General features: G+C 43.7%; 4 protein-coding genes across 7 annotated transcripts; 2 read left to right on the forward strand and 2 right to left on the reverse strand.

Moving 5' to 3' along the window:
* Nucleotides 1-77737: 77737 nt before the first annotated feature.
* On the reverse strand, nucleotides 77738-105172 carry SPATA18 (spermatogenesis associated 18). The gene is made up of 12 exons (XM_083168486.1): nucleotides 104937-105172; nucleotides 91348-91453; nucleotides 89695-89810; nucleotides 87917-88035; nucleotides 86450-86545; nucleotides 85156-85284; nucleotides 84002-84248; nucleotides 82305-82463; nucleotides 81447-81622; nucleotides 79415-79538; nucleotides 78058-78132; nucleotides 77738-77946 (listed from the first exon to the last, which is right to left on the reverse strand). The coding sequence occupies exons 1-12, from the start codon at nucleotides 105021-105023 to the stop codon at nucleotides 77851-77853; spliced, it is 1530 nt and encodes a 509-aa protein (XP_083024612.1). The 5' UTR covers nucleotides 105024-105172; the 3' UTR covers nucleotides 77738-77850.
* Nucleotides 104798-125026, forward strand: SGCB (sarcoglycan beta). Of its 2 annotated transcripts, none has more exons than XM_083168501.1 (6): nucleotides 104798-104819; nucleotides 112427-112633; nucleotides 114218-114403; nucleotides 115083-115274; nucleotides 119452-119583; nucleotides 121504-125026. In XM_083168501.1, exons 2-6 carry the CDS (start codon nucleotides 112454-112456, stop codon nucleotides 121702-121704), a joined length of 891 nt encoding a protein of 296 aa, XP_083024627.1. In that variant the 5' UTR covers nucleotides 104798-104819; nucleotides 112427-112453; the 3' UTR covers nucleotides 121705-125026. The 2 variants fall into 2 exon arrangements, with proteins under 2 accessions (XP_083024627.1, XP_083024619.1); XM_083168493.1 differs by lacking the exon at nucleotides 104798-104819 and adding an exon at nucleotides 109126-109233.
* Nucleotides 125027-135566: 10540 nt separating this feature from the next.
* Nucleotides 135567-156361, forward strand: LRRC66 (leucine rich repeat containing 66). Its single transcript, XM_083168514.1, has 4 exons — nucleotides 135567-136530; nucleotides 140685-140854; nucleotides 145500-145836; nucleotides 149357-156361. Exons 1-4 carry the CDS (start codon nucleotides 136101-136103, stop codon nucleotides 155923-155925), a joined length of 7506 nt encoding a protein of 2501 aa, XP_083024640.1. The 5' UTR covers nucleotides 135567-136100; the 3' UTR covers nucleotides 155926-156361.
* Nucleotides 156362-166263: 9902 nt separating this feature from the next.
* On the reverse strand, nucleotides 166264-242933 carry DCUN1D4 (defective in cullin neddylation 1 domain containing 4). 3 transcript variants are annotated; one of them, XM_083168528.1, is made up of 11 exons: nucleotides 242732-242933; nucleotides 225757-225827; nucleotides 224249-224288; nucleotides 222454-222568; nucleotides 213830-213921; nucleotides 213276-213346; nucleotides 203173-203264; nucleotides 200979-201087; nucleotides 175792-175896; nucleotides 174242-174344; nucleotides 166264-174158 (listed from the first exon to the last, which is right to left on the reverse strand). In XM_083168528.1, the coding sequence occupies exons 1-11, from the start codon at nucleotides 242748-242750 to the stop codon at nucleotides 174103-174105; spliced, it is 873 nt and encodes a 290-aa protein (XP_083024654.1). In that variant the 5' UTR covers nucleotides 242751-242933; the 3' UTR covers nucleotides 166264-174102. The 3 variants fall into 3 exon arrangements, with proteins under 3 accessions (XP_083024654.1, XP_083024673.1, XP_083024664.1); XM_083168547.1 differs by lacking the exon at nucleotides 242732-242933 and adding an exon at nucleotides 242371-242495; XM_083168538.1 differs by lacking the exons at nucleotides 213830-213921; nucleotides 225757-225827; nucleotides 242732-242933 and having other exon boundaries at nucleotides 224249-224264.
* Between the last annotated feature and the right edge of the window lie 15280 nt (nucleotides 242934-258213).

The raw sequence follows: 258213 nt of genomic DNA on the forward strand, positions 1-258213 counted from the left end.
CAGATTACCATTTTAAATACCGTTTAAGTATCATTCCCATTGCAGCGAACCGTTTAAAATGTAAAGAGTGCCTACCCCCCTCAAGTGTAAAGAGTGCCTAACCCCCCCAAGTGTAAAGAGTGCCTAACCCTCCCCCCAGTGTAAAGAGTGCCTAACCCCCTGTGCCCCCATCTCCCCTCCCCTTGTACTTACCTGCATGGGGATCCAGGCCGGGGATGCAGGGCAGTGGGGAGGCAGCAGGGGTCCATACGGGGTCCAGGCAGTCCCTGTGCCTGATGAGAACTAGTAGTTCCCACATTGCGCATGTGTCATGAGCGCAGAGCATAATAATGAGCCGCTCATTACATATGTGCATATGTAATGAGCGGCTTATTATTCTGCACTGCGCTCATGACACATGCGCAAAGTGGGAACTACTAGTTCTCATCAGGCACATGGACTGCCTGGAGTTTAAATACCGTTTAAAAGGCATTCCCACTGCCTTAAAAACTGTATTTAACTGTGGGTTGAAATACTGGTTATCTTTAACCGGTAAAAACTGTATTTAACTGTGGGTTGAAATACTGGTTATCTTTAACCGGTATTTCAACTCTGGCGCTTTCCCACTGCAGCCTTAAATGGTAAATTGCGCTGAAAAATCGGCAATTTACCGTTTTAGACCTGCAGTGGGAAAGGGGCATAAGTTACAAAAAAAAAAGGATAACACAGCAGTCTTGAAGCTGCATCTTGAAGCATCCTTGCTCAGCTTCTCCTTGGTCCCAGTTGCCAAGTGGGAGGGCACCACAAGATGCATGTTCACCCTGATACAATCCTGCATTGCTTAAATAACTGTGCAGTAGAAGCTTTTGGGGGTTATTCTGGTTGATTCGCAAGGCTGTGAATTTGCAGCCTTGTGAGTCCACCAAAACCCTCCCGGCGAATGAACGCCCCCCCGCCCCCCCCCACTCGAATGCGTGTTTTGCATAAAAATCCATTCGCATGCCTCGAGAAACCGCCCACATCTTTCGATGGTCGGCGACCATTGAAAGATGTGGTGCGTGCACGCATATAAAAGTGACTTTTAACTCATCCGGTGCTGTCAGCTGCCAGCCCCCCCTCCGCACCCGTGTCACCGCCTTATTACCATGAGAACGCCCAGCGTTCTCATGGGAACGCCCATGGAATGCTGGGCGTTCCCATATGGTGATGGGGCAGCCCGGCGCCCCTCGCATGCCATCTTAGCATTCATCTTAGAGTCAGGTCCTTGACTGTTCCCGGCTCACTTGCTGCACTTGTGTAATCCAGAAGAAACCATAGTGTTACCAGCATCACTTGATCTTACCACGGTGCTGACTTTGCAATTTAGAATGACTTTATTCTTAGAAATCTATTCCTCAAACGAAAGATCTTCTTACACCGCACTAAACCACCATGATGAAGAGTCCATGGAAGGGATCAGTGTTTATTCTGGCCACTTGTGAGCTACAAGTGTACCTTGATTGTTTGACAACCATCTGGGTATAATTAGAGGCTTGTGATAGAGATGTATATTTGGACATTGTACACTGGCTTTAACAAGTCTAGCCAACAGATTTTCCATTCTACAGCTATGCACAGCTGCTGCTTCCACGGTGTGCGCCTGCTGCCTCGTGTGCAAAGCTCCCATAAACAGCACAGTACAAGATGTGTTCAAATGGAATAAATGCATGCTCATTCCATATGACATTTGTAGAGAGTCTAGGCTTAGTATAGAAGTTTAAAAAAAATAGTCCCAATAGCATAATACATTTTAGAGTGAACTTGTTGAGCACACAAGAAAAGTCACCATTGTGTGAACATTGTGAATCAATATTTTTTGTAATGTGCTACTTACAAAACAGCCAGCCAGTCAGCTCCTGCCTGCCATGTCACAAACTGTGTTTGTGAAATGTCAGGCAGGAGCTGATTGGCTGGTTGTTTATCACTCTCCATTTTATCACTTTTGAAGCTTAGTACATCTGGCCCTTTACCTTTAGAAACGGGACTTTCCAGCTGTAGCAGCCTGCGTCCGATTGAGCAACTTTCAGCGTCTCTGCATGCTATAATACCACCTGATATTCTTCACACAGCACCATCGCAGGCACTATTGATGCTTCCCTGAGCTCCATGGCAGGTGCAGTTTCCGCTTCTGAAGATAGCCTCTGTGGCTTAGCTCTGCATGTGAGAAAGTAGCCACTTTTACTGACCACAGGCAATCAGTGGTATCAGTACTGTGGCCTGCTGCTTTCAATGGGCCCACAGCCATCATTGGTATAGTGCATGCCAACCAGTTACAAATAGTAATTTATATTTATACTAATATATATATTTTTGGCCCATTACAAACTTGGAGGAAACAGTTTGGATACTGGAGAGAAGGAGGCCCTTCCCCTACTGGCTCTTCTCCCCTTCACACAGTCTAGTGTCATGCATAGCTCGCAGATACAAACTGATGCCATGGCCACAACTTCCAGTCCATCCTCTGTGGCTCCAGGAGCTAGTCACTGCCAGAGTCTTAGTACTTCTGCAGTGTGGTGGTAAGACAGAACAGATCTGCGTGGCTGGGAGGAAGAGGAAGGCAGAGTGATAAGGAGGGAGATCTGGTGGTGCCTACAAATCCTTCAATCCACATCCCATCAGCAGCTTACCTACAAGGTTTTTCCTCAGAGAACTTGAGTGTGGAGTTCCTCCAAGGTAATCTTGTGAGTGTCACAGCAGGAGAAGAGCCTTTTAACTGCTCTGAAGAGTGAAAAGCTGCCGTCCGGACTGAAGGTAACCGTTTACTTCATCTTCTTTCCACCACCCCTTGCCTTTCCCTATCACCCTTTACCACTGTCTATCACCCTCTACTTTTTCCTCGTTCCTTCTTGTTGTTACCCTTTGCCCATCTAGTCCCCTTCTGCTCATGAGCTTCTGTTTCTCCAATGTCCCTGCTTCTATAAACCGGACCCGGACAAGACCACGGAAACGCCAGACCGGACATCAAACTCTGCATTCCGGAGCTTGCAGTGTCCGGTCCGGGGGGGTGTCCTGTCCAGGGGGTGTCTTTTACAGGGGGGGTGCCTGTGATGGCTTTCACCAGGGACATGGGGAAGGAAATATTACAACATCCCCGTGTGGTCCGGACCATTTCGGTTTTTATTAAATCCACGGACCATGCAGGGAGGCTGTACTCTCCCCCTTCTCCTCTACCTGGTGACAGGTGTCACAACAGCCCCACTGGACAGGACACATCCGGCAATGAAGCCTGTCCAGTCCTGTGTTCCGGGTTCTTGTCGGTCCCGTTTTTACCCATACCCCTGCTTCTGTCCCATCACCCTCAGCCCATAACACTCCCATTTCCCTGTGGCATTCAGCCTCTCCTCATTGCCCCTGTCTCTGCCTGTCATCCTCTGCCTCATTATAACCAGCCTCTCCTTATTATACCCTACCTCTGTCTAGAAACATGAGGAGCTAAGTTTTAGCAGGACTTAAAAAACAATTGTATAATGCAGGTCTATAGATCCAGTACAGCCTAAAACACTTTCATTATTTGGATGTCATTTTTTTTACACACCAATGTCTCTAGCAGCAAGGGAGTTTAATCAAATCAGGAGTATGTTACAAATGGAAAATCTACCCCGGCCCTGGCTTATGAATAAGAATTCGGAGGCTAGGTGGTGATGGGGAAAACCCCCCAGAAATTATATTCAGTTTAGACAGACAAATTTAATCTGGGTGTAAGATAAGGATTCAAGTTGTGTCCGGTTGTTATTACAAGCTGCACAGGAGACTAGATATCAGATAAATCACATTTGGCAATAGAATTCTTTTCTTATAGGAATACAATTTATTCCATTTCCTGGCCAGGAATTATACCAGTAAAACAAAAGCTCATGTGCAATGCAAATCTTCATTCTACAGTTTACAAACACGTTTAGCACTATATAATGCATAACATATGTTCACGTAACAGGTGGCTGACATATTCATGGCCAATATCATGAGATATAAATGTGCAGTTTTAGAATTGGTATGGTTTTATATGCTGCTTACAGTAGCTTCTTTGATATGCATAAGGAACTACCAAACAAATATTCCCATACACATTGGATCCAGTGCCTTTTTCAGATGGGACTCAATGCATACATGTGACGTCTACACTCCCCCGAATGCCCAGAAGCTTCAGAATTTTGTATGGTTTTCCTAAAAGCCTAGATAAGTGGCAAGTCTCCCAGAGGAAGCCAGAAAGTCTGCAACTCTTACTCATACCCCTTTCAGACCACACTCCAACCCGGGTTATTGCCGGGTCCTTACATCACTAACCCAGGTAGAGGTGCGGTGTGAAAGCGCCACCCTGAGTCGAGCAATCCAGGATTTCAAATCTGCTCACGATCAGGGTTGCTTATTCAACATGGGGAATGAGTAATGGGACAGAATCTGTGCACTAGTACCACACAATATTTGGGTTTAAGAATAAGAAAGAATATATATGATGATCCACAGTTTTTTCTCTACGTGTCTAAGGGCGAGATGTATCAAATGGAAAATGCGGTAAAACCCCGGTTTTACCGCATTTTCCTATGTATCAAAAATGATACCGCAGTGAAGGGTATCGCCACCTTTGGGTGGCGATACCCTATAGAAGCCTATGGGCTTCTTTTTCGCCGCCCGCCGCCGCCGACGCAAACCCGCCGCCTCGCCGACCCCCCCTCTGGCTTACCTTCCTGAAGGGTCCTCCTGGACCCCGGAAGGTAAACCCCTCCTCCCCCTAGTGAAGCAGCCGGACATACTTCCGGCTGCAGGGGGGAGGAGGAGGCGCCGGGGACAGCATGCATAGCTGTCCCCGGCGTGAGGGGAGAGCCAGGCGGCAGGGAGATGACGGAGACCCCCCGCACACCAGAGTACAGGTATCGCGGGGGGCCTCAGTCACCGCACCGCGATGCCAGCCGCATATATTAGTACATATGCGGCGGCATTGCGGCGGGGGGGGGGGGCGCGAAGGTAGGCGATGTATTTTAATACATCCCGCCCTAAGTACTAATCAGTGGAGTGGAGGTGCTCCCCTGAGAGTAATATACAATGCAAACAAAAGAGAAAAAGCACTCTCTTTTTGGGGGGGGGGGGCACGCTTGTTTTTAAAACTTAACTTTAATAGTACATTAATTTTAAAAAAATTGTGAAATTATGACATTACAAGACGGACACACATGTAACATGCAAAACACCACAAGGGGTGTTATGGGCCAATTCTTAAATGTAATCTTTATAGATTGGTCTATGTTCCATTTACTATCCAAGCAAAGATTTAGTTGACTGGAATCTGCCAATCAAACAAGAATTGATGCCCTAATGGATACGGTAGGGCGCAAATGTATGATAGATTATTATTTGTAAGAATAATAATCACTGGTATCACTCTTTTCTTAATAATTCAGTTTAAGAAAGATAGAAAGAGGGGTCCCTTCTTATTGGGTGGGATTCAATTGAAATTATCTGGAGAGAGATAAGGTACTATGCAATGTGTAACCAGTACATACAGAGAACAGAAAAGATCGGTGTCAGATTATCCCTGCAATGTGTGACTGCTGCTGATTGTTATATCAGGATTGACTCAACCAATCCTAACAATTGAGCGGGTCTGTCCGTGAGTCAGTAGCAGCTATGGATATGAAAATAGATTTGGGTATAAAATCTCTCTATGTTAGGGTGGGTACCCCCCTGGGTGGCTAGTGCCCTTGCAGGGAATTGTACTCACAATCAAAAAGGATTTACCCAGAAAGTGTTTTCAGGTTCAAGAAAAATAAAGATATGTGACACTCAGGGCCGGATTAACAATGGGCCTGATGGAGCTACAGTTCCAGGCCCACTCTCAAGTAGGCCCATTTTGTAGCTGAGAGCCAGGACTTTCCAATGAACCCAGCCCCGCGTCATTAGCCCCCCGGGAACCGGAGATACCACAAGGCAAAGCTGGAACGTTTTCCCCATAGGATAACATGGGTCCCGCTAATTCCATGATGTCCAGTTCCCCCTCCAGCATCACAGAAGCTCGAGGTTGATCTCAGTCGAACCCAAATTGCTGGACCTTCAATCTGATACCAGGTTGGTCCATATGGGTTATTTGGTTCCAGAGATATTGCAGGTAAACTGATTTTTTTATTTCTGAAATGTAATTTCATGGCTGTTCATGTTTGAGGACAGATTTCTCTGGAATCAAACGGCTCAGTTTCATGGGACCAAAATCATTTGAAGCCCACGTGTAAATGGGTCAGTTGGTTCCGAAAATATAGCTGGTTGTTTAAAGGGGGGGGGTGTTTTCTGGTGTAAAAGGGGCCAGCCCAGGAATGTCCCTGCATGATCCTGGGACTATATTCCTGGGTAAGTCCCTGCATTTTCTGGTGTGAAAGGGGTATTATTTCAAATAGCCAGGACCTGCAGTGCTCTGAATACAGCCGGGCAGCCCCCTGCTCTCTGCCCAGCTGTCAATGGCTGTCAGAGCCGGCGCCACCACTAGGCAAATCTAGGCATTTGCCTAGGGCGCTGGCCACTGGAGGGCGGCATTTTGCCCCCCGTGCCGCGGGGGTACCTGTCCTGCGGCGCTGTGTATTTAAAGCTGGTGGCGGAGGCAGCGAGGGGTCCCTGCAGTCAATAAGAAATAACGAGCGCTATCCGCCGGGCTATGCGGAAGCGCTTCTGTTGTGAGAACACTGTCCGCGGTAGCTGTCCCCCAGTTACCGCGAGCATGTATTCCTCCTTGGCAATGAGCATGGAACCTCTGGCAATGAGCATGGAACCCCTTGCAATGACCATGTAGGTAAGCACCACTTATGTAGCATAATATTTAATAGCCATTATGGCAGGCATGTCCAAACTATGGCCCTCCAGCTGTTGTGAAACTACAAGTCCCATCATGCCTTGCCACAGTTTTGTTATTAGAGAATGCTAAAACTATTGCAAGGCATGCTGGGATGTGTAGTTTCACAACAGCTGGAGGCCCACAGTTTGGACATGCCAGCATTATGGTATTTGGCATAATACGTAATGGACATTATGGTGTGTGGCTTAACATGTAATGGGCATTATGGTGTAAACTTTTAATGCACGCCTTCGGCGCACAATGCCCCTGTTAATGAAGCATATTGTGCATTATTGCTCAATCTATTTGGCAAAATGTGAATCTTGCATTAATATGTGTGGCATAATGTGAATTTTGACTCAATCTGTATGCCATAGTGTAAATTTTGGCTCAGTCGTGTGAATTTTGGTTCATTCCATGTGGCATAATTTGTAAGAGGCAAGTAAAGTATAAGGGAGTTACTATTGTGTTACATGATTTGTATAAAGGGGTATATGTTGTGGTAAACTTATGCTGCTTTCAGACCGCATAACTGGCTTTGACCCTGTATTTGAAAACATTTCCAAAAAGGGGTCTGCCAGGTAAAACCTCTTTCACACCACATCTCTTAAACGGTATACGGTTTAGTGCCTTTTTTTACCTGGCAGACCCGTTTTTGGAAACTTTTCAAATACAGGGTCTTGCCAGTGCGGTCTTAGGATATCTGGAGCGGCTGGGGCCATCAGGGGCAGCGACTTTACTGGGCGCAATAATGGGCGCTGCGTGAGGGTGAGGTGCGTGAGGGTGAGGTGCTTGTCATGGAGTGCGCACTCACCTGCCGCATTGGGGGAGAGCTGCTCGGGTGCCATGGAGCTGGCATGGGGGACGTCTCCTCACGTCGACAGCTGCCCAGATATGGACACTAGACCCCCGCTTACTCCGGAGCTGATGACGGTCATAGAGGTGGAGGCGGAGGGCGAAGGCGCTTTCCACATGCAGGAGCTGAGTGAGCTGCAGCACTATGACTGCCGCCCGCAGCCCCCGGCTCCCCCAGTGCCAGCCACTGCCAGTCTGAGAGTCTCCATGGGGGCCGCAGTGAGTGCCTGCTCTGTCTCCTACATATAGCCACGGGCAAAGGCCTGGCACAAACACAGCGGGTAGTGCCACAGACTCTGCACCCAGGGGCTCCGGCAGCCGCGGGCTACTGATGGCAGACACTGACAACGAGGACATGAGCACCCTCTTCCAGTGTGAAGAGGGCATTGCCGGGGAGGGAAGTACGCCGCTGGCTAGGCTGGAGACTGTGCCCTGTGGTGAACAGCCGGCAGACGCCGCTGAGGGGGTGAGGTGGGTGGAGGAGGGAGAGAAGTCTCCATCATCTGAGAGCTTGGCAGAAGCATTGGAGTCCCGGACCCCGCCGGAGAGTGACCTGGCGGTAAGGGGACAACGTACGGAGCTAGCACTGAATATTGTAATGCAGACTAGTCCACCTCAGAAGTTGGAGGGAGGTAAGCGCCGTGCATATTTAATGAACCCGCTGCTCCTAATGAGCGGCCGGCTCATTAGATATGCACGGTGCTGGGGACCAATAGTGTTCACTGCTGGCTGGGTACCGTTTCAGACCCGTTCAGACAGCAAAGAAAAACGGGTCTGAAACGGTAGGACCCTGCTTTTTTACCATTTCCAAAAACCGTTTTTTCTGGAAACGGTAAAATCACTTTGCACCTTTCAGACCGCACAGATTACTGTTTTAAATTGTTTAAAAAAACGGCAAAATACCATTTTCTTTAGTGCAGTCTGAAAGGGGCATTAGGTGACCACATAAAAGGTGCTGAAATGTTGTCTACCAAGTTTCGGCTTTCAGTATTTTTTTTTATGACTGGAGTGCCGCCTCACCCCGTGTGGACATCGGCATCCTGCTGGTGCACCCGCCAATATATCTCCCTGCATTTTTCCAATGCCAGCCCCCTGCATTTTCCAGACTTATATAATTAGTTGAAAGTAATTACACAAATAGAGGCACACCTATGAGCAGACCACCCAAACAGAACACTGGTCACACCTCCCACAATATTAGGTGCTGGCCACAACCCCTATTATTGCGCATAATAGACCCTTGATAATTTTCAGCTCCAGGCCCATTTAGACCTTAATCTGGCACTGGTGACACCATAGGACTTTTGTACACGCTGCTTTCTCCCACATGCTTTTCAGTATTGGTGGGCGATGATCGGTGCACTCCGTCGTAAGTGCACCAGAAAAAAAGGGGTGACACACGAATTAGCAGGAGCGGAAAAAAGAAAGGTATAAAGATTATATATATAATTAATGAAAGAATATATTTTTCTTGGAAATCTGAAATAATTTCACAAATGTACACAAAAATTGCAACTCAGATTTTCATACAGTAGGTTTTTAAAGGGTATTGCAAAAATGGGCTCTGTAATTTCCTACAATCAGCTAAACGAGTATTGTAATTATTGCTAAGTATCTCTCTCTAGAAGTCCGCTCAAATGCTGTTTAAGTTTATAGTATAAATTCAACAACACTTATAACATAATATGGCAGACTTATTCGGGAGAAGAATAATAATTATATGTCACAAGTAACATTAGGTTTTACCCTCCAAGGGTCTTACCACTACCCGGTTTCTGCTATTCCTCTATGTGCCAAAATTATGTTCTGAAGCTGAAAATGAAATGAACAGAATCCCAGGACCTCGCCTCGAAAGGCCTGAAGTGGTGATAAGGAGTCTGGTACCTCCTTAGTACCAAGTCTTGTGGAGTAAGTGTGGGATAGACAGCTGTTTCGCGGAGGTCCCGCTTCGTCAGTAGGAAGCGGGACCTGTCATATTGCTGATATTTTAATCATGTTTTGTCATGTCAAGTGTCTATATGTTTTTTAATAAATGTTATGGTATTTTTTAGCCTAATTGGCACCACGGATATAATTTAATTTAATTAAATTATTTACTGCACAGCACAGTGCACCTTCTTTTTCAATTTATTTCTACCACCATCACTGGAACTAACATTCTGCCTGAAATGTGTATTACCAGACTCGACTCCTTCATTCCAGCTACCTTATAGATGGTCACAGAACCTTCAGCAAGTTGGTGGTAAGATTATTGGAGAACTGGAACATTTCTTCATAGAATCGCTGCCTTTGTTGATAGAAAGTTTGGTTTGGACTTGTTATTAACCCTTTAAGTGCCAACCGAGTTTGTGAAAATAGGTATGAAAATTGGTAAACATTTTTATTCATCATTATCACCTATAATGTTTTCCTTTATATATAAAATATTAATCTTTTTTACACAATATTGATTATTTGACTCTATTTAACAAATTTGAGCGATGCTGGTATTTTTAATGGATACTTTTCACATCGTTCACAGAGATGTTCGCACTCAAAGGGTTAAAATATTGTTTGTCTTTATGTTTTTTTAAACATTTGTAAAGGGAAATAAAGTAGTGGACAGTTTAGGGCTGTAATGGCTCATTTACATCTTTGCTGTATTCCTACTGACTTCTTGAAAGAATATGGAACTTCCTTCTTTAGTCCGCTCCTCATTGGAGATATCTCAGAGAGGGGTTGGGAAATACGGGTGTTATTAAATCTTGTAGATTTGTAGAGTTAATTATTTTTTTATGGAAATTAGTCCAAACTTATAACAATATTGGAAATTTCCAGTATGATGTGGGACCACTGGCAAGGTGAAGGCTTTTCCACACAGTTGAACAATTATAATTTGAGACCACACACACGTTTTAGTTCTTGTTAGACAACAAGTAATTGTTATTGACAACAGTTGTCTTTGTCTTTGTAAAATCAACAACAGATCTCAAATCTCTGGATGTATGGAAGTGGGCACTGCGCTAAAACGAAGGAAAGCAGCTCAATAAAATTTACAGAACAATGAGGTGTGGGATGAGCGCTAAAAGAATAGATAGAAGAATAGTGCAGATAAAAGTTGGAAAAAAACACCTGAAAAAAAATTGGGTTAAATGAATGTAAACAGCTCTTTTGAAAAGTTGCTGAAAGTTCCGTGGAGGCTGCTATGCTAACCCTACCTCTAAGCCCGGGGAGCGGGTGGGAGATTGGGATCAGTGCGGCTGGATGTTAAGAGGCCGTCTTCTCCGTCTCCGTCTCCGTCTGCCGGGTGACGTCACTTAGCGTCGTAACGAGCGGCGGGTGCTGTGACAGCTTGGAAATCCTTATAGAGGAGGAGGCATGCAGGGAGGAACCACGGTGTAGTCTTCTTCAACGCGTTTCGTGCTCTTGCAGCACTTTTTCAAGAATGATTTGTAAGCGTTTGTTCTGCCTTTTTTATTTATAAAAAACTTTATTGATTTTTTTTTTTTTTTCAAAAAACTTTATTAAAAAACGGAAATGGTCATGAAAGGAGTGGGAACCGCATGTATAGCTGGTTTCAATGTCTGTTTGGGATTCCCATATACTTTAATATATTAAAAATATATATATATATTTTTTTTAAAAAATATATATTTTTAAAAAAGGTGTTTTATTAAAAAAGAGAGAATAAAAGGAGGAAGAAAAAGAAAAAGAAAAAGGGGGTACTGACATTTAATGAAGATATATAATAGTGGATATATGTGAAAGGAAAATATATATAAAAATAATATATAAAAACTATATTTATAAAAAGGCATTGAATTCAAAATCAATATTAAGACCTTTTGGCATCAGGGTTTTAATTGTATATATCCACTTGGTTTCCGTCTGTTTAAGGAGTTTGATAAAGTCGCCACCTCTCCAATTTTGGCTGACCTTTTTGATTCCAATACAACAAAGACCTGATGGGTTTTTATTATGTGCTTGTAGAAAATGATTCGATACGCTGTATCGAATCATTTTCTACAAGCACATAATAAAAACCCATCAGGTCTTTGTTGTATTGGAATCAAAAAGGTCAGCCAAAATTGGAGAGGTGGCGACTTTATCAAACTCCTTAAACAGACGGAAACCAAGTGGATATATACAATTAAAACCCTGATGCCAAAAGGTCTTAATATTGATTTTGAATTCAATGCCTTTTTATAAATATAGTTTTTATATATTATTTTTATATATATTTTCCTTTCACATATATCCACTATTATATATCTTCATTAAATGTCAGTACCCCCTTTTTCTTTTTCTTTTTCTTCCTCCTTTTATTCTCTCTTTTTTAATAAAACACCTTTTTTAAAAATATATATTTTTTAAAAAAAAATATATATATATATTTTTAATATATTAAAGTATATGGGAATCCCAAACAGACATTGAAACCAGCTATACATGCGGTTCCCACTCCTTTCATGACCATTTCCGTTTTTTAATAAAGTTTTTTGAAAAAAAAAAAAAAAATCAATAAAGTTTTTTACAAATAAAAAAGGCAGAACAAACGCTTACAAATCATTCTTGAAAAAGTTCTGCAAGAGCACGAAACGCGTTGAAGAAGACTACACCGTGGTTCCTCCCTGCATGCCTCCTCCTCTATAAGGATTTCCAAGCTGTCACAGCACCCGCCGCTCGTTACGGCGCTAAGTGACGTCACCCGGCAGACGGAGACGGAGACGGAGAAGACGGCCTCTTAACATCCAGCCGCACTGATCCCAATCTCCCACCCGCTCCCCGGGCTTAGAGGTAGGGTTAGCATAGCAGCCTCCACGGAACTTTCAGCAACTTTTCAAAAGAGCTGTTTACATTCATTTAACCCAATTTTTTTTCAGGTGTTTTTTTCCAACTTTTATCTGCACTATTCTTCTATCTATTCTTTTAGCGCTCATCCCAGATCTCAAATCTCATCATAGAAATAAAAACTCAGAGCCAAATTTCATTCTAATGACGGGAACCATGGGATTGAGGAACACATTAAAAACATGGTATGCTACATAAACTTTGTTAAGCTGTGATACAGCCATGTGTTAGCATACCTGCTTCAAATTCTTATTGTACTGTTGTTAAGGGTCACTAGAACTAAAATGTCACCCTGTAATATTCAGCCCTGAACCCAACCAATAACTTACTCGACATTTATAAGAATAAATGAAGTAAAGTAGATGGATAAAGGAACAGAGGATGAACAACATATTGAGGAGACAATAGCCATAACAATAACAGATCCATAGAATTAGATGGAATACTTTGTTAAATCTTAAACCCATCAGCTTGCTGGGACATCATTGGGAAACTATATACCTCAGCAATGTGGCGGTACGCCCATCAGCTTGCTGTGACATCACTGGGATACTACATACCTCAGCAATAAGGTGGTACACCCATCAGCTTGCTGTGACATCATTGGGAATCCACTCTCCTAAGCAATGAGTCTGTAGATTGATATATGATAGATAAGACCCACCCTGTGTCATACTGTATATTACCATTACTCAGCTATTTCACATATGTCTGGTAACCATGGATTAACCATCAATTGCGATAACATCTGGATGATGTCATCCTTACTCTCCAACTCAATAAACTACAGTGGTCCTTTCACAATAACCATACAGTATTCCATAGTTCTTCCTCTGCATCACTCACTCCTACAAACTTTGGACTGACATTATTTATTTATTACGTTATTTATATAGTGCACACACATATTACACAGCACTTTACAGATAATATTTGGCCATTCACAAAAGTCGCTGCCCCAGTGGAGCTTAAAATCTATGTTCCTTACCACATGTATGCACACACATACACACATTCACACTTGGGGTCATTTTGTTGGGCGCCAATTATCCTAGCAGTAGACAAATGCAAGAATCTACAAATCTGCATATGTGCCGTATGCCCAAAATCCTGTAATGGTCAGTTCAACAATTTATTTCTGATCCAGGGCGAGATTCTCTATTACAGAAATGCGGTTAAAACCCCGTTATCGGGGTTTTTACCGCATTTCTGTATTCTCTAATGTCCCTCCGCAGTGTCACCGCTGCGGAGGGAATCGGCAGCAAAAGCTGGCGGTTCCCTGCAGAAGCCTATGGGCTTCTTACCGCAGCGGTGTGTGAGGGATCCGTCACGGATCCCTCCCAGCATGCCCTGCGGCCGGCGCGTCAGTCTGCGCATGCGCAGACGGACTCCCGGGTCATAGACCCGGAAGTCCAGCAACGGCGCCGCATCGCAAGGGACAGCTCTTACCGCAAGAGCTGTCCCTTGCGTTAATGACCGCATATTTTAGAGAATATGCGGTCATTAGAAATGCGGTGGCCGGCGATACTGGGCTGCGGATTTTAGAGAATCCCGCCCCCAGTGAGACTCAGCAATCCCAGAATTCTTGCCACTCCATAGAGAATGCTAACCCCTAACATGGGAATGGTACCATGTTACCAGATAGTCAGAATGGTGCATTTTATTGCGCAGTTTTTATCACACAAAAAAATTGGAACATTTCCAGGGATAAAGCTACGATAGCTGGGACTATGGGGGCAATTCAGTTCTGGGCACACAGCCGCGAATTCGCAAGGTGGATTATTATTGATAGACAGCACATGCGTACGGCCCGTAGTATGCAGTATGCATAGTATGCTCCTTTTTTTGATCACTGACCTATGCAAGGTAATTGACGGGAAGTGGGGGTCTGGGGGTGGTAACCAGAAATTTCATGGGAGAGACAAGAATAACTCTAGATGTGACACAAAAAAAACGCTGGAAATGACATGGAAAAAACGTGTGCCGGAGGGGTTCCCGACACTCGAGATCCCGACAGTCATTTATCCAACGTCGGGATCCCGACTGTCAAAATGCAGACAGCCGGGTGCCCGACGGCCACCAGCTATTTTCCCTCGTGGGGGTCCACGACCCCCATAGAGGGAGAATAGAATAGGTGGCTTGCGTAGGGAGCCAGCGTGCCCGCAAGGGGCTTTTTTGCGGTCACCATGCTGTCTGACTCCGGGCAGTAGGGATCCCGACGTCGGGATAATGACTGTCGGGATCCCGACTGTCGGAGTCCCATACCACACCCGGAAAAACCAGGTGTGACACGGAAAACCCAGGTGTGACGGGATTTCACTCTGGCAGGGTGGCATCTACCTGGCCGTGCAATTAGGTCTGAATTACCCCCAATAGCTCCTGTTAGGTTTTTTTAAAATCAACAACATTTTTATAATAATAATAATGATGATATTATATGTAACCTTCTAGCTGCTTACAAGCCTTATTTTATATATTTCTCTCTCAGCACTTCTTACAATAAGGTACAATAATAATTGTAATTAATAATATAATAATTAATATATTGGCATCCCAGGTTTGACATTTCACTGTTCTTGTTTTTGCTGTCAAAATTTGGATTGTGAATCTGGCCGGTACATCCCGACAGGTATTGTACATGGCAGAAATCCTTCCCAAAACCACAGCCTTCTATTTTTACAGTATCCTGAACTATTATATTGTTTTGATTAATTATCTTTTCTTTTTTCTTGTGCAACTTTTTTTATATAAAGCATCTCACAGTTGACCCTTTGAAGATTTTGGATCACAGTGCTGGAGATATTAATGTTTGCAACAAATTTGTTAATACAGGGAACCATGGCTACGGATGACCAAATACTGCCAGTCATTCCAAAGAAAAGAGACATTTTCTTATCTAACTACAGCAGAACTTTTATTTGCCTTTTCCTAACACAGTAATTATTACAAGGAACTGGATCTTGGAGCAGATATTTCCACTGGGCTGCCATCCATCCTGCATTAATGAGCTGTAATATGTAGTTACGGAAAACTCAACAGATCATTGATCATGATGTTTTAACTTGTATGCATTTGTTCTCCTACAGGGGGTTGGCATAGAATGGAGCCCAAGAAAGCTCACAGTGTTAGCCAAAATGTCATTATCTATTTTAAAATGATCTAAAGTATCCACTACAGGTCAGTTGCTAAAAAGTGCAGTGTATAAAAACATACATTTGCTAGAACCTATGATCAGCAAACTTAATTAGTGCTAGAACACTTAGGATCACTGTCGTTTTTAGCTAGGGGCCATAGGGCTGCAGCCCCGCCCCAGTAAAAATCCGCGACAAGCTGAGTGATTGAAGAGGCTTCCTATTGAAGGCACTATCTGTAATCACATGCTGGGCTGTGATCGGCAAACATGACTTCCAATGGGAACCCTTTCTGCCAGCTCAGAGCTGCTTCTAGGGCTGCAGTTGGCATAGTCCGTAGAAGACGAAGGGAAGAGACTAGGGCACGATTGCATATGAGCAATTCTGATTTTTTTTCCCTTTTTCCCGACACTATTAGTGACAGTGTGCAGCAGGCAGAATGGACAGTGGGAGCTGCGAGGCGAGGCAGTGCAGCCCCCCAAAATCAATGAGGTAGGAGCCACTACTGGTTAGGATTGTCACCTACAACAGCTAGTGTGTGTTTGGCAGCAAGTCTTCCCATTTCTGGACTGAGATGGAGGAAATAGTTATGTTGTGTCAACCTGGCAGGTGCACACACACCACACAAGTGTCCAATTTGTGTATGTCTATGCACTCAGCCTATCAGATTTTTCTGCTGAAGGATCTGTGTACTATTGGCACAATTTACAGTCACCGTTCAGTGGTGTACACATGGTACAATGAGGCAGCTGGGAAATTTGATTTTGATTATTCCGATTTTGACTATGGCCATGGTGATTTGGACTATTTCTGATTTGGCCATAGGCCAAAAACACTGTGTTTGGCATAGTCAAAATCACCTTGCCAGAACAGTCTATCGCTCTCGGCCGCAGGGGAAACAGGGTGACAAAATTGTATGCTAAATCACACCGTGTGTACATGGCTTTAGACAAAGTTGCATATTATCTGATCAAAGAGGTACTGTGTAAAGAATATATTTTCCTAAAAAATTTGGTTGAAGTATACTTGGACAATACAACTTGTTCTTTTTAGGAATACCTTGCCAAACTCAATAATACTGCAAGCATAGCCAGAGATGCCAAACAGCCTTGAAACAAATTGCAGGGCTGCAATTGATATGTGACAATCCTGATTCTGTACACCAAATTAATGTCAATTATAGACTCAATGAAATGTTGTTTTGTTTTTCTCAAGGCTTGTCACCTAGCAACAGCTAAAATATACAATTCCAGACACCTGGGAGAAGCTCTGAGATATACGATCTTCATATGATCACATGGTTGTCAGTAACTTTAAAAGAAGAAACACGGTCACCATATGGATCAACTACGGGTTGAGTATCCCCTATCCGAAATGCTCGGGACCACGAGCATTCCGGATAGGGGAATTTTTCGGTTTTTGGAATAATTTTTTTTAGCCATACTTACCTGTCCCCTGATGGTGTCCAGTGGTCCCTCGGCGTCCACGCAGTCCCCGGGCGTCCACAGCAGGTGTTATGGTCCGGGAACTCTCTTGCCACCCCTACCTCCGTTGCCTCCAACCGGAATTGACGGACGTGTGCAGAGGGCTAAGCTTCACCAATAATAGCCGCGTTCGTGAGAGCCCGTTAGTCAGGCTCCCACCTCGATGCCACCTGGTCTTACGTAGGGACAACACGACCGCCAAGGCTAGTGGAGTGCAAGGGTAAAACTATCTAAACCCACAGAAGGCAAGGAGGCCCCGGATACCCACGGGGTAGCCACGCAAGGGACAAGGCAGACCTAAGGGGTATATCAGACGTAACAATACGAAAAGGTGGAATAACTGTATAACAGTGGTAATAAAGGCAACAATGCCCAGAGGGTGGAATAGAATAATATAAGGTACTAGCAACAATGCTTACAAGATGGAATATAATAATATGAGATACAAGCAACAATGCTGACAAGATGGAATATAATAATATGAGATACAAGCAACAATGCTGACAGGATGGAATATAATCAAGGAACAAAAGGTAAGGACTTATCCGAATCACAGCAAGGATCACGGCACGGGGTACTGTAACGGAGCTGCTGGAACCAGGAACACAAAGGCTGCAGGGCACACCAAAGCTATAACCGGCGTCTGTTCCCAGCAGACGCCGGCTATTTATTTGAATTTGCCGCCTGTGACTGTGCGGACGTCAGCTGTGCTGACGCCGCACGCTGTCTGGAGACTCGGGGACGTTGCCTAGCAACGCCCCGATGCCTGGCAGCCGGAGCAACAGAGCCGGAAGCTCGGGGCGCTGCTAGGCATTGCCCCCGACGCTCCCCCGGCGCTCCATCTCCGCCGCCCGTCCCGGACGTGACAGGACGCAGTGACGCTCTGGGACGGCGACGGCTGACAGTACCCCTCCCCTTGAGGAGAGGTCAACCGACCTCCAAATGCTGGCTTCAACGGATTTTGCCTATGAAATAACTCTTTTAAGGATGGGGCATGAAGGTCCTTGTCCAGAACCCAGGACCTTTCCTCAGGTCCATAGCCCTTCCAATGGACAAGAAAAAATAAACGACCGCGGGTGATTTTCGAATCAAGGATACTATCAATCACAAACTCCTTGATGCCTTGCCGAATGACCGGTGCTGGTCTGTAAGCACAGGGCCGATGGGCAGGTTTAAGTAAAGAGGCATGGAACGTGGGATTGACCTTCAGAGAGCGTGGAATCTGGAGACGGAAGGCCACAGGATTGATTCTCCTAACGATTTTGTAGGGACCAATAAAGCGAGGACCCAACTTCTTGGATGCCTGATGGATATTGATATTTCTTGTGGATAACCACACCCAATCTCCGACTTTAAACGAACAAGGTCTCCTGTGACGGTCGGAAAAGCGCCTTGCGGCCGTGGTCGCAGAGAGGAGAGCCCTACGGACCATAGCCCAGGTGCCCCTCCTACTGGTCACCCACCTGGGATTACCTGTTCTGGCGGGAACAGGATCAAAAGAATTAGCCCGAGGGTGGAAACCATAGTTACAGAAAAAAGGAGACATCTTGGTGGCAGAATGCCAGCCGTTGTTATAGGCGAATTCTGCAAATGGAAGGTTCTCCACCCAATCCTGTTGGGACTTAGATACATAGCATCGCAGGAACTGCTCGAGTGTCTGGTTCACACGTTCCGTCTGCCCATTGGATTGTGGGTGATAGGCCGAAGATGGACTGAGCTTAATCTGTAACGCAGAGCAAACAGACCTCCAAAACTTGGCCACAAATTGAACGCCCCTATCTGACACAATATCTGTGGGAAGGCCATGCAATCGAAAAATGTGGCATACAAACAAGGAAGCTAACCTTTCCACGGAAGGTAAACCAGTCAAGGGGACAAAATGTGCCATTTTGCTAAACCGGTCTACCACCACCCAGATAGAGTCACAACCCTGAGATTGTGGTAGATCGGTCATAAAATCCATGGAGATATGTGACCATGGCCTCCTGGATATCGACAAGGGAACCAACTGACCAATCGGAGAACAACGGGGAGTCTTATTTCTGGCACAGACGTCGCAGGCAGACACCCATTCCTTGACATCTCTCCTCATGGTAGACCACCAGACAGCTCTAGATAACAAGGATAACGTTTTATCAATGCCTGGATGTCCCGCCGATCTACATTGATGAAACTCAAAAAAAAAATTTTTGCGGAGCTCTAAAGGCACAAAAAGTCTACCCTCTGGAATGGCCTTAGGAGCCGAGGCTTGTGCCAAAATGACTTGGTCCAGAAGGCTATGAGTAAACCCGGCAATAATACAAGAGGCAGGAATAATAGGCTCCAGCTGTAAATGGGGGTCTTGGACAGCAGAAAAACTTCTCGAAAGAGCATCGGCAACGACATTTTTTGACCCCGGCCTGTAAGTGATAATAAAATTAAATCGGGCAAAGAATAAAGTCCACCTCGCCTGCCTGGCGTTGACTCTTTTGGCTGATTGGAGGTATGCCAGGTTTTTATGATCTGTTATGATGGTAACCTGGAACCTAGCCCCCTCCAGCCAATGTCGCCATTCCTCTAAGGCTGCTTTAATGGCGAGAAGTTCCCGATTGCCGACGTCATAATTACATTCTGCTGCGGAAAACTTCCGAGAAAAAAAAACACATGGATGTAAGAAACCGTCTTGCCCATCCACCTGTGAAAGGACTGCCCCAATCCCTACCTCTGAGGCATCCACCTCAACAACAAAGGGCAGTTCAGGATTGGGATGCCGCAAAACCCCGGCGGAGAGAAAGGCTGCCTTCAACTTAGTAAAGGCTTTGACAGCGGCGTCGGACCAGACCGAAGGATTGGCGTCCTTCTTGGTTAATGCAACTATGGGGGCCACAATATCGGAGAAGAATGGAATGAATCTCCTATAATAGTTGGCAAACCCCAAAAACCTCTGGGTGGACTTGAGGTTTGATGGTTGTACCCAATCCTTAATGGCCTGAAGCTTTCCTGGGTCCATTTGAAAACCCCGAGGGGAAATAATGTATCCCAGAAAAGAAATGCTTTCCACCTCAAACTCGCATTTTTCCAACTTAGCATATAAATTGTTCTCTCTCAATTTTTTGAGAACTGCGCATACATGCAGGCGGTGTTGCTCCAGTGATGGGGAGTAAATCAAGATATCATCCAGATACACTACGACAAAAACTCCCAAAAACTCTCTTAAGACGTCATTAATAAAATCCTGGAACACAGCAGGTGCATTAGCGAGACCAAACGGCATTACCAGATACTCATAGTGTCCAGAATGCGTATTGAACGCCGTTTTCCACTCATCACCTGCTTTGATGCGAATTAAATTGTACGCCCCCCTCAAATCAATTTTAGAAAAAATGGATGCCTTACGTAGTTGATCGAAGAGGACAGATATGAGTGGCAGAGGATACGAATTTTTTACTGTAATGGCATTAAGCTGTCTAAAATCAATACACGGGCGTAAGGAGCCGTCTTTTTTCCCCACGAAAAAGAAGCCGGCTCCGACGGGTGACTTTGAGGGCCTAATGAACCCTTTTTTGAGGTTTTCCTCAATATACTCCTCCATCGCCTTCTCTTCAGGGAGAGACAAGGAGTATAGTCGCCCCTTGGGAAGTTTGGCCTCAGGAACAAGATTAATGGCGCAATCATAAGGTCTATGAGGGGGTAAGACGTCTGCTTCCTTTTTGGAAAACACGTCAGAGAATGACCAATAAGGTTCAGGTACCTCCGAAACTGAGGGAGTCACCATGCGGACTGGAAGGGCCAGACAATTATGAGAACATTGTTCACCCCAACTTACAAGTTCCCCTGATTGCCAATCAAAACGTGGGTTGTGTAATTTGAGCCATGGCAATCCCAGTACTACGGGTGTAACAGGGCTATGAGAAATAAAAAAAGATAAGAGCTCAGAATAGGTGACCCCAACCTGGACCAGTAGAGGGACGGTACGCTGTGTAATAACCCCACTGGGCAAGCGATTGCCATCTAAGCCATAGACCGAAATCTCTGGAGATACTGGTATGAGAGCAATCCCCTGTTCCTGAGCTAACTGTGAGTCCAGAAAATTACCCGCAGCCCCACTATCAATAAATGCCTGGCCATCCCACCTATGAATTTCAGACAAAATACATATGGGAATTAATAAAGAATTACTGGGAGATATAAGAGATAGGCCTGACAGGATGTCTCCCTGCATCCTCAGGCCTTGGCATTTCCCGGACGCTCAGGACAGGAATTCACCAAGTGTCCCCGTTCTGAACGTCTCTCACGGAGCCGGCGATCCACCCTGATAACCAGCTGCATCAGATCGTCCAGTGACGTGGGTGTGGGATACTGAACCAGAGAATCCTTTATGTGGTCAGACAGGCCTACCCTAAATTGGGAGCGTAAGGCTGGATCATTCCACCCTGAATCATTGGCGTATCGCCGGAATTCAGAGCAATAAACCTCTGCCACCTGGCGACCCTGTTTAAGAGATCTAAGATGAGCCTCTGCTGCGGCTGCCTTATCTGGGTCATCATATAAAATCCCCATTGCCTGGAAAAAGGACTCCACAGACCGAAGAGCCGGACTGTCTGCCTTCAGCCCAAAAGCCCATGTCTGTGGATCCCCCTGGAGCAAGGAAATCACCAACCCCACTCTCTGTAGTTCAGACCCGGAGGAAAGGGGCCGTAACCGGAAATATAATTTGCAGCTCTCCCTGAAATTAAAGAACTGATTTCGGTTCCCAGAGAACCGATCGGGAAGGCTCATCTTGGGTTCCTTAACCGACACAGCCATTGGAGGAACTGCTCTGCGAACCTCTTCCTGAGACTCTACCCTGAGAGTAAGATCCTGCAACTGCTGAGTGAGGAGGTGTAACTGATCAGCAAAAACCTGGGCCGGAACCCCCGCATTGGGATCCATGCTAAACCAAGAAACACACAACCACTGTAGAGGGAATATGGTTGTGTTACTATTATTTTGGGCCGGTTATAATGTTATGGTCCGGGAACTCTCTTGCCACCCCTACCTCCGTTGCCTCCAACCGGAATTGACGGACGTGTGCAGAGGGCTAAGCTTCACCAATAATAGCCACGTTCGTGAGAGCCCGTTAGTCAGGCTCCCACCTCGATGCCACCTGGTCTTACGTAGGGACAACACGACCGCCAAGGCTAGTGGAGTGCAAGGGTAAAACTATCTAAACCCACAGAAGGCAAGGAGGCCCCGGATACCCACGGGGTAGCCACGCAAGGGACAAGGCAGACCCAAGGGGTATATCAGACGTAACAATACGAAAAGGTGGAATAACTGTATAACAGTGGTAATAAAGGCAACAATGCCCAGAGGGTGGAATAGAATAATATAAGGTACTAGCAACAATGCTTACAAGATGGAATATAATAATATGAGATACAAGCAACAATGCTGACAAGATGGAATATAATAATATGAGATACAAGCAACAATGCTGACAGGATGGAATATAATCAAGGAACATCAAGGAACAAAAGGTAAGGACTTATCCGAATCACAGCAAGGATCACGGCACGGGGTACTGTAACGGAGCTGCTGGAACCAGGAACACAAAGGCTGCAGGGCACACCAAAGCTATAACCGGCGTCTGTTCCCAGCAGACGCCGGCTATTTATTTGAATTTGCCGCCTGTGACTGTGCGGACGTCAGCTGCGCTGACGCCGCACGCTGTCTGGAGACTCGGGGACGTTGCCTAGCAACGCCCCGATGCCTGGCAGCCGGAGCAACAGAGCCGGAAGCTCGGGGCGCTGCTAGGCAACGCCCCCGACGCTCCCCCGGCGCTCCATCTCCGCCGCCCGTCCCGGACGTGACAGGACGCAGTGACGCTCTGGGACGGCGACGGCTGACAGCAGGCCTCCGGCATCTTCTCTGGGTCTCCAGCGGTCCCAGGAATGCATTGCGCTGGTGTGCGCGCGCACCAGTGACGTCACCGGCGCGCGCGCGCACACTCGCGCAATGCATTCCTGGGACCGCTGGAGACCCTGGAGAAGATGCCGGAGGCCTGCTGTGGACGCCCTGGGACTTGGTAAGTATGAAAAGAGGGTTAGGGGGGTTAAAAAATTTTTTTTTTAATGATTTCAAAAACCACGGTTTTTGGAATCATTCAGATAAGGGATGTCCGGATACCGGATACTCAACCTGTATCAGCATGTACAGGCTATAAGTACAGGCTATAAGTACAGGCCACTAGGGAATACATGCCACTGGTATGGCTATTATAGCAGCTGCACCTCTAATAATCCTTGAAGCCTAACCCTTAAGGTGCCCATATCCGACGGATCCGTCAGAGAAATTGGCCCAAATCGGATATATTTGACATCCCCTCCGACCCGATGCGCGATGCGCGTGCCTGGAGACGGGAGCCTAGCCATAGACTCCCTGCTGAGACTGAAGCTCCGGGACGTGGAGCCCGGAGGACAGGCGCGCTGATCCCCTGTCTACCACCGGCGCATCCACATCAAAGGTGAGGGCTCCTGGACGCGGACACCGCTCACACACCTACAGGGCACAGTGGGGGGATAGTGAGAGCCTCCATAGCCGCCCCAGCTCCCCTCTGCAGTAGCGGCGGCCATTTTCTTGGTGGGGAATTCTTCCCCCTCCTCTCTCTCCCCAATACAAACGCTGCAGCCTAGTAAAACACAAGGCACCTCTCAAACTGAATACCCTGCACAGCCACTCCTGTAGAAGTATACTGAGCCACCCCGCCAAGCGTTGTCTGCCCTTGCAGAAAAGGAAAGTCTGCACACTTGGTTGGCCAGCACACCAGGGAGATCCCTATTAACATATAAAACATGCCTTGCTCGAATGCTGGCCTGACACTTACAAAGGAATACATTTAAAGGAACCTTCACATCTCCCCAAGACTCAGGATACAAGTCTGCTTCTAAAATCACCCTACAGAATCTGCATTAACCCTCTTAGGGCTGGTTCACAGAGAATTTCTATTTGCTATACTAGACTGCCCTCTAGTGCACGTTAGGTTTACCCACGGTCTGCACAAAACTGCTGTAACTAGATCTTAACTACCCCAAAAAGATCTAATCAGCCACATGTGACCCCTCCTAGGCGGCCCGCCCCCTGACGGCCATGAACCCTTGACCACCACACCCATGTAGTATGGGGAAAGGGGCGATGCAGCCACCACCTGGAAAGTCATCTCTTTATACAATATAGGCAAAATAAATGATAATTATTGTCTCCAACAATCTCCTCCGACCTAGACACGTGACCTGTATGTTTTCTTAACCTTCATATGGGAAGGACCAGGAGAGCGGGGCAAACCCCGAGTGCTAAAAAAACCAGTGACGCAACATCCCAACCGAGCTTATACCGATATCTCGCTCCTGACCAAGCCACACAAGGAAAGGAATCCCACTCCTCTATACCTCCATCTCCGGCCCCAGACAATTCCGGCACCATGGCTCTCTCAGCACCCTCAAATCCCGATATGACAGGAGAAGTCACAATGGCTGATGTCCTGGCTCATTTACGGTCCCTTCCCACCAAAAATGACCTTCCTACCAAACAAGACTTCATTACCCTGGAGAAGAAAATAGGGGCTACGGTCAAGGCTGAGATCGCCACTCTCCAAGCAGACATAGCCCAGATTACGCATCAGGTGTCAGACATAGAAGACCACATGGGAGCCATAGACTCTGCACAGACCAAACTACAAGAAGTGGTCTCCATCCATGCACAGGAGATGAGGGCGATGCAACGTAGGCTAGATGACCTGGACAACAGGGGGCGACGTAACAACCTACGTATACGAGGAATGCCCGAAGATATACAGGGCCCAGGCATAACCGATGCCCTCACTAAAGTCTTCAATGAGATTACTGCAGCCCCTCCAGACAAGACTATCCTCTTCGACAGGGCACATAGGGCACTTCGCCCCAAAGGACTAAGATCGGAGGCGCCCAGGGACATTATCTGTCGTCTACATTACCACCACGAGAAGGAAGAGATTCTTAGCAAAGCTCGCAAACTAGAGGGTATCGAATTCAACGGCTCCAAGATCCAGATATTCCCAGACCTCTCCTGGAACACCCTTCAACAACGACGTCTGCTTGCCCCACTTACAGATCTACTCAAGCAAAGAAACATCAGATTTAGATGGGGGTTTCCATTGAGTGTCCAAGCCTCTCACGAAGGCCGCCAAGCTACCCTGCAGACACCTGAAGATTTAGAGAAATTTTGCTCAACACTCGACATCCCGATACCGACACTTACAGATTGGTCCCAGCTGAACTCTCGCTTTGATCCTACACCACTACAGGCCTCAAGACCACAGTGGACCCCTGTTCAACGGCGAAAAGATGCTGCTCCCTCACAGAGAGCTGGAGGGCTACTCACCGATACTTGAAGTGACGTAGTGATTTTAGTAAACGTTAATTTGACACTGCCACAAGGGCAGGAGACTGTCCGGAATTCTGTCCAGTCTCTACCATACTGGACAATCAGTTTCCTACAGACCACACCGCACTACAAGTTTTTCAAACTATTCTTACTTCAAGTTGCCCAATGCAATTGACCCTTCTTATATTGAGAGACACAACTGCATTTCCATTATTTACAGTAATATTTGATTAGTTGTTCTTACAAGTTGCCTATGTTGCGTTGTTATACCTATTATACCTTTCCGGTGGTGGCCCGCGCCACCTGACCCCAGTTGGGTCGTTCCGCGCTTCGACTTGGGGCATGGGTACATGGTATGTCCCCATGCCACCCAACAGCGGACAGTTTGTTTTCTTATTTTCTTTGAAACATGTTCTCATGACTATTAACACAACCACTCCTTCTTTCCCTTTCTTCTTTCCTTCTCCCCCTCTGCCCAACCAGCGTCAAAATCGGGATGCCTCCTTCACAATTCCACGATACTTATGGCCCCCATGACTTCAGAAGACATTAAAATATGTTCATTCAATGTCAAGGGTCTAAACATACCTGAAAAACGGTCCACGCTATTACGTGAACTACGTTCAGACAAAGTAGATGTGGCTTTTGTGCAAGAGACGCATTTTAAACAGTTAAAGTCTCCTAAGCTAGGCAACTATTACTTCCCACATGTGTTTTGTAGTAACAACCCCCTGAGTAAATCCCTTGGTGTAGCAATCCTCCTGTCCCGCAAATTACCTGTCACAGAGCTTTCTCATCATTCATTGATAGACGGAAGGTGCCAGGTCTTGACATGTAAGATTTATAATCAAAAATATACCTTTGTCAATATCTACTCCCCTAACTGTAAGCAGAGACAATTTTTGAATAGAGCCCTCCGTCTGATGGAACCTTTGAAAGAGGGTATTTTGGTACTTGGAGGAGACCTCAATTGGTCTCTGGACCCCTCCCTAGACTCTTCTTCTAGGCCCTCACGCCCTATGTCAAGAGACCATAGAAAGATCCGACAAATACTCCACGAACACCAACTTATAGACCTTTGGAGGACCCACCACCCCACCGACAAAGACTATACCTTCTTTTCTCCCCCACACGAGATATATACCCGTATAGATTACTTTCTGGTAGACCACAGATTCTTGGAATGTTTCCCTCATAGCTCCCTAGGCTCTATCACATGGTCCGACCACGCTCCAGTATTTGCCTCTATAAGCCCCCCTAACTCACGTCCAAAAATATGGTCATTGAGGCTTAACGAACTGCTATTACATGACCCCCGATTTAAACAGGACTTACAAAACGCCATCAATGACTATATCTCCATCAATGACACGCCTGATGTCTCAGCTATGACATTATGGGAGGCACATAAATGTGTCCTTAGGGGAAAATGTATCCAACTAGGATCACAAATGAAAAAAGAACGGCTGGCACAACGACAACATCTGCTTACTCGTATTCAATCACTAGAGTTAGCCCACAAATCTTCACTAGATCAGAACACCCTAATAGACCTCACAGCAGCCAGACTAGATTTTAAAAAATTCCTCCAAAATAAAATCAAAATGGATATGAACAAATGTAGGCACAAGTACTATTTGTGGGGAAATAAACCAGGCTCTATGCTAGCTAGGGCGCTCCGCGCACAAAGAGCCCAAACATACGTACACTCTATACGTGATTCGAAGGGGAATACGGCCTCTACCTTTCCTCAGATTGCTGCAGCCTTCCAGGAATTCTATACAAACCTCTATAACTTACGTAATGACCATTCTTTGGGCTCGCCTCCTGTCCTCCGGGAGACAGTGGGGGACTATTTGTCCTCTATTGGCTTCCCGAGGCTTGGGGGGGAGGACCTGGAGTCACTTGAACTCCCATTTTCACTGGAAGAATTAGAAGGAGCGCTTTCAGGTACCCCGTCCGGAAAGAGCCCAGGTCCGGACGGCTTTCCTGTGTGCTATTATAAAACTTATAATAAAACCTTACTCCCCCTCTTCCTGAGGGCTTGTAACACAGTATCAGACACTGTAGGCTTTTCCCCCCAATCACTTGAGGCCCACATCACGATAATTCCTAAAGAAGGAAAGGACCCCACACAATGCGCTAGTTACAGGCCAATCTCCCTCCTGAACAATGATGTGAAATTATATGCTAAATTATTATCCAACAGGTTAGGATCCTTGCTCCCTGACCTGATACACGATGACCAAGTAGGTTTCGTGAAAGGTCGGGAGGCTAAAGACAATACTTCTAAACTTATAGATCTCATCCACCATATCAAAAGGGGGAAGCAGCATGCTTTCTTTCTTTCCTCGGACGCGGAGAAGGCCTTTGATAGGGTTGATTGGCGCTTTATGGAGGGTCTTCTCCGCAGTTTGGGATTGGGATCTTATTGCCTGCACCGAATACTGGCCCTATACCGCTCCCCCTCTGCAAGGGTGCGAATTAATGGGGCCCTATCCTCCCCCTTTGTGATAAGTAATGGCACACGCCAAGGTTGTCCCCTCTCACCAGCTATTTTCGTTTTATGTATGGAAGCCCTAGCGCGGGCAATCCGGGCCAATAGAGACATAAAAGGAATACAGGTGGGTGACCGCGAATACAAATTGGCATTATTTGCCGATGACCTCCTCGCCACACTGACCGAGCCTGTGACTACCCTGCCCGCTCTTATGAAGAAATTTCAAAGGTTTAGCCTGTTATCTAACTTCAAAATAAATTACTCCAAATCAATTGCCCTTAACATTTCTACTCCTGCCAGCAGTGTGGAGGGTCTTAGGGGTTCTTACCAATTTGTCTGGCATCCCTCCCATATTAAATATCTGGGGGTCTTACTATCTCCCAACCTTAATGACCTCTTCAAACTTAATTTTCTCCCACTTATGACTAAATTAAAAGCGGACCTCCAGAGATGGTCCCCTCTGAGACTCTCCTGGTTTGGTAGGATTAATACAGTAAAAATGAATATTCTTCCTAAAGTGCTATACCTTCTTCAGACCCTACCGATTACAATCCCTACCTCATACTTCAAATCTCTGCAGAGCCTAATAGGGAAATTTATCTGGGGAACCAGCAAAGCCTGTCTCTCCCAAGCGACTATAGTTAATAGCAGAGCAAGAGGAGGATTGCAACTCCCTCAATTCTTACACTACTATTATGCAATACATGGAGCGAGAATAGTAGAGATGTCCAGAACCCCCTCCACTAAACAATGGATCCACATCTTAAATTATACAACTGGACTACCAGTGCATATACTTCCCTGGACCTCCACCATGCCCCGAACACCACACCCTACATTGAGCCCCACTTTGAAATGCTGGCATAAACTCAAACCTCACTCACTTTTTAGTCCTGGACTATCCCTTCCCACACCCCTCTTCGGAAATCCAGACTTCCCAGCCGGCCTCGCCGCCCCATCCCTGACGACCTGGTCCGTAGCTGGAATCTCCCGTGTCTCCCATTTATTATCAAATTCAGGCCTTCGCCCTTTCTCCGACCTTCAACTGACGTACTCCATCCCTGCAAGTTCGTTCTGGGCATTCCTACAATTCCGACACTACATCCAACCTTCCCATACCTCTCCACCCAGAGGGATTCCAACCAGATTCGAACAAATATGCTTAGATGACGCTCCACCTAAACACCTGGTATCTGTAATTTACCAAATATGCGCAGAAGCCTTGTTGCCTGAATTACCCCCCTTTGTTAAGGCATGGCAGTCGGAGTTAGCAACCGTCATACCAGATGACCAGTGGCCCTCCATATTCCAATATACATTTGCCAGCTCGTCCTCGACCCAGATCCTCGAGACCCAATACAAGATCCTCTCAAGGTGGTACAGATGTCCGGTGCAAGTCCACCGGATGTTCCCTACCATCCCCGACACATGTTGGCGATGCCAACGATCTCAAGGCTCCCCTCTACACATCTGGTGGCAATGCCCCGAACTGACTGATTATTGGACGACAATCAGGAGGCTATCTATACAAATTACTGGCACCCCTCTACCACACACCCCCAAGTTTTGGTTGCTTAACTATATGGAGATCCCTATATCAGTGTTTAAGAAATCTCTCCTCCGACACTTAATGAACGCAGCAAGAGCAATTATCCCCTGTTTTTGGAGAACCCAAACACAGCCCCCAATCTCTCACTGGTTCCTTAGGATAGACCGATATATGCTTATGGAAGATCTCACATCCTCCTCTTCCTCCAAACTCCCCTCTAATACCTTTACTACCACCTGGTCTCCCTGGCTCAACTTTAAAGAAAGCCATGAATATGCATCATATGCTGGTACTCCTCCATTGACACCTGCCCCACAACCATGAACAACGCTGGCAGAGATCTGCCTCTCCCCGCTACCCCCGCCTCCCCATCATCCTTCCTTCTCTCTCCCCACCTTTTTCTATTACTGTATTATTTCCCTGTTTAATGTTTTTTACACTAAAGTGTGTTATTTCTTCAGTTTAAAAATCTTAATACAGAAAGTTGTCAACGACTAAAATATGGACTGCATGCTACTTAACTCTGACATTTTTAAGCACTCTATGTAGTCCAAATGAAAATGAAAATGAAAATGTTTATACTACAATGTATGTATGTTGTTTTATCATAATAAACACTGATTGCATAAAAAAAAAAAAAAAATTTACACGGTACCAGAAACAACACTGAGGTTTAATAAACATGGTGCCACTAATTCATAATAAATCAATAATCTGAGGTTTGGCTCAGTCCCCAAAATGGCTGCCCCATTGAGATTTGAATTATTTATTAACAGTTTCTTATATAGCGCAAATATAGGTACTGCTTTCCTAGCACGGCGCACGGCTCATTGATTGTATGCCTTAAGTTTAAGGTACTTAAGGCATTCAATCAACGCGATGGACCCGATTTTTTAATCTCATGGATCTTATGCAACCAAAAGATGCATGAGATCCATGAGATCCATGAGATCAAAAATCGTGAGCCCCCAATAACCATTGTTAATGCCACCAGCACTATCAACGCCAACCTGAAGCGTGGTGAGCGCAGCGAGCCCGCGAGGGGCGGCAGTATGCGTCCTCCGACCTTTTCATACCCCCACTATCCACGTCGGCATGGAGTTGTTTTTATATAGTGTGGCGAGCGCAGCGAGCCACCGAGCCCGAAGCTTGGCGAGCGCAGCGAGCCCCATGAGGGGACGCAGACTACTTTACATGTATTCCGCGTCCCCTCGTGGGGCTCGCTGCGCTCGCCACGCTTCGGGCTCGGTGGTTTGCTGCGCTCGCCACACTATATAACATCAGCTCCACGCCGACGTGGATAGTGGGTGGAAGAAAAGGTCGGAGGACGCGTACCGCTGCGCTCGCCACGCTTCGGGATGGCATCAATAGTGGGGTGGCATTACCAATGGGGGGACCATTTCACCCATGAGGGGTGGTTAGCAATTAAAATTGGGGTTTTGGGGCCTTTTTACATCGATTCCAATGTAAAAATCTCGTCCATTGCGTCGATTGCATCATCTCATGCATCTTATGCCGCACAAACACATAAGATGCATGAGATGCTTGCAATGTAAAAATCTCATCAATCTCGTCGATCCCGTCGATTGCATCATCTCATGCATCTTATGCCGCACAAACACATAAGATGCATGAGATGCTTGAGATATCAGCCCCATACATACAATCTAGATCGTGGGCGCCGTGCTAGGAAAGCAGTACCCACACATATTCTGCAGCGCTTTAGAGTATAGTTGAATATTCCCTAACACAGACATTCTAGGGTTACATTTGTTGGATGCTAATTGACCTACCTGCATATTTTTGGATTGTGGGAGGAAACCGGAGTCCACGCAAACTTGGGAAGAATATACAAATTCCGCACAGTTAGGGTCATGGTGGGTATCGAACCCATGACCTCAGTGCTGTGAGACAGTAATGCTAACCATTACACCATCCGTGATGACAGTGAAACATATCCCCTGTAGCAGTATAGGTATCTGTTATGATGATAAACTGTGGAAAATAAACCCAACTTTACAAATAACCCAAATTCCGAGCCCTTCATTTATAACAACTGTTGGGTATTTTTTTTTTAACTAAACTGGGTATACCGCAATACCAAATAAGTCATTGTACATTTGCCAATTTCTTGTCAGTCTCAGTTTAGGCTGCCTGTATGTAATTTAGATAAAAGTTAGGAAAACAGGCAGCGTATATAGTTTACATATATGCTGCTCAGTGTATCTGATTACACTAAGGGCGCTCTGGCACACACAAACACTACTTTATTTGAAATTCAATTTCGCTTTATTTCCCTGCCAGTCCTAATAAGTCTCACATGGCCGGACCTCACCAGATCCTGCAGCTGAATGTGCTCGGAAAGAACTGAATGGAAACAAAGGGCTGTTTGATTCTCATCTCTTCTTTACATATTCTCTGTTTTCATTCCCGAGCCCGCCAAAGCCTTCGGTCCCGGGGGGAAATTTTCATAGGGAGCCAGTGCAAGTGTTATCATATGGGAATCTATGGCTTTCAGTACATATGAGCTTTGTTCCTCTTCCCCATCAGTTTTATAATATACTGTATATATGATGTGTTTGGAAAGAAGATAATTCTCGGGCTTGAGTTAAGGTATAAAAAGCAAGGACTATGAAGTTCAATGACTCCAGTTCTCAAACTGTGGGTCCTGACCATAAAAGTGGGTCCCGACCTTTTCAACATGGGAAAGAGAGCGACTCCATGTTGCTGACCATCAGGCTGATCGATTACTTTTCTAATCTCAGTCAGTGATTCAAGGTGTCTGAAAAATCTGTTGAGCTGTCTGTTATGTCAGACTCCTCCCATCATTTTGTGCCTCCACAATGCTGCCATGTACAGTATGTGCTGTCTGCTGACTACACATGTGACGTGATGGCCATCTGCGGTAACTTGCTCCAAGCCCTAAAGAGGAACCTGCATGTACAGAAGCACCTGTACCACTCACACTGTGCTGCAGCAAGCAATGGTGCACCCGCCGCTGCTGCTCTACAGTGAGATGTGAACAGCGGCGGCTCCTACCTTATTGGGGGAGGGGGGCTGCCTCTGGCCGTAGTGGGGGTGCCGCGTCTCCCCCTGTCACCACCGCTGCTGCTTCCTACTCTCCCGTCCCAGGCCCGGCGCCTGTGCTGTGATGAGTGACAGTCTCACAGACTGCATCTGGCTTCACTACAGTGGCGGGGGGGGGGGGCTGTAACAGTGATGGGGGGGCCAGGGCGAGCCATCTCAGCACCCTAGGCAAATCTTGTAAATCACCACTGGCCCCCCTCCCAGTCGCGGACGACACTTCTCTCCCCCTCCCTCACCTCAACATAGCCAGGGACTCCAACCCAAACACACCCCCCCCCCCTCTCCGGGTTTCTTCAGAGGCTGCTAGAGCCCTTCCCCCCCCCCCCCGGCGCTTCTCATCAGGTCTGATAAAGCTGACCTGCGGGGGGGGGCAACATGATTACCACGCTCCGGCGCGGGGGGGCGCTACCCGCAGAGTAATGCTGACCAGCAGGGAGAGGGAGGGGCAGCCATCGGCCGCAGATTGCCGATGACCAGTGCGGGCGACCATTCGCCGATCAGATGCAGGGGGGGGGGGGGGGGTCTGGGATACGGCTCACCTGTTCCCTACTGGGTCCGGGAATAGCTGCTGGTACTTGAAGTTGGCAGCTGCTCTCCTCGCAACTCAGCCGGCGCCCTAGGCAAATGCACCTAGTTGTGGCGCTGGCCCTGGGGGGGCATCAAACACCACCTTGCCTCCGGGCGACTGGGATGAACTTATGTCCCTGCCTCTGACAAGAGGTTATTCTACTTGTCCACTAGACTTTCTATGAAATAATTTTTTCTCAATTTCCCCCTGAACCTCCCTCCCCCCAGTTTCAGCGCAATACCTCCTGTTCTAATACTTTATGTCTTATATCTTCCTTTAAAAATGTCTCCCTCTTCTACCTTATTAAACCCTTGATACTGTATATATGAACAGGGGCGGACTGGAACCAGAAATCGGCCCTGGCATTTTGAGCACACAGGCCCACCTGCAGGAGGCGGGACCCTTGCGCGGCAAAGCCGCGCATCGAAAAGGGGTGTGGTCTCATGGAATGGAGGCGTGGCATCAGAAGAAGGAGGCATTACACATTATGGAACACATCATAATGCCCATTACACATTATGGAACACACTAATGCAAATTACAGAATATAAAACAATTTGGACCCTATTGGCTGCTCCCTGTGTATAATAACATGACACAACAGGCTGCTCCCCCTGTATGATGACAGAACGCCACAGGCTTCTCCACCTGTATAATAACAGGAAACCACAGGCTGCACCCCTACACCACAGGCTGCCCCTCCTGAACAATAACTGGACACCACAGGCTGCTCCCCTGCACAATAACAGAACACCACAGGCTGCTCCCCCTGCACAATAACAGAACACCACAGGCTGCTCCTCCTGCACAATAACATGGCACCACAGGCTGCCCCCCTTGCACAATAACTGGAGACCACAAGCTGCTCCCCCTGCACAATAACAGTACTGAGGAGTCAGGACACCACAGGCTTCTCTCAGAGAAGTTTTCTGGGAGAAGCCTGTTGTGTCCTGACTCCTCAGTACTGTTCTCCCCCTGTACAAATGCCATTTACCTGAGGCTGTGAAGCTGATTTAGGATGGACACTGAGGCTGCCTGCAGGCCTGCAGCCGGAGGTATGGTGCCTTCAGTCAGTGCCTTGCTTGGATCCTCCTGCCCCTCGTCCCTCCCGATGCCCCACTCTCTGTAGCGGCCTCCTGCACTGTCTAGACAGGTCCTCAGTGCAGGAGGCCGGCGGCCATTTTCCCAAAGTTGCAGCTATATCCTTAAAGCCGCGGCCAGCACCGCTGAACAGAGAGGAGAGTCCCAGCCGACGCCAGCGCCAAGCGGGACTCAAATTCGGCCCATCTGGCCATCAGACCTTCTGGCATTTGCCAGAAGTGCCAGATGGCCAGTCCGGCCCTGTATATGAAAGTTTCTATCCTGTCACTGCTCTGCTTCTCACTTACACAAAGATCTATGACGGAAAGTTCATAGAAATACAGCTCTTACAGCATACCTCCCAGCTGTCCTTTCTGGCAGCGGGGGGGGGGGGGGGGGAGGGCAGTTGGGAGTCTCCCCTGTCACCCGTTTATAGACAGCATCTATTCATGCCTCCAGGCCGCGCCCACTTCCCGCTAGGCCATGTCCCTCCTCGGCCGTCCTCAAAGTTGGGAGGTATGCTTGCAGGGCCAAATGTATCAAGCTTCAAAAAGTGATACAGTGGAGAGTAATAAACAACCATTCAATTAGCTCCTACCTGTAATTTTTTAAACCCAGCCTGTAAAATGACAGTTAAAAGTTGATTGACTGATGTTCGGTCCTTACTGGCGGCCATGATGAACACTCATCAGTCCCAGCATAGAGACACAATCATTCTCAGTTGTGATGCAGATAAGGCCTTCGATCGGGTGTCATGGCAATATCTAACAGCTTTATTTCAGGCCCAAAACTACGGTTCGGATTTTATCCATGTGTTTCAGACCTTATACCACACTCCCTCTGCATTCCTAACCATTACCATTTTGAATACCAACTGCTGCCAATTGTTTAGGGGCACCTGTCAGGGATGTCCACTTTCCCCCTTGTTATTCAACATGGCCCTGGACCCTCTTCTTAGACATTTTCTAGCTAACAGGGGATGGAACTAAATCGGAAGCACTAGCATTCTTTCCAGAAGCAAAATTAGGTTGGGATAATTCCTTCCCTTTTAAATGGGCCCCAAGAGATGGGATTACTTACCTGGGCATAAAAATCCCCCCACATCCCTCTCAGTTATATTCAATAAACTATGAACCATTGTGGTATAAAGCAACTGCTGATTTCGCTAGTGGGGCTCATCTGACTCTGTCTTACATAGGTAGATGCTATTTATATAAAATGATTACTTTCCCCCGATTTCTTTATGTTCTACAAATGCTCCCAATTATTCCAACAAAAAAAGATATTGTCAAATTTAATAAAGATCTCACAAAGTTCTTATTGGCTGGCAGGGGCGGATCCAGGAGAAAATGACAGGGGGGGCACCAAGATAGGGGAGGGGGGGTGTTAGTGGTGCCAGTGTGCACGCTGAGGAGGAAGGGAAGGAGGACAGAGAGAGGGCGGGAATGGGATTAAAAATTAGGCCCTGGCATTGAAATTAGACAGGCCCACCTTGGCGTCAATACTGAAGGATGCAGTTGTGCGCATGCCGAAGGCGGAAAAGGGTGTGTGGCCTTGAGTGTTGTGTACCACACCATATACCACATCTACACACTATGCAACAAAATAGTAGACCCCCATTATACTTTCCCCTTACACATTACACCAAACTAAGTGAGACAAAATTCACATTATGCCACATGGATTGCACCAAAATTCATAAAAGACACCACAAGCATGGACATTGCGCGCCGTAGGTGCATCAAAAATTTTCACCATAATGCCCATTACAAGTTGCCGCCCGCTGCCTGAAAGAATTCACAGCCGGGCAGAGCGTCCAGCTGCCCGGCTGCATACAATGTCCGTCACAGAGATCACTGCAGCAGCCAGCCCCCTAGGACACAGAGCCCTACACAAACTCCCAATTACAGCCGTGCATAGAAGCATATGGGCGACTATTCTGCCATTTTTATCCGTCTTTTATGCAATGCAGGTGCAACTGCAGCCATTACGTGCAATCTGCAATAGCCCCATCACAACTGTAAAGTAGAACAGCTCAGTCACAAGAGCTTACAAACACGAATGCTCTGTCATCACCTCTGTATTTATTATTAAACTATGAGATTTGTTTTTATATAACAAGATGTCAGCTCCTTCTCTATGCATTCATTTGGATAAAAAAAGGTGATACAATGAGTTCATGGGTCACGGAGCGGTGGCTCCTGATTGGCTGCTGGACCGCGACCGAACTCTGATTGGCTCGCGGTCCCGGCAAGCGACCGCGGCAGCGCGAGATACGCTTTAAAATAGCCGGGGCTCGGGAGCCGCCCGGGACCTAGGGGCTGCTGCACAGCTGAGCCTGACACTGTATACAGCCGGGCAGCAGGACGATCTGCCCTGCTGTTAATTCTTTGTGGCGGCATTTAAAGTGAAAAAAAAAAATTGTGTCAGAAATGACAGAGAGGGGGGGGGACTTAATTTACCATGCCTCAGAACATACGCCATTGCGACCAATTACAGGATAGCTATTGATTGGATAACGGGGACAAACACCTTCACTAACTATTCTAATGAGCAGAGCTTTATCCCAAGTATTTGGTGTCTTTTTTACATATGACTCCCCGTGCCCTTCCTGAATCAGTGAGAGATAATGTCCTCCTTAACTCCACTTGTATGGCGTGGAGATTGACCAGGTCCACTCTAAAGACCTCTAAACAAGTATCCGTTTTCCTCCCTCTGTGGGGCAACCCTAGTTTCCCTCCAAATCAATTTACGAATGTATTTAAATCATGGTTCTCTGGTGGTCTCAAGTATGTGGGTCAGTTTTTTGCGGTGGAATCACTGACACCCCTAACTCACACACAACTACAGGACAAGTTTCCACATCTGCAGATACCGCAGTTTGCTTATGGTCAGGCAATGAGCTATGCTCAATCGGTATTGACACAGTCTCGGATTGATAACGCATCATGCAACCTAGACAGAATGGTACATGCACGACTAGATAGACCTATCCCGACCTCCCACATTTATGATCTCTGTCGCTCAAACCTATCGTTAGAACAGGCGCCGAGAGGTTTGTTGAAATGGCAATCAGACTTTCCTGACTTAACTATGAAAACCATGTTAAAATCTTATCAATTTCTAAACAAAAGCCCTGGTATCCACATCCTACATGGAGATGCACCAGAAGATCTTACACAGATCTTATTTTACTCCAAGACTTAAACATCTCATAGGGGAAGCCCCTGATGCTAACTGCTATAAATGTGGTAATCCTAAAGGTACCCATAGACGGTCCGTTCCCGGACCGTCCGTTTTGTACTATGCGATGCGCGCTCCCACGCATCACATAGTACGGTACAAAAAGTATGTGCTGCACATACTTTTTGTACTAGCTAAACATCGTATCGGATTGCATTGCATGCACTAGGCATGCGATCCGATACGATGCATGCTAATTAAGACCCAAACGGATCCGTTTAACGGACCGTGTATGGGCCCCTTAATGCAGATTTAGTTCACTGTCTGTGGTCCTGCACTGTTGTACAGTCCCTCTGGTTGTCCCTTCAAGACTATATAACGTCAACATTAAACATAAGCATTTTGGGGCATTTACTCCTCTAATGACCGCAAGCAACTGACCCCTGGAAATCGTTTATTACTCGTCAAACTGGCAGCGACCACTAAAAAAACCATCCTGTCCCAATGGATTTCTCCTGATCCATCCCCTATGTCCTTAGTTTTTCCCAGAATTTCTTTTCACGATGGACTGGACAGAAACATCACTTCATAAGGAGAAATTGACGGCAACGTTTTTCGACACATGGTTGCCATATGTTCGACCCTATCCCCTCCCTTGAAAGTGGCCCTTAAACATTCTTTTTCACATACCTCGTGGTACCTTCTAGAATCTTTGAGTACTGATCCACCTTTTTAGCCATAAATAGAGACTGTCTGATGTAGTTAAATAATATATCAGTTAAATATATTATTTATTTATTTATTTACAGTTTTATATAGCGCAGCATATTCCGTTGCGCTTTACAAAGGAGACAGTGATACAACAAAACAGGGTATTTACAGACAGTCAAAATGTAGGAGGGCCCTGCTCGCAAGCTTACAATCTATAGGGAAATAGGCATTGATACATAAGGATAGATACTGTATTCTTTATTGCATCGATTCCACCAGAATGAAAGGTTCTATGACTGGTTCTGGAATTTGATAAGCTTGCCTGAAGAGATGAGTTTTTAGGGAACGCTTATAGGTTTGGAGACTGGAGGAGAGTCTTATTGTGCTTGGGAGGGCATTCCACAGAGTGGGTGCAGCCCATAGAAAGTCCTGCAGTCAGGAATGGGAGCGAGTAATGAGTGTGGATGAGAGACGCAGATCTTGGGAGGAGCGTAGAGGTCGTGTTGAATGATATTTTGAGATAAGAGAAGATATGTATGTTGGTGTAGTTTGGTTTATGGCTTTGTGTGTAAGTAAAAGAATTTTGTATTGAATACAGGTAACCAATGAAGTGACTGATAGAGTAGCTTTGCAGACGATGAACGTCTGGCTAGGAAGATTAGCCTTGCAGCTGCATTCATAATGGACTGTAGTGGTGAGAGTCTGTATTGGGGAAGGCCAATAAGGAGACTATTGCAATAATCAATGCGTGAGATGATGAGAGCATGGATTAGAGTTTTTGCAGTGTCTTGTGTAAGATAAGGGCGAATATTAAATATGTTTTTTAGGTGCATGTGGCATGATTTTGAGACAGATTGAATGTGGGGTACAAAGGAAAGTTCTGAGTCAAGGATAACACCTAGGCAGCGAGCTTGAGAGGTAGGAGTGATTGTCATCTTCTCAACAGCGATAGAGATATCAGGTTGGTAACTACTATTTATTGGCGGAAATATAATTAATTCTGTTTTTGAGATAGTTTGAGGTGGTGAGATGACATCCAGGATGAAACAGCAGAAAGGCATTCAGAGACACGGCTCAATACAGATGGGGACAGGTCCGGGGAGGATAGGTAGAGCTGAGTATCATCTGCATACAGATGATACTGAAATCCAAAGGAGCTGATTAGTTTGCCAAGAGATGAGGTATAGATTGAGAAAAGCAGGGGACCTAAAACTGAACCCTGAGGTACTCCAACTGAAAGAGGTAGCGAAGAGGAGGTACAATCAGAGAAACTAACACTAAAGGATCGGTTAGATAGGTAGGATGAGAACCAAGAGAGGGCTGTGTCTTTAAGACCTATGGATTGTAGTGTTTGTATGAGAAGTGTGTGTTCAACAGTGTCAAAAGCAGCAGAGAGATCTAGAAGAATTAGTAGTGAGTAGTGGCCTTTAGACTTAGCAGTGACCAGATCATTCACAACTTTAGTCAGTGCTGTCTCTGGAGTGTTGGGCATGAAAGCCTGACTGATGCGGGTCCATTAAGTTGTGCGAATTAAAAAAGTGTGTGAGGCGAGTATAGGCAAGTCTTTCAAGTAGTTTGGAGGTGCATGGAAGTTGAAAAATGGGACGGTAGTTTGAGAGAGAGCTTGGATCAGAATTCAGTTTTTTCAGAATCGGAGTAATAACTGCTTGTTTGAACAATGAAGGAAAGACACCAGTAGAGAAAGAGAGGTTACAGAGTTCAGTTAAGATTGGGATGAGCACAGGAGACAGAGATTTACTTATTTGCGAGGGTATAGGGTCAATAGGAGAGGTAGTAGAGTGGGAGGCAGAGAAAAGAGCAGATACAGTACTTCATCTTCATTTGTGGGATCAAGTGAAGCAAATGCTTCAGGGGCTCGGGTATGGAATTGAGCATATCACCAACTGAGTTTTAGCATACCAATTCATCTCTGATCTTGTCAATCTTATCCCTGAAGTAGGAAGCAAGATCTTGTGCATGGATAGTGGTTGGTGGCTTTGGTGAAGGAGGTTTGAGAAGGGATTTAAATGTATTAAAAAGATGTTTTGGGTTAGAAGAGTTTGGAAATATGTTTGTTTGGCAGTTTCCAGGGCATAACTGTAGTACTGGTAGATATTCTTATATGTAAAGAAATCCATTGGACTGTGAGATTTACACCATTTACGCTGGTGGGTAACTGGAGCCACTTCATCCAGGGCTGTTTTGAGGGTTAGGTTTAGGTGTGATACCGCCATCTCAGGAGTAGTGAATGCAGAAATAGGAGCAAGCTGTTGTTGCAGTGAGGAGGAGAGTACTTGAAAATTAATATCATTAATATTTCTGCGGGCTTGAGGTGGATTAAAGGATTTCGGTGTTTTTGAGTTAGAAGTACTAGAGGACAGCATGCAGGAGATAAGGTTGTGATCTGAGAAAGGGAAAGGAGAATTGGTGAATTCAGACACTGAGCACAGCTTAGTGAATATCAGATCAAGACAGTGGCCATCCCCATGAGTAGAGGAGTCAGTCCATTGGGAGAGGCCGAGAGAGGAGGTTAGAGAGAGTAGTTTGGAGGCATGAGCAACAGATTTTGGGCTATCAATAGCAATGTTGAAGTCACCCATGATGATGGTTGAGATGTCAGCGGAAAGGAAGTGAGGGAGCCTGGCAGAAAAATCTTCCAGAAATCGTGATGGCTGCCCAGGTGGGCGATAGATAGCTGCAACACGCAGCGAGAAAGGAGTGTAAGCTCTGATGGAACGTACTTCAAATGATGTGAATGTGAGTGATGGAACCTGTGGTATACCTTTGTATGTGAAGGATTGGGATAGTAATATTCCAACCCCACCTCCTCTGCTGTCACCAGGCCTGGGTGTGTGTGTGAAGTGGAGAGCACCGTGTGACAGGGCTGCAGGGGAGGCTGTGTCTGATTGTGAGAGCCATATTTCTGTTATAGCCAGCAGGTTGAAGTTGTTTGAAATGAAGAGGTCGTTGATGGATGTTAATTTGTTGCCAACAGAGCGTGCGTTCCATAACGCACATTTTAGTGATTTGTGGGATGAAGGGAGGCAATTGATGTTTATGAGGTTAGCTGGATTACTATGTTCCTGAGAGTTAGGTGCCTGCGAGCGTGGCAAGCAGCTGGGGCCTGGATTAAGTGAAATGTCACCAGCTAATAGAAGCAGTAGAGAGAGATAGGTGTAGCTGCAGGTGGTTTGTGAATGTTTTTTCTGGCGACAGTTTGTGGATGTTATTGTGAACAGGGCTGGCGCTAGCCACTCAGCAAAGCCTGCAAAGCAGGTAGGCGCCGACCCTGAGAGGCGCACTTCACCACGCTGCCACTGTTGCTGCCTCAGCCGGCTCCTGTCAAAACATATGACAGGTAGCGGCGCTGACAGCAGGCTGAGAGTACCGCGCGTATTGCCAGAATGGGAGTGAAGGTTCCCAGCAGGCCGTTTGTACGTCCAAATGCCCCAGACAGCCCCGCCCCCATTAGTGCATTACACTTCCTGAATGGCGGGCAGGTCAGCAATAACCGGCAGTGCTCCCGAGTCCCGCGCAGACAGGCACACAGCACTAATCTTTCGGCGCAGCTGCAGCAGCCATCAACAGCTTTCTGTGTGGGAGTGAAGCGATGGAGGAAGGTCCCGATGCAGAATCCCGGGAGCAGAACTTGGTAAGGTTTTGGAGGACAGGGTGAGCACTGCTGCAGCTGAGATTCTCCTGCCGCAGGTGCCAAGAGTAGGTGCATCCAGCACAGGGAACCCCCCCCCCCCATTTAAAAGTCAGTACTATGGGCCTGATTCAGAACCAATCACAAATATCCAAAAATCTATATTTTCGGTCATCTGCACATCATCTGGGTACGCCAGCGAATACTGAAACTGCGATCGTCTGGCAATCCCAGTTTAAGTTCTGATAGGGGGCAGTGATGCAGTGTTGTACTGGATCAATGCTAGAATCTCCCTCTTCCCCATCCAGCCTGCACCTCTCTTCATCTTGTAGTATGCTCCATCCAACCTATAACCTTCCTGTAAGAGATACTTAAAGGAATGCCTGCTGCCTTGTCATTACCCCATGCTTCATTCACTGCCTCACCAGGTGATGGGAGTGTAGGTGAGACTTATGTGTCCTTGTGGTGAGGCTTATGTGTTACTATGGTCATTATGTGTAAGGGTCACTACTGCAGGCATGATGTGTAAGGGTCACTACTACGGGCATGATGTGTAAGGGTCACTACTGCGGGCATCATGTGTAAGGGTCACTAGTGCGGGCATGATGTGTAAGGGTCACTAGTGCGGGCATGATGTGTAAGGGTCACTACTGCGGGAATGATGTGTAAGGGCCACTACTGCGGGCATGATGTGTAAGGGTCACTACTGCGGGCATGATGTGTAAGGGTCACTACTGCGGGCATGATGTGTAAGGGTCACTACTGCGGGTATGATGTGTAAGGGTCACTACTGCGGGCATGATGTGTAAGGGTCACTACTGCGGGCATGATGTGTATGGGTCACTACTGTGGGCATGATGTGTAAGGGTCACTACTGCGGGCATGATGTGTAAGCGACATTATTGTGGGCCTAGAGGTGTAAAAGTCACTACTATTTAGGGCATTATATATCTGGAACACTACTACTCTGGAAAGTGTATAAGGAGCTCTACTGTGTGATGTAATGTTTATCAGGGGTACTACTTTCTTTTTTTATCATCAATGATTTTTATTGATTATAAAAGTATAAACGGGGTACAGAGCAAAAAGAAGGGAATAAAGGGAAGAAAAAAAAAAAAAAAAGGGAGAGTAAGGGGGTTATGGGGGACTGTGGAGGCATCTGGATAACATCTGGCATACAATTGAAAATACACATTTAACTTCTACATCAGTGTCGGGTGGGTCAGCAAAATACATGGAGAACACATTAGAGGTAGCATTATACATACATATCTTATCAACATAAGAGCAGTGATTTCAAGGGTATAAACTGTAAACAGTCAGGGTGAATCAGTACCATCGTCGGTTTTCTCATTGAGGCTAAATTGGAGGGGGTCACAACTGTTAGACGTAGAGGCATGTTGCTTTCCTTCTCCCTCCGTCATGTATAGATGCCAAGCGTTCCAGCGAACGAGTGGCGATGAGAGGGAATATGAAAATGGCATATATTCTGTTTCCATAAGGAAGTGGAAATTGGTTTTCTGGACAACCTTTATTACAGAAGGGGGGTTGGGTTGTTTCCATTGTTGGGCCAGAGCTGCTCGGGCTGCAATGAGTATATGGTTCAGAACATATCTAGCATGTGCGGGGATGGTATCTTTCATTATGTGGAGTAGCGCCAATGCAGGATCAGGGGTGAGGGAGATATGTAACACTGTTTGAATCAGGGAGAATACCTCTATCCAGTATTGTTGTATAGTAGGGCACGACCAGAAAATGTGAAACAAGTGTCCCACTTCCCCACAGTTTCTCCAGCACATTCTAGAGCACGATGGCCAAAAACTGTGTAACCGATCAGGTGTCAAATATAATCTATAAAGCAGTTTAATATGGATCTCAGTGTGGTTGAGACACCTGGACATCGAGTGAGAGGTAAGGAAGATTTTCCTCCATTGGTCGGGGGATATTGTTACGTTTAGGTCAGATTCCCATTTATTTTGGGCCCTTGATTTAGGGACAACAACAGAGTCTAAGAGGGTTTTATACCAGAATGATATATCCCCTGTGGAGTTAGGTAATAGTAGTCTGGAGTATACTATTTTGGAGGTTGTATCTGAGGGTTTGTATAGTGTGGGGAGTGACTTCCACCAGTGTTGGATCTGGAGGTAGTGGAGGAGTTCATGTTGTGGTAGGGAGAATTTTCGTTGGATATCTGCAAAAGGCAACAGTTGGCTGCCCCCAGTGATATCACTTATAGTCTCGGCACCAGATGCGATCCATTTTGTTAAATGTAGATTGGGTATCAGTTTCACCAGGGATCGCAAAGAGATACCAGCTAAGCCAAGAGCAGGAGAGGACATCCCGGCGGAGAGCCCGTCCCACACTTGTAATGATGCCTGGGTAGACGGTAGGAGATTAGGGGCTTTTGGTCGGAGGTATTTTGGGATTCTAAACATGTCTGATATAGGGAGCGGTGTGGTAGCTGATGTTTCAAGGGGAACCCAACATGGTGTATAATCAGAGTTTGTGTAGCGTTTAATTTGAGCTAATAAGCATGCTTTCTGGTACATAGTTAAATCTGGTAGGCCTAGGCCTCCTCTATCCTTTGGCATAGTCAATCTTGAGCGGGCTAGTTTCGGGGGTTTCCCTGCCCAGATATATTTCATCATTGTAGCAGTGCAAGTAGCTAGTTCTTTTTTGGGGAAAACATACGGGATTGTGCGAAATAAGTACATTAGTTTAGGGAGGAGAGTCATCTTGAAGGAGGCCATTCGACCCATCCAGGAGATGTCAAATGCAAGCCATGAGTTTGTTAAGTTGGAAAGTGTAGTAATGATAGGGGGGAGATTCACTTCAAATACTTTAGAAGTTTTGGCGGGAATATTTAGGCCCAGATAGCGGATCGAGGTTGTCTGCCAATTGTAAGGGTATCTAGTGCGGAGTGTGTGGAGTGAGTCGGATAGGTTGATAGGTAAGGCATCAGTTTTGGTAGTGTTTAACTTGTAGTACGATGCCGCACTATATGTATCTAGTATCGAGTGGAGATATGGAAGTGATGTAATAGGATTCGTGACGAAAAGCAAAACGTCATCTGCAAAGAGGCTGAGCTTGTGGTGGGAGGGACCAATGGTCAGTCCCGGAAAGTTGGTATCCTTCCGGATGGTGGCCGCGAGGGGTTCGATGGACAGGACGAAAATCAATGGGGATAAGGGGCATCCCTGTCGTGTACCGTTGGATATGGGGAATGGATTGGAGAGAAAGCCATTGCTGAGGACCCGGGCCGTAGGGGAGCTATATAGTGCTAATATAGAAGTAAGTATGCGATCCCTGAAACCGAAGCGAAGCAGAACTTCCCGCATATACGACCAATTCAGGCGGTCAAAGGCCTTCTCCGCATCGAGGGATAACAAGAGGAGGTCCTGGTCTGGGGCTAGGGAATCGATCAAATTAAATACTCTGCGGGTGTTATCTGATGTTTGTCTACCAGGGACAAACCCCGTTTGGTCCGGGTGTACCAGCAGCGGCAAATATGAGTTTATACGCGTAGCTATCATTTTAGCGTACAATTTAATGTCGCTATTAAGTAAGGCTATGGGGCGGTAATTATTACAATAGGCTGGGTCTTTTCCAGGTTTGGGTAGGGTTATTATACGTGCCTCTAGAAATTCCTGTGGGAGGGAGCCCAGGGAAGATATTGTGTTAAACAGCTCTGACAGGTGTGGTGTCAAGGTGTCTCGAAAAACTGAATAAAATTCGTTTATGAAGCCGTCAGGCCCAGGGGCCTTACCTCTAGGGAGGGAGTTGATAGCGGCCGTGATCTCTAGGGGAGTCCATGGGGCATTCAATGTCGATAGCTGGTCAGGGGTCAGAGTGGGTAACTGAATCTTATCGAGGAATGAGGATATGGAGGAGATAGAGGGCTGGACCGTGGAGGGATCAAGGGATAGATTATATAAGTGTGAATAATAGTCGGCGAATTGGTTTGTGATGTCCCGGGGGTTCAATAATTTAGTCTTAGTCGGGGTGAAGATATGTTTGATCCGGTTTCTAGTCTGTTTCATTCTTAATTTACGCGCAAGCATTTTGCCAGATTTATTACCAAATAGATAAAAATTTTGGCGGAGCCCATTTAACGCGGATTGGGTCTGGGCCATAAATAGTTTTTGCAATTGGCTTCGCGTTTCAGAGATTTCTTTTTTAAGGGTGTTGGAGGGAGATATTCCATTTCTAGATTCAAGGTCTTTGAGTTTGCTTTCTAAATCTTTCTGTCTTTGTATGGATTGCCTCTTGAGTGTGGCCCCTGCCTGAATGGCTGCGCCTCTAGTAACTGCCTTGAAAGCACACCAGTGGTTCAGTTGGGATGTATCTAGCGGTGAGTTGGTGGAGAAATATGACTCTACAGCATCTGAGATGATTTTCTTTGTCATTGGGTCTTTCAGGAGGTGTTGCGATAAGCGCCATGGGCGGGCCGGGGCATGAGGTGTATTAGATCTCCACTTCCACATCACTGGCGCATGGTCAGACCACGTGATTGGGAGTATATCTATATCCATGGTTTGTTGCAAGGTCCATTTATCGCATAGAATCATGTCGATTCTGGAGTATGAATTGTGGACAGGGGAGTAGAATGTATATTCACGACTAGAAGGGTTTTGATTTCTCCAGATATCGTATAAGTCAAATTCTGTCAGTAGGTTTCGAAATGCCAATGAGGGGCCGGGTGGGGGTGTGGATTTATGAGGAATGGTTTTAGTTGATTTGTCAAGTTTAGGGTCTAACACTAGATTGAAATCTCCCAACACTATTAGAGAACCTTTAGAAGATTTACGGATTAGGAGACATAATTTGCGCAGAAACGGTATCTGATTGGTGTTTGGGGAATACACACATACTAAAGTAACTAGTTTGTCGTCTAATAGTCCAGTCAAAATTATGTATCTCCCATTTTTATCTGTAATACAAGATTGGGGCACAAACAGGGCCGGTGCAAGGTTTGGTGGCGCCCTAGGCAAAATGTCAGCCTATTGCCCCCCTTCACCCAGTTATCCCCTTCCCAGACAGTAAGGTGAAAGTGCATATATATATATATATATATATATATATATAGATATATATATACACGCACGTGTGCATACCATCCCCCACACTGTACACCTGACCCCGTCCCACACAATGTACATCCTATCCCCACACTATACACCTGACTCCACCCCCACACTGTATACCTGACCCCATCCCCCACACTGTACACCTGACCCCCACACTGTACAGCCTATCCTCCCACACTGTACACCTGATTCCACCCCCTCACATTGTACACCTCATCCTCTCCCCCTACACTGTACACCTGATCCCATCCCCCACACTGTGCAGCCTATCCCCACACTGTACACCTGATCCCATCCCCCGACACTGTACACCTGATCCAATGCCCCACACTGTATACCTCATCCCCTCCCCCCACACTGTACACCTGACCCCATCTTCCCACACACTGTATCTGACCCCATTCCACATGCCACACACTGTGCTCCCTGTCACTCCCAGTCCCCACCCATGCACTTACCTACAACAGTAGCAGCTGGAAAGGTGAAGGCACAGAGAGTTGTGTTCTATCTTCAATCCTCACAGCTTGCTAGCAGACAGCTCCTCTGAGGTTGAGAGAGCCTATGACTCATCGTCAGGCAGTGCAGCTCTCAAGCCCCAGCAGCGTCATGTTGCTTCCAACAGCAGCCTCAGCACAGTATCTGCTGCAGGATGTGTATGCAGCATGAGTGTGGCTGCAAGCAGATTGCTGTTCCCCCACAGCTCTAAATATATTTAGACCCCTCACTGGCTTGCACAAGTTAAAAGAAGGAAGACTTCCTTCTTTTTTTCGGAATAACAGATGTAACAGCGCCCTCTAGTGGCCAGCGCCCTAGGCAGCTGCCTAGAGCTGCCTAGTGGTAGCTCCGGCCCTGGGCACAAAGGTAACGTCCTTACTAAATAAAATTGCAACCCCGTTGCGTTTGAATGGACCATTGGCAAAGTAACCCACCGGGAACCTGTGATCTTTAAGCAGAGGGGGTTTTAAGGAGGTGAAATGGGTTTCTTGCAGAGCCACTATATGGGCTTCTTGTTTGTGGAAATACGACAGGGCCATTCTACGCTTGTTGGGGGAATTCAAACCCTTTACATTTAAAGTAAGAACTTTAGGCATTAGTAATCAGTAGTGAAGTATGATGCATAGGAGGGTCTCTATCAATAAGTGTTTCTATACAAAGCTGACCGATGACCAGTGTATGAGAGTATAAAATGCAATATCCAGATGACGTAGCGGGAGACTGAACTGAACTAGGAAGTGAGACTGGGGGGTGAGGGGAGAGGGAAAATAACAAACACAAGGGAATAGAAAAACAAAAGGGTCCTGTATATCGGACCCGCATGACTACTGCAGGGAAAGGAAAATATATGCAGTAGTATGAGGAAGAGTGGGGGCGTACCTAAGCGGTCTAACACCGCCACCCGCGAATTCTAAACAAGTGCGTTGTATACGCATGAAACCTACAAAGGGTAAATCTGAACCAGGTGCAAATATTTGAGTATGAAAGGTTGGGAACAAGCAACCAAAGTATTAATACAGAACGCTAAGTATTCTGTAGGCTGGACCGCGTGGTCAGCACTACGTAAATTTGGTCAACAGGGACAACATTCCTGGTAACTTCTTATAAACTCAAAGGCACTGTAACGTTTGAAACATATATTATCATAACTACTAGTACCCACTACTGTAGTGGGAACCCAGTGTCCTGTAAGTCATAGTTACCAATATCATGGGCCAGGTGGAAGGGAAGTCCATCAGGCCTTCAAGTAGTCACCCACTCATTGCTGGGGGTCGACTTGGGCTTTGGGTCTGGAGGCCGCTTAACCGAAATGTCCCAGTCCAGTAGTAGCTTGACCCCGGCGTCCAAAGATGAAATGGTATATGAGGAATCCTCGTAGGAGACGATGAGCTTCACTGGGAATCCCCAGCGATACGGGATCTCATGGGCTCTGAGCGCTGTTGTGATAGGTGCAAACGCTCTTCTTTTGGCTATCGTCACAGCTGAGAAATCCTGGAAAATTTGTATGCCTCCCATGTTTTCAGAGGCTTTCGGCTCTCTTGCAGCTCGTAGGATGCGTTCTTTAGTAGTGTAAAAGTGAACTCGTAGGAGGGTATCCCTTGGGAGCGCCGAGGATACGGTGCGAGGTCTCGGGAGCCGATGAATGCGATCTATCAGAAGATCTCTATCTTCTGTGTTGGGCAGAAGCCTGCGGAACAGAGTGAGGGCATAGGAATCCAGCTCTGAGTTGGAGACGGATTCTGGGATTCCCCTGATCTTAATGTTGTTCCTGCGAGACCTGTCCTCCATGTCTGCAAGTTTAGATCTGAGCGCGACTAGGTCAGCTTGTTGGCTGTCGAATGATGATATTAAGTCATTGTGGGATGTGACTAGTTCTTCCATTTTCCGCTCCAGATGGTCGGTGCGGTCTCCGATTGCGACAAGTTCTGTCTTTACCTCACGGATGGCGGTTGTTAGATCTTTGGTCAATTCAGATTTGAGGGATGCCAGGATCTGACACATTGACTTGACTGTGAGTGGGGCGTCGGAGTTACAATCTATTCCCGTCACCTGGAGCGGTGGTGGAGAGCTTGGTCCTGGAGTGTCGCCAGGCGTGGCGCGGTCCAGCCGGCCAGCCGGAGAGGTGGGGTGTTGTAGTGGTTTCTTAGAGGGAAGTGAAACCCTAGACGGCCCGATCTCTTTGGCTTTCTTAGAAGGCATCGCCGAAGGTGTGGAGGTCACGCTGTTAAGACGGGGTCGTTCTTCAGAGGGCTTTAGAGGCCGAGAACTATTATACAAGGTTGCATGCAGGTAACAGATACGGGTGGCGGTATCTAGGAGCACATAGTTACATCAGTACCGATCTGGCGGGTTGGGGGTGAGTAGTCAGAGATATGGGGAGATCTCTTGTTTCAGGAGTAGTGGGGGTATCAGAGGTCTAGTGGTAGTAGCCTGGGGTCCACATCACAGATAGCTCTGTAGGTCTTGGTGTGATAACAGAGAAACTTTGTGGATACAATAGGATTTCATCCACCAAAAAGATGGCCGCCGCTGTAGTGGGGACAGGTTTGATGCCTGTAGCTTATTAATTCACTGTAGGGGTAGTAGAATGAGCCACTATGTAGCAGGGGTCAGGATACAGTAGTGATGAAGTGTTGATGTAGATAGGGGGTGTATAGGAAGCCCCAGATGTGCAGTAACTGTGTTTGTAAGATCAAGCAGGCAGGCTGGATCCAATATGGCCGCCGCTAGGGAGAGCAGTGTTCTGGAGCTCCCCGCTGGTCTCCTGGAGCTCTGATCAGGAGGTGAGGGGATTATGGGCTTATGGGGGGGCAAGAGGGGTGCACAGCTCACCTTTTAGGGCTGGTAGTGTGCGTTCCAGCGGTCGCGGGGGTCCTCGCGCGTCCGCGGATCGGGCCTGGAGCTCGACTCCCGGGTAGACTCTTAAATTTAGGCCGCGGCTCCGTCTGTAGCCTAGGCCGCAACCCGCAGGACGCGATTCCTTGCGTCCCCGGCTCTGCGGCTTGCACACACTCGGTCCGGGTGGGCTGTGGGGAGAGATGGGGCACAGATATGGTGCACTTCAGTGTTTGGCACCTGTATTTTGGGCTTATTGGCAGGAGCTACTGTTAGAAGCGTCTAGCTCCGTTCCCCGCCAGGCCACGCCCCCAGGGGTACTACTTTCTAACAATACTGTGCTCTGCTGTGTGTCGTAACATGAATAATGGATACACACATTGTAAAAACACACCCATTTTGTGGTGCGTGTGTGGTCTCTTTTATAAGGTATGGGAGGGTGGGCGCAAATGTATAGTTTGCAGGGGGGCGCCGAACACCCTAGCACCGGCCCTGATTGTGAATGTAGAGAGATATGTAAAAATCTCATGAGTGTTAATAAGAGGGGTGTGGATAATGGAGGCAGAAATGTGGAGAGAGAGAGAGAGAGAGAGAGAGAGAGAGAGAGAGAGAGAGAGAGAGAGAGAGAGAGAGAGAGAGAGAGAGAGAGAGAGAGAGAGAGAGAGAGAGAGAGAGAGAGAGAGAAGACTGATTTTGAGAGAAAACCATGGAGAGCGAAGCAGAGCAATAGTTTGTAGTACATGGTGTATTTGAACAGTTATATAGGCCAAGAGTTATATTAGACTTGCAATAGTTAATACCAGCTTACTGGTGTTGCTCAGATAGTCATTTATAAACCTACATATATGTGAGTGCACGCTGATTAGCACAGCTGACCATAGATTGCATACAATGCTATGGCATACCTCCCAACTGTCACGATTACAGTGGGACAGTCCCGATTTTCGGGTCCTGTCCCGCTGTCCCACCCGCGGCAGGCATTGTCCCGCTGCGGGGGGTGGCAGTTGGGAGACCCCCCAATCTAATAGAATAGACGCTGTGCGCATGCGCACAGCGTTTATTATCGTATGAAAATGAGGTTGCGGCTAATTAGCATAAGCCGCGCCCTCATTTGCATACACCCCGCCCGCGCGAGTGTCCCTGTTTCTGAAGCAAAGAAGTTGGGAGGTATGCTATGGCATGCAGTGAAGTAAATGTTTTCAGTTGTAGAGTTACTCTGTATTTGGTGAAGCAGACACCAGCCTAATATGGCTCCAATTAGCAAGGTCGCAATGTCTAAATTTACAAACACAGGTAGTGCAATATAGAAGCAGATTATGTTATTAGAATGGATGAATCACATACACAAACAGGCAGCATAGTGACAGTGTGAGTATATAGGAGTGCAGGTTAGGTACATACGTTCAATTTTAGTGGTTAAAGCAAAGGGTTTTTAAACTTTCTTAGGCTTGAAGATGTCTTGGTGATGAGTTCATCTGTTTTCATCCTGTTTAAGTCCTGAATAATTCCTGAATTTGTTGTATCATTACAGAACCCTTTTAAATAAACCCTTATAAAAAAAAAAAACCAACAGCCTAGTGAGGCTCCCTTATAAATAATATATGATTGTACCTGTACTTTGTCATTGTAATTGAATTTACTGTCCTGTTGCATTTTATGTCATTGTCTTGAATGGTAACTGATTTTTGATCGGTACATTTCTATATTGTAAAGGTTTTTCCTGTCAATAAAAACTTTAAAAAAAAAAAAAAGTTGATTGACTGGCTGTTTATCACTCTCCATTTGATTACTTTTGAAGCTTCATACATCTGGCCCGCAGACAGGTAATTATGGGAATATGCTAATATTAGGAGGCATGTGCATATAGCCGGTGTTGTGCTGTCACATCCTGTCGATGCAGGATACAGTCATTGGGTCACCACCAAGTAGGTCGACAAGCATTAGGTCGACACCACTAGGTCGACATTCAGATAGATCGACATGACTTTAGGTCGACGTGCAGTAAGATCAGCATGACTTTAGGTCGACATGGGTTAGGTCGACAGGGTCATTAGGTCAACATGGGTTGGATCGCCAGGGTCATTAGGTCGATGTGGGTCATTAGGTCTACAGGGTCATTAGGTCGACATGGTTTTTTTTTACTGTTTTTTGAGCCGACATGTGCCGACATGTGCCGACATGTGGTATTTCATGCCCTACCATCCACTAGGTGGAGGGAGAATAAAATAGTGTGCCATGCGTAGTGAGGTACCGTGCCCGAAGCAAGGTGAGCGCAGTGAGCCATGCAAGGGGACGCGGTGGTACAAAACGTATTGACGTTGACTGTGTCAACATAAGGGTAAAATAAAACCATGTCGACTTTTTCACTGTTGACCTTACCCATGTTGACCTGATGACCCTGTAGACCTTACCCCTCTCAACCTAATGACCCTGTCGACCTAATGACCCTGTCAACCTAACTCATGTTGACCTTTGTGCATGTCGACCTTAACTCATGTCGACCTAGTGGTGTCGACCTAATGCTTGTCTAACAACTTGTTCTAGACCAAATGATCCATACCTGTTGATGCAGTGGTGTATTCATACTGTATGAAGATGAGATAGATTCTGGAGGTGCACAGAACTACGCTTTTAAATCACCCAAATTATGGGCCTAATTCAGACCTGATCGCATGTGCACTGCAGGTGGGGCAGATGTAACGTGCAGCAGGGGCGCTGATTAATATTTTTTCCGGTGGGTGCTCCCACCCCACCCCCACAGACTACCACCCCCCCCCCACACACACACACACTCACACACACACTACCACCCCACCCATTGGGACTCACCCGCAGCCGCTGCTCGCCATCAGGGATCATGGATCCAGCGGGGTCCCAGCAGCGGATATGCCATCAGCAGCAGGGTCCCTGCGGAAGATGGGAACTAGCAGCGGAACCGCTACTAGTTCCCAACCGCCGCAGGGACCCCCGCTGATGACAGCATATGCGCTGCTGGGACCCCGCTGCCGTGGTCCGTGCCGTAGGTGATCCACACTTTCCGCTCGGGCCCCTGAGCACCCAAGGTTTCAGCGCCTATGACGTGCAGAGACAGTTAGATTTGGGTGGGGTTTTGCAGGTTTATGTATGCAGTCTTATGGGACTGTTAGCAAAATCAGTACATAGTCAAACTTGCTCATACTGCAATCCAACCCGCCCCTATTTCAATCCATATAACACAAGTATTCATCCATATTATACAGATCAGAGGCAGAACTCTGGGAGGCAATGGAGTCATCTGCCGCCGGGCTCCTGCTCCCAAGGGGGCACCTCTCCTCTCCCTGCAAGTTTAAATCAGTTATTTAAATCCAACGATATTGCTTCTGTGGCTGAGTTCTTAAATATATATGTGTTCTCTATCTATCTATTTATCTATATTTCTTAACAGAAATATATATTTTATATAGGGTTGTGAGCGTGTGTGTGTGTGGGGGGGGGGGCACCAATATGTATCTTACCTCCGGGCAACTGTAACGAACTGACGCCTCTGATACAGATGCCCTTTATATCCATACAGTGTGCTGGGAACGAGGATTGCAGATAAAACTTTGGGCACGGAGTAAGAAATGATGTGGCTTTGGCTGTGCATTTACAGCTGTTATAAACCACCCATGATGTGTAACATGATGCCCTGTACCAGAATGACCAGAAATGTCTGATTCTCGGGCTGATTTGGCAATTGCAACTGGGATTTGTTTATCTGCAAGTGAAGCTGCTGTACACTAATTGCCAATAGTGTAGACATTCACAGCCGATATGCAAGAACAAGGAACATCAGGGTTAAGGGGGGCCCTATTGACATGTGGCCATCAAATTATTTCTCTTCCCTTCGGCCTCATGCGAGGGGATGTGTTCGCGTACAACCCCTTGCACAGTACCAAGGAAATTTGGTGGGGGGAGGGGAGTACGTTTGTTTCGGGTGGCGTTTCAGGGCTCGCTAAGCAGCGAATGACCGCTGCTTAGCCAGCCTTGCTGAATAAGGCCCAATATCTGCTCTCTCTACAGTGCATTCAATCAGCCTAGAAAAAAAAATAACCGTTGCTCTATGTGGACATTGCAGGCAGGATGTGAAAAATACATGATCAATATGTTAATATTGTGAATATTAACAGTACATTTAAAGGATAGAGTTAATGTTAGGTTATAGTTCAGTTTAGTATTCGTTAGGTTCAGAATTAGAATCAGAGAAAAGACGCATACAGACGTGGAGATGTGTGCAAAGCGTTTTTACTAAGCTATTTAGGGTAGGTGATTTCCCTGTGTCCAGATCGCACATAGAGAGCCCATACACATGCAGAGATGTGTGCTAAGCGCGTTTACGTAAGATAAGAGAAAAGGCCGGATAGTGGTTCAGGATGACGTAGATCGCATCGCAATCCCTCATTCTATACACACAGAGAGAGATTTGCAGTCACTTGCTAAGCGATATGACTAGATTTTGACTGTATGCACTGACTTAACTAGCTGGCGATAGTGTCATGCAGGATCGCTCATCGCCGTCGCTCAGGGGCATACACGCGGAGAGATCTGTGCTTACTTTCTAAGCAATCTAGTGGGATACTGTAGCTTAGAAAGGAACACAAAATTGCTCCGTGTGTATGCCCCTTAAAGTATAGAGTTAGAATTAAGATTAGAGAATTAGGTTTGTTTAGGACTAGGATTATGGTTAGGTTTAGGACCAGGTTTAGTATGAGGGTAAATATTAGGTTTATGGGTTCGTTTTTAGGGTTCGTGTTCACATTTAGGATTAATACTAAGGTTAGGTTAACTGTGAAAAAAAGGTAATGCTCACATTCTTACTGTTGAAATGCACAATGTTGACATACTTCAAATATTACTATAATAACCATGTCAGTATTTCTATATGTCTACAGGGGGTATTCAATGTGGTATTCGGAACATCCCAATAGTCAGAATCCCGGGTCATTTTCGGTCAGCTCACCTGCAACTCGACAGGCGGAATTCAATGTTCAGCCTGTCGAGTGACGAAAAGTGGGTGAAAACGGATGTGGATTGTCGAGAAACGGATGTGAATTTGTCAATCCACAGCTGTTTCCAACAAAACAGCTCTGATTTATTTTGAAGTCGGATCTGTTTTGTCTAAATACACATTCAATGCTGTCGGAAATGACAGCTTTCAATAGGCGGCAGCCGCTATTTCCCCTGTCGGAAATAGCATCCTACTGTAACATTGAATACCGCCCTAAATTATTACATGTCAACATAACGTTCATTTTTTATTTTGAGTGTCAACTCAACATCCAGAGTCATTCAACACACTGGTGTCAATATTCCGACTGACGACATTCTAATAGTTGACATATACAGACTGTGCCCATTATGACAATATATTTAACAATGCCCCCAGCGCTCATTGTTAAGGATATTGACATCTTCCGGACATGCAGGTCACTCTAGCAATATTGCTCATGCCGTTTGCACCCATCATTCAGTGTGGATGCACAATATCTTTCATGATCAGCTCAAGGGAAATTGTTCACCAATATCTTTCGTCTTTCATATCTTCTAGTGTGTATGGGCCTTAAATTGACCAATTTGCCTGTAGGACCAATTTGTGTCTGTTATCCATGTTTAGGAGCAAATGGTCAAATGTCATTTGCTCCCAAAAATTTCCAGATTTTCATTCCAACCAGCCAGATTGGAAAGATAAATGTCACGCTGAATCAACATCAGTTGTCCATATAAACAAGATACGGTAAGATTTGTTTTTACATTCCCCCAACAGTATGATATATGCATCTTAACAATATAAGTATATTTAAAAATAACATGATGATGTCATGCAGCATTTCTGCTGATTGGTGTAGAAAGAAACACAACCAACCTAGTCCATGAATTTATTATAGTATTAGGTATTTGTTTCCTAGATCGGCGCCCACTAAGCTATTTGCTTAGTGGGCTATTCTGCGTAGAGAAATCACATCGCATCGCATGGGCCATTTTAGTGCCATGCCATGCGATTTTTCATAATTTATTCACTGTTATGTGTGCCCCAGGGCATCGCATCGCACCTCCCGCAAAATCGCATGCGGTTTTATAGGGTGTGCGATGCCATTACATTAGGTATAGAATAATATGATTGTATGTCCTAAAAATCGGTTTTACGCACCTCCCCACTATCCACGCCACCCCAAAGCGTGGCGAGCAGCGGCGGAACGCGTCCTCCGACTTTTTCATACCCCCACTATCCAAGTCGGCGTGGAGTTGATGTTATATAGTGTGGCGAGTGCAGTAAGCCACTGAGCCCGAAGCGGGCCCTGAGCCCTGGCGGGGTTCGCTGCGCTCGCCACACTTCAGGCTCGATGGCTCGCTGCGCTCACCACACTATATAACATCAACTCCACGCCGACGTGGATAGTGGGGGTATGAAGCGGTCGGAGGGTGCGTTCCGCCACCACTCGCGGGGCTCGCTATGCTTCGGGGTAGTGGGGGTGTGCGTAAAACGTCTTTTTAGATGATATCATTGTATAGCTAATGTAATGGCATCGCACACCCTATAAAATTCCATGCGATCACATGCGATTTGGTGGGAGGTGCGATGCAATGCGATGCAATACAGTGGGCCAAACAGTGCATTGAAAAAATTACATTAAAAAATCGCATCACATGCCGCTATAATGGCCCATGTAATGCGATTTCCCTACGTTAGCGTACGTAGGAAATCTGGGCGCCGTTCTAGGAAACAAGTACCTAGTATTAATATGTTTCATGAAATAACTCTTTCTCTGGGTTGTGATGATTACAGACATATACATCCAATACCTCATGTTAGATAATGTTGATGCTTCAGTCTGTACATGTGTGCATTCTCCATTTTGCGGTCAGGTGACATCATACACTTGTGATGTCTGTTCTGCAACAACTTCCAATGATTGTCAGAGAGACAAAACACAACTTTACTACAGACATAACTGTGAACCTTCCTTGTAAGCGCACACTTGCAATGGTAAATAAAGCAGGTTATTAAACTCTGGTGTTGGATGTTGTACTAATGACAGCACGCTCAACTTCACCAGCTCATCATAACATAGCAGAACCTCTGTGTAATGCAGACATGCCTACAAGCGTTCCATCCAGACTATTACCTAGAACCACTTTCTGTCCCAAGTTATTCTAATGCTTCAAGATACTGTTGACAGCACTGGGGACTTTTATTGCAGGTTATGCATGTACAGTAGATACACTATATGGACAAATGTATTTGGCCACACCCGTTAATTATTGAATTCAGGCGTTTCACTCAGAACCGCTGCCACAGGTGTAAAATCAAGCACCTAGCCATGCAAGCTGTGATTGGCTCACCAGCCGGTGCCGCATTTTAATCGGCCGCCAGCATTCGGAGGTGAAGAGCCCTCTAATCAGGGAACAGTGGGCTCCTTTCAGCGCAGGCAGCACACTGGAGGCAATCGGGGGTGTGGTGGACACAATGAGTGGCCTGGCCCTTCCTTCTCTGTCAGAGAGGCCGGGCAGGGACAGCTGTACCCACAGCATCCCCCTGATGGCAGCCCTGCATGCATGTATATACGTACACTGTGATTGCCTGTCTGAATGCATTATGCCAACTGTGAAGTTCGGTGGAGAAGGGAAAATGGTATGGGGCTGTTTTACAGGGTTTGGGCTATTCCCATTATGTCTAGTGAAGTACAATCTTAATACTTCAGCATAAGACATTTTGAACAATGTTATGCTGAAAGACCGTTTTCTCTTCTAAAATGGCTGTGCCCCAGTCCACCAGTTTATTGTGGAAGAACTGGACCACACAGAGCCCTGACCTCAACTCAATCAAGCACATTTGCGATCAACTGAAATGGAGATTGTGAGCCGGCCTTCTCATCCAACATCTGTGCCTTACCTCATAAATGCTCTACAGAATGAATGTGCACAAAATTTAACAAAAACAATCTTGTGGAAAGCCTTCCAAGAAGAGTTGTAGCTGTTCTACCTGCAAAAGGGAGACCAACTCCTTATTAAAATATAAGTTTTTGAATACAATGTCATTACAGTCACTGTTGTTGTAATAGTCAGGGGTCCGAATACTTTTGTCTATATAGTGTATCCACTGCCTTGTCAGATTGTTGAGAAAAGTTAACGGGTCACAATCTCTAATATATAACTTTAGCTCTTAGACTACTGACTGACTTACACTTTACTGGGCATAAGCATGAGCCAGCCCTGCCAAAATGCATTGTACCAAAGATAAAAGGGGGCCAGGTGTATCAAGCTTCTAACACTGAGAAAGTTGGGAGTGATAAAAAAAAACAGCCAATCAGCTAGTGTCATTTTTAAAACCCAACCTGCAGTTAGGAGCTGATTGGCTGGCTGTTTATCACTTTCCATTTGATCACTTTCTGAAGCTTGATACATCTGTCCCAGGGAGAAATGTATCAAAGCTTGGAAAGAGATAAACTGGAGAGACTAGAACAAACTAATATGTTTGTCCTCAACTATTGTAGCCAGGCTGTGACGGATTAAAAATTGGTAAAAATATTTCAAATAAAAAAAAATCATTGTACAGGGAAAAAGATGAACATTATCGGTGTACTGGCCATGCACCCTCAAGTGGCTGGCCCTGCTTCTCTGGTGACTGCCGCTCTGACTACTGATCATATTCCTTCAGTAGCGTACTACGTGATGGGCCCATACTGTTGCAGTATCAACAGTTAGGGCCCATAGTTACATAGTAGTTAAGGCTGAATAAAGACGTGCGTCTATCAAGTCCAACCTTTGGTGAGAGTACATGATCTATATTATACTCCATCCAATCTGTTCTAGTGCTTTGTGCAGAGAAGAAATAGGCAATGTCTGTCCCCATCCACAAACATTGCTATGACAGAGATCCGCAGTGCACTAGCCCAACCATGATTAGGGGCACCTAGATGGTGATGGCAGCGGTTGCCGACTGAACGGGGCCAGAGCCACCCATGGCCAGCCAGTAACACCTCATTTCAGTGTGCAGTGCCCCTTTGTGGTTCTGTGCATAATCCTTTAAATGAATGGTTCTACAAGCAGCTATGGTCATAGTACATCTCCATGCTTAGTCACGCTCACGCCTGTAAAATGCTGAGACACATCCAGATCCTGGCATTATCTGCAGCATGATAGAATTGCATGTGCCTCTTATTATATAATGGGATAAGAAACATCAAGTTGGAAGTTGGAGGTGGAGTAAAGGTGCATACACACTGCAGAGGCCTAACTACTTTTTTTGTGCCCCCCCCGCCGGACATTTCGGGCGAACACCCCCGCCCCCCCCCCCCCCCCCCGAAATATTAACCCCCTCCTTACCCGTCCCCATTGCCGCCGGCGCTTCTGCCTCTAACCCGACAGGCAGATCTGTGTCGGGTGACGGGCGGTCCCCGGCTCCGGCTGCAGTGCTAATATAATAAGAGACACTCGGAAAATGGCTGCCCCCATAATGCTGTATGGGGGGAGCCATTTTCCGAGTGTCTGTTATTATATTAGCACTGCAGCCGGAGCCGGGGACCGCCCGTCACCCGACACAGATCTGCGTGTCGGGTTAGAGGCAGCGGCGCCGGCGGCAATGGGGTAAGGAGGGGGAGGGCAGGAGTCAGGAGCCGGGACCAGGTGGTAACTATAGTCCCGCAGACCCCCCAGGCGCCCACACCTGCCTAGCGCCTCCCCGCCACCGCGGGGGCTGCGGGACTATAGTTACGCCACTGACACACTGTACAATTTTTATTGACCAACTTTTTTGACCAATTTTGTTCATTCCGGCCATTGTGAACGAAATTGGTGAAACTATCTTTCAGAGCGTTTGCTACGAAAAACGAATGATGATGCACATACCCGCCAGTTGTTCATCAAGATTGTTCATCAACTGTGCATGCAGCTCAATTAGGATATCTTTAAAAAAGAGCCTATAAACTGTAGCTAGATCTTGGGTTCAAGGGAAATGTCTTTCAATGAAATTGGTCCAAAAAAATCGCACAGTGTGTATGCACCTTTACAGTTGTGTCTGATTACGACAATGGCCACAATGATCTGCAAGGCAAGGCCTGGCCACCCCATATATGTACTGTATTATCTGCCATAAATACATGCAATATAAGGGGTGATTCAGATTAGCGAAATCACCCGAGGGAACACTCTACACATGCGCATAATCGCTTATGCAAATATTCAGGGCTTCAATGCGTGGAGAGGACCCGGAGGCGGACCGCCTAGCCGTTGCCCAGAGCCCGGAGAGCCGGCGGAGTTACGGAGTGGGGCAACGCTGCGCCTGCAGCGCCCCCACTAGTGCACCCCGGTGAAGAGGACAAGACCCTGCAGAGACACCAGCGGTGTGGAGAGCCGAGTCCCCGGTCGTGACGGGCAGGAGCCTGCAGCTGCATCCTGCCACCAGGTACTCACTCCCCAGCCAGCCTGCCAGCCCCAGTGCCGCTACCCTCGCTGCCACCAAGCCCTCCCTAGTGCTGCTTCCCCCACTTGCAGCCACTTAGTCTCTGTGCTGTCCAGCTCCTATTGTGGGACCCCCCTTCATCACAGACTGCAGCACCTATCGGCACCCCGTTGGGACCATTATGGGAAGGGAAGGGGATCACTAATAAAACCAGGCCAGTAGCCTTGAAGTCTCAACAGTTAGTTAAGTGCCAAGGGCTGAGACTGCTGAGAGCCCCAGTCACCTGGATTCCCTTTGAGGGATTAGCAGCTTTAAGTGAACATTAGTGACGGGACTACACCCTCAGTACCAAGGGAGTACCTTTCAGGATTGACCATAGACCGTGTTACCTCGGACTCCGCTGTGACCTATAGGCGGCAGCCTAACGCACTGACGCGACCTACCGGTCGCCCCATTTTGAGTGGACACAAGGACGGTGAACCGAAAACAAAGCGCTAAGGTTCTGCAGATGGGTATGGAATGCGTGTGGTAAACCCCGTGCCACAAAAAATCGTGTTTAGAAAGTAATGTGTACAAGACACATTTGTTGCACTCCAAATGACCTTCTGCGAACTCTGGGGAATATGTGGATGAAAAGGTACGTTCCTGTCTCAAAAGAGAACGCTCCTCTTCTCCGCCTCAGGATAAATAAATATATATGCAAATTATTCACAGTGAGTATATGGATGGAGAGCAACGTTTCTGTACCGTAAGGAACGCTCCTCTTCTCCGCCTCAGGAAGGTTATGATATACACAAATTATTTCACCATGTGTTCTTATCTCATCAGATCAAAAAGTGCACCCCTGCACCTCTCTTTATAGGAGTTGAATAATAATAATAATAATAATAATAGGAGTTATTCCGGCAAACAGGTCCCCAGATCGGTAGTCAAAGGATCCTTTGACTACCGATCTGGGGACCTGTTTGCCGGAATAACGGAGGGTGTTACCTGCTTGAAGTAAGGGAGTTTCCGGGACTCCCATCCTCCACGCTTGTTTGAGAACTTTTTTCACCGAGTTCTCCACCAATTCCGGTAATTGTCCGATTCCCCTCATACGGCTGTCTTTTCTACACCTTCAGCACAGAACTTTTTATTTTTAAACTTGGTTTTTATTCCTTTTGTGTGTATTGAATAAAATTGTGTTACACTATATCCGATTATCTCATTTTCCATATGGTGTCCCGATCTATGGCTATATATATGGGAGAAGAAAGGATATCTATGCGAACAGGTTTATGATCAAACTCTATTACCTCGGAGAAGAGGAGACGTTAAATCCCTTATAAGGGACGTACGGTACCTCTTCAACTCCTATAAAGAGAGGTGCAGGGGTGCACTTTTTGATCTGATGAGATAAGAACACATGGTGAAATAATTTGTGTATATCATAACTTTCCTGAGGCGGAGAAGAGGAGCGTTCCTTACGGTACAGGGACGTTGCTCTCCATCCATATACTCACTGTGAATAATTTGCATATATATTTATTCATCCTGAGGCGGAGAAGAGGAGCGTTCTCTTTTGAGACAGGAACGTACCTTTTCATCCACATATTCCCCAGAGTTCGCAGAAGGTCATTTGGAGTGCAACAAATGTGTTTTGTACACATTACTTTCTAAGCCCCATTTTGAGTGTTTCTGTGGGGAAATGCATTGCTACGTTGTTGTTGTCAGTGTTATGTGATGTGATGAATGTTTACTGTTATATATAAATTGTGAAGTTAGTATAAAGAGGGAAGTGTACAGCGCACTTCTGAGTTAACAGTACGGGCGCGGTGTGGTGATTCCTTAGTCACGATAAAGCGGGGGTGTTTTGCCCCATAGCACACTGTCCGGTATTTGTAACGTAAGAAGTGTCCGAGGCCAGTTCGGACTTGTGGGAGTGAATATACCCCAAGCTAGTACTGTTGCCAATACTGCCGGCCAGGTTGGGGTCAGTCGATGCTTAGCATTATTGGTCAGAGAGATAGTGTATGGTAGCACTTATGCTTATTTGGTTTCCAGTGATAGCAGTTAATTGAATAATTATTGTTGTGTACTACTGTGCCTTCACGTTTGCACTATTGTTGGCCGAACGGGTCGGTGGGTAACGTTTACCCCCATTCCTGCAATAAACCTGAGTTAATCCATCAACAAGTGTCCCTTTCATTGAAGAGTCATCTCCTGCCCACCCGGAGAACGAGAAATCCGACGAACCTAGAGTGCTCCGAAGACGCAAGGTAAGAGGCGAATTCTTCCCTTGCATCCCGGTGCACCACACTATTTTGCTATTCAATTTTGCTTATACTGTATAAGTAAAATTGAATCGAAATCCAACGGAAATGGAACACATTTGATATAGATTTGATCCCGATGCGCAGCCCTGTGATATCGAAAACGGAATAGAAAAATAGACTGGGCAGGCAAAACTATACAGATCTGTATATATATAATATATAGGGTGAGATTTAAGAGGATGAGAGATTCAGAAAGTGGGAGATTTGGGAAGAAATCTCCAGGTTTATTTAAAGCGGCAATCATTTACACTGGAACACTAGTTTGAGTTTGCAGTGTAAATGATTGCCGCTTTAAAAAAACTGGAGATTTCTTACCAAATCTCCCACTTTATGAATCTCTCATCCTATTAAATCTCACCCATTTAGTCCAAATCAAATGCATTTGCCTAGCCAAACAATTGGATTGGGATCGAATAGCAAGGCAATCACACCATGTGTACACTCCTTTAGTCTCCTGTGACCATCGGATGCTCTTCAAGAAAGAGCTAGATAGACTTCTGACACACAAACAATGTAATTTATAGGATTTTTTTTAAGAATCAGAACTATGGAGCCCAGCCTACAGTTCTGAAACAATCTTTTTCTTTTCATTTATATTTGGCACTTGAAAACTAAATTGTAGATGTTTATTTATTCAGTTCCAAATTCCTTGGCTGCATTATAAGAACAGATGGGGTGAGGACCATAGAGTGTAATTTAACGTATTTTCTTTGAGGACCTCAAATTATAAGTTTTCATTTTCTATCAGTTAAATGAATGATTAGCCAAAAAAGAAAGAGGTTTGGCTCTCCTGGCCACATAGAAATCTATGTATTAGCATAGTCTGACCTATGTCAGTGACTAGTGTTCATGGATTATTATCATCTGTATATTTGCACATAAGTTGTCACGTAGTAACAGGGGTGATAGGAAAGAAAGACATTAGCTAAACTTGCATGAGACTAAACAGTCAGTAGTCTGCTTAATAATATGCTTTTGTGTTAAAGCATCAACACTCAGGGAAACATTGTGGGGCAAACTTTACTGCAACCAGGACAAGTAAATCCGGAATCTGGGGGTAGTAGTGTGAGGAGGTTTGGTGAGGATACGGTCAGTGGGTCTACAGCAAGTCGGTCGACAAGCATTGGGTCGACACCGTTAGGTCAACATGGGGATAGGTTGACATGGTTCTAGGTCGACATGGGGTTTTTCACTGTTTTTTTGAGCCGACATGTACTGACAGGCAGTATTTCATGCCCTACCATCCACTAGGGCGTGGTGGCAAAATAAAATAGTGCCCGAAGCATTGCGAGTGAAGCGAGCATTGTGAGAGGATGCGGTGCACTGGAAACTGTGTTCACAGTGTCGACATTCGGGTAAAAAAAACAGTGAAAAACCCCATGTCGACCTTTTGACTGTCAACCTAGACACTGTCGACCTTGTATCGACCTATTGACCTGTTCACCTAGACCCATGTCGACCTTGACCCATGTCGACCCAATGGTGTCGACCTAATCAACTTGCTGTAGACAAAACAATCCCAACCCGTTTGGAGGCCCCCATTAAACCCACGTCTCTTCTTAGCAGAATTAGCTATGACCAAATGACGGGTGCACCCAGTGTAGCAACAAATGGGAGCATGGCTTGCAGGTACTGTATGACATTTCCCATGCTGTGAGGCCTCACCCCCTTTTTCAGTTCCCAGCCTCAATTTAGGAGAGTTGGACAATATACATAAGAGACTCCCAGATGTACTAAGCCTTGAAAAGTGATAAAGTAGAGAGTAATAATCTACCAACCAATCAGCTCCGGTCATTTTTCAAACACAGTCTGTTACATGGCAGGTAGGAGCTAATTGGCTGGTACTTTATCACTTTCAAAGCTTAGTATATCTTGCGGCAAGATATACTAAGCTTTGAAAGTGATAAAGTACTCTTGCCCATCCTTTCCTACTCTCCTGGAACATCAACAGTACTCGGTGGCTTTCACAGAAGTGCAGAAAAGGAGGCTAGTCTTCCCGAGGCTGCCCGCTGCCACCTACATCCCAAGTGAAGAGTGCAATTTGCACTAGATTGCATCAATATTGCCTCACTGCCATTACAGTGTCCGGAATTAGGGCTTCAAGCCAATAGGCATTTCCACAAATGCTTTGTGAATATTTATTTCTGCCTGAGTAAAAGTATAAAATGATCTTCCCATATGACTTAGAAACATAGAAACATAGAATTTGATGGCAGATAAGAACCACTACCCATCTGGTCTGCCCCTTTTTAGTATGTTACCTCAAACCATATTTGATCCTTATTTTTTGTAAGGATATCAATATGCCTATCCCAAGCATGTTTAAATTGTACTACTGTATTTGCCTCAACCACCTCTGATGGGAGGCTATTCCACTTATCCACTACTCTTTCTGTGAAGTAATTCTTCCTCAAATTTCCCCTGAATCTTCCTCCCTCTAGTGTCAGTGCATGTCCTCATGTTCTGTTGTTCCTCTTCATGTGAAGAATGTCTCCCACCTGTACCTTGTTAAAGCCCTTGATATATTTGAAAGTTTCTATCATGTCCCCCCTTTCCCTTCTCTGCTATAAACTATACATACTAAGATCTTTTAGTCTTTCCTGGTATGTTTTGTGATGTAGGCCATGCACCATTTTAGTTGCCCTTCTTTGTACATAGTATATATTATAGTGCATTTAGTACAGGGGTGGGAAGAGGGATTCACCCAGATAGCTCTTATCAGTATGGTAAATGCAGTCTGCTTACTAAAAAAAATAGTAAGGACTTAAGGTGCCCACACACTAGAACGATTTTTGGGCCGATTGGCCGATTTTCGATAAATCGGCCGATATATCGGCCGATATTTACCGATAATCGGTCGAAAATCGGTAGAAAATCGGCCGATGCTCGCTTCCGTGGATCTTTTGCTAAATCTTCTGATCTTACGTGCTGCACAAAAGATCAGAAGATTTAACAAAAGATCCATAGGAACCCACACGGGATCTTAAGAAAAATCTTTGGTAAAGATGTGCACTTGCCTGAAATCTTTTGTCCAGATCGGACAAAAGATTTGAAGGCTAATTTATGCGCACATCTTATGATCGCAGATCTTTCTAGTGTGTGGGCACCTATACTCCTGAGTGTCTCCCAAGAAGACTGTGCCAGACATTGCTGGGTACACTGATACCGCCCAATGTATTCCACTGACAACACTGCATGTATCAGCAGGTGAGTGCATCATCCCACCACCTGCTGGCTGAAATTTATACTGCATGGTTCCTGTGTTGTGCTGCCTGGGTGTGGCTATAGGGTTCCGACAGTCGGGATCCCGACAGTCATTAGCCCAACGTCGGGATCCCGACTGGCCGGACTCAGACAGTATGGCGAGTGCAACAAAGCCCCTTGCGAGCTCGCTGCGCTCGCCACGCTGCGGGCACGGTGGCTCCTGTGAGTGCTCCCTCTATGGGGGTCGTGGCCCCCCATGAGGGAGAATAGCCGATGGCTGTCGGGAACCCGACTGTCGGGACCCCGTCTGGCACCCATGCTGCCTTACATCCTGCTGTTCCACATGGTTAATATACGTCCACTGTTCTGTCAAAGCACATACACAAATAATTGAGGACATGTTGCGCAATCACTACATAAGGTCCAAAAATTGTTTTCTAAACAGGAAATTTTAAAAAATGTCAGTCATCTTTCAATGGTTGCGATCAGTGGCGGCTCCAGAGGTTGGGCTGCAGCACAGTTCAAAATTCAAATTAGGGATGGCCATTGGTGCCTTTGCCATCGATGGTTGCCATTGATGGCAAAAGTGCAACTGGCCATCGATAGTATAAAACTATTCAATGGGTGACCATCGATAGTTTTATATATCAATGGTCCTCTATTATGTTTGAGTGATTGGCCTGTGGGCCAATCAAAACACGTGGGCAGGGCTTTGCGGGTGTTAGGGGCGGAGCAATGCTCCGTGTCCCGCCACTTTGAAAAAAAAACCCAGCAAAACATCAGTTTGCTGTGCCATCGATGTAGGGAAACCATCTGGTTTTCCCCCATGGATGGCAAAAGTATTCAACAACGGCCATAAACCATCGATGATTTGGAATCATAGATGGTTGATGGCCATCCCTAATTCAAATAGGAGATCCACACCCACTGCCACCACACTGACTCACTGGCAGTTGCTGTTTCTCCCCTATGTGCTGCAGCCCCTCCTCTGGAGCTGCCACTGGTTGGGATGTACTAAAAGGAAAATGCGTCCAAAACCCAATCACTGCCCTTTTCAGAATTTGTCTGCATTTACCATAAATACCAAGCTTTAAAATGAAATGGGGCTTGGATGCGGAGGGTAATGACAGCTTTTGTTGCATTACCCAATAAACACCTATGAACTTCTCATCACATTTTCCCCCTCAGTGGGATCCGATCAAATCTTTTCCAGCATCCCTCCCTTTCCAGATGTCCTTCACAATTTATGTGCATGATGATTGTCAAGACATACTGCATCGTGGGTGCAGTGCTTAGTCCAACCTACCCAAGGTCAATCCAGGATCGAAAATTGGCAAGGGGCCCATAAGACATATGTATATATTTGCTAAATGCATATGGTTACAGATTTAGTTTACAGCATACAACAATGAACATGACAATGAAAATGACCAAACAGGCACGTAAAACTCATACCTAACCTAAGTTGTACAAACATAATTCTAATCCTGTTCCTCACTTGGAATACTAATATATGGGCCTTGACCTTGAAATGTTTGGCTGACATTGGCTTAGAATGAGCCAGGTCTGCTAGTTATGAAACACTATCCAATGATTGCGTGTGGTTTTACTTTCTTACTGCTTGCAGGGTTATGCTTAAAATGCATATCAAGCCAACAGTCTATAAATGTAAGACTTATGCTACACATCACTGGTTACATTGTACAGTATGAGGCAAAGCCCTGGCCATGTACTACAGGAAGGCTAAAGATAAATTCAAATAAAACTCCAACCTAACAGTAATGGTCAAATTCTCTAAAGTTCAAAAGTGATAAAATGGAGAGTAATAAACAGCCAGCCAATCAACTCCTGTCTGACATTTTTCAAACACAGCCTGTGACATGGCAGGTAGGAGCTGATTGGCTGCCTGTTTATCACTCTCCATTTTATCACTTTTGAAGCTTAGAGAATCTGGCCCTATGTCAGTATGTTGTATTATTATTATTATTTTTTTTAAACTAATTTACCACGTGCATTAACCCTGACAAGAAATACAGCGGCCCGCAGTAGTGGGCAGGTAAGAAGTATTACAGAGAGCGATGGGTTGACCGTGCCATCTGGATATGCTACTGGCAGTGCGCAATGCTAACTAAAGTGGGGTGTTTTGCATTGTTTTTTTGGGAAAAGGAGCTCAGGCTGTGGATGTATATAATCATACTCCCATAACCTTCACTTCTTTTTAACAACCAAGATCCACATATAGTTTGTTGTCACCACTTATTGGGTAATTACTGTAATCCTGCAGTGCCCATAAAGGTCAGACCACAACGTCCGCAATGACCCGATGCCAGGCTGCCTTCTATACGCTTGGGTTTGAAGCAATAAATCCTGGCTACAGAATTTGGTAAAGTTAACTTTTCTGAATCTAAAAGATAGGAAAGGTGACATCTGATGATTGGTTTTATTTATCATAATTTATATATTTGTTTATTTTTTTTTTTTTAATATTACTCCTGGGAGTGTTATAGTGTGTACACACGGTACTTTTTGCCTTACGATGTTGACGATATAGTCAACATCGGATAGGAATCGGATGCAGATCGCAAGGTTTTTACCCTTGCGATCCCGATCCGATTCCGATGCGCGTTCACGTATCGCAAGGCAGAAAGTCTTGTCTGCCTTGACTATATAGTGCAGATCTGCACTATATAGTCAGACTTGTATGCAAATCGGATGTGCCTTCAGATACTATCCACGATCCCATCTGATCGGATCGTGGATAGTATCTGAAGGCACATCTGACCGTGTGTACACACCATTAGCAATGGGAGTTTCTGGGCAACTGGAAACCCTCCGTGCATTTGCCTATACCGCATACCCAGAAAACAGTCTCTGGGACCTCACCCTACAGCATCTCGAGAGTCTATTATTTATAAGCAAATGTGATTTTACCGGTGACTGATTAAATCTCATTTTTAAACTGGAGTAGTGTTTGGGTCATGTGTCTATAAAAAGCATGAGAGGATTCAGACTGCCTTAAAAAAGGGATGAATGGAGTCATTAATTGTAAATAAAATTTACCCAAGCTTAAGTTTGTTTATTTTGGAGATAAGGGATTCTTATAGGTGGCCTAATTGATTTGTGTAAATATACTCAAGGTTAACACAAAGTTTAAAAAATAATAAAACTTGCCTGTTATTTTACAAAACATTGCATCAATGTAAAGCTCCTGTGTGACCATATTACTAATGCTCCAGGACTAGACTGGATGGGATTATATTTGTTTGGGGAGGGGGAGTTTATCTCTACAGTATGTTTAACCAAGAATTCTTGCTTTTTCTGGAATTGAGTCTCTGGCAAGCAAAATATTCCATGATTTAAACCAATTGTACAGTAGGTGATTGTATAAACGTGTCTAAAGCAATGCTGCCATCTTGTGGTAGCAGGCTGCATGCATCACAGAATATCACGACCAAGGGTAGCTGTTTGTGCATACAGTATATATACAGTATATATTACTGTCAGTGGTGTAGCTAGGTGCCACGGCGCCCGGAGCAAGGGCATGTTTCGCGCCCCCTCCCCCCCAATTTGTAGTAGGTGAGGCTCCTGCACAGTGAAAAGTGGGCAGGGACCAACATTATACCACGCACCGTAATGCCCATTGCACATTTTAGTAAACTTTGTAATTCCAATTACACATAAGCCCACACATGATGTCCATTGCATACTATATAACACTCTGCAATGCCAATGACATACTATATAACACTCTGCAATGCCCATGACATACTATGTGAGTATGTGAAATGCCCCCCCATTGTTAAAGACACCCCACTATCAAAACCAACCCGAAGCGTGGCGAGCATAGCGAGCCCGCGAGGGGCGGCGGTACGCGTCTTCCGACCTTTTCATACCCCCACTATCCACGTCGGCGTGGAGTTGATTTTATAAAGTGTGGCGTGCGCAGCGAGCCACCGAGCCCGAAGCGTGGCGAGCGGACGCGGATTACTTCACATGTATTCCGCGTCCCCTCGCGGGGTGCGCTGCGCTCGCCACGCTTCGGGCTCGGTGCCTCGCTGCGCTCACCACACTTTATAAAATCAACTCCACGCCGACGTGGATAGTGGGGGGGTATGAAAAGGTTGGAGGACACGTACCGCCGCGGCTCGCCACATTTCGGGTTGGCGTTCATAGTGTGGGGGGCGTTAACAATGTAGGGGCATTTAACATACTCATGACCCATCAGGGTGGGTATACAATTAAAAATCGGGTCTGGGGGGGGCATTTAACATGGGAATCAATGGGAAATTTTATACTCAGCCCGGGAGAAGGCTGAAATCGGGTCCATCGCATGCCATCGCATACCTTAATTAGTGGTATGCGATGTGATGCGATGGGCGCCGTGATAATACACAAGTACCCAATAAATGATCATTCTTTTACATATTTTGTTTCAATTCTGTTAGTTTTTCATGTTGTATAAATGTTTTTAATGTTTTATGCAGGTTTGGAAAAAATGCTACAAAGTAAGAATGCATCAAAATGTAAGTGTTTATAGTTTATAACATGCCCTTTAAACAGAGGGTACACACAGTGAGATTTCCACTATTTTTCTATTTGACTTTGCTTATAGAAGCAAAATCGAATCCAAATCTATCCCAGTGCGGGTTCACCTTTAGTGGATATGGAACAGAAAAATTGTCTTGCCAAGCAAGACCATATAGTAAAAATCTAATCGAAATCAAATCGAATGCCAGATCGAATTGAATGGCATATCGAATTGAATTCCACATCTAACCCTGAGTATGCACTATAAGGCTTCTGGACACCCTAGGCAAAACTTCAACCCACTGACACCCCACTCCCACTAACAGTAACACCCACCTTCCAGCCCCACAAATAAAAGTGTGTTGGTGGCATCATAAACGTTCCACGGCCAGGTTCCGGTGGGGATGCACGTTGAGGGAGCTTATATAAGTTGTATGTTTTTGTATTTACTTTTGTATGTTCTGATGACGAGTCATGGGTAAACCTCAAAACATTTGCCAGTTACCTTCATCAGTGAGTCTTTTGTTTGGAGTGCCGCCGTTCTGTGATTATGATGTGGGACATTTTAAATGTCAGTATTTTGACCATGTGAACATTTTTACCATGTCGGCATAATAATTTAAACGTGGTATTTTGACCTTCGGTCAATGGTGGATGGTATTTTGACCATATGGATTTTGACTGTAGGTAATTTACTTGCATCCCATTTTCAAATTCTGCCGCCACCAATCAGCCCTCCTGCACAGCGCTGCGCTACACTGATGCCTGCCACCAGCCCTCTTCCAGCACCCAATGTGGCATGCGACATTGGGTGCTGGAAAAAAGCACTTTGGGCACCATAAGATGCAATGGGACATTGCATTGTGATGTCGGATCACATCCAATCGCATATGTGTATGGGCACCATAAGTAGGTTAAAGAAGGTTCCAAACAGAAAGAAAACTGATCATAGCTTTAAGCCAATCACATGGCTGGAGTTTAAAGGAAGGAAGTCTGAACCCAGCAAGGGAATGCCTAGTAGACTGGGGGCAGGATGTACTATGCATCACATTTTGGGTGCGATACACCCTGTCACTTATCAGTTACTTACCGGCGTTAATAATACTGGTATGTACAGTATGTACAGGTAGATTTGCAATTAAGATCGCAAAAGGACAGCTCTTTGGAAAGAGCCGACTTTTGCAATGATTGGACTTCCACATTTATGACCCGGTAGACTTTCTGCTTATGTGCCCTAGGATGTGGAAGGTGCTGGGGACATTGGGAGGGTTCCAACTGTATCCCTGTCAGGGCAGAATGTGAAAATAACCCCATAGGCTTCTATTGGGCATTGCCCTCTATAGCATTGCCTTCCTTGCTCTATAAAGTTTTGCTTTTCGGAGCTTTGTACATATGTGGACTATAAGAAAACTCCAAAAGGGGTAGCTTCCTGAATTTTTTAACTAGAGTAATTCTCGTCCTGGATCAAGTCTGTGGCGGAGAGAGTGTGGCTCAGAGCAGTGACGAGGACACATGTAAGGATGTGCGGACAGTATAAATGTGAGTGCGGCAAGCTGTAATAAATGTCTTCAGAAACTGTAATAAGCATTGTGAAAGAGTCTGATCAGATGGGTCAGATGGAAAAACCTGTAGCAGCACAGGAGAAGTCCTGTAGGTTGGAGTGAGTGGGTGGTCAGAGTCAGAGGTAGTTCTAGGAGGGTATGGGGGTATTTGGAGGTATTTGTGGAATATACATCATTATAACATGCAATAATTAAATGCACAGAATCCTTATAAAAGAGGGATGTACAACGTGTTTAGAAACAGTCATTCATTTATTGAAATGTATAATGAAAAAATACAAAAGTTCACAACATATTGCATACAATTTAAAAATCATCAAAATCTCACAGTAATGAAAATCATAAGTATTCCACCAAAAGACATTATGATAAGGCAATAAATGGATGTCATGAATGTCATACAGAGTCTGACACATTATGGGAGAACATTACATCACTGTCCCAATGGGGTATGGGTCATAAGGTCGACATCAGCAAGACATGGGTTTAGGTCGACGTGTCATTAGGTCAACACAAGCATTAGGTCAACGTGGGCTAGGTCGATAGTCAAATGTCGACATGGGGTTTTTCACTTTTTCATCCGGAATGTTGACAGAGGCGACATGGACACTAAAAAAGTGCACCGCGTCCCCTCGCATGGCTCGCTTCACTCGCCATGGTTCGGGCACACTATTATATTCTCTCACCACGCCCTAGTGGATGGTAGGGCATGATATACCCCTTGTCGGCTCAATAAAAATTGAAAAACCCAATGTCGACCTTTTGACTGTCGATCTAGCCCATGTCGACCTAATGCTCTTGTGCCAACCTAATGACATGGCGACCTAAGCCCATCTCGACTTTCTGAGGTGTTGACCTTGGCTCGTGTTGACCTTAGTGTTGTCGACCTAACGACTGTATACAATCCCAATGCAACAAGCACCCAAGAAAGCATGTTCCCATCTAAACATGAGTAAATAGTGTATAAATCAACCATGTAGTTTTATATCATTTTGTTTCTTTAGCTAATTAAAAAACTAGAAAATCATTGATTGACTTCTACAGATTTACGGCAGAGACTATACACCATAGACTAACACAGTATCTATTTGTAGGAAAGCAGAAAAAAAACATGAGTGACAAACTTAGATCAACATACTTATGAGCATATTTATCAACATTATTTTTACTAAAGTAATGTGAAAAGGGGTGTTTTCATACCCTTTTACACATTATTTTAGGAGCACCTAAATGTTCTAAGTGCAATTGAATGAAAATTCATAAAATTCTCCCCCAAGTCCTTAAATTCACATTATTATAGTAACTAGATTGCAATTCTCATACTTGCAATGGGAAATGCGATCTGGTCAAATAAAAATGTCAAAAATACTGTAGGGAGCCCTGTGATAATAACTCTAACTTGAGATAGTGTTATGCAGGGACCCACCAGGTCCACAGGCAGAGAAAAGCTGGGAGGTGGTCCCTTTGATAAGCTTTATGGTCTAAAAAGACATCTACATCCCTGCAATGTATTCAATTGTCGCATTGCAGATTGGGGAGATTTATTACATCCCCTCCGCATCCGAGATGTAGTTTTTGATGTACTGTATAGGTAACAATCTGTATTAATTTTTTTATTAGCACCTGTTTTGTTGCATTTGTAACTGTAATAATGGTAAGGTAAACAGAAACATAGGCCCTTATTCTGATTGAGTCGGATGGCTCCGGATGCAGACGGTCGGCCGATGGTTGGTGTTTGCGCATGTGCAGAGGCGTATCTGCACATGTGAACATGGCGTGAGGTCCGTGCAGAAAATGATCATACGGAATCATCCGAGCAGGGGGTGGAGAGGGGCGTGAAGGGCTGATTTTGCTCATTACCATATGCGTACGCCCCGCGTTTCATGGGCGTTCCCCTGAAAACGCTGGGCATACGTATGGTAATCTGGCCGTGACACACGTGTGGGTAGCGGACATATGACATGCACTTTTGCACGGAGAAATGCCCAAGTGGTCTGGAGCACTCTGTGATGCCTGACCACTCGGTCCAACATTCGATGGTCGGTGACCATCGAATCATGCCGGAGGTTCCCACATATGGAGGAGGTGTTCACATGAAAATTCCACTTGTGGTCTGTTCGGTCGGCGTCTTACCGCATTCAGAGCGATCCGTACGGAAGGCGGGGCTAAGAACACTTGGTTCCTGTCCGAAAATACGCATTCCGTCCGATTCAACTAGAATAAGGGCCATCATTTAAAGCTACTTGAGTAGGCCCAATTATGTCTATAATTGTCATACAAGGAGTCTGATCAATAAGACCCTTGTAAATATCAGAACCATAGTACTTTAACTATGTCAGTGCTGATTAAACAGCTGCACTTCAGCAACAGTCACACTACTGCAGGGGTGGCCAAACCTGTCCTCAAGATCTACCAACAGTTCATTTCATTTCTATTATACTTTTATGAATATTGGGAGGTAGCATATTGGTCACACCACATTTACCACATTGTTTCTGGATAAGAAGTCTTCATGTCCTTGGATGTTATTATGTAAACCGTAAATCACTCAGCAATACTGGTTCAATGCTTCAAGACAGTGCATTAAATGGAAGCACAACATACTGGCAAAGGCGATTATGCTTTTATTATCAGAGACACTGCAAATGCCATGTAAGGGAATGCAGGTACTGTACTGATCGTTACATATTGTGGTGGACATTAAAAACCATCTTCCAATCGTATGTGAGGTGTGAGGGGTGTCTGGTGTTTGCATGCTTTGGTTGCTGCCTTTGTATGCCATTAGTACCATAGCACAATGTCTGCACCTGATCAAAACTAAAACACAATTTCTTTGCAATTTCTGTCAATTGCATTTGTCAGCCTAGAATTAAACGTCAGCTCTGCAGCACTACAGGATGGTAATAGTTTCTCCAGCAGAGGAGGCACACAGCTACGTGAGCATAAACTGACATTATTCATTTTTTAATTTAGAGAAAATCAATATAATGGTACAAAATAATATAAAATAAAAACACAAAGTGCAAAAACACACTAGATGCAAACATCATTATGCTAAATACAGAAGCCATTCACATTATGACAGTGACGGACTGAGGTGCTCTGGAGAAAACATGAAGCACCAATGACGTCGACTGATTCCTGACGTGTAGATTTCTCACACAAAGCCAGTCCGCTAGAATCCTAAAGGAAACAATATGTAGCTATGAGGAAATATTTCCTACAGGGTAACAATCTGATTCTCTGAGGTAAATGTATTAAAGCTTCTATTAGTGAAAAGTGGAGGTGTTGCCCATAGCAACCAACCAGATTCTAGCTATCCTTTCTCTATTGCAAACTAGAAAATCATAGACAGAATCAGATTGGTTGCTATGGGCAACCTCTGCACTGTTCACTGTAAGAGCCAGATAAATTAAGCTTCAAAAAGTGATAAAGTGGAGAGTGACAAACGACCAGCCAATCAGCTCCTACTTGTCATTTTCCAATCCTAGCCTGTAACATGGCAGGTAGGAGCTGATTGGCTAGCTGCTTATCAGTCTCTATTTTAACACTTTTATAAGCTTGATACTACTGGCCCTTAGGAGCTTTAATACATTTACCCCTCGGGTTCACCTTATGTGAGAGACGGTCATACAGCATTGCAAACATAGGGGCAGATGTATTAAGCCTTAACAAGAGATAAGTGCAAGGGTGATAAAGAGAAACGTCCAGCCAATCAGCTCCTTACTGACTTTTTTCAAACACAGCCTGTAACATGGCAGTTAGGAGGTGATTGGCTGGACGTTTATCTCTCTTTATCACCCTTGCATTTATCTCTTGTTAAGGCTTAAAACATCTGGCCCATAGGCCCTTATTCAGATCGCAATACAAATTTGTTCTCAAAATCGGCAAAACCATGTTCACTGCAGGTGGGGCAGATGTAAAATGTTTAGAGAGAGTTAGATTTGTGTGAGTTATTTAGTTTCTGTGCAGGGTAAATACTGGCTGCATTATTTTTGCACTGCAATATAGATTTCAGTTTCAACAGACCCCACCCAAATTTAACTCACTCTTTATATACACATCTGCCCCACCTGCAGTGCACATGGTTTTGCCCATTCTGAGAACAAATTTGTACAGCGATCAGATCTGAATAAGGGCCATAGGCTCTTATTCTGGTTCACCCGCAAAGGCATAATCATTGTAGTGTGTGGCCAACTGTATTTATAAGTATACACTTGTAGTGTCCAAATATGGTTCACATGGCTGGATCTACGGTCAGTATGGCTGGATGTACGGACAGTGTGGCTGCACATTTGCCTGGATCCCATGGGCAACAATGGGAATGGTCAAACAATAACTGCACAACATGGACATTTGCGGTGACCTGCTCTTACAGTCCCTTAGGATTTACAACATGGTTCTTTAATGGTTTTCCCAATCTCTGCATTATTATTTAGGGCGCTATCCTATTAGCCCTGCTGTCTTTTCAGCCAGATATCGCGATTAATGGCAGATGGCCATTACCTCTGTATCCAATTACCAGCAGTATGTATCAGGTGAAAACGGATGGGATCAAGGATAAGTCCCCGATCCCATGGGGATACGGTTGGTTGGTCAACCTAAAGAGGGTCGACAGTCTTTAGGTCGACACCACTAGGTCGACATACTGCAAGGTTGACAAGGGTCTAGGTCAACATGGCACAAACTCGAAAGAAGCATTAGGTCGACAGGGTCTAGGTCGACAGGGTCTAGGTCGACAGTCAAAAGGTCGACATGGGGTTTTTCACTGGTTTGAGCCGACATGTGCTGAAAGGCGATATTTCATGTCCTACCATCCACTAGGGTGTGGTGGGAGAATAAAATAACATGCCGAGCGCAGATAGGCACCGTGCCCGAAGCATTGCGAGCACAGCGAGCCATGTGAGGTGACGCGGTGCACTTAAAACTGTGTCCATGTCGACTGTGTCAACATTCGTGTAAAAAAACCTGTGAAATACCCCATGTCGACCTTTTGACTGTCGACCTAGACCATGTCGACCTAATGCTTTTGTTGACCTAATGGCCTGTTGACCTAGCCCCCTAGGTCTAGTGGTGTTGACCTAATGACTGTCAACCATCTTTAGGTCGACTATACAATCCATACCCATCCCATGTCATAACCATCGCCTGTCCGGCAGCTGGTTATCAGGGATTAGGTTTTGCAGTCCCCAGGCAAAGCACCGATGCTAATAGACTATTGTCCTAAATTGCAATTGTCTCTAGCATTAAAATGTAGACTACAGCTATAACGTTTCTACCCTAAATTTGGGCCTAGATTTACTAAGCCGTATTTTTCTTGTAACATCCCTGCTGTTTTAAATTTAGGGGTCAAACTCTAGTTATTGATCTTTTTCTGGTGCTTCTTGTAGGAACCCACAGGATGACAAGCATAGTAAATAGGTGTTGTATTACAAATCTTCAATAAATAACACAACATACTGAGCGCATCAACTAGTTTTATTGGGTGATCAGCTAAATTGGTCATCCACCCTCTACTGCAGCATGGTAACACAGGAGATAAAGGGACCAGGCCTTCGGGAGATTATGCTTCATGAACTTAGCATAGACAGGTGCAGTTCCTGACTATTATCCAACTTACTTGGGGTCCCGCTCCTCCGTGGGGAGGGGCTACGGCCTCTGGATGTCTGGATAGAAGTGGAAGGAAGAGCAGAAGACAGTTAAGAATGGATTATGAAAGACAATTCACTCATTTGTGTTACAGGATGTCCATCACATTCCCGCAGTTGGGATCTTACCAAGGTCCGGCCAGGGCTGGCTGATTTGGATCGTACGGGGCTGCAGCTCCGACTTCGGCTCCTGCGGGAGCTCCACTGAGATAAAATAAAACCGGAAATTAACAATACAATAACAAGGAAATATATCATATCTACTTATCAATAATTGTCACAGGAATATAAATTAGCTATGCTCAATCATTAGCTCTTCATCGTACAAGTAGATGTTAGCCAAGAGGTAGGGTATACAGCAGAACCACAAATTACAGTATGTGATGTCCTACATCCTTGCTGGCGGGTCGCCAGAACGTACGCGCTGGCGACCCGCCAGCAGCCTCGCCAGCGAGGAGACTGAGACGCGCGTGCGTCTCACGCGCACGCGCGTCTCAGTCTCCGTCGCTAGCGCGACGGAAACCCTGTCCGTCTCCGCCTCAGGGAGACGGACAGGGTTAGGGGGGGTTAGTGGGGGGTGCGGGCAGGCGGCGGGGACCCCGGGTTACCGCCGGCAAGCCGGCGGGGACCCGGGGAACTGATGGAAGCGCCGTCGGAAGGGGACGCGCGCGCCCTCTCGTGCGCGCGCGTCCCTTTCTCACGATCGCCATGGCGCTGGCGGGGGATGGCGGCTGGCGACGCCAGCGCCATCCCCTGCAAGGATGGGACATGACCCATCTGTACTTAAGAAAGAGGTAAAAGTGATTCTTAGAACTGCGGGTACTTGTTTCCTAGCAGGGTGCCCACTAAGCAAATAGCTTAGCGGGCGAATCTGCGTAAGAAAATCGCATCGCAACGCATGCCATTTTTGCGTGCGATGTGATTGCATGCGATGCGATTTTCCTATGTAATTTATTCACTGCTATTTTTTCCTCCTGGGCGGTGCAATCACATTGCATGCGATCGCATTGCACGGCGAAATCGCATGCGATCGCATGCGATTGTATAGGGTGCAATGCCATTTACTTTACTATACAGTTGTATGAGATGCAATGAGATTGAGGCACCCCCCCAGTATCCACACCACCCCGAAGCGTGGCGATCGGCGGTGGAACGCGTCCTCCTGACCTTTTCATACCCCCACTATCCACGTCGGCGTGGAGTGTATTTTATATAGTGTGGCGAGCACAGCGACCCACCGAGCCCAAAGCGTGGCGAGTGGATGCGGATTATGTTACATGTATTCCATGTCCCCTCGCGGGGCTTGCCACGCTTCCGGCTCGGTGGCTCGCTGCGCTTGCCACACAGTGAATTAATTACATAGGAAATTCATGCAAAAACACGCATGCGATGTGATTTCACAATGGTACCATACGTAGTGAAACTGGGCGCCCTGCTAGGAAACAAGTACCGAACTGCGTGATAGTGAAGAAAACATGACTCTTACCAGTGCACCTCTCTTGGTCACAGCTTCTCCTTTGAACACAACAAGATCATTTTCCATCAGAGCAGGCCACACGTGGTAACACACCAGAGGAGCAGTGAGCTCAGAATCATAGGTACGACGGTATCTAAATGGAGAAATGTGCCGCACAGTTAGCTGTGGAAGTTATGGAGTGGTATAACAAATACAATGCTCTGGGAAAGAGACATAAGAAACAATGGTGATTGTCAGTAAACCGACATCCCTTATTCTAGGTGACGGTCATATCTACAGGGTCATGCTTTATGATATAGACTACGTTCAGCAGCCTGGCATTTCTAGCGACATCCCCTTATTGAGCTGCAGGTACAGACAATGGGGATGATGCTGGTGGCCTATGGGAGATTCAGGGTGAGATTTAATAGGATGAGAGATTCAGAAAGTGAGAGATTTGAGAAGAAATCTCCAGTTTTTTTAAAGCGGCAATCATTTACACTGCAAAATCAAACTGGTTTTGCAGTGTAAATGATTGCCGCTTTAAAAAACCTGGAGATTTCTTCCCAAATCTCTCACTTTCTGAATCTCTCATCCTATTAAATCTAACCCATAGATTCTGTTGCACAAATGAATTAGTGCAGCCTTGTGAAGCAGTTTAGTCGCATCTGATTGTTGAATTTATTACTCAGAAGCACATCTGAGTGATAAACCAAAAAGTGCTGTTTGGCATGACTGCAGCAAGAGTATATGAGAACATATCTGTATACATGCACTGTTCATTTGATGTTTACTGCACAAGACATGTTACTTTGTGCTACTGTATCAACATATTACATATTGGATATAGCTGAATTTAGTTCTTTCCATTTTGTAAGATATAAGCAGCAAACCTGGTGCAACAAGATTATCTAGCAGGTGAAACATCCTAAAGCTCAGCAACGCACGGATATACAGTATACATATCATTAACCCTCCTACCACTCCAACATCATTCCTTTTAATAAAGCCCCTTGTGCCTACACTGTACTGCAGAATGATGGCTGCTAGTGCATTAACTATATAAAGGATGTATATACAGGATGACCGGTCCAATGGAACATTGCTGTCACTTAGCACTAGAAGTATCTGTATAAAAGGCCATTGTTAATAAAGTTTTGGTACTCTTTACCTAGAAGGGCGCCCACGATTTTGATCGTAGGCATCGTAAGGAAAAAAAACCGCGTCGGTCGCATCGCATGCGACCAAAAAATCGCATGCGATGCGACCGATGCGATTACCGCGATTTCCCATAGGGAACAATGTTAAATGTCCCAATTGACCCGTTAAATGGCCCACAGAGGCCAAATAGGCACCCTGAAGTGTGAAATGGGCCCCCCAATTGTTAACGCCACCCCACGATCAACGTCAACCCGAAGCGTGGTGAGCGCTGCGAGCCCGCGAGGGGCGGCGGTACGCGTCCTACGACCTTTTCATACCCCCACTATCCACGTCGGCGTGGAGTTGAGAATAGAAAGTGTGGCGAGCGCAGCGAGCCACCGAGCCCAAAGCGTGGCGAGCGTAGCGAGCCACGTGAGGGGACGCGGACACCTGCACAGATATACCCGTCCCCTCGCGGGCTTCACAGGTGTCCGCGTCCCCTCGCGGGGCGCGCTGCGCTCACCACGCTTCGGGCTCTGTGGCTCGCTGCGCTCGCCACACTTTCTATTCTCAACTCCACGCTGACGTGGATAGTGGGGGTATGAAAAGGTTGGAGGACGCGTACCGCCGCCCCTCGCGGGCTCGCTGCGCTCGCCATGCTTCGGGTTGACGTTGATCGTGGGGTGGCGTTAACAATTGGGGGGGGCCATTTCACACTTCAGGGTGCCTATTTGGCCTCTGTGGGCCTTTTAACATTGTTCCCTATGGAAAATCTGGTCAATTGGGACATTTAACATTGTTCCCTATGGGAAATCGCGGTAATCGCGTCGGTCGCATCGCATGCGTTTTTTGGTACATGCGATGTCCGCGATGGGCGCCCTTCTAGGTAAAGAGTACCGAAATTTCTAAGACTTCTCCTTACTTGGTTTCACTAAAGAGTTCGGCATCAATTCCAAATGCAATGTCCAATGGGGTTTCAAGGGTCTGCATGGCAAACGCGACACGACACACCTCCCGGATGAAGCTGCTGATCAGAATGAAGTCGATTTCTGCTGGGAATGAGATTTTAGGATTGACATTCATGGCGTTTATCACCTCCTACAAACAAAAATTGAGAATGTTAAGTACATTTTTTATTTAAATTTTCTGTGTATATATATATATATATATATAATATATATATATATACACACACACACACACACACATATACTAGTAAGCCTGCTCAAAGCAAAAGCTTCGAAAGCTAGTCTGCTACCTTCTGTGTGAGAAAGAGATGTAGTTTCACTCTCTGACTGCAGATGGCAGTGTTTCGGAGACTCATGGACACTAGACTACTTGGGGCACTACAGTACATTGTGACATAATATGAACTAGGGGCACTTTGTGGTATAATCTAAACTGGGGACAATGTCGATGTTGCATATTGGTTCCACTGGGTGGTATAATGAGAACTAGGGCACCACTTTGAAGCATAAATGTAACTGCTGTGGAAAGTGGTGTTTCTCTAGAAGGGTGAAGGGACCCCTTTGAAATGTTGCCAAAGTTGCCCAAAACATTCTGGCTATGCCCCTGTAGGTATCAGTTAAGCTCTCCGACAACAACTGCCAGGGTAAACTCACCATTTACAATAGTTTATCACCATTTAGCAAAAGGAATTAACTTGCTTTGTGTAGTACTCCAGAGTTAAGTAACAATCTCAAGAGCTTAAGCATTCTTAAGTGTTTAACAGTGAATTTAGTTTGGTCTCTCAATAACAAACAAAAGTACTAAACCTTACATTAACACTGGACTGGACATCATAGAGATCTAGGTTGCGGACAATATAGTCAATCACAGCATCTTCCAGAGATTCGGGGCCCATGTGAGATGGAGACAGTGACTTTCGTACTCGAAGCTTGAACTGTCTGAATGCCAACTTGGCTGCGTGGAAAGATTCCTGTACAAAGACAACATATATATAGGCAAAAATAAACCACCTTTGTTTAAACAGTAACAAAATGACAATTAATTAGTAACACCCTACACCATGGACATCTTTCTTTCACTATTTATACTCAGTCAAAATAAATGCTGCTTACCAACCTGCAAATATAGCAATATTTTTTTAAGAAAAAAAGGATAAGGTATCTAATGGGCCCCATACATCAGCAATCACAATTAATGGATTTCCAGATCCAGGGATTTTTTGGCCAGATAAATGGATTTTACAATCTATCTGACTTTGCCCACACATTACAGATTTATTTCAGTGATCGGCAGATTTTTCCATCTAAAGATTGCATCTTCATATCTGGAAATTGCCCAATCGATTGCTGTTCATAATGTAAATAGATGAAGAAGACGAATTGGGAATGCCCACACATATAAAAAAGATCTGCAGATAATACCAGATTATTAAACATGTTTAAAAACCTGATTATGCAATTGATTGGCGATTTTGATTGGGATTGCCAAAAGGGGGAGCCCACACATCTAAAATTAATTGTGGCAATCATCTCCATATCTGAAAATTGTCACAATTAATTGCTGATGTATGGGGCCCTTTAGTCACCAAGGGGAAAACGTATCAAGCAACCAAATCAGCTTCTATCTAGAATGTATCATGTACATATCATTGTTTATTTATTTATTAACAGTTTCTTATATAGCGCACACAGATTCCGCAGCGCTTTACAGAGTATAGTTTAACAATCACATCAGTCCCTGACCCAGGGGAGCTTACAATCTATATTCCCTACCACATGTACATGCACACACAGACATTCTAGGGCTAATTCTGTTGGAAGCCAATTAACCTACCAGTATATTTTTGGATTGTGGGAGGAAACCGGAGTAGCCGGCGGAAACCCATGCAAACTCTGCACAGTTAGAGCCATGGTGGGAATAGAACCCATGACCTCAGCGCTGTGAGGCAGTGATGCTAACCATTACACCATCCGTGATGGTATTTACGGATGTACATATCATGTACATTCTATAAAATGTTTGCTAGAACCTCGCTAGAACCTGGAGGTCGATTCAGACCCCCTACCCAGGAGTGAATGGCTTTGGCGAGCCGTTCGCTCCTCGAGCATAGGAACACCCTACGTCACAGTGCCCACCCCGAGTTCGGCCATCTCCAGCCAAGATAAAAGTCAGTCTAGACTGACTTTTATCTAAAAATGGGGGGGGGGGAGTATACACATCTACTCTCATGCAAATGTGAGGATTCGCGATGTGTTGGGTCGGGCGTGTTTACCGTGTTTAGGTCAGAATGAGGCCCCTGATTAGTTGCTATTGGGGACTTTTCGATTGTCCACTTCTCCACTCTTAAGGAAACATGGAAACATATTCTCCTTAGTTACTTACAGTGGATCTCTTATTACGTTTTTCTTCTAAAACATAATTGCTATACTTGTAGATAGGTAGGTAGCATTTATTTTGATTTGATTTTATTAGTAATACTTGAAAAATCAAGTGTATATAACTACATACCACAGTGGCAATGAAAATGATTCTCTGGACCATCTCCAGGTCTTCGATGTAACGTCTCAGGAGGTTCTGTGCATCCAGACGGTCGTTGGCATAGATATCGTTAAACCTTGATATAAGCCGGCTGTGGCGAGAGGCATTAGTAAGTTGAGCACCAGTAGGCGACTCACTCCTGGCAAATGGACTGGCGGAGCGGCTGGCTGATCTGCTGGAGTGGCGGATTGGGCTTGGGGAGCGGCTTCTGGAAAGTCTTGAATATGAAAAAAGAAAACTGAAATACACACATGGGGAACATCATGTATAATTACACAAAAGCAATAAAGCGCAATGGAATTTGCTAATCTACAGATGTAGCCACGCTTATTGGTGCCACGCCACTGTCACTGAGTGCGACATACGTACATATTGGCACGATCTGGTCACCGTGCACCTGTATCTAATTCGCTCCCGTAGCTCATAGAAAAGCACATCTGTATATAAAAAACTGTTAAATAAATTTATATATATTGTGAAATAAATATAAGTACTGCCAAATGACTGGTCTGTGGTGGATGTGCTGTCCTACTTAATGTGAGCTTCTACACTATGGCCTTTATTCTGGTTCACTCGCAAAGGCAAATTCCTACTCAAATGGACAAAACCTTGTGCACTGCAGGGAGAATTAGATTTGGGTGGGGTTTTACTTTAAAGTGATATCTATATCACAGTGTAAAAATAAAGCATTCAGTATCTTCCCTGCATAGAAACAAAACTCCCCACCCAAATCTAAAGCCTGCCATACATCTACAGATCAATTGTCAGATCTGGCTGGTTGGAACAAAATCCTGGTAATGGAAGAGAGTAAATGACAGTTGACCATTTGCTTTGAAATGCTGGAAAACTGCCAAAAACTGTCACTCATCCATTACCAGGTTTTTGTTCCAACCAGCCCAACCTGACAATCGATCTGTAGATGTATGGCAGCCTCAATTCTCTCTGCACTTGTTACATCTGCCCCCCGCCGCCCCCCCCCCCCCCCCCCCCCCCCCATCCCCTGCAGTGCACATGGTTTTGTATTTGCCCTTGCGGTTGAACCAGAATAAGGGCCTATAATATTATACTATATATGAATAAACTGGTGAAGTTCTCCTCTGTATACTGTTACTGTCACACAGTACCTGCCATGCAGTATACTCTTCTCAGCTGATAAAATGGAGATCTCGTCCTTCAGTAGCCGTATCTGGCGTTCATAGTCTTCCAATGAGTCCAGATTCCTCAGCTCGGCTTTGTCATGTGCTGTCCTCAAACTGTAAGTTTCAAACATATCACGTTAAAGACGTCTGCACAATTTAAGGACGCTGAAGATGATTTCGGGCGAGATTTATCAAAGCTTGGAAAGATAGACAGTGGAGAGAGATAGTCCAAACTATTTTTCAGGCTGTGATTGAAAATGACAGGAGCTGATTGGTTGGTATTTTTCTATCTTATTACATATATTAGATTAGATGTTCTAACTTTCACAATAAGATGCATGCCAAAGTGGTTAGTAACTGACAAGTAATCAGTCAGTCTTAAAATATATAATAAGCTTCAAAATTGTGGATTATATGGGACCTATCCTTTGCACTCACTGTCCTATTCCCACTTATCTTCCTCTATACCAGAATATATATATATATATATATATATATATATATATATATATATATATATATATATATATATATATATATACACATACACCCCACAACAATTATATTTGATATAATATGGGCTAGATACAGTAATTCATGTTAAAAACTAATGAGCCATCTGTGGTGGCCTTTCAGCCATACTATCAAACTTTGCTATTTTTCTATTTTATATAATGTATCAAACCTTCAAGATTGGGCCAATCAGCTTCTAGCTAATATTTATCAAGTACATTCTAGAAAATAATAGGTCTCCACTTTTCCAAACATTTCTACCCAAATACAGAATAACTTATTTCCTAATTAAATAAAAAATACCATAGATGTAGCAAATGGCAGTATACAGTTTAATAATGTGACAGTTCTGTGTGTTCTTGAGGGTATAATACATTTCAGTTTTGGATATTACAAATACAAAAAGTGTAGAGAATACAGACAGACAATATTCATTCAAAATAATGCAATTTATCATTACCAAACTAACATTATGAGAAAATAGTTTGAGGGAGGGTCATTAATCCTTGAAGAGAGATAGAGTGGATAAAATACCAGCCAATCAGCTTGTAACTTACATTTCACAGGCTGCGTTTGAAAAATTACAGTTCAAAGCTGATTGTTTGGTACTTTATCTTTGTATGATCTTCGCATGTATGTCCTAACCCTATGGGCGGTATTCAATGCCACCAGCGAGGGGGTGTCTGCGGCAATGTTGGCATTTAAAGGGTTAAATGAGCTAAATCCTATTTTATTATGAGAGGGAATTTTTTGTAATTTCTCTTACTCAGTTCTAAGCTGCAGTATCTCCTCCTCTGCAGCCAGGAGGGTGGTCGCTGATTTTGTTTTAGTCTCCTCAAGCTCCATTTGAGTTTCAAGCAGGCTATATGTACAAAGAAAGGAAAAGACTCAACATACACAGTCCGACCAACTCATTTGTTTAACTATTTTACGTGTTAATAAAATTCTATACATGAAATTCTAAGTAATATGTTTTATGAAATTCAACACTATACAAGGAAATACATTTTGTCAATGCAAATAAAAATGAGCCAATTACAGTACAAGGTCAAGAAAGGAATAAAAACAATACAGTATATAAGAGCCACAAGTCATTCTACCCCTTTGCCCTGTAAGTCCCGCCCCCAATCCCCTTCAGCCCCAAGCAGGGGGATAATGGTCTGTGGAACACAAGTGAGCAATATATAAGAACAGTACATGTAGAACTGTAGCCATAGACGTTACTGCAGAGGTAAACATAAATTATAGCCTGAAGATTATACAAACTAGTTGTCTGGTTTGCATCCAGAATACTTGAGCAGCTTAGTATAATGACCACACCGCACCCTATGCACTCAGTCACTCCTCAGTCTGGCTGCCATCCAATGCATTCTACAGAGACTGCCCTTATTGAAGTCACCCATGATCTTCTTTCTGCCAAGTGTACAGATCACTTCTTCTGTCCCATCCTCCCCTGCTGTTTTCATTGCTTGGTACTTACTATAATCCTGTAAAGTCTTCCCTCGGTTGACCTTAGTGACAGCATTCTTCCTACATGTATAATTCCTCCTCCTCCCTTTCTCTCTGTTAGTTGTCCCTCTTTCTCTCTCCCCTTCCTTTCTCTCCATTCATCTCTCTTCTTTACCATCAATGATGTCCCCAAAATTATTCTCAATGTTTATAAAACAGAGCTCATTATCTTTCCTCATTATAAAATCTAAATATCTCTACATCCATGGATACCACCATGCTTCCCACTCTACCTCACATCTTCTGTCTGACTGTCACCCCTGACTCCATCTTCATTTCCTACATCCAAACCCTCTCTAAGCCTGACATTTCTTAATTCAAAACATGGCATGATCAGACCCTCTCACCCAAAACACTACCAAACCATCAATTCACCCTCTCATTACCTCCTGTCTGCCACACTCTCACCCATCTCTTCCTCACACTCTCTTCTGGCATCTTCATTGTGACAATGACCAGCGTCTCATGACCGCACTGATGACCACATCACACCCCCCGCTTCCAGGACGTGTCTTCTACCTTGTATGTCAAGTACTTTGTCTACTGGTCCTATACATCTTATCCCATATATGTATGGTATTTGTGACATTGTTATACCACATATGAATAAGTAATACACAAAGGAAACACAAACATTTCCTGCACATTGGGGTGATTCTCATTTGCATGCATACTACAGTATGAACACTAGTATGGTTTAAGTCACTAGTGACATATGACTCACTCTTGTCTCACTGAGTTAAGATCCGCGCGAGTAGACGCCAGCTGGGTCTCTAGTTTGTGCAGTTCTTTCTCCTGAGAGGATGACAGTTCCCTCAGTCTTTTGTCCCTTTCTAGTGATTCCTGAAAAACAAAGGCTTATACAGTTACCAAAAAGCAAAGGTTTTACTTGGTTCTAAGGGTGTGGTATAACACACCGACAGTCGGGATTCCGACAGTCATTAGCCCGACGTCGGAATCCCGACTGCACAGTGGGGGAGCGCAACGAAGCCCCTTGCGGGCTCGCTGCGCTCGCCATGCTGCGGGCACAGTGGCTCGCTACGCTCACCACCTATTTTATTCTCCCTCTATGGGGGTTGTGGACCCCCACGAGGGAGTAGTCGGGATTCCGACGTCGGGGTAATGACTGTCGGAATCCCGACTGTCGGTGAGTTGTCCAGAACCCGTTCTTATCCCCAAATTATGGCAATTAGGTATCGACTGTCACATGTCTTCGATAGCCATTAAGATCCTGCTTTAAGATCTGAGTAAATCTAAAGGTGCATACACAATTTTTTTTGACTAATTTCGTTGAAAGACATTTCCATTGAACCCAGTGTCCTGGACGAAAGATGTTGACGAAAGATATTGACGACAGACGTAAGACGAAAGATCTAGCTACAGTTTATAGGCTCTTTTTGAAAGATATCCAAATTTAGCTGCATGCACAGTTGATGAACAATCTTGGTGAACAACTGTCGGGTATGCGCATCATCATTCATCGTTCGTCTGTCGTCCTTATCATTTGTTAATATCTTTCATCCAGGACACTGGGTTCAATGGAAATGTCTTTCACCGAAATTGGTCAAAACAATTGTACAGTGTGTATGCACCTTTAGTAAAATCAAACCCGCTCATCTGTATTTTAAACCTTGGTAAAGTCCTGCTGCGCCGCAGCTGAGAGTCAGATTTAGAGTTGGAGTTATAGCACAACTCTAAATCACAGTAAATAAATAGCTGTCAAATATTTCAGTACTATGGGCCTGATTCAGAGTTGAACACTCATCTGCAAATTTGCAGATAACTGTGAGTAGTTAGTTGCCGCCCAGCCAAAGGGAAAACCTTCCCCGTTGCTAATCTGCGAGAGATTTGCGAATGGATCCCTATTCACTATTATCTGCAAATCTATTCGCAATCACTCGCCATCAAATGATTTCCCCAGTCTGTGCAAATGTGAGAAGCTCTGACCCTTCCACAACTCTGCGACAGAGACCGGCTGATCGGGGCTGGGGCTGACGTCACTCACCCTCCCTTAAAACACCTGGACACCCCAGAAAACATTCGGTTACCACCCGCAAATGTCAACTTCCTGTCTGTCAAATTGCTAAGGGATTGCAATTCGGTATTTTTGTTATTTCCTTTCCTATTTTGGCTTGCGCATGCACGCAATATCCGTATGCATGCGCAGTCATTCAATAATCGATCATTAGGATTGTGAATTTGCATAAAAGCGATGAACTCTGACTAACCCCCTATATATGAAGTAAGCCAGTATTCTCTCCTACAACCCTTACACTAGGGCACTTAACCCTAAAACTAACCCTTATCCTTATCATCAGAATGCACTGGCATTGTGACCCTTGGTAGTAACGTCCTTGGCCAGCTTGATGACCAAAACACAAACAAGATATCAACTATACAGGTCAACGATTATTCATATGTTCTAGTAAAACCTCTATACTCCAGATATGATCAGGGCTAGATGGAAAATTGACCATTCCTATACACTTGCTGGCTCTGTACCTGAAGGTGAGAGAAGCTGTTATCAGCAAACAGTCCTGGAGAGGCGTTGGAGAAGCAGGTACCCAACCAGGGCAAAAAGCGGCTCTTGAGTGTTTCCACGCCTGCATACTGACCACCTGAAAGATGTGTTTTTATACTTAGTGCACAGAATTAGTTTTTTGTTAGTTTACACTATCTCAACATAACTTACTGTACAGCAGGGGTGGCCAAACCTGTCCTCAAGATCTACCAACAGTGCATGTTTTCCAGGCAACCTGTGGATCTATAGTAGGAATGAATGCAGCAGGTTTGAAAATGGGACCGTTAGTATTGACTACAGCTGTGCACCAGCTAGGTGATCTGGAAAACATGGACCGTTGGTAGATCTCGAGGACCGGTTTGGCAACCCCTGCTGTACAGCATTTAGGGCCAGATGTATCAAACTTCAAAAAGTGATAAAGTGGAGAGTGATAAACAACCAGCCAATAAGCGCCTACATTTTTCAAACCCAGCCTGTAACATGGCAGATAGGAGCTGATTGGCTGGCTGTTTATCACTCTCCACTTTATCACTTTTTGACGCTTCCTACATCTGGTCTGTAATAAGCAAATATAGATATTATATATATATATATATATTCCGGATGGTGGCGGCACTCTCAGACAAAATAATGACACAATGACACTGTATATGTGTCCAACGTTTCAGTGCTTAGCACTTTTATCAAGAACAGTGTAACACTGTTCTTGATAAAAGTGCTAAGCACTGAAACGTTGGACACATATACAGTGTCATTGTGTCATTATTTTGTCTGAGAGTGCCGCCACCATCCGGAATATTTGATGTACCCGCTGTACCAGCGGGGAAACTTTTGGAAGGCACCGAGCAAGCTATTCTTAGAGGCCACGGAGTGCCGGCCCCACGCAAGCTATATATATATATATATATATATATACACTAAACATCGGCACTCACCTTTCCTAGTTTTGGGGTGCCCTATGGCTTGTGACCACATTGTTTAAACAGACATTGTAGGGGCTCTGCACACACTAAATTAACTGACTTAACTGATTTTCTGCAGAAAAGTGGGGTCCCATGAAGGGGGCTGCAGGCTTAAATGCATTGATCAATTCATGAACCAAATCTCCACTACTTATTATCAGTTAATTTAGTGTGTGCAGAGCCCCTACAATGTCTATATATATATATATATATATATATATATATATATATATATATATATATATATATATATGATAGAAGAAGAAAGACGGCACTCTCAGGCATTTCAGTAATGTCAGACATTCACAGGCAACAGTTTATTTAGAGCCTTCCACGGGATAAGTTTCTAACTGACGATCTGACTGGTCCGTGCAGCCTTCTGCCAAATATGGCTGAAAAATTAGGTGTATTTTCCAGACGTATCTTCGGGTCAAAATATGTTACATACAGCTGGTTAGTAAATTAGGAATCACCATTCAACTGAATAGTCATTCAAATTTGTATCATTTCGATAGCGTATGCATACGTATTCTTAAAATGCAAATACGCATAGCCTGTTGACTGGAAATCCAATAATGCAATGGAACACAGAAAATTTTTATAGATATACTGTATATATATATATATATATATATATATTATTTCTGTAATAAATCTGGGAGGTTATGTTACCTTCCCGGGCTGTAACATTGAGAATGGTGAACAGTTGCCCCTGGATCCGTGAATTCAACTCAAGAAGTTCGCAGCAAATGTTCAGATTGTGGTCACAAGAATTAATCTGCGAATACAAAATACACAAAATGTCAGACACCTGACACATGTTCATCTATTATATTATTGGAAGAAAACAATTTTGGAAGAAAAAAATTGGAGGATGTCTCTCGTGGGGTGCAAATTTAATACTAATAATAAATAAATATATGAATGTTATTACAGTCCTTATGGGTGTTTGTGAAGAGTCCTTTTCAATAAAGTGTTCTCGCGTTCAAAAGTTCACAGCAAAGTATATATGAAACTGAAAAAAATGAATACCTATATATTATGTTGTGGAAGTGGAAGATTCCATTTCACCTGTGAGAAGTTTGTAAATGATGCCCATACATTTCAGTATGACATTACTGAGTATTATGTGGTGAATGCATGATACCTTATAGGGCAGTATTCAATGAGAAAAATTCTCCATGTTTTATGGAGAATTTGTGCTTTGTTCGCCTTGGACGGAGCATTTTGCTCTCCAAAAGCGAGCAACCCTATTCAATGTGAAATATTCTCTGTCTTTCTAAGTGATTTTCGCCGTCTCTCTCTGTGTAGAAATTCTCCATCTTTTGATGGAGATCTGGAATGTGAACTTTTAAACTAAAAGGTTTTTTTTTTTTTTTATTTTGGTGTCAAAAAATCAGGGTTTTTTTTCTGTGAAGGGGCATGTTATTTTTATTCATGTGCTTATAGCACATGAATATATATTTAATTTAAAAAAAATATTTTTTAAAATATTTTTTTTTTTTTTTTTTACACAGTGCAACCAGCAGGAGGCCGGAGCGCTCGAGCCGCTCATTAGATATTCATATATTCACTGCACCCGATCGTTAATATGCACGATCGGGTGCAGTGAATACTGGGTCCCCCGCTGGCTATAGGGGGGGGCAGCCTGTGCTGCCTGGGTCCCGGGGAGCCCACCTCCCCTCCACATTCCTCTGGAGCAGCCAGGGAGACTTTAATCTCTCTGGCAGCTTCCGTCCCCCGGCTCCCTGAAAGCTCCCTGCCGCGGACGCTCGTCCGCTGCAAGGGTTAAGACTCGCCGCGAGTGGCGGCGAGCATCAGCCACATTGAATAGTGGATAAAGTGCCGTGACGGAGAATCTCCAAACATGGAGAATCTCCGCAAAAACATGGAGAGTGCATGGAGAGCGAAATAAAACGCTCTCCATGCACGGAGAATTTCCTCATTGAATACTGCCCATAGTGATATAATCTAGAGGAGACACACAGCTTTCAAGAAAAAAGCATCAATACACATACCGTAGCTGCCACATGTCAGCCATAAATCAGGAATCTTAAAACTAAATTTCTAGTTTACTCATAATATTGATTCAATTTTTGACTTTTTCATATTTAGGAAGACATAGAAAAGACGATCTGTCAAGCCTTGGAAAGAGATCAAGTGGAGAAGTTGCAACCAATCAGTATTTATTATTTCAAAGACTAAGCTATATGACAGAAGATGATTGGTCCCTTTGTTCATCTTCAGTTTATCTCTCTCAACTCTTGATATACCGTACCCTGGGGCTGATATCATAGGAAATGTACATACGCACATGGAGCTGGTTACAACCACACAGCACTGGTTACAACTTCTCGTCTTTTGGCAACAGGCCTTTGATAATTTCAGTCCCAGCCTTAATCCGGGCCTACCCTCAAATGCTTGTATTTTATGCACGGACTTAATCATAGCTTTATACACATGTAGTAGTCAGTATGGCAGCACGGTTATTAATGACACTTTTTTATTTAAACTGCTAAAACAAAATGGTGAGGCAGAACTCTAAATGAGATTATAATTGTCTGTTTTTATGTTGACAGAACACATATCACATACCTCCCAACAGTCCCGATTTTAGCGGGACAGTCCCGATTATCAGGGCCTGTCCCGCTGTCCCACCCACGGGCGGCAGTGTCCCGCGGTGTGGGGGGGCTGTTGGTCCCCCCTGTCAGCTGCTAAGCCTCGGGGAATAAATGCTGTGCGCATGCGCACAGCGTCTATTCCCGCAGCCAGGGAGCTGGGGGCATGGCTAGAGGCTCACAGAGCCTCTGGGTCATGCCCCCATAGCGACAAAAATCTATTTTTCCCTCTGATGTATACACACATTCACTCTAGTCCAGTTACTGTCAGTGTGAGTTGTCTTGTGAAAGTTGTGAGTTGCCATTTTCTTATCAAACTCGCAATATATTTTGCAGTCATATTCCAATTCTAAACTCACATTGCTTCTTTCAGAGGAAATTCAGGGTTTTTTTGTGCGCGAACCCCCACTCCTTCCCTTTTTTTATTTAACATATTCATTTCAATGGAAATAAGATAATTTTTATTTTTTACATTGTTTTGGAATCAAAATTTAATGTCACCTAAAATGACTCCAGAAGCACCTGTTTTCTACTTTGCCTTTTATGTATTTCATTTAATTCTCAGCATTACACCGTCCCCCTATATGGTATATGTACTGCACAGATATACAGTATATGTGACAAACTGACTACCTCTGATAGTAAAGGGAATACAACATGGTGGCATAACATTGTGATTCATTGTCATACGCCCCATAAGTTTCCTTTCATAACAAAATAGGAATCTGATCTGGCATGCTCTCTCTCGGAAGAGTGGAACTCGGTTTATTGGACCTGTTTTAGCTTATCCAAGGGCATATGCCACTCAGAACACTTATACAAACTTCATTGACTATATTCAACACCAGTTCTGCTACACACTATCTGTCCCTCTACTTTCAATTTATGTTGGCGCAACTGTGGACATGTGGGTACTCTCCTTCATATATGTTGGTCCTGTCCAGCCCTGTCAGATTTATGTTCCTCTGTATTCACCATCAATCTAAGATAACGGACTCCCCAATAACACCAAATGCACTACAGGTTGAGTATCCCGTATCCGAGTATCCGTTGTCCGAATTATTCCGAAAACCATACATTCCAGAAAGTGAATAAAAAATATTTTTTTTGCTAAAAACTCACTGGGGACATTTGTAACAGCACTACTGGTGACATGATATGTAACTGGCACTATGTATATACTCAATATCTGAGATAGTACACAAATTTTGTTTCATGTTTTGAAACCTTGTTTTTTGAACAAATAAAATATATTTGTGTGTATTTTATGTGGTCATAAAATATATTTGTGTGTATTTTATGTGTTTATACAGCATACATGCAAGATACTTAAAAATACATAATTGAAATATTAAAATATTCCGAAATACGGAATAATCCGTTATCCAAAATTCTCCTGGTCCCGAGCATTTTGGATACGGGATACTCAACCTGTATTAGCTTTATTCCATATATATATCGTGGAGACATGCCCGCCAATGATCGTTATGTTATGGGTCATATCCTGGTAACCGTTAAGCTCCTACTTGCACGACATTGGCGCACACCCTTTGTCCCAACTATATACATGGTACAATCAAACGTTCAACAGCACTGTGAATTTGAAGTAGACAGGATTACTTATTCTTATTCAGCTTCTAACCCTTTCATAAAATGGTTCCAATGGACTGAATACTGGATATCCCAGACGCCTACTTCATATCTGGACCCCAATCAACATCAACAATAGCACAACTCCCAAATCCCACCAATTGTTTCAGAAGCTGATATATATCAACTTTTTGTACTACACTTTAACAGACAATCCTCCTCTTGTTCAGTGATCCCCTCTGTGAAATTTGTATTCTATATGGTGTAGAATATTGGGACTCTCTTCCTGGAGAGATGGTGTCGGTTGACATAATAAACACATTTAAAATAAGGTTGGACAAAAATCTATTGGTTAAAAACATACTGGGGTACACACAGTAATCATAATCTGTCCTTAAACATATCATTATACACAACGTATAACAAGGGAGGAAGCTAATACACCAAGGTTGAACTGGATGGACGTGAGTCTTTATTCAGCCTTAACTACTATGTAACTATGTAATATTGGTAACATTTACCTTGCTCTGCCTAGGAGATTATTGATTACAATTGCTTGGTGTACTACCTACCCTCCCTTCTCACCCCCTTCCCATCCTGTTTAACTTTTGACTATTTGCTTCATAATATCCCTACTGATTGTTGTCTTCTATGTGACTGCATTATTTTGAAATTTTCAACAAAAATGTAATTTGAAATAAATAAATGCATTTATAACCCTTTCACACTGCACTTGTTAAATGGTATATTGCTGTTTTTTTCCCATTTCTAAACGTTTAAGGCTGCAGTGGGAAAGCGCCGAAGTTGATTTACCGGTTAAAGATAACCGGTATTTTAACATGTTTAAAAAGCAGAGTCCTACACGGTTCAGAGCCGTTTTTTATGCAGTGAGAATGGCTCTGAAATGGTATTTAGTAAAAACAACATATTACAGACCTGTGATAGGCTGTCCCCTGCATTCTGCCTTGAAACGTGTTCCGGGGATTAAACGGGTTGACTGATGTGAATGGTACTTAAACAGTATTTAAAACGGTAATCTACTACAATGTTCAGACCCGTTTTAAATAAACATTTTGGCAGAGTGAAAGCGGTATTATTTACTTTTTTACATTACTTTTCAAACAGGTTACACGTTTGAGCTGTTTTCGGCTTGAAAGCCGCTCACTGTGTACGGAGCAGTGATGAGCACTGATGCGGGCTCCCGCAACATCACTGGCCCAGCCACTCATCTGCTGGTACTACGGGGTGGGCGACTTTCCATAGTAACCTGATATGGAAAGTCGTCCACCCCTGGGAAAATCACTAAAACAGGTGTATGCACTGAGTTTGGCTCTAGAGATTGAATAATAAAATAGTAGGGTACTTATGTAATATCCGGGCTCCCATTTTTCTTATGAGACCGCGTCCCCTCGCGGGGCTCGCTGCGCTCGCCACGCTTCGGGCACGGTGGCTCGCTGCGCTCGCCACACTATATAAAATCAACTCCATGCGTAGTTGGATAGTAGGGGTATGAAAAAATGGGCTGCATTTAACATGGGAGCCCAGATAATACATAAGTACCAATAGTAGGCTAAGGGTCCCATCATTTTGTCCATTTAATTTGTATTCATTTAATTATTTACAATATACTGTTGAAACAATCTAACACATTTGTATGTCAATTAAATATGGAATAAACAGTGTGGGATGCCAATTACATCTCTCAATTGCCTGGTGGAACGAGCCAGAAACCAGAAAGTGATTACTAAACTACTGTATGTCTCCTGTAAACACCATAGATCGTATTCTAGATATGTTTTTTTCATTAGCTATTAGAGACCGTTGCAGAGTATCTACCCTTATGGGACTAGAATGGAACATACAGTAGTTATCAGTGTTTACACTTATGCTTAATGCGTTTTCTATTAACTTGACCTGACAATACTTCCCATGGCAACCATCTTGAATTTCCTGACAGATCCATCAACATTAAGTGGGAGGGTTCCAAATATTTCTTTGTTTACGCTAACTGAACTGTAAAACAAATATAAAATACCACAGTGGCTGCAAGTCTATTCATGTTCTCTCTGCCAGGAGCAGCGCCCACTGCCTAGCGCAGTAGAGTCTGAGTGTGCTTGCGCAAACCTCCTGAGAAATGGCACAGCGCTGCTGCCTTCATCGTGGGACTCCAGAGGGGAAGTATTAAAGAATGGGTTCAGTGTGGGCCCCCCTGGGCGCACATTGCACCCATTATAAATACGCCACTGCATCTATATGCTAACCCACACACAGGGGCGTATTTAGTGGTGAGGATTCCACTATTCACAACAGTAATGGCTGCCTTCCTTGCCTAATTTTATTATGTTTACTGACTGTCAGAAGTCCTCATATGATAGCCAATTTTTTATTTCTAAATATGTATACACATTTACTAAGTAGGACAGTTTTCAGAGGCAGTATGTGCATACTTGCTTACTTTTGAAAACTAGTTTCAGGGAGATTATAGTTGGTAGTAGAATTTTGCACTGCGCCCCATTGAGTGGGCGTGACATGCTTCTCCCAAAGGGTTGTGTCTAGTTCCATATATGGAGAGATTGTGAACGTGGCACCTAGAATCTTTTAAAACAGCTTATATCCAAATGTAGATGAGCCCCAAGCAGTTAGTAAGAGCTACTAAAAGTCACTGATACGTGTCAGGGATTGTTGGCTCCAAATAAATGGGCAGAAGACATGCATGTAGCCATAGGAATCATTGTGTTTTATCACCAATGCTGGGACATTATTGTTATTTTGGTTCACTCTTTCTGACAAATTCCGGTACTTGTGTATTTTTTTTTTAACATCAGTATTTTTATTGAATCCCATTTTAGGGGGGGGGGGGTTAGGGTACAGAAAAAAGAAAAAGGGTAACAGGTATAGGGGGTACAAGTGTGTGGGGGGGGGTAACATCTGCAATCATACAATCAAATTAGCACAGAAAGTATGGTAGGCATAAAATACAAAGCATGCATCACATATGACGGAGAACAACTAAAGGCGTGCGTGCCAAGTATAATAGCCATAGACTGTGGGCGTCATACACTTTCCATGAAGGTCAGGCCGGTTGAAATGTGACATTAGGGGACTGTACAGCTCTTGAAGATATCGAAACTCACTCAATAATGCTAAATTGGCGGGGGTCGCAGAGGGATGGCTTAGGGAAGTATCGTGAACCCTCTCCGTCCCGGTACTTGTGTATTATCACGGCGCCCATCGCATCACATACCACTAATTAAGGTATGCGAAGGGATGCGATGGGAGCTGATTTCCTAGTCAACAGACCCGCACTGTATGATAAAATATTGCATCGCATTGCATGCCATTAGAAATGGCATCCAATGCGATGCGATATTAAATTGTACAAGCACCCTACTGGGTGCTTACAATGTTAAATGCACCCCCATTGTTAACACCACCCCCACTATTAACGCCAACCGGAAGCGTGGCGAGCGCAGCGAGCCTGCAAGGGGTGGCGGTACGCGTCCTCCGACCTTTTCATACCCCCACTATCCAAGTCGGAATGGAGTTGATTCTAGATAGTGTGGCGAGCGCAGCGAGCCACCGAGCCCGAAGCGTGGCGAGGGGATGCGGATTACATGTGAAGTAATACGCGAAGGCGTGGTGGCTTGCTGCGCTCGCCACACTATCTAAATTCAAATCCACGCCGGCGTGGATAGTGGGGGTATGAAAAGGTCGGAGGATGCGTACCGCCGCCCCTCGCAGGCTCGCTGCGCTCACCACACTTCGGGTTGGCGTTGATAGTGGGGTTGGCGTTAACAATGGGGGTGCATTTAACATAGCAATCACCCATCAGGGTGCCTGTACAATTAAAAATTGGGTCGCGTTGCATCGCATGCAAATGGATCGCATGCAATGCGATGTGACCATAACTATGTCGTACGATGGAAATTGTGGGCGCCGTGATAATACACAAGTACCCAAATTCCTTCTTAGATGGAGAAAACCATGTGCACTGCAGGGGGGCAGATGTAAAATGTGCAGAGAGAATTCGATTTGGTGCTGATGATTCAATGTAAATGTATCTATCTCTCATTACTTTTTTCCCCAAAAAATTTAACAGCTACATAATGTGGGCTAGGTGAAATGAGGGAGATTGCTAGACTAATGAGGGAGAGAGGGAGATTGCCACTATTTCAGGGAGTCTCCTGCAGAATGCAGGAGGGTAGGTAACTATAGGCCTTATTCTAGTTCACTCTTTCTGACAAAATCCTTCTTAGATGGTCAAAACCATGTGCACTGCAGGGGGGGGGGGGGGAGATGGAAAATGTGCACAGAGAATTAGATTTGAGTGAGTTATTTTGTTTCTGTGCAGGGTAAATACTGACTGCTTTAATTTTTACACTGCAATATAGATCTCACTTTGAAGTAAAACCCCGCCCAAATCTAATTGTCTCTGCACAAGTAACATCTGCCCCACCTGCAGTGCACATGGTTTTGTCCATCTAAGAAGGATTTTGTAAGAAAGAGTGAACTAGAATAAGGCCCTATGAGTATGTGTATATCCCACCTATTTACACTCCATTCAAGATTGTACTGGTATATTTCCAACTGACTGCAGCAAAATAAGGATCCAAGTGTGCCGCCCCAAACGTATGCCGCTCCTGGGCACATGCCTAATGGAAAATTCACCACTGTCCACACATCTATCCACTGACCCATGTAACCTGAGTATTACCTGGCCCATGCATATAAGTATCTGCCATAGAAAAACAGCAGACAAATCAACTAATGAAAATACATCTTATGGTGTGTACACACAGTAGATATGCCGTGCTATGCGAGTCCCGATACAATCAGATGCATGCAGTGCCACAATTTTGACTATAGAGTGCAGATCTGCACTATATAGTCTATTATGCAGCCAAGACTATCTGTCTTGCGATAGGCGAATGCGCATCAGGATCGCAAGCAGATCGTAAGGGTTAAAACCCTTGCAATCTGCTTGCGATCTGCATGCAATGCCGACACTATATTGTCAACATCGGAAGGCATATCTTACCGTGTGTACACACCATTAGATTTAAATATAGCTTTAACAAAACAAAACAACAATACAACACTGTTAACAATGCGGAATTTATTAAAAGAGCCTGAAAACAGGGCAATTTTGGGTGCGAACGCACGGGGGAGCGAACTGACCAGAATGACCTCCTCTCTTTCTACTCTATTTGAAAATTGTCCTGAATTACTGGTTTTCGGCATGCTAAAGTCTGGAGCCTGTTGGGGGTGGGAGAACATAAAGGGTGGTCGCTATGTCTGTGTCATCGTGATGCCAGGTTACACTGAAACCATAGCAACTCACTAAAGTGACAAGAACACTGCACACTGTCACTGTCACATTCAAACGTTCTAGAAAAATGAGTTGAAAGCAGTTTTATTCAGTGCTGGGAAAGTATCATTTTATTATTTACTTTGTCACATGCACCAAATACCGGATGAGAGGGCAACTCTCCGTCACTAACAAGTGAGAGTGGCATTTATTATTAGAGAGGTCACATTTTCTTGGAACAAAAACTCCAATAAAAGCAGATCACCCGCATGTTATTGTTACAGTAGTAGCGTCAATAAAAAAGATGAATAAAAATATGCCTTCACTTTTTGTGTAAACCAGTAGTTCTCGGGGATATGGTCACTAGGTCGACACGATGCAGGTCGACATACATTAGGACAACCACTAAAGGTCGACAGGGCTTAGTTCTACACATGAAATCGGTCTACATGGCTATGGTCAACAGGGTCAGAAGGTCAACCAACACAAGCATTAGGTTGACAATGTGAAGGTCAAAAGTCAAAAAGGTCGACATGAGTTTTTCAAGTGTTAATGAGCCGACTTGTGCCAACAGGCGGAATTTAATTCCCTACCATCCACCAGAGCGTGGAGGGAGAATAGAATAGTGTGCCGAGCATATCAAGGCACCGAGCTCAAAGCATGGGGAGTCCATGTCGACATACGTCGACAATTCAGGACAAAAAAACATGGAAAAAGTATGTCAACCTTTTGACTGTCGACCTTCCCATTGTCCATCTAATGCTTGTGTCGCCCTTACAACCCAACATCAGGGGCGTAACTATAGCACCGCAGCCCCCGCCACCGCGGGGGGGGCGCTGTGCATGTGGGGGCGCCGGGGGCTGCGGTGCTATAGTTAAACCCCCCCTCAATCCCCCGCAGACTTACCTATCGCGCTGGTCCCGGCGGCTCAGTTCTTCTGCTGAGGACCACCACAAAATGGCCGCCCCCATATAGCACACAGTTCTCTGAAACTGTCTGCTGTATGGGGGCGGCCATTTTCTGGTGGTCCTCAGCAGAAGAACGGAGCCGCCGGGACCAGCGCGATAGGTAAGGCTGTGGGGGATTGAGGGGGGGTTTGCATGGGCGGCGGGGCGGCGGGGTAGGGGTGCTCGGTGGGGCGGTGACGGGGGGGGGGGCGCCCAAAACGTAGCTACGCCACTGCCCAACATATTTCATGTGTTGACCTAAGCCCTATAAATCTTTGGTGGTCGACTTAATGTACAGTATGTCGACCTTCATAGTGTCGACCCTATGACCCATACTCAGTTCTGGAACTGTGTGCCTGGCCAAATCAAATGGTTTATGGTCAAAGTGCTCAGCAAATTCAGTGCTAGTGGCTGCCAATCATAAAACATATGGCCAATCACAAGCAGGAGACGGCAGGCTCCGGTGCGATGCTCATGGGACCGCACATCGCTGTAATTCACCTGCAGTTTGGGCTTTTATCCTGCAACTGACAGCCGCAATCGCAGGAAAAGAACCCACATTGCAGGTAAGTTGTATAGTGTATGGGGGCCTGAAGGATTACAGGAAGCCACAATTTATTTTATATTTTTTCCAAATTTCTCAACAAATAACTTTAATCCTAAAGTTGGTGGCGTAATTCAAGAAAGTTTGGGAACCAGTGGCTGAAACTATTAACAAATTGTGAACTTATTATTATTAAGTATTCTTCTTAAAAAATGAAAACCCAAAAACCAATATTAAGAAACAAAGAATCTAATATTGGGGTTTACTAATGTACCTGGTGCAAGGAAGATAAAACGCATGGTGTACCGTCATTAGGTCGACACTACTAAAGTCGACATGCATTGGGTCGACCACTGAAAGTCGACAGGGTCAAAACATTAGGTCAACAATGAGAAGGTCAACAGACAAAAGGTCAACATGATTTTTTCACTTTTATTTTTTTTTTAGCCGACATGTGCCGACAGGCGGTATTTCATGCCCTACCATCCACTAGGGCATGGAGGGAGATAAGAATAGTGTGCCCAGCGTAGCGACCACCATAACCGATGCATGGTGATTGTTGCGGTGCACCGATGCGGTCTCCATGTCGACATTTAGGTAAAAGAAAACCTGAATACTCATGTCAACCTTTTGACTGTCGACCTTACCATTGTCGACCTAATGCTTGTATTGACCTTTTGACCCTGTGAACCTTAGTCATGTCAACCATTTTCATGTGTCGACCTAAGCCATGTTGACCTTCAGTGGTTGACCCAATGCATGTCGACCTTAATTTGGTCGACCCAATGACCCATACCCAAATGCATTCCATAGATGTTTATATTGCTGGGTGTGGTATATAATAATATTCAATACATTGGCCGAATACAGTTGACATGAACAAGGTTGGTCGGTACAATGTGTCTAACATCGAAAGGGTGACAGTGCTAAAATGTCGACATGAAAATGGGAAACACAAAAAAGTTGTCAAAACTAGATTTTTCTTCATTTCACCGTTTGTGGGTGCAATTGATGGACACATAGACCCTTGCAGGTTCAACGCTTCGGACAATGGGGTACAATAGATGCATGAAGCGGGGATAAGAGTGAAGAAGTGGGCTGTGCCATGGGAACCAATCAGCTGCTACTTTTAGCTTTATAGAATGTACTTGTTAAAGGGATACGGTCATTAGATCTACAGCAACTAGGTCGACAAGAATTGGGTCGACACCACTAGGTCGACAGGCAACAAGGTCGACATGGGTCTGGGTCGACATGGGTCTAGGTGGACAGGTCATTAGGTCAACACAAGCATTAGGTCGACATGGGCAAGGTTGACAGTCAAAAGGTCGACATGGGGTTTTTCACTGTTTGTTGAGCCGACATGTGCCGACAGGCAGTATTTCATGCCCTACCATCCACTAGGGCGCAGTGGGAGAATAAGATAGTGTGCCGGGCACCATGGCCGAAGCATTGCGAGCGAAGTTGCGATTCTCTTCAAACTGTGTCCATCTCGACTGTGTCCAAATTCTGGTAAAAAAAAACAGTGAAAAACCCCATGTCAACCTTTTGACTGTCGAACTTGCCCATGTCGACCTAATGCTTGTGTCGAACTAATGTCCTGTCGACCTAGACCCATGTCGACCTTGACCCATCGCAACCTAGACCCATGTTGACCTTGCTGCCTCTCGACCTAGTGGTGTCGACCCAATGTTTGTTGACCTAGTTGTTGTAAACCAAATGATCCACACCCTTGTGAAATGCTACATCAAAGCCAATTGTTGCTCTCTCTCTATATATATATATATATATATATATATATATATATATATATATATATACGAAGTTTGGGTCCGGCACTCGGATATGCAGTCCTGAACAACAACCGGGGTGCCCTCCCAAGTGAATGTATAAGGATGAGTGTCAAGAGACACAGAGGGGGCGGCACTCGAACGGGTTTCCAATGTAAATGTACAATTTGAACATTCACATCAGTCCCTGCTCCAGTGGAGCTTACAATCTATATTCCCTACCACATGTACACGCACACACAGACATTCTAGGGTAAATTTTGTCAGAAGCCAATTAACCTACCTGTATATTTTAGGGATTGTGGGAGGAAACCTATTTTTTTTTTTATTATTATTATTATTAATAATTTATTTATTTTTATATTGTAACATCAAAAGCTGAGTTGTGTTGTGTTCCTGTTCCAAAGCACTGTGTAGGGGTTAAATACATAAATATACAGTCAATGGGTACAATCTTTCCAACCACTTCCTGTAATTTACAGGGCTGTAAACTCAGGTGAATGTAGTACTGCGGTTACAGCACTGGCTGCTGCTGCTGCTGGCTGGGGAGCAGGTTTCTCCCATGAAAGGGTTTTTTGTCTCCATGACAACGAGCGTCCCTGGTTACCGCTTTCTTTCGCAATGCAATCAGTGCAATGTACAGTAACTGCAGCACCCGCACTGTGTACAGTACATTATACACACAGCAGCACACAGGAACTTGTCACAGTCATTCCTCTCAGTGAGGACCAACCCTGCGTACTATTCCCAGCTGGATTATAAATCATTAAACACATAAAAGTACCAGACCCCTAAAAGGCATATATATATATATATATATATATATATATATATATATATATATATATATATATATATATATAACTGAGTGTTAATATTATCATATACTGTTAATACTAATTATGTTAATAAAACAAATTTCTTCATTTCTCATACATGTATCCATAGACATGCCAACACGACCTGTTTGATGAAAGAGACATGTCTGGTTCTGACTTTCCCATTGGCTTTTTGTCTGAATTCACCTGCTATCATCAAGGTGATAGCATATCTACTAAGCCTTGGAGAGAGATAAAAGTGAACGGAGATAAAGTACTAGACAATCAGATTCGTGTTAAAGGCTGCGTTTGGGAAATGACAATTAGGAGCTGGCTGGTTTGGGACTTTATCTTCGTTTACTTTATCTCTCTCGAAGGCTTAATAACTGGACCCCATAGGACCAACCGTGCAAACGGACACCCCGAACCGCAGACCAAAGTCTCCCGAGTAGCGCAGCAGTCTGCGTCACATGCAGCAGCAGCATAGTGTAAGAATAATGATTGCTCCAAGCTATTGTAGAGAATACAGGTACGGCTATATGGCAGACAGCAGAGCACAGTACCATCATTACACTCGTACTGTACAAACGCTGCAGGCTAGAGAGGTGCAACGGGCAGTGTGCGTGTGGCTGTGCGGGGCACTCACATGGTAGTCCTTGTACCAGTCCTCCAGCTTGTCCTGCAGCAGCTTCCCCTTCTCGCTGTTGGTCAGTCGCCTCAGGGTGTCTGCCATGGCCTTGCCCGGGAGCCGGTGCCGTGATGCTGCTGCCTGGATGCTGATGGTGACGATGCTGCTGACAGGTGACCTGCAGGCTACTTATATACAGGGTCGGAGACGTCAATCAAACTGGCACTGTTGTATTACTCGGGTGTTAGGGACGCCGCTAGAGCCTCTGCCCTAAGTTTTTTTGTCCCTTTTAGTTGTAGCAACGGCTTTATTCTTCCACCCTCCCCCCTGCCCACTTTTGGTCTGTCCCCTCCTCTGTAGGCTGCCATCCCCTCCCCTGTACTATAAGCAGTGGAAGCTGCCTGTGTATAAGAGATGGCAGAGATAGAGGCAGAGCTGTTGCACAGGATATACTTAATCAGTCTATAGGCTGGGTATGAGGTCACTGGGTAGACAATGTCTAGGTTGACATTCACTGGGTCGACCACTAATGGTCGACAGTGACTAGGTTGACACATTGAAATGGTCAGCATACCCAAGGTCGACATTGACAAATGTCGACACACACTTGTAATCAATATAGACATGGTCGACATGAGTTTTTCACTCTAATCTAATTCTCTCTGCACATGTCACATCAGCCCCACCTGCAGTGAAGCATGATTTTGCCCGTTTGAGAAGAAATATGCCCTGCAAACAGGTCTGAATCAGTCCTGACTTATAACTGCTGTGATGCTAATGTTGATGGTTGAGGCGGTAGGTGCAAAATCAGTGGGTAGCAGGTTTTTCTGACTGCAGACAAACATACCCTTGTATTAGCTAAATTACATTTTGCATTAACATTAGGTAATAAGGGCCTGATTCAGACCTGATTGCTGATCTGCAAAGTTGCAGATGACTGCGAGTAGTTAGCAGTCACCCAGAGTGAAAACCCACCTCGTGTAAATCTGCAAGTGAATTGTGAACATCGGGTATCCAGTCGCACATCCATACACAATTCACTCACCATCAATTGTTTTCCCAGTCTGTACAAATGTGAGTACAGGTGGCCATACACAGGTCCGACTTGTCCAAAGGACAAGTCAGACCCCGAGAAGGGCTTCATACGATTTGGCACTTGTTATGATTTATTGCATGCCATAGATTGTATGTAAAAGGGCTCCCGGGGAGCTTTGGTAGCGGTGGGCTGGCAGAAGACTTAAAAACTCCCATATAAATGAATCAGCGGCCGCCCATTCATTTGTATGGGAGTTTTAAATCTGCCCGCCTGCCACTACCAAAGCTCCCATACAAATAAATGGGCGGCCGCTGATTGGCTGAGTGAGATCTCTTAGCCAATCAGTGGCCACCCATTCATTTCTATGGGAGTTTTCAAAGCTGACTGTCCGCCGGCCACCGCTACCACAGCAGAGGATGGAGAGCGGAGAGAGCGCCTCTTCTGCTCAGTGCTTCTCCGCTTTGCACACTATAGGTGTGTGCCAGTGGCCATATTTACATAGCTGCCGAGTTCCCAGGAGCCCCGGGCTCTTTGAGCTGGTCCTGGTTTTAGAAATACTGGGGACAAAAAGAGTAGGGGTCCCCTGTATTCTTGAAACCAGCATTGGCTCCAACAACCAGCAGGGAAATGCCACAGCTGGGGGACACTTTTAATACAAACTCCATCAAATAGGCATGGAAAAGGGAATGGGTCATTGGGTTGACCTACATTAGGTCGGCATGCATTGGGTCGACCAATGAAGGTCGACATGGCAGGGTGGACACCTGAAATAGGTCGACATGTCTAAGGTCGACATGGATGGAAGGTCGACATCAGCTAGGTCGACAGTCAAAAGTTCAAGACAGTACTAAATCTCTTATCCATGCATTCATTATATCCCGCATTGATTATTGCAATAGTCTCCCGTCCTAACTGGTCTACCCAAGAACAGACTCTCGCCACTGCAAGCCAATGTGAATGCTGCTGCTAGGCTGATCTTCCTTGCATCGGGCTGCCCCCACAACCTTTGGAATGCCCTTCCACGCACAATGAGACTCTCCACTAGCCTCCAAACATTCAAGTGTTCCCTGAAAACTCACCTCTTCAGGCAAGCCTATCATATTTACATAGCACACACATAACCCTCTGAGGCACTTATGTATTATATAGCTTCCCTTCTGGACTTGTAACTTGGTGGGACTGCTATGCTATTACTGGTGCCTGTCCTTGTGTTTCCCTCCTATATCCCTATAGATTGTAAGCTTGCAGCAGGGCTCTCCTACCTCCAAGTCTGTCTGTTGTTACCCAGTTTGTTTTATCACTGTCTACTATTGTAAAGCGCAACGGAATCTGCTGCGCTATATAAGAAACTGTAAATAAATTAAATAAATAAAAGGTCGACATGAGTTTTGGGGTTTCTTTGTTCCAGGTTTTCTTGTTCCAAATGTCGACATGGTCGACATGGACACCATATTGGTGCCATGCTTCAGGCATGAGCACTATTCTGTTCTCCCTCCATGCCCTAAAGGATGTTGGGGCATAAAAATAACGCCTGTCGGCCCATGTCGGCTCAAGAAAAAGTGAAAAACCCATGTCAACCTTTTGACCTAGCCATTGTCGACATAATGCTTGTGTCAGCCTTCCATCCATGTTGATCTTAGGCATGTTGACCTATTTCAGGTGTAGACCTTAGCCATGTCGACCTGCCCACTGCCCACCTCCTTACCTCCTACTATATAACGAACGGTTCGGCGAGTGTGAAACTCGCCAAAACTGCTCGCTCTCGGGATTCACGCATTCACAAACCCAACCATCAGTCTGAATCAGCTCCTAAATCCAGCTATACGCAGCAAGTTGCTTTCTGCAAGGTGTAATATACAGAGCCGAATTTCCCATTAGGCACGTGAGGCACCGGCCTAGGGGCGGCACATGTTTGGGGGCGGCACTTGGATGCCTGTGATAGTACTTTCAGCCCAAAATGTACCAATAACTGCAAAATATCCACTGTACTGTACTATATTCCATCTTAAATAGAGTGTAAATGGATAGGACATGCAGATACTGCCTAGGGATGCCAATCCCGGGGCATTTTTTCAATCCCTGGATCAGGGATTGAAAAATGCTCAATCCCGGGATTCTCGGGATCCCGGGATTGGCATCCCTAATACAGTTCTGCTCCACACATACCCACCCCCACACCGGCCGACCCGCACATTTACTTACATTAGCGGGCGGGCGGCCGTCCGGGAGTGGGTTCGGAGGTGCACGGTGCCAGGCTCGTGCACCTCCTTCTTAGCAGCCAGGCCGCAGGCCGGAAAGGATGCGGGCGGGCAGAGGCGGGCGACGTGCGGAGGAGACTGGAAGGGGGCGTGCACAGCAGAAGGCTGCGCAGCGTGACCTCTACTGACACGCTACGCATCGCCGCACGCAGGGGTCAGGATTCGGGAGCCGGGCAGCGTCTGAGCTAGTGCTCAGACGCTGCCCGGCATTAGACTGCGCATGCGCAGTCTAATCCCGAAAATCCCGGGATTGGATAATCCAATCCCGGGATTGAAATCCCGGACTTTTTTAGGCCAAATCCCGGGATCCCGCCGATCCCGATCCCGGGATTGGCCACCCTAATACTGCCCCTATAAACTGTCCTACTTAGTAAACATTATTGTTGTTGCGCCCTCCTCCCTAAATCCGCCCCATGTAATATACAGTACCTGCATACAGTAAGTGTTGGCATATGCAACACATTTGTTGAGTTACTGTAAGCTCTAATGACTCCCAAATCCAATAATGTACATTTTATCAATACTATAGAAAAGAAACATTTGAGTCATTTATAACATTTAATACACATGTAAGCTGGGAGGTGTCCGGCCAGGGCTGTATAGTGTGACTCCTGACAATGCTATTTATATGCACGGTAATGTATTACTGACTGAGACACGAATAGCAGCTGCTACTGGTCTGGGTGGGTGGGTACTACTGGGTGGTGGTGGGCAGCCAGTTATACTCCGTCCCAGTGCCACACATTCCTAATGTACCACAGGAATATACCATGTACTCCTTTCGGGGGGGGGCACGATTAATATTTTATTATTTTATTCACTATACAATATCATATTATTTCTGAAGCTACAGTGTTATGATAATGTCTTAAAAGGCATCCAACAAACCATTGTGAGACCGCTCAGTCACAGTGTAACGGGCTCAAGCCCACCCCTCTCATGCGTGCCGATGGTCTGGTCCGGGGGGGCTGTCAGACTGGGAGACAGCACAGCAGGGATAAAGATGGCGGCTGCGGAGCAGGTCGGTGATAGAAGGCGCTGTTCATTACTGTGCTGCGGAGGAGGAAGAGTTGGGGAATTTATACGCAATGCATAGATAGACAGTAGAGTATTGCATCCCCTTATATAACATAATCCCACACACCTCCTGCTGCTCTGCATCCCCAACCTCACACACACAAGAGGGCTGCTCACACACTCGGGATGTCATACAGACACACAGTGCATACATCGCTCACTAAGATGACATACAGTGCATTTTGTCTTCTACACACAACACGTGATAAGCTATACAGTGTCTTACATACATCACATGAGAAGCCACAATGAGTCTATATAACATACAACACCATATCTCCCAACATGACCCTCTCCAGGAGGGACACAATGCTGTTTCTGGACTTCCCTCTTCATTTATGATTGCCGTCACCTGTGCTCAGAGCATTCTTATTAATTAACTTGTTCAAAACATATCAATCACAAATGAAGTAGGGAGTTATGCAACACTTGAGATGCTACATATGGGACCCTATTGAGGTCATTCGCAAGCCCATATGCGTTCACAGGGGGAGGCGATGGTTTTTGAATCCCCATTTCTGTGCATGTGGTAGGTACGTGCATTTACAGCGAACAGACCTTGCGGGCGTGGGGCGGCGGGCTGGTCCATTATCATATGGGAACGCCAAGCATTTCATGGGGATTCCCCCCCCCCCCCCCCCCCACACAGCATACACGCATATGTAAGGTTGCATGTGAATGGATGTCTATGTGAAACATCCATTCGCATGCAGTGTGAAGGAATGCACCTTGCGAATGATGGGCCTGCGGACCACCATTTGCAAGGCAGGATCTGGTTGACTCGCAAGGATGCAAATTCGCATCCGAGTAAATCAACCAGAATAATCCCCACAGTGCATTGTGATTGTGTCCGCGGTCATAAGATTGATCTTGGTATCCCGATACAGGCATGGGGGGGCTGTTAACGCTGCATGGAAGCGACATTGAGCATACACACTAGACTAAGATATCCCTCATCTGTGCATGCACTGACAATGGGCTGGTCATTGACGACCCACAGGAGCACACATCGTGCGTTGTTGGAGGCGTACACACTGTGAGATATAATGAACAATTGCCCTTATTCAGATCTGATCGCAGTACAAATTTGTTCTCAAAATGGGCAAAACCATGTGCACTGCAGGTGGGGCAGATGTAACGTGCAAAGAGAGTTAGATTTGGATGGGGTGTGTTGAAACTGAAATCTAAATTGCAGTGTAAAAATGCAGCCAGTATTTACCCTGCGCAGAAAGAAAACAATTCTCACAAATCTCACTCTCTCTATACATAGTACACCAGACCCCACCTGCAGTGCACCTGGTTTTGCCCATTTTGGGAACAAATTTGTACTGCGATCAGATCTGAATAAGGGCCTATATGGCTTAGAAGGGCCTAAATAAACGATAGCCTTATTATATCACCTAGTGTGTACGGAGCCTAAGTCCCCCCAGTATACCGATGCCAGTATCGGGTATATTAAACGCCGGCATCTTGACCACACTCTCAACGTGTTTCATCAGAAGCTGGAATGACTGATCCATGCAAGATAGCTCTTAATATACCCTGAATTGATTTGGGGGAATTACACCCAGGTATGGTGAAAATAAATAGTTTAAATCATAGCTGCCTACCCTCCTGCATTCTGCAGGAGACTCCCTGAAATAGCAGAAATCTCCCTCTCTCCCTCATTAGTCTAGCAATCTCCCTCATTTCACCTAGCCCACATTACACTGTTACATTTTTAAGGAAAAAAGGAATGAGAGACAGATCCATTTACATGGAATCATCCGCACCATTTCTCAGCAATTGATCAAGTATAGTAGCTCTTACTAACTGCTTTGGGGCTCATCTACATTTGGATATAAGTCATTATAAAAGATTCCTCTCAGATGTAGCAGTACACACCCACGCTTCTAGGTGCCACGTTCACAATCTCTTTTCACAATCTCTCCATATATGGAACTAGCCACGCTCTTTGGGTGGAGCAAGACATGCCCCCTCAATGGTGTGTTTTGCAAAAGTGTACTACCAACTATAATCTCCCTGAAACTAGTTTTCAAAAGTAGGCAAGTATGGTTTAAATAAATATACAATGAAATAATATCACAATTATATAAGATGCATGAACAGGGGTAAGAATATAAATACATTATTACTGTTATTTAAAAGGGGGAAAAAAAACAAGTTTATTGTTGAAAGAACTGTGTCACATGACCAGGACTAGTCACGTGACTAGTTTATCTGTGTTTAATTTGGAGTAAATGTAATGATAACATAAACACAATGATCCTCAAGCATGGACGGTGAACATCTGCGCATCAACCAGAATAGCCACTTTATTTCATTACTAACACACTGGCTTCTTTGAGGTCACTGTCACCTTGTGTGTTTTTTATCATTCCTGCAAATGTTATTTTTTATTGCAACAATAAGAAATTAGTGGCAGTAAGAAGTGATAATAATCAGGTCTAAAACCCAATAATTGCTGCATATATACCACTTTTACACCAAAACTGCCGGTTGCACCCAGGTTTTTGGACCCGGATGTGACCCGGCAGTTGTTCCCTTTTACACTGGCATTCCTTCGGCATTATGCCGGGTGGGCGATGCCAGTGAAGTCGTGCCCTGAGCCGGTGCTTGGAGATGACATCATCTCCAAGCTTCAGGGAACCGAGCAACCAACACGCTGGGAGCAAGCCCAGCACCCAGGTAAGCTGCTGGGCTGCCCCCAGCCTCCGTCCATGAGGTGAATGGATTGTCAGGCATCCATTCACCTCTGCCTAGCCTCCGCTGCTGTCTCCGTAGTACCCCTGCCCAACATTCGGACTGACCGCAGGGCGCTGCGGTCCGGAGGTTGGGGCTCCCTGATTGGTGGAAATGGGTCCCAGGGTCGGATGACCTGGATAACCCATTTACACAGCCCCTGACTCTGGGGAAGCACCGTGTCTGACCCAAAACATTTGCCGGGTCGGACACCGGGTAACAGGACCCGGGTTATTTTTTTTTTTACCCCTTTTACACCAAGCCCCGGCCCGGACTGGAGCGGCAATAACCCGGGTCGTGGCTCTGGTGTAAAAGGGGTAGTAGCGATTGTAGAACGGTAGACACATAAGCAAAAAGTGCTGAATGGAATTTCATTTTCTGCTCTTCTTTTACAGAGCTTCAATGGGCCTGTGAAGAAGTCGATGCGTGAGAAAGCTGTGGAGCGCAGAAATGTGAATAAAGAGCATAACAGTAACTTTAAAGCTGGATATATTCCCATAGACGAAGATCGTCTGCATAAAACTGGCTTGAGAGGCAGGAAAGGCAACTTAGCAATTTGTGTGATTATCCTCCTGTTTATCTTGGCTGTCATCAACCTAATTGTAAGTTTAGGGAATTTGTTTACAATTGCTGCATGTCATGTGCCAGTACACAACGTTACCATAGGTTCCACTGTAGGTGTGGCTGCTGTACATATAGTATACACATATCACTGTGCCCCCAGATGGCCATATATGGATGTATGCAGTGTTACAGTACATAAATGTTTCATTGTTTCGTTATTTTGTTTATTTTCTTATTTGCAAACTTGTATTTGTTAAGTCTTTACAAATAATCGTTTAGTCTATGATGGTAGTATAATTATGAGTTATTGTTTTTCTGCGTTTATACAGTGACCTGAAGTAATCTGCATACATTACTAAAGTCATGATGGGGTTTTCACGTAAAGCTGTGCCTGATTCATATACAGGTTGAGTATCCCTTATCCGAAATGCTTGGGACCACGAGCATTCCGGATAAGGGAATATTCCGGTTTTTGGAATAATTTTTTTTAGCCATAGGTCCCCGATGGTCCACGGCAGGCCACCAGCACCGTCTCCGGCGTCTCCAGCGGTCCCAGAAGTGCTTTGCGCAAGTTCCCAGGCGCGCCGGTGACGTCACCGGCTCGCGCGCACTCGCGCAAAGCACTCCTGGGACCGCTGGAGACGCCGGAGAGGATGCTGAAGTCCTGCTATGGATGCCGGAGGACTTGGTAAGTATTAAAAGAAGGTTAGGGGGGGGGGGGGGGATTTGAATTATTCCAAAAAAACACGGTTTTTGGAATAATTTGGATACGGGATGCCCGGATACGGGATACCCGACCTGTATTATAAAGTGTTCTCATTATACGCCATCATGGCTAGGTCAGGTAGCGAGCCATGAACGGGGATATGGCGTTACGCTACAGTGTCCATGTCGACTGTGTTGATATGTGGGTATAAAAACCCATGAAAACCCCATGTTGACCTTCCCCCATGTCAACCCAATTCTTGTGTCAATCTAAAGACCCTGTTGACCTAACCCCATGTTGAGATTCAGTCATGTCGAAGATGGGATGTTGCTATTCGCAACCAATCAGAAACTACTTTTTGTTTATTTAGCACCTTTTAGAAGATAGTAGATAGCATCTGATTGTTTGTCCATTATGTTGACATGGTCAAAACATTTCAATTCAGAATGTCAGTGTCGACAATCACTATGTTGACAGCAGGTTAGTATTAGGCTACTGCTTGTGCTATAACTCAAACGCTGTACAAATGCTATGACTACATGACAGCTAGTGCATGTAAGCATCCAGCATTCCCAAACTATATGTCCCCAAACACCTCCCCTCACCAGTGTCTGTGAACCATCCAAATAGGATCAGATTAAGTAGGATTCAAAATCATATTTGCCAGTGACGACAATGGCATGTGAGTGTGGTCAGTGACTGGATGTTGGTAGTGCCATAGGATGGCTCACTGTAATGTAATACGGATTGGAGGGATAACCATGAACATAGATAAATATGTCATTTAGAAAGTATCATACACAATCGGACTGATAGTATATATATGGTAACGCTGTTTCACTGTATATATAGCTCAGTACTGTTTATAGCACAGATATTTGTGATAAGGGTAACAAGCCTGCCCTATTTCCCCCAGATCACACTGGTTATATGGGTTGTAATCCGCATCGGTCCTAGTGGCTGTGAAAGCATGGAGTTTCATGACAGCGGCTTGCTCCGGTTTAAACAAACATCAGACATGGGCATAATACATCCTTTATACAAGAGCACGGTGGGAGGACGACGGAATGAAGACCTGGTGATCACTGGCAACAACCAACCTGTAAGTTAGCTGGGCTCAAACAATGTGTTTCGGAAGCGTTCAGCCTCCCGGTGGTGGGGATGTTTGTGTTCACAGTACCGAAGCCGGTATCGCAACTACTGCCATGACACCGATGCCAGAATCCCGACATCAATGAGGAAGGGGGCGTAGGAATCCCGACTGCTGGGATGCTGATCATAATTAAGCGGGGCGTGTTAGGGTTAGCCCGGGTAAGGGTTGGTGAGGGATAGGTTTAGGCAAATAGGGCGGACTTTAGCTGCGGGGGGAGGAGGTGAAAGGTTAGAGTTAGGCATTTAGAAGGGGGTAAGGTTTGGGTAGTGGGGTACAGGGGGAAGGGTTCAGCACTAGCGGGAAGGGTTAGGCTGTGGGGGAGGTTTAGTGTTAGGCTGTGTGGAGGGAGGGATAGGGGGGCAGAGGGAAGGTACGTATACTTACCTGACCACTGCCGGTATTCCTTCCATTGGGAAGCTGGTGCAGAGTTTTGTGGTGATCTGTAACATCCCTTTAGTACTGCAGGCCATATTGGTCACACATTGCCCAACAAGTCACTTGGATTTAAGTTTAGGCACCAGCATGAACTGCATCTCCTGGTTTAGGTTGATATTATGATATTGCCCATGTGATCCACTGATATGAGTTATCCCAGCAAGGTAGCCAGTTACATGTTTTGTGTTTGCAGGTGATTCTTCAGCAAGGTTCCACAGTACTGAGTGTGGATAAGGATAAAACTTCCATCACCAGTGACATCGGAATGGAATTTGTGGACCCCCGAACGCAGAACACCTTGTTCAGCACTGATTATGAGAAGCATGAATTTCATTTGCCAAAAGGAGTGAAAACCCTAAATGTCCAGAAAGCATCTACAGAAAGGGTACAGACAAACCATCTTATTTGTATCTTCATTTTTGCAAACAAGTGACTAAAATGACTGTGTAGATGTCTGACAGCCTAAATGACTTCAGACTTATTAGGTCTTCAAAACTGACAGTTTTAGGGGACACAGTATTCAGCTGGAAAAAGCTGGGCACACTACCATATGATGACCGGATATATCCTTACATGGTTACTGTGACCCAATCCGCATCTTACATTGTATCGTCCCATCTGATGTGCAGTACGGTGTGTACACACTACATGATGGTCCTGCAGAGTGGTCACAGGTACCATGATTGCACAGCAAATGTGCAGTCATGTGTTTCCAGCTTATGAGTTTTAAGCCCCCATACATTGGGACGACTTGTCCTAAGGACCCAATTCTCCTGCGATCCGCCCGGCAGCTCCCTGGGAGGCTCACATACAATTTGGCACTTGATGTGCCATTTTTTACATGTGATAAATCGTATGCGATTTATCACATGTTAAAAGAAAACGGGGAGCTGAAGGGCGGTGGGGAGCAGTGGGGCTGGTGGCGGGTGCATTGGCGGTGCTGGTCAGGAGCAGTGGGGTCGGTGTAGCGGCAAAATCCGCCCAAAATCGCATAGTGTATGAGCACCTTAAAGATACATATGATATCTGTTGTTTTGGCAGGGAGTTTGTGTAATGGTGTGTAAACACGGCAGGATATGCCGTGAGATACCGATGCGATCAGATCGCATCGGGACTCGCATCGCACGGCATGCTAGAGGGGCACAATTTACACTATATAGTGCAGATCTGCACTATATAGTGTTGCCTGCCCTCTCTATCTGGCTGCCGATTTGCGCTCACACGGGAGTGCGCATCGGGCTCGCAAACCCTAAAAAAGCATGTAATTTGCATGCAATTTGGCTTCCGATGTTCCCTATATCGGGAACATCGGAAGCCAAATCTTACCATGTGTACACACCATAACCCTTGCCCAGTCAACAGATATCAAGTATTGGGGTGTGGATGATTGGGTTGACCAAGGTTAGATCAACAGTCACTAAATCAACCCCATATGGTCGACATGCAAGAGGTTACAGGTACACCTGAAAGATTGACTGATACAAAGTGTTTTATGGGTGCATTTACCATTTAAACCACACGTGAACCCAATTAAAGCCTGATTCTGGTTGGTTTGCAAAAGTAAACTCCTTCTTTAATGGACAAAACCATGTGCACTGCAGGTGGGGTAGATGTAACATGTGCAGAGAGATTTACATTTGGGTGAGTTATTTTGTTTCTGTGCAGGGTAAATACTGGCTGCTTTATTTTTACACTGCAATACAGTATAGATTTCAGTTTGAAGTAAAACCCCACCCAAATCTAACTCTCTCTGCACATGTTACATCTGCCCCACCTGCAGTGCACATGGTTTTGTCCATTAAGGAAGGAGTTTGCTCTTGCTAGTGAACCAGAATTAGGCCCCTAGTGTACTGCTTCGCCCAACACATTTCGGGCAAGGTCACCATTCCCTGTTGTAGTCCACTTGGATGGTAAGCGATGGAGAAGTTGAAAAAAATGTGTGTCGACCATTTCAACCTGTCGACTTTTGTGACTTCAGCAGTAAACACTGTCTACCTTTTGTATTTGCCAAACTAATGCCTGTCGATCATATGGGGTTAACTAATATACTATCGCCCTATCATGCGGATACCCAAGCATACACCCCAATAATATGAGAATTGGTACTTGTGTATTTTGGCGGCGCCCCCGATTTCCATCGCGCAATGTTTTAATCGCATCGCATGCCATGCACCCGATGGCATGCGATGCGACGCGATTTTTGCCCCCTATACGATGAAAGATTGTATAAGCACCCTAAAGGGTGCTTTTAAGCACCGTAATGGGTGCTTACAATGTTAAATGCACCCCCACGCCACCCCCCCCCCCCCCCCACTATAAACGTGAACCCGAAGCGTGGCGAGCGCAGCGAGCCCGCGAGGGTCGGCGGTACGCGTCCTCCGACCTTTTCATACCCCCACTATCCACGTCGGCGTGGAGTTGAGAATAGAAAGTGTGGCGAGCGCAGCGAGCCACCGAACCCGAAGCGTGGCGAGCGGACGCGGATACCTTCACAGGTATCGGAGTCCCCTCGCGGCCTTCACAGGTCTCTGGGTCCCCTCGCGGGGCTCGCCATGCTTCGGGCTCGGTGGCTCGCTGCGCTTGCCACACTTTCTATTCTCAACTCCACGCCGACGTGGATAGTGGGGCTATGAAAAGGTCGGAGGACGCGTACCGCCGCCCCATGCGGGCTCGCTGCGCTCGCCACGCTTCGGGTTCACGTTTATAGTGGGGGGGTGGCGGGGGGGTGCATTTAACATTGTAAGCACCCATTAGGGTGCTTATACAATGTTTAATCGCATCGCATCGCATTGTATGGCATTGTATGCCATATACAATGTCATACAATTTTAAAATTGTATGGCATTGTACAATATCGCGCGATATTGCGTCACATCGCAAACCATCGTATGCCTTATGGTATGCGATGCGATGGGCGCCGCCAAACTACACAAGTACCTGAGAATTTGTAACCACCCACCATAACAAACATGGGACCTGATTCACGGTAGTACGCCATGCCGATTATTTAGCAAACAAGCAATTATTGGTAATCTGCCAATTCATCACACTGAATGCACCCATCTGCGAACCTGCATACACTGCTTATACCCACGCCAGCTGATTGACAGGCAAGCATTGTTTGTGGGAGGTAACAGCGTGGGCATCCACTCATTTCTGGGCCGCTGCTACACTTGCACACTTTCTCCGCAGGCAGAATCGTAGCTGTGTTCCGCAGAGTGTACAACCGGTGTGCACTTGTTACATAGGCTTAATTGAATCATCCTATTTCTTTCAGGGTATTTGATGTGTATCTAATGCAGCTTAAATTATGTGTACACAATCCAAATATTATACTGTTTATATTCAGATTGTTACATGCGTTCAAAAAATAATTTCTGAAGCTAGGGGGATACATTGCCTATAACGCAAACACTGCACTGGGTACAACAGCTAGCCTCAGCTAGCACATTGAAGGTCCTATTAAATAAATTAAACATAGAATGACATACATCTGCATTGTGACAAAAATAAAAAAAAATGTACCCCCAGATTATGTCACAGTTTTACCCTGTTGAATTTCTCCTTTCCTTAATTTGAGCGAATGGTCAGTTAGATTATGACGGCCAGGTAATTCCCTCATATGAAGTGATTGGTAGAGAGTCACACACAGGCTGGGTATTTCCTATGTGACAGCTGAAAATATCGGCACACTTCCTATTCAATGAGTCCACGGATTCGACTCTTTAGTGGCCATTTTTGCCGATCCGCATGCTATGCAACAGTGGGGACATTTCTATTGGTTGGATATACTGAATATTGCAAATGTAAATTCGGCCTATCATCAGCGAAAAGTAGCGATATTTCAGTGAAGAAAACAGTTCAAAATAGTACAGGACAAGTAAAGGGTATATACACATGGTTGCATCAGCACACAAAGCTGAAATAAGTATTAGGGTGGCAGATATCCAAGGGATGTGGTGCTGTCGAAGGGAGTATGGAGTAGAAGATGGTTTAAGTAATAGAAGAAAGGGCTCAAGCGGGAAGAGGGCCCTGCTAGTTGAAGCTTACATTCTAAAGGGAGGAGGGGGCAGACAGACAGGGGTGACACAGATGGGGTACACATGAGTGCGAGACATAGGGTTAGAATGAAAGTTGGTTCCCTCCTTTTGCATCATGCCCTGCTTATGAAGGTATGGGTGTACTAAGAAGCAGCCCAGGTGGCAACTGCATACAAAGAAAATACAAATTCATACTTTTAAATTTTCATTTAACAGGTATAGGGCCGGATGCACTGAGCTTCAAAAGTGATAAAATGGAGAGTGATAAACAACCAACCAATCAGCTCCTGCCTGACATTTTTCAAACACAGCCTGTGACATGACAAGTAGGAGCTGATTGGCTGGATGTTTATCACTCTCCATTTTATCTCTTTTGAAGCTTAGTGCATCTGGCCCATAATTTGCTAGGGAGGGGTGACCACACCACAGGCTGAGAAACCCTTTCTGTTGGTAGGAGACAGGAGTGAATGGCCCTGTATTACATATTATTATTGCATTATGTGTATGTCCTTTCTATTTCAGATTACTAGCAGTGCAAGCAGTGACCTTAAAATAACCGTTGATGGGCATATCACTGTGCGTGGCAATGAGGGCGTTCAGATCATGGGGAAGACCATAGATTTCCGAACAGGCGGAAACATTATTTTGAAAGCAGTGAGTTGATGTCACGCTAACCCTTTTATAGGAATACTTTGTTCTATGGTTACCTTGCTAATAGCAGCTAACAGTATCTCATTCATTAAGGTAACACAGGGCCTTATTCTAGTTCACTCTTTCTGACAAAATTCGGTACTTGTGAGTTATCTGGGCGCCCGATTTCTAAATCGGGTCGGATCGGGCACATCGCATCGCATCGCATGCGACCATCGGATGCGATGCGATGACCCGATTTTTCCATAGGAATCAATGTTAAAATGGACTGAGTCCATTTTAACATGGAATTCAATGGGAAAAAGGGGTCCTTTTCATACCCCTACTATCCAAGTGGGCATGGAGTTGGATATAAACCTGTGGCGAGCGTAGCGAGCCACCGAGCCCGAAGCGTGGCGAGCGTAGCGAGCCCCGCGAGGGGACACAGAATACCGGCCCCTCGCGGGGCTCGCTTCGCTCGCCACGCTTCGGGCTCGGTGGCTCGCTACGCTCGCCACAGGTTTATATCCAACTCCATGCCCACTTGGATAGTAGGGGTATGAAAAGGACCCCTTTTTCCCATTGAATTCCATGTTAAAATGGACTCCGTCCATTTTAACATTGATTCCTATGGAAAAATCGGGTCATCGCATCCGATGGTCGCATGCGATGCGATGCGATATCGCATCGCATCGCATCTGATTGTATGCCTTAACTTAAGGCATACAATCAAAAAATCGGGCGCCCAGATAACTCATAAGTACCCAAAATTCTTCTTAGATGGACAAAACCATGTGCACTGCAGGGGGGCAAATGTAAAACGTGCAGAGAGAATTAGATTTGGGTGAGTTATTTTGTTTCTGTGCATGGTAAATACTGTATGCTTTATTTTTACACTGCAATATAGATCTCACTTTGAAGTAAACCCCCACCCAAATCTAATTCTCTCTGCACAAGTAAAATCTGCCCCACCTGCAGTGCACATGGTTTTGTCCATCTAAGAAGGATTTTGTCAGAAAGAGTGAACTAGAATAAGGCCCTTAGTTACTTACCTAGTCCAATAGGCTTCCTTTTATTAGGCTAAATTTTATATGGTTTTGGAGTTTGGGTTGCACATAACGGAATGCAAAAATGTTACGTTTAGTTGAATTTCCATTGTACATTACATATACACCAGAATGTTAATACTTCTGCTGACACTTAGGATGCCAAGAAGCATTCTGGGGAACTTGGGAGACCGGCACCATTTCATGAGCTTCGGCATTACATCTGTACTTGCCGACATGCCGGCACTTTCCTTTCCGAGGTCCCCACAATAATTCCCAATACCCTGATTGACAAGCACACTACACCTCCCCTTCCTAGACATTCTGTCGCTACAGACTTTGGTAGGTTTCAGCAGTTATTATTTCCTGGTATCACTTATTGCTTTATGACTTTTATTAATGTTTTGTGTCTTATCTTAGTCTTATACTCTACATATGCCACATGCAAGTATCAGTAGATACTGATATAACAGGGTGGAGGCAGCCATTTTTGCTGTATTTCTGTCACCAGGCGTTGCAGTTTGGGCAAACTCTCATTTTCCCCTCTATTATGCATGCGCAGTCTGGTACCACGCCTGCGTTTTCACTCCCAGCATTTTTTCTGTCACTTCTAGAGTTTTTCTTGGCATTCCTATGAAACGGCCAGTTGCCACCCCAGACATGTGGCCCATACGCATGCACAATGTATTTGCAGTGGGAATTTGTGCCCGTGCGATTAGGTCTGAATCGTTCCCCATCAGAGCTAGCTTGGGATATACAGTCTCATGTGCACATAATATCCACTAACAAACACCGTCTGCACGTCTGATACCACAGGGAGGCTTTGTCTCATATTTGTACCCATGATCATAAATGAGACCCACAAAGTCCCAAACTTCACATGTGTTTCTCTCATTAGGAGAACAGTATCATTCTGAATGGCAGCGTGATGGTCACTCCTTCCCGACTACCTACCGCTACAGGGGAACTCATGTACGATGACGGGACGGAGCGGTACAAGCTGTGCATGTGCGCAGACGGAACTTTGTTCAGGGTACTGGTGGAGAGTCGAAATATGGGTTGCCAAACCTCAGTCAACCCTTGTGGAGCAATATACTAAGCAGTATTTTACTTACATCACTATTTGTGTTTTTCTTTTTTGTGTGTCTGTAGTTTGGGATAATGCTTTGCAGCCAATTTTCACAGTATTAACTTATTGCTACATGGGAACCTGCACTGTTACATTACCACCTACAGTATTTTAGTAGCATCAGATTATCTCATACCTCCCAACATGACCCATGCCGGGAGGGACACAATGCTCTGTTCCTGGACTTCTCTCTTATTTTATGATGTAAGAAAGGTGTCTCACCACAGGCGATGGTAATCATAATTGAGAAGTCCAGGAATAGGGCATTGTGTCTCTCCTGGAATGGGTCATGTTGGGAGGTATGTTATCACCTATGTTCTGGTCTCTGCTGACTCCTGTTCTATGATTGCTCTCCTAGCCTACAGGATTAGGATATTATTAGTGGTGCAGATGACTATATGATATACATGCCCCCCGCTGGGGAGCGCTGGCGGATAGGCGCTCCATCTGACTGGGACGCACGAGCGGCTCACAGGCATGCGCTTCCTAGTCACTTGGCATCAGGGAGCGGAAACCCTGCCCATCTCTGTTTCAGGGAGACAGGCAGGGTTTGGTGGGGGGGGGGGGGGGGGCGAGGAGGCGGCGGAGAGCTCCGTAGGAATAGGGGCGCGCAAGTGTCTCGTGCGCGCGCCCCCTTCTGGAGGCTGACGATTCTATCTTAATCTGACTAAACTCAGCTAAAGCTGGCTACACACCTACAGATTTATCTGTCCAATCTATCTGGTGAGAACTTCTGGTAATGTTTGGGAGCAAATGACAGTCAACAATTTACTCCCAAATAGTGGGAAACAGGCAGCGGTCGTTTAGACAAATTGGTTACATTTGTCTGATTTAACAAATTTATCCAACCAATCGTTTTTGTCCATTTTCCAGATATGGGATCAAATGGTTGATCATCATTTGCTCCCATACACGACCAGATTTTTGTTCCCACCAGAGATTGGACAGATAAATCTTTGGAAAATAGTCAATAAACGTCAGTCAGACAAATTGGTTAAATACATTTGATTTAACAAATGTATCCAAACAATTGATTGCCGTTTGGTCCCATGCATTACCAGCTTTTTGTAGACAGATTGGACAGATAAATCTATAGGTGTGTACCCAGATTTATTTTGACTAAGGAAGCATTTGCTATAGCAAAGTCATATACTTATTTTTCTGTATTTGTGTGGCCTACATTAGCTTCTGCACACGGAACCACTAGTATTGCCGTGTCCTTATATACAGTACATTGGACATAGTCCATGTATTTATGAGTTTGGAAAGACTGCACAGGTACTGTATGGCAAAATATATCAGGTTGTTCTCTTTGGTGTTTGTATTTTTTGCTTTTAACTTGTGTTAATATAGTTTTTAAAAAAAGTTTTTTGATTACTAGTATTATCGCCAATTAATATGATTTGTTATAGCCGATTTGCACAAGTCCATTATCTACCGAATTGCCAACATGTCTTCATCTTTTGCCATCCAGTGTTATCCCAGAAGCCCACTTCTCCTTCTGCCATTGAGTTCACATGTAGGGATACCGCTCAACACAAAGGGGGAGGGGTATCAAACCTTACAGAGTGATAAAGTGGAGACGTTGACACTCAGCTAGCTTCTAAAGCCGGGTACACATGAGACAATATTGTCTATGAACGATATCGTCAACAATTTCCCTTGAACTTCCAGGTGAAGAGCATAGAGCAGCGGTAGCCAACTCCAGTCCTCAAGAGCTACCAACAGTTCACATTTTCCAGAGCACATAGCTTGTGCACAGGTGCACTCATTACGCAATGAAACATTTTAAAATATCCACAGGTGGGGCTAACTACTTCATTTGTGATTCTATGAGGAAACCTGGAAAACAGTAACGGTAGCTCCCGAGGACTGGAGTTGGCTACCCCTGGTACATGCTCTTCACCTGGAAGTTCAAGGGAAATTGTTGATGATATCATTAATGATATTGACCGGCCCCCGCTCCATACATGCAGTCATTGATGATATGATCAAATTGAGCTGCATGTACAGACGACTCATGGGAGCATTCTTCATTCATGACATTGGGCATACACACTAGACAATATTACAAACGGTATTGCGCAGAAGGGCCAAAATGAGCAATATCGTTGAAAATATCGCTTATTGTGTATGGGGCTTTACTGTTATTTAGAGAGCACAGTCTGATTGGTTGCAAAGGGCAATTGATCCACTGTATCACACTACAAAGGTTTAATATATCTCTCCCCTAAAATGTTTTCAGCTTACTGGCCTGGTGGTAGCTGTCCAATAAAGTAGACACAAAGGAGACACAAGAGGTTGTGAAGACAAGCAGGTTACCATTGTGTATTCTGTTCAAGCTGCTAATTGTCATCATACAGTATCTATACAAGTTTGTATTCAGTCTTATAGTCGACATTCAGAATGTCTACTGCCATAATGTCGACATACAATATAAGGTTAGGCTTAGGCTGCGGTTAAAGATATTCAAAGTCAAAGTAATACCGAATTGTCGACTTGCCGAATCTCGAAATTTTGTCGATATCCACATTTCATCCAGTGTTTACATTTAACATGTCAACATTCTGTCTGTGTCGACATTCTGCAGGTGCACTTTTGTTAGCACACTCTATTCAGTTGAACCAGGACACTACACATTTCACAATCTGCCCTTGTACATTCTTACATGATATGTGCGGAATGTACTTACCTACGTGTAACAAAATGATTCATTGTTTCTCCCAGGTTATTCCTATATGATGATTAATCCTCAAGTGCGTCCTTTGACCCCGTATTGCTAATGTGATTTTTAGATTTCTTGGCTCAGAGGAGTTTTATAATCTACTACAGGCCGTGCTCCAGCCAATCTGTTGCCGAATACTTGTGTCAAAGCAGGGGGTTTCATTGTGCGATTGCATGGGATCCTGCATCACCTTGCAAAGCAGGATCGCACCGTGTGTATGGGCACCATCCCAAAGATGAGTAGCAACTTTCAGTGTACTATGGATTTACTAAGATGAATTTTGCCATTCTGTGGAATTTCTGTTTGTGGTCTATCCTCATGTACTATTATACCTAGCCAACCTAAATGACTTAGAAAGGTGTCTACAAATATTAAATAGGACTAAAGCTATAATTGTGCTCTGGTGAGAAAACACTAATACAGGTATGACCCTAACCATAAGGTATTAATCACGAATGTGTGTGCCGCAAATATTAAAATATTTATTTTTGCATATATATCAGAATTGTTTTTTCAATTGTTGTACATTAAAAACATCATAAGAAATAAAAAATTTAAAAACTTGTACATGAATGTGTGTTTCGATATGGGACGGTGTCTTTTTTTGTGCTCTCATTAGGATATTCCTATTTACCATGCTGCGCCAGGACCTGTCCATCTGCGCTAGGCATATTACAGAATCTCAGCAGCAGTCTCTACACTTAGGAGGTTATTCTGATTTGTTCGCTCCCCAGCACCTTCGCACGGGGGAGCGATGTTTATTGCTAATGTGCACTTGGTGCGAGCGGGCACGGCAAGTTGCTTATTTGCCGCCCTATTCCCACCTAGAAGTATGGGCAGGGGACTTGGGTCTGCGCCCATGAGAACACCCAGCGTTTCATGGGTGTTCCCATGGTGATTTGGCAATGACGCGGGTGCCGGTGGCAGGCAGCTGACGTCAATGGATGTCAGCTGCCCGCCCTCTTCACGTACAAGGTAGCCGCAACTCTTAAGACACCGAAGAGTGTTTTAGATTTCCGTGCACCTTAGAAATCATTCGATGGTCTGCGACCATGAAATGATTTCCTCCCCGACCGCAAGCTGCGAATGGATGTTTATGCTAAACATTCATTTGCAAGTGTGCGGGGGAACTCAGCTTGCGAGGGGGGGGGGGGGGGCTTTTCTGAATGCCCACAACTGTCATAAATAGCAAGGATATCAAAGTTAATAAATGACTGAGGAAACCACCTCTTGAAGTCAGTCATAAATATGTTATCATGTGTCCTCTCCTGCAGCAATACATTAGGGATTGCTACACACCGATATTTATCAATAAAGAATGTAAGGAATTTGACTGATATACTCATTGTACATTTACTATATAGGAAATACATGGCACTATTGCCACTCAGATGGGGGGAAGCGGTTGAAAGGTATACAGGGACTATTAATACCTTACTCCAGGGGTTCCCAAACTTTTTTGAATCACGGCACCCTAGAGCATCAAAATGTTTTCAAGGCACCCCTAGGCCAAATGTTTCTTATTGAAAAATTCAGGAAAAAATATAAAATTCAGTGCATTGTGTGTATATGTCACAGTTATCTGGTGAGGGGCAGGATTTGCTTCTGTTTGTCCACATATATTATGATTGGCAGCCACCGGCACTGCTTTTGCCTGGTACATTGACCATAAATAATATGAATTGATCCTGGTCCACCAACCCAAGGCACCCCTGCAAGTGTCCTGAGGCACCCCAGGGTGCCTAGGCACACAGTTTGGGAACCACTGCCTTACTCCATCACACATAGCTGACACTCCTGATACTTGTATAGAGCTCTGAGACAGGCATCACTGAGAACCCTAGCGCTTGAGTTTAGCTACAGTAAGCTCTCACTACACAATTATAGGGCCAATTTTTCAGTGATGGTTAGTGAGTAGCCATGTGCGTTATGGACAGATTCCAATAAAATCGTGTAAAAACTGACAGAAACGCTCAGCTTTGATAATCCAATCTGTCTGCATTGACATTGTGTGTGTGTGTGTAGTCTCAGCCAAAACAATAGCATATTGTGTACCTTTGCTGTGACATCCCTTAGGCCCTTGTGTATCAGTCAGCCAATCCGTACAGTGCTGCATTGACAAGCAGCTACCCACCCAGTCGAGCCAATCTTTAATATTTTGCTCAGTAATGCCCAGTATTGAATATATATCCTCGTCAGTATCCGATCGATTGGTCAACCACATATGGTCAACAGGCAATAGGTCGACATCTACAAAATGTTGACACAAGCAAAAGGTTGACATGAGTTTTTCACTTTAAACCATTTTAATTCAAGTGGGCATAGTTACAGCCCATACACACTGGGCGAATTTGAGCTGAAAGCAGCTCAGTTTACTCGTCTGACCTCAGAAGTCGCCCAGTGTAGATGGGGCAGCGATGGGCGCTGATGCGTGCTCCCGCATTATCGCTGGTCATCTCCACTCATCTGCTGGTATTACCGGCAGATGATCGGCAGAGTGGATGGCTTTCCATAGCGTCCTGCTTGTGTCGACCTTTTGGCACAATAAACTTAGGCTGTGTTGACCTTTTTGATGTGTCGACCTTTTGACATAATTACTGTGACTTAATGATCCACACCTATTCTCATCAAATAATGCCTTTACTTGCTATTAACAATCTCAAATGATTGATTCATAGAAAGTGTTGATGTTTTATCTGTTGATTTTTCTATTTATTAACAGTTTCTTATATAGCGCACACATATTCAGCAGCGCTTTACAGAGAATATTTGAACATTCACATCAGACCCTGCCCCAGTGGAGCTTACAATCTATATTCCCTACCACATGTACAGGCACATGTACACACAGACATTCTAGGGTTAATTTTGTTGGGAGCCAATTAGCCTATCAGTATATTTTTGGATTGTTGGAGGAAATCGGAGTACCCGGAGGAAACCCACGCAAGTACAGGGAGTATATACAAACTCCGCACAGTTAGACCCATGACCTCAGTGCTATGAGGCAGTAATGCTAACCATTACACCATCCATACTGCCCATGTAGCTATGTAGCTTTGAGCGTAATTTGGATTTCTATGCAAACCTGATGGCTTAATATACAATTGTCATGTTTGTGGGTCTGTGCATGTGCAGAATGGGTCTTGTGATAATGCTTTCAGACCTGCTCTTAGGCGCGGCATGATTGACATGCTGTGGCACTTGGGGGGCAGAGTATTTTTTGCCCCTGCATTGTAGGCAATGCAGGGTCTGGTCGCGGTCTGCTGCTACGGCTAGTTATGGACAATGGTTGTGCAGGTGATCCGATGCTGCATCCACTGACGCAGCACTCTGATCATGCAGATCCATGACAGAACCATCTATCTCCTACAGATGGGTGCCGGATGAGTGACCGACAGGTGGGAGTCCAACGGTTGTTTCTCCGACATTAGAATCCCGACTTACACAGGCTATTTTTCGTGGACACCCGTAGAGGGAGAACAGAATAGGTGGCGAGCCCAGAGAGCCACAGAGCCTGCAGCGTGGTGAGCGCAGTGAGCCCGTACGGGGCTTCAATGCGCTCGCCCCCTTGTTGGGCTCCTGACAGGAGCCCAACAGGGCTCCTGTCAGAATCAGGCCCTATATAATGGCATCTTCCAATCTGAGTATGCAGAGTCTACATTACACACTTCGGTACTTGTGTAATATCTGGGCGCCCGATTTTCTTCATCGCATGTCACTATGTAAGTACATGCGATGCGATGTACCCGGTTGTTCCCTTGAAATGTTCTTTTACTGCTAATTAAGGTAAAATCGCATCGCACCCTGTACAATTGTGACGTGATGCGATGCGATGCGATTTTAATCCATCCCGCCCAATTGTAATCCCGCCCTCTGTCACCCCTGGCAGAATGTCACTCTGAGGGTGTTTTGTGAGGAGAGAAGGAGTGTGTTGGTGAGCTGCTGTTGTTATTCTGAGGAGAATTTGACTGAATTTCTATCCGATTCCTGTCGATATTGGTCTATATATTTGGATATTACTCCATTGATTGGATATTGGTCCATTTCGCTGGATATTTATCATTTGGAGTATGGCTTCAGCGTCCTTGTTCAGCCTTCCCCAGACAGAGGAGGCCATGGATGTGCGGTGAGGTAAATGGCTCAAGAGTCCCTGGCAAGTACCAGAGCCAGATATGCACACAATATATGAGCCATGGGGTACATACCAGCATTATACACATGTGCAGCGGTGTGTATTGCTGAAGATTCGCTGAGTTTTGATAAGAGATGCACAGAAAAGGTAGCCAGGTGAGGCACTGCCTCACCTGCCATAGACTTTTTACTCCTTCGTTTTGACTATAAAAATGATTAGTATGTCATATGCACTAGTATGACAGGACAGGCTGTGCCTCACCTGCCTCACCCCACCGCACGCCACTGGAGGAGGCAGCTGTGGTGTTCCTACAGGAACATTCGTTGCTGCCAGCGACAGTCACCTGTCCAAATGGGCACGTGATGCGGCTGTCGACAAAGGAGCAGAAGTGGCGCTGCTACATTAAAAGCTGCTCCAAGAAGGTGAGTCTGCGAGCCTCACTATTTCATCCAGGATGCAGGCTCCCATTTGTCAGGATAATCAGATTAATTTATTGTTGGAGCCAGCAATTGACCTCCATAGAATTCTGTGATAAGGAGCTGAACCTAAAACTAACCCTCCCACCCCATAGTTTAACATCAATCCCCTCTTCTAGGTGCCTAACCCTCCCTCCCACATCTAATCCCTAAATCTCTGAGCATTTTAGCTTCTCTCAGCCTCCCCCGATGCCTTTCGATCTCTTTCAGCTTCCTCTCTGTGTCAGCCTCCCCCTCTGTGTCTTCCAGACCCTCCCTCTATATATTCAGCTTCTCTCATTTTTTTCCTGGTATTAATACATGTATTACTTAAATCCTGTTGTCATTAATGTGTCAGATATGAATGATATGATATGAATGATTTAGCATGTTCTGAATGTGTCTACAAGGCCCACAACCAGGCCACTATCAATGTGAACCTGAAGCGTGGCGAGCGCAGCGAGCCCGCGAGGGGCGGCGGTACGCATCCTCCAACCTTTTCATACCCCCACTAGTATATAGTGTGGTGAGCGCAGCTCGCCACCGAGCCCGAAGCGTGGCGAGCGCAGCGAGGGGGGGTCTGGGGGGCCATTTCACATATGAAACAGGCATCTGGGTGCCTGTACATATAAAAATTGCATCAAATCACGTCGCATCGCATGCAATATGATTGTATGCGATGCGATACAACGTGATTTTAAGGTGCGATGAAGAAAATCGGGCGCCCAGATAATACACAAGTACCCACACTTCCCATTAGCTCACAGGTGATTGTGCAATTTTTTTGCCTTCTGACAAATCCATATTGCTCGTAATATAGTATTTTAATCTTTTTTTCCCAACACCTCACACCACCATGGTCTCAAATGCCTATTTCTGTGAAGTAATAATGACCTTTGTAACGATTGAGTTATTTTTTATTAATATACTTGGGATAACAGCCTCTAATATTAGCCAATGTGATTTATTATCTTTACAAGACTTTGACCCTTGGCTTTTAACTTAATGGGCTCTAAATTGTATAAAATATAATACTGCATCACATATAAAACCAGAAGATAATACACTAGTATACAACAGCATGCTTACTATTGTAAGGATACAAGTCTGATAATCCCATATGATCATACTCTATTCTCTTTTCATCAGGCTGGGGGACACTGGAGCTTCGGGTTGCCGATTGATGTGTATGAGCTGACACTTAAACGATAAAAAATACTTTTACACATGAGCAACCCCCAAGGACGTTTTTTATGTGTGTGTAGGAATGGGGATGTTTTGTAGGGGCTGCTGTCCAGCTACGTTCTTAGGAAAGTTTTGTGACTTCTGTGGGCCAAGAAGGTCTGGCTGTGTTGGATGTGGTCCTGGCACTGCTAATGTACTTAGACAGGATGACTTCCATCTGTTGTACGGATTCTCATTTCGTTCTCTGCAACTCTCATAAACGGGGTTACTTTATTCCAAAGCAGAATTTTTTTTTAAAATGTTTGACGCAACAATAAAATAAGTGAGGGGTAGATGTATGAAGCAGTGATAAGGGAGGAGAAGTGATAAAGTGCCTGGTGCTTTATCACTTCCCCTCCCATATTACTGCTTCATACATCTACCCCACATTTCTAAATTGATAATGGAACCAGCAAGGAGTCAAACTAAAAATGTCTACACTGTGTGCAAGGACTTTCCCCACTAGGCTAATCTGTCATGGGTAATTTATTGAACAGGGATAAAACTGTTTGGAAACATAATATAATGACGTCTATAAAGTAACACTAGCTGACAATACTGTAGGACACCAGACGTATGTTTAGAACAGATAAGTTACACTAACAAACTCATACCTTACTCACTGTAATCAAGGTGAAAGGGTTCAATATACAAACAACGACTAAAAACTGGAATCGATTAATTCAACCCATGTGGTTTCAAGGTCTATCATTTGTTAAACTTGTCACCGCCACCACTAGGTCTGTCTGAATACATACAGATGACTAACGGATGGGATGACAACGGTGAGAATAGCGATACCGACATCTGGATGGAGGGAATCTCAATAGGTGACGGTTAGTATACTAACCTTCTCCCTGGCTCCCCCTAACCCTCCCTTCGTGCAGCCTATCCCTAACCCCCCCTCCTTTGTAGCCTAGCCCAAACTTTCCTACCCTGCAGCCTAAAACTAACCCTCCCACCCCATAGCTTAACATCAATCCCCTCTTCTAGGTGCCTAACCCTCCCTCCCACATCTAATCCCTAAATCTCTGAGCATTTTAGCTTCTCTCAGCCTCCCCCGATGCCTTTCGATCTCTTTCAGCTTCCTCTCTGTGTCAGCCTCCCCCTCTGTGTCTTCCAGACCCTCCCTCTATATATTCAGCTTCTCCCCTCCTCCCTGTGTGTTTCAGCCTCCTCCTCTGTGTCTCTCAGTCTACCCCTCTGTCTTATCAGTTTCTCCCTCTACAGCAGGGGTCCTCAAACTATTTTGCTCTTGGACCCCATCAGACAATAAAAATAATTACAGGACCCCAGCAAGTTCCTGCAGAAGGCCATCACATCACATGTGTAGGCAGCAGACAGCACATACATGGCAGCATTGTGGAGGCACAAAGTGATGGGAGGAGTCTGAAAAATCTGTTGAATTGTCTGTTATTTTAGACTCATTGAATCACTGACTGAGATTGGAAAAGTCATCAGCCTGATGGTCAGCAACATGGAGTCGCGACCCCATGCAGAGAAGGTCGGGACCCACTTTGGGGTCAGAACCCACAGTTTGAGAACCGCTGCTCTACAGTGTCTCAACAGCCTCTTCCTAAGTCTCTTATCAGCCTGTCCTTATGAATGATTTCCCCTCTGTCTCATCGGCTCCCCTTGTGTCTCTCATTAGCCTACCTCTCTTTCATTCATCAGCTCTTCTTCTGTTTCCCATCAGCCTCGTGCTCTGTCTCTCATCAGCTTCCCCCTCTTTCTCTCATCTGCCTACTTCTGAGGGCCTACCTAGCATATGTGGGCCATACAGCAGACCAACGTTCCTCCAAACTTCCAACTTGTTGGTCCAAGATACCATGATAAGTTATTATGGCACTGGAGAATGCAGAGCCACCATGTATGCTCACATCCAGAAAGCACTGTACCAGGACCAGAAGGGCATTTTATCTGCCTGCTGTGATTATTCCCATTTAAATGTCATTATTAGGGACAGTTCTCGCTGGTTCAAGCCATGCTTTGGCACCATGGGTGCTGTGCGAAGAACTGATTATGTCTTCAGGACAGACTGGCACAGTGTTCACCTGGCTGCAGATGCTACCCAGGGAGCGAAGAAACATGTAGATACTACTTAGTACTTACCAATCTCCCTGGGGACTAAGAACTCAGAAGAACCCTTATGCATCCTCCAAAGCAATTTTGCAGAGAGGGGAAATATATGAGGTGCTATCCTGTGTGCTATTACGTGGGGAAAGGGGGGAGTGGGCACTGGAAAATAAAGTGCTACTGTCAGTTGTTGGTCGTTGGTGATTGCAGGGGCTGTGGACACTATGAAGCAAAGTGCTACTTTTATATGTTGGTCATGGTGAGGCACTGCAGAATGAACTGCTGCTGTTTGTTGGTGAGTATGGGGTGTAGGCAATGAGAAAACAGAGGCAGGACAGGTGATGTGTCTACTTATCACTGGCATATCTATAATGGGTGCAAGGTGTGTGGTGTCCTTGGTGCAGCAGCACAGGTGCCATGTTCCTGGAGACTTGTGCATGCGCAGTAAACACTGACACAATGTTAGGATCTACTGCACCACCGGAGAGGAGGAAGCCCAATCATAGCCTGCACACAGGCCTCCTCCTCTCTTAAAGTGCCTCTTCTTCCTATCATTTAGTTTGGGGAAACTTTCCTCCTACACTAGAATGACTGGTTAGGAAAAAATAATCAGGTTTGATTTTCCAAACAAGTTGGATTTTTTTTGCAGTTTTTCAGCATTTGGAAAAACAGTTGACAATTATATGCTCTCACACACTACCAGATTATCACTCCAACCAGCCAATGAGTTGGCTGGTTGGAATGATATTGTTCTGATGTAGGGTCCGCTTATGTCCTCTTTAGTTGAATGCAGTAGTTTTATATTTTACTGATATTTCTGTAATAGAGTATATTTGTTTACTTTGGTTTTTATCATTTAGTTACAATCTTGTGTTCTAGATACAAGCGTTGGTACTTCACTTTATGCGTAATAAGAAACACCCATTTCATTAGCATCTTCTCTCTCTCTCTCGATCTCCCTATGACTAATTTTTTTGGGCAATCTGGCAATCAACAAAATCTTTTCTCAGTCTAGACCAGGCATGTCCAACCTGCGGCCCTCCAGCTGTTGTGAAACTACACATCCCAGCATGCCTAGTAGTTTTAGCAGTAGTTTTAGCATTTCCCCATAACTATGGCAAGGCATGATGGGATGTTTAGTTTCACAACAGCTGGAGGGCCACAGGTTGGAAATGCCTGTTCTAGACTATCTAACATAGTTTAAAGCTGGAAATGAAAGATATCATTTTGGATTCAATGGTGAGCTGGATCCTCTTCATGACTTCAGGAGAAATATGGCCCAACATATGTACTCTGCTCAAATTCCTCTGGATCTAGAACAGGCATGTCCAATGTTGGCCCTTCAGATGTTGTGAAACTACACATCCCAGCATGATTTGCCACAATTTTGCAATTAGAGAATGCTAAAACTATTGCAAAGCATGCTGGGATGTGTAGTTTCAAAACATCTGGAGGGCCAACGTTGGACATGCCTGATCTAGAACTTGGGACTCTTGAAGCAGAACATGGAAAACTCTGGGTGTATTATTTAATTAGTTTAAAGATGTCTGAGGAGTCCACTGTAGCAAATTTAGATTTACTTCTATCTTTATAATATTCTTTTATCTTTTTATTCAATATTTTTTATTGATGTTTCCAAAACATAAAACTTTAAAAACATAAATACAGACATATTGGCATAACAAATCTGGTACAGTGTCGTTGGTTACAAGAATATTATATTCTTGCATACATTTTCATTTCCCCTTTCTCATTTGTACTGTATAATAGTGAGTTGGATGCAACCTTATTAAGTTCAGTGATATATTGGCTAATAATTGCCTACTAGAACATTTTATTGTCTGAAAATATGCATTTGATTACACATTCACTATTTGTATTCTCAGTAATTAGTGCTGTAGACTTTGTCCAGTAATAAAATGCGCAGGAGTTGAAATGGTATCTGGCAGAACATACAGTATTATATCATTTCTGATGCTCCCAGAGCAGTGGACTGTGTACAGGCAGTAGAGACGCACTTTGCTGTTGTGTATTTTACTTTAAGTGAGGGCTCCTTCCACTGGGTCTCCAGTTACAGGGAATCGGAAAAAGGAAAGATGGCTGACCAAAAGTGAGTGATCAGGATTTCCTGTTCTGCATGCCAAAGGCGGACGGAGACAGAACACACAGGTATTACTTATTAGCTCCAGCTTTTAACACCAAATAAGAGGAGATAGATATTGCATTTGTCACAATGAAAAATAACCAGGGACACAGCTGGAAAGGACGGGTGACTGTCAACATATTTGGGGGACACTGTATACAGCTACAGGACACTACACCTAATAAACATGATCTGTCTGCTATATATTGACTCTACTCAACTGAGACATAGCTTCAATGGGACTGTCCCTCATAGTCAGGGATAATTGGTAACTGTGACACATACATGAATTTACCACTTATTCATAGCTATATTCTTATACATCTATATGAAACTGCAAATAGTCTTTGGCTCTCCTGCCTGTCAGTAGTGGATGCTAGTCCATGCCTGCAGTTGGATATTGAGATAGCAAAAAAGTAGAATTGTGCAACCCTGGCGAAAAACACAACAAACTTACACAATATAGGTTCTGTCAATAATTTTCACTGCCAAGTCGCCCTAGAAAATTGGAAACAGAGAACAGACCATAGTGCAAATATTGCCATTCACAAAAACCAATTTATTGGTGTTTAGTTAAACTCACATGGAGCTGTATTTTTGATAGCATGTAATAAGGGTCTTTTTTGAGATCGAAGCCAAGTTTCAGAAGAACCCTGAAAAGATGTGTGCACAGGTGATGGGCGAGCGCACGGCCGGCGGTGTACAGTAGCCGCGTCCTCAGCCAACAGCAGTCAGAGCTCCATGTGCTCCAAATACAGCTCCATGTGAGTTTAACTAAACACCAATAAATTGGTTTTTGTGAATGGCAATATTTGCACTATGGTCTGTTCTCTGTTTCCAAGTTTCTAGGGCGACTTGGCAGTGAAAATTATTGACAGAACCTATATTGTGTAAGTTTGTTGTGTTTTTCGCCAGGGTTGCACAATTCTACTTTTTTGCTATCTCTATTTCACGAATCCATCTGGTGAGGGTTCAATTTTGTGTCAACCTAGGCTGAAATCACTGGTGCGCCTGAGGCATACAAACCCCTTTGTTTTGCAGTTGGATATTAATTGTTGTCTAATTTGTTCTGGAGCATTAGCTGCAGAGACACTGATTGTTGTACATTGAGGTAAAGTAGTGTCAGAATGTGGGTCTAATTTATATGGATCGTTAGTTAGAGAATTAGCAAATTGAGAATAGGAAATTGCGACTGGAAAATTCGTATGGATCGTAAACGCAATGAAGCTGCAGTTTGACTGAGAGGAAGACAACTTTTGGGGGGTGTTTACCTGCTGTTTTCAGGGTGTGTTTGAGAAAACGCAGGCGTGCCCATGCCTTTTTGAGGTGTATCTGTGGCGTCCAGCGCTGGCCACTTCCAGCCTGTCTCAGTCGCAGATCAGTGGCAGCCTCAGAGTTACTTACATTTGCAGAGACGGCAAAGTGTCTTCGATGTGGTTATGAATGGATTGTGGTTAGCGATCCACTTGCACGGGACAGTTTTTATTTCTGTTTTGGTGGTGACTTTCTCCCCCAGTCCACTGCCATTTCTCTGATTAGCGATCCATCCTGAATTAGGCCCCTGTATTTGCTATCTATCGCTTATTACATCTTTGCTCAGTTTAAGGCATCATGGGAAGCTTCTGTCTGTTTGTGGTGATCTCCTCTCTTGCCGCTGGAAGTCTCAGAGGACAGGAACCTGACTCTCCTTATTCTGGATGTCGGTGGGACAACATGCACTCTCTGAACTGTACTTCAATTGGGATCACCACTCTTGGAAATGTTTTACCTCTAGAGAAGAGACATGTGCCACCCTGGCCCCGTTTACCACTAAGGGTACTGAGGACTATGAAACACATCAATCTCAGTTATAACAAGATGACTTCATTGCAATTAAATGTTCTCTACAAGTTCTCTTCCCTGGAAACGCTAAATGTCAGTAATAACCAGATCTTCAGGGTTTCACTGATCATGAATGGTCAACAGAGTGAGAAATACACAGTTCTGAACTCTCTACAGACCCTTGTGATTGACAGAAACAGACTTACCGGTATTCCAAAAGGTAAGATACTATGGCATTATGAGGTGCATTAATCCTTTAGTCAGGGGTGTATGTACTACCATAGAAACACACAAGGCAACTATGGGAGGTGAGGTGGGGCATTGCATCACAAGGAGGACTCTGGTCACTCATGAGTAGCGTTGTGTTTAAGCGCAGACATTGCCTCAATGTACTGTAATTCCACCTCTACTTTCCATGTTCCCATTGTATTAATTTTACCCTTAACTATGTATCATAAGTAATTGTGTATATTTCTGTATTTTTTGAATGAAACAGAATGGAAATAGGCAGCTTATCTACTTAGAACTATTAAATAGCAGATCTCTTGGCTACTATGCTATTAAACACCAATAAGTACAGTAAATGGGTATAAATATAAACCTTATACTAAAGTTGACTTTTTTTTATGCTCATTTTTTGTACTTATTGTACTTTTTTGATATTTATAGTCAAAATAATTACAAAATTATTTATTTGACATTCATTTTATTTCCAAGCTATCTGTTTATCTTCGAGTCTGTTGCAATTTTTGAAGCAGCACAATTCTTGTTACTGTATATTTTCTGGTTAACTATATTAGTAAACATAAAGATAAAAATAATAATAAAGTGGACCTTATAGTAGACTGTGTGTATGGGCCAGCTAAGGGAGGCTCTCCCTCACATCCCCACTCCCACTAATGGGGATAACGAGTCACGGTGGCAAGCAAGACGAGGTACTGAGGGCCTGGTGCATGCTGGGAGGCTGAGGGTTTAGCAGCACAAATTCCGATTATTGCAGTGGCAAGATCATAGTGGCCCTGGTCTCACCAGCAGCCTTGGCTGGGTCTGCATCCGTGGAGGTCTGAGACTGGGACTGCAGCCTGGGGGTTCATCACTGACTCTGGGGCAAATCTGGTTTGTCTTGGGGGTCCAGTTTAGAGGAAATGCTAGGCCTCTGAGTGGAGAGCTTACTAGAGTGTGACTTCTCTATACTGTGACCATAACCCAATGATGAGTATAGTGCCATGCAAGGTCCTGACCAGTAACTCAGTGATGAGTATAGTGCCACTCGAGGCTTTGACCAATAACCCAGTGATGAGTATAGTGTAATTTCAGTTCCTGAAACAGTAACAGTAACAGTAACCAAGTGATGAGTATAGTGCCATATGAGGTCCTGATCAATAACATAGTAAGGAGTATAGTGCCGTGTGAAATCAATAACATAGTGATGAGTATAGTGCCGTGTGAGGTCCTGATCAGTAACATAATGATGAGTATAGTGCCACGTGAGGTCCTGATCAGTAATCTAGTGATGAGTATAGTGCCACGTGAGGTCCTGTTCAGTAACCTAGTGATGAGTATAGTGCCATGTGAGGTGATGAGTACAGTGCCATGTGAGGTCCTGATCAGTAACATAGTGATGAGTATAGTGCCATGTGAAGTCCTGATCAGTAACATAGTGATGAGTATAGTGCCACGTGAGGTCCTGATCAGTAACTTAGTGATGAGTATAGTGCCACGTGAGGTCCTGACCAGTAATCTAGTGATGAGTATAGTGCCATGTGAGGTCCTGGCCAGTACCCTAGTGATGAGTATAGTGCCACGTGAGGTCCTGGCCAGTACCCTAGTGATGAGTATAGTGCCATTTGAGGTCCTGATCAGTAACCTAGTGATGAGTATATTGCCATGTGAGGTCCTGAACAGTAACCTAATGATGAGTATAGTGCCATGTGAGGTCCCGACCAGTAATCTAGTGATGAGTATAGTGCCATGTGAGGTCCCGACCAGTAACCTAGTCATGAGTATAGTGCCATGTGAGGTCCCGACCAGTAACCTAATGATTAGTATAGTGCCATGTGAGGTCCTGACCAGTAACCTAGTGATGAGTATATTGCCATGTGAGGTCCTGATCAGTAACCTAGTGATGAGTATAGTGCCATGTGAGGTCCATACCAGTAACCTAGTGATGAGTATATTGCCACGTGAGGTCCTGTTCAGTAACCTAATGATGAGTATATTGCCATGTGAGGTCCCGACCAGTAATCTAGTGATGAGTATAGTGCCATGTGAGGTCCCGACCAGTAATCTAGTGATGAGTATAGTGCCATGTGAGGTCCTTAACAGTAAACCAGTAATCAGTATAGTGCAACATGAGTTTCTGATTGGTAACGGTAAACCAGTAATGAGTATAGTGCCATGTTTATGGCATTTCCTTGGTTACAAACAAAGAATGTGTTTATGGTACATTTCTACATATCAAATTGACTCTGAAGAATAGTTTAATAGGATATGTAGGCATCTAAATGGAGATTAGTTTTTATTATAATATTCCTTGTAGACCATGTTGTCATATATGTGCAACGCATAGATTGTTGTGGGCTGTGCCTTCCCCTCCTACTTTCCACAAGGCCATGTGGTCCTGCCTACAATTAGATGTGTTGATTACTACTGACCCCCAGGGTGCCGGACGACTCACCGATAGGTGGGATTCCGACAGTCATTACTCCGTCGTCGGAATCCCGACTGCGCCCTCGTGGGGGTCCACGACCCCCATAGCGGGAGAATAAAATAGGTGGCGAGTGCAGCGAGCCACCGTACCCGCAACGTGGCGAGCGCAGCGAGCCCAGCAAAGGGCTTCATTGCGCTCCCCCCACTGTGCAATCGGGATTCCGACATCAGGCTAATGACTGTCGGAATCCTGAGAATCCCCAAGAGTACAGCGTGTCAGTGCCATGATATATAGCCCACAGCAGCACATCTAAATACGGTCCTGCAGGTAGGGTAATAGTGTACTCTCAACTACAATCAAAGCAGATATTGGAAAACACTTGAGAATAGGAAGCTGTAAAATCATGGCACCCAGCCATCTGCTTTAGTCATTTTTTGATATTTTTGGAAAAAGGAAAGCAAATATTTATTAGTTGAATGGGTAGTGCGCCAGTTTTCATTAGTGCCCACTATTGTTTTTTTGTTTTTTTTAAGAGAGATATATTTTTCTGCAATGTTCCTTTACCAGCTTGGTACTTGTTAAGCACTTTGAGTCCTCTTGGAGAAAATATCTCTCATTATTATTATTATTATTAATAATAATTATAAGTATTATAAATTATTATTATTGTTATTATTATTATTATACGGTATCCGCTATCGCTGGTAAAGCAGGCTTGCCTACCCTCCCGAAATGCCCAACCAGTGAAAAGTGCAGGTTAAAATAAGGAAATTAGCCTGTACCCCAGGGTTGCCTACACTTCGGGAATGGCCAGGAGTCTCCCGAATATCGGCCCCCTGGAAAGGTGGGCAACCCTCCCGGATTCAGGGGGACCCCACTGCGCCCCCGATCGCGGCCGTCTTCCCCCGACCTCTGCATTTAAATGCCACAATCCGCAGGTCCCAGAGGAGGGGCGGAGCTAAAATGTCACAATCGCGTCATTTTAGCCCCGCCCCCTCCACCGAGATTCATGAATTTGGCTATTTTACATCATGGGGGCGGGGCTTAATGACGCCACTCTCAAGCCCTGTCCCCCGAACTGCTGCTGAAGGTCTCCTCTCAGGGCTTCTCCTGGAGAGGAGATTCTTAAAGTCGGCAACCCTGCTGTACCCCCAAAAATGACAAAGTAGCATAGAAAATAGTTTAGAAGTATATTAGAGGGCACTTAAAATGTGTTAAATGGCTGCAATTTTGCTATGGGCAACCAATCAGATTCTATTATCTTCTAGAAGTTGCTAAATACATCAGAAGTACATTCTGATTTATTCTCCCTCTGTGGGTGCCGTGGACACCCACAGAGGGACAAAGTGCCAGGATTTCGGCGGTCGGGATTCCGGCGTCGGGATTTCGACTGCTGGGATTTCAACTGCATCCCTCCATAATTTCCCAATATATAGCATGGCATTTTATTACATTTAAAGAACCATATTTTATTTTATTACACTAAGATTTTTCCCAAAGCAAAGATAAATGAATAAACATTAATAAAACAGTGCCACCTAGTGGAGCCATTGTTCTGGACATAGCCAATTGCTTGGATGACATTACCGATTGTTGAAAATGTTTTTCACAAGAAATAAAATAGATAAAATACATTGTCAAGAAATCAAATGTACACAGCATTTAGCACAGATAAAGGAAATAAGTGTATGTTATTTTTACTAACACCTTCCCTTCCATCTAAGGAATGGGGACTCTGACATCTCTGCAAACACTTAGTTTATTGGGCAACGGAATTCTGGAAATACAGCGGGATGACTTTACAGACTGTACACAGCTTCAGACAATAGATCTGCGCAACAATAGAATCAGGACAATACACCAAGAAGCCTTCAGAGACCTCCGGAATCTCCAGGTGATTCGATTTGTGTGTCATTATATTTCAAGTTATTATTAAGCTTCATACACTATGAAAACTACAAAAAGTAACTTCACAGCAATCAAGTTTGTTTTCCTATGTGTAGATCGGACTCATTGGGGGAAATTTACTAAGCTAAATACGCATAAAATATGCGTATTTGTATAAAAAAAATATGCCTATTTTATGTGCATTGGTCTTTTTGGCATTTACTATGCCGAAAATACGGCAATTCATATTTCTGGCAGATTCATATTTATGAATACGAATGTATACGCCATTAAAAGAATAAGAATAGGAATCACCATTCAAAAGACTGGTGATTCCTAATTTACTAAACGGCCGTATATAATATACGGAAGGTAATTAGCAGGATACGGCTGGAAAATACACTTCATTTTCCAGGCATATTTTGCAGAAGCTTGCACAGATCAGTCAAAAAAAAAAGAAAATTAAATAATAAAAAGAGAAACGGCGTGGGGTCCCCCCCACGGCCATAACCAGCTCCAGGCCCAATGAAGGGGTCCCCCCTCCACAATTTACATGTTGGTACCAGGCTGACAAATGTGTAAAAGAAAGAATAATCTATTGTATATTGATCTGGAACTATGAGTCCAAGCAAGCCTCCCCCGCATGCAGGGACTTGGAAACCACAAGTCCCAGCATGCGAGGGATTAAAGGGCCTGCTGGAACTTGTAGTTCCACAGCAATACAAATAGTGAAATAAACACACTGACACACAATTAAAATAAAACTTTATTACACCCAGAGCACACACATACAGATACTTACCTACCTAGGTGCGGTATCGGTGCGTCCGTCTGATGGTCCTGAAGAAATCCATATGGGTACCTGTGGAAGTAATCCATACTTACCAGGGTCCTCCAGGAATAGATCAAGTCCTCTTCGTTCCAAGTAGGTATCCAACGGTCTTGGCAAAACAAAAAGGACAACCCGACACCAGTACTAACCGCAGGATGTCTGTGTTTACATCCTGCGGCTCCTCCTCCAGAATACCGTTATTGGCCGACTAGCGGTGACTAGTGGCCAATCAGGAGTCGCTAGGCCACTAGTAATAGGGTGTGGTGATTTTTAGATGTACGATTTTTGGTCAAAAACTGACGAATTTGCAAGTGTTCAGAATTACACATGTAATAGGATGCGAATTGCACACTTTTTGCAGCTAAATTTGCACATTTTGACCTGCTGATTTTTTGTCACACTTCAATTCACATCCAGATGTTATCCCATTATAAAGTATACACCTCTTAAATGTAATAGGGTGCAATTTTTGGTAAATGTTACCAAAAATTGCAAAACAAATAGACCAGGCTGAGTTTGACAGAACCATGCACAGATCAGTGAGATCTGTGCATGGTTCTGTCCAAAGAAAGTGTGTTAAAGGGAAAATTAAAAAAAACAAAAACGTATTTTGCAGGCCACTATACAGGTATCATACCCCCAATCGTCCTGCTTTGAGGAGGAAAGTTCCACTTTTCAGGGCCTGTCCATCAGGGGGAAAAGTTAGAGGAAGCACTCTGACACTGCTGCTCGGCATAGAGTACGGGGCCAGCCAATAGTGATGGAAACGTGGGCATCCGCTCCTGTTTCTTGTGGGTTCCGAATGTTCTCTTCCATGTGTAGGGAAGTATCCTGTAAAGATGTGAAGTTAACAATAGAATACACTAGAGATGAGCGGGTCCGGATCCCCGAGATCTGACAGATCCGAATATCGGGGATCCGGGCCAGATCCGAGCCGGCTCGGGAGTTCCCGCCTGAATTCCGGACCAATAACGAGGCCGAACGTCATCATCACGCTGTCGGATTCTCGCGGGAGCGGGATCTTATAAAAGACGCACGCGCACCCCGCCATCTTCACTCCAATCTTGGAGAGGGAAGAGGGTGGTTGGGAAGCTCCGTGTGCTCCGTGCTGTGCTCTGTGCCATGTGCTCCGTGCTGTGCTCTGTGACCTGCCCTGTGCCCTCACTGCCCTGTGCTGTGCTCCGTGACCTGCCCTGTGCCCTCACTGCCCTGTGCTGTGCTGTGCTCCGTGACCTGCTCTGTGCCCTCACTGCCCTGTGCCCTCACTGCCCTGTGCTGTGCTCCGTGACCTGCCCTGTGCCCTCACTGCCCTGTGCTGTGCTCCGTGACCTGCCCTGTGCCCTCACTGCCCTGTGCTGTGCTGTGCTCCGTGACCTGCCCTGGGCCCTCACTGCCCTGTGCTGTGCTGTGCTCCGTGACCTGCCCTGTGCCCTCACTGCCCTGTGCTGTGCTGTGCTCCGTGACCTGCCCTGTGCCCTCACTGCCCTGTGTTGTAGACTTGAGAGTCAGTGACTGTTTATAGGCCTGAGCCCTGTAGTCTGATTTAACTAACTAGGTGCTGCAGTGCTCACACGCAGGGGCTGCAGTGTCCACTGTCCAGGGGCTGTCCTGTGGCCCGTGCCCTGTTGTGATTTATTTAGCCCTAAGCCCTGTGTTGTGATTTATTTAGCCCTGAACCCTGTGTTTTTTGTGATTTAACTAACTAACTCAGTGCTGCAGTGCTCACACGCAGGGGCTGCAGTGCTGCTGAGTAGTACACTGTGTACAGGGGCTGCAGTAATACAAGGGGCTGTGTCCAGTGTGATGGCCTATATCTTATCCATTGTCCAGTGTCACGAGTTACTCACGACATATATACTGTGTCCTGTCCTGTGTGACGACATATGCTGTGTCCAGTGTGACTACATATATCCTGTGTCCAGTGTGACGACATCTATCCAGTGTCCAGTGTGACGACAATATATCCTGTGTCCAGTGTGACATGTAATGTGTGCGGGCATATATCCTGTGTCCAGCGTGATATATATCTATTGTCCAGTGTGACGACATATATCCAGTGTCCAGTGTGACGACATATATCCAGTGTCCAGTGTGACGACATATACCCTGTGTCCAGTGTGACGACATATATCCTGTGTCCACTGTGACGACATATATCCAGTGTCCAGTGTGACATGTAATGTGTGTCGGCATATATCCTGTGTCCAGCGTGACATATATCCATTGTCCAGTGTGACGACATATATCCAGTGTCCAGTGTGATTACATATATCCAGTGTCCAGTGTGACGACATATATCCTGTGTCCAGTGTGACGACATATATTCTGTGTCCAGTGGGATGACATATATCCAGTGTCCGGTGTGACAACATATATCCAGTGTCCAGTGTGACATATATCCATTGTCCAGTGTGACTACATATATCCAGTGTCCAGTGTGACAGGGGCTGTGTCCAGTGTGACATGTAATGTGTGCCGGCATATATCCTGTGTCCAGCGTGACATATATCCATTGTCCAGTGTGACGACATATATCCAGTGTCCAGTGTGATGACATATATCCAGTGTCCAGTGTGATGACATATATCCTGTGTCCAGTGTGACGACATCTATCCAGTGTCCAGTGTGATGACAATATATCCTGTGTCCAGTGTCACAAGTCACAACATATATCCTGTGTCCAGTGTGACATGTAATGTGTGCCGGCATATATCCTGTGTCCAGCGTGATATATATCTATTGTCCAGTGTGACCACATATATCCAGTGTCCAGTGGGATGACATATATCCAGTGTCCAGTGTGACGACATATATCCAGTGTCCAGTGTGACATATATCCATTGTCCAGTGTGACTACATATATCCAGTGTCCAGTGTGACAGGGGCTGTGTCCAGTGTACAGGGGCTGTGTACAGGGGTTGTGTCCAGTGTACAGGGGTTGTGTCCAGTATACAGGAGCTGTGTACAGGAGCTGTGTCCAGTGTCCAGGGGCTGTGTCCAGGGGCAGTGTCCAGTGTGACGGCTGTGTCCAGTGTACAGGAGCTGTGTCCCGGGGCGGTGTCCAGAGGCTGTGTCCATTGTCCAGGGGCCGTGTCCAGGGGCTGTGTCCAGGGTAACGGGCTGTGTCCATTGTCCAGGGGCTGTGTCCAGGGTAACGGGCTGTGTCCATTGTCCAGGGGCTGTGTCCAGGGTGACGGGCTGTGTCCAGTGTCCAGGGGCAGTGTCCAGTGTGAAGGCAATGTCCAGTGTACAGGAGCTGTGTCCAGAGGCTGTGTCCAGTGTGACGGCTGTGTCCATTGTCCAGGGGCTGTGTCCAGTGTGACGGCTGTGTCCAGTGTACAAGAGCTGTGTCCAGAGGCTGTGTCCATTGTCCAGGGGCTGTGTCCAGGGTGACGTGCTGTGTCCAGTGTACAAGAGCTGTATCCAGAGGCTGTGTCCATTGTCCAGGGGCTGTGTTAAGGGTGACGGGCTGTGTCCAGTGTCCAGGGGCAGTGTCCAGGGGCTGTGTCCAGTGTGACAGGCTGTGTCCAGTGTAAAGTAAGAAAAATAAATAAAAGTAATAAATAAAATAAAAACACATTTTTGGAGGATGATGGAGGAGGAAATAGTGGGAGATCAGCAACCTGATAGAAGTGCTGAAGCTTCTACCACCAGTCATGACAAGGCCGATACCTCTTTGTATTTGCTCTTTGGAGCATTTCTCTTTTTTTGGGATAGTTTATTAAACTGCCTAGGACGTTCCCACGTTTAACGGGACAGTTGGGAGGTATGCTTTATATGATGACAATTATTTAATACATAATTATTTGTATTCCCACAGATTTTGCGACTCAGTAGCAATGAACTAGTCAGCATTACACCACTGGTTTTCCTGTACAGCCATGTTTTAAGAGCAGACATCCATTTATCAGACAATCTGTGGGCTTGTGACTGTAGAATTCTGCCGCTGAAACATTTACTCTCATCCATGGGTGCAACGAAAGTGTGGAATATTACATGCAGCACACCTCCCTCCAGAGCAGGACATCACCTACTTTCTACAGAGCATTTCCTGGAGTCCTGCCACGCAGATGTGCACAAGTCTATCTATGCCAGGAGTCTTGTAATCACAGCAGGAGAAAGGACTTCTCTGCGCTGTGACACCTCAGACAGACGTGGTAGGTATTATCTTATCTGAAGAATCCATCTGTCTATCTACTCACCCAATCCATGAAATACAGAAAGAAAGGCTAGATTTAAAGGGTGCATACATGTGCGGGAGGCAGTGTGATTTTGACTAAGCCGATTTTGTCTTATCCGCTAACAGCGACCGTTTTTTTGGGGGTGCAAAATGTAACGAAACTTCAGTTAATTGACTTCAGATCATTTGCCGGCAATAACTTAAGTGATTCATATTCCTTAAATACGACCCTGGCATTTTTAGCCGATATTTTGCGCATCTCTCACAGCGATGTTGGCACTGAAAGGGCAAAGGCAGAAATGGATTATGTTGGTTAAAACTTTCTTCTATCGTCATCATCACAACAGTGAGTGTCGGTCTTTTAGTACTGTCTGTATTGCACGGATTGGATGAGTGTATTATATTATTTATGGATCTTGGCATCGGGTGTGGTATAGGGTTCCGACAGTCGGGATCCAGACAGTCATTAGCCCGATGTCGGGATCCCGACTGCCCGGACTCAGACAGCATGGTAAGCGCAACAAAGCCCCTTGCGGGCTCGCTGCACTCCCCACACTGCGGGCACGGTGGCTCGCTATGGTCGCCACCTATTCTATTCTCCCTCTATGGGGGTCATGGACCCCCATGAGGGAAAATAGCGGGTGGCCGTCGGGCACCCGTCTGTCAGCGTTTTGACAGTCAGGATCCCGACGTCGGGTAAATGACTGTCGGGATCCCGTCCGGCACCCCTTGGCATCACATTGAAATACTGCATGTTTTGAGTATTATTTGGAGCTGGAATGTTACTCTGAAATAACAATCCACCACAATAATCCTCGCAATCCGGTAATAAGGTTTTTTTGTTTTTGTTTTTTTTTAATAGAATTTTTGGTACTCTTTACCTAGAAGGGCGCCCACGATTTTCATCATGGGCATCGCAAGTAAAAAAAATGCGTCGGTCGCATCGCATGCGACCAAAAAATCGCATGCGACCAAAAAATGGGCTGCGATGCGATCGACGCGATTACCGCGATTTTACATAGGGAACAATGTTAAATGGGTCAATTGAGCCGATTTAACATTGGGAACAATGTTAAATGGCCCACAGACCCCAAATAGCCACCCTGTGCCCCCCCAATTGTTAACGTCACCCCACGATCAACGTGAACCCGAAGAGTGGCGAGCGGCGGCGGTACGCGTCCTTCCGACCTTTTCATACCCCCTACTATACACGTCGGCGTGGAGTTGAGAATATATAGTGTGGCGAGCGCAGCGAGCCACCGAGCCCGAAGCGTGGCGAGCGCAGCGAGCCCTGCGAGGGGACGCGGATACCTGTGAAACCCGCAAAGGGACGCGTATACCTGTGAAGGTATCCGCGTCCGCTCGCCACGCTTCGGGCTCGGTGGCTCGCTGTGCTCGCAACACTATCTATTCTCAACTCCACGCCGACGTGGATAGTGGGGGCACTACGCCATTCTCAACTCCATTCTCTATTCTCAACTCCACGCCGACGTGGATAGTGGGGGCGGTACGCGTGGGGACGCGTACCGCCGCCCTTTGCGGGCTCGCTGCGCTCGCCACGCTTTGGGTTCATGTTGATCTGGGGTGGCGTTAACAATTGGGGGGGCCCAGGGTGGCTATTTGGGGTCTGTGGCCCATTTAACATTGTTCCCTATGTAAAATCGCGGGCATCGCATCGGTCGCATCGCATGCCATTATAATGGCATGCGATGCACATGCGATGCCCACGATGGGCGCCCTTCTAGGTAAAGAGTACCGAATTTTTCTTTATTAAAGTACCAAAGTAATAAGAGTTTATTTCAAGTAAAACGCAAGATTAAAAACGTGTACATAAAATAAACCTTAATCAAGCATATCCCACGTCCGGTTGGATTGTTTTCTGGAACTCCTGGGGGTAAATTTACAAAAAGTTCTAAAAATGAAAAGAATAGATGTTGCCCATAGCAACAAATCAGATTCTCTCTCTCATTTTCTAGGGTGCAATACATTTTTAGAAGCTTTAGTAAATGTTCCCACTGGAATCAAGCCCTCATGTTGTTGTCGAAGTTTTCAAGTATAGAGTTGCCCTTTGGAGGAATCCGCATTTTTTCCCCCCTGCGGACACAGGTGTGTCGATGCCTACTTGGGGCAGGAGCTGTGAGGTCAAGGGTGTTCGGCGGGTAGGTGTTTATGGGCGTTTCGGCAGGGCGGCGTTTACCTGTTTGCTAGGCTGAGAACAGGTCTGAATCAGGCCCTTTATGTACAAATCTTGTGTATATCGGTGGTAAATTGTGGTGGTGGATTCCAGCTCCTAATAAATTCAATAGAAAAGCTTTGAAAGAATATTTTTGAAGCACACATAATAGGCTGGAGATTGGGCTACAGACCTCATTTAAATGTGCACAACAAAAAGGGTTGGTGGTAACCCAGCAGAGATCCAGCCTTACACGATTCTTCTTTGGCTGGATCTGCCCTTGGTTACCACTAACTCCTTAGTGGATACTAAGCGGGAGATCTTAGTGCGCTGTTATACCAAGAATCTTGTTTATATAATAATTTAAACATGTGCTGACATTAATGGCCATCAAATCCCATGCCATCATCCATATCTGCTTATCCCAACTGATTTAATAAGGTATTTCAAATTCTCTAAAGAAGACAGGTGTTGTCTCTAGCAAAGTAGCACGATAAATGATAGAATGCAGTCTAATGTGGGGTACACACCAGAACAATTTGGCCCAAAATGAGCCAATTTACATACAATCTCAACCGATTTCAAAGCATTTCTGATCCGATCCGATGTGCGGCCCCGCGGGTCATTAGGTCGTTTCTCAGAACCTACCTGCAGCAGGATCTGAAAAACGACCATATTAGTGGTTACGGGTCGCGATTGGATCGGGATGAGATCGAATGCATCTCCTGAGCGAGTCGTAGGCTCCACTACATCGTGAGCGGGTCGTACGATCGTCTTATGACCCGCTCACGATGTGCATCGTCCTGGTGTGTACCCAGCATAAGGGGGAAATTTACTAAAATGGGTGATCTTTTGCTCATGGGATGTTGCTATGGGCAACCAATCAGAATCTACTTCCTATTTATTTAGCACCCTCTAGAAGATAATAGACAGGATCTGGTTGGTTGCCCATAGCAACATCCCATGTAAAACAGTACTCCCATCTTAGTAAAAGTCCACCTTAGTGTTACCATGTTAGAGCTCCACAAAGCATCAAATGTAGAAATTGACAATCATTTTTCCTACTTATTGAAATGCTGATATTTTATTGAGCACTTAGCTCATTTCCGTTGAAAACAAACTACAAAGTTGACTTTACTTATGGGAGTTGATAACGGAAAATAGTATCACAGAAGTTATGTCCATACTAAATATTCAACATATAGGTCATTTAAATTAAGTTTTGATGCTGTACACTGCTATGGATGCGCACCCTGCCATTCCTTTAGTCTACTGTGTGGGAGTTAAGTTATATGAGCCAATAACTGTTTTTTCGTGTTTCTAGGCATTACCAAAGTATTCTGGTGGACACCACGTGGAATAATCTTGGACAAGCCCCAAGTTCAGAGTCATGAAATTGATAGGATAAATGACTTAATTCTTACCCATCCAAATCATGCTGATGAAGGACTGTATATATGTGTTGCTGACGTGGAAAGGATTGCCTATCAAGTTCACGTACAAAGAAACGCAAAAACTTTAATCCGGAACCCACGAGATGTGCAACTGCTAAATTCCCGAATGCAGACAGAACAAAACTTTGCTCTTGCAGTTTCCCTTTCAGTCATTATCACATTCTTGTGTGCCTTTTGTCTGGGTGTGTTCCTCAGACCATACATTGAAACGTTATGGCGAAAACAATGCAAGTCAAAAGACAAGGAAGAAAATAATTCAGATGAGGTGTATGAAAATGAAGGATTTACAGAGGAACATGCTGGCACTGTGCTAAGCCGGAGAAATGATCTGCAAAGTAATGGTAACAATCAGCAATGTGTTATAGAGGTCCAAGCCCCCACACGTAGTGAAATGCTGGAGCAGAGACATTACATAAACGAAGGTATCGAAGAGGATCATCCACATTCCTATGACTCAGTGTATTACAGTGTGCCTGAAAGAAAGACAGTAAGATGGGCAAGCAATGCAACATCTAGTCCTAAAGTGAACCTGAAATATTTAATGTCTCTAATAAAACCCATTAATGTTATAGCTCCAGACACTACAATCACTGAAATAGTCAAGAGTCCTACGCGTAAGCAGTTTTTGCCAAGCACTCTCGCTAAACATCACAATAACAGCAAGGAAAATTTTGAGGATTCCTCTCATCATCATCATCATCATGATAAAGACATTGAACAAGATGAAGGACCAGGGGAAGATCAGTTAAATAATACAAATTTTGAAAGTTACTCAGATATCGCCAGCTACCCAGGGATGGAGAGAGAAGTAGCCCAGGATTTTGATGACACCAGTTCATCAGAAAGCGGGTCATATGAATTTGTTTTTGAGGAGGATGACAGTTCCGATGAGGATGCTACAAGGAAATCTGAATTTCTTAGAAGAACGTTAGTGAAATGGGAAAGCAGTGAAAACATTAGTCCTATAGTAAACCTTAAACAGGTCATGTCTCTCATAAAGCCCATTAATATCATAGCGCCAGACTCACCAATTACTGATGCACTAAGCAGACCTAAGCAAAACCAGTTATTCCCAAGTAGTAAATCTAAATATCAGCACAACAGAATTGAAAATATACGGAGTTGGCCTCATAATTACGATCAAGACACCAGGCTAACTGAAGGACAACTAGAAAAACAGTTACACGGCACAAATGTTAATAATAAATATCCAGATACCCTTGGCAGGCCCAGGACCAATAGTGAGACTGCCCAGATAGATTATGACAGCAGCTCATCCAATGAGGAGTTGAATGATGCTCTTGACGAGGATGCCCAAATGATATCTGGCATACTTAGAACAAATCTAATGACAACGAAATGTGATGAAAACATTAGTCCTGCAGCGAACCTTAAACATGTAATGGCTCTAATAAAACCCATTAATATCATAGCTCCAGATTCCACAATGACACCTGCTCCCAAGAGTCCTGAACAGAACCGTTTTCTCCAAACTACTACAGCTAGGTATCCAGATAACAGAATGGAAAATATCAATCAGTTCCCTCAACATTATGATCAAGACACCACATTAACTGAAGGACAAACAAAAAATCATAGCACAAAGTTTAGAAAGAATCATTCAGATAGCCTCAGCAGACCCAGGCCCAGTGTGGAAGCTGACCAGACTTTTCCTGACCACCGTTCATCTGATGAGGAGTGGAATAATGCACTTGAGGAGGATACCAAACTGAATACTGATTTACTTAGAACAAAGCTAGTAGAACGGGAAAGCAATGTTGACATTAGTTCTAAAGTGAACCTTAAACATAACATGGCTCTAATAAAACCCATTCATATCATAGCTCCAGATTTCAAAATGACTGACCTGCCAAACAACCCTAACCAGTTTCCCCTAGGCAGTATACATAGGTATCCAGATAACAGAATGGAAAACATAGATAATTGGCCTCGTAATCATGATCAAGATCCCAGATTAAGTGAAGGACAAGCAGAAAATTATCTACACAGTACAAATGTTCGCAATAATTATTTAGATACCCTAAGCAGCCCCATGCCCAGAAGAGAAAATGTCCAAATGATTTATGACCAAAGTTCCTCTAGTGACGAGTCCAGTGATCTTGAGGAAAATGCTGTTGTGAATTCTAACTTACTTCAAACAAAGCAAGTGACACGGGCAGGTGATGAAAACATTAGTCATACAGTGAACCTTAGACATGTAATGGCTTTATTAAAACCCATTAACATCATAGCTCCAGATTCCAGAATGACTGAGGTGTCCAAGAGTCCTAGCCAGTTTTTACGAGGTGGTATATCAAGAAAGCCGCATAGCAGAAAGTATAATTGGCCAAATAATCATGATCAAAACACCAGATCAACTGAAGGGCAAATAGAAAATAGTTTACATAGTACACATTATGGCAACAATTATTTAGATACTCTCAGCAGATCCGAGCACAAAAGAGAAGCTGACCAGTTATTTGATGATGACAGTTCATCTGATGAGGTATCAAATAATGCACTAGATAGGGACGCCAGAGTAAATTCTGACATACTTACAACAAAGCTACTTAGGTGGACTGATGATGAAAACAGTAGTCCTACAGTGAGCCTCAAGCATGTAATGGCTCTTATAAAACCCATTAATGTCATAGCTCCAGACTCCATAACGACTGATGTGCCAAAGGGTCCAAACCAGTTTTTCCAAAGCAGTGTATCTAGATATCCAGATAATAGAATGGAAAATATAGATACTTTGTCCCATCATCACGATGAAGACACCAGATTACCTGAAGACCAGTCAAAAGATCATTTAAACAATACAAATGTTGGCAATAGAGAAGCTGACCATATATTTTATGATCAAAGTTCCTCTAGTGACGAGTCCAGTGATCTTGGGGAAGATGCTGTGGTGAATTCTAACTTACTTGAAACAAAGCAAGTGACACGGACAGATGATGAAAACATTAGTCCTACAGTGAACCTTAGACATGTAATGGCTTTATTAAAACCCATTAACATCATAGCTCCAGATTCCAGAATGACTGACGTGTCCAAGAGTCCTAGCCAGTTTTTACTAGGTGGTATATCAAGAAAGGATAGTTGGACAAATAATCATGATCAGAACACCAGATCAACTGAAGGGCAAATAGAAAATAGTTTACATAGTTCACATTATGGCAACAATTATTTAGATACTCTCAGCAGATCTGAGCCCAAAAAAGAAGCTGACCAGTTATTTGATGATGACAGTTCATCTGATGAGGTATCAAATAATGCAATAGATAGAGACGCCAGTGTAAACTCTGACATACTTACAACAAAGCTACTTAGGTGGACTGATGATGAAAACAGTGGTCCTACAGTGAGCCTTAAGCATGTAATGGCTCTTATAAAACCCATTAATATCATAGCTCCAGACTCCATAACGACTGATGTGCCAAAGGGTCCAAACCAGTTTTTTCAAAGCAGTGTATCTAGATATCCAGATAATAGAATGCAAAATATAGATACTTTGTCTCATCATCACGATGAAGACACCAGATTACCTGAAGACCGGTCAGAAAATAATTTAAACAATACAAATGTTGGCAATAGAGAAGCTGACCATATATTTTATGATCAGCGTTCCTCTACTGACGACTCCAGTGATCTTGAGGAAGATGCTGTGGTTAATTCTAACTTACTTGAAACAAAGCAAGTGACACAGGCAGGTAATGAAAACAGTAGTCCTACAGTGAACCTTAGACATGTAATGGCTTTATTAAAACCCATTAATATCATAGCTCCAGAACCAAGAATGACTGAATTACCCAAGAGTCCTAGCCAGTTTTCTCTAGGGAGCATATCAAGAAATCCAGATACCAGAATGGAAAATATAGATAATTGGCCTCGAAATTATGACCAAGACACCAGATTAACTCAAGGACAAGCAGAAAATGATGTACATAGTGCACATTTTGGCAACAATTATTTAGATACTCTCAACAAACAGGAGCCCAAAAGAGAAGCTGACCAAATACTTTATGATTACAGTTCATCCTATGACGTGTCACATGATGCTTCCGATGATGACAGAGTGAATTCTGACATACTTAAATATACAGGAGAAGAAACCATTAGTCCTACAGTGAACCTTAAATATGTAATGGCTCTAATAAATCCTATCAATATCTCAGCCCCAGACTCCAGAATTACTGATGTGCCAAAGATGCCTAACCAGTTTTTCCAAAGCAGTATATCCAGATACCCAGATAACAGGATGGAAAATGTAAATATTTTATCTCATCAGCACAATGAAGACACCAGATTAAGTAAAGAGCAGTCAGAAAATGTAAACAATACAAACGTTGGGAATAATTACTCAGATGCCCTCAGCGGGCCGAAGTCTAATAGAGAAACTGATCAGATATTGTATGGCCACAGTTCCTCTAGTGACGAGTCCAGTGATTTTGATGAGGATGCTAAGGTGAATTCTGAATTACGTGAAACAAAGCTAATGACACATGCAGGTGATGAAAACAATAGTCCTAAAGTGAGCCTTAAACAGGTAATGGCTCTAATAAAACCCATTAATATCTTCGCTCCAGACTCTAGAATAACCAATGCACCAAAGAAAAGTCCAAACCATTTTTCCTTTGGCAGTATATCTAGGTATCCAGGTAGCAGTATGGAAAATATAGATAATTGGCCCCGTAATCATGATCAAGACACCAGATTAACTGAGGAACAAACAGAAAATCAATTACTTAGTAAAAATGTTGGAAATCATTTTTCAAAAACTCTCAGCAGTCCCAAGTCCAACAGAGAAGATGCCAAGCTATTTTTTGCAACCAGTTCATCTGATGAGGAGTCAACTGATGTTGTTGAAGATGCTGAGGAGAATTTTGACTCACTTGAAACAAAGCTTCTTACATTGACGGGTGACGAAATCATTAGTCCTAAAGTGAACCTTAAAAATATAATGACTTTAATAAGACCCATTAATATCATAGCTCCAGACACAAGAATGACTGATGAGCCAAAGAGTCCTAACCAGTTTATCCAAATCAGTACATCTAGGTATCCAGATATTGGAATGAAGAATATAGATCCTTCATCTAATTTTCGCGATGAAGAGACCGGATTAACTGAAGACCAGGCACAAAATCATTTAAACAGTATAAATGTTGGTGATAAATATTCCGATACCCTAAACAGGCCCGGGACCAAAAGAGAAGCTGACCAGATATTATATGATGACAGTTCATCTGATGAAGAGTCAAATGATGCTCTCGATGAGGATGCCAAAGTCAATTCTAACATAGTTTCAACAAAGCTACTTACATGGACAGATAATGAAAACATTAACCCTACAGTGAGCCTTAAACATGTAATGGGTCTAATAAAACCCATTAATATCTTAGCACCCGACTACACAAAAACTGATGTTCTGGACAGTCCTAAGCCAAACCATGTTTATCTAAGTAGCAAATCCAAATATCCACATAACAGAATGGAAAATATACAGAATTGGATTCATAATCAAGATCAAGACACAACTTTAACTCAAGGACAATCAGAAAATCAGTTTAACAAAACAGATGTTGGAAATAATGACTTAGATGCTCTCAGAAGGCCCAAGCTCAATAGAGAAGGCTATCAAAGTTTTTATGACATAGGGAATTCTGACTTACCTAATACAACGTCAGTGGTACAGGCAAGTGACGACAAATTAAGTTCAACAGTGAACCTAAGACATGTAATATCTTTAATAAAACCCATAAACATAGCTTCAGACTTTACAGACCAGTTGCATCATGCAAACTATTACCCAGACACCGCTGATAAGGAAGATGCAGAAATTTCCTATGACACTTTATCAGATGATGGATCAGTCTTCAGTTTCAGCAAGTCCAACTCATTATCAGATGACTATGAACACATAGACATTAATGATGAAGAGGCCGTCATGGACACGCAGTCAAGTTCTAATACAGAAATGCAGAGTGGTGTCCCTTTATATAGACCTGGTACTCCTGTTGTCACCATCCCAACAACAAATCATGATGAAATCAGTGTCACTGGGCAACACGGACCAAAAATAAATGTACCTTCTGGGTCGCAAGGATATTTGCCCAAAAAAGCTATTTCATTAGATCTGTACAAACAAGAATGGATAACAAAGCCCATTCTGGACACCAAAATATTGACAATGTATTATTTTAATGAGAGCAAAAGCTATTTACTGCCGGATTTTGGAGAAACAAGCACTGATGGAAATTTCATAGATTTTAATGTACAAAGCAATGACTCCTCTAAACCACCGCAGGTCGGGATGCAAAAAGGGGCATACGCTAGAGAAGACGCTATGTCAGACAATACAGGAAGTCACTTTGTAAAAAGGAAAAAAGTTATTGATGCATTTTCTGCGTCCCTGAAAACTGAAAAAAAATTGTAATTTATCAGCTAACTCCATTTTCCAAAATGTGAAATGTACAATATATTGGATTATTGCTGTTAGTCTGAGTTGTATATAGGATTATATGCTGTTAGTTTTGTGTGATATATGTATAAACCTAATTGATGGCTAGGGCCTGAAATAAAGTATATTTTGCAATTATAAGTATGGGGAGTGAATGGGTGTGTTCAGGGGAGCTGTACTGCATTGTAATATCAAGTGCTTTAGTGATTTGCACTGCGAATGCTAAGTAGTATAATGTAGCTGCCTTTAGAAAAGGGGCATATGCCATTGACATTACGAGGGTACAGACGTTACACATTTGTGCCAGACCATTTATTATATATGACCAACGTCTCCTCATACTTACCTACCCTCCTGGATTAGCCGGGAGGGTCCTGAAAATTGGGTCCCCTTTTCGGCCCCCCAGAAGGGTGGGCAAGCCTCCTGCATTTAGTGGGGCCTCTCCACCCGCAAGTCAGCTTTTCCTTAAAATCCAACATGCACGCATTATGTCCCGCATTGATTATTGCAATAGTTTTGTTACTAATCTCCTTACTAGAACAGACTCTCGTCACTGCAATCCAATTTGAATGTTGCTGCTAAGCTGATCTTCCTAGCAAGGCATTTGTCTGCTGATTCTAGCTCTGCCAGTCCCTCCATTGGTTGCCTGTATTTTGCCAAATTTTATTTAAAATACTTCTACTCACATATAAAGTTATTAACCATACTGCACTAATGTATATATCTAATTACTTATCTCTAAATCCCCCCCCCCCCATGGAATGCCCTTCCATGCACAATAAGACCCTCTACTAGCCTCCAAAATTTCAAGCGTTCCCTGAAAACTCACCTCTTCAGGCAAGCCTATCAAATTTAAGTACCACACATAACCCTCTGAGGCACTTACAGTATGTATTTTATAGCTTCCCTTCTGGACTTACTTGGTGGGACTGCTATGCTATTGCTGGTGCCTGTCCTTGTGTTTCCCTCCTATGTCCCTATAGATTGTAAGCTTGCAGCAGAGCCCTCCTACCACCATGTCTGTTGTTTCTGTACAGGCGAAATACTGGCTGCTTTATGAGTACACTGCAATTTAGATTTCAGTTTAAAATCACCCCACCCAAATCTAATGAGCATACACACTAGGCGATATGAGGGCTATTTCTAAGCGACCTGACTAGATCGCTTAGAAATGAAGCATGGATCGCTATGTGAACCAGGGTTGCCTACCCTCCCGGATTGGCCGGGAGGGTCCCGGAAATCGGGTCCCCCTCCTGCCCCCCCCCCCCCCCCCCCCCCCGGAATGGTGGGCAATCCTCCCGGATTCTGCCTCACCCCCCCATATCTCCCGTGCAGCTGCCGGTCGCCTCGTTCAATTACCACGATTCGCGGCTTTTCGTAATGAGGGGGCGGGGCTAAATATGCATATAGCATCATTTAGCCCCACCCCTCCTTGAGGTCCCGCAAATCGGGAGGGGATTTGCTGTGCTGGAGGCGGGGCTTGATGTCTTAATCAGGCCCCCGCCCCCAGAAATGATGTTGCCAGTCAGAGTTTAAATGTAGGCAAGTATGATGTGTATACCCCTGGCAATGCCATCGCCTGACTAGATTTATAATGCATGCAGCATTAAGACACTGGCTGTGACAGATCACTCAGCACACATCGCTGTATGCTGAGCAATCTGTGCTTAACTGTATCAGTAAGCAGAGGCTTGCTTGCCCCCTGTGTGCGGAGCTTAACTCTCTCTGCACAAGAAGCACGAAGATTCAATAGTGATGAAATGGAGAGTGATAAAAAACCAGCCAATCAGCTCCTGTCTGACATTTTTCAAACACAGCCTGCAACATAACAGGTAGGAGCTGATTGGCTGGCTGTTTATCACTTTTGAATGTTAGTGCATCTGGCCCTCTGCAGGTTAGATTAGCCCCATCTGCAGTGCAACATGACTTTGCACATTAGAGATTTTGCTTTGCAATCCTTACTGAATTACCCCCTTAGTGGTACAGTGCTGAATTACCCCCTTAGTGGTACAGTGCGTGCAATAAGAGTATGATTGTGCCAATTTGTGCATAATGCTTCACTGGCTCCTATTGGCCTTATTATATGAGCTTACTCACTTATTCAGCAGATACCTGAGGCAAGACATAAAATAGGAAAACAAACTGAAGAAACCCTTGGATGATGCCTGTTAGGTGTAGACACGGAGTGCCAGCAAAAGCTTCTGCTACACAGAAGTGGAAAAGAGAAATGAGAAACCCTTGTACATACTGTATATTTGGCAAACTCAAAATTAATGTATCCTGAAAGGCGTATATACACAACTCTTTAAACTTCCCTGACCTGAATGGCTCAGACTGTATGTGTAGACAGAGGAGGGGGGTCAGTGTGTGATGTCCCGCTCAAATCTTAATTATTTTTTCCCTGCATTTTCTATTTTCTCTTAATTTAAAGTTTACAGTTCCAGGAACATTTTATTAGACACTTCTCAACATGTAAGTGGATATATTCACAGGCCTAACATTCTCTTACATGCAAACTTAGAGATTCATAAACCAAATGTTTTGAAAGAATTCTGTAGAGATGATAGAAACATAGTGGGTGAGATTTAATAGGATGAGAGATTCAGAAAGTGAGATATTTGGTGAGAAATCTCCAGTTTTTTTAAAGCGGCAATCATTTACACTTCAAAATCAAACTGGTTTTACAGTGTAAATGATTGCCGCTTTAAAAAAAACCCTGGAGATTTCTCACCAAATCTCTCACTTTCTGAATCTCTCATCCTATTAAATCTCACCCATAGAATTTGACGGCAGATAAGAACCCATCTAGTCTGCCCCTTTTTTACCATTCAGGTAATCTTAACCCATTTTAATCCTTATTTCTTTTTAAGGATATTCATATGCCTATCCCAAGCATGTTTAAATTATTCTACTGTTTTAGGGCGAGATGTACTAAAGTGAAAATGCGGTAAAACCCCCGTTTTACCGCATTTTCCTATGTACTAAAACCCGTTCGCAGCCGTTTCGCAGGGCAGGGTATCGCCACCTTTGGGTGGCGATACCCTATAGAAGCCTATGGGCTTCTTTTCGCCGCCCGCCGCGTCGCCGCAACCCGCCGCCTCGCCGACCCCCCCTTTCCCCCCTCCCTTGGGCTTACCTTCTTGCAGGTCCTCCTGGACCCCGGAAGGTAAGCCCTTCCTCCCCCTAGCAACGCAGCCGGACGTCCTTCCGGCTGCAGGGGGAGGAGGAAGCGCCGGGGACAGCTTGCTTAGCTGTCCCCGGCGTGAAAGCTGCAGAAGCCGGCTGGGAGGTGACGGAGACCCCCCGCAGACCACAGTACAGGTATCGCAGGGGGCCTCCGTCACCGCATCGCGATGCCAGCCGCATATGTTAGTACATATGCGGCGGCATCGCGGCGGGGGGGCGCGAAGGGCGGCGATGTATTTTAATACATCCCGCCCCTAGCCTCTGCCACCTCTGATGGGAGGCTATTCCACTTATCCACTACCCTTTCTGTGAAGTAATTCTTTCTAACATTTCCCCTGAACCTACCTCCCTCCAGTTTCAGTGCATGTCCTCGTGTTCTATTACTTGTTTTCCTGTGAAGAAAATTTCCCTCCTGTACTATGTTAAATCCCTTGATATATTTGAAGATTTCTATCATGTCCCCCCTTTCCCTTCTCTGCTCCAAACTATACATGTTAAGATCTTTTAGTCTATCCAGGTAAGTTTTGTGATGTAGGCCATGCACCATTTTAGTTGCCCTTCTTTGTACACTCTCCAATGTATTTATATCTTTCTGAAGATATGGTCTCCAGAACTGGACACAGTATTCCAGATGAGGCTGTACCAATGACCTATAAAGTGGCATTATTACGTCTTTTTTTCTGCTACTGATTCCTCTCCCTATGCAACCAAGCATCCGACTAGCCTTCCTCATTGCTTTGCTAAATTGCTTTCCTGCCTTTAAGTCACTTGAAATAGTGACTCCTAGATCTCTTTCCTCCTCAGTAGTTTCCATTATAGTACCCCTGATACTATATTGAGTATTGGGTTTTTGAGTCCCAAGTGCATAATTTTGCATTTTTTAGCATTAAACTGTAGTTGCCATTCTCTTGACCAATTCTCAAGTTTACTTAGATCATCAGTCATTTGATTTACCCCTCCTGGTGTGTCTACTCTGTTGCATATCTTTGTGTCATCTGCAAAAAGGCATACTTTCCCTTCAATACCATTTGCAATGTCACTAACAAAGATATTAAAGAGCACTGGTCTGTTAAAGTCGAGTTACACACACGCCATTTTAGGATAGTATGGCCGCCATTTTGGTTCGCAGAGTTGCGCAAATAAAGTATTATACACAGGTTCTGTGTAACGAAGCAAACCTTAAGAGCCGCCATACTAATGCACATAAATTCATTTCCCACAGTAGCACGGAATAAAGTATATTTAATTAAAGGTTTAGTGCACTACACATAGTTTAACCAATTAAACTGGTGCACTAAACTAAAGGTTTACATAGTTACATAGTTACATAGTTACATAGTAGGTAAGGCTGAAAAAAGACTTGCGTCCATCTAGTTCAACCTGGTATAGATATCCATTGCTGATTTGGTAGGTTCTGGTATTTTACAGACAAATTATATTTCTTATTTGTACCCATGGATGTTTTTCTCCAGTAAATGTTTGTCCAACTTTGCCTTGAACGCATTTAATGAGCCAGCCGTTACCACCTCTCTGGGAAGAGAGTTCCAGAGTTTGACTATTCTGACCGTAAAGAAATTCTTTCTACTAGCTGAATGAAATCTTTTTTCTTCTAATCTATACTTCTTTCTTCTATGCCCTCGCGTCCTAGATTCCTTTCTAGTAGAAAATAGGGTGTGTGACAGTTCCTTATATTGGCCCTTGATATACTTGTACATGTTGAGCATGTCCCCCCTTAAACGTCTCTTTTCTAATGTAAATAGTCCCAAATTGCTTAATCTCTCCCCGTAGTTTAAATTCTCCATTCCCCTAATAAGCTTTGTTGCTCGCCTTTGGACTTTTTCTAATTCTATGATGTCCTTTTTATAGTGTGGGGCTCAGAACTGCACTCCGTACTCGAGGTGAGGTCTCACCAATGCTTTATACAGTGGCATAATTACCCTCGAGTCCCTAGTTTCCATTCCCCTCTTAATACATGCCAGAATTTTGTTGGCCTTTTTTGTAGCTACATTACAATGGGCACTACATCCTAGTTTGCTGTCTATATGGACTCCTAGATCCTTTTCAAGTATGCAATTACCCAGGTTCTCTCCGCTAAGGTTGTAACTTGCACACTGGTTGTGTCTCCCAAGGTGCATAACCTTACATTTATCTACATTGAACCTCATCTTCCATTTTTTTGCCCACTCATCTAGAATTGCAAGATCATTTTGAAGCATGGTGACATCTTCTGGTGATTTGATGACTTTGCTAAGTTTTGTATCGTCCGCAAAGATGGATACATTGCTGAGTAACCCTATCCCAATATCGTTAATAAAAATGTTAAACAAAATGGGCCCCAAAACCGAACCCTGGGGCACTCCACTTAGTACCGGTATCATATCTGATACGGCACCATTCACAACCACTCTTTGTTCTCTATTACATAGCCAATTCCCTACCCATCTGCAGATATTTTCACCCAATCCTAGGTTCTCCATTTTATTAATCAATCTCTTGTGTGGGACAGTATCAAATGCTTTAGCGAAATCTAGGAAAATCACATCTACAGCATTTCCATTATCAAGGTTTTTGCTAACCTCTTCATAGAACCCTAGTAGATTAGTTTGGCATGAACGATTTTTCACGAACCCATGTTGGTTAGTACTGAGTAGACGGTGATGATCTAAATATTCCTGGATACCATCCCTTAAAAATCCTTCAAATAGTTTACCCACAATTGATGTTAAACTAACGGGTCTGTAATTAGCTGGATCTTCCTTTTTTCCTTTTTTGAATATTGGCACTACCTCTGCTATTCTTCAATCTTTTGGTACTATACCTGACGATAGTGACTTGCTAAAGATATAATGTAGTTTAGTGCACTACACGATTGTTTCTGTACATGTTTGGTATCTTTATGTTCCGTGTCCAGTGCGCAGCATTCCGGTCGCAGCTAAATATTCGCAAGTCCTATGGTCTGATAACTACGGACAAAATGCTTATTATATGTACTTTTGCCATGTGTCCTGGGGAGACAAAGGAATCAGGATGTAGCCAGTTCTTTCTGTTGATTTACGACCCTGACGATGATGCCAACAAAGGACCCTGAAGTACACCGCCCCTGCACCAATCCTTATTGGGTGCAGTATTTTGCTCCAATCCCTGAGGACTTGATATTTGAACCTGTGACCAATGGAAATGGCCTTTGACCCCCCTTTGTTTGTAAACTATAAAGATAGCTATCCCTGAGCTGGCTGACTCTCTCTCACTTTGGCACTGCATCTATCTCTTCACCATTGACTGGGCTAAAGTTCTATTTGAACATAGCGAGCTGCGACCGGACTGCGCTGCGATATTTCTACAGTATATGACGGTAACATTTGTATTCCTGTTTGTGTAATGTGGCTGATTATATTCTGTATCTGTAGCTGTTCCCGTTAGTTTAAAGTGTACTTAGTATTGTTAATTAACTGTATCACGTGTAACACTGTGTTCTTTCTTTCTGTAACCCCCTTTTGTCCGCTAGGGACAAAATACACTATTTGGAGAATCTATCTCCTCACTTTGAGTTATATTCTGGTCTCGTCTATTATTCGCATCTAGCGATAAGGTGTACTACGGAAATTGTCCATAAGAGGTATTCGCAGTTTAGGTACTAAATACTGCGAAGGGATACTCAATTACTGGTGTCGATTAAGCGTGTATAATACACAGAAAAGCTCCGCTACGCTGCGCTATGTTTTGTTCGCACGTAGCTAGGTATAAAGGGTAAGCAGGTTACGGAAAGAGTACGTAAACTGCGCACTTCACTTATTGTCCTTCTAGTTACTTTTATATCGATAGTAACAATCAAGTACAGATCCCTGGGGTACTCCACTGGTAACATTTCCCTCCATAGAATGCACTCCATTTACTACAACTGTCTGTTTCCTATCCTGCAACCAGGTTCTTATCCATTTAATTGTTTTATAATCCAATCCCACACTTTCAAGTTTATTTAGCAGCCTGCAATGTGGGACAGTGTCAAACGCCTTACTAAAGTCGGGATGCAGTTACCATCCCGGCGGTCGGGATCCCGGCGTTCAGAATCCCGCCGCCGGAATCCCGACCGCCGAAATGCCGACACTTTCTCCCTCCGTGGGTGTCCACGACACCCCTGGAGGGAGAATAAATTAGTGTGCCGAGCGTAGCGAGGCACCGGGCCCGCTGCGTGGCGAGCGCAGCGAGCCCGCAAGGGGGGGCGATCCACGTCCCCCCCTTGTCGGCATTTCGGCTGTCTGGATTCTGAACGCCGGGATCCCGACCGCCGGGATTCAATACTGAATCCCTAAAGTCTAGATATGCCACATCTACAGCCCCCCCCCCCCCCCTTTCATCTAGAATTTTGGTCACGGAGTCAAAAAAGTAAATGAGACTTGTTTGGCATGATCTCCCTGCAGTAAAACCATTCTGTTTTGGATCCTGTAAGTTGTTTAATTTAAGATATTTCACTATTCTTTCTTTTAATAGTGTTTCCGTTAATTTCCCTACTACTGATGTAAAGGTGCCCACAGACGCTACAATTGTACTGTGCTATGCGTTTTTGTCTGTACAATGGTTCTATACAATTTTTCTTCCAGCTTGCTATGAGATGTGCACTTGGATGCATGTGATGAACCCATGTTTGTAATGTTAAATTTCAGATGTAGTCTAAAAAGTACGTGCAGCACGTACTTTTTTAGACGTACAATTTTAGACATACAGCATCGCACAAGCCCATAAACACCATCCAATAATTGTACATAAGATGCAATTTGTGCTTAAAAAGTACAAAACGCATTCGATAATTGTAGCGTCTGTGGGCACCTTTAGGCTCACTGGTCTGTAGTTATTTGCTTCTTCTTTGCTTCCGCTTTTGTGCAGTGGAACTACATTTGCTCTTCTCCAGTCCTCTGGAACTGCACCTGTATCTAATGACTGGTTGAATAAATCTGTTAATGGTGCTACCAACACATCTTTTAGTATCCTTGGATGCACTCCGTCTGGCCCCATTGATTTATCCACTTTCAGTCTTGAAAGTTCTGTTAGGACTTTCTCCCTAGTAAATGTCCTTCCATCTATCTTATTTTTATGAATGTCCTTGCAACTTAACTGGATCTTCTACTCCTCTAAAATACTGAATGCACGTCACTGCTTCTCCCAGATTTATTCCTTTACTTGTTGCATTTTGCAATTCAATGTCCTTTTACCTTTCTCATATCATTCTTTATTTGATCTGGCCTCATTACATTTGATTATCCAGCTATTCAAGTTTAAAGCTGGCTATACACTAGTGCGATTTGGCCACTTTTCATGTGATTCCGAAGGATCTGGTTAAGAAATCGGATAAAAAAGTGTCAAAATCGCATGTGCTTGACATCCAGTTCGATAAGCAGTCCCGTGCACATCGGTTCAGAAATCGGACCTGCTGCAAGTTGGATTAATCGGAATCACAGGAGTCAGGTGCACATTGTGGCAGGTTTTTAGCACATGATATACAGTCAGGTCCATAAATATTGGGACATCACAATTCTCATATTTTGGGTTCTAATCACCACCACAATGGGTTTGAAATGGACCTTTAACTGCAGACTTTCAGCTTTAATTTGAGGGTATTTGCATCCAAATCAGGTGAACAGTGTAGGAATTACAAAGGTTTCTATATGTGCCTCCCACTTTTTAAGTAACCAAAAGTAATGGGAAATTGACTCAAAAGCTATTTCATGGACAGGTGTGGGCTATTCCTTTGTTAATTCAGCAGCAGGTAAAAGGTGTGGAGTGGATTCCAGGTGTGACATTTGCATTTGGAATCTGTTGCTGTCGACTCTCAATGGGGCAGATGTATTAAGCATTAACAAGAGATAAATGCAAGGGTGATAAGGAGAAATAAACGTCCAGCCAATCAGCTCCTTACTGACTTTTTTCAAACACATCCTGTAACATGGCAGTTAGCAGGTGATTGGCTGGACGTTTATCTCTCATCACACTTGCATTTATCTCTTGTTAAGGCTTAATACATCTGCCCCAGTGTGAGATCCAGAGAGCTGTCACTATCAGTGGAGCAAGCCTTAAGCCCCATACACACGGGGGAGATATATTGCTCAGTTTCTCCTTTTCATCAGCGACCAGAGATGGTCACTGATGAAAAGGAAACTGCCAGGGGGAACCCGGCAGTGGTAATCAGCTGGTCGCAGGAGCATGTTCCTGCGACTAGGGATCACTACAGGGGTAAAAACGGGAGCGAGCACCCGCCGATATATCGCCGGTGCACACTCCCATCGTGGGCAATACTGTCGCTTAGCGACCATATTTCCCTCGATAGTGTACAAAATTGCCCCCGTGTGTACGCACCTTTAGAGTGTGTTTACATATAGTCATTAGGTTTTTTTTGGTTTTTTTTTATTACCTGTATGGATCATGTTCTACATCAGTGATGGCTAACCTTGACACTCCAGCTGTTATTTAACTACACATCCCAGCATGCCCTACATCATTTTAGCATGGCCAAATAGCAAAACTGTAGCAGAGCATGCTGGGATGTGTAGTTCAACAACAGCTGGAGTATCAAGGTTAGCCATTACTGTTCTACATAGAGCTGCAAAAAAGAAAATATATAGCAATTCATCACTGGGATTACCCTTGAATACACAACATATAATGTACTTTTTGAGTACCATCCCCAACAGAGCATACGGGTGGAAAGAAACAAATCCCATACTACATACTGTAGATGTGGTGGTGTTGTAGGACAGACACTAAGGGATACATTTACTAAAATAGGAGTTCTATTGAACATATGATGTTGCCCATAGCAACCAATTAGATTCTACTTATTTAGTATTTATAAGGTATATTTTGTAGAAACTAACTGGTTGCTATGGCAACTTCTCCCCCCTTTAGAAGGCCGAATACCTCTCCCCTTTGTGAGATCTGGCTGACATCAGGATCTGTAACAGCTATAGAACTACATGTTCTAGCATGCCCTGCAAACCAACATCCATACAGCCACAGGCTGCCATAATATGTTGGTTAATAAGTTCCGTTCTGATGTCTAGAAGTTACTACAGAAACCATTCTCCACAATAAAACTGCACAAGGCCAGAAAAAAAAAAAAAAAAAAAAGACACGTGGTCATCACAAATATAGTTTATTTGTGGGTACAATTAAACATTTTTGGAAACAGAACTTAAGCTGCCAACATTAAATCAGGTGTTAGAACAGTCTTGGAGTCCAGGGACTTTGTACACAATGAGAGGTTCGCACAGAAGCTTTCGCAGACAAACTGCTTTCCACAGCGACAATGTAGCAGCTTTGGAAGAAATGATCATAGTTATAAAAGTCAACCAAAGATTTGGTACAATTTCAGACAGCTTTGCTGGTGGAAAATAAAATCCCATATTTACATTGGAAACAAATCTGTTTATAAGGCTAAAGTACTTCTAAGGCGTGTGGAGGTATTATAGCAGCTATTGGAATAACGGTAGCATGAGGAAAGAGTGAAATGAAAACAACTACACAGGGGCAGTGGACAGGAAAATGCAGGAGTACTATTTGCCACAGGAGTGATGGCCAACTTCAGCATTTACACACCAGCTGTACTGATGCTAACTGTGGCAGGGAGAGACTGGACATACATGAAACAACATGATCTGTCACTAATGTACACTGCAGGTGGAAAGTGTTGAGGTAGCCACATTATATCAATGGCCAATCATTCAACTCTAATCTATGCAAGGTTGTATCTATGGTCTATGTCGTGGCTACGTCCGATTAGGAGGTCATTGAATGTTGCTTATTGGCTGTGTCCAATCAGAGACCTTTGTCTGTTACTGGAACATCTGTCTTCTTACTGAAGTGATAAAATTTCTGTTTTTATCACTGGCCAATCAGCTCCTACCTGTCATTTTTCAAACCAAGCCTGTAACTTCATTCAAAGTTAGGAGATGATTGGCCGGTGATAAAACGGACACGTTATCACTTCACCGAGCTTGATAAATCTGCCCCTGTATATCTGAGTAACTGCACATGTATAATAAGCCCTGATGCCTGCAGTATCCAGATATTACACAGCATTGGAGAGGGGAGGTCTAGATAAAGAAGTTTATATAAGTGCTAACTAGGCGACATAACGCCTTACTTAAAATTGCCTAGATTAAAGGCTGTCAAGTGAGTGCCCTACGTTGTATACCAAAGTGATTAAACAAAAATAAAAAGCGCACACATTTTAAAATGGTCTCGTCCACTTACACATACATCCAGCAACATATGATACCAACTGATTTCACCTGTTAGTGAGGGGAGTTAAAGAACATATTAAGAGGCACAAAAATGTTATAGCAAATTGCTTAGTGGGCGATTCTGCATAAGAAAATCGCATCGCATAATTTATTCACTGGTCTCTGGCCGCGGTTTTATAGGGTGCGATGCCATTTACTTTACTATACACTTCTATGAGATGCAACGAGTTTTAGGCCCACACTCTATCCACGCTACCCCGAAGCATGTTGAGCGGCGGCGGAACGCGTCCTCTCAAACTTTTCATACCCCCACTATCCACGTCAGCGTGGAGTTGATTCTATATAGTGTGGCGAGCGCAGCGCAGGGACGCGGAATACTTGTAACGTAATCCGCATCCGCTCGCCACACTATATAAAGGCATCGCATCGCCCGCGGCAAGAGAGCAGTGAATTAATGACATAGGAAAATCGCATCACATGCAAAAACCCGAATGCGATGTGATTTTCCTACGGTGCCATACGTATGCAAATAGGGCGCCGTGATAATACACAAGTACCCTTTTTTTTTTTAAATAAAACTTTGTTGTATTCTATGACTAGTCTTACGACTAGCCTGACGGACGGGCGAAAGTTTATGCTTATGCAATTCTCAAAAGTTTTTGTAAAGTGAAATATTCTTAATTTAATGGACCCTTGTAGGCCTTTAACCCCTTTGGTCCAGTGGTGCATCACCATACACCCCCTGCCGCTGATCTCACCCGGATCCCCCCCCCATTTCGGATAGAACCAGACCAACACTGCAGGATACACACATTGGCGAGTACAACTTGATAACTCACAACTACTTAAGCCCCGTACACACGGGGGAGATATATTGCTCAGCCATATATTGCTGGGCAATATATGGCTGAGCAATATATTGCTCAGCTTCTCCTTTTCATCAGCGACCAGAGATGGTCGCTGATGAAAAAGAAACTGCCGGGGGAGCCCGGCAGTGGTAATCAGCTGGTCGCAGGAACATGTTCCTACGACCACTACAGTGGTAAAAACGGGAGCGCGCACCCGGCGATATATCGCCGGTGCACACTCCCATCGTGGGCAATATGGTCGCTTAGCGACCATATTTCCTGCGATATTGTACAAAATCGCCCCCGTGTGTACGCACCTTTACAGTTGCCTAAAATAACCTGGAGGATCTCAGACTGAGAAGCAGGTTGTATTCAATCACAGTTATACTCTCATAAGAAGTGTTAAGTTGTGCTAATCATTTACACATTTAACCCTTTGAGTGCCAACGTTGATGTGAGAGATGCACAAAATATCCACTAAGGGTCGGAGTCGAGGAATATGAATCACTTTAGTTATTGCCGGCAAATGATCTGAATTAAACGAATTGCAGTTTTGTGCCAAAAATAAATAAATAAATAACAGTCTCTGTGTGTGAAACTTGCAATTAGCAGATATTTTGCACATCTCACAAAGCAACATTGACAGTCAAAGGGTTAAAAGGAGTCTAGAGCGCCATTATATACAGCCTGTTTCCTTATGTAATTACATGTCAAAATTGGATTAAATGTCACACAAATTTTTGAAAGACTCTTTAATGAGACTTTAGAATATATTGATCAAGACACTATATATCAGTGGTACCAAAACTATTAGGATTATCCCATTAGTAGTGGCGCTTCACCACTACTAAGAAGTTTGCCGGGAGCCATCAGACTAGCCACAAAACCGGAGTCCCTAAGCCCCGATACCCGCTATTATGCTTCCCATGGCATAATCCCTGATAAGCAGCAGTCGGGGCCATTTTTAGCCAATAAAAACAGCCGCTATCTGGATACCGTGATAATGACCAAAGGTCAATCACAATATTCGGCTGTTTTTATTGTCCGAAACAACATTGGGGTTAATAGGATAGTATGATAATTATTATGGTCCATTTCATGTGTATTTTATTAGATGATAAAATACAGCTGACTTAGAAGAAATATTTTCCGAGTTCTCATTTTTTGGTGCTTAATTTCTTAAACAAAATATTATGGCTTATTCTCAAAACCATTGTAAGAGGTGATGGAACGGTGAAGCATTCTGAATAATTTAAAGAAACATCATGAAAAACCAAGTGCTTAAAAAAAATTAAAAAAAAAGGATTAAAAAGTAGCATATATATTTAATACACCCGGTTGAACATTTAAAGTGAAATCATCATGAAAACTGCCCTTATTATCAAAGCAGACTAGGTATTGTAGCAGTCATATCATGGGTTCTAGAATTCAGTGAAAAATGACACAAATTTTCCAAAAATCCCCACAGCATGTAGAAGGTCATTGCGTAATGCAATCATAAGGGCCCCATACATCAGCAATTAATTGTGACAATTTTCAGATATGGAGATGATTGCCACAATTAATTTTAGATGTGTGGGCTCCCCCTTTTGGCAATCCCAATCGCCAATCGATTGCTTAATCAGGTTTTTAAACATGTTTAATAATCTGGTATTATCTGCAGATCTTTTTTAGATGTGTGGGCATTCCCAATTAGTTTTCTCCATCTATTTACATTATGAACAGCTGAAATGACAATCGATTGGGGCAATTTCCAGATATGAAGATGCAATCTTTAGATGGAAAAATCTGCCGATCACTGAAAAAATCTGTAATGTGTGGGCAAAGTCAGATAGATCTGAAAATCCATTTATCTGGCCAAAATATCCCAATATCTGAAAATCCATAAATTGTGATTGCTGATGTATGGGCCCAATAGTTTCTACTGTGGAAATATACTCAACTGACAACTTCTGGTGAAATGACTCAGTAGCAATGGTTTCTGCCACCTTTACAGCATAATTCTACCCTTTAACACATAAGAGCCGCAAATTTCATAGCTCCAACCAAGGGCTTCAACCCTGGTCTCAGTTACAAACCCCCTTTGGTGGTCGAACATAGGTTCTTCCTAGGTCATCGCCTTCACACCAATCCCAAGTCTACCAGTGACCTGGATCTTCCGTAAGGTAATGCACATTTGGAGAGGATCATTTCCTGAGCTTCTCTTTGGCTACATGATCAGTGTCAGTCTCCTCTATACAGTACTTCAGCCAGGTGCTGAATGTTGATAAGAATGCAGCGGGACAGGCGGACAGGCCCCATCACTGCTTTCCAGTGGCTCTACACCAGTGGACATAAACAATGGCAGCGTTCCAGTCCGCTAGCCTTTCCTGCAATTTGTGCCATTTTATTTGCTCCAGTGTTTAGCCCACAGAAGGATTCTTACCACATGGTGCAGGTGACGAGTTGGATACAGGATTTGTTAAATGTTTACCTCTTAAATTGAATTAATGATCTTTATGTATCCAAAACCAAGGTACAGTGCACCTCATCGACATTGATATGTGTAAGTAGCTGAACTTGGCTTTTAAAAAGATATATAAATGGGAGTTGCATCTACTGGGTACTGAAGCCATGTATGCCATGAGTTACCTACAATTTTTAGATCATACATTAAATATCTGTTCTTTCCTTCACACTACATCCCAGAGCCAGGTCATACTCCCCTCAATGCTCCATCCAGTTCATGGAATTCCATAACTGTGATAGAACACATTTCTCAGCCAAGTTAAGAATTAAATTAAACTTTTCCATGAAGTGTCCCCAAAGGAGTGATAACCACAATAACATGGTAAGTGTAGAATCCCTTCTAGGGTTCAGACAAATCTCCAGCCATACCATATTAGAGTTAGAAGGAATACAAACACCCTACAACTGCTTTGTAAGCTACTGTAGCCAAAAAGAACATATAATATGATTATGTATTAACTAACATCGATGTCACCGTTGCCCACAGGAGTGGCTGGAGCTGGGGTATCCAGGCATAATAGCAGTATTAATTTACAGAAGCAGCGACACGGCTGAAATTCTCACAATGGCTGACCTGGCATGATTTGCTGAGGGATGGAGAACATCAAAATGTCCAGCCCCTCTATGTAAGCATGCCATAGTGAGATTTGTGCCAATCGCTCAGTACTCTGTGAGGGGAAAGGAATGAATAATTACACCAGGCCGGGATTCGTTCTGTTAGAATGCAAAAAAATAACTCTGGATTCAACAAGATCCTATCCATTACATTTATCTAGCATAATAAAAATATTAATACTGAATTGCTAAAACAGCATGTAAAAATACAGAAGACCTGATATTTACAGACTTATTTGTCAAAATGAACAGAAATACAGATGGGAGAGGTACCAAAAGCAATTTATCCATGTAGTATCCCATTTTAGTTAGCTCCACTTTATATAAACCCATGAGGAAATAAACTAGGAATATCCATAAACATTGTTAATGTGAGGATAAAATCTAGGAATAAACTAGTACACTAGGAAAAAAACACATCAACCTAGTTTGTATCGAATGTAAAGTTTAAGTGTACCTCTGTCATCTACAAAGGTGCAGGCAGCCATTTTGTGGCCTAATGCAACCATCATGAGATTGTAGTCCATCACTGACACACTTAATTATCTAGTACACAAAATGGCTGTCTTCACAATCTGTAGGAGACCTATACATTTTAGGTGGATCACACTTTTTCTTCATCGGGTACAGGACAAAAGAAGATTATTAAATATCAGAATAACTATTGCTCTTTTTTTTCACTACTTCAATCAATCATTTTTATTGCTTTAGCTTGGGAAGAAGTGGGCATATTCCTGAATGCAACGTGGGGGGTGGGCGTAGTTCTGCCACAAGAGGGCTGAATGTTGCTCGACCCGAAGTGTTAAACTAAAAATACAAAACAAGACTTAATATCATAGACTAACAAGAGCTGAAGCGATCAGACATTTACATAGTAGTACTTACAATCATTGAAAAACAGTAAATCAGGTTTAAGGCTAGGAATGTACAGCTAGATAAAAATACTTAGCAAAAGCATGGAAGACCGGAGAAGTTAACTTGTCAGTTACGCTGACCGTGTTTGAGGGATGTACAGACAAGAGAGTCATTATCTATTAAAGTGCCAGGTGCAGCACTGGTTGCCTTTGTAATACAATTACTACACAACACACTTTTCCACAGAACGGAGCCAGTCTGCACAATGAAATTTCAAAATGGCACCTAAACTGTTTGTGTGACTTACATGTAGCAGCCAATTCGTGGACTGAACCATGCCTTAGTGATATTACTGTAGTTAATTTTAGGATGTATAGGTTCAGCCTACAAAACGGGTGCCTCCATTACGTGTAAGGGACACATGTATTAATGCCACTCAATGCAGGACAATAACTGTACGGGAACTAGTTTACATGCACCCACATACCGAGGCAGCAAAAACCTCAAACACTCATTTTGATTAACAACTCGCATAATATCAATATCGCCTTAAGATGCACTTTTATTAAACGGTTTTATCACCTGAGAGGTTCACTAAAAGGGGGAGAAATGTGATGGATTAGCCTACCTGTCAGCAGTATTCTGATGAGCATTTGTTGACTGCAGTGAATTGTGGATTTTTTTCCATAAAAGGATCAGTTTATGGCTTACGCCTTAGCGATGCCGCTAGATCAGGGCTGGGCAACACCGGCCCTCCAGATGTTAATGAACTACACATCCCAGGATGCTTTGCATTAGTTTTGCTATGTGGCCATGCTGAAACTGATGCAAGGCATGCTGGGATGTGTAGTTCATCAACATCTGGAAGGCCGGTGTTGCCCAGCCCTGCGCTAGAATCCTAATGCAGTGGTTCTCAACCTCAGTCCGCAACCCGCCAACAGTTCAGGTTTACCCGGTCCACCCTGCAAGTGCACAGGTGCCCTGATTATTTACTGACACATTTTAAAAGATCCACAGGTGGGGGTAATTACTTCACTTGTGATTCTGTGTGGAGACCTGGAAAACTAACTGTTTTGGGGGGGTCCTGAGGACCGAGATTGAGAACCACTGTCCTAATGGATTGAAAGGCTGACCAGCCTCCAATGTTTGTAAGTAACACATACACTTTAACAAGATCCTTTCAAAATACAACACAGGGGCAGATTTATTAAGCTCGGTGAAGTGATAAAGTGTCTTGTTTTTATCACTGGCCAATCAGCTCCTACCTGTCATTTTTCAAACCAAGCCTGTAACTTCACAGTTAGGAGCTGATAAAAACCAGACACTTTATCACTTCACCAAGCTTAATAAATCTGCCCCTCACTAACTAAAAGTTCTACAGATTGAGTGTCACTTTGTGCCACAAGAAAAAACTATACATAGTGTCATCCACCTAGATCGTGACTTTAAGATTCTAAAAAAATACCCACATGAAGTTCTCATAACTAACCCAGAGGGTTTGTTTTTTTCCTTCAGTTTTGTTCATCAAAAAGACCAGGTGACTAGAAATATGGCAGAGGGTAATTTTTACCTTACATTTCAGCATATGAACTATGAGAGAAGCATTTATGTACAAGCATATACAAAAGAAATAAAAAAATAACAGCAATATACACAGTATCACAGTGAGGACATTGGCAAATTCACCAATCTGTAGTGTTAATACGCAATGCAAAGCAGCCTGTAAAGAGGACAATGCCACACAGAAGAACGGGCCTTTCGGACAGCTAGCGTGCCGGGTACCCGGCCGGAGGGGTCTACGGTGCAAAAAAAGCAACATGCATTGTGATACAAACAGCAATTTATGGCTAATGGCTGACACAAGTGTGGTAACAATGACTCTTCCGCTGCAATGCATAGTGAGTGTGTTATGCCATCTGTTTTTCCTTATACCATTCAACAAACTCATCCAACAATACTGGCCCTGTGGAAGAAAAAGAATAGAGAATTGAGGTGTCATGGAGAACAGAGTACGTCTACTCTATTTGTCAGGGATCATGTACTCACAGGCGCCGTCCTCATCGTAATTGCTGAGGTCAAGGTTAATTGTGCGGCTGAATTCTAGAACATTGCACCATTGGTCCTTGTTGATAACTTTGTATTTTGATTGCTGAAAATAAATATTTTTAAGTAGTCAGTGGCGTAATGGGAGGAACCCTTCTCGACAATGAACCTTGCAATGTATGTGTGTGGGACCTTCTCCCCCCTCTCTTCAGCCACCATTTGTTACCGTTGAGTGTCTTAAATATAAAGAGAAACTCTTCCCCATAGTTTATATGCAGTACTCCCTGTACATTGTAAACCGTAACACAGCACAGCATATGGCAGGCCTTGCCAACCTGTGGCTCTTCAGCTGTTGTGAAATACAAGTCCTAGCATGCATTGCCACAGTTTTGCTAGAAGTGAATGCTAAAACTGTAGCAATGCATGATGGGATTTGTAGTTTCATAACATCTGTAGAGCCACAGGTTGCGCAGGCCTGGCATATGGAATAGCACAGTTCCTGACCTGCCTGCATTATCAGCTGCATTCCTACTGATATTAAATACACAGTTTTGAAATCCTTACTGTAACCAATTAAGCTCAAAATCCTGGCGGGGTACAAAATGGTGACTTTCAGAATGCCGACAATACAATGTCAACATGGCCATTATTTTGTCAGCAATTCGCATAATGTTTTTTGTGTATTCAAGCCCCAATCCTAAATCTTACACTAAAATGGATTGAAATTTTGACTGTTGACATAAGAACCGCATATCTACAATACAAGTTCTGGCATCGTCCTTACCTATTCTTTCTAATCAAGACGAAGAAGGTACAGAAACTCTCTTAGGATTTAAACATGAAATATAGCTGTATCTTAGAACTGTATCCGCTTTCACCAAGATCAAATCAAGAACTGCAATAATGATTTTGTCGGCACAAATCAGCGATATCGCTTTGTTACTACAGGATACAATGATAGCCTAGATAAAGCTTTTACAGGTGGTGACTGAACAAGTAAACGTGGAAGAGATATAATGTAAACTAAAAGTTTTAAAAGAATACCAAAAAGTGTTAATACCTCTATACCCTCTGTGCCACTTTGGGTAAAACATCTGATGAAATTTGCACCCCTCAAACTGAAAAGTCCCATATAGGAGTCCCTTAGACCCGTGGTCTTCTCCCCTACTTAGGAGTCCTATATACCGGGGTGGGCCCAATCTTAGGGGGTGTGGCTTAGCAGTAAGGGGCATGGTCTAGAAATAGCATCATTCACGCAAGGCCACGCCCCATTTTCGCCACTGTGGGGTCCTGACCAGCGGCTCTGTAAGCTGCTGGCCAGCTCCAAGCCTCTCTGCTGTGGGAATAGACTCTGTGAGAATGCACACACCGTCTATTCACGAGATAACAGGGGGGACTCCCAACTGCCCCCCAGCCCGCTGCAGGACAATTCCCAAAAACTGGGTCGTTCCCGCAAAAAGCAGACAGTTGGGAGGTATGCTTTAATATAATTGCCAATAATTTAACATTAATAACCACTATGGAAGAAGAAATAAGCATATTGTAACACGTACCTCTAGAAACTGATGAAACACAGGAAATAAGGGCCATGTTTTTCCTAATAAGAGTCCTAACATGCACTTTGCTGTTGTCATATCTAGGCTTCGCTGATCTTTTTCCTAGTGGAGTGTAAAGCACAAAGCAACATTAAAACCCACAGCAAACTTATAATACAAGCAAGGTATAAAACATTTGCATCTGTTGCTACTAGTCACAGCGAATTCCAAAATGGACCGGATTCTGGGAGCAAAGCAAGAGAGCACTGCAGGTGGGGCAGATGTAAAATGTGTTGGGTGATTAAATTTTGCAAAGCGATTTACATGTGTACACGCCCCTTCCAAATGTAACTTGCCAGCTTCTGTATTTTCTTCAGCTAACTGGTGGTGGGAATGGGCCACTTCAATAAATAGGGTGTGGGGCCAAAAATAAGGCGTTGCTAATAGTAACACTTGGAAAATGGCCCCGTCCCTTCCATACCAAGAACTTATGGATAGCCGACATTGTCCTCCCCATTGCTAGTAAGGTAGGCAGAGAAAAGGCCACCTACTCTTCTGGGAGAGTATTAGGAAAACTAAGGAAGAGCCTGGATGTTCCAGGAGAGTAGGCATGTATGGTATAAAAATAAAGCTGCCCAGGGCTACATGCAAAAGCAGCCAGTATGTACCCTGCATAGAAAAAATAAAATAAATAAAAGGTCCCAACAGTAGAGATGTTCTGCCAGTAATACCCCTTTCACACATGCAGCTATATCCCCGATTTTTGCACAACACCACGCATCAACCTGGGATTTCTGCACGTGTGAAAGGAAACAATCTGGGAGTAAGCCCCGGGTCCATGACCCTGTTCCCGACAAATGGCATGGAGCGGAGGACCAGGGAATTTGCAGTCTTGCTAGACCCAGCAAATTCTAGAGTCGCGCGCCTGAAAGTGGCATCAATGATCGATACAAAACACTGATCAACAGAAAACATTGGGATGGAAGCATGGCAGCCTAGAACATGGCTCTGAATCCAACTGGTTAAAAAAAAGACAACATAAAAAAAGCCTGCAGAAACCCATTGAAGAAAATCAGGAAAATTCAATAAGCTAGGAGCTGTGTCGTTCAGTCTCGTCTCCTGGATGAAGTGTCCAGAGCTATTCAATGAGAGCTATAATCAATTTATAAGCTGCCCTGAGGAGGCAGCAGCAGTTGTTATCACTTATTTCTGAGGTGCGAGCAGGAAAGCATTTCCTACTTTGGGACTGCTCACTGGTCTCTAATGAAACAGCTCTGGGCACGTTACCCAGACTTCACGACACAACCCCAGAATAAATCAAACTGCTTCAGCCCTAAAGCTGCAACCACTCAGACTTTTAAACAGCAAATTGGTAGCTTTGTAATACTGAGTACTTTTTTCTACCCCTTTCAGACGGCAGCAATAACCCAGGTTATTGCGTGGTCGAGGTGTGATGTGAACGCACCAAACTGAATAACCCGGTCGACCATCCCGGTAATTCAACCCAAGTTATAAGAAGGTTTAAACCCAGGTTGCCATGTGTATAATGGGTGACCAGGGTTTAGTGTGAAAGGGTCGGACTCAGGATCAAAATCTTGGGTCCGATCCGGCTATGGATTCTGAAAGAGGTATAACTGGGAATGTTTTTCTTATTTTAAAATTGCTATGTGATACTGGGCAGGATTCTTTAACATCCTCCGCCACACAATCGCCGGCATTCTCATTGTTAATAATCGCATATGCACCAACATATGCGATTATTAACGCAAAGGACAGCTCTTGCGTTAAGAGCTGTCCTTTGTGTTGTAGCCGGCGATGTGCAGTGGGGGTCCCCCCTCCCTCCCTGGACCCTAACCCAGCTGCCATTGCTCCGCTTCCTGCTCTCGGCATCCGGAAGCGGTACAGGGAGGAGGTGGTCACTGGTCCAGGCACCACAGAAGGCGGCTGCCCGGATACAGGTGAGGGGGGTGTGGTGCAGATTGGCGGGGAGCGCGGTGTAGATGCAGAGGGAAGCCCATAGGCTTCTATGAGGTTACGCCATCTAGAACTACATAACCCCCGCAGCGAAGCCCCGGCGGTGGGGCTTTGCTGCATATGAAAATGCAGGGTTTTTAACGGAATTTTTTTTTGTGCATCTCGCCCACTCTATTAATTGGCTCCCACCACAAAATATAGTTTTTCAAATAGAGACATTTAGTTTCAGCATTTCATGTTGAATACTGAGCCAGTCAGTCAGAAATCTCCTCAGCGGGCAGAGGATGGAGGGCCTGGGGGATTCTGCTAAGAAAAGGGGGAGCACCATAGGATCTCAGCTCATTGCACCATCGGTTAGTAATGTTTTTTTTATCATTGCACAAACTGGAAATCTGGAAATAACCAATAGTAACTTAAATAGATACTTGTTTCCTAGCATGGCCACACCGATGTTGATCTGGTCGGTCGCATCGAATGCGACCAAATCGCATGCGATGCGACCGACGCGTTGGTCCCGATTTTTACATTGATTGAAATGTGAATAGGGTCCCTGGGACCCTATTTTACATTGGATTCAATGTAAAAGTCTCCCCAGACCCCAATTTTAACCCCCTCAACGGCACCCCACGATTGACGCCAACCCGAAGCGTGGCAAGCGTAGCGCCCGCGAGGGGCGGCGGTACGCGTCCTCCGACCTTTTCATACCCCTACTATCCACATTGGCGTGGAGTTGAGAATATAAAGTGTGGCGAGCGCAGCGAGCCACCGAGCCCGAAGCGTGGCGAGCGCAGCGAGGGGACGCGTATAACTTCACACTTTATATTCTCAACTCCACGCCGACGTGGATAGTAGGGGTATGAAAAGGTCGGAGGATGCGCACCGCCGCCGCTCGCCACGCTTCGGGTTGGCGTCAATCATGGGGTGACATTCACAATGGGGGCATATACAATGAGAAATGGGCTATATTGGCCCATTTCCCATTGTTAGCTATGTAAAATGTGCTTAATCGCGTCCATCGCATCTTGTGCCATTATAATGGCACAAGATCGACGCGATGAACGCGATTACAATGTTAAAAATATTTTAACATTGAACCCTATGGGAAAATCGGGTGCATCGCGTCGGTCGTGTCGAGTGCCATGTTAATGCACCCGACCGACGCGATGGACCCGATTTTGCCTTTGACCTGATTTCAAAGGAAATCGGGTCCATTGGGGGTAATCGTGTACCTTAAGTTAAGGTACACGATTACCCCCGATGGTGGCCATGCTAGGAAACAAGTACCCTTAAATAGAAAATAATAAAAAAGGGGAAAAACTACTTAAAAGTTAACAGCAGTGATTTAGTTTTTTTCTTAATAAAGCTCTTTAATATTTTCCCATGAATAAAATAGAAAGCACTTACCCCCCACACTCTTAGTGAAGGATCCAGACCAGCACACAAACGTAGGTGAAGAAAAAGAAGTTTTATTCCATGCTGCCTTATCAGACAGTACGTCACAGTGCTGATGACGCTTCAGGACCAACCCCGGGATTCCCCGTGACGCGCCCATCCACACGCCCCCTGTCAAGCGGCCAGAGTGAGGCTGCTGTCAGTTAGATTTTTGAAAGTCTTGGCGCAATTTATTACCTTTATAAGTGCCTAGCACCCTTTGTGAGGTGACCCCTGACGAAGACTGGCTGAGTCCAGTTGAAACGGCCGTCGGGCCAAGTAGCTGTTCATTGTACTGCACAGCATGGAATAAAACTTATTTTTCTTCACCTACGTTTGTGTGCTGGTCTGGATCCTTCACTAAGAGTGTGGGGGGTAAGTGCTTTCTATTTAAAAACCTTATGGACCTTGCACCAATTTTGTTTCTTGTGGAGTGCCGCCCTGCAGAACTTTGTGTATGTATATATATATATATATATATATATATATAGTAGGAAAGAAGGAAGGCACTCAGGAGACTTTAAAACTCGTGCTGTATTTGAAGTGCATTTGACCAACGTTTCGGGGTATGTACCCCTTTGTCAAGGTGCTAGTGAGAACTAGCACCTTGACAAAGGGGTACATACCCCGAAACTGTGGTCTTCTTGTTTGCACTTCAAATACAGCACGAGTTTTAAAGTCTCCTGAGTGCCATGCCGCAGACCCCCTCTATATATATATATATACACATATACACACGTGTGTGTGTGTGTGTGTGTGTGTGTATGTGTGTGTGTATATGTGTATGTGTATGTGTATGTGTATATATATATATATATATATATATATATATATATATATATATATATATATATATATATATATATATATACATATATACACACACATATACATACATACACACACACACACACACACACACACACACACATATATACTAGGGTTACCACCTAGTCCCTTTAATTCCGGACACATGTTAATTACACAGGTTCTGTGGCAGTTTAAAATCAGGTGAAGTGGAGTATTGAAGTCAGCCAGCCACAGAACCTGTGTAATTAATATGTGTCCGGAATTAAAGGGACTAGGTGGTAACCCTAATATATACATATACATATATATATATATATATGTAGGAGAAAAAACCAGAAAGCGCACGATGTGATTATAAATGTAAAGAACACTTTTACTGTAGTAATATAGTCACATACATGTAAGGTTTAAAACAGCAGGCATGCAGAGGTATATTAACCCGGAGAAGCAGTTCAGGCATCAACACGCTGACACGAATAGCGCGGCGGCAGCTGAGAACTCCAAGCCGGGACCAAGAACAGATCAGACAACGTCACAGCGTCAACACGTCATCCAGGACCGCCCCAACGCGTTTCGTCATGGGATGACTTCGTCAGGAGGCGTATCCCAACATAATCATGGATGCATTTAAATACCTTCAGCTAGCTAATTGACATGAGGTAAAATTTACATTTAAAGTGACCATGCATAAAAATAACATAAAAATAACAAATAATGTGCAACATACTGCGATACAATAATACATGAATGGTATCAAACAATATATCAGAATAATTCGCAAAACATTTAGATACCGTATATCGGAATAATTCACAAAATATATAAATACAATATATCGGAATAATTCGCTAAGTATATAAATACAATATATCAGAATGGTTCGCAGAATACAAAAATACATAAATACATATAAAAAGTACAAAAATATACAGATATACAAATATATAAAAATACAAAAATACAAAAATATCGAAATACACACAAAAAAAGATATATGCATAAAATCCAGCTAGGGTAAAAACGAAGGATGTCGACACAGAAACCACACGCCAAAAGTCACCATCTACAGACTATAGCAAAGATAAAGGGGTAACAACCCAACAACAGTATCCCGCCAATCTATAGAAGGCTTCAGATGGTTCAGTGTAGAAAAGGGACTATGTCGACACCCTCATTAAGACCGGCTGGGGACATGGTGTTCATAGTAAAAATCCAATAGGTCTCCCTACGACTTAATTTATTTAAAACATCACCACCTCTTTCGTCGAGGGTGACATGTTCCAACGCTTTAAAAGAAAAGAAATCAAGATTAGAATCACAACAAGATGCAAAGTGTCTAGGAACACTATGTAACAAAGATTTGTTTCGAATACTCCTAGTATGTTCAAGTATTCTAAGCTTAAGAGGACGCTTAGTCTTCCCAATATATCGCTTGCCACATCTACAGGACAACATGTAGACAACACAAGGTGTCAAACATGTCATTCTGCTTTTAATGACCCAATTCTTATTACCATCATTGCTAAAAAATTTGTAATGATCCTTATCAACATATTGGCACATCTTGCACTTATTGCAAGGAAAAAAACCATTACAATTTCTTAACCAACCATTATTAACATCAGTAATCTCTTTTATCCTACTGGGAGCCAACATAGATCTCAAAGAATTGGCTTTCCGAAAAACAACTTGGGGTTTAGGGGGTAACAGATCTTTTAAAAGGGGATCTAACAATAAGATATCCCAATGTTTGACAAGAATATCTTTAATGGCAGAACTTTTAGAATTAAATTTCGTCACAAATGGCACAAAATTATCAGTTCTTGTTTCACGATTCTTATACTGTAGGAGATCATTACGATCTCTGTCACGAGCTTTCTTTTGACAGTTTTCAACCAGTCTGGGAGGGTATTTCTTATCGATGAACCGCCTACTATAAATAGCAGATTGTTCATCGAATTTTTCCAGACTGGCACAGTTCCTCCGAACTCTGACAAATTGGGAATATGGGATGTTGTTAACCCATTTCCCGAAATGGCAGCTATTAAAATGTACATAACTGTTACTATCGACCTGTTTGATGAAAGTAGAGGTCTCTATTCTATTAGTAACAGGCCAATCAGAGGAATCTAAAAGCAAATCTAGAAATTCAATTTTATTTTCATGAATTTTAGAAGTGAAGCGGAGGTTATAAGAATTAATGTTGATTTCAAACATAAATTGATTGAATGTATCCTCATCGCCATCCCAGACGATAAGAATATCGTCGATGTATCTATGGAATGATACGATGTTATCGCGATATTTATGATTGATCTCATTATTGAGTTCCTCCCATTTCCCAAGGTATAGATTCGCTAAGCTAGGTGCGTATGGGGTCCCCATTGCGACCCCACACTGCTGGATGAAAAATTCACCTTGGAAAGTAAACACATTGTTATACATCACCACCTTAATGCAATTGATAAAAAATTCTTTATAGTCAGACTGGATGTTAACGTCTTTATCCAAAAAATATCTAATGGATTCGAGGCCCCCCTCATGGGGGATAGACGTGTACAACGCCTCCACATCAATGGTACACCATTTGTATGTAGGGCGCCATTGAAAGTCCTTCAAAAAAAGCAAAATCTGCGTAGAATCTTTAGTGTATGATTTTAAATTAACGACAAATTTTTGTATGAATAAATCAATATATTCTGAAAGTCGTGAGGTAGCAGAATTAATACCAGCAATGATTGGCCGACCTGGTGGTCGGTCCAATCGTTTATGTATCTTAGGAAGATAATGAAAAATTGCTAAAGGTGGAAACTCATTAACAATGTATTTACTCTCATTGATGGTGACAAAGTTTTTTAACACTCCCTCATTCATGAGGGTTTTAACCTTTTCAACAATTAGTAAAGTCGGGTCTACTTTGACCCGTGTGTACGTGACAGAATCATTCAACAAACGAAAAGCTTCATCAAAATAATCATCACGATTTAAAACAACAATCCCCCCCCTTATCAGCCATCCTTATTATTATTTGATGGTTATCTTCAAGATTTTTAAGAGCCTTTCTCTCGATGTTACTGAGGTTATCAACACTATGATTTTTTTCAGAACACATTTTATCAAAATCGGTTCTAATAAGATTAAAAAAGGTATCTACATAATTTCCCCTAGATTCAATGGGGTAAAATATCGATTTCGGCTTGAGGTTGGTTTTATTAATTGGCTCATTTAGAGTGTTATGTTCAAATTTATTTTTATTTTTAGCAAAGTGGCGTTTTAATGTTAGTGATCTAACAAACTTATTACTATCGATAAATAAATCGAAAGCATTAGGGCCATTTTTAGGAGCGAAAGATAAACCTTTCCTTAAAAGAGAAATTTCATCACTGGACAGTTGATAATTAGAGAGATTAAAAATCCCTAACTCTTTCAAAGTCGGTATTTTCTTATTTTTTCTCTTCCCTCCTCTTTTTCCACGTCTAGTATGTTTTGTTTCCTTTTGGTGGAAATCACAGGACTGTCTGCTGATGTGGGGTTCGGTTTTCTCCGTTCTCTCCACTGGGGTCTCTCTAAAAAATCCTCCCGATTAGGTCTATTAGGGGTATTCAACATTTGATACCTATTCGATACAGGTACTTCGTATCTGGATCGATTATCATGTGGCATATTAGATCTGTTGTAATTATTGCGTGGTTGGTGATTTCTATATGGAACGGTCTGCCACTCATTCCGATTATGGTAGTTGTTAAAGGACTTCTGTTTGTTATTGGTATAACCCGTGTTCCTGTCTCTGTTATTACCATTAGAAGACCATTTGTGGATGTTACCATCCCTATAGTCTTGTAAGTCTCTTTTAAATTTTTTAACTTTAATATCAACCACTTCATCCTCAATTTTGTCTATTTTAATATCACTAAGTTTTTTGAGTTCTAAGAAATCTTTTGTGTCTTTAACAGGTCTTAATTTTAATTCTAGATTTTCAATCTCAGTACCCAAATCTTTTATATCCTGTTTCCTTTCTTTAATTATAAGCAACATCAATTGAAATGAACTGTCGTCCAAAATTTTAAACCATGCATCAATGAATTCTTTTTTATCATTCCCAAAAGTAGGGGTCTTAATTAGTCTTAATCCTCTGGGTATACGCTTGGAATCAACATAATTCTCCAGCGTAGTTACTTCCCAAGTGTATTTCATTTCTTTAATGAGAAGTTTTTCAAGTTGTGCACACATGCTATCTAGATCGTTATCATTAGCACCATCTGGCAATTTACTATTTGGCTCACTGAGACCAGTCTCAAAGACTTTGTTAAATCTCATATGGCATTCTTCAAAACGTTTGTTTCTTTTATCCATGATTATCCGAGATACAAGATCCAAAGATGACAAAATAATATCAAATATAATGACAAATACACAAACTTTCAAAAGGAATATGCAGCAAAACCGGGAAAAGGAGCAAAATTGGTATACATACAGAAGGATCCGGTTAATGAGCGCAAATAATCCCTTATAGCAATAGGAGAACTGTCCATATGTTGGTAGGTCATGTAGTGCAGCTGAATTCTGGCGAGAGGTAACACCAAGACCTCAAGAAGCAGCACATGTAGGAGAAAAAACCAGAAAGCGCACGATGTGATTATAAATGTAAAGAACACTTTTACTGTAGTAATATAGTCACATACATGTAAGGTTTAAAACAGCAGGCATGCAGAGGTATATTAACCCGGAGAAGCAGTTCAGGCATCAACACGCTGACACGAATAGCGCGGCGGCAGCTGAGAACTCCAAGCCGGGACCAAGAACAGATCAGACAACGTCACAGCGTCAACACGTCATCCAGGACCGCCCCAACGCGTTTCGTCATGGGATGACTTCGTCAGGAGGCGTATCCCAACATAATCATGGATGCATTTAAATACCTTCAGCTAGCTAATTGACATGAGGTAAAATTTACATTTAAAGTGACCATGCATAAAAATAACATAAAAATAACAAATAATGTGCAACATACTGCGATACAATAATACATGAATGGTATCAAACAATATATCAGAATAATTCGCAAAACATTTAGATACCGTATATCGGAATAATTCACAAAATATATAAATACAATATATCGGAATAATTCGCTAAGTATATAAATACAATATATCAGAATGGTTCGCAGAATACAAAAATACATAAATACATATAAAAAGTACAAAAATATACAGATATACAAATATATAAAAATACAAAAATACAAAAATATCGAAATACACACAAAAAAAGATATATGCATAAAATCCAGCTAGGGTAAAAACGAAGGATGTCGACACAGAAACCACACGCCAAAAGTCACCATCTACAGACTATAGCAAAGATAAAGGGGTAACAACCCAACAACAGTATCCCGCCAATCTATAGAAGGCTTCAGATGGTTCAGTGTAGAAAAGGGACTATGTCGACACCCTCATTAAGACCGGCTGGGGACATGGTGTTCATAGTAAAAATCCAATAGGTCTCCCTACGACTTAATTTATTTAAAACATCACCACCTCTTTCGTCGAGGGTGACATGTTCCAACGCTTTAAAAGAAAAGAAATCAAGATTAGAATCACAACAAGATGCAAAGTGTCTAGGAACACTATGTAACAAAGATTTGTTTCGAATACTCCTAGTATGTTCAAGTATTCTAAGCTTAAGAGGGCGCTTAGTCTTCCCAATATATCGCTTGCCACATCTACAGGACAACATGTAGACAACACAAGGTGTCAAACATGTCATTCTGCTTTTAATGACCCAATTCTTATTACCATCATTGCTAAAAAATTTGTAATGATCCTTATCAACATATTGGCACATCTTGCACTTATTGCAAGGAAAGAAACCATTACAATTTCTTAACCAACCATTATTAACATCAGTAATCTCTTTTATCCTACTGGGAGCCAACATAGATCTCAAAGAATTGGCTTTCCGAAAAACAACTTGGGGTTTAGGGGGTAACAGATCTTTTAAAAGGGGATCTAACAATAAGATATCCCAATGTTTGACAAGAATATCTTTAATGGCAGAACTTTTAGAATTAAATTTCGTCACAAATGGCACAAAAATTTGTCAGAGTTCGGAGGAACTGTGCCAGTCTGGAAAAATTCGATGAACAATCTGCTATTTATAGTAGGCGGTTCATCGATAAGAAATACCCTCCCAGACTGGTTGAAAACTGTCAAAAGAAAGCTCGTGACAGAGATCGTAATGATCTCCTACAGTATAAGAATCGTGAAACAAGAACTGATAATTTTGTGCCATTTGTGACGAAATTTAATTCTAAAAGTTCTGCCATTAAAGATATTCTTGTCAAACATTGGGATATCTTATTGTTAGATCCCCTTTTAAAAGATCTGTTACCCCCTAAACCCCAAGTTGTTTTTCGGAAAGCCAATTCTTTGAGATCTATGTTGGCTCCCAGTAGGATAAAAGAGATTACTGATGTTAATAATGGTTGGTTAAGAAATTGTAATGGTTTCTTTCCTTGCAATAAGTGCAAGATGTGCCAATATGTTGATAAGGATCATTACAAATTTTTTAGCAATGATGGTAATAAGAATTGGGTCATTAAAAGCAGAATGACATGTTTGACACCTTGTGTTGTCTACATGTTGTCCTGTAGATGTGGCAAGCGATATATTGGGAAGACTAAGCGCCCTCTTAAGCTTAGAATACTTGAACATACTAGGAGTATTCGAAACAAATCTTTGTTACATAGTGTTCCTAGACACTTTGCATCTTGTTGTGATTCTAATCTTGATTTCTTTTCTTTTAAAGCGTTGGAACATGTCACCCTCGACGAAAGAGGTGGTGATGTTTTAAATAAATTAAGTCGTAGGGAGACCTATTGGATTTTTACTATGAACACCATGTCCCCAGCCGGTCTTAATGAGGGTGTCGACATAGTCCCTTTTCTACACTGAACCATCTGAAGCCTTCTATAGATTGGCGGGATACTGTTGTTGGGTTGTTACCCCTTTATCTTTGCTATAGTCTGTAGATGGTGACTTTTGGCGTGTGGTTTCTGTGTCGACATCCTTCGTTTTTACCCTAGCTGGATTTTATGCATATATCTTTTTTTGTGTGTATTTCGATATTTTTGTATTTTTGTATTTTTATATATTTGTATATCTGTATATTTTTGTACTTTTTATATGTATTTATGTATTTTTGTATTCTGCGAACCATTCTGATATATTGTATTTATATACTTAGCGAATTATTCCGATATATTGTATTTATATATTTTGTGAATTATTCCGATATACGGTATCTAAATGTTTTGCGAATTATTCTGATATATTGTTTGATACCATTCATGTATTATTGTATCGCAGTATGTTGCACATTATTTGTTATTTTTATGTTATTTTTATGCATGGTCACTTTAAATGTAAATTTTACCTCATGTCAATTAGCTAGCTGAAGGTATTTAAATGCATCCATGATTATGTTGGGATACGCCTCCTGACGAAGTCATCCCATGACGAAACGCGTTGGGGCGGTCCTGGATGACGTGTTGACGCTGTGACGTTGTCTGATCTGTTCTTGGTCCCGGCTTGGAGTTCTCAGCTGCCGCCGCGCTATTCGTGTCAGCGTGTTGATGCCTGAACTGCTTCTCCGGGTTAATATACCTCTGCATGCCTGCTGTTTTAAACCTTACATGTATGTGACTATATTACTACAGTAAAAGTGTTCTTTACATTTATAATCACATCGTGCGCTTTCTGGTTTTTTCTCCTACATGTGCTGCTTCTTGAGGTCTTGGTGTTACCTCTCGCCAGAATTCAGCTGCACTACATGACCTACCAACATATGGACAGTTCTCCTATTGCTATAAGGGATTATTTGCGCTCATTAACCGGATCCTTCTGTATGTATACCAATTTTGCTCCTTTTCCCGGTTTTGCTGCATATTCCTTTTGAAAGTTTGTGTATTTGTCATTATATTTGATATTATTTTGTCATCTTTGGATCTTGTATCTCGGATAATCATGGATAAAAGAAACAAACGTTTTGAAGAATGCCATATGAGATTTAACAAAGTCTTTGAGACTGGTCTCAGTGAGCCAAATAGTAAATTGCCAGATGGTGCTAATGATAACGATCTAGATAGCATGTGTGCACAACTTGAAAAACTTCTCATTAAAGAAATGAAATACACTTGGGAAGTAACTACGCTGGAGAATTATGTTGATTCCAAGCGTATACCCAGAGGATTAAGACTAATTAAGACCCCTACTTTTGGGAATGATAAAAAAGAATTCATTGATGCATGGTTTAAAATTTTGGACGACAGTTCATTTCAATTGATGTTGCTTATAATTAAAGAAAGGAAACAGGATATAAAAGATTTGGGTACTGAGATTGAAAATCTAGAATTAAAATTAAGACCTGTTAAAGACACAAAAGATTTCTTAGAACTCAAAAAACTTAGTGATATTAAAATAGACAAAATTGAGGATGAAGTGGTTGATATTAAAGTTAAAAAATTTAAAAGAGACTTACAAGACTATAGGGATGGTAACATCCACAAATGGTCTTCTAATGGTAATAACAGAGACAGGAACACGGGTTATACCAATAACAAACAGAAGTCCTTTAACAACTACCATAATCGGAATGAGTGGCAGACCGTTCCATATAGAAATCACCAACCACGCAATAATTACAACAGATCTAATATGCCACATGATAATCGATCCAGATACGAAGTACCTGTATCGAATAGGTATCAAATGTTGAATACCCCTAATAGACCTAATCGGGAGGATTTTTTAGAGAGACCCCAGTGGAGAGAACGGAGAAAACCGAACCCCACATCAGCAGACAGTCCTGTGATTTCCACCAAAAGGAAACAAAACATACTAGACGTGGAAAAAGAGGAGGGAAGAGAAAAAATAAGAAAATACCGACTTTGAAAGAGTTAGGGATTTTTAATCTCTCTAATTATCAACTGTCCAGTGATGAAATTTCTCTTTTAAGGAAAGGTTTATCTTTCGCTCCTAAAAATGGCCCTAATGCTTTCGATTTATTTATCGATAGTAATAAGTTTGTTAGATCACTAACATTAAAACGCCACTTTGCTAAAAATAAAAATAAATTTGAACATAACACTCTAAATGAGCCAATTAATAAAACCAACCTCAAGCCGAAATCGATATTTTACCCCATTGAATCTAGGGGAAATTATGTAGATACCTTTTTTAATCTTATTAGAACCGATTTTGATAAAATGTGTTCTGAAAAAAATCATAGTGTTGATAACCTCAGTAACATCGAGAGAAAGGCTCTTAAAAATCTTGAAGATAACCATCAAATAATAATAAGGATGGCTGATAAGGGGGGGGATTGTTGTTTTAAATCGTGATGATTATTTTGATGAAGCTTTTCGTTTGTTGAATGATTCTGTCACGTACACACGGGTCAAAGTAGACCCGACTTTACTAATTGTTGAAAAGGTTAAAACCCTCATGAATGAGGGAGTGTTAAAAAACTTTGTCACCATCAATGAGAGTAAATACATTGTTAATGAGTTTCCACCTTTAGCAATTTTTCATTATCTTCCTAAGATACATAAACGATTGGACCGACCACCAGGTCGGCCAATCATTGCTGGTATTAATTCTGCTACCTCACGACTTTCAGAATATATTGATTTATTCATACAAAAATTTGTCGTTAATTTAAAATCATACACTAAAGATTCTACGCAGATTTTGCTTTTTTTGAAGGACTTTCAATGGCGCCCTACATACAAATGGTGTACCATTGATGTGGAGGCGTTGTACACGTCTATCCCCCATGAGGGGGGCCTCGAATCCATTAGATATTTTTTGGATAAAGACGTTAACATCCAGTCTGACTATAAAGAATTTTTTATCAATTGCATTAAGGTGGTGATGTATAACAATGTGTTTACTTTCCAAGGTGAATTTTTCATCCAGCAGTGTGGGGTCGCAATGGGGACCCCATACGCACCTAGCTTAGCGAATCTATACCTTGGGAAATGGGAGGAACTCAATAATGAGATCAATCATAAATATCGCGATAACATCGTATCATTCCATAGATACATCGACGATATTCTTATCGTCTGGGATGGCGATGAGGATACATTCAATCAATTTATGTTTGAAATCAACATTAATTCTTATAACCTCCGCTTCACTTCTAAAATTCATGAAAATAAAATTGAATTTCTAGATTTGCTTTTAGATTCCTCTGATTGGCCTGTTACTAATAGAATAGAGACCTCTACTTTCATCAAACAGGTCGATAGTAACAGTTATGTACATTTTAATAGCTGCCATTTCGGGAAATGGGTTAACAACATCCCATATTCCCAATTTGTCAGAGTTCGGAGGAACTGTGCCAGTCTGGAAAAATTCGATGAACAATCTGCTATTTATAGTAGGCGGTTCATCGATAAGAAATACCCTCCCAGACTGGTTGAAAACTGTCAAAAGAAAGCTCGTGACAGAGATCGTAATGATCTCCTACAGTATAAGAATCGTGAAACAAGAACTGATAATTTTGTGCCATTTGTGACGAAATTTAATTCTAAAAGTTCTGCCATTAAAGATATTCTTGTCAAACATTGGGATATCTTATTGTTAGATCCCCTTTTAAAAGATCTGTTACCCCCTAAACCCCAAGTTGTTTTTCGGAAAGCCAATTCTTTGAGATCTATGTTGGCTCCCAGTAGGATAAAAGAGATTACTGATGTTAATAATGGTTGGTTAAGAAATTGTAATGGTTTCTTTCCTTGCAATAAGTGCAAGATGTGCCAATATGTTGATAAGGATCATTACAAATTTTTTAGCAATGATGGTAATAAGAATTGGGTCATTAAAAGCAGAATGACATGTTTGACACCTTGTGTTGTCTACATGTTGTCCTGTAGATGTGGCAAGCGATATATTGGGAAGACTAAGCGCCCTCTTAAGCTTAGAATACTTGAACATACTAGGAGTATTCGAAACAAATCTTTGTTACATAGTGTTCCTAGACACTTTGCATCTTGTTGTGATTCTAATCTTGATTTCTTTTCTTTTAAAGCGTTGGAACATGTCACCCTCGACGAAAGAGGTGGTGATGTTTTAAATAAATTAAGTCGTAGGGAGACCTATTGGATTTTTACTATGAACACCATGTCCCCAGCCGGTCTTAATGAGGGTGTCGACATAGTCCCTTTTCTACACTGAACCATCTGAAGCCTTCTATAGATTGGCGGGATACTGTTGTTGGGTTGTTACCCCTTTATCTTTGCTATAGTCTGTAGATGGTGACTTTTGGCGTGTGGTTTCTGTGTCGACATCCTTCGTTTTTACCCTAGCTGGATTTTATGCATATATCTTTTTTTGTGTGTATTTCGATATTTTTGTATTTTTGTATTTTTATATATTTGTATATCTGTATATTTTTGTACTTTTTATATGTATTTATGTATTTTTGTATTCTGCGAACCATTCTGATATATTGTATTTATATACTTAGCGAATTATTCCGATATATTGTATTTATATATTTTGTGAATTATTCCGATATACGGTATCTAAATGTTTTGCGAATTATTCTGATATATTGTTTGATACCATTCATGTATTATTGTATCGCAGTATGTTGCACATTATTTGTTATTTTTATGTTATTTTTATGCATGGTCACTTTAAATGTAAATTTTACCTCATGTCAATTAGCTAGCTGAAGGTATTTAAATGCATCCATGATTATGTTGGGATACGCCTCCTGACGAAGTCATCCCATGACGAAACGCGTTGGGGCGGTCCTGGATGACGTGTTGACGCTGTGACGTTGTCTGATCTGTTCTTGGTCCCGGCTTGGAGTTCTCAGCTGCCGCCGCGCTATTCGTGTCAGCGTGTTGATGCCTGAACTGCTTCTCCGGGTTAATATACCTCTGCATGCCTGCTGTTTTAAACCTTACATGTATGTGACTATATTACTACAGTAAAAGTGTTCTTTACATTTATAATCACATCGTGCGCTTTCTGGTTTTTTCTCCTACATGTGCTGCTTCTTGAGGTCTTGGTGTTACCTCTCGCCAGAATTCAGCTGCACTACATGACCTACCAACATATGGACAGTTCTCCTATTGCTATAAGGGATTATTTGCGCTCATTAACCGGATCCTTCTGTATGTATACCAATTTTGCTCCTTTTCCCGGTTTTGCTGCATATTCCTTTTGAAAGTTTGTGTATTTGTCATTATATTTGATATTATTTTGTCATCTTTGGATCTTGTATCTCGGATAATCATGGATAAAAGAAACAAACGTTTTGAAGAATGCCATATGAGATTTAACAAAGTCTTTGAGACTGGTCTCAGTGAGCCAAATAGTAAATTGCCAGATGGTGCTAATGATAACGATCTAGATAGCATGTGTGCACAACTTGAAAAACTTCTCATTAAAGAAATGAAATACACTTGGGAAGTAACTACGCTGGAGAATTATGTTGATTCCAAGCGTATACCCAGAGGATTAAGACTAATTAAGACCCCTACTTTTGGGAATGATAAAAAAGAATTCATTGATGCATGGTTTAAAATTTTGGACGACAGTTCATTTCAATTGATGTTGCTTATAATTAAAGAAAGGAAACAGGATATAAAAGATTTGGGTACTGAGATTGAAAATCTAGAATTAAAATTAAGACCTGTTAAAGACACAAAAGATTTCTTAGAACTCAAAAAACTTAGTGATATTAAAATAGACAAAATTGAGGATGAAGTGGTTGATATTAAAGTTAAAAAATTTAAAAGAGACTTACAAGACTATAGGGATGGTAACATCCACAAATGGTCTTCTAATGGTAATAACAGAGACAGGAACACGGGTTATACCAATAACAAACAGAAGTCCTTTAACAACTACCATAATCGGAATGAGTGGCAGACCGTTCCATATAGAAATCACCAACCACGCAATAATTACAACAGATCTAATATGCCACATGATAATCGATCCAGATACGAAGTACCTGTATCGAATAGGTATCAAATGTTGAATACCCCTAATAGACCTAATCGGGAGGATTTTTTAGAGAGACCCCAGTGGAGAGAACGGAGAAAACCGAACCCCACATCAGCAGACAGTCCTGTGATTTCCACCAAAAGGAAACAAAACATACTAGACGTGGAAAAAGAGGAGGGAAGAGAAAAAATAAGAAAATACCGACTTTGAAAGAGTTAGGGATTTTTAATCTCTCTAATTATCAACTGTCCAGTGATGAAATTTCTCTTTTAAGGAAAGGTTTATCTTTCGCTCCTAAAAATGGCCCTAATGCTTTCGATTTATTTATCGATAGTAATAAGTTTGTTAGATCACTAACATTAAAACGCCACTTTGCTAAAAATAAAAATAAATTTGAACATAACACTCTAAATGAGCCAATTAATAAAACCAACCTCAAGCCGAAATCGATATTTTACCCCATTGAATCTAGGGGAAATTATGTAGATACCTTTTTTAATCTTATTAGAACCGATTTTGATAAAATGTGTTCTGAAAAAAATCATAGTGTTGATAACCTCAGTAACATCGAGAGAAAGGCTCTTAAAAATCTTGAAGATAACCATCAAATAATAATAAGGATGGCTGATAAGGGGGGGGATTGTTGTTTTAAATCGTGATGATTATTTTGATGAAGCTTTTCGTTTGTTGAATGATTCTGTCACGTACACACGGGTCAAAGTAGACCCGACTTTACTAATTGTTGAAAAGGTTAAAACCCTCATGAATGAGGGAGTGTTAAAAAACTTTGTCACCATCAATGAGAGTAAATACATTGTTAATGAGTTTCCACCTTTAGCAATTTTTCATTATCTTCCTAAGATACATAAACGATTGGACCGACCACCAGGTCGGCCAATCATTGCTGGTATTAATTCTGCTACCTCACGACTTTCAGAATATATTGATTTATTCATACAAAAATTTGTCGTTAATTTAAAATCATACACTAAAGATTCTACGCAGATTTTGCTTTTTTTGAAGGACTTTCAATGGCGCCCTACATACAAATGGTGTACCATTGATGTGGAGGCGTTGTACACGTCTATCCCCCATGAGGGGGGCCTCGAATCCATTAGATATTTTTTGGATAAAGACGTTAACATCCAGTCTGACTATAAAGAATTTTTTATCAATTGCATTAAGGTGGTGATGTATAACAATGTGTTTACTTTCCAAGGTGAATTTTTCATCCAGCAGTGTGGGGTCGCAATGGGGACCCCATACGCACCTAGCTTAGCGAATCTATACCTTGGGAAATGGGAGGAACTCAATAATGAGATCAATCATAAATATCGCGATAACATCGTATCATTCCATAGATACATCGACGATATTCTTATCGTCTGGGATGGCGATGAGGATACATTCAATCAATTTATGTTTGAAATCAACATTAATTCTTATAACCTCCGCTTCACTTCTAAAATTCATGAAAATAAAATTGAATTTCTAGATTTGCTTTTAGATTCCTCTGATTGGCCTGTTACTAATAGAATAGAGACCTCTACTTTCATCAAACAGGTCGATAGTAACAGTTATGTACATTTTAATAGCTGCCATTTCGGGAAATGGGTTAACAACATCCCATATTCCCAATTTGTCAGAGTTCGGAGGAACTGTGCCAGTCTGGAAAAATTCGATGAACAATCTGCTATTTATAGTAGGCGGTTCATCGATAAGAAATACCCTCCCAGACTGGTTGAAAACTGTCAAAAGAAAGCTCGTGACAGAGATCGTAATGATCTCCTACAGTATAAGAATCGTGAAACAAGAACTGATAATTTTGTGCCATTTGTGACGAAATTTAATTCTAAAAGTTCTGCCATTAAAGATATTCTTGTCAAACATTGGGATATCTTATTGTTAGATCCCCTTTTAAAAGATCTGTTACCCCCTAAACCCCAAGTTGTTTTTCGGAAAGCCAATTCTTTGAGATCTATGTTGGCTCCCAGTAGGATAAAAGAGATTACTGATGTTAATAATGGTTGGTTAAGAAATTGTAATGGTTTTTTTCCTTGCAATAAGTGCAAGATGTGCCAATATGTTGATAAGGATCATTACAAATTTTTTAGCAATGATGGTAATAAGAATTGGGTCATTAAAAGCAGAATGACATGTTTGACACCTTGTGTTGTCTACATGTTGTCCTGTAGATGTGGCAAGCGATATATTGGGAAGACTAAGCGTCCTCTTAAGCTTAGAATACTTGAACATACTAGGAGTATTCGAAACAAATCTTTGTTACATAGTGTTCCTAGACACTTTGCATCTTGTTGTGATTCTAATCTTGATTTCTTTTCTTTTAAAGCGTTGGAACATGTCACCCTCGACGAAAGAGGTGGTGATGTTTTAAATAAATTAAGTCGTAGGGAGACCTATTGGATTTTTACTATGAACACCATGTCCCCAGCCGGTCTTAATGAGGGTGTCGACATAGTCCCTTTTCTACACTGAACCATCTGAAGCCTTCTATAGATTGGCGGGATACTGTTGTTGGGTTGTTACCCCTTTATCTTTGCTATAGTCTGTAGATGGTGACTTTTGGCGTGTGGTTTCTGTGTCGACATCCTTCGTTTTTACCCTAGCTGGATTTTATGCATATATCTTTTTTTGTGTGTATTTCGATATTTTTGTATTTTTGTATTTTTATATATTTGTATATCTGTATATTTTTGTACTTTTTATATGTATTTATGTATTTTTGTATTCTGCGAACCATTCTGATATATTGTATTTATATACTTAGCGAATTATTCCGATATATTGTATTTATATATTTTGTGAATTATTCCGATATACGGTATCTAAATGTTTTGCGAATTATTCTGATATATTGTTTGATACCATTCATGTATTATTGTATCGCAGTATGTTGCACATTATTTGTTATTTTTATGTTATTTTTATGCATGGTCACTTTAAATGTAAATTTTACCTCATGTCAATTAGCTAGCTGAAGGTATTTAAATGCATCCATGATTATGTTGGGATACGCCTCCTGACGAAGTCATCCCATGACGAAACGCGTTGGGGCGGTCCTGGATGACGTGTTGACGCTGTGACGTTGTCTGATCTGTTCTTGGTCCCGGCTTGGAGTTCTCAGCTGCCGCCGCGCTATTCGTGTCAGCGTGTTGATGCCTGAACTGCTTCTCCGGGTTAATATACCTCTGCATGCCTGCTGTTTTAAACCTTACATGTATGTGACTATATTACTACAGTAAAAGTGTTCTTTACATTTATAATCACATCGTGCGCTTTCTGGTTTTTTCTCCTACATGTGCTGCTTCTTGAGGTCTTGGTGTTACCTCTCGCCAGAATTCAGCTGCACTACATGACCTACCAACATATGGACAGTTCTCCTATTGCTATAAGGGATTATTTGCGCTCATTAACCGGATCCTTCTGTATGTATACCAATTTTGCTCCTTTTCCCGGTTTTGCTGCATATTCCTTTTGAAAGTTTGTGTATTTGTCATTATATTTGATATTATTTTGTCATCTTTGGATCTTGTATCTCGGATAATCATGGATAAAAGAAACAAACGTTTTGAAGAATGCCATATGAGATTTAACAAAGTCTTTGAGACTGGTCTCAGTGAGCCAAATAGTAAATTGCCAGATGGTGCTAATGATAACGATCTAGATAGCATGTGTGCACAACTTGAAAAACTTCTCATTAAAGAAATGAAATACACTTGGGAAGTAACTACGCTGGAGAATTATGTTGATTCCAAGCGTATACCCAGAGGATTAAGACTAATTAAGACCCCTACTTTTGGGAATGATAAAAAAGAATTCATTGATGCATGGTTTAAAATTTTGGACGACAGTTCATTTCAATTGATGTTGCTTATAATTAAAGAAAGGAAACAGGATATAAAAGATTTGGGTACTGAGATTGAAAATCTAGAATTAAAATTAAGACCTGTTAAAGACACAAAAGATTTCTTAGAACTCAAAAAACTTAGTGATATTAAAATAGACAAAATTGAGGATGAAGTGGTTGATATTAAAGTTAAAAAATTTAAAAGAGACTTACAAGACTATAGGGATGGTAACATCCACAAATGGTCTTCTAATGGTAATAACAGAGACAGGAACACGGGTTATACCAATAACAAACAGAAGTCCTTTAACAACTACCATAATCGGAATGAGTGGCAGACCGTTCCATATAGAAATCACCAACCACGCAATAATTACAACAGATCTAATATGCCACATGATAATCGATCCAGATACGAAGTACCTGTATCGAATAGGTATCAAATGTTGAATACCCCTAATAGACCTAATCGGGAGGATTTTTTAGAGAGACCCCAGTGGAGAGAACGGAGAAAACCGAACCCCACATCAGCAGACAGTCCTGTGATTTCCACCAAAAGGAAACAAAACATACTAGACGTGGAAAAAGAGGAGGGAAGAGAAAAAATAAGAAAATACCGACTTTGAAAGAGTTAGGGATTTTTAATCTCTCTAATTATCAACTGTCCAGTGATGAAATTTCTCTTTTAAGGAAAGGTTTATCTTTCGCTCCTAAAAATGGCCCTAATGCTTTCGATTTATTTATCGATAGTAATAAGTTTGTTAGATCACTAACATTAAAACGCCACTTTGCTAAAAATAAAAATAAATTTGAACATAACACTCTAAATGAGCCAATTAATAAAACCAACCTCAAGCCGAAATCGATATTTTACCCCATTGAATCTAGGGGAAATTATGTAGATACCTTTTTTAATCTTATTAGAACCGATTTTGATAAAATGTGTTCTGAAAAAAATCATAGTGTTGATAACCTCAGTAACATCGAGAGAAAGGCTCTTAAAAATCTTGAAGATAACCATCAAATAATAATAAGGATGGCTGATAAGGGGGGGGATTGTTGTTTTAAATCGTGATGATTATTTTGATGAAGCTTTTCGTTTGTTGAATGATTCTGTCACGTACACACGGGTCAAAGTAGACCCGACTTTACTAATTGTTGAAAAGGTTAAAACCCTCATGAATGAGGGAGTGTTAAAAAACTTTGTCACCATCAATGAGAGTAAATACATTGTTAATGAGTTTCCACCTTTAGCAATTTTTCATTATCTTCCTAAGATACATAAACGATTGGACCGACCACCAGGTCGGCCAATCATTGCTGGTATTAATTCTGCTACCTCACGACTTTCAGAATATATTGATTTATTCATACAAAAATTTGTCGTTAATTTAAAATCATACACTAAAGATTCTACGCAGATTTTGCTTTTTTTGAAGGACTTTCAATGGCGCCCTACATACAAATGGTGTACCATTGATGTGGAGGCGTTGTACACGTCTATCCCCCATGAGGGGGGCCTCGAATCCATTAGATATTTTTTGGATAAAGACGTTAACATCCAGTCTGACTATAAAGAATTTTTTATCAATTGCATTAAGGTGGTGATGTATAACAATGTGTTTACTTTCCAAGGTGAATTTTTCATCCAGCAGTGTGGGGTCGCAATGGGGACCCCATACGCACCTAGCTTAGCGAATCTATACCTTGGGAAATGGGAGGAACTCAATAATGAGATCAATCATAAATATCGCGATAACATCGTATCATTCCATAGATACATCGACGATATTCTTATCGTCTGGGATGGCGATGAGGATACATTCAATCAATTTATGTTTGAAATCAACATTAATTCTTATAACCTCCGCTTCACTTCTAAAATTCATGAAAATAAAATTGAATTTCTAGATTTGCTTTTAGATTCCTCTGATTGGCCTGTTACTAATAGAATAGAGACCTCTACTTTCATCAAACAGGTCGATAGTAACAGTTATGTACATTTTAATAGCTGCCATTTCGGGAAATGGGTTAACAACATCCCATATTCCCAATTTGTCAGAGTTCGGAGGAACTGTGCCAGTCTGGAAAAATTCGATGAACAATCTGCTATTTATAGTAGGCGGTTCATCGATAAGAAATACCCTCCCAGACTGGTTGAAAACTGTCAAAAGAAAGCTCGTGACAGAGATCGTAATGATCTCCTACAGTATAAGAATCGTGAAACAAGAACTGATAATTTTGTGCCATTTGTGACGAAATTTAATTCTAAAAGTTCTGCCATTAAAGATATTCTTGTCAAACATTGGGATATCTTATTGTTAGATCCCCTTTTAAAAGATCTGTTACCCCCTAAACCCCAAGTTGTTTTTCGGAAAGCCAATTCTTTGAGATCTATGTTGGCTCCCAGTAGGATAAAAGAGATTACTGATGTTAATAATGGTTGGTTAAGAAATTGTAATGGTTTTTTTCCTTGCAATAAGTGCAAGATGTGCCAATATGTTGATAAGGATCATTACAAATTTTTTAGCAATGATGGTAATAAGAATTGGGTCATTAAAAGCAGAATGACATGTTTGACACCTTGTGTTGTCTACATGTTGTCCTGTAGATGTGGCAAGCGATATATTGGGAAGACTAAGCGTCCTCTTAAGCTTAGAATACTTGAACATACTAGGAGTATTCGAAACAAATCTTTGTTACATAGTGTTCCTAGACACTTTGCATCTTGTTGTGATTCTAATCTTGATTTCTTTTCTTTTAAAGCGTTGGAACATGTCACCCTCGACGAAAGAGGTGGTGATGTTTTAAATAAATTAAGTCGTAGGGAGACCTATTGGATTTTTACTATGAACACCATGTCCCCAGCCGGTCTTAATGAGGGTGTCGACATAGTCCCTTTTCTACACTGAACCATCTGAAGCCTTCTATAGATTGGCGGGATACTGTTGTTGGGTTGTTACCCCTTTATCTTTGCTATAGTCTGTAGATGGTGACTTTTGGCGTGTGGTTTCTGTGTCGACATCCTTCGTTTTTACCCTAGCTGGATTTTATGCATATATCTTTTTTTGTGTGTATTTCGATATTTTTGTATTTTTGTATTTTTATATATTTGTATATCTGTATATTTTTGTACTTTTTATATGTATTTATGTATTTTTGTATTCTGCGAACCATTCTGATATATTGTATTTATATACTTAGCGAATTATTCCGATATATTGTATTTATATATTTTGTGAATTATTCCGATATACGGTATCTAAATGTTTTGCGAATTATTCTGATATATTGTTTGATACCATTCATGTATTATTGTATCGCAGTATGTTGCACATTATTTGTTATTTTTATGTTATTTTTATGCATGGTCACTTTAAATGTAAATTTTACCTCATGTCAATTAGCTAGCTGAAGGTATTTAAATGCATCCATGATTATGTTGGGATACGCCTCCTGACGAAGTCATCCCATGACGAAACGCGTTGGGGCGGTCCTGGATGACGTGTTGACGCTGTGACGTTGTCTGATCTGTTCTTGGTCCCGGCTTGGAGTTCTCAGCTGCCGCCGCGCTATTCGTGTCAGCGTGTTGATGCCTGAACTGCTTCTCCGGGTTAATATACCTCTGCATGCCTGCTGTTTTAAACCTTACATGTATGTGACTATATTACTACAGTAAAAGTGTTCTTTACATTTATAATCACATCGTGCGCTTTCTGGTTTTTTCTCCTACATGTGCTGCTTCTTGAGGTCTTGGTGTTACCTCTCGCCAGAATTCAGCTGCACTACATGACCTACCAACATATGGACAGTTCTCCTATTGCTATAAGGGATTATTTGCGCTCATTAACCGGATCCTTCTGTATGTATGTATATATATATATATATATATATATATATATATATATATATATATATATATATATATATATATATATATATATATATATATATATATATATATATATACACATACACACACACACACACACATATATACACATACATACATACATACATACATACATACATACACACACAGCATCGCCCCTCAGGGAAAAACACATTTTTAGTTACACACAGACTTTACTTACCCGTGCAAAATCAAAAGCGTATCTATAAATAAGTTTAAAATTGGTTGGCTCATTTAATAAAGACCTCAAATAGTCCAAAGTATTTCTAACTTTCTCAGTGGCGTCACATCTGGAAAAGAATGCATAATGCGTGAATCTAAATGAAACTGGAAGACAAAATGGTTATGCAGTAATGCCATATTCAGCAACAGCCCAGTCTGACAATGTGCACTTATGGGTGGTTTCAGAGCCAGCCCTAGGCATAGGCAAATGCTTAGGGGTACCCCAATGGCTGAGGACATCTAATTACCCATTTTGGGTGGTCATTTAACATAACATACATTTAATAAGTGCAGCACAAAAACTGGTTAGGCAGTAATGACAAGGACCAGAGACACTTTAAGGCACTTATTCCGGAACTTTTTTGAATAACGGCTCCCAATAGAAATCAGATATTTTGTTGTGGCACCTCTAGGACAAAAATGTCTTATTAAGCATTTTAGAAAAAAAATAATAAAATGAAGTAAAATGCATTTAAATGTCCTCCTGAGGGTGTTATGTGGTGAGGGTCAGGATTCACTTCTGTTCGTCCAGCCACCAGCACTGGTTTTGCATGTTACATTGACCATAAATAATTTGAAATTGGTCCTGGAGCACCAATCCAGGGCACCCTGCAAGTGCTCCGAGGCACACCAGAGTGCCATGGCACACAGTTTGGGAACCACTGCCTTAAGGCCCTTACTTCAGATGCCTGATTGACTTAAGAAGCACCTGGGTCCCAGCTCTCGGGTGTGGTATGTGACTCAGACAGTCGGGATCCCTACAGTCATTATCCCGACGTCGGGATCCCGACTGCCCGGAGTCAGACAGCGTGGTGAGCGCAACTAAGCCCCTTTAGGGCTCGCCACGCTGCGGGCACGGCTATTCTATTCTCCCTCTATGGGGGTCGTGGACCCCAACGAGGGAAAGTAGCGGGTGGCCGTCTGCGTTTTGACAGTCGGGATCCCGACATCGGGTAAATGACTGTCGGGATCCCAACTGTCGGGAACCCGTCCGGCACCCCCAGCTCTCTGGCAACTTCTGAGTATGTGCACATTAACAAGCCCAGAGATGGGGTGCTTCATAGTACACTGAAGAAAAGTGGAACACAATATAGAACATACAAATTGGGGGGGAGCAAGTAGTACATGGAAGAACCTGCAGAAAAGTGGACACAATATAGAACAAACAACAAAAAAAGTACATAGAAGAACTTAAAGATTGGAAGGTAAAGTGAATGGAATGTGGGAAGAAACATAGAATTTGACAGCAGATAAGAACCATTTTGCCCATTTAGTCTGCCCCTTTTCTACTCTAAAAGGTCCATACACACTGGGTGATTATGCCCACTGTGTATGGTGCACAATGATGGGGAAAATAGCTGGGCTGAAACATGCTCAGTACATACACACTGAGCGGTTTTTCCCCTGCCCAGCCATTTTCCCTGGGGTGGACCGCTTACCATAGCAGGAGGCTGCATATGCAATTACAGCCAAAACCATCAGACCAAATTTATTCTTCTGTTTTTTTTTCTTTTAAATGTCTGGGGAGAACAGATCCTGCACTTCTGTTTTATATATTATGCTAGCATGTGCTGACTTTACTACAGTAGTTGTGGTTTTACACTATAGAACGACTACTCCTGTAGTATGTGCACAAGTCCCTCTTTAACCTGTAGGGGTAACAGAATCATGAAGGAGGAGAGATTAACTTTTGCAAACGCATCAGTGGGACATTATTAGAAATATAGTAGGAACTTCTGTGAGGAAAAGTGAAACATTTTACAAACAAGATGACAGAACATACAGATGTGTCCTCATACATCCCGTCTTTTGACGCTGGGTGCAATACCCAAGATGTGCACTTTTTGCTCAAATTTGACATCTGTATTGAACCCGTCTTTCTCCTGTTTAACCTGGATTATGTCCTATTTCCTGCTACTTTCCCCCCAATTTTACATCTTTGTTCACTAATGGCAGGCATGGCCAAACAGTGGCCCTCCAGCTGTTGTGAAACTACACATCCCAGAATGCCTTGCCATAGTTTTAGCATTCCCTAACAGCAAAACTGTGGCAAATGAAAGAAGTAAAGATCACTGAGGCAGGGTAGTCATTTTCCAAGGCCATGATAACAGGCAATAACATAGTACATACCATGAATAACAACACGCACTTACTGTAGGGAGGTCATTCCTTTTAGCCATTCTTGTAATGTAAAGTAACCCATATTCTGTGCATCTAATTTCCAGGCTAGAACAAGCATAACCACCTGAGGGGAACACAGAGAGAACCATGACTATGATATATAGAGAAGTATTTCTTATATACAATCAGCGGCGTAACTATAGCACCGCAGCCCCCGCCACCGCGGGGGGGCGCTGTGCATGTGGGGGCGCCGGGAGCTGCGATGCTATAGTTACACCCCCCCCAATCCCCTGCAGACTTACCTATCTCGCTGGTCCCGGCGGCTCTGTTCTTCTGCTGAGGACCACCACAAAATGGCCGCCCCCATATAGCACACAGTTCTCTGAAACTGTCTGCTGTATGGGGGCGGTCATTTTGTGGTGGTCCTCAGCAGAAGAACGGAGCCGCCGGGACCAGCGCGATAGGTAAGGCTGCGGGGGATTGGTGGGGGGGTGCTTGGCGGGGCGGCAGCGCGCCCCCCCCCCCCCCCGCCGTACGGCGGGGGGGGGGGACTTAGCTACGCCACTGTATACAATACTGCACGTCTCATGCAGGTACGATACACATGTCCATATGTACAATGATTTACTAATAACCCCTAAACAAAACCCTACAAATGGAGAGTTACAGACACAGATGTAGTTTACCTGCTAAATACACAAAGTACATTACACATGAAAACTCCATGTTGGTGCTTTATGTAGCTGAGCTGTTAGTTACTAAATAAATCAAATTCAAAGTAATTTTTTGCCAGGATCTTACTGTAATGCGTGACTAATGTTTTACGATCACTTGTGTGTATGTCTGGTGATCATTGAGGATTTCTTTTTTATCTACCTGAATTGCAACCTAAAACTCCAATTAATGACAATGAATTAATAATGTTTATTGTAGTCATCCTTACAAGAGCTTTGCCCAAACAATCAGATACACTGTGTAAATGACACAGGGAGTAGGGCGTGGGTGCTGCATGACTCACCGACCATTGTGATTCCAATGGCCATTTCTCCAACATCGAAATCCCGACTGTCAGTATCCCGATGGGCTATTTACTCTTGTGGGGGTTTACGACCCACATAGAATGAGAACAAAATAGGTAGTGAGGAGCCAGCAAGGCTTGAATGTGCTCACCCCCCTGTCGGACTCCTGACAGTCAGGATTCTGATTGTTGATGAGTTATACCATACCCGTAGGGTGTATCATATAGAGGTTTGCTTAATGCTCAGTCTAACTCTAGGAGGTACATTTACCGAAGTTTGATTTTTTAAAAGTGAGAGAAGTTGCCCATAGCAACCAATCAGTATCTACTTATTAATCTAGCACCTCTAAAGGATAGAAGATAGAATCCGGATGGTTCCTTTAAGCAACATCTCACATTTCTTAACACTCACACTTTAGTGATGGTATGTGGACTGCTACTTGCCTACAAACCTTTCTCACAAAGGCACATTGCACAAAACAGGTAGTGGTGTGTTCTCTGACATACAGTAGTTCTACACAGAGACATACAGGGCAGATGCGCACTCCACAATATCAGGAGCTAGATATTAGATAGCAGAGCTTAATATTGTGGTGTGTGCATCAGCACTGTATGTCTGACTATCCACAAGATCAGCACTCTTATGCCCGGTACACACCAGGACGATGGTGCTCGTGAGCGGGTCGTCACAGGAACGTACGACCCGCTCACGAGCGGACATCGCCGCCGACCCGCCGCGAAAATGCCGCTGATGTGATCGCGATCTGATCACGACCCCCACCCACTGCAATGGTCAGTTCTGAGATCCTACCTGCAGCAGGGCCGCCCATCGGATCGAGATCGCATCAAAAGGACAGCGAAATGACCCAAAACATGGCCAATTTACATACAATCGGTCGAGATTGTATCTAAATTGACTCGTTTTGGGCCATATCGTCCTGGTGTGTACCCCACATTACAGACATTGTGCTACTGTGATGATTTCATGCAGATTCAGGCAGCTGGGTAGGGGTGCCAATTAACTGACAGTGATCAGGAAACATTGGGGGCAGAGCCACAGGTGATGCCTTTTGAGTAGCTGTACCGACGCTGGCAGTGATTGGTCTCTGGGCTCCCGAATGACTGCTTGTCAAAGTGATCGAGACACACTAAGGGGTTTATTTATGTTATTAATGTTTGGCTTAAATGTTTTCTGTCCTAACCCTGGAAGCCCAGCAGCGATCACGTCAAAATGGACTTTTAGATTTTCTTCCAGCAGCCATTCACTGAGCATTTTTTATTGGTAACATCAGATGCAACTTTTCCAGGGAAATAACTACACAGAAGCCATAATAAGGTGCTATGGGGGTTACGTGCTGCATTAGTGTACTGGGTTTTAGGTGTCTATAAAGTCCTGTCTGCAGGAAATTTAGGAATAAAGGGAAGCTAAAGAAAGATTTTACCTCATTCTGGCTGTTTAAAGCTTTACTATTATTTTATTTACAGTTTCTTATATAGCGCAGCATATTCCGTTGTGCTTTACTATGTTTTGAACGATAAAAATTTTGAATGTGAAATAAACAAGCCCCTTAAATAAAAGGTCCCTAGAAAAATATGATCCAAGGTTCAATTTCTCTTGTAATGGCGGAAGGGTCACTGAATGTTCCAATTCATGACAAAGCCTTTGTGGAATCTCTTTGGGATAAAAGTTGTAGAATCTCTGTACTTTTCTACTGGCAAATGGACAACACTCCTCAGGAAAGCTCTTATGTACTCAAAGTGTAAAGTGACGTTTAGGCTGACCTTATTGTGAGGGGTAGTTTCCTCTTCCTGACCAAAACTTTCCACTGAGGGCTCCCAGCACCTCTCCTATAGTTAAACACCACTACAAGTCATGACCTGGTCAGATAACATCCAGCCATTTCTGTAGCTCTCCACAGACTTCCGTATCATCAACAGCTCTCTGTAGTTTTCTAAATGCTTCATTCTCTTCTCTCTCCATGTCTTTGTATCCTTCCAGATATGCTCCCCACCCCCGGTGGTTTGTATCCGTGGTGATCACTATAAGGCCTTAAAGAATTTGGGGGATGTCTTTGTTCAGATTCTCCACCAATTTAAGAATAGTCTCACTTGTGGGGACAGCTAAAGTTCTGGCCCAGGGAATCACTGCCTCCATTCCATGAACGCAGCTCTGCCTCAAACAGTTATGGTATAAAACATCTACAGTGTCTACAATCATATACAAAGAAATAAGGATTAAAAAGGGTTGAGTTTACCTGAAGGGTAAAAAAAAGGGGCAGACTAGATGGGCCAAATGGTTCTTATCTGCCGTCAAATTCTATGTTTCTATATGGTCGACAATTAAAAGGCCGTCAGGGTCAAAAGGTCGACAGGGTCCAAAGGTCGACAGTCAAAAGATCGACAAAAAAGGTGGACATCAAAAAGGTCGACGTGAGTTTTTAATGTTTTTAGGGTGTCTATGTCGACATGGACACTGTCCAAGTGTTCCGCTGCGCTTGCCATGCTTCGGGCTCGGTGCCTCGCTGCGCTCGCCACACTTTTATTCTCCCTCCACACCCTAGAGGATGGTAGGGCATGAAATACCGCCTGTCGGCACATGTTGGCTGAAAATTTAGTAAAAAAATGCATGTCGACGTTTTCCATAACCCCTGCCGACATTTTGTCTGTCAACCTTTAGACCCTGTCGACCGTTTGACTGTTGATCATTAGTGGTCGACAATATGACTGTCTATCATGAGTCAGTCTATGATCAGTCCGGATACCCTCAAACACCTTGAAATGTGTTCTGCTCATTCTACTGCTGCCAACATAACTTCCCCGATAATAGTCTCTTCTAACCTCTAGCATGCAGATATCTTTATCCAGCAAGATGCTGAGAAATATTATGGACCATGGGGGCAATTCAATAAGCTGTTTTCATGCAAACTGCGACTCAGAAAAATAGATCTACCCAATAGTTAACAAAAAGTTGTGGAAAATCCCTTTTTAAAAGTGTGAACATGTTGCAACTTGGTTAAGGACCACTGGGACACCCGTACAGGGACAGATGTACTAAGCTTAAAAAGTGATAAACCACCAGCCAATCAGTTCCTTCCTGTCAGGTTACAAGCTGTGTTTGAAAAATGACAGGTAGGAGCTGATTGGCTGGTGGTTTATCACTCTTCATTTTATCACTTAAGCTTAGTACATCTGGCCCTTAATGAGTAAATAGAAAATTATAAATATTTAATACATTTTTATTTAGCCAATAATGACTTAATTTATTGGGTGAAAAAAATGCAGGAAATTGGGGTTCAAGCTATGGGACAGGTGTATGAGGGTACTTTATGGGTGGGGCAGGTGTTTTTAGGCTTGCAGGTGGGAGGTATTGTTTTTTTCCTGCAATTATCGAAAGCGTGGCTTAAAATAGAATATATATGATCCATTTAAATAAATGCATAAATAAAATTAATCCAGTAGGTGTTAAAGTAAAAAAACAATAAGAAAAAAAAAAAAAAGGAAGGTATTGTTGGGTTAGCATATTATTCCCATACAGTTTGTGAGCAGGTTCTGCCTGAGAAAATGTAGTGATACGGATGTTGGAATGTGGGCAGGCACAGGTGCGAAAAATCCACCAGCAGCAAAAGGGTTAAACGATTTATAGTTAATCTTTGAATATCAGGAATTTGCTTAGAAACCGGAGCCTGATGTCCTTTAGGAACCATTGTTTTATCCAGAGCCGGCCTTAGGCATAGGCAAACTAGGCAATTGCCTAGGGCATTTGGAATGCCTAGGGGCATCAGCAGCTTCTGCTGATTAAAATTATATGCAGCATGCCTATATTCTGTGTGTGAGTGAGGCTGTATCTGCATATGAAATAGTGTATTCATGGAAATTACTGTAACATAGCATTCCGTATGCAGGTACAGCTACAGTCGCACACAGAATATAGGCATGCCACATATCATTTTAATCATCGGAAGCTCCTTGTGTGTGCTGGTCATAACAATGCAAATAAGACTAATTTTCAGCAAAAAAGGCACCCAACGTTAGCAGAACTGGCCAGGAGCTGCATGGCTTATTGAGGCAAGATGTATGAGGAAACATCTGTATCCAAGCAGAGGCAGAGGTCACAGTGTTAGCGGCTGTGCGAGTGCTGTCTGTGGGTGGATTGGTTGTGCAATAGTGTTCGACATATGTGTAACAGGCGTTATGTGTGTCATGTGTATTAGGGCATAAATAATGTGCAATATATGTGTAAGGGGCATTATGTGTGTCATGTGTATAAGGGCATTAATAATGTGCAATATATGTGTAAGGGGCATTATGTGTGTCATGTGTATGAAGGGCATTAATAAAGGTTGGCATAATGTGTAAGGGGCATTATGGTTATAAGGACATTAATAATGTGTGTCATGTGTAAGGGGCAATACTGTGTGGTATTATCAGGGGTGCCGAGAGAAAGGGGTAGGGCGCACAAATTACCCAGGCCAAAGTCTGATGGAAGGGCCCGGTGGGGGCCCCGGGCCCCCTCCCCTTAAGTGACCGCAGTAGCTGCAGCTCTTCTCCTCTGCCCAGCTCATACTTCTTTGTGCTGGGTTGCAGTGTGGCCATGGAGGCGCTTAAAATACAATATTTTGGGAACAGGACCTGAATGAATCTATTAGCGAGGATAAGTGGCACCAAATCTTTCAAATCTGTCTAAATGTATCTCACACACCGAACAATACTATAAACTACTGCATCGTATGTATATGACTCCTGTATTACTGCATAAATTCAGCCCAGCTAACCCTAATCTTTGCTGGCGAAACTGTGGACGTGTGGGCTCCCTAATCCACATATTCTGGGAATGTCCATACATCTCCGGGCTCTGGTCTGCGGTCTTTGCACTTATCTCAACGGTATTGAAAATCCCCATCTCTCCGACCCCGAAAGTAGCTATTTTCCATTTGATTGGTGGAGGGCTTTCCAGCAATGATAGAAATATTATGGGTCACATTCTGATCACTTCGAAAACTTTAGTTGCGCAGTGCTGGCGCTCCACCGGAATCCCAACAATTCCTCAAATAGAACAAGCGGTTCAGTATCACTGCGAATACAAGACCGCAGCAGTACGCTACTCTTCCTCGACTACCAACCCACTAATCAAATGGCTTAGCTGGACCGAATACTGGTCCTCTAAAACATGACAGGCCATGACAGAATCTATGTTCTGACTACTGTCTATACGTAGCTTACTCTATGTATGCCAATTATTGTGTTTGAATAGTTTCTATAGTAATAGAAATATTGATTTGCTAATGAACGTTTGCTTCAATGTGTGCCCCCCTTTTATTTTCCCTCTCCCCCAATATTTGTACTACCCTACCCTTCTGCAATTTATCATTTGTCCAATATTGTGTAAAACTAATAAAAACTAATGTTTAAAAAAAAAAAAAAAATACAATATTTTCTCAGGATTTTTTTCTAAGGGTATAATGTGAATAATGTGAGGAGTAATGTACATAAGGTAAAGTGGTACTACTGTGTGATGTAACGTGAATAAGGGACACCATCGCATGATATAATGTGAATAAAGTTGCACTACTGTGTGGCATAATTTGAATTGGGGGTACTATTGGGTAGCCATGCCCCTTCCCAGCAAGAAGACACCCGTTTGGGCTGCGCACCAAATGTGTGCACTGTTTCTATTTAAAAGATTGCGGGTAGGAGCACCAAAATGATGACTGCTATGATGAGGGTTGATGGGGCTGGGAAAGGGGAGCAGGGTCAGAGGCGGAACTAGTGGCGGTGCTAGGGGGCACCAGTCAAAATCTTGCCTAGGGTGTCATTTAGGCTAGGGCCGGCTCTGGTTTTATCCACCAGGAGTACAGCTCCAACTTGTATCGCTCCTAAAGGAATCCGAAGATCCAGAATGGTTTCTGTAATCAGGCTGCGACTGCTTCAGATATGTCCCTAAGCATCATTGCTGTCTCAACATTAATTTATTCTCAGAGGTGTATCAAGTAGAAAGCATCTGACACTTCCCCTTGTCTTTAGAACCTAGGAAATATATTCTACACAAAAAAAAACACAAATTAAGCAAAAATTTTTCATTTTGATCCAGACCAAGACTAGCAACAAAGACGTTCTTATGCTGAGTCTTCACCACAATTCTGCCAGACTCTGTGTGTGCATCACAGGTAGATACATCAGCAGGGAGGAGATATTCTGTAGTTATCCAGAACCACCAGGCCTAGCGTGCTGTTGATCACCCAACAGTCTAGCCCAGTGGTAGCAAACCCTAGCCCTCGAGAGCTACCAACAGTTCACATTTTCCAGACAACCTAGCTTCTGCACAGCTGCACTCATTAATCACTGACACATTTTAAAAGATACACAGATGGAGCTAATTACTTCACTTGTGATTCTGTGAGGAGACCTGCAAAACATGCACTGTTGGTAGCTCTCGAGGACTAGGGTTGGCTACCCCAATGATAGATAACTCCAGTCCTCGAGAGCTACCCACAGTTCACGTTTTCTAGATCACCTAGCTGGGGCACAGGTGCACTCATTACTGACTGACACATTATAAAGGATCCACAGGTGGAGCTAATGACTTCACTTGTGATTCTATGAGGAGACCTGGAAAACCTTAACTGTTAGTAGCTCTCGAGGACTGGAGTTGGCTACCCCTGGTCTAGGCAATGCTGGAACTTCCCTGCTCCCTCTGGCGAGGGCTGGGATCAGTCTGCATGCAATAGGTGAGAGCTTGCCAGCAAAGTAAAGGAAGAAGGTAATCAGAGCACTAAACTTGAAACTGCCCATTTAGGGCAGTTGAGAGCACAGGACAATGCCAGCATGGTAGGTTGATTACATGTGTTCCAAGATCATTTTCTAATAAGGGAGGGGGGTGGAGATTGGGAGTACAGAGAATCCAATGTTTTCAGCATTCATGTGTTTTCTTTCAGAGATGAAGATTTTATTTTTGCAGCCCCTACCGATTCTGATATAAAAGTATCCTGAATCTCAGAACTCCAGGATACTAGACTTTTGTCCGTAGTACGGAGACATTTCTGGAGAGCCCCCGACATGCTACCTGCATCATTTTATTCTAGTTACTTTTGCACAAAGTCAGGGAGTTTGTAGGATTGTAGTCAGGTTTACGATTAACCAATCGTACCAAACAGATAATTACCATCATTCTATCCAACCCTTGGTCCCTGGTGCGGTTCTAAAAAATGTGTACAATCTCAGATATTTAAATCTATATAATTTAATAAAATTATCTAGTCATATCAGCTGATGCGTGTCTAGTGGAGCTTGCCACAGCTCTAATGGCAGAGTTTACAAAACAAGGGAACTATACACTGCGCGTCTGGCTTGACTCATGGGATTTTAATAAGCGTCTTATGCCATTCATTGATCTTATAATAAAAATAAATAACTTTATATAAAGACAAATAATATGAAACAACACTAAATTAATCAATACATAAAAATGAACGTCTAGAAATATATTGCCATGATCATAATAAATATATTCTATAATAATCCGAATAGTAGGAATCACGTCCACACAACGTGATGAAATATGCGCAGTGTATATTTCCCTGGTTTTGTAAACCATGGCAAGACTAAGGTGAGTATTCAATGCCGGTGCGAGCGGCCGGCGAGGGGGTTAAACTGCGAGGATCACAGAAAACCAGTGATCCTCGCAGTTTAACCCCCGCGCCGGCCGCTCGCACTATGCAACGTTCCGGGGGAATCCTCGCAGTCACAGAACGGCGAGGATTCCCCTAAACTCCGAGAGCCGCGGCTAATGCAGCAAACTCGCTGTAATTAGCCTCGGCTCTCGCAGTTTTTGGAGGCACATTCGCAAATTCCCCCTCGCTCAAAAAACGGAGCGAGGGGGAATTTGCGAATGAGGGGGGTCAGTTGAATACTGACAGGGTGAGCGGTGACTGCGAGCAAAAAGTCCTGCTCGCAGTCACCGCTCGCCCACGGCATTGAATATATGCCTAAGCATGCAAACAGACAAGGTAGTTATACTGTACTAGTAAACCCACTTGAAGCAAATGCTTCGAAGGCTAGTCTGCTACCTTGTAATAGCGTCAATGTCTGTGCATGTGTGAGAGAAAGATGTAGTTTCACTCGTGGTGTGGAGTTGCTCTTATATAGTGTGGCGAGAGCCGCGAGCCACCAAGCCCGAAGTGTGGCGAGGGGACGCGGAATACATGTAAAGTAATCTGCGTCCCTTCGCCACGCTTCGGCCTTGGTGGCTCGCTGCACTCGCCACACTATATAACATCAACTTCATGCCAACGTGGATAGTGGGGGTATGAAAAGGTTGGGACGATGCGTTCTGCTGCGCTCGCCACGATTAGGGGTGTCATGGATAGTGGGGGGGGGGGGGGGGGGGACGCCTAAAACCTCATTGCATGTCATACAAGTGTATAGTAAATTTAATGGCATCGCACCCTATAAAATTGCATGCGATCACATGCGATTTTGCGTGAGGTGCGATAGCATGCGATGCGATCCGCCGGGGCCAAGAGAGCAGTGAATAAATTACATAGGAAAATCGCATCGCACGGCACTAATACGGCCCATGCGATACAATGCGATTTCCCTAAGCTACTGTACGTATGCTAATTGGGCCCCCTGCAAATACACAAGCACCGTCACACCAAATACGAATTTGATTTAGATGTTTTGTTAATTGGTAAAAATAAACTATGAACACTTCTATTTATGAAAGCATTCTTACTTACTGCGGCATATTTTTCCACACCTGTCTAAAACGTTCACACTCACTCGGACTTTGGGAGAAAGCAGCCCCAATCTCCCCACAGCCATTGCAGTGCTGTGTAAGTCTGGGGGAGTGAGTGATTGTGACAATAATTTTTGCTATTCACATGGCTGTGCTGCCATTTGCAGCCGTGGACAGGTGCGGGATCCCACTCAGGCAGGGAGAGGGCTAACTGACTACAGATCATGTCTGAATGGGCCCCAAAGACTGGATACAACCACAGCTGGTAAAATAAAGCATTTAAAAAAACAAAAACTATAAAATATTGAAAATCAACGGAAATTATTGTAACCACAGTGCAAGGACCAACTACTGCATTACTTTGCTAATTTAAAATGACTTACATTTTCTGGTTCCACACCAATATCTTCACAGAATTTCTCCATTCCCTCTGGACCTACGACGTCATCGGTTCCTGCAAAGAGGTTTCAGACATTTTATGACATAGCCAAGTGACAGAACTGCAGTCATACCTTCACTCTGCTTAATTGTTCTCCAGGTTAACATCCTACAATAAAAAGCAGAATGCTGCTCCTCACCTCAGTGCTGCACTGTCAGCCACTAGATGGCGCACTGAGAAACGCCATTCAGGCACACACACACACGCATAAGAAAAGCACCGACTCCCAGCAGCTCTGTCATTTTGATGGGCTGGTAACTTCTATAGCATATAACGATTTACAGAAAGCAAAGCTCTCAAACAAATATTACTTTGGAAAAAAAAAAGGTTTTTGAAGCTCTGTTCTTTTGACAACGAACTATGGGCATTTTCCGGGCACCAAGATGCTTCCAATGCATATTCACTAATCATTAAGCTGTTTATTACATCAAAGTAGAGCATTTACCAAGGTGAATAATGCAACATAGAAATAGGGGGGGGAACACAGTGCTGACATACCGGCGTATTCATAGAACCACTCTAAGCACCTCTTGCTGGAGAAGGCTTCATCCTCCGCCCTTATTCTAGTAGACTCATATTTCTTGTACATTCTTAAAAAAAGTAACACATATGGAGGAATATCATTATTTGTTTTCCATCTGTTTGGCCAACAAGGTGGTATATCTGCATATATAACTTAGCAACAGCCAATCACTACTGAAGATCAGTAATAGCACAAAAACACCAGATTTTGTGCTGACAGGTGATGGTAGATGAACTGCAGAATGTCAGTAAAGTAATTGGTCCCACGACTTCACACAGACCAGAGAGACAGTATCTACGTATTAGTATACCAGCCACAATGTCTAACCACCATACTTTTATAAAAGTAACCACCACCTTTCCCTTATCCAAGAGCTACGGTCCTGCATTGCAAGGTCCTGCTGCATTAAAAGAAAAACTGGATTCAGTCTAGATTGGGATGGAGGAAGGTATCTCACTGACAGCGTCAGCCCTGGACGATGGACTTGCAGTAATGAGCCAAAACATCATGAGTATCTGCCTGGTGAGGTATTACTCCCCTATGTGCCACCAGAACAGCTAATTCAAATTGAGAGTATGCAGTCAGTGGCTAGACCATGTCTAGGTCGACACCTAAAAAGGGTAGACATACCTTAGTATGACACTGCTAAAGGGTCAACACAAGCTTACTGTATACATAGGCAAGCTCAGCAGTCTAAAGGTCATGTGTTTTTCATGATTTCTTAAAAAGAAAAACAAAAAGGTGGTATTCCCCAAGACACTGACGGTATCACATGTACTTTAACAATTTTCTATGCATTACAATTCGCTTTGGACTCTTAAGGTTCACGTCTTTCAGTAATTGTTCTGATGAAAAGAAGAATTTGCGAGTAATGTTTATACTTTGGCTCCGACGTCGGGATCCTCCTTCTGTTGATGTTATATTGTGTACCATTTTATCATACTGCTTACATATCTTTATTTAAAAATTTTCTATGTATATATGTGAAAATCTCAATAAAAACATTTAAAAAAAAAGAAAAAAAAAAAAAAAGTGGTATGCCCGAGCGAAGAGAGCCATGCAACGGCACGCGGTACAAACATACTGGGCCAAATGTAATAGGGTGAGAGTTTCAGAAAGTGAGAGATTTTGGGAGAGTTTACCCATGTTTTTTTAAAGCAGCAATCAATTACATGGCAAAATAAACCTGGTTTTGCAGTGTAATTGATTGCTGCTTTAAAAAACAGGGGAAACTCTCCCCAAATCTCTCACTTTCTGAAACACTCACCCTATTACATTTGGCCCACTGTGTCCATGTCGACGACGATTACATAGACATAAAAAAAAATCATGAAAAACTAATGTATACCTTTTGACTGTCAAGCTTGCCTATGCCGACCATAAGCTTGTGTCGACCATGTGACTTGACTGGGACATGGTATGTCTATCATCTATGCTGTAACCAAAATTGAGACATTGACTCTACTAGACCTGTGAGGTGCCCTATGGTATCAGGGCGTTTCCAGTACAAGCTTTAACTCCTTAAAGATGCGTACATGCTGTGCGATATTACAAATGATATCGCTCATTTTGGGGCTTCTGAACTATATAGTTTGTAATATTGTCAAGTGTGTGTATGCTCAACATCGTTAATGATGCACACTCCCACAGGTCGATAACGACCCTACCGGTGGCTGTACTAGCAGCTCTTTTTTACTGTATCGTCAAGGACTTCATGTGGCCGGGTGACAAGGACTTCGGTGGCCGGGTGACATCACTGAACAATCTTGTTAAGGATAACATTCACTGTTTATGCACTAAATTGTCTGCACAGATGTTCAAGGGGAAATCATTAATGATATTGGGGGTTATTCAGATCTGATCGTACGGCTGCAAATTCACAGGAGGGCTGTGATATTTTTGCAGCCGTTTCGCAGCCTTTTGAATGTCACTCATGTCTGGGTAGCGATTACCTTATCGCAGGGCTCTGCAAAATAGCAGCAGTGTGATCAGGTCTGAATAACCCCCATTGTCCATACACTTGCCCAGATCTTCTGCATTCAAAACTTTGACCACAAGTACAGTCAAATATATCTAGTCTACTTATATTGATAAATGGAAAAATTATCATTTTCGTGTTATGGGAGTGGTCATGATGATTTAGCTTATGGATCAATGCTGATCTGCTAGTTGGGGGAACCGGGGCTTTTTTTAACTCTTTAACCCCTTCCTGACAGAGCCAGTTTTTGCGTTCCTGACAGAGCCCTTTTTTTCAAATCTGACATGTCTCACTTAAGTGGGGATAACTTTTTTTTGCTTTTACTTGTTTTTTCGTGACACATTGTACTTCAAGTTAGTGGTAAATTTGGGTCGATGCAGTCTGTGTTTTTTTGTGAAAAATACCAAAATGTCGTAAAAAAATGGAAAATTTAGCAATTTGCAAAATGTTAAATTTTCTGCTTGTGAGACAAATAATCATACCACTCAAAATAGTTAATAACTAACAAAGACCATATGTCTACTTTATGTTGACATCATTATTTCAACTTCCTTTTAATTTTTTGGGACACTAGGAGGCTTACAATATGAATAGCAAATTCTCAAATTTTCAAGAAAATTTCAAACACTGATTTTTTTAGGGACCAGTTCAGTTCTGATGTGACTTTGAGGGACTTGTATGTGAGACACCCCCATAAATGATGCCATTTCAAAAACTGCACCCCTCACAGTATTCAAAACAGCATTTTGGAAGTTTGTTAACCCTTTAGGTGTTTCACAGGAATTAAAACAAAGTGTAGGTGAAATTTCAAAATTTCTTTTTTTTTGCAGATTTGCAATTTGAATACATTTTTCTAAGGGACACAGTACATTTTACTAGAGAAATGTGACTGAAAATTGATTCCCCCAATTCTTTTGTTTTCATAAATATCCTATATGTGGCCCTAGTGTGCACGGTGACCAAACCACAGGCTTCATAATAGAAGGAGCACCTACTTGATTTTGGAGCCTCCTTTTTATGAGATTATTTTTTAGGCACCATGTAGGTTTCTAGGCACCATAAGATGCTAAAAGTTAGGAACCCCCCCACAAGTGACCCCATTTTGCAAACTACACCCCTCAGGGAATTCATCTAGGGGTATAGTGTACATTTCAAACCCCCAGGGGTTTCACCAATTGTGGTACAACTGGGCAGTGAAAATGAAAAATTATTTTTTTTACACAAAAATGCAGTTCTGGCTCCAAATTTGTCATTTTCAGAAGGTATGAAGGAGACAAAGCACCCCAAAATCTGTGCCCCAATTTCTCCCGAGTACGGCAATGCCTCACATGTGACCAAAAAATACCATTTGGGTGCATGGCAGGACTCAGAAGGGAAGGAGTGATTTTTGGATTTTGCAGCTCAGATTCTGGTGGAATTTTGGTGGGTGCTATGTCGCATTAGCAAGACCCCCAAAGCACCAATACAGTGGAACCCCCCCACAAGTGACCCCATTTTGCAAACTACACCCCTCAGGGAATTCATCTAGGGGTATAGTGTACATTTCAAACCCCCAGGGGTTTCACCAATTTTGATACAAGTGGGCAGTGAAAATGAAAAATTACATTTTTTTACACAAAAATGCAGTTCTGGCTCCAAATTTGTCATTTTCAGAAGGTATGAAGGAGACAAAGCACCCCAAAATCTGTGCCCCAATTTCTCCCGAGTACGGCAATGCCTCACATGTGACCAAAAAATACCAGTTGGGTGCATGGCAGGACTCAGAAGGGAAGGAGTGATTTTTGGATTTTGCAGCACAGATTCTGGTGGAATGAATGGTGGGTGCTATGTTGCACCAATACAGTGGAACCCCCCCACAAGTCACCCCATTTTGCAAAGTACACCCCTCAGGGAATTCATCTAGGGGTATAGTGTACATTTCAAACCCCCAGGGGTTTCACCAATTTTGATACAAGTGGGCAGTGAAAATGAAAAATTACATTTTTTTACACAAAAATGCAGTTCTGGCTCAAAATTTTTCATTTTCAGAAGGTATGAAGGAGAAAAAGCACCCCAAAATATGTGCCCCAATTTCTCCCGAGTACGGCAATGCCTCACATGTGACCAAAAAATACCAGTTGGGTGCATGGCAGGACTCAGAACGGAAGGAGTGATTTTTGGATTTTGCGGCTCAGATTCTGGTGGAATTTTGGTGGGTGCTATGTCGCATTAGCAAGACCCCCCAAGCACCAATACAGTGGAACCCCCCCACAAGTGACCCCATTTTGCAAACTACACCCCTCAGGGAATTCATCTAGGGGTATAGTGTACATTTCAAACCCCCAGGGGTTTCACCAATTTTGATACAAGTGGGCAGTGAAAATGAAAAATTACATTTTTTTACACAAAAATGCAGTTCTGGCTCAAAATTTTTCATTTTCAGAAGGTATGAAGGAGAAAAAGCACCCCAAAATATGTGCCCCAATTTCTCCCGAGTACGGCAATGCCTCATGTGTGACCAAAAAGTTGCAGGACTCAGAAGGGAAGGAGTGATATTTGGATTTTGCAGCACAAATTCTGGTGGAATGATGGTGGGTGCTATGTCGCATTAGCAAGACCCCCAAAGCACCAATACAGTGGAACCCCCCCACAAGTGACCCCATTTTGCAAACTACACCCCTCAGGGAATTCATCTAGGGGTATAGTGTACATTTCAAACCCCCAGGGGTTTCACCAATTTTGATACAAGTGGGCAGTGAAAATGAAAAATTACATTTTTTTACACAAAAATGCAGTTCTGGCTCAAAATTTTTCATTTTCAGAAGGTATGAAGGAGAAAAAGCACCCCAAAATCTGTGCCCCAATTTCTCCCGAGTACGGCAATGCCTCACATGTGACCAAAAAATACCAGTTGGGTGCATGGCAGGACTCAGAAGGAAAGGAGTGATTTTTGGATTTTGCGGCTCAGATTATGGTGGAATGAATGGTGGGTGGTATGTGGCATTAGCAAGACCCCCGAAGCACGGTGAAATTATGAACCTAATAATCCATAGATGTGTGGTATATTTTAAAACACTCCTTTATACATAGGCCGGGTTTGTCGGGGCAAGTGTCACACTGGAAAATAGTTTGCTTTCTTATTCCCTTTTTATAGCAAACTTTGCACCTTTTTTGTGTCCTGCCCTTTTTTCCAGTGGAGGGGATTTCATCAGGAAAATGCTGCCCTGGTACAATACGGGGGCCAGTACTAGAAGTACTGGGGCCCTCTGCCTGCTGGTTCCCAAATATTAGGCCCTTTATGACTTCCTCTTGAAAGTGCATAAATGTCCCCCTCTGGCCGGTAGAACGGAATAGCACGTAAGCGTTATACAGTGCCATCTGGATGATATACACGGCCAGCTTCTTGTACCAGATTTTTGTTTTCCGCAGGGCACTGTACGGCTTCAGTACCTGATCTGAAAGATCCACTCCGCCCATGTACCTATTGTAATCCAGGATACAATTAGGTTTTGAGGTGTGGGTACTGGTACCTCGTACAGGGACGGAGGTGGTACTGTCTCCGTGAATTGTTGTCAGTATAAGGACATCCCTCTTGTCTTTATATTTGACCAACAACATATTTTCGGTGCATATTCCCCTGCTTTCACCCCTTCTCATTACTTGGGCAATGTGCGTTTTTGGGAGGCCTCTTTGGTTCTTGCGCACAGTACCGCAAGCTGCTGTACCTCTTGAACCAAGGGCCTTAAACAGGGGGATGCTGGTGTAAAAGTTATCCACATAGAGGTGATAACCTTTATCCAGGAAGGGGTGCACTAAATCCCAGACAATTTTCCCACTAACACCTACGAGGGAGGGGGGGCATTCTGGCGGTTCAATTCTTGAATCCTTCCCTTCATATACCCTAAACCTGTGAGTGTACCCTGAGGTGCTTTCACACAGCTTATACATTTTTATGCCATACCTTGCCCTCTTACTGGGAAGGTACTGGCGGAATTTAACCCTTCCTTTAAAATGTATAAGGGACTCGTCTATGCAAATGAATTTATCTGGGATGTACATGTCTTCAAATTTGGCACTGAAATGATCAATGACCGGCCTGACTTTGAATAGCCGGTCAAAGGTGGGATCATCTCTGGGTGGGCACTGTGCATTATCGTTGTAATGCAAAAATTTAAGGATCATCTCAAATCGAGCCCGGGGCATGGCCATACGGTAAAATGGGGTGCTGTACAGAACATCTGTACTCCAATATTGCCTAATTTCTGGCTTTTTTACTATGCCCATATGAAACACCAGACCCCAAAACGTCATCATCTCTACTGCATCTACAGGGGTCCACCTAGCAAATGATGACGTGGGGTTTTGAGCAATAAACTGCTGGGCATATAAATTAGTTTGGTCCACCATTAAATTTATAAAATCATCAGAGAAAAATAATTTGAAAAAGTCAATTTCTCTGAGACCTGTGGAATCAAATTGGATTCCTGGCATGGCCAAAAACTCAGGAACCTGGGGCTCAAAATTGTCTGGTGGTGGGGTCCATACGAGATCAATTATTGGGGGGGGGGGTCTCAGCTGCTCTACGGGGACGTCTTTGAGGGGGTCCCTCATCACCAGAGGAGGAAGAGGAGCTTAAGGCGAATCCTTCAAATTCCCCGCTTGCATCACTGGCTGTGTCAGAGTCAGAAGCAAGCATGGCATATGCCTCCTCCACTGAATACATTCTTCTGGATGACTGGGATGACATTTGGGATGACATTTGGGATGACATTTGGGATGCCATTTTTATTTTTGTGTTACTGGTAGTGAAATGTTTCAACACGTGTATAGTGTAGGGGGGGTACAAACTTTATTTCAACCTGGGGGGAATGTAGTGTGTAATGTGTATGTAGTGCAGAAAAAAAAAATACTTTATACCAAAAAAAAAAATTGAAGGGGTTAAAAAAAAAAAAATTGAAGGGGTTAAAAAAAAAAATTGAAGGGGTTAAAAAAAAAAAAAGGTCCTGCGCCAAAAATTGAGCACAGATGTTGGTCAGTAACGTCTGTCACTGAACAGCGCTCAAAGGCAACAGGAATTTGATCAAAAAAAAAAAAAATAGATCAACCCTGTGCCGAAAAAGCTGATCAGTGATGTACGTCACTGATCAGCGCACAGTGGCCACAGGACACCCACAAAATCACAGTGTGTGTAAAAAAAAAATTAAAAAAAGACCACACAGCACCCACAAAAAAAAAAAAAGGTGATCAGTGATGCGACACTGATTACCAGTGAGGGGCAGCAGGTGCACAACCTTTGGTGCAACTGGCAGCAACTGACAGGTATATATAAAAAAAAAAACCTCTGCGCCCCCAAAAAGTTGCTGATCACCTCAGATATGGTGATCAGCACAAAAGGCGGGGGTAGCAGACACAAAATATACACTCTCTATCACTCTCTGTCACTATCTCTCTCTATCTCTCACTATCTATCACACTGCAGCAGCAGCACTGACAGTTATATGTATAAAAAAAAACCTGCACCCCCAAAAAGGGGGGGTAGCAGACACAAAATATACACTCTCTATCACTCTCTGTCACTATCTCTCTCTATCTCTCACTATCTATCACTATCTATCACTATGACACTGCAGCAGCAGCACTGACAGTTATATATATAAAAAAAAAAACCTGCACCCCCAAAAAGGGGGGGTAGCAGACACAAATCTCTCTATCTCTCACTATCTATCACTATCTATCACTATGACACTGCAGCAGCAGCGACAGTTATTTATATATAAAAAAACCCTGCACCCCCAAAAAGGGGGGGTAGCAGACACAAAATATAGCTCTCTCTGTCACTATCTCTCTATCTCTCTCTATCTCTCTCTCTCTATCTCTCTATCACACTGCAGCAGCAGCAGGAAGTCTCAGGAAGTCAGATCCAGGAAGCGTCCAGCACGCTACAAGCAGTGATCAAGTGATCAGGTAAGGTATTTGCAAGGATCAGGTAAGTATTAGCAAGGATCAGGTCAGTATCACGGCAGATAGGCACGGTGACCGCTCTGCACGCTACTCCAGACCGGAATGGCGTCTGCAGCGCAGTCACCGTTAGTTTAAATGTCGCGCCTTGGCTGTGATTGGTCCGTGGGTCCCACGGACCAATCACAGCCTTGGGGGCAGGTGGGGTGAGGGTGGGGTGAGGTGTCATCGTCACCGATGACCCCCTCATGCCCCCTGACGCCCGGCGGTGATTGACACCTGTGTTACCGAGCGTCTGATTCGCTGGTAACACAGGAAAACGCTGTAATTGGCTGTTCACACGGAACAGCCAATCACAGCGATCGCCGACGGGGGGGCGACATCGCAGCCCCCCCTGGGCATGCAGGGACATGTCTGCTGTCAGGGACAGCAGACATCGTCCCTCTGTCACTGCGTCTCGAGACGCAGTGACAGTTTAAAGTCATGACGTACATTTATGCCATGTGTCGGGAAGTACATCCCGGCCATGACGTAAATGTACGTCAAATGTCGGGAAGGGGTTAACAGAAGGCATCTTATATTTCAGGATCCATGGTCTAGACTAGAGATCAACCAAGAAGAAGTCTACCTAATAATGGCAAAACAATATAATAAAAAATAAAAAAAAACATAAAATTTTCCTACCCGTCATGTCTACTTTTCTTAGCCAACAGGTCGTCCCCGGCTGTAGGTCTCCTCTTTTTCCGTGGCGGCATCGTTTTGGTGAAGCAGTCTGAAGTACTGCAGGAACGCAGACTCCCTGGAAAGGATTAGCAGAAGTTACCTATAAAGCTATTCAAGCAGCAAGTGTTCCTCACCTACAAAATAAGAATTCTTAACTGCCGGGAAAATACCACACTAGGAATGGCGGAAGATGAGAGCAAGGAATCACGCAAGAAAGATATCCAGGTCTGAACGTTCTAGTAACTTCCAGAAACAGCTTCCATGCCGGCCAATTACAATTCACTCATGAGTGTTCTTAGTTAAACAGTACAGCAAATTGAAACTATGCTACTGGTTAGAGTGGGCAATATCATCCTAAACATCTCCTCTTACTCCTGCCACAGCCATAAGAGCTGTACAGCTAAAGCAGCCATTTTTCCCGGTACACAGTTGTTGTGGGTGGGGATGAGCACTAATTCCCTTATCCCCTCCTTCCCACAGCACAGTACTTGGGTGATGTAACGTCATGGTTGGTACAGAATAGGTTTAAAGCTGTATACCTACAGTAGGTCTGTATTACTGAAGGTTTACGCATGTGTTCTAAAATGCGATTACTTGTAAAAAAGTGTGGGCATCTCTTATGTGACCACCACAAATGGGAAGTAGGCCTGAACCTCGGTAACTTTGTGACTAAGGTCACTTTATTTGTGACAATCCACACAACACAAATGGAAATTTCAGTTGTGGGAGGACTTCAGAAATTCCATAAAATCTGTACACGCCAGGTTAGGAGAATCATCTGATACATGCGGCCTGCTTTATTTCAAATGGAGTAATGTACCCTAAACTAACATCATAAAAAACTAATGAACTGGAACTTAACATATTCACATGGACATTAAATTCCTTGGTGGCGCACTGATGCAGAAACTGCCAATGCCTCCAGTATTTCTCTGTATGCCAAAAAATAAAGAATTCCCTGGATCTGTAGCCCTTGCAAAGTGCTTTGTTTACGTTTACATTTCATCACCAAAGTGCATTTGCTCGGTCAAAGGGTGCCCCATACACTACTGCGATGTATCGTATCAGTTTATGGGCCATCCGACTCCCCTGAGCCACCTTCCCGGGCTGCGGGATTGAAGCAGTCCTTTCACATGCCCTGCCAAGGGGAGGGGGGGGGGGGGGGAAGAGTCGGAGGTCAGATGGACAGCAGGTTTGACCTATGGCTCAGGTTCAGTGCGCACTGGCCCGTGCATAGGACCTGAGGGGTACATCAAACACATCCCATTTGGGCCAATTTCTCGGCTCGATCCATCAGGATCGGGTGAAATCGGCCAATATCGGTCTAGTTTATGGGCACCTTAAGACATCCAATAATGTGCCTTACTACAAAGTATACATCTATTACCCAATTTAATAGAAATGTCATCCACAGATTGCAGCCAGGTGAATACAGCTGGTATTTTTATGTAAATACATATATTATAAATATTAAATAAAAACTTTTAAATACTAATATAAAGCTTATTTGCTATTACATCGTTTTTACAGTATGTACATATATCGGCAAGATTTTGCAATATACTTAAGTACATGTTTTGCAATGACTACATAAAAATCCCAGCTCCATTGAGGTCACATCAAACCAACTTACTTTGCATTATGATTTCAGCTTTTTGCCCTACATCAATTTCTGTATTTACATTACTAGCCGCGGTGACGGTAGAACACATATGTAATGTAGGGTAAAACACTTCAACTCAGAATGAAAGTTTACCTGTCTGGTGCTCGTCTTGACCCACGTCTTCTGCCAAATTCTGCAGGCAAGAAATGAAAAATCCTGAATGTAGCAAATCGTCTACTCGCCTATATATTCATACGATGGTAAAGCTTAAGGTCTTCAATTTTCCAACTGCAACTTTTGTATTCCTTTTAAATGTAACTACCAGTTCATGTAATATAACTTTTTTACTATTATATACTAGAAGTACCTGATAATTTATGTGAACATCACTGGGGTAAATTTACTAAGATGGGAATTCTATTGAAGATGAGATGTTGCTATGGGCAACCAATCAGATTCTATATAATATATATATATATATATATATATATATATATATATTATATATAACAGGTGCTAAATAAATAAGTATCATTTGGTTGGTTGCTATGGGTAACATCCCAACTTCAATAGAACTCCCATCTTAGTAAATTTACCCCACAGTTCTTGCTGGGGATCGTAGACCACCACGTTTAACATTCCAGATGTTATGAAACGTTAAACTGCCCTGGTAGGTTTGTCCTGCCCCAGCAAAACGCCACCACTCAAGGGGTTAAAAGTCCACATAGCTTCCTTGCATTTGTATTCCCTATAATGGCTGTACTGTCTGTCAATCACACATATTGGGTGAATTTTAAATGGATGAGAGATTCAGAAAGAGAGAGATTTGGTAAGAAATCTCGGTACTTATGTAGTATCTGGGCTGCCGATTTAAAAATCGGATCGGATCGCATCGCATCGTATCGCATCGCATGCGACCAAATCGTATGCGATGCGATGGTCAAGATTTTTCCATAGGATTCAATGTTAAAATGGTCTGAGTCCATTTTAACATAGAATTCAATGGGAAAAAGGGGTCCTTTTCCTTTCCCCACTATCCAAGTGGGCATGGAGTTGGATATAAACCTGTGGCGAGCGTAGCGAGCCACGGAGCCCGAAGCGTGGCGAGCGTAGCGAGCCCCGCGAGGGGACACAGAATACTTTTTAAGAAATATGCGGCCGCTCGCCACGCTTCGGGCACGGTGGCTCGCTGCGCTCGCCACGCTATATAAAATCAACTCTATGCCCACTTGGATAGTGGGGAAATGAACAGGACCTTCTTAACATTGAATCCTATGCAAAATCGCATCGAATCGCATCGCATCTGATTGTATGCCTTAAGGTAAGGCATACAATCACAAAATCGGCAGCCCAGATACTACATAAGTACCGAAATCTCCAGTTTTTTAAAGAGGCAATCATTTCAAAACCAGTTTGATTTTGAAGTGTAAATGATTGCCGCTTTAAAAAAAAGCCTGAAGATTTAATCCTATTAAAATTTCCCCCCTTCACTTCACGGAATCCCTAAACATAATTGAGCAGACAAAACAAAATAATTTGCCAAAACCAAATCAGTTGTTAAGATTTTGACACTATATGGAATTTAAAGTTTACCCTTAGAAGAGAAGTAATTCAAAATGAACACAGCTATCCCAAATGCTAAGATCAATGCCATGTATTACCAGCCTGTTGAGTGTGTGGTATATCTTGTGAATATTTGCCAGTGTTGATAGATGGGAGTTCAGCTGAAAATCTAGAACATTAGAGATATAGTTATATTTTTAGTGTAATACATGAGACATTACTTATTGTAGTTTATTCTTACTGTTATATATTTAGAATATGTTATATAGGCACTCAAATCAATACATTATTGCTAAAATAAATACATAAGGATTAAAACCTTATGGTGCGTACACACGGGGGCGATTATAGCAAATATCGCTGGCAATATGGTCACTGAGCGACCATATTGCCAGCGATGGGAGTGTGCGCTCCCGTTTCCTGCCCGTAGTGATTGCTCCTGCGACCAGCTGATTTCCACTGCCGGGCAGTTTCTTTTTCATCAGCGACCATCTCTGGTCGCTGATGCAAACGGGACACCGAGCGATATATCGCTCAGCGTGAGCAATATATCGCCCTGTGTGTACAAGGCTTTAGATGGAAAAAGGCCTGGTTCTCAAAGAGTGACCTCTGTTTTTACATGTAATCTTTATGGTCAATGTAATACCTCTTTCACATCGCAAATGCTGGGTCGCAACCAGGATTTGGACACGGGTCCTTGCCGAGAGCGACCTGGCATTTGCTATATTTTGCTGCCCACAGGGAACCAGAGAGGCAGGCAGGAGCATCATAGGGGTAGAAGACATTGCCTGGAACTAATTGTGTCTCCAAGCGTTGCCTCCTCCATGGTGTGAATGGGACTGGGGTTACTGAAGTGCAACCAGCTCTGACCTGGGATTAACCCTTCTTTGAACACAGTTCGGGATGCCGGGTTGCTGGACCCGGGAAATTCAAAGTGGCCCTTTCAAATCGCACAGAGACCTGGGTCTACCTGGGTTATTTTTGCGATGTGAAAGGGGTATGATAGGCAAAACCAGTGCTTGTGGCTTCCAAAAATAAAAATGTGCAGAAAAAGAAGCAAATCCGTTACTGACCACATAACTAAAGCCAAGAATGACATATAAGCAATAAACTGGAATTTTTAGTGTATAGTCTGCTACAGATACCATCGTTCTTTTCAGCGACAGACCAGCATAGTTTTTAATCAAGAGTTAGGTACTGAACCGTATCCATAGCACTTTATTTAAATTTGTTCCCTCCCTTATGGTAGGCCTATTATGAACTGAAGGAAGGGCACCCCCAATGTGTCTTAATGAAGAGATGAGCTTTAGGCATGTCTATTCAGGATAGATGTTCTGTAATTGTTCCCAGGGGAGGGTTAGATAGAACGTGATCTTATGCAGGTTTAACAAATTTAATTCTATTTTATACGATTTGTAACACTGATATTTTCCCATCCAATACCTAGCCCACAATGGAGAAACACAGCAGCATGCTTTAGATGTAACATACTGATAGCCAGGTTTGAAACCATCTGTTTACCGGATAAAGATTAAGGAATTATCCAACCAGGACGGATAACGAAAGTGAGGTAGATATTCTGTTAACAACTAACTAGAAGGCAAATTGGCCAATCATATGTGACAGACCGTGGATTACGTCTAACAGTGTTTAAAACCTTTAATAGCTCATGTACACAAGAGCACCTCCATGACCCCGCGGTACGATTAATCGGACGTGTTCTCACTGATACTTCAATGGCTCCCAAAAATGATGATGACTGATCTCTATAACATGATGTCAAGTACACAATACATTCTCCAGCAGGTTAAAAAAAAACTTGGTCAGAGCAATCTATGAGTTTGTAATAAAAAAAAAAAAAAAAATACTAAACAGTACAAAAAATAGGAAAAGATTTTAAATCTGCAGTCAATAGGTCTAATAACAAAAACAAATAGGACTTGTGATAAAGTACACTAATGGGGCCTACACGCCTAGCGAGATGTACGGGCATCGATGTTGCAGGTGTAGGGCATCGATGTTGCAGGAAAACGACATGCGATGTGTCACTTTTTATGCGATTCATCGGCATGGAATAAAAAAAGTGGCCATATCATAATAGAGGATGGTGCCCTTAACAGTTACAATGCTGGCACATGCAATACGGGTTAGGCTGCAATTCAGGTTACGGTTAGTTGAAGGCTAATATGTAAGTGTCAACATTCTACTTTATGTCAGTGTCTGCACTTTAGATATCAACATGTCAACGGTCCACATTTTGAACATGTCAGCATTATACATCCTGACATAGAATACTACAACTGAGTAAGCACACTATAGCTCACACTAGATCAAAGAGGTTTTTGTTTTGGCAAACCACTGAATCTTTTTATTTATTTATTTATTTAAAAAAAAAAAAATTGACAGGACAATTCATTACAATACAAAATGTAACGAATAAATACAATAAATTCCGTTAAAGACAGTAACGTAAAATAAAATAGAAAGGTAACTTAACTACAATGATATATTGCAGATTCATTAATATAGCAAGGGCTAGACAAAATCAGACAAAATTAATACAATATTAAAATGGAGGATCATTACTTAAAGATTAACCCTGAGGCAAGGAAGGTCTGGACGGATATTGAGGCTGCCGAATTGGGACTTTCCTCTGTCTCTTCCCTTCTCTGGATCCCGAGACTCAAGCGACCTAAAAGGTATAACCTCCCACCCGATCCTGTATTGGTCCCTATCTGTATGCAAATAAAAAGTATAATTTAGCACCCAGCCCATCCCCTATCATCCCCATCCTACATAACCCTGTCTTTCATCCAGGCATGCACAACACTGCATTCCTCCAGTGGAAAGGCAGAGGCATGTTTCTTAACGACATCACCAGATATGAGATTTTTCCCCAATTTTCTCAGATCCAAGCTGACAAAGGAGTACCTACTAGGAACTTCTTTCAGTTCCTTCAACTTAGACATCTTCACTCCACAGCAAAGCCTATTGTCACTAACAGGCCCTTATCTACTTTTGAGGCACTGTGCCTTTGACGGTCCACCAATAGAGGACTGATTTCTCTAATATACACATTACTCATTGATAAATCCACCCCTCAACTAGCCGCCTCTGAAAAGGCCTGGGGAACAGACCTAAATGGTTCATTAACTGAAGAGGATTAGTCAGAGATCTGGGGAAACGCTGCCTCTAGTTCTATAGGTGTCAAAATTAAAGAAAACACCTATAAAATGCTTTATAGGTGGTACTATGTTCCCTCTAGACTTAGCAAAACATACCCAAATGTATCAGACAGATGTTGCAGAGGATGCGATGCCGCAGGATCATTCATGCATATCTGGTGGACATGCCCTAAGATAGCTGAGGTCATCTAGTACATAGAAAACCTATTACTTGCACCCATTCCAAATGACCCCAAATATTTTCTCCTACTACTAGACGTTCCAACCCTATCCAAGCTACAAAACAAAATGATGCGTCATGTGGTTTCTGTGACCACTTGCAAGATCCCGATGGATTGTAAAAAGCTGGCGGCTCCCTCCATGCACTCCATAAAATCCCGCTTATGGCACGTGTACCGCATGGAGTATATGACAAGCATCCTCAAACACTCCTCTAAAAAAATGTAATTCTGTTTGGACTCCTTGGGCTTCCCTGCAACAGATCACCTCCCCCTTTACTATATGATACCGAGCCTTGTTGACTGATCCCTAATATATTACTGCTATTATCATAGTCCACCGAGGACCCACCCTTTTGCTTTCCTTCTACCTTTCTTCCTACCTCCATTCTCCATCCTCTTCCTTCTCTACTTCCTGGTCTCTTTCTTTTTCCTTTTTCTTATCTTATCCTCTTCTCACAATTTTTTTCTCATTTCTTTATAAAATTGTTAAACAGGATCACGTTTGCTACTACACCACAAATGACTTTTCCAATTTGTGTGTATACTTTTATGCTTCTATGTTATGGAGCGATTTCTATTTTGTATCGTGATTCACCAATAAACAAATTATAAAAAAAATAAATAAAAAAAAGATTCTAGAAGGTACCATGACGTGTGCAAGAAAGTTTTTGAGGGCCGCCTTCTGGGGGGGGGGGGGGGCTGGGGGGAGGAGACAGGGACAGGGTTTGAATATATGCCAACCATGTGTCAAAAAAAATAAAACTTTGCCACCAGTCTCTCCTTTTCAAGTGAAGTTTCTGTCCAGTCCATCGTAATATTCTAGGGAGGGTAGGACAGGGACATGGGGGATGGATCATTGGGATAAGATAGTTTTTTTAATGGTCACTGCCAGTTTGGTGAGCAAAAAACTTTTGCCAGGAGTTCATTTCTTATGGTCATTCTAGGAATTTGTGCCCCAGAATGCCCACCTTATGTGAAGGTAGAGATTTGATAATGTTTTCTACTTCAACATTAGTGACAGGTGACATCAAAAGATCTCGGCTTTCGGGCAACAGTAGGGGGATGCAAGCTTGGTCTAAAAACTTTGTAATATTAAGGGGGTAAACAGGAGGTGCTTGGTATAGATATTCAAAGTAGGTCCAGAAGGTAGCAGCTATCTGTGCCGGGTCAGTGGTAATCTTATAACGCTCAGTTTTTATAGAAGAAATGGGCTTGTGACCCATGGCCGCCTTAACTAAATTAGCTAGGAGCTTACCCGGGCGGTTGCCCCATCAGAATTTTTTTTTTCACTGTATTGGAGATTTATGTTAGCTCGCTCTGTAACCAAAGTGTCATAAGCCAATTTTGCATCTCACTATGAACGTCATCATCTGTGACATAGTTAAGAAAGCTGGCTTGGTGATAAAGGAACCACCAATTAAAAGGATTGTGCAAATGCTTTGTTAACTCAGTTTAATAGGAGCATGGTCAGAAACTAAAATGTCAGCATTAGAAGCATCCTCCATCCTATGGTGTATAGCATTGACTAACAACCAGTAGTCCAGTATAGAGAACGTATTGTGGCAATGGGACAAAAAAGTATATTCTCTGGCATCAGGGTTTAAGAGGTGCCAGGGGTCAACAAGGTGGAGAGAGTCTATTAAAAGGGGACAAGGTAGTCAGGATGTCTATGTTCAATAATCCTATCAGGATGAGTCGTAACATCGAGGTGAGGGTCTAAGAATGCATTAACGTCTCTGTCCAGCACTAAAGAACCTTCCGTCCAACCTTGTAGCTTGGTGTAGATATCCGAAAAGAACATGGTGTTAGTACCTGGAGGGTCATAAATGCAAGCCAGAATGTATAAATCATCTATAAAGTACTTTTTAAAAGAGAAATTAAGGACATTAGAAGCTTTCCAATGTGTCTCCTGAATAAATGCAATATCAGGGTGGAATTTTCTAAGATGGGACAAAACTTTTTTCCTCTTAAGCGGTGTATTGGGCCCTTCCAGGTTAGATTGTGAAGCCCTATTGCCCACTCTAGCAATGATCCGATTCCCTGGGCAGGGTGGTCACTAGTAGGGCTAATATGCTTTTGAAGTACCCACCTGTCCCAGTGAGCAGGGGGGAAACTACGTGAGGTGTCATTAAATAAAAAATGATCATATCAACAACATAAAATATCAATCATGGTCATATCAACAACATAAAATATCAAACATAATACACAGTAAAGAAATAACATGAAATAGAAAATAAGCTGTTTTGGGTTCAGTTATACTGCAACATTTTTAACACTAACGGGCTGTTGACAAAGTAATGTAACTCCTAAGATAAGAGGAAGGAAACAATATTTCCCAAAACAAGGAAGTCCTAAACAAATAGTAACAGTAAAGAGGTTTAGCGGGTAGGGACCAGGGAAGCCCCAATAATATAGCCAGATGGAGAATCAGTAGTAAAAACGTAACTCAGTAACCCTACTGTCAAAAGTGACAAAAGTAAAAATTTCTAAAACAGGAAGATTATAACGTTAATAGCAATATACTTAGCAGATGGCGGCATGTCCTCCTTAGCCATAATTGAGTGCGATGGGCTATTATGCATGGAGTGGAGAAAGTTCTGAGCAGCTTTCAGTGTGTCAAAGTAGTAAGATTTCCCTTTGTGGGTTATTCTCAATTTGGCCGGGTATAGAAGAGTGACTTAAATAAATTGGAAAGGTAGGCATAAAGTTGGAAAATGCTGTTTAACGTTGAAAAATGTAAAATGAACAAGCTACTTATAGGCTAAATGGGGTTATTATAGAAAATTCTGCTGTAGAGAAGGACTTGTGGGTCATCACAGATGAAAAATTGGGTAATAGTGCACACTGCTCAAGTGCAACAGCAAAAGCAAACCGGATACTGGCATGCATTAAAAGGGGTATGGATTCAAGGGATGTGATAGTGCCTCTTTACAAGGCATTGGTGAGACCACTCTTGGAATATTGTGTTCAGTTCTGGGCACTGCACCATTAAAAAGGACAAATGATTTGGAACAGGTACAGAGAAGGGCGACTAAGCTAGTAAAAGGTCTTGAATCACTAGAATACAAGGATAGGTTAACCAGGATGAATAGGTTTTCACTGGAGAAACGGAGGTTGAGAGGAGATATGATTAATATGTTCCAATACAGGACTGGGAATCAAATGGAACTGGGAGATGATTTGTTCACTAACAGGCCTATACTTAGGACACGCGGGCTCGTACTGAGGCTCAAGGAAAACAAATTCCGTGCTGAATTAAGAAGAGGATTCTTCACCATTAGATCAGTAACATTCCGGAACTCATTGCCGGTGGGGGTGATAACAGCACCTACCTTAATGAATTTAAATCAAAACTGGATACATTTTTGGCCACTAAGGGCATACTATAGATATGACTTACTCAAGTCAGTAGTTACAAGTTAGATAGGTTGAACTCGATGGACTTACGTCTTTTTTCAGGACTTAATTACTATGTAAAACAAATGTTATTGGCAAAAAGTTTCTTGCAGATGGGAGAGAATTCTCTTCTTTTGTTAGACTTGAAATGAGAAGTCGTGAAATAGGAGGATGCGTGCAGATTCATAGCGTATGGAGGTAGCCTTTCGATAAGCGCCATCATTTTCACCTTGTCCAAGTAGTTGAGTAGTGTAAACACCACTGGTCTTGAGCGCGGTTGTGTGGCTTGGTTCCACTCGGTGAGCTTGTTCAATTATAATAGAGACTTCAGATCTTAATGCCAGGGTATCTGGAAGCCACACAGAGACCAAGGACAAACAATGTTTGGGTTTGGGTAGCCCAATGAGTCGCAGGTTGTTTCTCATATTCTGGTTTTCGAGATCCTCTACTTTGTCAAGCAGGGCCACAATGGTTGATTCACAGGCTTGTAGCTGAGTATTAACCACATGGAGGTCATCTTCCAGGGTAGACATCCTGCTTTCCACCTCGGTTAATCTGGTGGAGTGTTGTGAAATCTGCAGGGTGAGCCTATTAATTGCCTCCATCAGTGGGGCTAATTTAGAGTCCAGCAGTGGAGAGAGCATCTCTTAAATTTCTTTGGTTCATTGTGCGGGTGTGGAAGTGGAGTAAGAAGTGTCTTCTAGGGAGTCCACAGTGCTGGCATGAACTGGTGAGGGGGGAGAGGAAACTGTACCAGAAGCTGGCGGTTTATTTTTATGTTTAGTGGCCTGGGAGCCTCTTTGGGTTCTATGGGGTGGGGGGGTGCAGGCAGACTCGCTGCTTGAGGGGGGGGGGTGCAGGCATACTTGCTGCTTCAGCGAGGGGTGGGGTGCAGGCAGACCTGCTCATACAGTCCAGCGGGGGGGGGGGTGCATGCGTGCAGACCCGCTGCTCTGGGGGTGCAGGCAGACCCGGCGCTCGTGGGGGGTTGGGGATGCAGGCAGACCCGCTCACAGGGGGAGGGGGTGTGCGTGCAGACCCGCCGCTCACCTACACCAGTTGGCTGTGGTGTATAATGGTGGATGATGGGCATGTGCTGTAGCCCTGGCTGGGCGGGGGGAGGTGATGTCAAGGGGGTTGTGGTGTGTAGAATGCTGGTCTTTTCCCTGGTCGGGGGGGGGGGGGGCGGTTTGTGTATAATGCTGGGCGGGGTGGTGGGTGTTCTAAGGCAGAAACTGTGTGTATAACGCTGTCAATCACTCTTGTAACCCCGCCCAGTGTTAAACACACAGGGGATGAGTGACAGATCTGGATAAATATATAAGAGATAAGCTTTCTAGACTAACCATCATTCCCAGGTCATAGACTGAAATGGGTTGAGGAAAGAAGTCAAATGAAATTAATTTTTGATTCACTATAAACACTTCACATGGATGTGGGGTGGAAGAAGGCAGAGAGTACGTCTTCCCATTGAATAATGTATGTTACGCTTCTAGTCAGACTCATTTCTCACACCATGGTACCAGTGGAGACCCCAATTGCAGAACACAGATGTGTAGAAGGCACAGAGGTACGTGGTTGACTAATTTTAATAATATAAAATTGGGTCATTTTATTAATTTAAAGAACTGTAAGATCTCTTGAATGAGCAATTAGTCACACAGAAGAACTCTAAAGGCCCCCATACACTAAATCGATTTGGGCCGATATCACCCATTCCTGGCGGCTGGCTGGGGAAAGCAGAGCACATAAGAAACATGCAACCCCCTTATGAAAGTAACCTCTGGAGACCGTACATCTAAATTTGGGTGTATACTGCTGACAAGGAGGAGAGCATCCCCTTCTCCCTCACTTTAACCGTGGATCACAGCTTTTGGTGGTGATCAGTGGGAAGTTTCTAAAGGGTTCGGTGCATTGGATTAATTCTAAGACAATCAGAGATCATCTTTTGCACTATGCTTGTTGATTCCAGTTGATAGGTGGAGCCAATAGGACACGGTCAACATGCAATAGGTTTACCTCAGAAAAAGGTCGACATGATTTTTTTAAGCTGACTTCTCCATTCATGTCGGCATAGATGGAAAATTGAATAGTGTGCCGAGTGGGCTACACTAATTGGGGGTCCGTGTCATCATATGTCGACAGATACCAAAAAAAAAAAAAATAACAGTGAAAAGCTTGTTTTGAACTTTTCCGGTGTTGACCATTTCCACGTCAGCATTTTAACTATGTCGACATATTGCCAATAGTGGTCAACCAATTGACTCTCGCCAGAATGATCCGGACCCATGCTTGTTATTCTTCTCCCCGTCATGCTCCCAACATAGATTTTAGTAATGCAGACAAATACTTTTCTCCATGACATTCACAAGCTGGTGGTATGTAGCCCATAACCTCTACTAGAACTACAATATTAAAATATTCTTTGTGAAGTTCAACATGATATGGTGGGCTCTTTATAAACAAGAATAACTCATTTCGAGTCAGTACTGCATCAGACGACATCTTTCTCCTGACCGAACAGGAAAGCCTGCAGATTCCTCCAATAACCATATGTGCAAGCCATTAGCAACTGTTATAAAGTAAAATACTAACAGGAAGTAGAACATAGCAACTACACAGCACATCAACAAAACACTTGTTTGAATTCAAAGAATGCCCCTTGATGCGAAGTATTATTTTTCCTCAGTTAAATGTGTTCACAGCATTATCAAGCATTTAATACAGAACGTTGTAGTGTTTGCACATCAGTATACGTGTGTGGGTAGTTTTCATTTGAAAGAGGATACAGTAGTGGAAGCCAAGTTTTGCATAGGAGGTGCCTAGAAGCTGGCAGAACTAATAAAGGAGCTCTCCAACTGTGGCGCTTATACAGATCTGATTGCAGTACAAATTTGTTCTCAAAATGTGCAAAACCATGTGCACTGCAGGTGGGGCAGATGTATATAACATATATAGAGAGCGTTAAATTTGTGTGGGGTGTGTTGAAACTGAAATCTAAATTGCAGTGTAAAAATAATGCAGCCAGTATTTACCCTGCATAGAAACAAAATAACTCACACAAAATCTGAAGGTGCCCATACACTAGTAAGATTTATCTTCAGATCTGGCTGGTTGGAACAAAAACATTGTTATGGAGGAGTGACAGTTTGTTAGTTTTCCCAGCATTTCCAAGCAAGTGGTCAACTGTCATTTGCTCTCATCCATAACCATGTTTTGTTCCAACCAGCCAGATCTGAAGATAAATCTGCTTGTGTGTGGCCACCTCACCTCTCTCTATTCATGTTAAATCTGCCCCACCTGCAGTGCACATGGGTTTGCCCATTTTGAGAATAAATTTGTACTGCGATCAGATCTGAATAAGGGCCTGTGTGTACATTTAGAGGGCCAGATTCAACTTTTTTTTGCTGAAGGCAGCCACTAGAGGGCGCCCAACAGAGCTATACATATATAGCTCCATTTATGCATTTATGGATGCCGCTGTTTGCATTTCAGCTCCCACCCCCAGAGACAACACCACAAATGTTGCAATGCTCAGGATGTCCCTTCAACGGCTTGGAACTTCCTAACACTAAAGGGGAGTTAGTCATTTAGTTTTGTTTTTTTCGCATAGGCCGTTTTTGCCGCATCGAAGGCATTTTTCGCCAATGCCTTTTCATTTATTTATTTTTTCAGCGAAAAGGCACTGGAGAAAACAGGCAAAATTTCACCAGCACAGTGGTGAAAACATGTAGATCGTCAACTTATTCACCAATCCAGTTGTTTTTCGCTACTTCTGAATTTTTCACCTAGGCGAAAAATCATCCCTCGAATTAAATAGGGCAAATCCCCATTCGCCCTAAAAAAATGTTTTTTTTTGTTTGTTTTTTAAAGTGCAGATTTTTTGTCCAGAGAAAAAAAAAAATCACACCTAATTGAATACCCTATGGCTGTGTACACACAGGGGCGATTATGTCGAATATCGCAGGCAATATGGTCACTGAGCGGCCATATTGCCCGCGATGGGAGCGTGCACCGGCGATATATCGCCGGGTGCGCGCTCCCATTTTCTCCACCTTAGTGATCGCTGGTCGCAGGAAAATGCTCCTGCGACCAGCTGATTTCCACTGACGGGCTCCCCCGGCAGTTTCTTTTTCATCAGCGACCATCTCTGGTCGCTGATGCAAACGGGACACTGAGCAATACATCGCTCATCGTGAGCGATATATCCACCCGTGTGTACGGGGCTTAATATTCATGATTCAGCTGCATGTTCAGGCGATAGAGGGGGGGTCGATAACCCGCGGGCGCATTGTTAACGATATAGTGCACAGATATAGACGAAATGCACAAAAATATTGTTAACTTTATCAATATTGAGCATATAATTAGCAAAAATCATCTAGTGTTAAAGATTGCATTACTTCAAAACAATGTGCTCCACACTAAATCCAGATTTAGTTACTCTGGGAAAATACAAATGTGTCCAGGTTACATCATTTTCAGTACAATACAACTGGAGTTCTGCCCCCTTGAGAACATTCCTATGTGCCAGGTAACTTTGCACACTCATGAAAGTGTAAGTGACACCAGCATACTGAAATGGAGGCAGACTTGTGTGGGTTATTAATTTAAAATGAACTAATTACATCACTGAGCATTTTGTACCTAATGTCTTATTGATGTAATTAGTTTCTGTTGGGCTGTTACACAGCATGCCATTGATATAATGCACTGTGCTGGTGACACATGTACGCTTAACACAAGCCGTCTAACTCCTACAAAAAGCACTGGCTCATCAATGTTATCCACATCATTCTGTACAATGGACAGGAGGCACGCAAGCATAATGACACACGGGCCATTCAGGTACAGTAGTAAGTACACACGGCCGTCTAGTCATTGGACGCTATAAGAACTCTGGAAAGCCGCTACAATGAAAATATGTATTAGTAGAGTAAATCAGTATTCAACCTTTAGAATGTAAGAAGGGCGAGAAGGGCCCTCTTCCATCCTGTGCCCTTCCTTCTTTTACCTAAACCAGTGGTTCTCAATCTCGGTCCTCAAGTACCCCCCAACAGTGGGGATGCGGTCATATATTAGAATGAACTTAGGTCTACAGTCATTAGGTCGACCCCACTAGGTCGACTGGCAGGAAGGTCGACCTGACTTAAGGTCGACATGGGCCAAGGTCGACATGACTTAAGGTCGAATTTGCATAAAGGTCGACATGAGGAAGGTCGACTGGTCATAAGGTCGACATGGGTTTTTCACTGTTTTTTGAGCCGACATGTGCCGACAGGCGGTATTTCATGCCCTACCATCCACTAGGGCGTGGTGGGAGAATAAAATAGTGTGCAGAGCGCAGCGAGGCACCGTGCCCGAAGCATAGCGAGCGTCCGATTCTCATTGCCAACTGTGTCCATGTCGACTGTTTCGACATTCGGATCAAAAAACTGTGAAAAACCCATGTCGACCTTATGACCAGTCGACCTTCCTCATGTCGACCTTTATGCAAATTCGACCTTAAGTCATGTCGACCTTGGCCCATGTCGACCTTAAGTCAGGTCGACCTTCCTGCCAGTCGACCTAGTGGGGTCGACCTAATGACTGTAGACCTAAATGCAGTCTGACGAATGATCCCAACCCCAACAGTGCATGTTTGCCAGGTCTGCACACAGAATCACAGGTGAAATAATTATTTCCACCTGTCAGTGAATAATGAGTGCATCTGTGCACCTGCCGGGTGACCTGGAAAACGTGCACTGTTGGGGGTATTTGAGCACCGAGGATGAGAACCACTGACCCTACACCCTAGCAGACCCGGCCGATATTGTCCATACACACTAAACAATATTGGCCGCTGTCATCAGGACCCGCTAAAAATGCAGATCATTTGGCTATATAGCAAAATTGACCTGCATATTTATCAGCCATCAATCTTTCTTACCAACGTGCATCATTAATGATATTGAGTGTACACGCCAGACAATATAGGGAACGATACAGCTCAGAAAACCCTTTCTGTGTGATATATTTCACTATATCCTTGTGTGCGTGTGTGGGGGGGCTCAAGTCAGTTTTCATGTTTTGTATACTAGTTTACGGACTCTAACTGGGCACTGCGGACCTCTTGTGGCACTATAGAAATAAATGATAGTAATAATGTGGAATAATTTGCGGTGAAGGAAAATAAACGTTCTCGTAAAGTGCAGAAACCCTTTCCATAGCATCATTACAATATTCTAATAGTGTACAAGTCATAGATGTGCAAGAATCATATTTATGAAATTCAGGTGTAGAAGTATGACGAGGCATTATGGGTGAGCAAGGGTAGGTAACAGCGCATGTTATGTTTGCTTAAAGCCGGGGCATCAACAGGATAACACGCCACTGTACTAGCTCACGCATGAATTGGCACTGCACGTTCCGACAATTGTCAATTTTGACATCCGGGGGAGATCTTGATCACGCCCACTTTAGCCTATTGGGAGGAGAGGCACTAGGCTGAAACTCAGAACAAAAAAAAAAAAAACATTTTCATGGTTGAAATCTCTGTGTTGAAGAATAAATATTTTATTCTATTCAACCCACATACAGTACAATCCCTGAAAACCTTATGGCCTCCATACCATAAACTAGCTCGAGGTATTGCATACAGCCTTTCATGCGACACCTCCACAACTCCACAGTGGCTAGGATCCCATACGATACATCATTTTGGTCACTTTGCATAAAGGACCTCATTCTGGTTGGTATGCTACGTTGCAAATTTGCAACGGCGTCCAATGTTGAGGATCTGTGCATACGCATATGCAAATACAGGGCAGTACGGATGGAGTAATGGTTAGCATTACTGCCTCACAGCACTGAGGTCATGGGTTCGATTCCGACCATGGCCCTAACTGTGCGGAGTTTGTATATTCTCCCTGTGCTTGGGTGGGTTTCCTCCCACAATCCAAAAATATACTGGTAGGTCAACAAATTAATCCTAGAATGCCTGTGTGTGCGTATACATGTGGTAGAGAATATAGATTGTAAGCTCCACTGGGGCAGGGACTAATGTGAATGTTCAAAATAAAGCGCTGAGGAATGTGTGCACTATACAAATACCTTTATAAATAAAATACCTGTCCAAGGGCGGGATGTACTAAAGGGAAAATGCGGTAAAACGGGGGTTTTACCGCATTTTCCTATTTACCATCACCCATCCGTCCCGTTTTCGCTTGGCAGGGTATTGCCACCCAGAGGGTGGCGATACCCTATAGAAGCCTATGGGCTTCTATCGCCGCCTGACGTCTTCCCCCCCTCCCATCCACCTGATCTCCTCCGCCCCCAGCAGGAGGACATCCGGCTGCAGGGGGGAGGAGGAGACGCAGGGGCACACTGGCAGCCGCCGGGATGTGACAGAGACCCCCGCAGACCACATCAAAGGTATCGCAGGGGTCTCCGTCACCGCAACCCGATGCTAGCCGCATATGTTAGTACATATGCGGCAGCATCGCGGCGGCTGCCAGGCGAAGGGCGGCGATGTATATTAATACATCCCGCCCCAAGTCTGAGGATGAAGAAGTGTGGTGATAATATCATCCCTATCCACAATGCGATAATTGATTACGCTGCAAGAATGTATCAATTATCACATGAAGAGACAAAGCTTGTGGGAAAGCGAATCCTCTCCACAACCATGTTGGGTTATCGTTCTAAAAATCTGTCTGTGCATGCGCCAGTACCAACATCACCACTAACCCCCTCCCACCGCTGCTTATTCTTAACAACCCCTGAGGATTGGAGCTCCTGGAGGACTTGTCAGTCATTATGGCTCACGGCTGCTGTGACCTCCGATGCTGCAGCTTTGCAGCAGCACTTTACTGCACCAGGGGTCACAGGCACAGCGGGAGCCCCGATGATCGATCACTGGTACCTAGGTGGGCGAGTATAAATTATTTCTTTTATTACACAGTGATTTGACATCCTTTTTACCATTATTTTAGCAAAAATTATATTATAATTTATCAAGAATCGCATCGGCATTGCAACGGGGCGCAATACCACCACCACTGTAATGTATGGATAAACACACACGGGGACAGGAGATCTGATAGGCATGATCTCTACCATGTGTTTACTCCTGTGTCAGGACTCCTGCGCACACACGGTTGTCTGATGTGGAACTCTCTCCATGTGATTTCTGTGATTTCCATATAGCAGCACAACGCCATATTCAGATGGCGTTAGCGGTGGGGTATAATCTCCAGAATGCTTTGCATTCCTGACCTTATGAGATACATCTGCTGTATGTATGTAATACATGTTTGTGATACTTAATATTTGCAGGTATCCCACACACAAAAAAAAAAAATGTTTGGAATATGCCACAAATATTTATAAATGGTCCCGAGAGGGAGATTTAAACCAATAGGAAGTTCAAATGGACATAGCCACACATTTGGAGAGTTTACGCTAATGCCAGCATCCCCAGTTTTCACTAGCGCCTCTCTGTGGAAAAACTGCACTGGTAACTGAATCTCCCCCGTCCCAAAAAAGCCCATCATACAACTAATGCTGTGTACACACTAAAGCAGTGGTGGCCAACCTGTGGCTCTTGAGCCTCATGCGGCTCTCCCCCTTGTAAAGTGCGGCTCCTGCTCCCACTGCTGCCCACCGTCTGTCCCAGTCCCCCCTGCTGCCGGTTCCCTGAATCCCCTCTCCTTCTGAGGGGAGGAGAGCGCGCATCGCGCATCTCTCCTACCCCTTACTGTGCATCCTTGTGACTGGGCCGTCCGCCAATCAGAGCTCGTGGGCCAGCAGCCAATCAGGAGCCGGCCAGCAAACTTTGACTGGTGGGCGGCCCAGTCATAGGGAAGTGAGGGGGAAGGAGACGCGCGGTGTGCTGTGCTCTCCTCCCATCGGTTACATGACAGGAGGACTGCAGGGGGACACCAGACTGTCCTCTCCCTGCCCGGCAGCAGCAGCAACAACGGTGAGCGCTGCTGCTGGGCATTTTGCACTGTGGGGGCATAGCAGTTTGTGGCACTGTGGGGGCATAGCAGTTTGTGGCACTGTGGGGGCATAGCAGTTTGTGGCACTGTGGGGGCATACCAGCTTTTTGGCACTGTGGTGGCATACCCGGCACCGTGTGGTGCATACTTGGCACCGTGGGGGGCATATGTATATCTGGCACTATTGGGGGCATATGTATATATGGCACTGCACTATTCGAGGCATATTTGTATCACACCCACCCAAGGGGTCAAAATAGACTACGCCCCTTTTTTTGGCGCATGTGCCTTCGGCGCACGCATGATGTCGGCTCTTTAGTTTGACTACCGATATTTTTCGGCTCTTTACCTCTGACCGGTTGGCCACCCCTGCACTAAAGGATGTGTATACTAAGCGATGGCACAACAAATTGTGCCGCCTGTGACACACCACATGAAGCAGCGAGTGATGGCACAATGTATCATTGCCCGTCGCATTGAAAATGCATAATGCGATTCCTGGGTCGTTCCGATGAGCATGCAGCACTCCCCACACCATGTTCTACCTTGCAGGGTGTCTCTTTCTAGGCACATTGCTCCAAGCAAAGCCACAGAGGGCATTGCGGCAACCCCCTTGGTACCTGCTGTGTAACGCCATGATGCACAGGTGGTGCCAGACCAAGGTGCACAGGTGAGCTGCTATGCCACTGCCCATAGAGGAGACCACCTGCACGTCTATGCATACACAATGTGCATTGCTTTATATAGGCAACCCCTATCCCTAAGCCCGTGACAACACTGGGGTACACACTGGCATCCCTATACCAGCTGATACATACTGGCACCTGCTTGTGATATATATTAACACCTGCATGTGGGCAGTTGGCTGTCAACAATCTCAGTGACCTGCACAAAGGAGATGGACAAAGGGGATAAAGCTGACAAACCTGTACATGCCTGTGGCTGCCCTGCCAGCAGATGGCACTCATCAGCCTGGCAGCACCCTGGCACCGGAGCTGCAGGGACAGGCTGGCTGCATCCCACGGGGGCCAGAGGGAGGTCTGTCTCGGAGAAGGGAGCGCCAGACGATGATGATGATGGCGGCTATTATTTATTACGCAGCAACCGGAGACGCAGCTGCACCCTGCCCAGTGCCCGTAGCACCCCAGCACCCAGACTTAAGGGTAACACTACAGTGTCAGGAGAGTCAAAGACCACGGGATATGAGGATTGCTCCCTCTCCCCGGGCAGCGGGGGCATGCAGCGGCTATGGCAGGTGGAGGGGATCCGACCGCGGCCTGTACTTACTGACGGCATCCGAGTGCATTTTCGTGTGACGCAGACTGGCAGGCACCAGCGGCCCGGACCCCCCGCTCCAGCTCCTCTCAGTGACTCTCTCCCCGCAATCACACCGCGCAGCAGCGGCAGTAGCAGCAGGGCACAGACACACCGCTTAGACACGCCCACCATCGCGTTGATTGGCCAAGGGATTCTCAACCCACTCCCCTCACGTCAAGCCACTGGCTCACTAGCCATGTGGGCGGGAGAAGGGAGGTTGCGGGAATTTGGGGGAGCGGCTTATTGCGCCCGGGGCGGGGCTTGATGGTGACGTCATGTTCTGATGAACGCCCATTTGTGTTGTTGGAGAGTGACGGAGCTGTCAAGGCGCTGGCAGTGACGTCATGAGCAGGTGTTATGCGGACCATCTAATTGGTCAGCAGAGCTGGGAGGGGGGACACGTTTGTGATGATATTTATATTGTAGTGTGAACCATCATCTGTTTGGAGCAGAACAGATGGTGTAATGGGTAGCATTTCGGTTAGGTCTGAATTGAAGTGGGCTAATGGACCTCCTGACGTCACAGGGGAGGAGAGGGGGTGGGGAGAGGAGGAGAAAGCTCAGAACAAGGGTCCCAAAAGAATGCTCGCCACCCTTCGGCACGGTAGCTCGCTCCGCTCCGCTTGCCACCTGGTTACTAAAGACAACCAGCGGTCAGAGTTGGCAACTCTGAAATGCAAAACAAGCAACTGATGAATGAAAAAACAAGCCCAACCTAATCCTAAAAAGCCCCAAAACAAGCGCAACTTACATTTAGTGGGACTATGTAAAAACTGGACCCGGACTAGACTCCGGACCGCCGGGCAGGACATCAAAATCTGCAGTCCGGAGCTTTTAGGGTCCGGTCCGGGGTGTCTCTTGTCCGGGGGGTGTCTTGTCCGGGGGGGGTCCCTGTGATAGCTATCATCAGGGACATGGGGGAGGGGAGATTACAGCCTCCCCGTGTGGTCCAGACCATCCGGTGTTTTTTTTACTACATGCCCGGACCACACAGGGAGGCTTTATTCTACCCCTCCTCCTCTACCTGGTTACTGTCACAGTCAGCCCCCCCGGACAGGACACCACAAGCTCCAAAATGCAGAGTTTGATGTCCGCTCCGGTGGTCCGGGGGTTTTGTCCTGGTCCGGTTTTTACCCATACCCCATTTAGTTATAGATAGATATTTTACATAATATTTATACAATCTACATTTCTTTACAATGATATTTTATCAGCACAAAATTGGCTTTTAAAATATACTATAACACTTCCTGCTTTGCCTCATTAACGAGGCGAAGCAGGAAGGGACATCGACAAGAGATATTAACATCTTGTCTGCCAAAGCAGGCGAGCACAAACTCTCCCTCCGGCGATGTCCCCTTGATGAGACAGCGCATCAGTTCACACTGATACGCTGTATCCTTCCCTATGGCTGGCTGTACTGGGCATGCATGGGATCTCGCTACTCATGAGAGATCTCCAATGCAGCCCGAAGCCAGCAGCAGGGACAGCGATGTCGCTATTGTGGGAATAGGGCTTCGCCACCCTGCAGCTGTTGAAGCAGATATCGTCAGGGGGGCGGAACAGTCATCGCTGTGGACCTTCATAGATTTACCTTGCATATCAACCTGTGCAAACCAGTTCCTTCTTACATGGGGGAGAAGCGGTATCATTGCACATAACATGCGCTGATACCACCTTCATTCCCATATTGCGCCTTCATATACCTGCCCCAATATGAGATATTTTGCTTTCATTCTTTCTATAAAGAAAACATTGCCTGCTGTATATATTTGTGGTCCTTTGTACGCAGTAAGAAATATTTATTATAAAGGTGCCCATACACGTTGCGATAGGCGATGTACATTTTGTAATCTAGTGCAGCACATACTTTTTGTGCTGTGCGATGGCCAAAGGCTTTACCCCTGCTTATTGCAGCTTTACATAAGCTACATATGGAGAGACAATTGTACCATGTATGTATCGTTAAATTGTACCATGTATGGACATCTTAAGTAAAGATAAACCAATCTTACTACAGCGGGGAGCGGGCGAGCTGAGCGGGCAGGGGAGCGGGGGAGCCGGTGGCAAAGTTTGCGGTGCACATCTCCGGCACCCTGTGCTCTTTTGGCACACGGAGCTTGTGCACTTCCGGCTCCGCCCTCGCTAGGCCCGTGCTGAGGTTACTCTGATATCCATAATCTTGGAACCTATTACATAACATCAAGAAGGGGCTAATTGTAAGTATTGACATTAGAACTTACCATCATATTATTACCTGGCGTTTAGTAAATGTTTGCATCAATTAACTAGTTTATGAATTACTATTCTTATTAATATTAATTAGCTAGAAAATAATATTCTTCCCTAGGCAGTTTCTGCTGCTTTGAAAATCAATCATTCTTTAAAGAACTATGCTTGCAATTCACCTTAGGGTTTGCTCTGTATTAATGTTATACTCCAGCAGAATCACAGTGTGACCTTACCTAGACTCAGCCAAGTGAGACAAAAAAGTAGTGTGTGTGCGTGGTGCGCAACCAATCAGCAGCTGACACGGGGTGGTCAGACCCCAAAAGGTAATGGAAATAAAAATAGAAAGTGTCAGCGCTGGCTAAACCAAATGAATGGAGCAGACGGTTCTCAAAAATATAACAATTTAATAATACAATAATATACAATAATATGAAATAATATAAAATATGAAAAAGGAGGGTTAAAAGGTGTGAATCAATTAGACTGAAATGTCCAATTTTTCTTTGTTTAAAAGAATATCACCGGGATATTTAAAGATATAGGCACTAATTGACTGACGAATATGTTACCATCCTGGGTGGTCTGGTAGGTTGGTGGATCCAGACAGGTGATCGATTGTGTCCTTAGATGTCCTATAGTTTCAAGGACTCACGGTTCCCACTATTGCTGATTGCCTCTGATTTTGCTGGATGAAATTAGGGATCGTGCTGTTTTCCCAATGCAAAAAGTCCAGTATTAATTTGAGGTAAATCTGTGGGTGGATCGGACAGGTCACCAAATCAATCTGTGGGTGGATCGGACAGGTCACCAAATCAAATTGGACATTTCAGTCTAATTGATTCACACCTTTTAACCCTCCTTTTTCATATTTTATATTATTTCATATTATTGTATATTATTGTATTATTAAATTGTTATATTTTTGAGAACCGTCTGCTCCATTCATTTGGTTTAGCCAGCGCTGACACTTTCTATTTTTATCAGCCAAGTGAGAACCTACATGAGCAATTATTATTTTCAAGTAAAGTACAAAGTCTCTAACATTACTGGATGGTTGTGAAATGTTCTTAGTTGACTGAAACATGAATGCGTTAGTGCTTAATGTCAATTACTTTCAGTTAAAGCTCAGACCCAATTAATAAATAGCACTTTTCCTTGGGATGTGTTTCTCTTCTTAGAGAAGGGCATTTAATCACTTTTTAGCCCTTCTCAACTCAATTTGATACTTTGCCTAAGGACCAAACCTTACCCAAATGAAGACTTAATTAAAGGGTCTCACAGACATTGGTGCTGGAATCCAGCATTCTCCGGTCAGGTCAATCAGCTGATACTGAAGCAGGTGTCAATATCACCAGTAGGTACAACAAAACGTAACCCAAAATATACAGAAAATGGCAACAATAATATACAAGTAGGTGCAGGTATGAGACAGGAGGTAGGCAGGACCGGTGTAAGGCTTCTCAGCACCCAAAACTTTAACCTACTGCACCCCCCCCCCCCATACTGCCACCAATAACCACTTTCCAACCCCTAAAGACATACTTAACTAACATTCCGGAATGGCAGGGAGGCTCCCAAAAATATTGGGTCCCAGCCCCACCCTGGGAACGGTGGGCAAGTCCTCTGCTTTCCCTGGAGGCCTCCCTTTGCCACCCTCAACGGAGTACAAGAAGGAGGGTACAGCAACGCAGGGAAGTATGCCTCAAGGGAATGTATGGAGCCGAGTTCTTAGAAGTTCCAGAGCAGACACCTGCATTAAGTACAACAAGGATCCTCATAGACATCCTTGAGTTTTTAGTGCAAAATGATTTTTATTATTATATGCTAGAAAAACATACCCAAATAGTATAGAGCATGTTATGGCAAGCAATGAACACTAGGTGCGTACTAATACAATGCAATAAATGAAATAAATGTATAGAAAACAAGAATAAAGTTATAAAGAAGAGAAAGAGGGAGAGAGGAAAAAAAAATAAAAAAAAAGGGGAGGCGAAAAAGACAAAGACTAGGCATGAGGAATGGGGGTGGAGGGAGTAGAGAGAGTAGCTCCGATTCCTATGCGGGGTTGTCAGAACATAGAATTGGTAGAAAAAAAGAGGGTAGTATCACCCAGTGGAACTCAAGGTAGGCCAAACCAAAGGGAGACGGGTCAAAAGGATCCCTGTTCCTTAAGTGGATTCAGGGGGGGATGCAACAATGTCCTTATAAGTTTTCGAGTCTTTGAAGTACATCCATAGGACCCATGTGTCCCTGAAATTTACATAGGTATCTTCTGCAGAGGATACAATGTCTTCCATGTCCCTGTAAAAATCAACTTTTGCAAGTTAGTCTCTAGTTGTTGGAGGGGAGGAGGATCGCCAGCGAATCAAAATCAGAATGACTTAGCCGCATTATTCAAGTAACATAGAAAGGACTTCTTGTATATCGCGATCGGGGCTGAGGTCAGGTGGAATAGCCAGAACAGTGGGTCAGAGGGGACAGGTTCCCCTAGTATGACAACAGAGAGTTTCAGGACATCTGACCAAAATGAACGGAGGAGAGAGCATTGCCACCATATATGAAGTGGGTTGCCCTGGGCGTTGGAGCAGCGCCAGCAGATATTAGGTACACCAATCCCCATTTTAGAGAGTACATCAGGACATCTATACCAGCGGGATATCAGTTTGTACTGGGTCTCCCGGACCCCCACACTAGGAAAGCAAGCATGGGCCAGGCAGAATATCTTGACCCAATTATTTTCCCCCACTTCTTCACCTAGCTCTGTGTCCCATGTTTTAGTAAAGTGCGGAAGGTGGGAGCTTGCGTCTTCAGAGAGTAGGTTGTATATCAAAGAGATGGTATGGGTAGGAGCTGAGGAACCATTACAGAGAATTTCAAAGGGTGTCAGGGTCTCCTGAGAGATGCTGGAAGGACTCAATGACTAAAGGAAATGGTGTACCTGAACATATCACCAGTATTCAGTTTGAGATAAATTCCATCCACTTTGTAAGTCGTTAAAAGACGCGATTGTTCCTCCGCTCATCAGCTGTCCGATTCTAAAAAGGCCCCTATCCAACCAGCAGTGGAAGGCCTTGAGGTCTAATCCTGGGGGAGGGGGGTCGGGGAGGTATTTGCTAAGAAGGACACAAATGGGGAACTGCCTAAAGCCAGCCCTGGTCATAGGAGATGGGGTGATAAAAATGTTTTGGGTATAATCTGTTTTTATTGAATATTTCAAAACTTAAAATTTTGATGGCAGATAAAATCCACTTGGTTCATCTAGTTTGCCCTAAACACATGTCTATGCACAGACTTAGGTTAATTGTAGTTGGGAGACAAGTAACCTACAAGTATATTTTTTATACATATGACTTCATGGCAGTACTATGAGACAGTAATGCAATCCATAATATACTGTTATATACAGGGCTCAAAGTGGTCCTGGAGAGGTGGTGGAACTGAATTCCCCTGCCACCTACCCGCAGAGCCAGGGCCAGTGCTAGGATGATTCCCACCTCCCTGCAAACTATAAATTTGTGCTCTGCCTCCCATACTTTATAAAGGGACAGTGGTCTCACATTGAAGGATCCTGGTCACACAATAGTACCCCCTATTCAATTTATGCCACACATTAGGACAATAATATTCACAATACATATAATGTAGTGCCCCTTATTCATGTTACTCTACATAGAAGTACCCCTTATACATGTTATGCCCACAGTGGTGCCTCTTACACATAATGGCCATAGTTGTGCCATTTATACACATGTCCATAGTAGTGGTGCCCCTTTATACACATAATGCCCACAGTATTGCTCCTTATACACATATATTACCCATGCCCTCTATTCTTCCAGAAGTTTCCGTGTATCTATGTGACCCTCCAGTCTCCTCTCATCTTATATTTAGCTTTCACAGAGCTAGCTCCTCCCCAGAGGCGCGACGGCATGACAACACATAGACCATGTCAGAAAAGGAAGCTGCTGGGATCACATATGCTCTATCCAGCTGACAGGGCATATGTGAGTACCAGGAGTCATGGGCCACTGGTGAAAGAGAAGCATGGAGCTGCCAGGACCTGAGGAATGGGAAGGTAGCTGCAGCTCACCAGTGACACTTGCACCCCGCCTGCATTATCTTTTGATGTGGGTGGTGAGATGGGCTTTTCTGTTGAAAATACATGTACAGTGCCCTAATGGAGGTGGAATTAGTTCCATCCAGTGGCGTAACTACATATACAGGAGGCGGTAGCCTCCTCTAGCAACCTTAAAAATAGTCTGCTGTATGAGGGTAGCCATTTTCCGACTGTCACTTTTTATTAGCAGCTGGAGCCGGGAGAGCCGAGGACCGACAGATCTGTGTGTCCGGGTTAAAGGCAGCGGCAACAGGGTAAGGAGGGTGTTAACTTTTTTTGGGGGGGGGGCAGAAGCCGGGACCCGGGATCCGACAGAAGCGCCGGCGGGCGGACGGAAGCAGGTAACTATAGCCCCGCAGACACCCCCCCTGGTGCCCACACCTTCTTTGCGCCTCCCCGCCACCACAGGGGCTGCGGGACTATAGTTACGCCACTGGTTCCATCTACCATCTACAGGTGGTGGATCTCAGGGGTAGATGTATGAAGCAATGATGAGGGAGGAGAATGATGAGCTGTGGCGAGCGAAGCGAGCCACCGTGCCCGATGCATCGCGAGCGAAGCGAGCGATGCGAGGGTCCGATTCTCATTGCCAACTGTGTCCATGTCGACTGTGTCGACATTCGGATAAAAAAACAGTGAAAAACCCATGTCGACCTTATGACCAGTCGACCTTCCTCATGTCGACCTTTATGCAAATTCGACCTTAAGTCATGTCGACCTTGGCCCATGTCGACCTTAAATCAGGTCAACCTTCCAGCCAGTGGACCTAATGGGGTAGACCTAATGACTGTAGACCTAAGTTCATTCTGACAGATGTACCGATTCCAATTTGCATACTATAAAATTATACAGAGCAGCTGATTGGTTGCCATGGGCCACTTCTCTGGTTCACTTCTCCTCCCTTATCACTGCTTCATACATCTACCCCTCAGTTCTATCCCATTTTCACCACTTTAACCCCTGGTTATACACCCTCTGTTTTCTCTGTAACCAAGATCATTGTGGAGTATGATCAACATAAAAAGAAGCTGCTAAAATAAGGAACCTATCTCCAATGACAAGCCTATATTCAGTATATGCCCTCTTTGTTCCACGTGTAATTCTACTGCGTGACCAACACATTTGAGATACAATTTATATTCTAGTTGTCCTTAGGGAGATGGTCACAGTGTGGCAGATGGATGTATCTGCCTTCCTTCTAGTAGTAGGTGGCACCAGTAGTCTAACATTAGGCATTATCATACCTCCCAACATGATCCATTCCAGGAGGGACGCAATGCTCTGTTTCTGGATTTCCCTCCAAATGTATGACTGTCATCACCTGTTTTGAACAAGTTAATGGATAAGAAAGGTGTTTCACCACAGGAATAGAGCATTGTGTCCCTCCTGGAGAGGGTCATGTTGGGAGGTATGCACTATGGGGGTGATTCAGGTTGGGTTTCAAAAGCAAACTCCTTCTTTAATGGACAAAACCATGTGCACTGCAGGTGGGCAGATGTAACATGTGCAGAGAGAGTTACATTTGGGTGGGTGTGTTTAAACTGAAATCTAATGTAATGTAATAATAAAGCAGCCTGATTTACTCTGCACAGAAACAATATAACTCCCCCAAGTCTAACTCAAAGTAAATCAGAGTCAATGTGAATGGTGATATATGGAAGAGTTAAAAAAATTTATAAAAAACCTAATGTCATCTTAGTCAGCTGCTAACCATTGACTCACATGACTCCGTCTGACCAAGAAGGGTCTTTATATTGAAAGTTCGTTCCCCCTGCCTGAGCCAATCCACAGACAGGGGTGGGTATTTAGGGAAGGGTCCCCGAAGGCTCAGTTACTGGTGCAACTTAGGCAAGTATTCAATGCCGGTGCGAGCGGCCGGCGAGGGGGTTAAACTGCGAGGATCACAGAAAACCAGTGATCCTCGCAGTTTAACCCCCGCGCCGGCAGCTCGCACTATGCAACGTTCCGGGGGAATCCTCGCAGTCACAGAACGGCGAGGATTCCCCTAAACTGCGAGAGCCGCGGCTAGTGCAGCAAACTCGCTGTAATTAGCCTCGATTCTCACAGTTTTTGGAGGCACATTCGCAAATTCCCCCTCGCTCAAAAAACGGAGCGAGGGGGAATTTGCGAATGAGGGGGGTCAGTTGAATACTGACAGGGTGAGCGGTGACTGCGAGCAAAAAGTCCTGCTCGCAGTCACCGCTCGCCCACGGCATTGAATATATGCCTTAGTTGGCAGTCCTGCTGTGTGTGTGCCTAGCTCCTCACTGTGGTCTTCAGGCACCTTGTCTGCTAGTTTGCTGTGGGTTCTCTGGCTCCGTTACCTCATTTCAGTCTCCGATACAGTTATCTGATGAATACTCCAGTTCCGTTACCTCATTCCAGTCTCTGGTCCAGTTATTTGTTGAATCCCCCATTTCCATTGCTCAATTCCAGCCCCGGAACAGTCATCCGGTGAATCCTCCGGTCCAGCCTTCACCTGCCGGCATCTGGTCCGGCACGTCTGGAGTATATCCTGGTTCCACTCTATCTGGGATTCCTGGCTCATGCCCAGTTCTGCAACATCCACATCATTTACCAGTCTACCTTCCAGTCTAACATTGGTCAGAATAGTACCCATCTTACCATCTCTGAGGAACCCTGTTGCTTTATAGTAATGATGCAGTTTCTGGTGACCCGTGCGGAGGGCCGAAACCTGCTTGCCAGACGCAAAGTCCAAACTTCTTTGCAGGGGTCCCTGGTGAAGACAGTCAGCGAGTTTAAACTCTGCGTCTCTGTTCCAGGTGTTTGCCAACTACTAGGTATCTGTTTTGTAGTACACGAGGAAGCAATATATTAGGCCTAGCAGTTTCCAGCCACATCAGGCCCAGGTCCGGTTCCACAAAGCTCATCTTCTGTGACACTTACCTTCCTATCTCTCCTCTGGTTGGGATGCTCCATTTTTAGCTCATGAAACCTTATACTCCTGTCTCTGTGCCTGCTCTGCATACTATCCTGCTGGCATTCTGACTGCCCCAGATAAAGGGGAGCCTAAGATACATTATCCCCTTTAATCTGGCTATGTTTGGAGCATCATACTATGTAAAGGCATTTTACACATTTGATCGAGCTATGAATACACTCCTGATGGCTTATGGCAGTGGTCAGGGAACTCGGTCCTCTTTACCCCACACAGTGCATGTTTTGCTGTTAACCCAGCAGGTGCACAGGTGTACTAATTACTCACAGACACATTTTATAAGGTCCGCAGGTGGAGTTAATTATTTCACTTGTGATTCTGTGAGGAGATCTGCAAAACATGCACTGCGTGGGGTAATGAGGACCGAGTTCCCTGACCACTGGCTTATGGAATAGCCTGTGAGGTACAGGCTTTGACAAGATCCAGCAAATCTGCCTGGCAATCTATTAAAAGGCAAAGCTAAGTTTGGGTTGCCTTTAATGATTACAACTTTTAAAATATGGAGAAACTTGCTGGAATCCCACTTAAGGCTGCACTTTGCACTACCACCTAAATCTCGGGTTGGGATCATTTGGTCTACAGCAAATGTACCTGAATGTCAACATAGTCGACATGGACACAGTTTAAAGTGCACCGCATCCCCCTCGCAACGCTCGCTACGCTCGCGATGCGTCGGGCACGCTCGCGATGCGTCGGGCACACTATTTTATTCTCCCACCACGCCCGTAGATGATGGCAGGGCATGAAATACCACCTGTGGGCACATGTTGGCTAAAAAAACAGTGAAAAACTCCATGTCGACCTTTTGACTGTCGACCTAGACAATGTCGAACTAATGTTTGTAGTTTCTCTGTTCCAGGACCGACACTCCTGGCTTTATGCAGCTAAATGGAAACACTATTAAAAGAAAGAATAGTGGAATATATTAAATTTTTTTTTTTTTTATAAACTTTTTATTAAGTTTTATCAGAAAACATATTAATCTGTTTTAGAGAAGACCAACAAATCAATTGATAATTATAGTTTACAAAGCAATGGTAATACAGGTTGAGTATCCCTTATCCGAAATGCTCGGGACCACGAGCATTCCGGATAAGGGAATATTACGGTTTTTGGAATAATTTTTTTTTTGTCATACTTACCTGCCCCTGGTGGGTCCCCGATGGTCCCACGGCGTCCATGGAGTCCTCCGGCGTCCACAGCAGGCCACCAGCACCGTCTCCGGCGTCTCCAGCGGTCCCAGGAGTGCTTTGCGCAAGTTCCCAGGCGCGCCGGTGACATCACCGGCGCGCGCGCGCACTCGCGCAAAGCACTCCTGGGACCGCTGGAGACGCCGGAGAGGATGCTGAAGGCCTGCCGTGGACGCCGGAGGACTTGGTAAGTATTAAAAGAGGGTTAGGGGGGGGGGGGGGGGGAATTTGAATTATTCCAAAAAAACACGTTTTTTGGAATAATTCGGATACGGGATGCCCGGATACGGGATACCCGACCTGTACAAGTAAGCAGAACAGCTATGAACGGGTACACAGACCAAGCTTTAGTATCAAAAAAGAAATAGTGTCTCTTCCCGCTTAGTCTCCTCTTCTTCTTGTGGATATATATATATGCAAGGATATTATAGTATTATTATAGAGGCCAATCGCCTGCTCTCTTTCCAGTCCCATCAATAGGTGTCCATTCCATTGGCCAATCTGCTCATCGAGGACGTGCAATAATCCGTTTAGTTTCTCTTAGCAGCTATAAAATAAAGAACAGTAACACAAATATATACCAAAGGGATAAGGGGGGTAGAAAGATAGGGAGATACAATAGGAAGATAAGACATGACAAGACAAGGGTAACATTAATTTTTAACATATTATACTTTATGCACAAAAAGGGGGGTGTCCAGAGTGCGCTCAAATGGTACCACCTAGCCAGAAAGGGTAAATAGTCCCAAATTGGTGTGATCCTGCGGTCACTTATATTCAGACGGAGTGTTCGTATACTTCAAAATAATACCGAAGACCTCGAATGTAAAAAGCAGTTCTTTATTGGAAGCCCAACGCGTTTCGTCTACACGACTTCATCAGGGGCAAAGGCAAGGCCAGACACGGCCAGAAATCCAGACAAAGGCAATAATGGACAATGTTCCTTTACACGTACAGTTAAAATCAGTGTGGGTGGATACGGAAGTTTAACGCCAAGGATAAAAATCCAAATATAACTCCTTCAGAGGACAAGAAGGTGTATATAACCAAGGGAGTGGGTATCCTGGTTTGCAGTGGAGTAAGCATCCATATTCGCCTACTGCGGATTTTATTGTATCTGATTTTATTTGCTGAGTGTGAGAAAGGAAGCCTTTTCCCTCTAGCCTGTGGGTTAAACCCACACCTTGGATCCCACTCCCTTGGTTATATACACCTTCTTGTCCTCTGAAGGAGTTATATTTGGATTTTTATCCTTGGCGTTAAACTTCCGTATCCACCCACACTGATTTTAACTGTACGTGTAAAGGAACATTGTCCATTATTGCCTTTGTCTGGATTTCTGGCCGTGTCTGGCCTTGCCTTTGCCCCTGATGAAGTCGTGTAGACGAAACGCGTTGGGCTTCCAATAAAGAACTGCTTTTTACATTCGAGGTCTTCGGTATTATTTTGAAGTATACGAACACTCCGTCTGAATATAAGTGACCGCAGGATCACACCAATTTGGGACTATTTACCCTTTCTGGCTAGGTGGTACCATTTGAGCGCACTCTGGACACCCCCCTTTTTGTGCATTCTATCTTCTGTCTCTCAATAACAGGAGAGTCGTTCCAGAGGTGCAGCTGGTCGAAAGACCCACTCTAAGCGCAATTCCTGACCACATTGTTTGTTTTCTGTATATTATACTTTATATCTATATGACGTGACTCTTAGGAATATCTTAAATTAAACAACTTACAGGATCCAAAACAGCATGGTTTAACTGCAGGGAAATCATACCAAACATGTCTCGATTGACTTTTTTGACTCCGTGACCAAAATACTAGATGAAGGGGGGGCTGTAGATGTGGCATATCTAGACTTTAGTAAGGCATTTGACACTGTCCCACATCGCAGGCTGCTAAATAAACTTGAAATTGTGGGATTGGATTATAAAACAATTAAATGGATAAGAACCTGGGTGCAGGATAGGAAACAGACAGTTGTAGTAAATGGAGTGCATTCTATGGAGGGACATGTTACCAATACCAGTGGAGTACCCCAGGGATCTGTACTTGGACCAGTGCTCTTTAATATCTTTGTTAGTGACATTGCAATTCGATTGAAGGAAAAGTACTATATGCCTTTTTGCAGATGACTCAAAGATATGCAACAGAGTAGACACATCAGGAGGAGTAAATCAAATGACTGATGATCTAAGTAAACTTGAGAATTGGTCAAGAGAATGGCAACTACAGTTTAATGCTAAAAAATGCAAAATTATGCACTTGGGACTCAAAAACCCAAAGGCTCAATATAGTATAAAGGGTACTATAATGGAAACTACTGAGGAGGAAAGAGATCTAGGAGTCACTATTTCAAGTGACTTAAAGGCAGGAAAGCAATGTAGCAAAGCAATGAGGAAGGCTAGTCAGGGTCCCTCAGGGTTCCGTCCTTGGCCCCCTTCTATTCTCTCTGTACACCTCCTCTCTGGGTGCACTCATTAACTCCTTTGGCTTCCAATATCACCTCTATGCGGATGACACCCAAATCTACCTCTCCTCTCCTGATCTGTCCCCCACTGTTTTCTCTCAAGTTTCCAACTGCCTCTCTGCCATCTCCACCTGGATGTCTGAGCGATTTCTGAAGCTGAATATGGACAAAACCGAACTCATTATCTTTCCCCCACCCAGAGCTATGCCCCCTACTAATATCTCTATCACTGTTAACAACACCATCATCTCCCCCGTTCCCCAACTCCGCTGCCTGGGTGTCACTCTTGACTCCTCCCTCTCCTTTGCACCCCACATCCAAGCCCTGGCCCATTCTTGCCGGGTCCAGTTACGCAACATTGCTCGCATCAGGCCCTTTCTCTCACAGAGTGCAACTAAGCTGATCATGCACTCATTGGTCATCTCACGGCTCGACTACAGCAATGTTCTCCTCACCGGCCTCGCTCAATCCCAACTGGCTCCTCTCCAAACTGACCTCAATGCTGCAGCCAGGCTTATCTTCCTCTCCCGCCGCTCTAATTCTGCCACTCCCCTTCAACAAAATCTGCACTGGCTCCCATTCCCCTACAGAATCCTCTTCAAACACCTCACACTCACATACAGGGCCATCTCTAATTCCATTGCTCCATATATCTCTAACCTCATCTCCATTCATAAACCCTCCCGCCCTCTACGGTCGGCTGACGACTGTCGTCTCTCCTCCACCCTGATCACTGCTTCCCATGCTAGAGTACAGGACTTTGCCCGTGCTGCACCCCTTCAGTGGAACGCACTCCCTCGCTCCATTAGACTCTCCCCGACCTTGCAAAGCTTCAAACGGGCACTGAAAACTCACCTATTCATCAAAGCATACCCGTCCACTGCATAAACCAGATGGTTCTCCGACCCCTTGCCTGTTTACATCCTGCTATCTAACCACCACCCACTTGCTTGCACCTCTTGTAATCTGTCTCCCCTTCCTACTAGATTGTAAGTTCCTCCGAGTAGGGCCCTCTTCCCTCCTGTCGTCTAAGCCCACTTCTCTTCACATGTCACTCACAGCTCTCCTATACTCCAACACTCAGTGACCATCTTTGTCTGCATACTCATCTCCATCATTGGCATCAAGCCTCTAGTTGTATGTTGATTGAGTCCTCACTACTTATATCCAAGCTGTAATGTGTATTGAACTGTGGCGCTCTTTATTTGTACTGTATTTTTGTTATTTATTCAATGTTATGCCAAGCTTTGTCTCCCTGTATTGTTCCTTTGTACGGCGCTGCGAAACACTTGTGGCGCCTTATAAATAAAATTATAATAATAATAATGCTTGGTTGCATAGGGAGAGGAATCAGTAGCAGAGAAAAAGACGTAATAATGCCACTTTATAGGTCATTGGTACAGCCTCATCTGGAATACTGTGTCCAGTTCTGGAGACCATATCTTCAGAAGGATATAAATACATTGGAGAGTGTACAAAATGGTGCATGGCCTACATCACAAAACTTACCTGGATAGACTAAAATATCTTAACATGTATAGTTTGGAGCAGAGAAGGGAAAGGGAGGACATGATAGAAATCTTCAAATATACAGATGGGGCAGGTCCCATTTTTGCAGGGGATGGCGATGCCAGCCGCCATCCCCCGCTAGCGCCATCTCTATAGCGAGAAGGGGACGCGCGCGCACGAGAGGCGCGCGTGTCCCCTTCCGACGGCGCTTCCACCGCTTCCCCCGGGTCACCGCCGGCTTGTCGGCGGTAACCTGGGGTCCCCGCCGCCTGCCCGCACCATCCCCCCTAACCCTGTCCGTCTTCCTGAAGCGGAGACGGACAGGGTTCCCGTCGCCCCGCCGACGGAGATTGAGATGCGCGTGCGCGTGAGACGCACGCGCATCTCAGTCAGATGGTGAGCCAGGCTGCTGGCGGTGACGTTCTGCCCTGCCCCATCTGTATCAAGTGTTTTAACATAGTACAGGAGGGACATTTTCTTCAAAGGAAAAGAAGTAATAGAACACGAGGACATGCACTGAAACTGGAGGGAGGTAGGTTCAGGGGAAATGTTAGAACACAATACTTCACAGAAAGGGTAGTGGATAAGTGGAATAGACTCCCATCAGAGGTGGTAGAGACGAAGACAGTAGAACAATTTAAACATGCTTGGGATAGGCATATGAATATCCTTACAAAGAAATAAGGATTAAAAAGGGTTGAGATTACCTGAAGGGTAATAAAGGGGCAGACTAGATGGGCCAAATGGTTCTTATCTGCCGTCAAATTCTATGTTTCTATGTTTCTATGCTACTGAGCAAAGCAGCCCCTGTATATTGCATCCCTACGGGTAACTCCTCCTGGTTCACCCAGAAAGCGTTACCCTAAATATTCCCTTAATGTCGAACTAACGACCTGTCGAACTAATGACCTATCGACCTAGAACCATGTAGACCTTTTCCCATGTCGACCTAAACCCATGTCGACCTAATGGTGTC

The sequence above is a fragment of the Crinia signifera genome, chromosome 1, assembly GCF_055691185.1.
Source record: "Crinia signifera chromosome 1, ASM5569118v1, whole genome shotgun sequence".
NCBI classification, from domain to species: Eukaryota; Metazoa; Chordata; class Amphibia; order Anura; family Myobatrachidae; genus Crinia; species Crinia signifera.

What these genes read in the sequence shown, in the direction of transcription:
- DCUN1D4 (XM_083168528.1), bottom strand. An exon ending in TCAAGACGAGCACCAGACAG is followed by an intron (nt 222,569 to 224,248) that starts GTAAACTTTCAT and finishes AATCCTTTCCAG; the next exon opens with GGAGTCTGCGTTCCTGCAGT. An exon ending in GTGGTTCTATGAATACGCCG is followed by an intron (nt 213,347 to 213,829) that starts GTATGTCAGCAC and finishes ACCTCTTTGCAG; the next exon opens with GAACCGATGACGTCGTAGGT.
- SGCB (XM_083168493.1), top strand. Translation starts at nt 109,162, where the DNA reads ATGGTCTGGTCCGGGGGGGCTGTCAGACTGGGAGACAGCACAGCAGGG. An exon ending in TGGCTGTCATCAACCTAATT is followed by an intron (nt 112,634 to 114,217) that starts GTAAGTTTAGGG and finishes TATTTCCCCCAG; the next exon opens with ATCACACTGGTTATATGGGT. An exon ending in GAAACATTATTTTGAAAGCA is followed by an intron (nt 119,584 to 121,503) that starts GTGAGTTGATGT and finishes TTCTCTCATTAG; the next exon opens with GAGAACAGTATCATTCTGAA.
- LRRC66 (XM_083168514.1), top strand. Translation starts at nt 136,101, where the DNA reads ATGGGAAGCTTCTGTCTGTTTGTGGTGATCTCCTCTCTTGCCGCTGGA. An exon ending in GAGACCTCCGGAATCTCCAG is followed by an intron (nt 140,855 to 145,499) that starts GTGATTCGATTT and finishes GTATTCCCACAG; the next exon opens with ATTTTGCGACTCAGTAGCAA. An exon ending in TGACACCTCAGACAGACGTG is followed by an intron (nt 145,837 to 149,356) that starts GTAGGTATTATC and finishes TCGTGTTTCTAG; the next exon opens with GCATTACCAAAGTATTCTGG.
- SPATA18 (XM_083168486.1), bottom strand. Translation starts at nt 105,023, where the DNA reads ATGGCAGACACCCTGAGGCGACTGACCAACAGCGAGAAGGGGAAGCTG. An exon ending in TGACCAAGAGAGGTGCACTG is followed by an intron (nt 78,133 to 79,414) that starts GTAAGAGTCATG and finishes ATTTTATCTCAG; the next exon opens with TGGAGCTCCCGCAGGAGCCG. An exon ending in CCAGCCCTGGCCGGACCTTG is followed by an intron (nt 77,947 to 78,057) that starts GTAAGATCCCAA and finishes ACTTCTATCCAG; the next exon opens with ACATCCAGAGGCCGTAGCCC.